Here is a 210,204-nt window from a genome sequence, read left to right on the forward strand (position 1 = left end):
CACAGGCTGCAGGATTGTAGTTTTTCTTGCTTCTGTTGTCTGCCCTCTGGTGGTTGAGGCTATCTAAGAGGCTTGATGGGAGGCTCTGGTGGTGGGTAGAGCTGACTGTTGCTGTGGCGGTCTGAGCTCAGTAAAACCTTAATCCACTTGACTGTTGATGGGTGGGGCTGGGTTCCCTCCTTGTTGCTGTGGCAGTCAGAGCTCAGTAAAACCTTAATCCACTTGACTTTTGGTGGGTGGGGCTGGGGTCCCTCCCTGTTGGTTGTTTTGCCTGAGGCAACCCAACAGTGGAGCCTACCCGTGCTCTTTGGTGGGGTTAATGGCAGACTCTGGGAGGGCTCACGCCAAGGAGAACTTCCCAGAACCTCGGCTGCCAGTGTCCTTATCCCCACGGTGAAACAGAGCCACCACTCGCCTCTGCAGGAGACCCCCCAACACCAGCAGGTAGGTCTGGTTCAGTCTCCCCCAGGGTCACTGCTCCTTCCCCTGGGTCCCGATGCACACATTACTTTGTGTGTGCCCTCCAAGAGTGGCGTCTCTGTCTCCCCCAGTCCTGTCAAAGTCCTGCAATCAATTCCCACTAGGCTTCAAAGTCTGATTCTCTAGGAATTCCTCCTCCCGTAGCCGGACCCCCAGGTTGGGAAGCCTGACGTGGGGCTCAGAACCTTCACTCCAGTGGGTGGACTTCTGTGGTATAAGTGTTCGCCAGTCTGTGAGTCACCCACCCAGCATTTATGGGATTTGATTTTACTCTGATTGCGCCCCTCCTACCGTCTCACTGTGGCTTCTCCTCTGCCCTTGGACGTGGGGTATCCTCATTGGTGAAGTCCAGGGTCTTCCTGTCGATGATTCTCTAGCAGCCAGTTTGGATTCTGGTGCTCTCGCAAGAGGGAGTGAGAGCACGTCCTTCTACTCCGCCATCTTGGTTAATCCTCCGAGAAATCATAATGATCAGATCAGAAATAAATGTAAAAGAAATGAAGGAAACAATAGCAAAGATCAATAAAATTAAAGCTGGTTCTTTGAGAAGGTAAACAAAATTGGTAAAACATTAGCCAGACTCATCAAGAAACAAAATGGAGAAGACTCAAAATCAATAGAATTAGAAATGAAAAAGGAGAAGTAACAAGTGACATTGCAGAAATACAAAGGATCATAAGAGATTACTACAAGCAACTATAGGCCAATAACACGGACAACCTGGAAGAAATGAACAAATTCTTACAAAAACACAACCTTCTGAGACTGAATCAGGAAGAAACAGAAAATATACACAGACCAATCACAAACACTGAGATTGAGACTGTGATTAAAAATCTTCCAACAAACAAAGCCCAGGACCAGATGGCTTCACAGGCGAATTCTATCAAACATTTAGAGAAGAGCTAACACCTATCCTTCTCAAACTCTTCCAAAATATAGCTGAGGGTGGAACACTCCCAGACTCATTCTACGAGGCCACCATCACTCAGATACCACAACAGAAAAGATGCCAAAAAAAAGAAAACTACAGTCCAATATCACTAATGAACATATATGCAAAAATCCTCAACAAAATACTAGCACACAGAATCCAACAGCACATTAAAAGGATCATAAACCATGATCAAGTGGGATTATCCCAGGAATGCAAGGATTCTTCAATATATGCAAATTAATCAGTGTGATACACCACTTTGACAAATTGAAGGAGAAAAACCATATGATCATCTCAATAGATGTAGAAAAAGCTTTCAACGAAATTCAACACCCATTTATGATAAAAACCCTCCAGAAAGTAGGCATAGAGGGAACTCACCTCAACATAATAAAGGCCATATATGACAAACCCACAGCCAACATCGTTCTCAATGGTGAAAAACTGAAACCATTGCCTCTAAGATCAGGAACAAGACAAGGTTGTCCACTCTCACCACTATTATTCAACATAGTTTTGGAAGTTTTAGCCACAGCAATCAGAGAAGAAAAAGAAATAAAAGGAATTCAAATTGGAAAAGAAAAAGTAAAGCTGTCACTGTTTGCAGATGATATGATACTATACATAGAGAATCCTAAAGATGGTACTAGAATACTAGAGCTAATCAATGATTTTGGTAAAGGAGCAGGACAGAAAATTAATGCACAGAAATCTCTTGCATTCCTATACACTAATGATGAAAAATCTGAAAGAGAAATTAAGGAAACACTCCCATTTACCATTGCAATAAAAAGAATAAAATACTTAGGAATAAACCTACCTAAGGAGACAAAACACCTGTATGCAGAAAACTGTAAGACACTGATGAAAGAAATTAAAGATGATACAAACAGATGGAAGGACATACCATGTTCTTGGTTTGGAAGAATGAACATTATGAAAATGAATATACTACCCAAAGCAATCTACAGATTCAATGCAATCCCTATCAAATTACCAATGGCATTTTTCACAGAACTAGAACAAAACATTTCACAATTTGTATGGAAACACAAAAGACCCCTAAGAGAAAAAGCAATCTTGAGAAAGAAAAACGGAGCTGGAGGAATCAGGCTCCCGGACTTCATACTATAGTACAAAGCTACAATAATCAAAACAGTATGGTACTAGCACAAAAACAGAAATATAGATCAATGGAACAGGATAGAAAGCCCAGAGATAAACCCACACACATATGGTCACCTTATTTTTGATAATGGAGGCAAGAATATACAATGGATAAAAGACAGCCTCTTCAATAAGTGGTGCTGGGAGAACTAGACAGCTACATGGAAAAGAATGAAATTAGAACACTCCCTAACACCATACACAAAAATAAACTCAAAATGGATTAAAGACCTAAATGTAAGGCCAGACACTATCAAACTCTTAGAGGAAAACATAGGCAGAACACTCTATGACATAAATCACAGCAAGATCCTTTTTGACCCACTTCCTAGAGAAATGGAAATAAAAACAAAAATAAACAGATGGGACCTAATGAAACTTAAAAGCTTTTGCACAGCAAAGGAAACCATAAACAAGATGAAAAGACAACCCTCAGAATGGGAGAAAATATTTGCAAATGAAGCAACTGACAAAGGATTAATCTCCAAGATTTACAAGCAGCTCAGGCAGCTCAATATCAAAAAAAGCAAACATCCCAATCCAAAAATGGACAGAAGACCTAAATAGACATTTATCCAAAGAAGATATACAGATTGCCAACAAACACATGAAAGGATGCTCAACATCGCTAATCATTAGAGAAATGCAAATCAAAACTACAATGAGGTATCAACTCATACCAGTCAGAATGGCCATCATCAAATAATCTACAAACAACAAATGCTGGAGAGGGTGTGGAAGAAAGGGAACCCTCTTGCACTGTTGGTGGGAATGTAAATTGATACAGCCACTATGGAGAACAGCACGGAGGTTCCTTGAAAAACTAAAAATAGAACTACCATACGACCCAGCAATCCCACTACTGGGCATATACCCTGAGAAAGCAATAATTCAAAAAGAGTCATGTACCACAATGTTCACTGCAGCTCTATTTACAATAGCCAGGACATGGAAGCAACCTAAGTGTCCACTGACAGATGAATGGATAAAGAAGATGTGGCACATATATACAATGGAATATTACTCAGCCAGAAAAAGAAACGAATTTGAGTTATTTGTAGTGAGGTGGATGGACCTAGAGTCTGTCATACAGAATGAAGTAAGTTAGAAAGAGAAAAACAAATACCATATGCTAACACATATATATGGAATCAAAAAAAAAAAGTTTCTGAAGAACCTATGGGCAGGATAGGATTAAAGATACAGACATAGAGAATGGACTTGAGGACACGGGGAGGTGGAAGGGTAAGCTGGGACGAAGTGAGAGAGTGGCATAGACATACATACACTACCAAATGTAAAATAGATAGCTAGTGGGAAGCAGCCACATAGCACAGGGAGATCAGCTGAGTGCTTTGTGACCTGCTAGAGGGGTGGGAGAGGGAGGGTGGGAGGGAGAGGCAAAAGGGAAGAGGTATGGGGATATATGTATATGTATAGCTCATTCACTTTGTTATAAAGCAGAAACTAACACACCATTGTAAAGCAGTTATACTCCAATAAAGATGTTAAAATAAGCAAGTGTTGGCAAGGATGTGGAGAAATCAGAAGCCTAGTATATTGTTGGTTGGATTGTGAAATTGTATAGCCACTTTGGTAAACAGTCTGACAGTTTCTTCAAATGTTAAGCATAGAGTTACTCTATGACTTAGCAATTTTACACTTAGGTAGACGCCCAAGAGAGATGAAAACATACATCCATACAAAAATTTGTACATGAATGTTTATTGTAGCATTACCCATATAACTAATGTGGAAACATAAATTGATTAATGAATAAATAAAATGTGATATACCCATACAGAGGAATATCATTCTACAATTAAAAGGAATTAAATACTGATATATGCAACAACGTGGGTGGACCTTGAACACATTATGCTGAGTGAAAGAAACTAGACACACAATGCCACCTACCATATGATTCCATTTATATGAAATTTCCAGAATAGGGAAATCTATAGATACAGAAAGTAGATTAGTGTTTGCCAGATGCTAGGCATGCTAGGGGTGGGGCATGGAGAATGACTGCTCATGGATACGGGTATTTTTTGGGGGGGTGATGAAAATATTCTAAAATGAGGCAGTAGTTATGATTGCACAGCTCTGATGCTACACTAAAAAAAAATTGAGTTTGTACTTTAAATGGAGGAATTTTATGGTATGTGAATTATATCTTAAAAAACCTGTTAAAAATTAATTCCTAGAAAATGAAATAAAATCAGGCATAGCAGTATTCACATTGATCCTGATTTTTTTCTAGATAAAGAGGCAGCATGATTTTGCATACAGCTGTTCCAAAAGTCCTCTAATATCTGTTTGTTGTTTATCATTTCCATGAAAGAGGAAAATCTTAAAATACTGAGTGTTATGAAATTTGAAACAAGAGAAGTCAGCTTAAAAGCTCCTCTGGGGCTTCCCTGGTGGCGCAGTGGTTGAGAGTCTGCCTGCCAATGCAGGGGACACAGGTTCGAGCCCTGGTCTGGGAAGATCCCACATGCCACGGAGCAACTAGGCCCGTGAGCCACAATTACTGAGCCTGTGCGTCTGGAGCCTGTGCTCCGCAACAAGAGAGGCCGCGATAGTGAGAAGCCCGCGCACCGCGATGAAGAGTGGCCCCCGCTCGCCGCAACTAGAGAAAGCCCTCACACAGAAACGAAGACCCAACACAACCAACAATAAATAAATAAAGTTAATTATAAAAAAAAAAAGCTCCTCTGATTATGATGTTCAAATTAGAGATAACATTACAAAAATCATAGAATTTTAAAACTTAAATTTATTCTAAAGAGGATTTTATCATAAAATGCTATGCCCCTGAAGATATCTTAATTAGTTACGCACATACAAAGACACACACTTCTAAATGCATTTTGACTATGCAAGCACCAGGGTAACCCCAGTCACCATTCTGACTCCTAACAGGTATAGAAATTGGCTTTTTCTATGTTTGTGAAAATTCACCTTGGCTGTCAAATAACTATCAATTGCTGATTTTACCTGCCTGAAACTTGAAATTATTTGAGTTTGCAAACTGAGTCTGCTCTAATTCCTTTATTAGTCAGATAAAGAAGATTAGCCGGTGTGTTTAAGAGACTAACCTAAGATGATATAGCTAAAATCAAAACTCCAGTCTCTGGATTTCATTTTCCTTTGTCTTTGCCCTAAATTTTGTCATCAAAATTTGTAATTTAAGAGCTATAATGTGTTGCTAATAATACTGTTTTGGAGTTTGCTGCCTCTTACAATTTTTTGAAATAGTTGTTCAACAGTGACAGTGATCCACACATCAGTGCCACCTTTTCATTGATGCCTGACATTGTTGAAGCAACAGCTATCATCTTGCCACTCAGGAAAAACAGTCATCACATCCACACAATTCTCTCACCAGAAAATGCTTTTCCTAAGAGGTGTGAGAATCTTATTTCCCACCTCCCATATTCTTTCATGTATTCTATCTTATTCTTAGGAATGTTTTGTAAAAAAAACACCTCTCTGAAATAAAAATCTACTTCTCTGTTTCAACCTGTCACATTATTTAGCACATTCTATACTGAAAAAGTGGACTGAACAACCATGCTAACAGTTTATTATATGACTGTAGAGATTGAAGGCTGTACACTATGGAAAATGTCTCCCACCATGAAGGGACAATGAGATACCCAGGTCTGTTAAGCTCTGTTGGATCCCCACAGTTCCCTCATTAAACAACCAGTCTCCATGTGGACATGCTATCCTTCTGCTGGCATGAGTTTTGTCTCCCTCCTTGACACATGTGTCCTACAACAAATGCTCACTGAAATAGCAAGACTGACTTCACTCCTTATAAGTTAAAGAGCCCACCCGACTCAGGGTTAAATGTATAGTATACCACGTAACTTATCAATGGGACCTGAGTTAAATACTGAATTTGGAGTTTGAATATAAAGATAATTTGAGTGCAAAATTGAATAGAAGTTGATCTAAATAAAAAATTACTGAACTAGTTTTGGTTCACAATTTTTCTTACTGGAAAGAAGACAAATGATAATTTATCAAATATTTACATGCCAAGTGACTTACAAATTATGTTCTATTTAATCTTCACATGAAATGTATGAGCTAAGTATTATTCAGTCTGTACTACAAATGAAGAAATAGAGGCTCAAGAGGTTTTAATAATTGCTTAAGATCATATAACTAGTGAGATATATAATTACTTTATAAAATAAGTTTGACCAATTTTGTCATTTTTAATACCAGAATATACATCGAGATTTCCTCAAACCTAGAGAAGTATACAGAAGTTTTGGAATTGAGGCCATTTCACAGTAACTTATTGACATTAGAAGAAATTACTTAAATCATTTGAGAGTTTAAAAGATTGTTAAAGGAAAAGGAAATTGGAGAAGTGTGCTGTTGTTGTTTCTTCTGAAATAAAGTGGCTTTCCTGTACTCAGAGCTAGGGTTCAAAAGTAAGTGAACTGTCTGTCTGTTTGCTTCTCAGAGAAGGATGAAAGCCTTCCAAAATTCAAGGCAAAAGATTAGAAAACCTGATATTATAAAATATCTTGATTCCGTAGCTTTGCTCCTGTCATCTTCATGCAATTCATATTTTGACCCCACTACTTTCATATTTATCAAAAGAATACAAAACTTTAATCAAAATCATATCAAAATTGACATTTTATTTCATTTAAAATATTCAATTAATATTGTCTGCCTTAAATGTATTTCCACTGTAGATAAAATCTAATTTCTGCATTTTAAAAATTGCATTAAAAGTAATTTCACTGGTTCCAATTCCTTCGTGAATTACTATTATAGAAAAAAATTTAATTTAATGACCAAAGTTTACTAAGTCTATCTTATCTCAATGTGCATTTTGTTTTGTCTGTAGTTGTTAACTAAGTGCAATTATTTAAGATTAGCTTGGTGCTTTGTGTCCACCTAGAGGGGTGGGATAGGGAGGGTGGGAGGGAGACATAAGAGGGAGGAGATATGGGGATATATGTATACATATAGCTGATTCACTTTGTTATACAGCAGAAACTAACACACCACTGTAAAGCAATTATACTCCAATAAAGACGTTAAAAAAATTAAAAATAAAAAAATTTAATTTAATTTAATTTAAAAACATTTTAAACATTTAAACATTGTCAGAATTTTTAGTTATTTATCAACATTTTACCAAATTAAAATCTTACCATGTAAATTTTACCTGTCATCAATATTATTTTGTGCTGATTATTTCTACCAAGTGTAATTTTTTGTATTATACTATTGCTGTTTTTAAGGTTTCTAAGCTAAATGATTCTTCAATCATATTTTTACTTATAACTAATTTAACACTGTCAGTATGGGTTTGTGGATTACTTTAATCATAATACTTACTAGGAAATAGATAAAAGTTTTAGATGTAATTATCATCACGTTTCATGATAGGTATTTCAGACTTTTTAAAAAGAGTTATCATTTGGCTTAATAAAATAAAAAAAAAAATTCTCCTGAATTCATTTCAAGAAATGCCATACTTTGGGCATTTTCTATCGAACAGTTCAGTAATCCTGTTCTATTCAATCTGTTCTTAAAGCTATCCATTTTGTTCTTAATTTTAGATATCACATTTTTCAATTTTAAGTTACGGGTTTTACTTCTATAGAATGTCTAAATTCTTTGATAAAATCATCCATTCAATCATTTTTGTGTCTTTTTCTCTATTCTTTTAGCATATTAATCATAATTACTTAGAGGTCCTGTCTGCTAAGGTTACCTTTTGGATCATCCATTGAACTTTTCTACTATCTGTTCTTTTTTCTTGTGGGTTTAGCCACACCATGTTACCTTGTTGCATGTCTTGTAATTTTTAATCGCATGTCACAGATTTTGGATAAAAGAACATTTGAGGATCTAGATGGTACCTTCTATTACATATCCATTTCTTCTATTAGACAGAAACCATAAGTGTCTGGTTGCTTCCATCCAATTAGTAAATTTCAGTTTGGGTAAGATTTCGTTTACCTCTCCCTCATCCTTCTTTCTAAGGCTGGGCCCTCAATAGCTTTCAATTGACAGATTGTTAGATTCTCCAAACAACATAGCCCTAAAGTAGATATTCTAGAATTTAAAAGTACATTATTTAAAATAAAACACAAAAGATGGGTTTAAGAGAGACTCATTTTTGCCCTTTAAAGATTTGTAGCTTAGTCTATCAGCCAACAGCTTCAAAATTTGAAAACTGGACTTCGGTTTTAGATTGGTGATGTAAGGAGTTAGAAAGAGGATTGCCCCCATCCTTAAAACAAGAAAAAAGCTGTAAAACTGGAAGCTAACTAATTTTCATGAGACTATAAGAGAACTGAAGACACAGCTGATCGACGAGAATCTGTAGGGAGAACAGCACCAGAACATTTGCTTACCTGAGACACAAGTTGCCAAATAACATATAAATAGGTAGAAATGTTAAACAAGACATTTTAAACAAATTGTCGAAGCATGGGCTATATTGAGAGTGTGAAGCCGCTGATATGAGGGTGGGATTTTGCCGTCTTGCAGTCTTTTCCCTCTGGAAACCCCGCCAGACAACCACAGGGAAGATGGGGAGAATGCTGAGAAAGGTACTGGCTGGCAGAGGGAACAGCAGCCACTGCCAAAACCCCACCCAGACCCCTCCCTCCTTATTTATCCTAAAGAACAAAGATCTTAATTTAAAGGAGGAAGATCAGTTAAACGTGCAGTCTGGGGAGCTGGGGAAGAACAATGGAGGCCACCACTGAAAATCTACCCAGATCCACCTCCCCTATCTTTCCAAATGAATAAAACCTCAATCTTCAGAGGGAAGAGTGGCCAAACCATAGGGGAGGGGGCTGATGGAAATCCACGGAACCTGGAGGAGGGACAAGAACACGAGTGAGGTCCATCTCCCAAGACCCAGATTCAGAGTGACTGCTTAAAACTGAGGTTTAATTAAATAATCAGAGAATTCAACGATCATCCAACCTCCATCCCAAGCACCACACTAACCAGCCTGGAATAAAAATATCAACGGAACACAACATCACTGGTTTTAGGGAAGTGCAAATTAAAATCAGAATGAGATACCACAGTTAGAATTAGTAAAATTAAAACAATAAAATGATGACACTAAATACTGGTGAGTATGCAGAACAGGAATTCTCATTCACTGCTGATGTGAATCCAAAATGGCAGAGCCACTTTGGAAGACAGCTTCTTGTAAAGTTAAACATATGCTTATGTTACAACCCAGTAATCTCACTCCTATGCTTTACTCAAGTTAATTGAAAAATTATATTCACACAAAAATGGCCTGTACATGACTGCTTACAGTTGCCAAAAATTGGGAACAATCAAGATATCCTTGAAGAGATGAGAAACTAAACAAACTGTGGTCCACCTGTACAATGGAATACCGCTCATAAATAAGAAACAATGAGTTGTTGATTCACATAATAACATGGATGAATCTGAAAGGCATTTTGCTAAGTGTCAGAATCTCTCCCAACTACTCTGTCCCTCGGAAGATGCCTTCTGACAAAAGCACAAAATATGTCCAAGTGAAACACAGCTGTGTTCCTCAGTGTCAATTCACCACTCTCTAGAACTTTCTTCCCAGTCTGTTTTATTTTCTGGGTCTGTTCACCTTCACTAGGATGGAGGGCACAGGGAAATGTTTTTTTCCTAAAGATTATGAAACTAGTGGAGATTTTACTCTGCCTTTTATAAGTTTTTATAATATGCCTTTTCACCTCTCATGTAGAAATCAGTAAATGTTTTCTAGGAAAATTGTTCATATGTTTGAGGTCCCCAGAGTCTCCAATTATTTTATTGCAGCTCCATGTGACCGCTAAAATCTTTGTTAGTTTTTGTTTTCTCCAGCAGCAGCCCAGCCCTTTGCTCGGCCAAACCCTGATAACAGGGGAAACACTGCCTATCGTCGGCTCGCCTCTGGAAGTTTTTGCCTTCTGAAATTTTAGTTCATTCAGTACTGTTGCTTCTGTATATCTCTGATGCTTTTAAATACATATTCTTTTTTTATAATTTATTCTACTTTTACTAGTTTTTGTTACTGGGGCCATTGGTCTGCCGTGACCAACTGCATTCCACTCTCAGCCAGGAAGAGACATTTCTTCCCTAATTGTTTTCAAGTAGGGCTAAGTTTTACATCAAAACATGGAGCCTCTCTTTTGATAACAATATTGTTTCCATATTTTCCCAATGATTTGCAGTTACTAATTCTTTAAAAAACACACTAAAGAAATTCTCAATCTCTTCAAATACTTCTGAGGTTATTCTTATTTTTGATTGTTCATTATTTAGATGTGGAGACTTTAAGTGGATTAGCTTCTCTTCTGCACTGTTTCCTGGACTTCTCACATTTCTCTCAAACTGCAGCACTTCCGTCCTGGGCACAGGGAAGAGGAGAGGTATGAGAGTGTCATAACTGATTCCTCCTGGATATGGTTTCACAAGCCACAGTCATACCATGCTCTTTGGCATCTTTACAGCCTGAGATTCTAGTTTCATAAGTAAATTATTACTATGTTTCTTATGACTTGTGAACAAAGAAAGTATGGCTGCATTCACTTTCTTAGAAATATATGGAAATCTTTTAATGTAAAAATGACTCCCAAATTTATTGACTGTTCCAGTTGTATTATTTTATTGATGTAAGCAGGTTCAATGCATGGTGAATAATCGCTTGGAAAAATTCAACATTTAGTATAATACATTTAATTAAAAAATAAAGTAATACGTGAAAGTTAGATTGCACAAAATACACATTGAAATGTAAAGAAAGTAATTTTGAAAAGAAATTAATATTTTTTCAAAAGAAAATAATTTTGAAAAGTTGATTATTCAGATGGCACTCTAGTACCTCAGAATAATCAAGTTATTCATTTATACAATGAATATTTATTGAATGCTTTATTTAGTACCTCAGTTGGCACTGTACTATTCAGAAATCCCAATTAATGAAAAATACTGGTCGATGGAAAAAGTGATTAGCAGTTATTTATTAATGTATTTTGAAAATAGCATAGAAAATTTTCTAAATTAGCTAAATAATTGGAAATCAGATTATCAAAGTGAGAAAAAACAGGATATTAAAAGTATAATATGAGCTACTCACAACTCCAATTATCTAATTGAAGTACTAGAGAAAATAATATAAGCTGAAATAGTTTATTTTATGTATCACATATATTGATTAGTAAAGCATTGCTAGTTTAAAAGCAAATATCATAAATAACAAGAATTGGGATCAATAATAACAATATCTTGTTGTCTACTCTATACCAACATATTTTTAAGCTATGAAGCGTAAAAAAAGTATGTCTTTATATTTACTGTAAGAAAGAACATAAAATCTTTAGTAAATGGGAAGATAAAACCATTTGTGTGTTCATTATTTAACACTGCAGCATGTGGGAGTCCTGCCTGGGAGATGCTCAAATAGTTCCCTGGTTAGAAGAAATCTAGCAAGCAGTAGGGCATTAATGAACTGGAGTCTTGTTTCAGCAATAACGATTTGAAATAGTGAAGCAGTCTGTGTCTCCCCAAGGTGCAATCAATACAGAGTAATTTCCTTACACTTTTATATTCTTCATATAACACCAGCATCACCTCACTTTCAGTTATTCCTGACTCAATAAATAACGCCCGTGGTCTTAGATACCTGTGTGTTACTAGGTGACAATAAATCCCCATCACCAGCAGCAATTTAATTCAGCCTATTCCAACAGATGAATAAAACATATCTGAATCAGGATACAAGTATTGACTCAGGAAAGTCTATCAAATGGGATCTAGAATCAGAAAATGGGGTTCAATTTCTAGTTTTGCAGTTCACTAATGATGATATCTTGGACAATGTAGAGTCTGGGAATACTAACAGTGAAATGCCGCAAACATCAGAACATATACCTAATTCAGCCATGGGTGGGAACTTATTCACATGGGTTATTATATGCTAAAAGTTCGGGAAATTTGAAATAACATAGAGTTTCCTTGCCTATTTATTTTAAAAGCTAACATTTTCTAACTACACTAATTATATTTCTAACCATACTAATTATATACTAAATGTAACTATTAAATTGTAATAATTTTTTTAAAGTTTTATTTTATATTGGAGTATAGTTGATTTACAATGTTGTGTTAGTTTCAGGTGTACAACAAGTGATTCAGTTATACATATACATATATCTATTCTTTTTCAGATTCTTTTCCCATATAGGTTATTACAGAGTACTGAGTAGAGTTCCCTGTGCTATACAGTAGGTCCTTGTTGATTATCTATTTTATATGTAGTAATGTGTGTATGTTAATCCCAACCTCCTAATTTTTCCCTCCTAAATTATAATTTTTAAACTATTAAACTAACTTTGTCTAATTATAAAAGTAATTCATGCTTATTATAAAATATTTGGAAAATACAAAATGTATTTAAACGGAAACATGTCCTTTGAAAACCCTGCTCCCATAAATGAGGTTAATGTTTTAGTACATTTACTTCTAAAGTGCTTCAAATTCATTTCTTTACCATTTTAGTATAGCATTCTGCATCAGGTATATTCATAATCAATACCACCAAAGTCTCAAGCGTGACAGTGATTTGGTTTTGTGCAGGTGGGCCTCTGTGTGCGCTGGAGGAACCAGGGGGTCTCAGGGGACCATCTATCCCACTCCTCCTTTGCCTGAACACCTGGGTTAAGGACAGGCTCTTGGGGCTCAGTGAGGACACTGCGTACTGAGCACCCTGGGGGCAGTGAAGAAAGTGGGAGCACCACATGCTTGCCCTTTTTGTTCCCAAACTCCGTGTCTCCCTGGGGTGGGCACTTCCTGCCACTGATGGGAAATTACTGATCCCTCTACCTAAGTTGCCTATTGAAGAGAAAACTATCAAGTTGGGTCACAGCACATTATTTAACCAAGGGAGTTTGGGGCTGCTCAATAAATGGTGAGTCAGCAAACGTAGCCTTCAAATTCTTCCTTCATAAAATTTAAGACTGTGTCTCGTGGTGGTTCTGACATGTGCCCAGCCTAGTTGTATTCCCTACCTCTCTCCTCACCCCTGCCTCTGCTCCTGTCACTTAAGAGGGCTTCCCTCCACCCCCACCCCTGCACTGATGCAGTTCCCTACCCCAAGGTTGATTCCCTCCTCCTGGAAGGCCCCCTCCCAATGATCAACCTACATCCAAGGACGTACTATGCCAGGAGCCTCATTCATGTTCATTCAACTGGTTCTCTATTTAGTGAGTCAAAATTTATCAATTCTAAGAACTAAAGCATTCTTGTGGTCATCACTCATTGACCAGTGTAGGGCTGACGCTCTTGATTTGTAAAGGCAGACTCACTTTATATTTTTGCACGTGGTGTTCAGTCTCCTTACCTCAGTACTCAAGTCAGAGCAATAACAGAAATGAGAGACATTGGCTTTACAAAGGTTTAAAGCGATCTGAGTAATGTTTGCAGAGTACTTTACAAATTTGAATTCTTTATAATGACTTTTCCAAAGTAGAGTAAATTAATACACAATACATGATTTCTATTGTCCTTTATACATCAATAATTCACCAGTCTACTTTATCAAGAAGAACAACTTCACATTTTAGGTTTATCGGAAAGTTTGGACCATTTTAAAGAAGTTAAATATGGAGAATTTCCCTTTGTTCTGTAAATGTTAAGCCAATAACTGTAACCTCAAATTCCTACTTCAGAAAATTTCAAGTTAAATTTGAATGAGGTTTATTTTATTATTTGTATATAAAAGAATATTTTATTTGTTTCCTTTTCAAAAAGAGTTTTTTATCTTGGAAGAAAACATGGAAATAGATCTTTATGACTGGGTCAAGCAATGACTTCTTAGATGGGACACCACAAAAAAGTGAAAAGAGAAAAAAGATAAATTAGATTTCAACAAAATTAAAAGTCTTTGTGCTTCTATCTATCAAATAATTAGTACTATCAAAAAAATAATGAGACAAACTGCAGAAGAGGAGAAAATGTTTACAAAGCATATATCTGATAGCAGACATATTCTGAATGCATAAAGATCTTATACTACTGAGTAATAAGATAAATAACTCGTTAAAAATGGACTAAGTATTTGTAGACATTTCTCTGAAGAAAATATAAAAATGGCAACAAGCACACAGGAATGTTCAAAATCATCAGTTGTTAGGGAACTGAAGATTCAAACCATAATGAGATACCACTTTTCACCCATTAGGATGGCTAAAATAAAAAAGACAAAAGCAGATGTTGGTGAGGATGTGAAGAAATTGGAATCCTCATATATTGCTGATGAGAATATGAAACGATGCATCTGCTTTAGAAAAGAGTTTGGCAGTTCCTCAAAATGTTAAACACAGAATTACTATATGATCCAGCAATTACACTCATAAATACACACCCAAGAAAGGTTAGAACATATGTCCATAGAAAAAACTTGCATATGAATGTTCATATCAGCATTATTCATCAGAGCCAAAAAAACGGCAACGACCAAATGTCCATCAACTGACAAAGGGACATATAAATATGGTATATCCACTGAAATAATCAGCAAAATAAGGAAGTACTGATATATTCTACAACATGGATGAACCTTTGAAAATATTATTCTAAGTAAAAGAGTCCAGTCAGAAAAGAACACAGATGATTCCATTTATATTAAATTTCCAGAAAAGGCAAATGTCTAAAGACAGAAAGTGTATTCATAATTACTAATTAGCATAAGTAGGGACAGAGCTGGGCAGGGAATAGCAGATATAGAGTAGCTGGATGGTGAGTATAGGTTTCTTTGGGAGAGTGATGAAAATGTTTTAAAACTAGTTAATCATGACGTTGGCACTCTCTGTTACTGTACTTGAAAAACATTGAATAAATGAGTGAATTTTATGGTATGTGAATTATATGTCAGTAAAGCTGTTAAAAAGGCCGCCCCCCCCACACACAGTGGTCATTGTGGTTTTGATCCTGCCTCTCCCACTAGCAGCTAATATTTAAAATAGATGCTATCTTTCCATTTGTCACTTCAGCAGATCAAGTCTCAAGAAGTTTGTGGTCCACAGGAACAATTTATTATATACTTACTACACAGCCCCAACCCTGACAGCAATAACTTTTCTTTTGGATTTATGGTTAAATCCACACAAATTTAAGAAGATAAAATAAAATGAATGAAGGGAGATCAATAGTTTTACAATCATCAACAGATCTGCAGTATAATTATATCCTAGACATATACTCCCTTAATGCACTTCTGGTAAGAAGCTATGGATTAATAGTCTACATTAACTTAGGCTGAGTTGCAGAAGAAAATCTGCATTTATACTTGTGTCACTTTTGCCTGTGCTAAAGAATTCTATTCTAGACAGACTTGCACTATAAAAAGATACATTTGTAATCAACAACAATTGAGACGATACATGGAAGAAATCACTTCATTTTCATAAAAGAACAATAGCAAAAAAATCAAAAGTATGACGAATGTTTAAAGCAATGTACAAAACCTGCATGAAGAAAACTTGTATTTGATAGAACATAAGTCTTTTTTGTTCTATTTACTTTATTTTTAGTCATGATACTTAATGTTTTGAAATTTCAAGTGTTTTTTTTATAGCTTTAAAGAAGGATATACAAACAACACACAGATATACAGTTCTCAGGGTACCTTTAAATTAAACATTTTTCCTTGATGGGCTGTGTCCATTGCAGTGGGCTCATTGAATTTAGATGAGAAGTGTACCAGAGGAGACAGTATGACTTAAAGGGCATGCATTATATAATAGATATGCTACAAAGTGTATTTCTTTTCATCCCTCAACAGCTCTAAAAAGAAGATATGGGGATGTCCATTATGAAAGCAAGAGAACTGGTTCCAAAATTTGACTCAAGTTTCCTTACCTAGCCCTTACCCCTTAGGCAATTAATTCAGGTCTGGCTATTCCAAAGTTCATACACATCCACTTTCCACTGCCCATTGGTGCACTACTCTAATAAACAGTCCAATAAATAGGAAAGGGGAGTGGAGAGCTTTGCTTTTCATTATAGGCTGTTTAGATTCTAAAGAAGGTTTTCTGTTTTGTGGGATACTTACTATTTTATCTCTCAGATTTGAATTATAAATGCAGATACCTTATCTTCATTATGAAATTATAGACAGCTTGAGAGCAGAATATGATTCTACTTTATATCTTTTAGAATATCTAGAACTGAGATAATAAATGAACAGACTAGACATAAAAAGGAGAAGGATTTCAAGAAATATGGGTGGGAGTCCGGCCTGCAGGTGTCCAAGCTGCTGCGGCCAGAAGGGAGTGGCCAGAACTGCTTGAATATCTACATTTCAGTTTCTGCACCTATCAAGAGTTTTAATTCATCATGGATAATCTGTCAGCAGAAGAAATTCAGCTGAGGGCTAACCAGGTTACTGATGAGTCTCCGGAAAGTACGAGGAGAATCCTGGGTTTAGACATTGAGTCTCAGGATGCAGGAATCAAGACTATCACTATGCTGGATGAACAAGGGGAACAACTAAAACACACAGAAGAAGGCATGGACCAAATAAACAAAGACATGAGAGAAGCAGAGAAGACTTTAACAGAACTAAACTAGTGCTGTGGCCTTTGTATATGCCCATGTAATTGTATAACAAATGATGCCAGGGAAGATGAAATGGAAGAGAACCTGAATCAAGTGGGAAGTATCCTAGGAAATCTAAAAAACATGGCCCTGGACGTGGGCAATGAGATTGAGGCTCAAAATCGACAAATAGAACGGATCACAGAAAAGGCTAACACCAACAAAGATCGTATTGACAATGCCAATGCCAGAGCAAAGAAACTCATTGACAGCTAAAGCTACTGCTGTACTTCTTTTTAAAAATTTTTATTTATTTATTTATGGCTGTGTTGGGTCTTAGTTTCTGCACGAGGGCTTCCCCTAGTTGTGGCAAGCGGGGGCCACTCTTCATCGCGGTGCGCAGGCCTCTCACCATCGAGGCCTCTCTTGTTGCGGAGCACAGGCTCCAGACGCGCAGGCTCAGTAGTTGTGGCTCACGGGCCCGGTTGCTCCGCGGCACGCGGGATCCTCCCAGACCAGGGCTCGAACCCGTGTCCCCCTGTACTGGCAGGCAGATTCTCAACCACTGCGCTACCAGGGAAGCCCTGTACTTCTTTATCATTTATTCATTTCCCTAGCTCCTCCTTCAAAGTCATTACCTTTCCAGAGTTGGAAATTTTGTTTCCACACTCTTCTAATTGGGAGATGATGTGGAAGAAGATCTAGGAGTAACAGCCCCCTTATTCTTTTATTTTATCTTTTTCCCTTGAGGGTAGACTGCTGCTTCGTTTTCCTTCTAGTATTTTCTTTCTCAGTCCATACTCTTAGGTTGGTTTTCATACATCATATATAGTGTTATTTTTCATTCTCTCCATTTACTTAGCAGGTTCTTCTGCTTTCAAAATTTGGAAGCATTGCCAAAGACAGCCATGTAAAAGGAAGCTGGGGGCACTGGGGGCAGGCACAAGGAGGAGAGGCAAGAGATAAGAGGTTGTTACCTCAGTAAAACCTGCAGACCCTAAAGCCAGAAGTTGCATAACCATAGTGAAGGTCTAGTTGGCTTTAATTTCTATTTAAGTTGCAGTTATTGCCAATTTAGGCCAATGCTTGGTTTTGGAGTCTATATACACAACATTTTTGTTATACATCACAATTGTGCAACCTCTGCTTCAACAAAGAATAGAATGAGTTTTCTTAAAGTGAGCTTAATTTCTGAACTCTTCATGATTCATTTATGTACATAAATTCTACGATCCCATTTCATTTTGCACCATATAGGAATACATGGTATAAATGAATGGCTTTTTATTTTCATATTATTAGTACTATCATTTGGACTTCCCTGGTGGCACAGTGGTTAAGAATCCACCTGCCAATGCAGAGGACACAGGTTTTAGCCCTGGTCCCGGAAGATCCCACATGCCATGGAGCAACTAAGCCCGTGAGCCACAACTACTGGGCCTGCACTCTAGAGCCCGCAAGCCACAGCTACTGAGCCCATGCACCACAACTACTGAAACCCACACGCCTAGAGCCCGTGCTCTGCAACAAGAGAAGCCACCGCAATGAGAAGCCGGCGCAGCGCAATGAAGAGTAGCCTCCGCTGGCCACAACTAGAGAAAGCCCACACGTAGCAATGAAGACCCAATGCAGCCAAAATAAATTAATTAATTAAAAAAAATAGTATCATGGTCCCATTACAGACCTATTAACCTCATAAATGTGTCATTAGTCTTTGAAGAAAAAATATGTAAATATGTATATATAATATGAGAATTTCTCTCTACAGCAGGGCTTAAAATTTTTTGAAAAGTTTGACAAAGTATATCACATGAATTCAGATTTACCTCAATGCCAAGAATTATGTTTAGATAGGAAAAAAGAAACTTGTTTTGATCTCAGGTAGAAAATAGTTAGATTACTGAGTTTTATGTAGCTTTAAACTTTTTTTAAAACTAGAATGTATTCTGTTTAACTAAAAATGATTTAGAAAATTATGTCTTTGTTTACTTATTGATGACTGCACTATCATTCTCTTAGCCTTTTGTATTCAACTTCCAGAATCACATTTGTTTAGATCTTGAACAGTGTTATAAGAATTTGATTGGTATTTGTCACCTTTATTTAAAAACTAGCTTCTGCACACTTCAAAGCTATTGATGTTGATTGGTTTGACCAATAACCACTGTTTGATCCCTACAATTAAATTTTGTAGCTAAGGAAACTGTTTTTTCAAATAAGTGATGTGCTTCTGTGACTACTTTTTGGGGGGTGGAAAGCAATAATTTTGTCAGCTCTTATTTGACAAACTGAATAAAGCAAAGATCCATAAATAAATAAAAAAAAGAAATATGGATAGAAGGGAAGAGGGAATCAATAATAAATTAGCCAGGTAAATAAGTCTTAAACAATAGGTTTTAAGTAGACCTAGTATCATTAAGATATTAGTTATTCCTAAATTAATGTATACATTCAATGTGATCCCAATTAAAATAACAACAGTTTTGGCTTTCATTTTTGTTTTGGTGAGTGGTGAGGTGCTTTAGTCAAGCCAATTCGAAAGTTCACATGAAAAATAAACAAAAAAATTTAGTAAAACTCTGAATAAAAGAGCAATAAAGAGTAACGGCTCCTACATGATAGTAAACATTCACATCCCTCTCATGTGCCCAGTACATTCACCCCATTCTAATATCCCCCAAAACCTTAACCCATCCCAGCATCAACTCTAAGCTCAAACTCTCACCTAAATATCATCAACATAAAAGGTCCCAAATCTCATCATCTAAATCAGGCATGGGTGAGACTCTGGGTAGTATGGTCCATGCCTGGAAAAACTGTCTCCCCACCTGTGGACCTGTGAAACTAGAAAACAACCTTTTGTAATATGGAAGAATCTTTTGTATTCTATTACAAGTTAATCACTAAAGGGGTGTTGCCTATAAGCTTAAATTATACATAATGGCCCATCTCTGGGAACCCTGCTTTCCAGGTAATGAGTATTAAGCTAAAATACCTTTGTTTAGCTCACAGGAAACATCCTGATCAGGCCCACCTGTGAATGACTGCAGGGAGGAAAATATTAACACATCCCCTCCAGAGGCTGATGGGAACTAGGAAGTGTTTGACTTTACTCCCTCCCCTTTTAGTATAAAAGGAGCCTGAATTCTAACTCAGGCAAGATGGTTCTTTGGGGCACAAGCCCACAATCTTCTCGGTCTGCTGGCTTTCCAAATAAAGTCGTTATTCTTTGCCCCTACAACTCGTCTCTTGATTATTGGTCTGTCGTGCAGCAAGCAGTATGGTCTTAGACTTGGTAACACTTTCTCTTCCAGAATAGAGTGGTGGTACAGGTACAGAATAGACATTCTCGTTTTCATCTAGGAATGGAAAGGGGTCACCAAGCAACTCTAAGCCCAGCAGGACAAATCCCATTAGGTTTCAAAGAAGATTCTCTGTGGCTTGATGCCCTGTCCTTTGGGCCAATGGTGGTGGCCTTGTTGGCCCCTGGCCCTAAGCCTGTGTCTCTGGGCTCTACTTCCATGTCCACACTCTGTCTTTGGAACTGTTCATCCTTTTTCCTGAAGGTCAGCCCATGTTTGTAGCCAAGTAGTTCTATCAGTCCCACATCCTGTTTGTAAAATCTCAGGAGTTTAATAGTCTCCCTTCATTTCTTCCTGTCTCTGTTCCCTTCAGTCGAAGCTGGCAGTGTTTCTGCTGATGTAACATTCTCAAAAACCACATTGGTCTTTGGTGTGTGTCAAGGGGGTCTACTCCATTAGGCAAAAGAGTTCTTCACTGAATCTCCCCGTATAACCCCATCTCTATTCCGGGCTTCTGCTGAGATGGTTGAGTGGACCCAGGAGTCACCTACATAATCTCTTCTGCAACACGTTTTCCAGCCACACCTTGGCCCTCTCTCCCCAGCACACTTCCTCCCAAAACTGAATTTCCTCGTTTCTTCATACTTTCTAATCTGGATTGGCTTGAAACCTTCCAAATAATCAAGGGCTGGTTCCTTTTTGCCTAGTAGTTCCTTGTTCAATTTCTCTCTTTCCTCGGGCATTTTACTATCAGCAGGAAGGAGCTTTGCTTGGAAATCTCTTCAGCTCCATATCCAAGTTTATTGCGTGTTAAGTTCTATTTTCCACCCAGAATGAAGGAACACAATTCAGCCAAGTTTTCTGCCTCTTTATAACAAAAATTACCTTTTCTCCAATTTCCAATAATATGTTCATTTCCTTTTAAAGTCTCACCAGAGAGATTTATATTTATAATTATAATCATATTTATATTTATATCAAGATTCTGTTCATGAACAATAGGATGTTCATGATGAGACGCTTTCCTTACAATGCTTTTGACTTCTCTCTGAGCTCTCACCAGAATCACCTTTAACATCATATTTCTACTTTCTCATCAAGATGATCTAGGATTTTCCAATCACCAACCTCTAAATTCTCCTAGCCTTTACTCATTACCTAAATTCAAAGCCACTTCCACATTTTTAGGTATCTGTTACTATGGCACCTTAGTTCCCAGTACCAGAATCTGTATTAGTTTCCTAGGGGCTGCCAAAACAAATTTTCACAAACTTGGTGGCTTAAAACAACAGAATTGTTTTCTCTCTACAGTTTTGGAAGGGCAGAAGTCAAAAAATCAAGGTTTGGGCAAGGTTAGTTCCTTCTGGAGGCTCTGAGGGACTATCTGTTCCATACCTTTCCCCTAGTTTCTGGTGGTTGCTGGCAATCCTTGGCATTTGCCTGGATTGAGCACTCAAATCTCTGCCTCCATCTCCACATGGTGTTCTCCTTTGCGCCTCTGTGTGTGTTCTTTTCTGTTTCTTATAAGGACAATCTCATTTGATTTAGAGACCACTCTCATCTAATGGGATCTCATCATAATCCTTACCTTAATTACATCTGCAAATACCCCAATGCCAAATACGTCACATTCTGAGGTTCTGGGAGGACATGAATTTTGAGGGGACACTATTCAACCCATTATGGTTAGTTATACTTCAAGAAAATTATTATTTTTAAGAAGTTTCCAGAGCTTGCTTATATAAGATAGATAAGATAGTGTATTAGGGCATTTTTCTCCTACTGAAATGTTCTTCTCTAGCCTGTTTGGCCCATTTTAAAATCCTGCTATCCACATGGTGATTTAAAGTGATCCTCCTTTTCTGTCAAGTAAATTAGAATTTCTGTCTCATTATGCTCCCAGTGTTGAATTTTCCTTTTGATCTGATTGACTTCTGAAGTGATAAGTTCACAATTTGCTCTGGTACTTTTAGCATATAGTTGCTGTTTTACACATCAGAGCTTAAGGCCCCCTGAGGGGTTTCTGTGATTTTCCCAGGAATCTTAACAGTAAGTTTCATTCATATTTTCACACCATATTTACTACTACTTTCCAGACTCCGGTTTATTCTACCAATTTGTTGCATTTTCGTTGATGTGTATACTCTATTTCTCCCTCTCTTGGTCTCTCTGTGGAGTACAGAATGGCTGTGCGCTGCTTTTCTCTGTTACGCGGTGCTGGTGTGACTGGACCCCTCACTAAAGCAGACTCCCCACCCTTCCTGCCGGGTTCTCCTTAAATTTGTCAGTTTTAAAAAATATTCACTTCATAGCAGACCTTATTATGAGGTCTAACATAACACTTGTAGCCTCAATAAAGCCATTTTTAAAAAACTTGTAATTTCCCAACATTTCATGAAATAAGCAGCTCCACGTTTTTTTTTAATGTTTCCAATATCATGATTTCATCTTTTTGTTATGCTACCTGACCGTGACCAATGTTAATGTTGTGGAGGTTGCTTTCTGATACAAACTAAGTTATAAGAACTTATTTATGGTCAGGAGTATATAGGCAACTTGGGAAGATGGGCCAAATTCTTCCCCTCTCTTTCAACATTTTATCCAGCCAAGTACATACACACATATCAAAATGCAGCCACCAGTGTCATATAACACTCTGACCTGCTTCCAAATTCAGAGTCTGTCCTTTTATCTCATAACATGGCTGTTACCATCTTGTCCAGAGCCAAGTGTTCCTTGATAATATGCATTCCTTATCAATGCAGCCTCTGCATGGAAATCCCTGAAGATGAAGGTTGGTGTAAACCTTCCTATGTCCATGAAAGTGGTATCAACAGTGTTTGATCCATGAACAAAGTACGTGTGCACTTCTGATGGAAGTTGGGAGAAAATGTGAAAGAGTATAATTGATGGAGCACCCAATGAAATAAAATACAACACTTCAGTGTAATGAGTAGCAGGATCTTGATCTACAAGATTTGTAGATCAGGGATATATATATATATGTATATGGGAATTAGAGCAAAAATGAGTGGGGATTTTTTGTTTTGTTCTTGAGCTCATAGAGGAGTTGTTAAGAAGACTCTTGCAATCATATCATGGAGGTGCTACACCCACAAAGTGCTGCCCCTTTGGTTTTTCATGAGAGGGAAATATATATATATATAACCTTTATATATATATATATATTTCCCTCTCATAAAAATAGTATATATACATTAATATTATAGTAAATTATTATATATTGTGAAATATTAATATTACATTAAATTATCTTTAAAATTATTATACAATATATTAAATTATTATATATTCTGTATATTATATTAATAATATATATTTCCCATATATATCACCTTTTTATATATATATATAGATATACACATAACCTTAATTGTTTTGGGGCTAGTATTTCTTGCAATTGAGTGCAGTTTCCAGTTTTTCACTCCCATTCTGACTTCCCCTCAAAGAATAGTTCTTATGCTTAAACAGAAGTTACTAAAAATCTCAACATAATTCCCTACTACTCTTCTTGATATAGATAGACAGATACAGATAAATATATAGATATAGATAAAACCAATCAACATTACATTGTATAATTGTGTGGTGATGAAATGCAAAGCAAATTTATTTTTATTTATATTCTCATATAAAATATCAATAAAATAAGTTCCATGTAAGTAAAAGTCAAAAAAAGTATGAAAACTAAATAAATATTCACGCCAGTGAGGTCAGGTAAGGTTATGTTGTGGTATAAAAACTCCAAAAATCTTAGCTGTTAAACAACAAAACTGATTTCTTAGTTATATGATATGTCAAATACATATCATATAGGTTGGCAAGGACAGGGAGGCAAGACTTCACTTGACTGATGCCAAGAAATCTGATCTCCAGTGATTTTTTTTAATGATCTCTCTCGTTGAGAAGGGTGGCATTTGTCTAAAAATCCTTCTCTGAGAGCTCTGTCTTTCAATGTATGAATCTATGTAACATCTCAACAGCAGTTAAGAAAAGTGAGTGCTTCTACGTGAAACTGGCTTGAATATTTAGATGAAGAGAACACAGTTTAAGTTTTAAACAAAGTGAATACTCTCTACTTACAAGGGGGTGAGCTCAATGGACATGTAACTACAATCTTGGTATTAGAAATATGTCTTCTCAAAATAACATTACAGAAATACAACTTGAATTTGCTAAAATAAACAAAAAGAGATTGTTTCTCTTTTCTCTGCTTCCCTATATGTGTGTACTTTATTCTTATCCTCCTGGGTGGGATGGCTTTTTTGTTCCTTCAATGAATGTGGGTACCTAAGATTATGTCTTTTGTTCATGAGATGAATCAGATGGGAGTGGGAAAGTGAAACATTTTAGTCTCATTTTAGATTCCTAGGGAAGAATCGTGATCATCCAACCCTAGGTCAGAAGCTCATCCCTGATGAATCAACCAGAGGTTCGTCAGCTAAGAATATGACACCTTCTGTAGAGATCATGTGGATGGAAGGCATTGCAGAGATGAACAGGGTAGAAAGTGTCTCCCAAAAAGAGAACACTGGACAGATAGAACAGTAAGTGTCCAGAAAAAAAAACAAAGAACAAGACCCTGAAAAGAAGGTGAGTTACACATCACTGAAGAGTTAGCCAGAAGGGCAATTTCATCTAATAGACATTGGGGGTTCAGGGGAAAGGAGTGGTCACAGGTCATTGTTACCAAATGACCCAAGGACTCAGGAACTCTTCTTCATCTCCCAAGGGAGCTTGAGACCGAAATTCAAGAGCACTCCTTGTGTCAGCAGGAAGTAGATACCACCTTCCCCACATCCACCCTCCTCTTCCTCCTTACTTTCATTAGGAGTTCCTAAATGGGCACATTGGTCTGAATTTTGCCAATTGCCTCCACTGTGTAGTATTTTCTTGTTGCTTTAATTTTCTAATTTTTGTACATGCAGTGTCTTTTCTTGCCTCTTAAAACCATAGATGATTCCAGGGTTTATTTACTTAAAACAGAAAGGTAATTTTCAGCAACTTGGGAATTTTCTTGTCTGTACCCAACACTATCATGGTCTATTTTGAAATGTGAAAGAACATGATGATTCCCAGCCTTAGTCTAACAAGGAGCTAAGTAACTCTGCAATGAAACAAAATTCTAGATATTTAGCATTACTTTTCTTGTTAAAAAAATTTTTTTTAATATTTGGTTTTACCTGTGTTTTCTTACTGCTTTACCCCACTCTAGTAGAGGATTACCGCCCCCCAGTAATAAAAAGAAGCAAGCATAAAACTTGGAAGAAACCCTCGAGAATACATAAAGAAAAGCGAAATATTTGGATTATTGGTGGAGCTTTTCCCATTTTGTTTTCTACATTCACTATTTAAAATATGCTTCTTACACACAGAAGGGCAGCAAAATGCAACGGCTCTAACAACTTGCAAACATAAAATGTTAATTAAAATTTGTGGCTCTCAAAGTTTCTAATGGCCTATAAAATTCATTCTGCTATCAGAATTTCAGTTTCTGTTCTCTTTTCTTGATTGTATCTCTAATTATAGACTATAAGCTAAAATAATTTTATTTTTATATTTTACAAGAGCTATAAAAGAAAACTACCAAATGTTTAAAAATATAAATGGCTTCCTAAGATTCAGTTGGTGCAAATACTATTAAATAATTTGGTTTCACTATGAAGTGAAGACTTCTAACAGAAATGACTGTGCCTTTATTTCATGGATTAGAATTTAGGGAAAATAATTTCAAATACTGATAAGGTCTAATTAAATTATGGACATAATTCCATCTGTAGGTGATGATATTACATATTCATTTTCTTTTTTATCTAAATGGCACAAGAATGTGGCAGGAAAAGGTGAGTTATCACTCCATTTTTTGAGTGTACATACAAGTTTGGTCTCTTAATCGTACATAGTAGTTAAGAAGTCGAAATGATGACAAAGAAGAGTCAGAAATCAAGACAATAGTGATACTAATAGCTGCCATTCATTAACTAGCCCCATACACCATGCACTGAAACTCCACTTTTTACCACAACACTGAAAGTTACCATTTTATTTTTTTACCAGCTTTATTGATGTATATATATCATATATATTCCCATAAAATTATATATTATATAGTATAAATATACATATATATATATACCATAAAAGTCACCAAATTTAGGTGTAAAATTCAATAGTTTCTAGTAAATTTGTAGTGTTGTACAACTAAGACCACAACCCAACTTTAGAACATTTCCACCCCCACATAAAGATCCCTCATGTTCATCTGCAGCCACTCTTCATTCCCACTCCAATTCTAAGTGATCACTAATGTACTTTCTGTCTCTACAGATTTATATTTTGTGGATATTTCATATAAATAGAATTTTATAATCTGTGCTTTTTAGAATTTACTTATATCTGAGGTTCATCTGTGTTGTAACATGGATGGGCATTTGTATTATTTCCACTTTTTAGCTGTTATAAATGATCTGCTATGACCATTCATGTACAAATCTTTGTACAGACACACATATTTTTATTTCTCTTGGATGGACGCTCAGGAGTTAATTTTCAAATAAGTGAAAGCGGCATCTTTTTATATTCCCTTGAGCAACAAATGAGGGTTCCAATTTCTCCACATCTTCTCCAGCACTTGTTACATTGTCCAGTGTTTTTATGTAGTCATTCGAGTGACTGTGAATTAGGATCTCACTGTGTTTTTTACTTGCATTACTAAAATGTCTAAAAATATTGAGAATCATGTATGTGCTTGGTCATTCCTATATATGTCTTCTTTGATGAAATGTCTATTCAAAAATATTTGTTTACTTTTTATTGCATTTTTCTCTTCTGGTAATTGAGTATGCTTTTAAAATATATTTTAGATACAAGTCATTTATCATATATATGCTTTGAAATTTTTTTCTCCCAATCTGTGGCCTGTTTTTTCATGTATTAATGATGTCTTTTGAAGTTCAAAATGTTTGAATTTTGATGAAGACCAACTTATCTTTATTTAATCACTTGTGCTTTTGATGTTGTAGCTAAGACTTTGCCTAACCCAAGGTCACTCTTTTACTTTATTTTTACTGAAGAGGAAACTGAGGTTTGGCAAGACCAAGGAGACACTTACATGCAAGACTGTGTTCCTCTGCAGGATATTGTCCTTGCACGACCTTCCCCTCCACTCACTGCTACCAGTGTAGAACACAAGTGAAGTCTGATACTGGGCCAGGTTTTTTGCAAGCTGAAACGTTTCTACAGGCAGCATACCCATTTTGAGTGACTGAAGTTCACACAAAAGGACCAGATGTGTCTATCCAGAAAACTCTCCTCTAGTTTCTTCTGTGTACCTTTGGGATGAAGGTAAGAAACGTACCTAGAATATAATTTTTTACTAGGGAGTTTGAATGAGATAATGCAACTCTGCTTTTAGAGCATGAACCTGCTGATCAGCCCTGTCTGCAGCTGGCTGAGCTGTGGTCCTTACTGGGGAGGGAGGAACCTCATCATGACATCCTGGTCTCAAGTGGGCCTTCTGGGTGTATGAAGTGTGAGATCCATGCTGGATACTCATGAGACGATATTCTATGTGAATTTGTCAACATTAACCATTTTACTTCTACCAAATTACTATCTGGAAGTTCAACTATGTACTCAAACTTGAAAGGTTCTGTAAGCAAACACATAGTACAAGTAAGTTTCTGAGGACCATTTAATCATCCCAAAATGGAAAATAATTTTCTTTGAGTTTAAGACCTATAAAAGTATACATTTAAGTTCAACACTCTCCTCTAAACTTTTAAAAAATTTTCTATACAAAAAATTTTTATATGAAAAACAAAACAAATGATTAAATTTGGAGTGATCAAAAATTTCAACTGTATTATCAAATTAGAAAAATGGACTATGTATTGTGACATGCCAACGATTAAGGCTAATCGCAGTGTATGCCGGTTTGATGTTAAAACTGACCAGAGAAATTTTATGATGAATAAATTGTGGAGACTGGCTCATTTTGTATATTTAGAGAGCATTTCAAAAAAGTGTTCTTATGGGAGGCAGCCTCTAAGGTGACCCCCAAAGACCCCTATCTGCTTGCATCCCCACTGTTGTGTGATTCCCCCTTCCCTTAAATATGGGCTAGACTTACTGACTTCCTTCAAGCAAATAGTATATAGCAGAAGCATGAATAGAGGTACTGCTTCCAAGATAAGTGACAAAATGACCTGCTCTCCCTCTCTTCCTCACTTGCTCTGGAAGAAGCCAGTTTCACGCTATAAGCTGCTCTGTGGTAGCACTGGGCCTCTTGCCAGCAGTCAGGTAGGCCCTGGGGCTGGGGAGTGTCATTCTCTGGCCCTGGGGAGTGGCCATCTCTTCAAGGGATCCTCACCAATGAGAATTTTCAAATCTACAGAAAAGTAAAAATATCCTTTAAATCAGTATGACTTTGGGAAAAACTAATTATTCCAATTAAATGGAGACTGGTCAAACCAAGAGAGGGTGAGTTCATTTTAAGTATCCCTCTATTCTCCAAGCATGTTACAGGTAAGGGCTAATGAGAAAACGCTCTCAGCAGCCAATGTCACCGCACTAAACTCTGTGGGCAATGAGCTCTGGCCACCATGATGACATCATAATCAAAACAGTTCCTGGCACTGTTTTACTTGAGGGCTGCACTGAGGGACCAAGGATGTCTTGCTCATTCAAACTGCACATTCTTAATACTTGATGTTCTAACTACTAGAATTTAGGGGTTTATTTTATATTCTTGGTTCAGTGGTAGCTTACTTAGCAAAGGACACAATTCAAAATCAAGCAAGGAGCAAAGAGAGCAAAATTTCTTATAACTTACCTCTCTTCAGTTATATTATAATGAATGGTTCTAAGCTACTAGGTATGGAGAACACAGCAATGATGAAAATGGAAATAAACAGGGTATGTTTCAAGGCAGTGCAACTCAAAATGTGCTGATGACTGCAGCATCAACAACATCTTGTATTAGAAAAGCAAATTCCCTGCCCCTAGTCCCAAAATACTGGATCAGAATCTCTGGGTCTGGGGGGGTCCTCCCAGTGATTCTTACGTCCTCTGAAGTTTGAGAAACACTACTCTAAAGAATTTGCTTTCAAAATGTGGCCTTGTCCTAGAACCAAGAGAGTCTCCAAGACTGGCTAAAATTTGATAGCAAATGTAATATAGAATTCTATATTTTTCATTTTCCATTCTGCTGAGGATTAGATGTTAGTAAACCAAACTGGACTTATGATTATTCATAATTTGTGGTTATTCATAATATTATGGTTATTCATAATTTGTATTCATAACCTAAGATCAATTATTTGAGTTTAGTGTCGAAACCAGTTTCACTATGTATTTTAGAAATCTGGTTGCAAAACTCCTGCACTAGAAAATAGTCAAAAGTTCCACGTTTTTTCAAGAATGACATTTGGTTATCAGCGCATCATCAGTATACACAGTGGGACTGGTGAAATCTGTTGCTGACTGAGAGGCCAGATTTAGAAGGAAGAATTAGGCCTCATTAGGTATAGTTAAACAATGAGATCATGCATCTAAGAGAAAAAGCAATAAATATTTCCTTCTTTCTTTCTTCTTTCTTTCTTTTTGTTTTTATTAATATTTCTTTGCCTCTGTCAAGAGAAGTGTTACTGCCTGGGACCTTTCCTGGTCCCCAGGTTTTGGAGGATCTGAGACTGGAGGGAATAAGGATGGGGGTTGGTACATTCCCCACGTTGAGTTCAAGGATATGGAGGTCAGTGCTTTGTGTGGGGATGCGGGGGAGGAGTAGGTCTGATGGTTCAGGACTCAGAGAAGACTGTGTGAGGAGTTTCTGGAAGGAAAAGAAGTACTGAGACAAAATTTCCCTTCTTCCCCAGTGAGGCTGTGAGTCCCTCTGAAAAATTCTTTGCATTTCTGGAAACATTTTTTTTTTCTTTTTAAATCTGTGCAGCAAGAGTAACTTTTTCTAGCAAATAAGACTGTGAACTGGAAAAATGAATAATCAAAATAGGAGGGCCTAGGTGGGAAGGGGATTTGTTGATCCCCAGGATCAGCCTGGCATCTTCCTATCTACCTGCCCAATTTAGTACCTTTCAATTCAGTCATGAAGGGGTTTCCAGGGCCTCTAAAGTGATTGTGCCATATGCCCTGACCTGGGAATTTTGCTCTCTCCTTCAATTTAAGACATCTTTAATCCACCTCTCTCTTCTCCCCAAATTTCAGTCTTCCCTGTGTTATGGTCAGAGATGGTCCCTTTCTCGTGGATTTCTAGGATAGAGATGTCTGCCTCTTTCTTCATACTCATTCCCTTTATTCTATTGCCCTAAGTCTGATGATTATGTTTACCTTTAATTCACCAGGAGGAGGATGTCATGAGAAGGTCGGTGAGGGCCAGGCCTGGGGAAGTGCCACTGGACTGAGGAAGGAGGCTTTGGGTAATATTTCAGAGAAGAGCCTCTGGAAAGGCCGTTCAGTGGGCTGCTTCCTGCCTCTTCCTCAGCTTTTATTTCCAGACTCCATCTACCTCCTCCTTCAAGAATCTTCTGCCTCAAACTAACCTTGCTGCTGACCTCAATCTCATCATCTACTACCTTTAGAGTATCTAGCTTCACTGATTCCCAATAACTGATCTCTTCCCTTTTCCTCATTTCCAATAGTTAACAGTTTCCTTCCCCTTTGAAATCCCCTTAAAATGCTGATGTCTGTCTCCTAAAACCTGCCATGCTCTTGCCTACCTCTGTTTATCCTGTGTGCCTAGTGGCCCCTGCACATGTCTTTCCCACCAGAGACAGGGAGGTCCCTGTCCCCTCGCTCATGCTATGCTCTCGGCCTCCTACACGTGTCTGCTCATGTTACTATTCTCCAAATTGTCAGTCCTTCTTCTTTAAATTTATGTAATTCCGACACATGCTTAAGAACTAGTGATTTATTTTCTAGTCTTTAAAGTATCTACCATGACCTCTACCTAGCTGAATACTTTTTTTCCCCAAACTCTTTCTGCACTTCTAGTGAATTACAAATGGTTGCAAGCCATGATTTATATACATTTGCTGTTGGCCATTGGGCTATTAACAAATGATATATTGCTGATTGAGATAGCAACATTTGGAATATATAAGATGGTTTTTAGTACCTGATAAATAGAAATTGTCCCCCAAATAGGTGTTACGTGGTGAATAAGAGGTGGTGGGTATGCAGAATAAATCTGATCCTACTGAGAAAAATATTTCTGTATTGAAAAATCACTGTGAAATGCAGGTAATAGTCGGGTCATATTCTCTTGGAATTGGTAAAGTGCTAGAATTTTATAGGTGACAGTGAGTGGCCTGGGTTTTCCCTTTTTGCATCTAATATTCCAGACTTGGGTCTGGAGAAGTCAGCACCCATAAATGCCAATTGGAAAAGGCAAAATAGTGTACAAAGTAAAATAAAATCCCAATAAAAGCCTGTTCTCTCTAGCTAAAGGACCAGAATAAGTGAGGCCTAAAGATACAGAAAACTTTTAGGCAATAACTGTTCTACTCCAGCCAAACACCACAGAAAAACTACAGCCCCCTCCCCAACCCTACCAGCAAAGTCCAATCTGGGAGTCTAGACTTCCACCCCTGCCAGTCTGCAATGAGGCACCCCAGTGCTAACTCCCCCAGGCCCTGGGCGTCAGAGAAGCCCTGAAAAGGTATTGCCAGAGTCGCTCCAGATCTTTGCTCAAAACCCATCTACCCCCAACTTTAGTAGGAGTGTCCTCGCTCACAACCCTCCAACCCTCACCCCCACAACCTTTAGCAGGAGTGAACATAAATCCTTAAGCTAAAGGGTCCAGAGATAAGAAAGGAAGCTACACACACAAAAAAAGAAAAAAAAGAAACAGATGGAACCGCTTGAGACCAAGATGGCAACGAATCTGACCTCCAACGGACCCTGAGTCTCATTATATGTTGATTTTACTACATTAGCATATTAAATGACACACCTACTCGTGGCCAGGACCAGACATTAAGGACCAAAAATGGATATAAAGGGGGCTGTACCCCACTCCCTCAAAAAAGCCCCGCCCCTTCCCTGGTTAACTAAGGCATGTGTCTCCCCATCCTCTGCCTCACTCCTCTTCCCTTTGTCTTTACTCTTTACAGTTAAATCACTTTCACCAGGTGGGTGAGAAGTTGATCTATGAACTTAATTCCTTCTTCTCCATTTTTTTTTTTTTTTTGCCCATAGAATAAGGCTTGTGCTGTGTGGATCTCTCGTTATTCTCCTACTCGAAAAAAAGAACCCTGCCCTGCTGAGCTGGGCCTGAACAAGGTCCATACGACTTAATTCTGTAACATAAGGAGCCAGGATATTCATCCTCAGCAGGTGGTAATGCCGGTGGTAATGAGTGACCATCTCAGCAGTGTCCCTGAAGACCACAGAGACCCTGGACTTCCACTTCCACCCAGCAAGAACAAGGCACACTGACCCCTCCCTGCAGACGTGGTTTCAGAGTCAGGACTCTCACCACCATCCAAAGGTAATGAGGCTCTTCCGTGATGTCAGGTTAGGCAAAAGGAGGAGCAGGAACAAGGCACCTATGCCCCTCCCAGCAGGAGGTATCAGTGAAGATCCAGTGGGAGCCAGAAATCCCAACCCCACTGAGCAGTAACAAGGAACCCCTCGCTCCCTGGGTGAGAACAGAGACAAATCCAAAACCTGGAGACCATGACCTGGACCCCCATTTCCACCAGGCAGTAATGAGATGGCTTGTCATCCCCTGCTAGAGTGGTGTCAGAATAGGCAAGTCAAACAGAAAATTTATATGATATCCAGAATCTCATAATGTAATACTCAAAACACCGAGGTTGGGCTTCCCTGGTGGCGCAGTGGTTGAGAATCTGCCTGCCAATGCAGGGGACACGGGTTCGAGCCCTGGTCTGGGAAGATCCCACATGCGCGGAGCAGCTAGGCCCGTGAGCCACAATTACTGAGCCTGTGCGTCTGGAGCCTGTGCTCCGCAACAAGAGAGGCCGCGATAGTGAGAGGCCCGCGCACCGCGATGAAGAGTGGCCCCCGCTTGCTGCAAGTAGAGAAAGCCCTCGCACAGAAACGAAGACCCAACACAGCCATAAATAAATAATAAATAAATTTAAAAAAATTAAAAAAAAAAAACAAAAACACCGAGGTTTTTATTGAGAATCACTCGTAGTAAGAACCAAGATGATCACAACATATATGAGAAAGGACAAAGACACTCAATGGACACCAACAACAAGATGTCAGACACAGTGGAATCATCTGATTCCAACATTCTTGCATAGCACTGATATTTCATAGGAAAATAAAGAGATCTGATTTATTTGCAGCAAGAACATTCAATAAGTAGGAAGTGGGAGAAAACAAAACCACTGTCTTAATTTACTAAAATCTTTACATTGTTTTCTAAACTGCTTTGCAGAGTCTTGCATTAAGAATATGAAATTTAAAGCTGAAGGGAATCCAACAGGGCTACACCAGTCTGGTATGAATCATAAGAATTTCTTTATTCCAGGACATGTTTTACTGCCTGGGACATCTACTACTACGGTCTAGCGTTTGGGGAAAGTCCTTAGCTTACCGTCTTGTGGATGTGGATAAATGATGCAGAAGCACTCATAGATTATGGGAAGTTGCATCCTAGACCACTGAGTAAGCTTCACAAATAACAGTGTTAATCGCAGAGAACAAGATGGTATGAGATACACTATATGATAGTGCCATGGACCGTAAACCTTTTCAGACAGGGCTGGATGGTGAAAAGGAGGAACCACCCCCGAGTCAGGAGGACCTGGGTTCTGGTCTCAGCTCAGTGCCTGACTGAAAAGAAATTACTTAATCTCTCTGATCATCAGTTTTTTTATCCAGTGTGTGAGATGAGGGATGTCAAAGCCAGCTGTAAAATGCTATCATTCTCACTACTCAATATAAATACCTACAATCTTCACAGTTGTCTTACAAAACAGAACATGTTATGCGTATTCAGGATTATTTTGTTACAACTACACAAACAAAACAATCTATGTGTAAAAATGGTATTTAAATTTCTATGAAGACAGTTATGTATTTTAATTTTGATCTTTTTCAGTACTGTACATTTTAATCTCCTTAAAAGTACCTTTTATGGCTACCGCATATATACCCCAGGGTTGGTTAACTCAGAGAGCCACTAGACTGATGTCATACACATTTGATCTGACGTCCCATTGTGAATTCAGTTTTTCCATTTGTGAGGGCCTCCTGATCCTAAGAGGCTTTGCAGTGGCACACCAGGGACCGGGTGTTGTCAGATCATGGCATAAGACCCACATCTATGAAACAACTACAGTCCAACTCCAAAAAAAGATGTAAGTGGCATGTGTCAAAGAAGAAATAGAGTTCTATATTGTGTTTTACGTTTAAAAGCTGTCAGAAGTACCTTATTTGAATCCACCTTGTCATAAACAAGGTAGCGGGGAGGGAACAGAGAATCACTGTTTCAAAAGCTAGGAACCTCACTGAAATCATTAAGATGTTGTGAAACAAAGCTTTGGCTCTGGTGTACAAAGAAGCCATTTGAATGTGTTTTTCTGTATCTTCTGTAATGCTTTCCAGCAGATAGGGCTCACTTTTTCTTGTTGTTATTGCTATATTACTTTTCCCCAATTGTTTGTTGGCATTATTGTTTTGATTTGTCTTTCAAAATTTGCAAAATAATGTGTGAAAGTTATGCAGAAGATGTAAAGAATAAAAATAAATGAACGCTCATGTGTAACCACTCTTCCTAAAAAGAAAACTTACCCATATCTTTGAAGGTCTCTGTTGGTCCTTCTTTAATCCTAACCTGTTTGTTATTTCCACTGTTTTTCTTTACAGTTTCATCAATATGAATATACTGCTAAATAAGATATTGCTTTGGCCTGCATTTTTTTTTTTAATGTTTCAAGGTATTTCTTTTCTTTTTTTTAAAAATTATTTATTTATTTATTTATTTATTTATTTATTTATTTATTTATTTATTTATTTATGGCTGTGTTGGGTCTTCGTTTCTGTGCGAGGGCTTTCTCTAGTTGCGGCAAGCGGGGGCCACTCTTCATCGCGGTGCGCGGGCCTCTCACTATCGCGGCCTCTCTTGTTGCGGAGCACAGGCTCCAGACGCACAGGCTCAGTAATTGTGGCTCACGGGCCTAGCTGCTCCGCGCATGTGGGATCTTCCCAGACCAGGGCTCGAACCCGTGTCCCCTGCACTGGCAGGCAGATTCTCAACCACTGCGCCACCAGGGAAGCCCCTGGCTTGCATATTTTGAACTTTAAAAAAATGGAATCATACTGTATGTATTCTGCAACTTGCTGTTTTGCTCAGTGTTATAGTATTCATTATTACGAAAATTTTACTGTAGTCTATTGTCATTGCTTTATTGTATCCCTTATAAAATTATATTAAGCAAACACATCCATTCCAATTGATTGGATTGTTTTTCCCCCATATTTGATATTACAATAAAAACAGCTATGAATATTCTTAAATGAGCTTTCTATATGAAGGAGCTGGAATTTCTCTAGGTTATATACAGTGCAATTGCTGTGTCAAAATGTTTACACATTCACACCTACTAAATTATGAGAAACTGTTTCCCAAGTGGTTGTAACAATTTACATCCCTACAAGCAGTTTAAAGACAATGTCACCTTTTTTTAAATGTGCCCAATTTGGTGTTGTTTGGGAAATGGTATCTCACTATGTTTTAATTTACATTTCCTTAATTACTAAGGCAGCACACAAAGAAAAATAATTTTAGTTAGTAATAAATGCCAAGAAAAATAAACAAGTCAAGGAGAAACAGATGGAAAGGGGTTACTTCGGAAGAAGGATCAGGGGAGAGGTCTCCCCACGGAGGGTCATCAGTGTTAGAAACAAGTGACAAGATGGGGTGAGCCAGGTAGTGAGGTAGGGGCAGGGGGCTGCAGGGCAGAACAAGTGGGTTCCAGCACTAAGAAGAGGCAGAACAGTCTTTCCTTTTAAGTGCTGAAACTAAGTATTTTTAGTTGATGAGTTAGAGAACAGGCCAGAAGGATCTCAGCTAGACTGGGAGATTTAAACAGATGGTGTTGAAGAGAAAACAGAGCTTTGGGTATGAAAAGGGGGTGTGTAGGGAGCCATACATGGTGCCTATTTATTCTCTTAATTAGGATCTGAATTACTTTGCATTATAAAAAAAAAAGAAAATCACATGTGAAAACAAATTTTTAAAAATCCTTGAAAAAAATTAACCTGTCATGAATTATGCAAATATTTTAAACTTAAAAGAACAATTAAGATCTTTCTAGATTTACACAATTTAAACAAATTTTGATCTATTGAATTTAAGATCTGTGTGGTTTTATAGGACAATGCCCTGTCTGTGTTAAATCTAGATGAAGCATTTCCAGTCCTTTGGAGATGCCTCTTATTATTCCCCAAGTTTTATTATCTGCAGTCTCAACGGGTCATTCATTTTCTGGAGTGAAAAATAATCCTTGCTTTCCTACCTTGAATGTTAAGCTGAGTTGAGTGTCGCCATTAATTTCTAGAAAAGGATTCACTTGCTATGGATCAGTGGAGTCTAGAGGAGCCCAAAGGAAATTTTTCTTATTTTTCTTGTTGGATCACTTAGGGTTCTCTTGCAAGCAGATGCCAAGATGAAATCAGACATGTAAGCAATCTGCCAGGGAAACACCTGTGGAGGATAAAGAAGTGATGGAGCAGGAGTAGGAGGGAAAAGCATTCGAACTGCCTTGCAGATCTGACACCTGTGAAAGGAGACAGGGAAAGGGAGGCTTGTGGAAGAAGAGCCTCAGACTTCAATGCAGCTCTGAGAAAGTCTTGGCTACACGTATAGGGAGTCCCGGAGCAAAGGCTGCCAGCTATGGTAATCCCACATAGGGCAGGGACGGCCCTGTTCCATTATGCAAACATTGGCTGGGAGCAGCCTGGGGAGAGCACAGCCTCAGTGTAAAGGCTGTCAAGGGTCCCAAAGGTCCAGAGGCACAGCAGCTGGAGGCTGTCACTTTCTCACACTCCTCACAGTAGGTTCTTTTGAAGGGTGAGTTGGAAAATATACCTCCTTAGCTGCCACTTAGAAATAAAATATATCAAATTTGCTATAACAAGATGCTTACAGTCTTTGATGTCTGCATAACAATGAAATATGATAAATACCTCTGGGTTTCTAACCAATATGCTGACCTATCAATTGCCATGTATACGAATAGCTCACTGGTTTTCCTAATGATATTGAAGGGAAATAAGAATTATTTGGCTCAAGAAATTATTTTAAAGGACTTTGTTTATAAACAAATTAAAACCTCACAATATTTTTCAATAAAGAATATTCCATTTGGTTTATATTTTTAATTCTCCAAAACCCTTCCCTGAATGAGCCTGCCCCCTGCCCCCATGAACACATTTGGTTTTGGTTCAGTTTGATTTACTAATTTATCTCAATAGTTATAACATCAGATTTATTTTAAAATTCCTTCATAACCATTTAGTGACAATTCTTTACTCTGATTATAAATAGAAAACAAGAAAATATTGAAATGTATATTTGTGCACGTGTTGTGGGCTATGTCTTTTTGTTTTATTTCCAACTCCCAAACTTCTTGGCTATTCTGGTTAGTTTTTACATGGTTTAAACAGAGGTTTTCTGTGCATCTCAAAAGTTTTCCTTATGGAACGTTTTTCGACAACATTTTGCTCGATTAATTTAGATGTGATTTCCCAAAGGGCACCTGACTTGAAAAAATTATTTTATTCATTCAGGGATTGACAGTGCCCAGATTTTAGGAGAACAAAAAAACGCCAGAGAGTATGGGGAGGAGTGAAGTAAAAACTGCAACATAGTTTTGAATTTTGAGTTTTCACCGTGAGTATATTTCAAAGGTATCTATGTACATTTTACTTTTAATACTCTGAATAAAGATGTGCAATCTAAACAAGTTCAGATTGACTACAGTTCAGGGTTTTAAAGCATGTAAACTCTTTGGGGAGCTTTACCTTTATAAACCTTGTAATAACAAAGCCATATGAGTCCTACAATCATTATTCATACTTCTTAGTTTCTCACAAGGTAAGCATTATTGACTCTTCTTTCTGCAGAGCATACCTCATTTTAAAACACATTGAATTACGGTTATCAAATAGTGTTACAGTAAATAATCTTGTTTGGTTAATGTACATGAAAGGTTAATTGTGTGGAGATAGAGAGCAAAGTGTTGCAATTTTGCCTAAGATTGGAGAGGGTAAAGGTTAAATTGTTCCTTGAAAACATAAAAACAGAGAGCAGAAAACAACTCTCAATACTATTCTCTGCCATCTTCTTCACACAAGACATATATTATGTCAATGAAATTCAGATAACTAAAAAGCCAAGTGAAAGCAGGTATAAAAATCTCCTATCTTTTAGTTTACCTTTTGTTAGATACTGGCAGGTTTGGTATAACTCAGTCGGTAGCATCACCTGGAACATAGAATTTACTGGTTGTGATTTGTTGTGTTGTTTTAGCTGTAGCTTCAGGGTTTCAAATATACATTTTCACTTATACTTTTTACTTATCACAGCCTATCTTCAGCTTTTATTATACCACTTCACAGGTAGTATAAGAACCTTACAGCAGTGTACTGTTTTCTCCCCTTGGGCCTTTTTGCCATTATTATCACAGGTTTAATTAACCACTTATACATTTTATTTACCCACCTATTGATGGATATTTGGGTTGTTTCACTTTTTGGTTATTATGAATAATTCTGCCAGGAACAGTCATGTGTGAGTCTTTCTGTAGACATAATGTTTTCATTTCTCTTGAGTAGTTACCTACTAGTAGAATTTTGCTAGGACATGTGGTAAATTTCTGTTTAACAATTTAAGAAAGTGCTAAGCTGGTTTCCAAAGTGGCTGTACCATTTCACACTCCTGCCAGCAATGTTCCTCTCCACACCCTCACCAATATTTATCTTCTTTCTCTTCTCTGTTAGCCATTCTTGTGGATGTGACTGGGGTTTTAATTTGCATTTCCCTAATAGCTAATGATATTGAACATCTTTTCATGTGGCATTCACCATTTGTATACCTTCTTTAGGGGAAATGTCTATTCAAATCTTTTGCCCATTTTTAATTGAATTATTTTGTCTTCTTCTTATTGAGTTTTTAAGAGATCTTTATATATCCTGGCTACAAGTTCTTTATCAGATATAAATGGCAGATATTTTCTCACAGTCTGTGGCTTATCTTTCCACTTTTTTTTTCAGTATTTTTTCCAGTTTATTGAGGTATGAATGACAAATAAAAATTGTATATACTTAGGTTGTACACGTGATTTTTTTAAGTGCCATATGTGATGATTTAATATACATATGTATTGTGAAATGATTACCACAATCAAGTTAATGAACACATCCATTACCTCACACAGTTAGCTTTTCCTAGTGAATTTCAAGTGTACAGTATAGTATTAACTAACTATAGTCACCAGGCTGTACATCAGATCCCCAGAACTCGTTCATCTTATAACTGGAAGTTTGTACCCTTTGACCAGCATCTCCCCATTCTGTCCATGTCCGAGCCTCTGGAAACCACCGTTCTACTCTCTGGCTTTATGAGTTCAACTTTTTCAGATTCCATATGTAAGTGAAATCACACAGCATTTACCTATTTGTGTCTGGCTCGTTTCACTTAGCATAATGTCCTCCAGGTTCATGCAAATGGCAGGATTTCCTTCTTTGTTATGGATAAATAATATTTCATTATATGTCTTTATAGATATATGTGAAATATATATATGTATTTGAATATATCGCATTTTCTTCATTCATATAAAACCTCACATTATTTTTTTTTAATTTACAAATTAAACCAATATAGAGGCATATTCTGTAGTCTCCTTTTTCTATTTATCTGTAAGTACAGTGATTCTCTATTGTGCTCCTATCCTCAGGCACCCTTAATTGGTTTACTGTGAATAGGGTTTCTTCTGCATGAACACATGCTAATTATTTATTTGGAATTTCTCACACAATAATTGCTATCCCTGACCCAGTTGTCCCAAACCACTCAGGTGTCTCTAGAATGTTCTGTGCCTAGTGACGCTGACATACAACTATGGAAACCAGCCCTCCTTCAGTGTTTATTATGTGATGTTCAGACCGCTCAGACTTGTTTGCCTCATTGGCTTTATTCCTATTAATACCACATCCCATTCAAGCAGAAAAACACAACAACTGGATACACATAAAAGAGGTCAAGCTTAACCAAGAAACTGGTTCTTTATCCCTCTCTTTGTATCTAATGTTTGGTTTATCTAATTTACAATAGGAAATGGGGTGAATTGGCTCACTTACTAAAAGCAGAAGTAAGTGGAGAAGAAAAATTAATTAGTCAGAGCAAGGGTTCAGCATGCAGTAGCAGGTTGGCCATCTGTGCGGGAGAACAGAAAGCTGCATTCCTGCAGGAGGTCTCTCTAAAGGAGGCCATGCAGCCCAAGGAGGCGCACAGAACTCCAGAACCGACATACATTCATGCTGTGTGTGACCTGCCTTTATCTAAACCTCTTTCTGTCTCACTAGAACTTCTTACTACCTGGCATGATTTACCCAGCATTAGCCCCAAAACTGCAGTAAACTTTCTGGGAAGAGAATAACTTTCCAGTTGGAAAACAGTATTCTTTGCTCTCCCAATGGCCTTACCTTCTGGGCCCCTGACTCTGCCTAGGCACCTCTGCCGCTGAATTGCTCTCACTGACCACCCGACTTTCTTTTGCTTCTGTCAAGATCCCTAAGCCCCCTTTAATGGAAACACAGAGTGTTCAATGACAGTTGCAGGAATACCCATCAAAAACGGAACACAAGTCACTGACCTATTAGAAGACATTGCAAACCAAATAATTAGCTATTCTCAAAATCAAAGCTCACACTGGAAGCCAGAACTCCCAAAGCCAAGGAAACTACCTGACTGACAAAAATGTTAACATAGCCACTTCCCAAGAAAATTTGTCCTCTGCCACCTACATACTTCCCCTTGCTCAATCTTTTTTACAGATGGGAAACTCTACTTAAGGAACCTATGGCACAACAGCCTGCTAAAACCTGAGGCTGAACAATCTCATTGGAAACAAGCTGGATGTTTTGCCACCCAGATGGATTCTGGAGACACCCAGATGGCCACTTGGTCTCTTCTTGGTTACTTGCCGAAAATTTAGTACACAGCATCCATAAGGTTACACATCAGGACAAAGGGAATCTTGAAGATCTCTTTTACAAGTATTGGTGGGACAAGGATGAAAGCTAACTCTTTTATATGGCCCAGGGATCATGTATTAGTATTTCTGTGCTTTTGTCCAATGCATGGCTAAAGTTGTAGAACTGAACCTCTCTATTTGTGTCTGTCTGTATGTATTTTTGTCTATGAACGTGTAGTAAGTTTCTACCTTTGGATGGTATTACAAAATTGCACTATGAAATTTCTTAAAGAGAATTCTGTTTTGATTAGCTTAAACATAAACAAACACACATAAATTGAATAGTTCTAAAATTACCAGAAATTAAGGAAACTGAACTTCTGATATTTTCATATGCTTAAAAATGTATTCTTATGGAAACTAACTAAAAAGTTTGTAAAATTCAAGTTTACATAATTAAGGCAAATCTTTGTCAAAAAAGACTAGCTTAATATTATTGGTTTAATAAAAACAGCTATGTTTTCAACATCATACATTTTTATTCTACCTGGATATGCTCTTCCGAAACTTATAAAATTTTTCTGATTGAATAAACTAGCATTGTATCTACCAGATGTTTCAGATTATGAAAAATGTAAATTTTTGTTTAACCAAATTGAATCATTATTCAAACCAATCTTAACAGTGCTTATGCTTTGTGGTATGAAGATAGTTTCCAAGATCTTTAGGTAACTTAAAACATTAGACTTATGCTAAACTGAGTTAAATAATAGTATTCTTTAGATACCTATACATTTTTAAATAAGATAAAATACTGAAAATTAGTTACTAAACATAATTTTAAGTTTATATGATTTTGCCTCTAATTTTCACATGGAAAAGAGAGGGTACAGACTTTTTACTTACTATAATATTTTATGTTAATATTTCTCTTCTTCATTTTAGAATCCCTCTTTTAAGATGCCTGATCTCCAGAACTCTAAAACGCTCATCTTTTCCCACTTCCTCTCAACAATTGTTCAAATGATTTTGCAGGAACAACGCCAAACAAGAGTCTTCAGGAGATTATTCCTTAGACCCAGATTTGCCCCACTCAAAGGTTTATGATTGCCTCTGTGTTGTTCAACAATGAATGACATTTCTTGGTCATGAACAAAACTGAGGCCCAACAGTTTTGAATTTTACCTGTGATTTGTGATCTCAGAAAATAGCAACAGTTAAGAAATCACCCTATCCTCTGTTTTCTGAAATCCTCCACCTTTTGTGTACCACAAAGAACCACCCCACTTAAGATAAGATTTGCTACCCAGGCCTTCTCAGGATTCCCCTAAGACCTGGAGATCACTCCCTTGTTTATCTGTGACCAGGGAAACACCAACTTTTCCCCTTTTGCCTTAACCTGCTGATAAGACCAGGCACTGATCTCTCAACTTCCCTTTCTTTGTTCCATGAATGATTAGCTGAGCTCAGAACTGTCTGTCCTTCTAAAACTAGCCAGACACAGAGATGAACCTTCCTGTTCATCTAACTGACTGAGACTTCACCTAATTGCAAAATAATTCCAACTGTAAATCAGCCCCACCTGTAACTTTTCTACTTTCCCTAAAAAAGTCTAAGGCAAAAACCACCCTGCAAGACATTCTGATCTTCTTATTGCAAAAGCCTGAATAAAATCAATCCTCTTGTTTATTTTTTGTCTTTGAAAACATGAATAAGGGCATATATATCCAGCAATCTATGTGGGCATATTCTGTTACATACATTAATGGGGCATACATAGCTACAGTGACAGCTGTATTAGCATCCTAAAAAGAACTAAATAATCTATATAGCCAAATGAGGGACAATGTGGAGAGAATCACCTGGAGTGGGGTGGAGAAACTGACTTAAATGTGCTAATTTTTCCAGGATTTTTTACTTTTCAAAAATTAGGAACTGAGGGCAAGAGATCCACCATTAATTTATTTGAGACAGTTTCATAATTAAGCAAGTACACTTAAGGAACATATTAAACTACTACTTTGGGAATAATTTTAGAATAACAGCAAAGTTGCAAAAATAGTACAGACTGTTCCTTGTACCCAGTTTCCCCTAATGTTTCCATTTTATCTCCTCACTTAAGAGTGTAAGTTATACTTCTTAAATTTTTTATGGTTTCTTTAGAGTTTACAATATGCATTTTTAAAATAATCTAATCCCACCTTGAAATAACACTACACCACTTGATGGGTGCAGGAACTTTATAACATAGTATTCCCAATTCTTTTCTCCCATCCTTGTCACGTGGCTGTCATTAATTTCACTTATCCATGTGCCATAATTCCTTAACACATTGTTACTATTGTCCCTTAAAACAGTTATATGTTATCCATTAGGCCACCAGGGCTGATAAAAGTTATTTTTTAGATTGATTAAGAAGCAGAAAACTCAAGGATTTAATTTTACCAGCATTCATTTCTCCTTGGAAGTTCCTCCTTTATGTAGATATAATTTTCTGATCTTTGTCAGTTGTTCTGTTTTTAATGTTTGTGGTAACATAGGTGCCAAAGGCTTCAAATTCCTCTAATGTCCTTGTTTTTGTCTCTCCTCTTTTTTTTTTTTTTTTTTTTAATACTTATTTATTTGGCTGAGCCGGGTTTTAGTTGCGGCATTCAGGATCTGGTTCCCTGACCAGGGATCAAACCTGGGCCCCCTGAATTGGGAGCACAGAGTCTTAATCACTGGACCACCAGGGAAGTCCCTTGTCTCTCATCTTGATTTTGGGGTTTCCCTAAGTACTGTTGCTCAGCTTGAGTCTGTGTCTTGCAGTTCTCTTGGCTGTGATCTACTCTTAACTATCCTGGAGGCCTGCGGGTGTGATGGTGAACTGTGAGGGAGGGAAAACATTCTATAATCTTGCAGTAAATCCCAGTCTCTAGTGGGACTCTGTTTGAGGGTGTGGCCTTCACAACTGTTTCTGACTCTCCCCAAGGATATGGCTCTTTCCCCTGCCGCTACGCCTTCCCTTGGCTGCAGCATTTCCTTGAAGCCCTATCCCCTGCTGACATGTTCCCCCAACACACCGCATCACATGAGAAAGGAAGGATGTAGAAGGCTGAATTGGGGGAGAATTTATTTCCTCTAGCTGGGATAAGATTTCAGAATTGCACTCTGGCCAAGTCCTTTCTCTGGAGAGTAAGATTCTGCTACAAAGAAAGCTCCATTGCCACCCCTTCGTCCCCACCCCCTCCAGAGCCACCAGGGCACCTCTCTCCATCCTCACCATGAGAGCCTGCAGGGGTTCCTGAAGGGAATGCCCCCCAAGAGTCTGGCCCCCAGGATTTTCTCCCTCTCAACTAGTCATCCTTGGCTTCCAGCAGTTTGTCAAAATTACCTTTTAAGTCATCCTGCTAGTCTATGGCTCCTACTGCAAGTAAGCAGATCTTGGCTCCTATATCTCTCTGGATGTGCCTGTCTCTCCAAATTTTGGGGTGACAATTAGCCTTGCAACTTTAGTTCTTTGATGAGTCTATGAAAACTTGCTGATTTCCAGTTTTTCCAGATTTTCCTTATTCTAAGGATAGGAGTGATGACTTCTGGAAACTGCTTCTCTTAATGTTAACATCTTATATAACCATAGTACAGTTGTTAATACTAAGAAATTAACATTGGTACTACACTACTAAGTAAACTGCAGACTTCATTCTACTTTCACCAAGTCTTTCCATTAATGTCCTTTGTCTGTTCCAGATCCAAATAAGAATAACATGTTGCATTTAGTTACCTATCTGCCTAGTCATCCTCAATCTGTGAGAGCTTCTCAGTCTTTTCTTGATTTTCATGACTTTTTCAAGTTTGAATATCTCTCATTTTGCTTTTTTCTGATATTTTCTCATGATTAGACTTGGGTTATGGGTTTGGGGGAAGCATAGTACAGAGGTGAATGCTTTTCTTATGCATCATATCGGAGGGTACATGATTTCAAGATGACTTATAATTGAGGATGTTATCAGGACCACTAGACTTAGGTGGTACCTGCCAGGTTTATTCACTGTAAAGTTATTCTTTTTCTCTCTCAAATCTCTGTTAGCTAGAAACCCAACACTAAACCCAATACATGATCAAAATAAAACTCCACTTCTTGGAGGCAGGAATATCTAAATATCTTTATATATTATTTGTAATTTTTCTGTAATTTATTTTTCTGGTCAATGATTTATTTATATAAGTATGGACTCATGGACATTTATTTTATTCTTTGGTTTATAATCTGCTATTTGGTTGTTTGTTTTGTTGCTCAATGTGTTAAAATTGTCTAGTTTAATCTCTGGGCTTATAATTCATTCAGTCTGTGTCTGTTTTAAGTAAACGAATGTCAAGTTGCTGCTTCTCCCTGCAGGTGCCTGTCACTCTCTAGAGTTCCTGTTGGTTGCTTGTCCTGCAACCTCAGTTTTAGGAAGGGTTTGAAAAAAGTCATTAATTTCCAACAACACTCTTTCCAGCTCTCTACATCTCTGAAGTCAATTGTAAAATGTTGATATCTGCCTTTCCTGCCTATCAGGAACACCTTTCCATTTATTCAGAAAAATGTTTCAGAAAAATACCTGGTAAAACATGATCTAAGAACTCACATGAAAATCATGGATGTATAATTACAATATAATTTTTGACTCATTGGTTCTATGTGCTTTGAAGTCTTTTCATCCAGGCTGGTGACATTGAAGAAAATAAAAATGGAGAGATTATTTCTTAGTTTCATTTCCATTCTCTCTCTTTGCATCACTTCCATTTGTCCCTCACTTGATGGAACCTATTACGCACATGAGGACCACGACTCTTGGCTTGTTTTACACCCACCTTATCAATCATGCTTTTTTGCCTTACAGCAATATGCTCACTCCCTGCTTTGTCCACAGTGGAGAACATAGTAAATTATCTAAAACAGAAAGCTCACATTACTCCCATAAAGCACAGAAAACAAGCAGGGGGAATGTTCATGTAACATCCCCATCAAGCAGCCCTCGCAGAGAGGTATAACAGTAAATATCAATGGCGAGAAAAAGTGAAGGCTTTTCAAATGGCCACACCTCCCAGGATCTTAGAAAGAAATGCGACGTGCATTTAGGACTCGAAGAGGTTTAAAGGTCAAAACAGGTCAGGGAGAGTAGACCTAAAACCATCTTATAGATTTGAGCAATTACCTGAGGAAAAAACCCATTTCCTAATATACCTGACAGATGCTGAGGAAGTAGTAGGGAAATGTACCATCTTGTATGATAAAACACAATAAAAACGTATTCTGACAGGAGACCAATGACATTTAAATTGTAAAAAGCTGTTTTCATCTTTCTCTCCAGACAACATTAATTAGAAAGAGATCCATACCTATGGAGGGTATTATCCAAATGAACTGGATAATCCGCAGACCACTTGAATTATTAAAAAAAAAAAGACTTTTGATTGTTGAGGGCTCAAATTATTTGTCAAAAAACAGAAAACTTAAGTTTCTCAATTGAATATTATCACAACATTAAATGATGACTCCAGAAACACTAAAATTGGAAAGGGAAGCAAAAAGTGTACTGCATATTAATGGCCTTCCTATTGTATCTTCAGCTTCTGCTGAAATAAGTAATGATTCAATAGGAGAGAAAGGGAATCTTTCTGAAATTCACCTTAATAACTGAGCAGCAGGCACTTCCTATACTTATGGCTTCTTTTATTACAGAGATAAAAAGCATCACATAGGTCAGGGAAATAATCCAATGTAATACTGATTAATTTTTTAGGGGAGGGGTCTTTATTTAACACGAGGGTTCCTCTCTACTATACACACTATTCTAGTTGGATTAGGTTTTCTGGAAGAGTTTTCTTATTGATTTACATTCTAAACACATGCCCTAAAGGCTTCATAAGAAATATACATGTAAGCCTAGAAAAGTACTGAGCAGGATTAGGTTTTAGAGTTTGTTAAATACAAGAAACAACATTAGGATTGTCAAGAATATGATGCAATAGAAAAATAAGTCATTTAACATACTGGGTTACACCAAATTCTTTTTCTGGCGTCTACTAAGGTGATCATTGGACTTTCCTCCTTTATCCTATAAATATGATGTGTAATAATGATTGATTTTTTTGAATGTGAAAACAACCTTGTCTTCATGAAATAAACTCTCTTTAATGGTTTTTGTGTCCATTCCCATTTCCCCAAGATTTTTCACTTCTTAATTTCTGGCAGTGCTAGATTTCTCTCATCCTCTTTCATTCCTTCCACCCTGCTGGAATTTACATGCGTCGCAATCCAGACATTAGCATTGTGTGTCATAGCAGAGAATGCTGAGACCAAAGAAACAGGCAAACTGGAAGACTATGGTGGAGGTCGTGGCATAGCTGTTAATAAGACCAGGAACCTTTCATTTCAGGAAGAACCACAATCTCCCTCATAAACATAGATGCATAATTCATAAACAAATCATAAGCAAAATATAGCACAGTGAAGATAAGATTTGTGATACTAAAGTCAACACATACATTGTCTTCAGATCCAATGACAACCCATATCATCTGCGGTGCATAAATGAGCAAAGGTAGTGGGCTATTTCCCCAAACTGGTACTTTATTATAAGGATGAAGGCTAAAAAATTCTATTTGGTGGCATAATAATAAATACATGATGGTTCTTATTAGTTTTCTTTTATTTCCTCCTTAGTCCCATGCTGCTATGTTAGGCATATTTTAGTGCCCAATATCTACTTATTGGCTTATTGGAAGGCCATCTTCATTATACAAGGACAATCAGGTCACAGTTGGCTTGAGCTGTGTGGTAGAAAAATACAGGACTAAGAGTCAAGGGACTGTGTGATAGGCCTATTTCTGCCACAAACTAGACATATGATCTTGGGCAAGTCACCTGGCTCAAACCCTACCTAGGCCTTGCATGGAAGAGGGACGCCTGGGCCCACAGAATCTCAGGGTTTCTCCATGTTGCTTGAATCTGCCCAAAACTGTCCCTGCTCTCCAGAAATTTGCTATCTAGGAGAAAAGTCAGACATATCCATAGATGATTCCGCTATCAAGCAAATGCTAAGTGGTTTGACAGAAGTAGGATGATACATGTGGAGAAATGTACTTTGCAGGATTCTCTAAAATTCTCTTAAAGGAAGTTTTTAAAGAACTACACTTTGAATCATGCTTACGATGTTACAGTACTGTTGTAAAAGTGTAGAAAGAAGGAAAACCTTGATCAAAACAGCAAAGTAGGGTTGAAATGCATATCATCAGAAGTTTCAGTGAAAAGTGATACACTGGGAATTTATAGTAAGAACACCTTGACAAACTGCACAGTTATGGTCTGACATTACTAAGAGCAATTCTATTTTCAGACATGCTTGTGATGCTTTTTGTGTTAGATCCCACAGATATACATTATTTATGTCACACATAAACTATTAAACTATTAAATGGTCAGTATTTTAAATGGAACCATACCTGACACTTCACAAGTGTTATGTGTTTTTAAATACAAAGTAAATAAAATAACTCACAGTATACCCACTATCTTACTTGACATTCTTCTATATTTTTCTTAATTTGTTCCTACATCATTTGATGATAAGAGGCAATAAAGTAGCAGACTTGAATTTCAGTCCCAGCTCCAGAAAGAGACCTTTGTTTGACTTGTTAAGTATAAAGTTGTCTTATCTCTTGAGGAAGACATTAAACATGATTTTGGTGACTACTAAGAGAGTTAACTATGCAACAAATTATTCTGTGATCAAAATATGCATAAATTGGAAATAAATATACTAGCTTAGGGTAATAAGAACAACTTATACAAGACCTCTTTTGGTATAACCAAGATTATCTTTTTATCAAGTCAAAAATCATCTTTCCATAATCTGTAAGTGTTTGTATGTGTAACTGTCTAATACCTACAAAGGTGAATATCTAAGCACTCGTGTACAAAAGGGTTCAGAGAATCAATAATTTGTACTCAGGAAATGATGCCCAAGACCCCCTCCTCGGGTTCCATTAATTGGCCAAAGTGGCTCACAGGATTCAGGGAAGTACTTATATTTACCAGTTTATCGAAGGATATGAGAAAAGATATAGATGAACATTCAGATGAAGAGATACATAGGATGATATCTGAGAAGGTCGCAAACTCAGGGGCTTCTGTCCCCGCAGTGTTGGGGTGTGTCACCCTCCCAGAATGTGGATGTATTCACCCACCTGGAAACTCTCCAAATCCTGTACTTTAGGGATTTTTACGGAAACTTCCTCATGTAGGCATGTGATCAGTCATTAACTCCCTTTTTAGCCCTTCTCCTTTCTCAAGAGAATAGTGGGGTGGGGCTAAAAATGTCAAGCCTGCATCATGGCTTGGTCTTTCTGGTGACCAGCCCTCACCCAGGAGCCACCCAGGAGCCCACCCAGAGTCACCTCACGAGAGCAAAATGAAACCAAGCCCAAGCTCACTCTGCTCGCTGCACGACAGGCCAGTACATCAGGAGACGAGGTGTTGGGGTAAGGAATAATGACTTTGTTCAGAAAGCCAGCAGATTGAGAAGATGGTAGACTAGTGTCTCAAAGAACCATCTTCCTCCAGTCTGAATGCAGGCTCCTTTTAAACAGAGGAAGGGGAGGGGGAGGGGCCCACTGCAAAGCCAACCAGTGGCTGAGTGGGACTGCTGATGGTTGCTCACTCATAGCCACGTGCCTGCCCCATCCCTATCACAAAAAGACACTTTTATATAAAATAGATAACTAATAACGACCTACTGTATAGCACAGGGAACTCTACTCGATACTCTGTAATGACCTATATGGGAAAAGAATCTAAAAAAGAGTGTGTATATGTCTATGTATAACTGATTCACCTTACTGTACAGCAGAAGCTAATACAACATTGCAAATCAACTATAACCCAATAAAAATTAATTAAAAAAAAAGACACTCCTATCACCCAGGAAATCACAAGAGCTTCAGGAGCTCTGTGCCAGGCACTGGTGGCAGAGACCAATATATATTTTCCATTATCTCACAGAATCATATTGGAAGGTGATTCCTTGCATGCCCAAGCCTGATTTTCTAGGTCAAGATGAGACTCACATTTCAGTCATAAGTCCCCCTGCAAATGAAGCAGAACTCAGGACCCACCATGATCTCCATTGATTCTAGTTGTCTAAATTAGGGACCTCCATGCTCCTCAGGTGCCCTAGTTGTTCACACTGAGGACTGTCATGCCCCAGTGACAATATCATAAAGGGTGAAGAGACTGTAATAAAAGCAACAGTAGATGCTAGAGACATGTTCTTGAACAGGTACATTCATGACAGTATGGCCAATAAATATTTCACATATTAAGAAAAATTAACCAGCTAGTGATTAAAAAGTACAATCCCTAAGTGAATACCCAATTCCACCTGCCAAAAGGGATGTCCAATGATGTCATAGGGGATTTCCTATAAGACTCAAAGTGCCCTCTCTATAAGGTACAGGCAAGACTCGAAGCTCCAGGGTCTGGAGAGGGTAGGGTAGGAGGGGGAAGGCAAGGTGTATTCTGAAAAAGAGAATATGTGTAGAACACACTAGGGATATCAGAAAAGGCTACTGTAGATGACTTTAACCCAGGCCTTGGTCCTCCAGTCCCAGTGTCTACTCTAAAGATGAGAACCTAAGCTCACCTAACCCATTTCTGACTTCTGGGTGTTCCACACATGTTTCTAAACTCTGGAGAATGGAGACTGTCTATTTTGGGCAGAGTGAGAAGAAATGTGGTCAAGACAATATACAAAAGATTTAGAGAAAATGAGGACATGCTTAATTTTTGGATTTCAATATACTGCATTGGTCTGTCAAAATGTGTGTGTGTGTACAGTTTTTGCGAAGCTTTTCTAACTTCAGAAGTATAAAATGTTACTAACACAAAACATATCATTTAGAGGTTAAATTACTTATCTTTTTGTTATACTTGGTTTTGTAAATTTGAAATAATCATCATTAGTTTGAATTTTTGTGTTAATTATTCTGAGTGAAGTCGGCAAAGGTGGATGGAAACTATAACAAATTAAATATTCAAAATTAAATAAGTATAAAAAAAATTCTATTTCTGGGTTGATGAAAGTAAAAAACTTATTATATGGAAAAAGTGGTGTTCATATTTGCAACAATGTGGATGAATCTAGAGGACATCATGCTAAGTGAAAGCCAGAGAGAGAAAGGAAAATACTGCCTATTATCAATTATATACAGAATCTACACAGAAAAAAGTCAAACTCATAGAAACAGAGGAGTGTTTGCCAAGGGCTAGGGTTGGGGGAAATAAGGAGAGGGTGGCAACAGGGTACAAACTTTGTATGAGATGAAAGTCTTAGGATCTAATGTACAACATGGTGACCAGAGTTGATAATACTGTATTGTATAACTGAAATTTGCTGAGAAAGTATTGATACAACTTAAATGTAAATATGCGAGATGAAAAAACGATGGAATTGTGAACAAAGGAGATTCTGAGAGTTAAAATCGTTGGGAAACAGCCAAAATCCTGGGAGAATTTCAGAGTTTCAAAGGCTATGAAAATGGTGGGTTCAAGCCGAGATCCCCAAGAGAGCTGAGGAACCAGGAAAAATGTGATTTCCAGGTGGAATGGATAGAAAATTGACTAAGGTCTAGAAGACCCATGAGGGTCGAGGGATAGAGCTGTGGGGCGGATGGTGGGGAGGGGCCGTGGTCCAGCCTCCTCCTCTATTACTCCCTCCCCAACCCTCAGGAGCCCTTTGTGACCAGACCACAGCTCTATGATGTAGGCCTAGGACATCAGTCCCCAAGTACACATCCTGTGCTCAGTTGCCTGAAGCCAGCAATGTGATTCAGATGATGGAGAATCCTCTCTTTTCTCTGAAAAGCACTTTTGATACTTGGCTGTACTCCAGTCGCACTTCCTGGGCGAGTGCCACCATCCTTGGCTTTCTGTGTGGACTGGGGCTCTATTTCCTGTTACTCTCCTACCTCCAGAATAATCTATCTTCACCACCTCCTAGGAAACATGGAAACGTCACGAAGGTAAAGAACCCTTGGGCCAGACCCACAAGCACATGCTTCTCCCTTCTTTTCTATTATTATTTCCACTTTTCTGAATCACCTACAGAGACTCCTGAAATGGGAAAGAATTGTTGATTTCCAGTTTTTCCAGATTTTCCTTATCGTAAGGATAGGAGTGATGACTTCTGGAAACTGCTTCTCTTAATGTTAACATCTTATATAACCATAGTACAGTTGTTAATACTAAGAAATTAACATTGGTACTACACTATTAAGTAAACTGCAGACTTCATTCTACTTTCACCAAGTCTTTCCATTAATGTCCTTTGTCTGTTCCAGATCCAAATAAGAACATGTTGCATTTAGTTATCTATCTGCCTAGTCATCCTCAATCTGTGAGAGCTTCTCAGTCTTTTCTTGATTTTCATGACTTTTTCAAGTTTGAATATCTCTCATTTTGCTTTTTTCTGATATTTTCTCATGATTAGACTTGGGTTATGGGTTTGGGGGAAGCATAGTACAGAGGTGAATGCTTTTCTTATGCATCATATCGGAGGGTACATGATTTCAAGATGACTTATAATTGAGGATGTTATCAGGACCACTAGACTTAGGTGGTACCTGCCAGGTTTATTCACTGTAAAGTTATTCTTTTTCTCTCTCAAATCTCTGTTAGCTAGAAACCCAACACTAAACCCAACACATGATCAAAATAAAACTCCACTTCTTGGAGGCAGGAATATCTAAATATCTTTATGTATTATTTGTAATTTTTCTGTAATTTATTTTTCTGGTCAATGATTTATTTATATAAGTATGGACTCATGGACATTTATTTTATTCTTTGGTTTATAATCTGCTATTTGGTTGTTTGTTTTGTTGCTCAATGTGTTAAAATTGTCTAGTTTAATCTCTGGGCTTATAATTCATTCAGTCTGTGTCTGTTTTAAGTAAACGAATGTCAAGTTGCTGTTTCTCCCTGCAGGTGCCTGTCACTCTCTAGAGTTCCTGTTGGTTGCTTGTCCTGCAACCTCAGTTTTAGGAAGGGTTTGAAAAAAGTCATTAATTTCCAACAACACTCTTTCCAGCTCTCTACATCTCTGAAGTCAATTGTAAAATGTTGATATCTGCCTTTCCTGCCTATCAGGAACACCTTTCCATTTATTCAGAAAAATGTTTCAGAAAAATACCTGGTAAAACATGATCTAAGAACTCACATGAAAATCATGGATGTATAATTACAATATAATTTTTGACTCATTGGTTCTATGTGCTTTGAAGTCTTTTCATCCAGGCTGGTGACATTGAAGAAAATAAAAATGGAGAGATTATTTCTTAGTTTCATTTCCATTCTCTCTCTTTGCATCACTTCCATTTGTCCCTCACTTGATGGAACCTATTACGCACATGAGGACCACGACTCTTGGCTTGTTTTACACCCACCTTATCAATCATGCTTTTTTGCCTTACAGCAATATGCTCACTCCCTGCTTTGTCCACAGTGGAGAACATAGTAAATTATCTAAAACAGAAAGCTCACATTACTCCCATAAAGCACAGAAAACAAGCAGGGGGAATGTTCATGTAACATCCCCATCAAGCAGCCCTCGCAGAGAGGTATAACAGTAAATATCAATGGCGAGAAAAAGTGAAGGCTTTTCAAATGGCCACACCTCCCAGGATCTTAGAAAGAAATGCGACGTGCATTTAGGACTCGAAGAGGTTTAAAGGTCAAAACAGGTCAGAGAGAGTAGACCTAAAACCATCTTATAGATTTGAGCAATTACCTGAGGAAAAAACCCATTTCCTAATATACCTGACAGATGCTGAGGAAGTAGTAGGGAAATGTACCATCTTGTATGATAAAACACAATAAAAACGTATTCTGACAGGAGACCAATGACATTTAAATTGTGAAAAGCTGTTTTCATCTTTCTCTCCAGACAACATTAATTAGAAAGAGATCCATACCTATGGAGGGTATTATCCAAATGAACTGGATAATCCGCAGACCACTTAAATTAATAAAAAAAAAAAAACTTTTGTTTGTTGAGGGCTCAAATTATTTGTCAAAAAACAGAAAACTTAAGTTTCTCAATTGAAATTGGAAAGGGAAGCAAAAAGTGTACTGTATATTAATGGCCTTCCTATTGTATCTTCAGCTTCTGCTGAAATAAGTAATGATTCAATAGGAGAGAAAGGGAATCTTTCGAAATCCCCAAGAGAGCTGAGGAACCAGGAAAAATGTGATTTCCAGGTGGAATGAATAGAAAATTGACTAAGGTCTAGAAGACCCATGAGGGTCGAGGGATAGAGCTGTGGGGCGGATGGTGGGGAGGGGCCGTGGTCCAGCCTCCTCCTCTATTACTCCCTCCCCCACCCTCAAGAGCCCTTTGTGACCAGACCACAGCTCTATGATGTAGGCCTAGGACATCAGTCCCCAAGTACACATCCTGTGCTCAGTTGCCTGAAGCCAGCAATGTGATTCAGATGATGGAGAATCCTCTCTTTTCTCTGAAAAGCACTTTTGATACTTGGCTGTACTCCAGTCGCACTTCCTGGGCGAGTGCCACCATCCTTGGCTTTCTGTGTGGACTGGGGCTCTATTTCCTGTTACTCTCCTACCGCCAGAATAATCTATCTTCACCACCTCCTAGGAAACATGGAAACATCACGAAGGTAAAGAACCCTTGGGCCAGACCCACAAGCACATGCTTCTCCCTTCTTTTCTATTATTATTTCCACTTTTCTGAATCAACTTCAGAGACTCCTGAAATGGGAAAGAATAGGACATCTACTCCTAAGAATAGGACGTCATCCCTCTAAGGGCAAGCCAGCCTGGGCAGGGGATAGAGTGAACACTAGGATTTGTATCCAAAGATCTCAGACCAGTTGTCCAGGTGTGGTAGAGGGCTCCAGGGCAAGTCTCACACACAGTGACCGGAGGTCGAGGACTGGATACTGAGTTCAATCTCAGCCAGAGGACAGGCCCATGAGCAATGGATCACCAGCTGTGAACACGTGTCTCGGATGAGGGCTGATCTGCTGGCAGTGCTGAGGCCCTGAGAGCCTCAGAGCGGGGGTTGGAGTGGCCCTGGCCTCGGGAAGCAGAGACCCACCTGTTGGAGCTCAGATGAACCCGTAGTTCAGAGAATGTGTGTGTTTCTTGAGCAGAGGAACAGTGACAAAAGAAATCCAGGGTGAATCTCACATTGAAAATCCTTCTTTATGTTCTTCAGAGAAGGAAAACAGAAAATATTTTTATCCTCTTTAAAAATGAGTGAAAGGCAAGAAAAACCACAGAGCTCTGTTAGTTAAATGTAAAAAGTCATATTATGTATGAACACTGAGTGTCTGATGCTTGTCTAGAGAGGGGAGAGTGAGAATTGGGTCCCAGGTCCTCGTTTTTTCTGTCTCTCAGCATCAGACGGAGTGGAGGGGGAAACACAAGGTTAAGATGAAAAACAGAGCTTTGAAAGGTAAGTTGTGCCATTCAGCCCTGTGTGCCCCGAGGGTTAGGCCCCATCTCTCCCAGCCCTGAGGGCCCACTCCACAGGCTCCGAGGAGGCCAGTGGCAGGGCCTGTGCCTCAAGAAACAGAACCCTCAGGGAGGTTCCTGGGAAGGAGGGCAGAACCCAGATACTTCCCAGATGCCATGTGCACAATGAAGCAGTAAGGGGCCCGGAAAAGGGTGTGGCCCAGCAGGGGTGTGTGGCCTACAGTGGACCAATAGCGCCTGGATTGGGAGGCGGGACCTCCAGGTCCGACCGTGGACAAGTTGTTTAACTTTGCTCAGATTCCTCTGTGATGTGACCCCTGCCCATTGTCCCCCACAGGGAGGATGGGAGGGCAGCAAGGGGTAATGGATATGGAAGTACTTTGTAAATGATAAACCCTTTCATGAGCTTCGCCATCACTGTCAGGGATCATGTGGCCCTGGACGCTGGTGCTTGGGCTCCAATCTCCCAATGGTGTCCCCTTAAAGGGACACAGCACTCAGCCTCCTGTAAGACCCCCTAAGCCCTTGCCTTCACCACCATGACCCATTCTGCTGTTTTCCAGTTTTCAGAGATTGCCTGCAAGAGCTGGAAGAGGTTCGGGCCCTGACTTCACTTCTACAAAGGTAAAGAATCTTCCCCTTCTCTCCTGGGTTCTTCTTCCACCCAAAGCCTATGGTGTGACACCTGGGCTGCAGGCAGCCTGGGGCTGAGCTGGGAGGGGGAGCGCTGAGGGTGGGGTATGGCCAAAGCCCTGGGGTGAGGGACAGCAGGAGCACTGTGAAGTCAGCATGGGGGCTGTGGAGGGCTGTGGGCCACAGGTGCCCACCCCTGCCTGGCCTGCCCAGCCCTCCTGGCCCTGGGGGCTCCTGGCTGCAGCTTGTGCCTCATGTCTCCTGAAGCCACCTGGGGAGGCTCCCTGACAAGGGCAGCTCTCATCAGCTCTCCTATCAAGACCCCCCTGGTGAAGTGTGCAGAGCAGCGTCTGCTGGAGCCCACCAGCCCTGCAGGGAACCTTCAGAAAAGGCTGTTCCTGCCACGTGCCCATCAGCTGCCCTGGCTCCTCTGACCCAGGGCTCTTTACCTGTGGCCTCCACCCTGTCAAAAGAACCTCAAGACCAATCCAACTTGAAGAGAATCACCCTTGGCACTGTTGCAAAGAGCTCACCTCCAGGTAACTCTTTTTTGGCATCTACCATCGCAGCCATCTTGAGTCTTGGCCTTGCATGCTATCCCATTTTGTTCCTGTCCTTCTGGTGGAAGACTACCAAGGCCTTGTTCTTCCCCACCTCATCACAGAGTGAGTCCCGGCAAGAACACCTGTCCCACCAGCCACCAGGGGCCCCATTCCAGGAAGAGCCCACAGACAAGCAGGTAGAGACTGGTAGCCCCTCACTTGTCAACCCTGAAGTCCAGAAGCTGCTGGAGATTCTAATCACCAAGAAAGTAGAACTAAAGATTCATAAGGGGAAAGAAAAGGATGGGTCATTCTCGGAACAAATGAGCTCAGACTACCACCTGAACACTTTAGGGAATGTGTGGAAATCACTGGGTGCTGAGCAGGACAACACAACCCCTCAATCTTTCTGGAACAGGAAAGACAAAACAGAGCAGCCACCCGGTCCTCGGCAGCTCTTACACTCCGAGGTCTTGAGGGACCACTTGGAACTGACATACACCCAGCTCTACTGTGGTCACCCCTCTCTGCACAGCGAGTCCCTGGTGCCTACTAGGAGCTCTACTCAACAGCAGGCACCCTTTGTTTTATTCAGTGGAGTTTCTAATGGCTTTCCAGTTTCAATTCAACCTAGAATACCTTTAGGTCCTTCCCAGGCCGCAGTCTTGCCCTGCCCGGGGGTCCCACCCCAGCCTTTCACTCAAACCTTGCCTCTGTGCCAGTCCTCACCTCTGGCTCAGATCCAGGCCCAGCCCTACCTCCCATCTTCTCTCCCATTCAGACCACCTTATTCTCCACCCCAGATGAGTACCTGTGGACTAGATTGTCCTACATTTCAGAACAAGACACCATATTTTATCCCAACTGAAACTCAATGTCTGAAATGCCCCTTGTTGCAGAAGCAACTGAAAAGTGGGAAGCCTTCATCCTCTGTGGTCAAAAGATCTCAGAAAGGCTTTAGCCAACTCAATCTCAACCTTCCCCAAGAGAGGGGGCGCTCTCAGGCCCAAAGGTCAGTTTCTATTCATCATGAGGACTTAATTGGCCCTGATCTCCAGAAGCAACATCTTCAAAAGAGGCTCATCAAAGATCAAACCAAGAGGGGCCTGTGCCTCAGTATCCACCTGTCTCTGTCTCTGGAATTGAGTTCCTCTCAGTGCCAATTTTTAAGGACTTATCAGGCACAGGGCAAGCAGGGACCCTGGCAGCCCTCTGCTTTTACAGGCAAAAGGAGACTGGACCCACAGAAGATAAGGTCCAGGCACCCTAGGAGATCCCATAGGAAGGGTCAAATGCAATTTCAACCAGGGAAGGATTTCGGCAAGGGTCTAAGGCCATGTCTGAGGAGGATCTCAAAAGCTTCCTCCGGGGCCAGGCTCCCAGGGAAGTTTCTGCAAAGAAACTCTGAAAAGGAGTCAGAAAGATACCTGATGAGGCCCTTGATGAGTGACTCTGGAAACTCTTTACCCAGTAGCCCAGAGAAGAAACATCTAGAAAAAATCTTGAAAGCCCATTTGAGCACAAAGTTGACGCAGATTAATCAAGGTTTGATCCCTGTGATTGTGCGTCAATCCTGGCTTGCTGCCAACTGTGTTTTTTCTAAGCCCCACCCTCACGAGGAAATCAGAAATCTAGCACCCTTGAAGTCTTGGAAACCCTGTGTAAACTCCTCCTGTATGCTTTCCTTCCTCAGTCCAAGCATTCAGCAGATGCTGGAAGCACATATTATAAGGTGGCGGGTAAGGCACAGGTGGGGCCTACCCAAACAGGCCTTTGAGCCCATAAATCTCAAGCCATGTGGGGCTCAACCCTTGTCCTCTCCAAGGTCCACCTTTTCCCCCTCTGCCACCTGGCAATCTGGGGCACACTCAAAAGCCAACTTTGCTAATAAGTTCTTGGGAAAACCTCAGCCCCATCAGGGAATGAAAGTGATAACAAAAGCAACAGTTCCCACCCTGGTGAGTCCCCTCCCTGTTCCCTCACCTGAGCATACAGAAATCCAGAGGGCCCTGGGAAAGACTTCACCTGCTGACAGGTATGGGCCCTCAGAGGCCCCTCTGACTGGACAGGAGGGCAGACTGCCTTATCAGATGCCCACAGTCAACCTCATGGGCAGAAGCTGGGAGAATGGGACTGTCTTGGGGTTTCCAGCCGCTAGCAAAACCCTGTCACTACCAACAAAGTCAGTTGCCCAACATCCAAAGGAGCCATGCCTTAAAACACAGGTGGCTCAAGGCCGTGCCACTGGTGAGCTCCTTCAAGACTCTCACACTGATGTGCTCCTTCCTGCAGACATCTTGGCTTCTCATAGGTCTCTTTCCAGTTCCCAGAGGGAACATGCTAGTGAGGACGCACCAGCTTTCCAGGTGGTGCCATATGACCTCAACGTGAGTGAACAGAGCAGCCAGGGGCAGCAGAAATTCAGAAAACCAAAACTTAAGGACTCATTTAAGAGCCAGAGTGAGATGTCTGTCCCAACTGAGGAGTGGAGGGGCTTTAAGAGGCTCCAACCTGGAAAGCATGAAGAAATGAGGAGCAGCCAGGGACAAGAGGAACCCAGAAAACCAAAAATTAGGGACCCGTGTAAGGGCCAGTTTGCCTCAGCTGATGAGGGGGAGGTCTGTGAGAGGCTCGAACTAGAAGAGGATGAAGAAATGAACAGCCAGAGCAAGATGTCTGCCCCAACTGAGGAGTGGAGGGACTTTAAGGGGCCCCAACCAAAAGAGCATGAAGAAATGAAGGGCCAGAGGGAGGTGCTCGCATCAGCTGAGGAGTGGAGGGGTTTCACGAAGCCCCAACCAGGACAGCATGAAGAAACAAGAAGCCAGAGCGAGACGCTTGCCCCAGCTGAGGAGTGCAGGAGCGTTAGGAGACTGCAACCAGGAGAACATGAAGAAACGAGAAGCAACCAGGGACAACAGGAACCCTGGAAAGCAAAGGTTAGGGACCCGTGTAAGGGCCAGTTTGCCTCAACTGATGATGGGGAGGTCTGTGAGAGGCTCAAACCAGAAGAGGATGAAGAAATGAACAGCCAGAGCAAGATGTTTGCCCCAACTGATGAGAGGGAGGACGATTGGAGGCCCAAACCGGGAGAGTATGAAGAAAGGTCTTCAGGACTAAAGGCTTCTCAAGCAAGTGGGATGAGCCACGCTTCTCAGGTCAGGGAAAGAGGAGAGTCCCTTGGGAGCAAACACCCCCAGCTCTCGCCAGAGAAGAGAGAGCTTTCACCAGAAAGCCAAAAATGGACAAGGCACTTTCTGCAGTATCTTAGGCACTTTCTGCAGTATCTTAGCCACAATAAAAAAGGCAAAGGAACAGAAAAATCCCTTCAAAAAGGCAAGCCTGTATCAGCCACTGCTCACCACCAGGAACCAACCAAAGGCAAATCTGTTGTAGAGAGCAGGGCTATTGATCCTCGGGCGATTGGAACAGCTGTTGGACAGGTCCTAGTAGACAAACTGGGGCTTCACCAAGGACTCTGTGCCTCAGAGTTAAATCAGCACCCAGAACAGCTCCAGGCCCCAGCAGAGGGGCATTCGTACTACCACAGGGTTCTCTCCTCTTCAGAACAGAGAAGAGTGTTGAAAGATACAGCCTACAGTCACCAAGCCACCCCCAAGGACCACAGCTACCTTAACAACAGCAGGCATACCAGAGGCAGAGGCGACAAGTTTGCCTTCCCACCCAGGGAACTGGAGTCCCCAGTCAGACCCTGCCAGCGTAGACCAAGGGTGGCAGGTGACTCAGGCCACCTGCGCCATCATCCAACATGTCCTCAAAAATGTGTTCCCTCTGGTCAACCAGAGTGTGCTTCTCATGCCTCTCCTGGTAGGAAAGCAGTGCAAGGAAAAGTGCAGGTCATGCAAAGAAAACCTGTTTCTTCTCATGTTAACACATTGTCTATGTGTTAATGGCTTCTTCCTACCACAATTTTTGTTTCCCAAAATAAATGTTTCTTCTCATGAGAGGTGGTGGCCTCTGTCTGTGCCCTGCTGGGGGGAAGGGAAGGGATCAGGGTCCACTCTTCCCAGGTGCCTGCTTTGGCTTCCAGATGGGATGGGGCCATGGAGGGAGGTTGATCCCAGCGTGGAATACCCATCCTCACCTCAATTCCCTCACTGCATTTAAGTTTCCATAATAGCAGCATTACAGAAACAAGCAACAGCATTCAGGACGTGTCAAGGTGAACTAAACCTAAAGACCTCCCCCTTCTCAGGAACCGGCTCAGTCCTCTCCTGCTCTCTCTCTACCTTGAACTTGTGGGACTGTAGGGGAGGGGTCTGCAGAGGGCTGAAATTCCCCTCAGGCTCCAGAAAGTGTCAGAGACAAGTTCACATGTCAGAATAAGGAGAGGAGTTTGGGGGCAGTGCTAGCCCAGAGTCCAGACGTGGCAGAAACCTTGCCCCCATGTCTTGGTGGGGATAGATGATGCCTGCCCTGGAAGCTCCTTCTCTCCCCGATGGAGCTGGGATTGAGGTGGGCCGGGAGCGTCACGCGTCCTCTGTCCTTCTCACACTCTGGAGCAGCGGTGAGGAGGAGGACCGCGCACTCCCAGGTCTGAGGGTGTGAGGTGACGAGCATGGAGGCCGCCGAGGGCCGTCCACCCCTGCCCCGGAGGAGAGGACAGCCCTACTCACAGTGCTCCCCGCCCCCTGGGGAACGAGCAGGGGTGTGACTGTGTGTGCAGTCACCTCACTGTCTGTCATGTGCCCCGAGGGTGGGATGCAGGGGAAGGAGGCAAGTGGCAGAGGCGCCCATAAATGGCGCAGTGACCAGGGAGCCCCTGGCGTCCCACCACCGTGTACAGGCCCAGAGAAAAGAAGTCAGGGGCCAGCGGCTTATGGTGGCCCCAGCCCAGACTCTCCCCCTACTCCAGCTCCCAGAGCCCAGACAGAGGGAAGGCCCCTGGAGCTCCTCCACAGAGGGCCAGGCTCCCAGAGGCCGTGGAGCCCCCAAGCAGGGAAGGTTCACTTCCCCACAATGTATTTAATCAACTTTCACAGGACTGGGAGCTCACGACAGACTCGCGGTCTGTGACCTTTACCTACACGCGTGGCCCAAGGAGGCCCCCAGGGGATAAGTGGGACTTAACAGGCTCAGGGACTGTGCTGGGGTCGTAGCAAGTCTCACCTGCTGTCAGCCTTGCTCACCCCACAGCCTGGAGGGGGAAGAGGCCAGCAGACAGGATGTGTCACCCAGCGGGTGGGAAGTGACCTGCGGAGAACGAGGGTGCCGTCAGCTTTCCTCCCCGGCCCGTCCACACGGGAAACCAGGGAGACAGGAGCAATTCTACAGAGCAATCGGGGGCTCTGTGTCACAGTCACTCCCGTGCTGCAGAGTCCTGCTCCAGGAGGGTCCCCTGATCCAGGTGACAGCTTGAATGGCCCTGCCCTACGCCTGTCAGGACCCCAACATGCGGGACCAGGACCTGCTGAGGGGGAGCGGCCACAGGCCTGCTTGTGCTGTGGTTTCTCCCTGGAGCCAGGTCTCACCTCTGGGCCCCCTCCTCCGGGGCAGACACAGCACTGGGGGCACAGCCAGGGGCCCTGGGAGGGGCTGGGACCCAGAGCACAGAACAACTTCCAGAGCTCAGGAGAGGCTGGCACAGAGCGGGGCCCCTGAGCCTGACTGCTGCCGGGTCCTCTCAGGGGCACCAAGAGGTGAGTGCTGGGTTTGAGGGTGCTGGACGCCCAAGGCACCTGTCGGGAGAAGTGACACAGAGGGACAGTGACAAACAGCAAGAAACAAGAAGCTGCAAGTCCCTTTGCCCTTCTCCTTCTGTGAGGTGCAGAAAGGCCAGCAATGGAGGGCCCCCCACTAAGAGTCCCCACAGGGGGACCCACACTGACCCCACACGGGGACCCACACTGACCCCACACGGGGACCCACACTCACCCCACACGGGGACCCACACTGATTCCACACGGGGACCCACACTCACCCCACACGGGGACCCACACTGATTCCACACGGGGACCCACACTGGTTCCACACGGGGACCCACACTCACCCCACACAGGGACCTCTCAGAGATAATACATAGACTTCACAGAGACCTCTCACAGGAGCCTTATACAGAGCCCTCGTTGAGAAGAGAAATCTCAAGGCACCTGCACACAGTTCCATGCAGTCCACACACAGGCGCCCAGCGCCCCAGCAAGACCACAGAGACCCTTCAAACAGCGGCCTGACACCCACTCAAATGAGCCTGAGCCACCAGCCGGCTCTGAATGGATCCCAAGCCATGTAGCAAACTGAAGGTGCAGGAGGAGATCAGTACCAGTGCCCCCAGAGAAAATTCTTGTGTAGTTTTTAATTACTTCTGAAAAAGAAGAATTACAGATTCCCCATGAAAACCCGCAAAATCCTTTCCTTCACAGGTTTTAGTTTGCTTGAGCTCTGACTCACAGTTGAAAGAATGACAGACTTTGAAAAGAAGCAAAACTCTGCCAGCATCTAATGAGGGAAAAATCTTTGTCCAATTTTAAATATCGTTCAGTCAAATGGCATCAGGGGGTCACATGCTTTGTTTTGCTGGGGACAAGTTCCTGCACTCAAAGTGACTTCTCTCCTTTGGAAACATGATGTAGAGAGGCCTACAGCAAGTGGGATCCATGGTGAAATGAACCAGCAAAGAGGCATCTAACCCCTACTTCCTAGCTGTGCAAATGGCGTGGGATTTCGCACAGAATAGCTTGTGTCAGGTTTGTGAGGTTTGCTTTATTTTTCAATGAAGTGAGCCACCTTATCAGACACACGAAGCTTATTCACAAATGTGACAGATTTTTGGCAATATCTCTATTACATTATCTGGCATATTTGTACTTAACTGCCTAATATTAAATGATATTGTTTATTTTACTCCTTTTAAAATACAGTAGTACAGTCAAGATGGTTGTATGGTATGCGTGTCTCTAGAACGTGAAAAAATCCTAATGTTCACCTGTGATAACTTAAACTTCTGAACCATTTAGAAGAATTCATATTTTATATAATTATAAGAAACGTGCATTTTCCAAGACTCAGGAAATTTATATTTTATTTATTTATTATAGGGCTACAAAAAGGATACATTGCTTAAAAGAATTTTGAAATCTTAGAAAATATGTCACTTAATTGGTGCTTGAAATATATATTACCTCATATCGCTTGGGAATTGGCATTTTAACATCTGTTAAAGAAAGTATATCTTTAATCAGCATTTCTATTATAATAATAATAGAGGTCTCACTGTCTGCCTAATACTTTCCAAATTGTGCACTCAGTTGAGACTACATATTTCTCATTGGTCATAAATTCTGTTGCCCTTTACATGGTAAAAACTGGATAATGTACAGATGTCAAGTATTATGTCCGGTTAAGTCTCTCAGGTCACTCTGTGGGGTAACAGTGTCATGGTCCTTTCTCTCAAAAGAGAGGAGTGAGCTGATGTGAGGGCCCTGTGTATTTTCTTTAATTAAGAAAAACAAATATTCAGGCTGTAAAATATTTTACAAAATCATAGCTATTAATTTTTTGAAATGTGCTCCCTTTGTGACATTTTCTTATGTTACTGAATCACAGAACTTTGGAAAGTAGCCACAGATGTCCTCTAATAGCCAATCAACAGTATTTACTAACTAGACTAGCTCGTCGTTTTCCTATAGATACCCACAACTACAACATCTCACATTCATGAAAATGACACTCTCTTCTTGGAAGTTTAAGCCAATATTTCTAAACCATGTGTTTGAGATAAAACTAAATTCTAGTAAGAGGCATTATAAAATAATGTAATTCCCAACAAAATACATGAGGATTTAGGAAATACTGTCATCTTTCACAGGAAAACACAGTTGTCTCATCTCATCCTGATAACAAGAAATTTGAGTGACACAGCTCTTTGGTCTAAGCATTTGTGTGTGTGTGTGTGTGTGTGCTTTAGCTGGTCCTCTGGATGGGATGCATTAACATTCTTTTTTTAAGATTTGTGGGCTAGAATATTTTTACATAAGTGATGCATAGGATATGCGGTTTATAAATTAGGCTCTATGGCCATTCTCATCCCTCATGGAATGGAACATGAGGGTAAACAGAACAACCGGCACAAACAGTTTCTGGAAAAACCATTACATTTCCTTGAACTTTCCCAGTAGAAGAAAAAAAGGTGGGGACTTCAGGTAGGCAGCTGAGATACATTTGCCCCACAAATAAGTACATACATTTTAGTCTATTAAAACTGGAAGGACTCCCCCAAAGCTATCTGATGAAAGGATTTGCAAAGAGTAGATCAAGAAGGACAGGCAGGTCTAGGGTCTGCTGGCCACGGCCAGGATACCACCTAAAAGATTTGTCCATAATTGAAGGAGGAACTACAACTTGGCCAAAGTGATGGGTGCTGCTCCTTCCCTCTAGTTACTCCTAGATGACCCTGCCTTTCACCACCCTACACCCTATAGCCCTCCTGCGTTGTCTGTCTGGGGACTTACTGCGGACTTTAGATGAAGGAGATTAGGCGAGGAAGAAGAAGAGGAGAAGGAGGAGAGCAGGAGTGGGGAGGGAACAGGAGAAGGAGGATGATGAAGGAAAGTCATTACCAAAAAATGACTGTGGCCTCTTCTGTAGTCTGGTCACCTAATGAACAAATGGGGACCCTGAGACAGAGAGGGATTCCCCAAACCATACAGATACTCGCTTTCCACAACTGACGCAGACCAAATGCTTCCTCTGCTACATCATATAACCTGTGTGAAAGAATCCTTTTCATAGATCATCCAGATGATAAACCTAGTGTAAATTATTTCCACCACCACGAGGTTATGGCACGTATTACTGTTTTAGCAAAAAAAAAAAAAAAAAAAAATTCATTGTGCCACTTAAAGTATTTAAGAGTATACTACCCTTCTTTGATAACAGTCTGTTATTTTTCATCATAACATGGCTTAAAAGGAAGAGAATAACAAGAGAAAGAAACTTCCAGGAAAAACAATGCAATGTAGTGTGATCCACATCCACTTCTCTGGATAGAACTCCATCATGAAAAACATTAACTCTCTGAATCTTGAATCCACCTGCAATTCAAGGTCATCCATGCAGATTTTGAGAGTTGAAGGCAAAAGTACACAAAATCCAGTTCCTGGAAATACCATCCCTGCTTTGCCCCCATGTCCCCACACACCCCCTCACCTGAGCAGCATGGAGTTTCACTAAGAGACTTCTTGATGGGGAAGCCCGCCAGTCAGAGTGGACAAGACAGTATGCTAGGAGGCAGGAAGAAAATGTTAGAACTTCCATTTGCATTCCTCCTCATCTCATTCTTTTAAAATTCCTATATCTGTATAATCTTTGTCTTGCATATAAATTACGGAACCATAGAACATGCATTTAATTTGCAAATGCATAAATATACACACTGGATCTTCATGCTCAGAAAACTTTTTACTGAGTAGGAGAAGGATAGAAATGTTGGAGAACACTGACATGAACCAGATTCCTGGCCTTTTCTAAGGAATCAAACCAGAATCCAAAACAGCCATGGGCTCTGGGCTCTGTCAGGCAAAGCACATGTGTGTGGCCTGTCCAGGGAGAAGGAGAACCATGAATAAACTCTAGAATATCTGTTTCACCAAACTCTGAAACTCAAAGGGACCCCGTCAGCCCTGAGTTTCACCTTGTAGGCAGAGGGCAGATAACACAGGTAAGTGAACCATTCTCCCCCCACTTGCCTGCAAACACCATGCAGCTGTGGATTGGTAGGGACCCCAAGTCTGTAGTAAGAGCACAGATCCAGTTAGAATACAGTGCAGGAACTTCCAGACCTTCCAGCAGCATCAGAGCTGCAGGGGGAATGTGTGAGGGTGTAGAAGCAAGGGGGACCTCAGGCAGCATCTAGCAGAGATTGGTGAACAGCAGCACACACCATACCCAGGAGAATGGCTTTTAGTTAAGAATGCAGTGGTTTGCGTTTACATTAGATTGTTGAAAGCATCCTGTTGCTTTCGAGGCAAAATTCTGAAGGCAGTAGTTTTATTTACTAATTTAAAAAACAGGTTTTACATATAGAAAATCCACTGGAAGGTGTTTTGGATCAGGTAAACAGTTCTGAAGAAAGAAAAGAAAAATGGACTCATTAAGTCAAATTTATGGATATAGTGACTTGACTAGTAAGCAGGAGAGTAAAAATATTAGACAAAATTAAACATCAGATCAATATACCTAGGGTGCACAAACACTGATCACACTCACAAGCTGGCATATTGAGATAGGGTCTCAGCTATTAGGCCAAGCAACTGCTGTGATCCAGCTTAAGCACAGGCAGATCGGATACACTTTCTCCCAATTCAGGGGTTTTAAGCTAAGATGAGGGGAGTTTAGTCAATAATGAAGTTTTAGTGAAAGCAGCATCGGTAGTTGTCAGCACTTGCCATTGGAAGATAATGTGTGAACAGCAAGTTGAGAAAGAGAAGTATTTCAGTTTTGATGCCAAAACCAATCACTTGAACACATTACTAGATGTAGAAAATGGACTTAAGAGTCTATACTGGTCGATCCACTGCACACTGTCTACATTACCCAGTAATCTTCAGTAGTTGTCAGTATTTCACACACTCTGATCTCTAACACAGCGGGAAGGTCAGATATACTTGTCAAGGTCAAGCTGGATGTCAGTGAAGGACTCAGTGAAAGTGTGAAAATCTTGCAACTTGCTCTCAGATAGATGACCATCAAATGAAACATTTCATGATATGATATATAATAAATGATATATACTATGACATGACATGATTAATGTATCAATACACAAAGGAATGGTAAAAAATACTGATTGATATGATATGATATGACATATAATACAAAATATATGATATGATATGACATGATTGATTTATCAATACAAAAAGGAATGGTAAAAAAAATACTATACATTACAAACTTGAAAAAAGTGTTGCCTGATAATCTCTGGAGACATACTCTATTTTTAATTTCATCCCACATGGCTTCATGGGCTATCATGTCTACACTCTTTTTATTAGGGTAACATTTTTGCTTTTACTCAGTATATGGATAATTTAGCAGTGGTTAAATTTTTTTTATTAAAACACTTTGTATTCAAATTACGAGCAGACTTTATATACAGTTTATTTGTGCGTGTGGATGTCTTCTTTGTTTTATGTCATCCCACTCTGATATCATTTCACCAGTTTCCTACTGAATAGAGTTGGGGAGGTGTACTGATAAGAGATTTAAATCCTAAGCAAAGGGAATCAACGTGCCCAGGCTGAGAAAGTATTTAAGGGAAGATGGATGAACTGAAATCTTACTGGTGGTTTTCACATTTATGAATTTTTACTATATCAAAATATAACAAGTATAAAAAATGGGACTAGGGGAGCTAAGCAAATCTTAGAAAATAAATTCAAGCTACCAATGCACTTACTCTGTTAATCTGTTTGTCCTTCATACAAACAGATGTATGGGTTTGGCTAGAAGACCTGTACTTTTCCATTGATTTCTAAAATTCTAGAACGATGCCTTCCAATTGAAGCTAAATGCTTCCCCCATGCTTCATTTGTCTTGTGAGAGAAAAAAAAAAGAAGCAAAAACAACAACAGCCCTGATGATATCCAGAGGTAAGCCTGGACATAAATACCAAAAGGTATCACAGAATACCAATGCCAAGCAAGATTACTCTGAGATAATGATGAAGTGAGATAAAGTGAAGGCAATTCACAACTGTTTTCTAAGTACAGAAAAAGAAGTCACTGTGCCATCCCCCCAAAATACCAAACACTCCATTCTCTTGGTTAAAATGAGTGACATCTACTTTGTTTCCAGTAATGGCTTTATTTTGACTATAGTCTTCCCTCTTGTAGCTAAAATTTATTGAGATGAATTATAGAATTGCCTTGGCTTTCAGCATCCAATTTAAAGTGGCCCATCACTTTCAGACCCTCTCCCAAGTCACCCAACTAAAGCCCAAATCTTGTAGTAGCTCTTTTCTAACACCCTCTTACTGAGACACCCCAGGATTCCCCATGGTGTGTGTCTTCCCTCACTGCCATGAGTAATAAATCCAACTTGTTCTAGACTAAACTGGTTCCCAGGTGTGTTCCTGGTTGTTTTGGCTGGAGAACATAGACGTTGGAATGATCTCATCCTAACCAGCTAACTCTGGCACCCCGTGGAGAACACCCCCATTCTTCAGCCCTTTCACTAAACACTGCTTACTCCAGAAAGCCTTCTCTACTGCCCCAATGAGGACTGGTCCCCTGTGCTGTGTTGCCTAGACCACTTTGCACTTCTCCCCTGTGACAACTACTGCATATCTTTTTTTTTTTTTAACATCTTTATTGGAGTATAATTGCTTTACAATGGTGTGTTAGTTTCTGCTTTATAACAAAGTGTATCAGTTATACATATACATATGTTCCCATATCTCTTCCCTCTTGTGTCTCCCTCCCTCTCACCCTCCCTATCCCACCCCTCTATGTGGTCACAAAGCACCGAGCTGATCTCCCTGTGCTATGCGGCTGCTTCCCGCTAGCTATCTATTTTACATTTGGTATTGTATATATGTCCATGCCACTCTCTCACTTTGTCACAGCTTACCCTTCCCCCTCCCCATATCCTCAAGTCCATTCTCTAGTAGGTCTGTGTCTTTATTCCCGTCCTGCCCCTAAGTTCTTCATGACCTTTTTTTTTTTTTTTTCTTAGATTCCATATATACGTGTTAGCATACGGTATTTGTTTTTCTCTTTCTGACTTACTTCACTCTGTATGACAGACTCTAGGTCCATCCACCTCACTACACTGAAAGCTCCTTGCAGGCAAGAGAGAGGAGTGAAGCATGTCTGACCACATTGCCAGTACTTACTCTAGTCCCTGATGAAAAGTGTTTATTAAAAGTTTGTTAATTAATGGACACAAGAATTAAAGTTTTCTAACTTACCTTCTGTATAAATCACAGGAGTGTAATGACATCTCTCAAGTAGCCAATATATTTTGAGAAGAATCTGTAAGAATAAAACAGCATTAAAAATTGATGTTTAATAGGGCAAAGAAAATTCCCAATTATTGAATTTATCATTTATTTTATATTTCAAATATGGATATCCTTGTAGGTTTTGAAATTTTTCATTGTGAAATTTAGGTGTTCACAGAATATGGATTAAAAAGCAAATTTACTTCGAGGTATTGTTTCTATTTTGACACAAAGTCATAAAAAAAAAAACTATTACCAAAGAAGATGTTTAAAATAATTTAAATATGTGACTTGTAACAGCTACATATATTGTAAATCTACTGTTCTAAAAATAAGGAGCAATTAGCCCTTGTTTACTTTAACATTTAATCTGCTGAACAGTCTGGAGAACCATTTATTTACTAACAAATATATGTAAAATAGGGTAGTGAAAAACAACTCCGTGTGCTTTTTTGACTGTTTGAAAATTATATTTGAATTATTGAAAAAACTGAAAATGTTTCAAAACATCATTTGAAAGATGTGTAAGAGAGAGGATAGAAAAATATGCCCGCATATTTATTGCCTAACAATTTAAATTACAAATATGGAGAGTACAAACTTTCAGTTATAAGATGAGTAGTTCTAGAAATTTCATGTACAGCATGGTGACTATAGTTAATAATAATGTACTGTATACTTGAAGTTTTCTAGAAGAATAGATCTCAAGTGTTCTCACCACACACACAGACACACAGGCACACACGCACACAAAAGATAACTATGGGAAATAATGAATATGTAAATTAGCTTGATTATGGTATGATTTCCTGATTTCACTTTGTGAAATGATTGTGGAATCATTTTCACAATGTGTATGTAGATCAAAACATTATATTGTACAACCTAAAAATATACAATTTTTATTTGTCAATCATACTTCAATAAAGCTGGAAAAAATACACAGACGTATATATAGATATATACATGTATACATATATATGTTTTGTGTATGTATATATGCACATACATATGTGTGCGTTTTAGCATCCTTAAATTTGCATTACCTATTCCAGTTTTTGCTGGAAAATACTATTTTTATTGTTCCACAAAACATAGCACACCAAGGTTGATCAGCAGATTTGAATCCCAAGTAACTGTCCTCTCTCTCCAGCAGTTTCTGACAGGTTTGCCTGTCTTTGGGTTTGGTGAATTCCCTCCCTGCTCTCACCTCCACTGGCAGAATCCCCAGCTTACCCCGACCCTCTAGTTACAGCCCTAATCCTCCAAAAATTTCATGAACATAAAGAAAGGTTTCTCCTCAGGAAAACACTGCATGGCTCTACTGTTGACCAACTATGGGTTTATAATATGATCAATTCATGTGATTTGTCTATAAACCTGGAAGGGCAAATTGAATACATTTTATTTTTTCTCAGAATAAGTGAAGGTACACATCAATCTACAATTGAAAATAAAATTTCATTAAAATGTACTTAAAAAAGAACTCCTTGCCTAGCCCTAGATCCCAGAGGTTTTCTCCCAGGATTTCTTCTAAAAGTTTTATAGTATTATATTTTATATTTAATTTTGTGATCCATTTTTGAGTTAATTAGTGTGAAAGGGGTGAAGTTTGGGTTGAGTTTTTTTAGCCTGTGGACATCCGTTTTCTCCAGCATCATTTGTTAAAAAGACTAGGCTTCCTCTCTCAGAACGAAATTAGTAAAGTGAAAAAAAAAATGAAACATAAAACTGAAAGTGAAGATTTTTATTCTTTGTAAAAAAGTTTTAATATCTCTCCGTTAATAAACAAATAACAATTTATGGATAGAGTTATGTTAAACAATAATTTTGCAATTGAATCATGCTCAAAATCAACCCACCAAGTTTGAGAAAAAGACCTCGTTAACTGAACCGCTATGGAGACCAGCACAACTCCCAGGTATATTGGTGAATTTGAGAGAGAACTTGATAGCACATGGCCGCAGTTTACTTGGCTGAGTGCCACCTGCATAGGCACAAATGACCCAGTTCTGAAACTCATCTGGCTCCTGAGCAAACGAAATGTAAAGGACTATGTATTAGTTTCCTGTTGATGCATAACAGATTACCACAAGCTAAGTGGCTTCAAATAACACCCATTTATTAACGTATAGTTTACAGCAGGCTGGATTCAATGGTCAGGGTATCATAAGGCTGAGAGGAAGGTGTTAGCAAGGCAGATTCCTTGTCTGGAGGCTCTAGGAAGACATCTGCCTCTAGGCTCATTTAGGTTGTTATACGGTTCCTTGCTGTTGGAAGTGTTAGGTCCCTTATTTTCTGGCTGTCACCCAGAGTCCTTTCTCAGCATCTTAAGACCACCCACATTCCTTTTCATGTGTTTTCCTCTGCCTTCAAGCCAGCAATGATCTATCAAGTCACCTTGTACATCAAATCTCTCTGACCTTCTCTTCTGCTGCCAGATGGAGCAAACTCTGTACGCAAAGTGCTTACCTGATTGGGTCCAGTCCACCTGGATAAACTCTATGTATTAAGATCAATCCATTCAGTTTTAACTACAACTGCAAATTCTCTTCACAGCAGTATCCAGATTAGTGTTTGAATGAAGAATCAGAGAACAGGAATCTTGGAAGACCAGGTTTAGAAATCTTCCTACTATAAGCCTGTAATGAGTTAAGTGCATTTAAGCCCTTCTGGGATTTCCCAGAGGGGTCTTGTAGTCGATGATGAAACATTCTAGTTAGTTACCATGTGATATTTACACATTAATCCTCTACATCTTCCTGGGACCTGCGATGTCCTCCAGCTCTTCCACATTCATCAGGTTCCATAAAGTTCCTCAAAGGCACTACAATCCTCACCTGGTGTGGCCGAAAATTCCACCAGTGGCAAAGCAGATTCCTTGAGGCGCCCCTTGATGAGGGGCAGGAGAGAGGACATGGTCTTCTTTTCTGCTTTGGTTTACAAAATTTAAAGACGTATCAAAATTTCAGAGCTTTTGTTGACAGTTTTTTTGTTTTCACGTCTAACTCTTTGTCCTCTCCTCCATGGGACTCAGGCATCAATGAATGGACCTGGTCCAGGTGATGAATCTAACTAACAGGAACAACCAGGATTTGACCCGGACCAGACCTCCTCTAAGATGTCTAAGTTTTGGTCTCACTTTAACTCACGACCAATAACTTCACAAGGGCCCTCATTGTTGCCCAACAATTCTAACATATTCCTTTGTCCGTTCACTCTCTCATGCTCCTAAATTATTTCATACTTCACATCTTCTCTTTCTGAAAACTTCCCAAGTCTCCTCCTCAGTGACCACCCTCAGCTGATGACTTGCTTCTGCTGACTAAAAACAATTGCACAGCGTGAGAGTTGTGAGTTAAGTTTTATCTGGGGCAAAATGAGGACTATAGCCTGGGAAACAGCATATCGAATAGCTCTGAGAAAGTGCTCCAAAGAGGAAGTGGAGAAGGTCAGTATATATGTGATTTTGGTGAAGGGGGAGTACATGCAATCAAGCAGATATTTTTTGCAGAAGGTTCTGCTAGTTTCGTGAAGGTTACTGCTAGTCATGAGGAGCAGACATCACCATGAAGAATTTTTTAGTGCTTTTCTAAATATGAGGAGATGCAAGAATTGGGCTCATAAAATCATCTCCTGAAAATATCTAACTGTCTAAGGACCTGTTCTGCCAGTTTTTTCCAGAGCACAGAGTGCCTCATTTCTGATCTCCACCCTGAATTCCTTTCAGGGGGTGTTGAAGGTCAGCAGATGCAGTGGCTCATAATTTAATTTTTGTAGAGGTAGATGGCAAGTGCCAATTTGTATGTGACATTTCCATAGGCCTGAGAAGACAGAAGCAATCGGAAGGCAACTTCCCTATTTTCCCCACATCTGCCCACCTACAGGCCATTGTGTCCATGCACCCTGCCTTCCCTCCTGACACAGTGGATTCACCGTCCATGCCCCGTTCAGAGACCAAACCTTCCACTTTGCACCAGAATCTATCTACTCTCTCCAACAAAAAGATACAAGGCAGTATACTGCCCCAGATATTCAACACCACCACCTCATGAATAAACAATAAAAATTTTATTTAATCATTACAATCAGCATACAATGGTACCATACTTTTTGCATCTTAAAAAATAAATACATAATACCTCTTTTGACCTCCATATCCACCTCTAAATACTCTCCATTTCTCTTCTCCAACTTACATATATACTTGAAATTTTCTTTTTTTAAATTGAGGTACAATTGACATAGAACATTATATTAGTTTCAAGTATACAACATAATGATTCAATATTTACATATATTGCAAAATGATCACCACAACAGATCTAGTTAGCATCCATCACCATACACAAGAATTTTTTCTTGTGATGAGAACTTTTTTTTTTTTAATTTATTTTCTTTTGGCTGTGCTGGGTCTTTGTTGCTGCATGTGGGCTTTCTCTAGTTGCAGCAGGCAGGGGCTTCTCATTGCGGTGGCTTCTCTTGTTGTGGAGCACGGGCTCTAGGCACGTGGGCTTCAGTAGTTGCAGCATGTGGGCTCAGTGGTTGTGGCACATGGGCCCTAGAGTGCGCAGGCTTCAGTAGTTGCAGCACGTGGGCTCTAGGGCACACGGGCTCAGTAGTTGTGGCTCACTGGCTTAGTTGCTCCAAGGCACGTGGGATCTTCCCGGACCAGGGATTGAACCCATGTCCCCTGCATTGACAGGCGGATTCTTAACCACTGCGCCACCAGGGAAGTCCTGATGAGAACTTTTAAGATCTACTCTCTTAGCAACTTTCAAATACGCAGTACAGTATTATTAACTGTAGTCACCATGCTGTACATTACATCCCTATGACTTAATTATTTTATAGCTGAAAATAAATTTTATTTTAAATGAATTTTATTTTATAGCAGATGCAAACTATTATATACAGGATGGATAAACAACAAGGTCCTACTGTATAGCACAGGGAACTATACCCAAGCACAGGGAACTATATCCAATCTCCTGGGATAAACCATAATGGAAAATAATATTTTAAAAAATGTCTCTATGTGTATAACTGAGTCACTTTGCTGTACAACAGAGATTGGCACAACATTGTACATCAACTAGACCACAATTAAATAAATAAATAAATAAATAAATAGGATGGCAAAGAGTAGAAATCAATCAGTCTCCTTCCTTTATTTTTAAAAGTAAGCATGCTGTTATGTTAAACAAAATTCAAAATTGAAATTATGTAAAAATTTCTACAGAATTCATTCTGCAGAAGCGGCTGAGGAAATAACAAGCATGGCAGCCATAGCAATACAATAAAATATGAGTCCTATGGGACCACAGAGCTCTTGCTATCATTAGCAGTTGAACAGAAGTGGAGAGTCAACATCAAATAGCAGCTACCTGGATCTGTAATAGCTAAAATAATACTCATATGATTATAAATATAAATATCACAGGGGAGAGAAATGGGCGTGGGTTTAATAAATTGAAATTCAAGTATAATTCCAGAATGAAAACCAATTCCTTAGGACTGATTATGGCAAGATAGTTGTACTTTATATACTTTATCTTTTGGTACATTATTAGAAACTTGTGCAAACATCAGAGCACCTTATTACTTTTCCAGCACAAGAATTATTGATTATAAGAGACACCATTAATACTTTAAGAGGACTAAAAGAGGAAAAGTAAATACTAGATTAAATATGCACTTTAATTTTAAAATTCATACTGACTAGTAAGTATGAAATAGTAAGTATGAAGAACATGTCTAACCACTGAAGGATCACAGCAACAGTCTCAACATACTGATTAGTAATTAGACTATTTTAGTAGCTTCAGTCAGGGTGAATACCACATTACAAAAGGCACATTAATGAACAAATGTAGCTCTAGAGGAAAACAAACAGGAGATGAGGATTCTGAAAATTTTTCCTTAGAACTCAATGGCCATGTCTAAGATTGGCTGAGAGTATAAGACCTAAAGGAGGAGTAGTAACATATGGAAGTAAGATCCAACTAGCTAAGAAAAGATAGGTGAATACCACGGACATTGGTTTTCAAAGAGGGATGTTTGTAATGAACCCAGACTCTCCTGGTCTGCCTGGAGCCCTCTCAGCAGAGTTGGACAACACTTGCAGGATGCTATACAAAACAACATCTGTGGCACAGAAAGTTTAACTAGAGGACTGACATGTGTGTGACCAGAGGACATGCATTTAAGAGGGACTTTAAGGATATCTAGTGTGACTCCACAATTCCATGGATGAGTTAACCAAGGCCCAAGGAAGAGAATAATAATGCAGTTGATAAGTAGCTGGGCTTGGTCTAATCCAACTTTGCAAATTTAGTGATAAGACTAAAATTCTAGAGGGTCACCACTTTTCATTCTGAGAGCCTTGAATTTCAAACTCAGAGCTGTTTTTTCTCAGGAGATGGGTTCTCAGGCAGCTGCTTCCTGAAGAACATACACTGCTAATAAAAGACTAATACACAATTAAACATTCTAGCAGTCCTCATTTATTTGGCTTACATCCTCATATTCCCCTTTAATATTTTTAGACACTATCAAGGTTTACAATCCTAATCCAGTATAAACTGTAAACACACACATATACATACACAGACAGGAAGTTTCTTTCAGAAGTTTCGTAATTTTCTACGGTCTTTATTACAAAACTGTATCCCATGAAGTGCACAGCTTGGGAAGTCAACGGCATTTCCTTTCTAAATCCCTCTTTGTTAAGTCATGCCTTTAAGTGCACTTATAGCACCAAACTCAGGGCTATTAAAGGCAAATTGATAATTTTTCACGCTGAAATCTATCTATACTTACCCACCCATTTTTACCATGGTGGTACTCTCCAAAACTTTGAAGTCACTCAAGCTGATTTTTCCCAGAAGGAACTCATTCTATTAGTAAATGTTAATGCCAAGAATATAGATAATCACAACAAAAAGAATAAAATACCTAGGAATAAACCTACCTAAGGAGGCAAAAGACCTGTACTCAGGAAACTGTAAGATACTGATGAAATAAATCAAAGATGACACAAACAGATGGAGAGATGTACCATGTTCTTGGATTGGAAGAAGAAATATTGTGAAAATGACTATACTACCCAAAGCAATCTACAGATTCAATGCAATCCCTATCAAATTACCAATGGCATTTTTTACAGAACTAGAACAAAAAATCTTAAAATTTGTATGGAGACAAAAAAGACCCCAAATAGCCAAAGCAGTCTTGAGGGAAAAATACGGAGCTGGAGGAATCAGACTCTCTGACTTCAGACTATACTACAAAGCTACAGTCATCAAGACAATATGATACTGGCACAAAAACAGAAATACAGATCAATGGAACAAGATAGGAAGCCCAGAGATAAACCCACGCACCTATGGTCAACTAGTCTATGACAAAGGAGGCAAGGATATACAGTGGAGAAAAGACAGCCTCTTCAATAAGTGGTGTTGGGAAAACTGGACAGCTACATGTAAAAGAATGAAATTACAACACTTCCTAACACCATACACAAAAATAAACTCAAAATGGATTAAAGACCTAAATGTAAAACCAGACACTATAAAACCCTTAGAGGAAAACATAAGCAGAACACTTTTTGACATAAATCGCAGCAAGATCTTTTTTGATCCACCTCCTAGAGTTATGAAAATAAAAACAAAAATAAACAAATGGGACCTAATGAAACTTAAAAGCTTTTGCACAGCAAAGGAAACCATAAACAAAACAAAAGGACAACCCTCAGAATGGGAGAAAATATTTGCAAATGAAGCAATTGACAAGGGATTAATCTCCAAAATATACAAACAGCTCATGCAGCTCAATATCAAAAAAACAAATAACTCAATCAAAAAATGGGCAGAAGACCTAAACAGACATTTCTCCAAATAAGACATACAGATGGCCAAAAAGCACATAAAAAGATGCTCAACATCACTAATTATTAGAGAAATGCAAATCACAACTACAAAGAGGTATCACCTCACACTGGCCAGAATGGCTGTCATCAAAAACCTACAAACAATAAATGCTGGAGAGGGTGTGGAGAAAACGGAACCCTCCTACACTGTTGGTAGGAATGTAAACTGGTACAGCCACTATAGAAAACAGTATGGAGGTTCCTTAAAAAACTAAAAATAGAGCTACAATATAATCCATCAATCCCCCTCCTGGGCATATACCCAGAGAAAACCATAATTTGAAAAGATATGTGCACCCCAATGTTTTTTGCAGCACTATTTACAATAGCCAGGACATGGAAGCAACCTAAATGTCCATCAACAAAGGAATGGATAAAGAAGATGTGATATATATACAATGGAATATTACTCAGCCATAAAAAAGAACAAAATAATGTCATTTGCAACAACATGGATGGACCTAGAGATTGTCATACTGAGTGAAGTAAGCCAGACACAGAAAGACAAATATCATATGATATCACTTACATGTGGAATCTAAATAAATGATACAAATGAGCTTATTTACAAAATATAAGTAGAGTCACAGATGTAGAAAACAAACTTGTGGTTACCAGGGGATAAGGGGGGGGGGAGGAATAAATTGGGAGACTGGTATTGACATATACACACTATTATATATAAAAGAGATAACTAATAAGAACCTGCTGTGTAGCACATGGAATGCTACTCAATACTCTGTAATGGCCTATATGGGAAAAGAATCTTAAAAAAAAAAAAAAAAGTGGATACATGTATATATATAACTGATTCCCTTTGTTGTACACCTGAAACTAACACAACATTGTAAATCAACTATATTCCAATAAAAGATTTTAAAAAAGAACATAGGTAAATTGCTCTCCTCAAGAACCTTTATACTTTTTAAATTATTTCATACTGCATGACAGTTAGTAATAGCAAAGAAAAGTGATTTCAGTTACCCCACAAATCGGTACTATAGTGCCGTGAAGACACTTGATTGACTAGGATGTTAGTGCACTGTAATTTTCTGATTAATTAAAATATCTAGGTTTCTTAAAGTTATATATTTAATGTAGCCAATAAACGGGTGATAGACACTAAATTTAATAAAAGAGGAGAAAATCAGGATCTCCAATACAGGGAAACCAAAATGGTTTAAAAAGTTACCATGCATTACTATTAAGATTAAACCTCAAGGGAATGAAGTCAGGGAAGATAGTGAAGTTGGAAGCACCAAGAATTCATCTCTCTACCTGGACAGCAACTGTACTAGGAGAAACTATCAGAGGTGGATATTTTGGAACTTTGGAGTTTATTTGAACACTTGTAACTTCAAGGGGATAGCTTGGCTAGGACATTTTCATTAATTTTGGTTTATTTCAACCATTAGGGTGGTTGCAGCTACTCAGCCCCCTACCCCAGCCCCATACCAGACAGCTGTGAAGAACGTAACCCAAATTTCTGGAGCAGCTTCTTCTGGAGCCAGGGTGGCCAATAAGATCCTTGTCATCCACATGTAGGTTCTTGGTTCTAACTGTGAACTACTGCTCTCACTGCTGAAGTGTGGATATGGAGGCTGGCCACCAATGTTCCAACTTCCACCAGCTGAAGTAATTTCCAGGAGATTTAAAAGAGCCACCTGTTTTTTTGTTTGCTTGCTTTTTGTTTGTTTGTTTGTTTTTGATATTCAAAAGCAACTATGTATATGGGGGAATTTAGAAAGCCACCATGCATACCTAGGGAAATATGGAGCTCAGAAAAGACATGCAGAAGATCTTAAGCTTTTACTCCAATACAGAGACACCTTATAGCAACTTTTTAAAGTACCAAACTCTGAGGAAAAGGGAAAATCTGATTTCCCCAGTTTCCATGTTATCAAATTCAAAAGTCCAATTTTCAATAAAAAAACAACAAGGCATACAAAGAAACAAGAATGCATAGCTGATTCAAAGAGGCAAAATAAAGCAACAGAAAATGTACCTGAGGAAGCATAGATGTCAAAATTACTAGACAAAGATTTTAAAACAACTGTTTTAAAGACACTCAAAGAGCTAAAGGAAGACATGGACAAAGGAAAATAATATATTAAAAAATATCAATGAAGAGATTAAATTATTTTCAAATAGAACCAAAAAGAAATTTTGATGCTGAAAAGTACAATAACTGAAATGAAAAATACCTCAAAAGGGTTAAAAAGCAGATTTGTGCAAGTGGAAGAATAAGTGAACATAAAGAAAGAACAACTGAAATTATCAAGTCTAAGGAACAGAAAGAAAAAAGAATGAAGAAAATTGAACAGAGCCTAAGAGACCTGTGAAACACCATCAAGTGGACCAACATAGGCGTTGTGGGAATGCCATCAGGAGAAGAGAGAGAGAAAGGAACGAAATGAATAACGCCTGAAAACCCCCCAAATTTAAAGGACTGAAATTGCAATAAATGCATCTACAAATCCAAGAAGCTCAAAAACTCCAAATAGAATAAACTCAAAAATACTCACACTGAGATACATTATAATCAAAATGTTGAAAGACAGAGACAAAGAGACAATCTTGAAAGCAGCAAGAGAGAAGTGACTCATCACATACAAGTGATCCGCAATGAGGTTATCTGTCAATTTCTCATCAGAAAGCTTGAAGGCCAGAAGTCAGTGGGTTGATATACTCAATATGCTTAAAGGAAAAAAAACTGTCGATGGGCAACTTTATATCCAATAAAGCTACTCTTCAAAAATGAGGGAGAAATGACACCCCTAGATTTTAAAAAGCTGAGGGAGGTCATTACCACCAGACCTTCCCTCCAAGAAATGTTAAAGGGAGTGCTTCAGGTTGAAATGAAAGGAAGATAGTAACTTGAAGCCATATAAAGAAATTAGGGTAAAGGTAAATGCATGGGCAACTGTAAAAGCTACTATTACTATAATTTTGGTTGAGCCTGACTTTTATTTTCTAAAGGGTTTAAAATACAAATGCATAAAAATTATTAATCTATTTTATTGTATACAAAATGTGTAATGATGTAATCTATGACATTAATAACAGAAACTGAGGGTGGTGTGGTATAGTAGTAGAGCTTTTTTATGTCACTGAAGTTAAGTTGGCATCAATTCAAATTAGATTATTATAACTTTGGGATATTAAATATAATACCCATGGTAACCACCAAGAAAATATCTATAGGATATACGTATAAAGAATTGAGAAGAGAATTGAAATATTTCACTATAAAAAGTTAACTAAAAATAAAGCAGTAATGGAGAAAATGAGGGACATAAAAACCTATAGGCATATAGAAAACATATTTGTTTTCTGAAAAATGGCAGAAGTAAATCCCTCCTTATCAGTAACTACCTTAAGTGTAAATGGATTAAACTCTCCAATAAAAATACAGAGATTGGCAAAATGAATAAATATTTATAATTCAACTATGTGGTCTCTATCAGAGACTCACATTACTTCTAAAGACAAATAGGTTGAATGTAAAATGACAGAAAAAATATTTCATACAAATGATGATGAAAATAGGGCTGGAGTGGCTATACTAATATCAAACAAAATAGACTTTAACTTTAAAAAGTTTACAAGAGACAAAGAAGATGTATCTTAATAAAAGTCTCAAGAAATAATTTAAGTATTCATCAACAGATAAATGGATAAAGATGTGGTATATATATACTATGAATATTACTCAGCCATAAAAAAGAATAAAATTCTGCCATTTGCAACAAAGTGAATGGACCTAGAGAGTACTATGCTTAGTGAAATAAGTCAGACAGAAAAAGACAAATACTCTATGTTATCACATATGTGGTATCTGAAAAAATAAAACAAAGGTATATAACAAATTAGAAACAGACTCACAGATATGGAAAACAAACTAGTGGTTACCAGTGCGGAGAGGGAAGGGGAGAAGGGCAAAATAGGGGTATGGGATTAAGAGATACAAACTACTATATACAAAATAGACAAGCAACAAGGATATATTGTACAGCATAGGGAATATAGCCATTATTTTGTAATAACTTTACATGGAGTATAACCTATAAAAATATTGAATCACTATGTGTACACCTGAAACTAATAAAATGTTGTAAATCAACTATACTTCAATAAAAAATTAAATTAAAAAAGGTTCGCTATCACAATGAAAATAGAAATTATAAACATTTATGCACCTAATAAAATACCTCAAAATATATGAAGCAAAATATTGATAGAACAGAAGGTGAGAAATAGAGAGCTCTATAATAATAGTGGTGATTTCAATGCCCTGCTTTCAGTAATGGATAGATCAGTCAGACATAAGAGATGTAAGAAAATAGAGGATTGAAAAATGCAATAAACCAACTAGATATAAAAGATATATAGAACACTACCCCAAAATAGCAGAATACAGTTTTTTTTCAAGTGCACATGGGACATTCTACAGGACAGATCACATGTTAAACCACAAAATAAGTCTGAATAGATTAAAAGACAGATATCATACTAAGTACCTTCTCCAATCACAACAGGATGAAGTTAAAAATCAGTAACAAAGAAAACAGGAAAATTCACAGATTTGTGGAAACTCAACAACATACTCTTAAAGAAGCCATCACAAGATAAATTAGAAAATACTTAGAAACAAATAAAAACACAACATACCAAATTTATGGGATGCAGTGGAAGTAGTGCTCAGAGGGAAATCTATAGATGTAAATGTTTACATTGTAAAAAAATGTAAGATCTCAAATCAACAGCTTCATACCATAAGGAACTAGAAAAGGAAAATAAAGCCAAACTCAAAGCTAGCAGATGGAAAGAAACAATAAAGTTTAGAGCAAAGTTAACAAAATAGAGAAATAAAACAATAGAAAAATATTAATGAAACCAAAAATTGGTTCTTTGAAAAAAATAAACAAAATTGACAAACCTTTAGCTAGACTGACAAAATAAAAAAGAGAAGACACAAATAACTAAAATCAGAATAACAGTGGAAGTATTACTACAAACCTTATAGAGGCAAAAAGGAATTATAGAAGAATACTATGAACAACTGTAAGCCAACAAATTAGATAACCATTAGAGAAATGGGCAAACTTCTTGAAACACACAAATGCCCTAAACCAACTCACAAAGAAATAGAAAATCTCAACAGACCTATAACAGGTAAAGAGATTGAATTATTAATCTAAAACTTACCAGCAAAGAGAAGTCCTGGACCAGGTGGCTTCACAAAAGAATTCTACCAAACATTTAAAGAAGAATTAATATCAATCCTTCTCAAGCTCTTCCAAATCATTGACAAGGAGGGAACACTTCCTACCTCATTTTATGAGTCCAGCACTAATTTATATCAAAGCCAGAAAAAAAAAAAAATACCACAAGAAAAGTAAATCACAGATCAATAGCCCTTATGAAGATAGATGCAAAAATCCTCAACAAAATATTAGTAAATTGAATCCAATAGCATTTTAAAATAATTACTTACCATGACCAAGCAGCATTTTTTCCTGAAATGTAAGAGTCGTTCAACATAAGAATATTAATCAATGTAATGTGTCACATTAATAGAACAAGGAAAAAAACCACATGATTATCCCAATTGATGCAGAAAAGGCATTTGACAAAATCAAACACACTTTCATGATAAAAAACTTCCAGAAGTCTGGAAATAGAGGGAAAATCCCTCAACATATTAAAAAATATTTACAAAAACCCACAGCTAACATTATAATCAATGGTAAGGGACTGAAAACTGTCCACCTAAGATAAGGAACAAAAACAAGAATACCCACTTTCACTGCTGCTATTCAACATTCTACTGGAAGTTCTAACCAGAGCTATCAGAAAAGAAAAGTGAATAAAAGGCATCCAAAATAGAAAGAGCTAAAACTATTGCAGATGACACCATCCAGTATATAGAATACACCAAGTAGAAACTAATAAATTCAGCGAAGTTGCAGAGTACAAGATCAACACGCAAAAATCAGATGTGTTTCTAAATACCAGCAATAAAAAAGGCCAAAAAAAATTTAGGAAAGCAATCCTACTGATAATAGCACCTAAAAGAATTAAATACTTTGTAGTAAATCTAACCAAGCAGGTGAAAGAGTTGTACCCTCAGAACTACAAAATAATGCTGAAAGAAACTGAAGAAGGGACTTCCCTGGTGGCGCAGTGATTAAGAATCCACCTGCCAATGCAGGGGACAGGGGTTTGATCCCTGGTCCGGGAAGATCCCACATGCTGCAGAGCAACTAAGCCCATGCACCACAACTACTGAGCCTGCATTCTACAGCCCACGTGCCACAACTACTGAGCCCACGTGCCTAGGGCCCCTGCTCTGCAACAAGAGAAACCACCGCAATGAGAAGCCCGCGCACTGCAACAAAGAGTAGCCCCCACTCACCGCAACTAGAGAAAGCCCGCTTGCAGCAACGAAGACCCAACGCAGCCAAAAAAATAAATGAATAACTAAATAAGAAACTAAAGAAGACAAAAATAAATGGAAAGATATTTATATTCATGGCTAGGAAGACAATATTTTTATGATGTTAATACCACCCAAAGCAAGCTACAGGTTCAATGTAATCCCTATCAAAATACCAATAGTTCTTTTCACAAAAATGGAATTTCAGGGGGCCTTAAATAGCTAAAACAGTCCTAAAAAAAGAAAGAAAACTGGAAGACTCATACTTCCTGACTTTGAAACTTACTGCAAAGCTGTAGTAACTAATACAGAATGGTATTGGCATAAGGACAGACATATAGACCACTGGCATAGAATAGAGAGCTCAGAAATAAACTCTCACATATATGGTAAATTGGTTTTTGACAAAGGTGCCAAGACCATTCAATGGGAAAAAGAAAGTCTTTTCAACAAATGGTGCTGGGAAAACTGGATATCCACATGCAAAAGAAGTTGGACCCTTACCTCATATTAAATGCAAAAGTCAATTCAAAATGGATCAAAGATCTAAATTTTAGATCTAAATTTAAGAGCTCAAACTGTAAAACTCAGGGAAAAAAATTTTTAAGTCTTCATTACATTGGATTTGGCAACGACTTAATGACTATGACACCAGAGCACAGGTAACAAAAGAAACAAATGATAAATTGGACTTGATCAAATTAATGTTTGTGCACCAAAGGATACTATCAAAATATATAAATAAATAATAAATAAATAATGGGGTAAAATATTTGCAAATAACATCTGATAGGGGATTAATATCCGGAATATATAAAGAGCTCCCACAACTCCATAACACCAAATAACCCAATTCAAAAAATGGGCAAAGGACTTGAATAGACATTTCTCAAAGGAGATATGCAAATGGCTAATAAGCACATGAAAATGTGCTCAATATCATTAGTCATTAGGGAAATGCAAATCACAGCTACAATGAGATAGCATTTTATACCTACTAGGATGGGTTAAAAAAAAAAAAGAAAACAAGTGATGACAAGGATGTAGAGAAATTGGAACTCTTGTGCATTGCTGGTGGGAATGTAAAATGGTACAGCTGCTGTTGAAAACAGTTTGTTGTTTTTTCAAAAGACTAAACATGAAACTACCATATGACCCGCAATTTCATTCCTAGGTATACATTCAAAAGAATTAAAAGCAGGGACTTGAACATATATATGTACACCAATGTTCATAGCCAAGTTATTCTCAATAGCCAAAAGGTGTAAATAACATGTGTCCTTGAGCAAAGGAATGTCTAAACAAATTGTGATATATACATACAAAGGAATATTATTCAGCCATAAAAAGAAGTGAAATTTTTATATATGCTGCAACATGGATGTATCTTGAAAACATTATGCTAAGTGAAATTGTCCAGATACAAAACAACAATCATTTGGTGATTCATAGAGACAGAAAGTAGAATAGAGTTAAAGGGGAAAGAGGAATTATTGTTTAATTGATACAAAGTTTTTGTTGGGGATGACCAAAAAGTTTTAGATATAGTGGTGATGATTACACAACATTGCAAATGTTATTTGATGCTACTGAATTACACACTTTGGAACAGTTAAAATGATAAATATTACGTTATGCATATTTTACCACTATAAAGAAAAGATCCTCAATTTCTTTGAAGTTAAGATAAACAGGTGAGAATACTGATTTTTAGGAAAAAAACTACAAATATATGTTAATTGAGAGAAAGTTTTTTTGGCAATAAATTTTAAAGAAAGTGTTTAAATTGGACCTATACAGTAAAAAATGATAAACATAATAGATAAAAATCCTTGATAGAAGTTTCATAAGTCACAGAAGTACTTTTTAAAGTTACAGTTTTTAAGGTCACTATGCTTCTCCTTACTTATTTTCATTTTGACTTTATGTCAACCTGAGAAAAAATAACCAGATATGTCCAACAGTAACTCCAGAAAATTAAACAACACAATGCTGGAAAGGTAGAATCCAAGGCACATAAGTACAGTTGCTATACTGTTCTGAATGAATTACTGAAGTTTTAACAGAAGTATTCTTTTAAAAAGCATTTGACTGAAATGACCACTGGACATCAACTCAAGGTAGAAGAGGCATATATAGGATTTACCATCTCTGATTGTTTCCAGAATTTCATGGTGTATATAATGCAATATCCCAACTCTAGAAAGAAGACCACATTGACCAAGAGAAAGGCTGCTTTCTTAATCTTAGTTTCTGATCCAAAATTTTCAGTGGTTTTTCACAGTCTAAAAGACAAACCCAAATTCCTTAATGCGACATTATCTGGGGCTCAAAATATAATATTGCCAATCACTCCCCCAAGTTCTGAAATCCTCCTAGAGTCAAATTGCTTCTGTCAAGCATTCATCACAGATGTGATTCTGCTCAGATGTGTGATTATTTAATTTCTCCCACTGTATTAGACTGAATTTTTGCTCAGCACATATCCCCAGTGCTCAGCAGTAATTAATTAATTAGTTAAGACTATTAGAGCCATCTGTCTATGCATCATCCTTCCTATAAATCCCCTTCTCACCTTTCACCTCCTACCAGGCCTTCTCACCTCTAGCCTCTTACTACTCATCCCATATGAAAACCACCTTCTGATGAGTTTGCTAAAACCCAGTTACATCACATCCTTGTTCCTCAATAAGTTGTATTCAGATCTAAACTTTCTTGGTTCTCCAGATCTCAACTTTCTTGGTTCCTGCCTTATATTTTGCTCCACTCATCTGGCAAACTGGACTATTCACATTAGTCCCAAACATTCCTCCACACATTAGCTAATGCCATGCTCTCTGTCACAAGAGCCCCTGTGCTTCTCTGCCCATTAAAATAATACCCAAATTTCAAAGTTGGCCTAAATGTCACTTCTTCCAGGTAGCTTTCCTCTTATTGCCCTACCTGAAAATGAGATTCTTGTTTTTAACTTCTCTGGCATTGGAGACATACCTCTTTCAAGGCACGCATTATATGGCATACTTACTTCTCTTAAAATTCTCTTGAAATCATGGATTGGACTGGGTTTACCTCTCTGTCTATGGCACCCTGCAGAGAGTCGATGCAGGCTCAGAGTGCTGGACAAGCTGGAGAAAAGGCCCCTGAACTGCACCAGAGAGCAGGTGAAAGATCTAAGAGAAAGTGTGAGAGCCCTCTGACCCAGGCATTCTAGGCAGATCTTCAACTAACAAGTTGACCTCAAGTCATTGTCACTGCTCATCATTTATCATTGGTGCGCTTAAAGAAATGTATCCATACCATCTCAATGGGCAAATGGCGCTAGGGAAATGCATATTTAGCTGATAAATTTGAGTTTTTACTTAAGATACAAGGATCACACATATTACACACACTTCTCTTTTTTTCATTTCTAACACACATGAATATTAAAGAGAGATACACTTTATTAGTGCTTGTTGTCACCAAAGAAAGTGGTGGGCAAAAGCAAAAACAGCAGAGATGCTCTGAGTGTCCTTATTCTAGACTTTATTGAATTTTAAAAGATTCTAAGGCTCAAACTAGTCCAGTAGAGGCCAAGACATATGCAACTAAAAATCTCATTGGGTACATATTCTATTGTGTAAGCATGGCAAGTGGTGAAAATACACCACCTTACATTCATTTGGAGGTCAATCCAGTACCATCATATGAATTCTTTAGCAATTTGGAACATTTGGGTCAGGATGTTTATGTGCTGCATTTGAAAATAGGAAAAGAGAGGATCTGGACAGAGAAAAGATCTTGATTAGAATATGTTGGAAGTCCTTTCAAGTCCAAGTTTTGAAATTCCCATTTGAATGATTGGAAGAATAGCTTATTTTCATGATAGAGCTCTTTTCTTGGAACCAAATTCCACAGCTCGGGTACAGGGCAGAAAGAAACAGCCCAGCCCCACCCACTTTATAGCTTGGTGGTGGTGGTCTGGTCTCTGATTAGCAAAGAAGCTGAGGCAACAGGCTACAGTTATGGCAACACTTGGCTTCCTGCAGGTTTCCACAGATGAAGGAAGAAAACAGGGGTGATAGTGCGCACGGGCTGCTGTGTATGGATGGCTGTGCATGCTTTTCATTGTACAGTCTGTGCATCGAATATTGCAGCAGCCCTGGACAGAGCTGGGTAAAGGAATACTTACTCGTTTCTTCATCATCATGCATCCTCCGACCTGGAGAATGTGAAGCAAATTTTCAAGAGGTAAAAGTTTACTACATCCAAAGAACAAGTGAATAATGTTATCAGAAATTGTACCCAGATGAAGAAGAGGTGGAATTATTGTACAGTGCTCCTACTGAGTGGTGTATTAAACTGACGACATATTTTAGTCTCTTTGGTGGAAAATCATGACCCATTAGGATTTCTGCTCATAAATATTACTTCTTTTGTGCTTTTCTTTATATTTTTCTGTTTTGTTTATTTATTTACTTATTTACTTATTTATTTTTGGCTGTGTTGGGTCTTCATTGCTGCGTGCAGGCTTTCTCTAGTTGCGGCGAAAGGGGGCTACTCTTCGTTGCTGTGTGCGGGCTTCTCATTGCAGTGTCTCCTCTTGTTGCAGAGCATGGGCTCTAGGTGCGTGGGCTTCAATAGTTGTGGCATGTGGGCTCAGCAGTTGTGGCGCACGGGCTTAGTTGCTCCGTGGCACGTGGGATCTTCGCAGACCAGGGATCAAACCCGTGTCCCCTGAATTGGCAGGCAGATTCTTAACCACTGCGCCACCAGGGAAGTCCCTTTTTGTGCTTTTTTTTAGCCTAGTTCACTATAAAATTAGACAGATGTTCAGAGAGAAAATTAAGCACTGATATCGGATTGAAGCATTTAGTGTATTTCAAATGAAATACATAGATAATCCTGCCTATTCATGTATGTCCAAGTTGAAAAACAAGTGATTTGAAGGAGTTTAGCCCCATTTTATGCTGGAGAAATTCTACAACCTAAAACAAATTCAGCTCTATTTATTCTGATTCAAACAGAAAACATTTAGGTATCTACAAACACTCATATATGTAAGGTGGTCAAGCAAGTCCTTAGGTGTATTCATCCAATGTAGAAAAAGTTCTGGAGATCACATTCATATCCAGAGACCATACATAATGTAACCCACAAGAAAGATCTTCAGCCACATACCTATTCTTCCCACCAGATATTAAATTATATCTTTATACAAACTAAAAGTTATTTTTTCATGATTTATGTAAATAAGTTAAGCATGGAAATGGTATTCAAAATATATTTATACATATGCATAATAGAAAATTTTAAATTGAAAATGGCTAATCAATTTTATAAGGAAAATTAAATATGATAAAACTAAGAATATAGTATAATTTTTGAAGCAAAATATTGTTGTCTATACCATTTTTATTTTAGATATTTTTAGTTTTTATTGAAGTCACTATAGTTTGTCAATGACTTTTGGGAAATTAGAAAATATTTTAATATATTTACAATCACTATGCCACCATTACTCAGGTATCTCTAAAGGGAAAGAAAATCTGTATTTTAATTCTGGGAGGAGGAATAAGACCTTGGTCAAGGCTGAAGTTGGTAATTCAGAGTTCCCCTTTTTGCATAACCGACATTTCGTAGCTCCTATTTCTGAGTGATCAGGTTATATAGATTCTCATACTTCTCCCAGTCCCTCCTTATTTCTGTCATCAACCATTTCCCCTCCCTTATCGTTTATCTTAAATTGCATGGCCTCTACCAGGCTGCTGGCCTTTCCAGTGGACCTTAGTCCCTGGGCTTCATTCTCCCCCTCCATGTCTCTCCTCACATTTCACACTGCAGGGCACAGGTGCAGATTCACACCCAGACACACCTTCGCACCACACTCACACTTCAAAAATTAAAAAAAAACAGGACATTAAAAAAAATTACCATTGGTATTTTACAGGCTCAAAAAAAACAGGTTTATTTTACCATTTATTTATATATTTCCTCTATGGTGAAGTTTCTATACAAATATTTTGCCAATTTCCTTACTGGATTTTTTTCTTCTATTGCTGAGCTGCAAGTCTTCTTTACATATCCTGAATATAAATCCTATGTCCAGTATATGTTTTACAAGTATTTGCTTTCAGTCTGTGACTTGTCTTTTTAATTCCTTAACAGAGTATTTTGAAGAGCAAAAGCTTTTAAATTTAACAAAATCTAGTTTATTAGTATGTTGTGTCCCATATATCAATAAAAATTTTTATGAGTCTGTATAGAAACTCAGAACTACAAATATCTTCTTATATTTTTTCTACAAGTTTTATAGTTTTAGCTCTTCCATTTAGGTCTATGATCCATTCTGAGTTAATCTTCATATATGCTTTGAGGTAAGAGTCAAAGATCATTTTATTGAATATGTATATCTAATTGCTCTAGCACCATTTATTGAAAATATGTCTTTCCCCTTTGAATCACTTTGGCACATTTGTTGAAAATCAACAGACCATCCCTTTATGTGTGGATTTAATTCTGGACTCTATTCTCTTTCAGTGATTTACATATCCATCTTTACACGTCTCATACTGACATGATTATAGTAAGTCAAAATCAGTTGGGGTAACATTCCCAACTTTGTTCTTATTTATCACAATTGTTTTGAACTAACATCTTAAAAATATTGTTTTCTTGGCTATTTTGGCCCTATTTCTGCCATATACATTTTGGAATATTCTTGCCAGCTAGGTAGGTACCACCTTTGGGATTTTTATTAGAATTGTATTTAGACACATTTGAGGAAAATTGATATTCCTTTAATAATGTCTTGGGACTTATCCAATGTTTTTCAATAAAATTTGAAAATGTTCTTCCATAAAGCACATATTCTTTTAGATTTATTCTTGGGCATTATATATTTCTGTAAATGATGTCTTCATGTTTCCTAATAATTTGTTGCTGTGATATCTAACTGCAATCGATTTTTAGGGTAATATTCTTATATCCTGCAAACATGCTGAACTGTCTTTGAAATTCAAAAATTTGTTTAGAGTTTTGTTTCCATGTTGACAACTATTTTATCTACTGCTAATAATGATTTTGTTTCCTCCTTTATATTTCTTATACATGATAGTTTCATTTCTTGTCTTACTACCTTAGCTAGGCTTCCTAGCACAACGTTGAATAGAGCAGTGACAATGGGCATTCTTTTCATGTTCCCAATTTTAAAAGAAATGGTTTAAACCCTTCACCTTCCAGTATGATGTTTATTTTGTTTTGTTTTTTGATTTTTGTCTGTATCAAGTTAAAATAAGTATCTTTTCATTTCTAGTCTGCTGAGGTTTATGTTGTTGTTCTGGTTACTATGAAAGGATGTTAAATGGTGTCATGTGTCGTTTTCTATAAATACTGAGATAATCAAAATATCATGTCTCTTTTAATCTATTAACAGTGGCTTACACTAATAATTTCTAAAAGTTTTATCATTTTTATTCCTGAGGCAATCCTTGTTTTTGTCTTTCATTGGGTGTTGATTCTTCTTGAATATTCTGCACACCACACCCCATCCTCAACATCTACTTCCAGAGAACCCAACCAGTGACAATGGTTGATTATTGCATTTTATGACAGTTTCAAGCCACCTGGTTATGACATTCTTAAATACCCCTAATCCTACTGGCTTCCAAACTTCTTGCCTGACACTCCCTCTTCTGCCACCTTATAATCTTACCTATAGGTATATCCAGGTTAAACATTACAGTTTCCACAAAATCTCTTTTTAGTGCCCCTCAACTTCCTTATGGCAATGACCTTCCACTCTGCTCGCAAAGTACTTTGTTGTGATATGTAAGTTAAATTTATGAATAAAAATCAAATAATTACCATAAATTTGCTGTCAAGGTTTTTAGAGACTAGAGAAAATAGATAGGAGAATGATTGGACATAGAAGGGAACAAAGCAAATAATGAATGAGAAATTAGGCACCTAAAGTAGAAAACATATTTACAGACTAATCCGTGATGGTTGGTACCCAATGGCCTGTAGTGTCAAAACAAGTCATGTGGCCAAGTGAATTGGGAGAGCAGGACAAGTAGGAGTGGTGTGTTAGAACTAAGAATATGTTCACAACTACATCTCTGAGGATGATTACCTCTCCTCCTGCCTCACTGTAGAAATGTGTGTTAAGTAATGCCACTGAGTAAAAACGTAGGAGTTCATAATCCCTTTGGATGTCGGTAATTAGCATAGACACGACCTTAATTCTCCCCAGTGGTATTTCTTTAATAATCCTGATTCCATAATCTGTGTGTCATTTCTTATGGCTTAGCATGGTCCTCACTCTGGGGCTCTACACCTTAGGTTGAATTGGTTTTGCCAGATGTTTTTAAGAAGAGGAAACACGGAAGATAACATAAGAACACTAAGTGACTTGCAGAGAGCACAAAAGGAAAAAAAGCACAGAAGAGGCAGCTGGAATGCATGACACTGCAGACCAGAGCTCTACTGTTGCTTCTTACCCTACCTTGAGACCTCTTTGACTGTAAACATTACATTTTACTGTACTGGCTGACTCTGCCATTTTCTTTAGGAATTATGAAGCAAACAACAACAAAAACTTATACAGTGTGGTCCTATCTCTTTTGTTAGTCACCTTGTCTTGCAATTCTTCCCAAATCCTATGACTAGTCATTTTGAAAACTTTTATTATTGCCTAACGCACTGTTATATTTTTGTTGTTGTTGATTTCCTCTCCCCACTCTGTGATTTCTAGTGTGTCTTCTAGGAATACCTATCCTTTTCACCTGGTGAAGTCACACTGCAATGTTTGGACCAAGACGTGCATGGCCTCACCTGAAATGCTTTCTCCAGCTCCCTCAAGTCAGAGCAAGTGACCACCTCTTCCAGATGTCCTTACGATTTTCTGCAGACCTTTAAGTTTTCTTTGGTACACTGTTAATGTCCATTTTCCCCAATTCGTCTTTGCTATCACCCCTCTCCACTTCAGCATGTAACATGGGGTAATGCATATGGCAGACAATAATGGGGGCTGAGTAAATCAGTAAGAAAATAAATGAATACTTAATGATACCAAAGCACACTTCCAAAATGATATATTCATTACAAATCAAAATCTCTCTTTCACATTCCTTAGTAGATAGTATTTCTTCTTGTCTATTTCAGAGAAAGAGGGTGGACTTTCCTCTTTGAAGGCATTTGATCTATCTTTTAATTTGTATCAAGGATGCAGGGTGCCTTTAGTCTTTTATTAGCATAGTATTACCTTGTCATCAACAATAATTCAATTTCAGCTTTCCTGATTCCATAAGAAATATTATTCTAAAGTATTACCGTGTCGTCAACAATAACTCAATTTCAGCTTTTAGTAGAAAAGCTGACATTGAGTTATTGTTGACGACACGGTAATACTATTCTAAAGTCTTAAAGAAATGTAAGTGTAACACAAGCTGGAACTTGGCGAGAACACGGAAATAGCTATGGATATATAAACAATCAAGCAAGCAAACAAAGCCCTAATACGGATTTGATAGCTTGGCAAAAAGTTGTGGTGTGCATCGTATAGTCACGTGATACAGACAGAAAAGCACTAAATTCCTTAACTTGAGATATCTGGTTTTCCTTAATTAACAATAATCTTTTGATGTTCAGACTACCTGCCCTTTGTTACAAAACTTCTATATAACCTGGCTCCCCGCCTTGCCTCCTCGGAGCAGCTTCTCAGAGCTATCTGAAATGCTGTCTCTCGGTCTGCAGTCCTCATTTTGCCCCAAATAAAACTTAACTCGAAAAAAAAAAGAGCCAAGGGACGCATTTATTGGAAGCCATGTAATCCTTTTTTTGTTTTAGAGAAACAGAAAACTTTATTGTACATATATGAAAGTGTTATTTAGTTGTATTATCGAAGTCACATAATTCTTAAGCATTTATTCTGGAATTATCAAGTTGCTTTGTTCAATTTTCATATTATATTTTCCATCTTTATAATATGTTAATTTTAAGATATTCACACTCTGCTTTAAAGTCTGCCTATGGTATACTTGACCCCATAGGGTTCTGTTATTGTTGTTAAAAATCACACAAATATGAAAAAACTTATTGAAAGAAAAAGTAAAATATTTATGTGGGTGGATATATATACATATACATGTACATGTACATGTTTATATGTATAGATGTGTGTGTGCATTTTAGATCCCTGTGTATGTATGAATTTTCCAAAGTTCTAAAGGCAACAGAGAAGGCATCCAGTTGCTCTGACTGAGAGAGCTGGAGAAGGTATCTCAGGCAATGTGACACTTGCATTGATGATAAACAATGCAGTTGGGAATTACCCAGATGCAACATACATAAAGTGCCTAATATCTATTTTTTATTGCATGAAAATAATAAGCATCCCATGAATCAAGAACCATCAATAAACATAAATGACATGAATTCACAGCAGAAGTAAACAAATACTGCAGATCTACCATGAGTGAGGCTCCGTACTGATCCCGATTAAAAACACCGAACACAAACATTAAAAGGAAACGTGAAAGGCATTGGCTTGATGTTCCATCTAAAGCTTATATTCAATACAACATCTATGACTCCTGGAGGAAAAGAAAAAGCCTTTTCTTAAATTCATACAATAAGGAATACACTATCTCCCTTTTGGACTGATCTAATTGTTACAAAACAAGAACTATTGTGATGAAATTTGCTTCCAAAAATTATGCAGTTTTCAAAATTGGCCCTAATTTTATTTTCTATTCTGTATTTTAAACACATGCACTTCCTTAAATTAATAATCACTTGACTTTGTTTCTAGATAGTCTACCATGTGGGTCACTTTATTTTAGAAATATTCAATGTCTCTCTTAAAATGCAGAGTGGATGACTGAGCAAAGTAGTAGATATGATCTCTTTCTACACAACTTTTTGACATTCTTCTACTTGTCTTCCCCCACTAATAGATTTTCTTATATTTTGATAACATATTTATGACAAACACAGAGTGGTGTATTTTCATTTTAAAGGGTCATTTTCTGTATAGGTCCCTAGAAGTTTTGGAAGTCCATTGAAAGCCAGTAAATGAATAAAAAAGTGTAAGTTAAAATTTTTTGTGTGTGATCAAATGTCAATTCATTTGATGTCATTATTATAAAGTATCATTAACACTTTACAAAAAATTCAAAGTACCCAAAGGGCCTACAATGCCTCAGGCTTCTTTGAGACACTTAAAAGAAAACATATATAAGTAAAAGTCAAAAGAAAGATGCTTCTTAGGAGAATTCAGTGATCACATGGCTGTATTTGTGATTTAAACATCTTACCATGACCTTCAGGAGACACAGTGGGAGTCTTTACAGCTCAAAACCAAGTTCCTGAAAGGGCAGCTCCCATGGAGTGTAATGTGCATGTCTGCATAATCATTGATTACCTTTGGGAATGAAAGCCATAAAGAATATTTAAAACTGCATGAGGAATTAAAAAGCAGGAAGTTCTAATCTTTGGGTACAGTATACATGTGTTTCTTTTCTCTTTTTGCTCAACAAAAGTCTTAGAGTTCATTGGAACCATTTGCATAAACATAATTATAAATTGGAGTATCATCAGCAAAAAACAGTTTTTAGGAGAGTCATGTTACTCAGACTGGAAGCCTGTGGTAAATGTATATATGTGTGTATGTACACACTTATTTTTGGTAACCAAATCAAATGTCCCTTCTCGTTAAAGTCTATCCTTTGTGGAGCCCTCCTACACTGTTGGTAGGAATGTAACTTGGTACAGCCACTATGGAGAACAGTATGGAGGTTCCTTAAGAAACTAAAAATAGAGCTACCATATGATCCAGCAATCCCACTCCTGGGCGTATATCCAGAGGAAAACATGGTTTGAAAGGATACATGCCCCAAAATGTTCACTGCAGCACTGTTTACAATAGCCAAAACATGGAAGTAACCTATATGTCCAACAACAGATGAATGGATAAAGAAGATGTGGTACATATATACAATGGAATATTACTCAGGCATTAAAAGGAACAAAACAGTATCATTTGCAGCAATATGGATGGGCCTGGAGATTATCATCCTAAGTGAAGTAAGTCAGACAAAAAGACAAAGATCATATGATATCGCTTATATGCAGAATCTAAAAAAAAATTGATACAAATGAACTTATTTACCAAATAGAAACAGACTCACAGACTTAGAGAGCAAACTATGGTTACCAGTGGGGGAAGTGTGGTGGGGGGGGCAGACTGGAAATTTGGGATTGACATGTACACACTACGATATTTAAAACACATAACCAACAAGGACCTACTGTACAGCACAGGGAATTCTGCTCAATATTCTGTAATAACCTAAATGGGAAAAGAATTTGAAAAATAGATACATGTATATGTATAACTGAATCACTTTGTGGTACACCTGAAACTAACACAATATTGTTAATCAACTATACTCCAATATAAAATAAAAACTAAAATAAAGTTTACCCTTTGTAAGATGAAAGCAACCTCTCTCCCTCTCAATGTAGTGAAAATAATTGGTGTTGGTATAGTCTTGTCTCAAACAATATTGTGGATTGGCTGTTTCTTTTGATGAAAACCATACATCCATATTTCAACTCAGTTCAGTTTGACTCCAAAGCCAAGAAAAAAAAAATCACAGTATGCAGGCAAAACAACATTAATGAAAGATTTAACAGCGTCTTTGAAGACAAAAATGGGTTGCGATAGAGGAATGGTGAGGATCAGAACACGGTCCTGATCTTCCTCAGTCATGACATGCAGAGAAAGGAGGGCTGCCAGACTGATCCACATGTGCTTCCCTGTGGTATCAGCAAAATTTGTGGTAATGGGGAGCCGTCCTCTTTACCACCAAGCTTCTTTCTGAAGTACAAACATCATAGGTCAGAAGACAGACACTCAGTGCCAAAAGGGAACCTGAAAGAAAGCAGGAGTGCAATGCAAAGAGGCATGAAGAAGGTAGAGCAGTGGTTCCCAAGGGTTGTGGAGGACTGAACCCCATGGGTCATTTGGAAAAGTAATGAAATTATGTGTGTTTGGCCCAGTGATAGGCACTGAGTGGGAAAGGGTCAGGGATACTGCACATCCTGTCACACATGGAATTATCACAGTCAACTTCTGATTGTCCAAATATACATTCATATGGGTGAAAACACTGTGTTTACATATGTTGTGACTGTCCCAGCCTTTTGATAATGATCCTCTTGTCTAGAAATACCTGAGGCACTCACCTGGGTCCATACTGCTCATAACAAGCCCCAAAGACAGTTCCCCCACTCAGGCCACTGCTGTGGCTAGACTGGCCCTTGTAGTTCTTGTTATGATTGCAGGACACATCTTAGCAAAAACCATCAGGGAACTTTGAGAAATAATATTTATTACTCACAGGTCCTGAAGGATACACAGCATGCCTGAGGGCCACACAGCAAGCTAGTGGGTTGAGAAGGAGAGAGTGGGGACCTGGGACTCTGCATTTATTAGGGTCAGAGGGTGGGATATCTAGAATTTTGCAGGTTCACTCCTTATTAGCTAATTTAAAGCATAAGAGTGCGAATTAGGGCACAGGGAGGAAGAGATGGGATCACTCAAGTGGTCAGTTATCTAGGTTATGCAGGGCTATCTGAAAGGGGAAATTCATGAGTGAGGGCAGCCTAATTCCTTATCTGGTTGTTTTGCTGGTAGCTGTGTCATACAGCTGGCAATATCTTTATTCAAGAAGGATGTCTTTTGAAATGGATGCCTCGGCAATCAAAAGCTTAATGTCAGGCCCTTACACTACAGCAAGAATCTAGTACCAACTCTGTTTTGTGTATTTATAAATGATTTTTACATGTGTATAATGTATGTAGAAATTTCCAGGAATGCAACTGCCACTTATATCAAATGATAATTCTTTATTTGTTTGAAATTTATCAACAGTTGTTTGCATTTTGGAAAAATTACTTCACCGGTGACCCTGAGATATTTAAGCCAAGACCCCTGCATCATTCTGCACTCAACACCACATTCATAGTTATTCCCCTTATAGATGAATGCATCTGACCACTGCATGATGTCTTTAACATACTTATGGCTGAGCATATTTTATTGAAAATTATATATTTTAATTTTTCATTTAGACACTACAAATACTTACATAAATACATATATGAGGTGTGTGTGTGTGTGTGTTTGTGTGTGTGTGAGAGAGAGAGACAGAGAGACAGAGAGACAGAGAGAGAAATGGTAAAAGGTAAAAAAAGGTGTGGTGTGCCAGTTATCAATTTAATGATTCTCTACTATAAATTTTTATTTAATTGCCTAATCCGAGACAAGGTAGTTGGACATTTTAAATGTTCCCCTTGCCAGCTGGCTTGATGTTAAGTTTTGTCAGGAGAGTGCTCTGGAGAGACACTGCAGGAATAAGAAGTTTTCCTTCATGGTTCCTTATGCTCATTCACCAGCCTCTTGGAGAGTATGATTTTTTCTTTACTATTGACTATACAGTTTTCTCCAGTGCTCCATGCCTCAGGGTGTGGCTTACACAGCACTTTTTCTCCAACTCTTGATTCAGGCAACAGCAGAAGAGCAGGGAGCCCCAGCGAGCAAAGGACTGCCCCAGCCCAGGTCATGGCTCCCTAGCACCCACTTCTCGACTAGGTAAGCCACACCAAGCTGGTGTAAGCTAACCACTTGATCTTCATTCCACACAGTGGACCAGAACCACCCTGGCCTGGGCCATACATGTAAGTATGCTTGGTTTCTGCAGACCAAGGCCAATCCAACTCCAAGGTCCAAAAGTGTCTACGGTAGTGCCCCAACTCCCTCTGCATGCCTGCCTACAAGCTTCTGCTCATGTGTGTCCCACCCAGAGTGTTATTCTTGCTTTTTCAGTGACTACGGACCAGCTCTAGCTTGGGCAATTCAGTAAACTTCTCTCCAGTGGTGGTCTGTAACCACATCTTATTCAACAAAGTCCAAATTCCCCTTCCAAGTTTGGCCTGCCTTGGGTCCTCTTCCTAAGCCCTAAGGTACCCTTTAGAGTTCTCCTTCCATTTCTAGAGTTATTTTCCTATCATAGTATAATAATTCCTTATATTTCCCCTGTTTACACTTGTGTAGTTTCTGTCTCCTGATTGGGTCCAACTTGATAGTGAGAGTGGTGTTAGAAGATAAACCATAAAGATGGGTTTGGGAGTTAGTTTGCTCATGCTTTTGGGCTTGGCATGGTGCTGAGCTCCTGCCTAATGGAAGATGAGATGCTAGTAATCCATGGCATGCAATGACATAAAATTTAATTAATCCACACTAACCACCCATGGTTAATTGTGATGATGCACCAACTGAAATATGTGCTTTGGGAGCCCAAGTGACTGTTGCCTTTGACCATTACAGCAGTGATGATGACTGTGGTGTGGGATGAATTAATTCGAGTATAATTATTTATATATTAAAAAGAACAAGCTCAGGTGTTTTAATTCTCAGCTCAGATGGTCTGAGAACCAGATGGCTTCCACGTCATCCCTAAAGAAACATCTCCGATTTCTTGTAGCCACAAGACTGATACTGCTGAAAATTAAACACAAAATTTAACTGTGTGCTGAATCACATAATAGTTTAATTCATAGCCTCACTGTGAAGTCCCCCCAAAGAGTAGTGAGACTTATTCCTGATCTTACAGGGAAAATAATCAGTCATTAAGTATGATGCTATCTGTAGAGATTTTTATAGATGTTCTTTATCAGGTTGAGGATATTAGTTTTCTAAGAGACTGGGTATTGATTATTCTCCAATGATTGTTCTGCATCAATTGATAGGATCATACTGTCTTTCTTCTTTGTACTGTTTCCATAGTAGATTACACTGATTGATTTTTAAATACGAAACTAGCTTTGCATTACTGGAATAGAGCTAACTTATTAGACTTAATAGGGTCAAGTTAAATCCCAGAACTGACATAAATCATAGAAGATTCTATAAAGACAAATCAAAAGCACTGAAGAAGAATTTGAAATAAAAAAAAAAAAAATGCAAACAGCACAAGGATTCTATGAAGGAAGGAGAATTAAAATTCTGGGGTTTCTGAGTCGGACCTAGGCCAAATCCAGGTGGTTCTGGGACACAGCTTGGAAAAAAGAAATGCTCAGAGTCTGAAAGCTCATGAAGCAAAGCTGCTAAACAAGGACCAGGATCCAGGGGGATGTCCCCACACCTCCAGAGGCAGCGAGCAGGCAGCAGCTCAAAGGGGCTCAGCAGCCATGTGGCTGACAGGGTCTTGGTGCTCCAACCGGGTGTCAGGGTAGTGCCTCTGGGGTGAGAGAGCCAAGTTCAGGACATTGGTCCACCAAAGACCTCCCAGCTCCACGTAACATCAAACAGCGAAAGGTCTCCCAGAGATCTCCGTCTCAACGCTAAGACCCAGCTCCACTCAATGATCAGCAAGCGACCGTGTTGGACACCCTATGCCAAACAACTAGCAAGAAAGGAACACAACCCCACCCATTAGGAGAGAGGCTGCCTAAAATCATAATAAGGACATAGACATGCCAAAACACACCATTGGACGTGGTCCTGCCCACCAGAAAGACAAGATCCAGCCTCATCCACCAGAACACAGGCACTAGTCCCTTCCACCAGGAATCCTACACAACCCACTGAACCAACCTTAGCCAACGGGGGCAGACACCAACAACAAGGGGAACTACAAACCTGCAGCCTGCAAAAAGGAGAGCCCAAACACAGTAAGTTAAGCAAAATGAGAAGACAGAGAAACACATAGAAGTTGAAGAGCAAAGTAAAAACCAACCTGACCAAACAAATGAAGAGGAAATAGGCAGTCTACCTGAAAAATAATTCAGAGTAATGATAGTAAAGATGATCCAAACTCTGGGAAACAGAATGGAGAAAATACAGGAAATGTTTACCAAGTACCTAGAAGAACTAAAGAGCAAACAAACAATGATTAACAACACAATAAATGAAATGAAAAATTCCCTAGAAGGAATCAATGGCAGAAGAACAGATAAGTGACCTGGAAGATAAAATAGTGGAAATAACTACCACAGAGCAGAATAACATAAAAAGAATGGAAAGAATTGAGGACACTCTTAGAGACCTCTGGGACAACATTAAACACACCAACATTCGAATTATAAGGGTCTCAGAAGAAGAAGAGAAAAAGAAAGGGGCTGAGAAAATATTTGAAGAGATTATAGTTGAAAACTTCCCTAATATGGGAAAGGAAATAGTTAATCAAGTCCAGGAAGTGCAGAGAGTCCCATACAGGATAAATCCAAGGAGAAACAGGCCAAGACACATATTAATCAAACTATCAAAAATTAAATACAAAGAAAAAATATTAAAAGCAGCAAGAGAAAAACAAAAAATAACATACAAGGGAATCCCCATAAGGTTAACAGCTGCTCTTTCAGCAGAAACTCTGCAAGCAAGAAGGCAGTGGCAGGAGATATTTAAAGTGATAAAAGGGAAAAACCTACAACCAAGATTACTCTACACAGCAAGGATCTCATTCAGATTCGACAGAGAAATTAAAACCTTTACAGACAAGCAAAAGCTAAGAGAATTCAGCACCACCATACCAGCTTTACAACAAATGCTAAAGGGACTTCTCTAGGCAGGAAACACAAGAGAAGGAAAAGAACTACAATAACAAACCCAAAACAATTAAGAAAATGGTAATAAGAACATACATATCGATAACTACCTTAAATGTAAATGGATTAAATGCTCCAACCAAAAGACATAGACTGGCTGAATGGATACAAAAACAAGACCTGTTTATATGCTGTCTGAAGCGATCCACTTCAGACCTAGGGACACATATAGAATGAAAGTGGGGGGATGGAAAAAGATATTCCATACAAATGGAAATCAAAAGAAAGCTGGAGTAGCAAGTCTCATATCAGACAAAATAGACTTTAAAATAAAGATGATTACAAGAGACAAAGAAGAACACTACATAATGATCAAGCGATCAACCCAAGAAGAAGATATAACAATTGTAAATATTTATGCACCCAACATAGGAGCACCACAATACATAAGGCAAATGCTAACAGCCATAAAAGGGGAAATAGACAGTAACACAATCATAGTAGGGGACTTTAACACCCCACTTTCACCAATGGACAGATCATCCAAAATGAAAATAAATAAGGAAACACAAGCTTTAAATGATACATTAAACAAGATGGACTTAATTGATATTTATAGGACATTTCATCAAAAACAACACAATGCACCTTCTTCTCAAGTGCTCATGGAACATTCTCCAGGATAGATCATATCTTGGGTCACAAATTAAGGCTTGGTAATTTTAAGAAAATTGAAATCATCAAGTATCTTTTCTGACCATAGTGCTATGAGACTAGATATCAATTACAAGAAAAGATCTGCAAAAAATACAAACACATGGAGGCTAAACAATACACTACTAAATAACCAAGAGATCACTGAAGAAATCAAAAAATACCTAGAAACAAATGACAATGAAAACACGATGACCCAAACGTATGGGATGCAGCAAAAGCAGTTCTAAGAGGGAAGTTTATAGCAATACAATCCTACCTCAAGAAACAAGAAACACCTCAAATAAACAACCTAACCTTACACCTAAAGCAATTAGAGAAAGAACAAAAAAAAACCCAAAGTTAGCAGAAGGAAAGAAATCGTAAACATCAGATCAGAAATAAAAGAAAAAGAAATGAAGGAAACAGAGCAAAGATCAATAAAAGTAAAAGCTGTTTCTTTGAGAAGACAAACAAATTGATAAACCATTAGCCAGACTCATCAAGAAAAAAAGGGAGAAGACTGAAATCAATAGAATTAGAAATGAAAAAGGAGAAGTAACAACTGAGACTACAGAAATACAAAGGATCATGAGAGATTACTACAAGCAACTATACGGCAGTAAAATGGACAACCAGGAAGAAATGGACAAATTCTTAGAAAAGCACAACCTTCCGAGACTGAACCAGGAAGAAATAGAAAATATAAACAGACCAATCACAAGCACTGAAATTGAGACTGTGATTAAAAATCTTCCAACAAACAAAAGCCCAGGACCAGATGGCTTCACAGGCGAATTCTATCAAACATTTAGAGAAGAGCTAAACCCTACCCTTCTCAAACTCTTCCAAAATATAGCAGAGGCAGGAACACTCCCAAACTCATTCTATGAGGCCACAATCACCCTGATATAAAACCAGACAAAGATGTCACAAAGAAAGAAAACTACAGGCCAATATTACTGATGAACATAGATGCAAAAATCCTCAACAAAATACTAGCAAACAGAATCCAACAGCACATTAAAAGGATCATACACCATGATCAAGTGGAGTTTTTCCCGGGAATGCAAGGATTCTTCAATATATGCAAATCAATCAGTGTGATACACCATATTAACAAATTGAAGGAGAAAAAACATATGATCATCTCAATAGATGCAGAAAAAGCTTTCAACAAAATTCAACACCCATTTATGATAAAAACCCTCCAGAAAGTAGGCATACAGGGAACTTACCACAACATAATAAAGGCCATATATAACAAACCCACAGCCAACCGTGTTCTCAATGGTGAAAAACTGAAACCATTTCCCCAAGATCAGGAACAAGACAAGGTTGTCCACTCTCACCACTATTATTCAACATAGTTTTGGAAATTTTAGCGACAGCAATCAGAGAAGAAAAAGTAATAAGAGGTATCCAATAGGAAAAGAAGAAGTAAAGCTGTCACTGTTGGCAGATGTCATGATACTATACATAGAGGATCCTAAAGATGCTACCAAAAACTACTAGGGCTAATCAATGAATTTGGTAAAGTAGCAGGATAGAAAATTAATGCACAGAAATCTCTTGCATTCCTATACACTAATGATGAAAAATATGAAAGAGAAATTAAGGAAACACTCCCGTTTACCGGTGCAACAAAAAGAATAAAATACCTAGGAATAAACCTACCTAAGGAGACAAAAGACCTGTATGCAGAAAACTATAAGACACTGATGACAGAAAATTAAAGATGATACAAACAGATGGAGAGATATACGATGTTCTTGGATTGAGAGAATCAACATTGTGAAAATGACTATATTACCCAAAGCAATCTAGAGATTCAATGTAATCCCTGTCAAACTACCAATAGCATTTTCCACAGAACTAGAACAAAAAAGTTCACAATTTGTATGGAAACACAAAAGACCCTGAATAGCCAAAGCAATCTTGAGAATGAAGAACGGAGCTGGAGGAATCAGGCTCCAATCAGGCTCCCAGACTTCAGAATATACTACAAAGCTACAGTAATCAAGAACATATGGTACTGGCACAAAAACAGAAATATAGATCAATGGAACAGGATAGAAAGCCCAAGATAAACCCACTCACATATGGCCACCTTATTTTTGATAAAGGAGGCAAGAATATACAATGGAGAAAAGACAGCCTCTTCAGTAAGTGGTTCTGGGAAAACTGGACAGCTACATGTAAAAGAATAAATTAGAACACTCCCTAACACCATATACAAAAATAAACTCAAAATGGATTAAAGACCTAAATGTAAGGCCAGACACTATAAAACTCTTAGAGGAAAACATAGGCGGAACACTCTATGACATAAATCACAGCAAGATCCTTTTTTACCCACCTCCTAGAGAAATGGAAATAAAAACAAAAATAAGCAAATGGGACCCAATGGAACTTCAAAGCTTTTGCACAGCAACGGAAACCATAAACAAGACAAAAAGACAACGCTCAGAATGGGAGAAAATATTTGCAAACGAAGCAACTGACAAAGGATTAATCTCCAAAATATACAAGCAGTTCATGCAGCTCAGTATCAAAAAACCAAAGAACCCAATCCAAAAATGGGCAGAAGACCTAAACAGACATTTCTCCAAAGAAGATGTACAGATTGCCAACAAACACATGAAAGAATGCTCAACATCGCTAATCATTAGAGAAATGCAAATCAAAACTACAATGAGGTATCACCTCACACCAGTCAGAATGGGCATCATCAAAAAATCTACAAACAAGAAATGCTGGAAAGGGTGTGGAGAAAAGGGAACCCTCTTGCACTGTTGGTGGGAATGTAAATTGATACAGCCGCTATGGAGAACAGTATGGAGGTTCCTTAGAAAACTAAAAATAGAACTACCATATGATCCAGCAATCCCACTACTGGCATATACACTGAGAGAACCATAAGTCAAAAAGAGTCGTATACCACAATGTTCATTGCAGCTCTATTTACAATAGCCAGGACATGGAAGCAACCTAAGTGTCCATCGACAGATGAATGGATAAAGAAGATGTGGCACATATATACAACGGAATATTACTCAGCCAAAAAGAGAAATGGAGTTATTTGTAGTCAGGTGGATGGACCTAGAGTCTGTCATACACAGTGAAGTAAGTCAGAAAGAGAAAAACAAATACCATATGCTAACACATATATATGGAATCTAAAAAAAAAAAAAAAAAAGTTCCGAAGAACCTAGCGGCAGGACAGGAATAAAGACGCAGACGTAGAGAATGGATTTGAGGACACAGGGAGGCGGAAGGGTAAGCTGGGACGAAGTGAGAGAGTGGCATGGACTTATATATACTACCAAATGTAAAGTAGATAGCTAGTGGGAAGCAGCTGCATAGCACAGGGAGATCAGCTCGATGCTTTGTGACCACCTAGAGGGGTGGGATAGGGAGGGTGGGAGGGAGACACAAGAGGGAGGAGATATGGGGATATATGTATATGTATAGCTGATTCACTTTGTTATAAAGCAGCAACTAACACACCATTGTAAAGCAATTATACTCCAATAAAGATGTTAAAAAAATTAAAAAATAAAAGAATCTGAACAAATAGTTTAAAAAAATAAATAAAATAAAATTCTGCCACAAGAAAACTGAAACAATAAGAATTTGTGAAAATGTAAAACATGAATGAGACAATGGACTAAATATGTCAGAATAAGAAATGAAGGTCTAGAGATAATCACAAAGAAATAAAATCAAATTAAAAAGAACAAGTAAATTCAAAATAAAATTTATAGTCAATAAAATGAAAAACTCAATTGACATTCAAAGAATAAAATTAAAATAACTGAAGCAGGTCTGGTGAAGAATGGGTTAAGAAATTTAGCCAAGAACTAAACCTACATAAAATAATTAAGTAGGAATTTTAGGACTTACAAATGTAATAATTGAAATTAGGAGCTTAGTGGATAGGTTAAATGAATAGATCAGACAGAATTTGAATCTAATGGACACATCTAGGAAGAAAACTGTGTCCAGTTCTTCAGAATACATATTCTTTTCATATATGTACATAGAACATATGTGAAAATTGCCAAATGCTGTTCCATAAGTCAAGCCTCCACAATTTCAAAGGAATGAAATCATGGAGTACTTTCTATGACCACAGTGGAATTAAGTTAGAAATCAATAATAATCAATAAATAATAATCAAAGTGGGAACTAAAAACATTTTTATGTTAGAAAATTGTGAAACAGCAATCTAAATAATCCAATGGTCAAAGAATAAAACGCAAGAGATATTTTTAAATATTATGAGCTGAATGATAATGAAATAATGGAAAATCAAGACTTGTGGGATGGGGCTTCCCTGGTGGCGCAGTGGTTGAGGATCTGCCTGCCAATGCAGGGGACACGGGTTCGAGCCCTGGTCTGGGAAGATCCCACATGCCGCGGAGCAACTAGGCCCATGAGCCACAGCTACTGAAACTGCGCGCCTGGAGCCTGTGCTCCGCAACAAAAGAGGCCGCGACAGTGAGAAGCCCGCGCACCGCGATGAAGAGTGGCCCCCGCTTGCCGCAACTAGAGAAAGCCCTCGCACAGAAACGAAGACCCAACACAGCCATAAATAAATAAATAATTTTTAAAAAAAAGACTTGTGGGATGGCTTAGAGGGACATTTATAATAGCTTTAAATGTGCATATCTGAAAAGAATTTCTTAAAAACAATAATCTAAGCATCCATCTGTGTAAGCAAGAAAAAGAACAGCTAAAGCAAAAGAAAGAAGGAAAAAATAAAGATGAGAGCAGAAATCAATGAAGAAGAAACACAATAGTTTTAACATTGCTAAAACTAGTCCTTAGAAAGAGTATAAAATTAATAAACCCAGTGGCATTTGGTAAATTTTTCTTATAATCTGGAAACCTTCTATCAAGGGACACTTTGAATCTGGATCTGAAAGATCTTCCCACCCTCCACACCCCATCATATATAGGGCTCACAAAACTCTGTGCTGTCCCTCATTTCACGTTTTTTCCATTCCAGAGCATTTATTTTAGAATGCAGTTAATAATGGAAAAAATGAAGATGCAACTAATTATTTCTGGGTTTATAAAAATGTGAGTTAGAATGTTTCATCCATTCAAAATAGCCAGTTGTGAGATTAAAAACCTAATTCATTCATTTAATGCTTTTCAGCAGACATCACAAGACTGAAGACATTCTCATAGCTCAAAACCTATGTCCAGGACATTTTTTCTTGCTTCTGATTTCAGCAGCTATGGAGTAAAAACTCTTTTATCTCCAGGGATTGTGTCACTTAACATAAAGCCTCCAACAATAACAACAAAAAGAAGTAAAAGAAAACATGAATTCAGCATACTAATAGTGATCATAGGTATGAAGATATATATTTTCCAAACCTGATAACTGTAATACTGTTCAAGTTACTATGTTTTTAGAATAAAAAATTACCTTTCTGAAGCCACTTGACTGCTTTAAGAACAAGAAAAAAATGACATCCACGTTAACAGGAGCTGTCAACAAATGGATTAGTCAAATGTACAAACTAGATCATTCGTTTTGTAACTTTATGTCTTCCAAGCAACATGGTGCAGAAAGTTGAGGTTATAGTGTTCAGAAAATATAACAAACATGAAAACTTTGATCCTGTGGTCGCTGTCACATGCGTCACATTTGTGACATTTGAATGTATATGCCACAGAATAATTACACACACACATATCCACACACATACACACCCACTTACACACAAATACTCACATATGTACACATGTATATACACATGTAAACACAAAAACAGAAACGTACACATAGATATATACACACATACATTTCCACTTACACACATAAACACCTACTTATACACATGAACATATTTATACATATGCACACCTACTTACACACACATACACCCATGCATGCATACACATACTACACACACATACCCTACCACACATACACACACACTACAGGGTGTGTGTATAGATGTCCAAAAAATAATTTTTAAGATTGGGGTTTTGAAAATATGGAAACATCCCAATAAATGCTGCATTAAAACCAAGTAAAATATGTAAATGCTCATTTGGACAACAGAACCTTTAGCAAAAGAAATGTCCTTGAAAATATTGTGATTATTATGAGCCGTGAGTACAAATGTACCCTATAATATAAAGCTCAAATATTCTCATTTGTAGAGCTGTTCCATTTCATCCTATCATCTTTTCTTATTCTGTCTCTGCCCCAGTTCTCTCTTCTCCCCCCACGATGTTTCATCCCTGACTTGAAAGCAGCAGAAGTTTAATGCTGAAAGTAACCAGCATTTTACAGGCTGATTGCCATTGCTGGGCTATTAGTAGAAATAAAAATGGCTTAATAAACTCTAGCATTCCACTCTAGTTAATGTCATTCCAGGTGTAGAGAGAAAGAAAGAATTCTATGTCTTCATTGTAATGATATTAAAACAAACTACTGTGTATTAAATCATGCTTGGAAATGAGCAGACACTGCAGCTAGAAGCAAGCTCAAGAAACCATGGGAAACTATTTTGACTACTTCATCCAGTTTCCTTTTGAGGGAGAAGGCTCTGTATAAGGAAATGAGCTGCCTCAGAGCCCCATCTTGACTTACACAAAGACCATCACTGACTTGCTGTGATTCTCAAACACTCAGTGGAAGAAACAGGGGCAGCATGGAGAGGAGATGCAGAGGAGCACGAGGATGGACCACCGGGCAAGCAGTGATCAGAAGAAAAAGCTTATTTCTCTAATATGCAGCAATTCCTAGTCATTTGTGTTCTAGGCTTGCTCCACCATAAGAACTGAAACACTGCCAGGAAATGCACAATATTAGATTCCTTGAGAGAAACTTCCTTGGGCCTGGACACATGTGCACTGTCTTGGGTCATTTTACATTTATCCACAGAGCTCACAGCAGAAGACTGAATAGTTAAAAGATACAACTAATCTTATTTTTCACTTAAAGATTCTTAAATTCTACCAGTGCAGCGTGGCTAATAAATTGGGAAAACAAATCTAATTTTAAAGCAGTGCAATCCTCTATAATAATTTGAAAAATCAAAACTCTTTCCTCTCTGGAATTTTAAACAGATGATAGACTCAAAACCATTTAAAAATATGTTATGTTATGGAAATTGACAAATAATTGATTATCAGCTTAAATTGAAATAACAGTCTACTCTAAATCCAGGACTAAGTACAGATGAAAAGCTTAACTTTGGGGCCTTATTTTTGGACATTGAATTAAGACAGACCAGGAGCAGCAGGCGTGTAGTGTAGGGAAAGGTGGAAGGGAGGCATAAATACTGGGAGTGCAGAGGAGGAAAAGTCGACACCTGTTTCACCCTCCCCCTCTATTTCTACTCCAATGTTCCTGGCTCGGGTACTACCATCTTTCACCCAAATGACTCATGGACCCCACAGCTGCCTCCTTAGCTGATGTTTTGTTCCATTGCTTTCATGTACAACAAAGTAGTGGATACGCTCTGCTTTATGTAACCTTTTTGTATTTTCGGCAGTCCTCGGTGCAAATCTGTTTTATTAAAAACTCTGAATAAACATGGAATTCAGTAACTGCCCAAATTCTAGAAGGAAGTAAAAAAAAGATGTAGGAGGGATGATTCATAGTTCAAGTTGTTTTTTAAACATAATTTCTATAAACTCTGTACATACTGGAAAAAATAGAATCAACGCCTTAATCCTTCGTTAGTGTCTGGCTGTGTCCATTAAGGACCGTGCATAAGCACAGACACATATGTTACCCAGCTGTCTGCTTTGTGGGAGTCACAGGTCTCCTATGTCTACGTGCCATCATCCAGGGAGAAACAGGATCACGCCATTTCAGAGAGGCCTTACGGCTGTTGAGCACCCCTTCCTCTGACAGCTCAGGATTGGTAGTGAGTGGTCAGAAAGAAGTGTTCATTGAGTAAGTTTTTTAAGGACTGGATGAAATGTTTTACAACAACAACAATACACATTTGGGGCATAAAAGAAATAGCTCAAAACATTAAACATGCCAATATTGGAAAATATTAGCATTTCCAATCACTGCTAAATTATCCTGATTCAGCTTCCCAGTGACAGTCCTATTTCCTTCACTTTTTTGCTGGATCATATGGTAGTTTTATTTTTAAATTTTCGAGGAACCTCCATACTGTTTCCCATTATGGCTGTACCAAATTACATTCCCACCAACAGTGTACAAGGCTTTTCTTTTCTCCACACCCTTGCCTTTTTGGAACTTTAAGGTAATCCAAAAACATTATCCCTGCATTGTATGTATGCAGTTAAGGTAGAAGCACCAGGGAATGGAGAGAGCAACAATCTCCTTAAGTCAGTGTTTGCATCTGAAAAAACACGAGGGGATTTACGCCTGCCATTATTTTTTAAAAGGGCAGTAGAATGCTGATCACACACAGGTGGGATGCTTAAAGTAAATCCTGCATGTGGACTAAAAAGGAAGAGGCTCCGCCTGGCCCTTGCATGGAATATTCTACCTATTCTTTTTTTTTAAATTTTTATTGGAGTCTAGTTGAGTTACAATGTTGTGTTAGTTTCAGGTGTACAGCAAAGGAAATAAGTTATATATATACATATATCCACTCTTTCTTAGATTCTTTTCCCATATAGGCCATTACAGACTACTGAGTAGAGTTCTCTGTGCAATACAGTAAGTTCTTATTAGTTATCTATTTTATATATAGTAGTGTTTATATGTCAATCCCAATCTCTCAATTTATCCCTCCCCCCCCCTTTTCCCCCCTGGTAACCATAAGTTTGTTTTCTACATCTGTGACTCTATTTCTGTTTTGTAAATAGGTTCATTTGTACCATTTTTTTAAATTTCACATATGATATCATATGATATTTGTCTTCCTCTGACTTACTTCACTCAGTATAACAATCTCTAGGTCCATCCATGTTGCTGCAAATGGCATTATTCTTTTTTATGGCTGAGTAATATTCCATTGTGTGTGTGTGTGTGTGTGTGTGTGTGTATATATATGTGTGTGTGTGTGTGTGTGTATATATATCTATGTGTGTGTGTGTGTGTATATATATATATCTGTGTGTGTGTGTGTGTGTGTATATATATATATATATACACCAAATCTTCTTTATCCATTTCTTTGTTGATGGACATTTGCTTCTACTGATTCTTAAAGTAGTCCTCTTCCCGACCTAACAGGTTCAGTGGTGGTTACATGAAGCATATTAGCTATTACGTACCTTGTTCCTCTGTTTCTCATTAAGCAGAAGCCCTTTTGGAGTGGGAAATGTCCTGAAGTGAAAGAATTTATTCTAAGATGACTCTCATTGTCTTATAGATAAAATGTCAATACGGCATCAATTCATTAAACAAAAAATATAGATTGTGAAGCAGTTTCCATGAGGTTTCAGGATTAGAGTCACTCCCTAAAACATGCTCAAGTGAAGACGAATCCTTCACCTCTCCAGGATGTGCATGGCCAGCCTTCCTAGCAGTCCCTTGTAGGGGGCCTTTAGGCAGCTCCCCCAGAGCCTGAGGGCCAGGACAGGCAGACTGAATTTTGATCTCCCACAATTAACCACTTCTACACTTCATTCAGCCATTTCTTTGTGGAGCACTTCTGAAAGCTGAATTATGTGATGTGGAGAAGGACAGTGACTTTAGCACCAGCCAACAGAAGTATAATTTCTTCAAGATTACAGTTTTCTCCTCCAATGTTTTAATAGTTTGAGTATAAATATTTCCACAAAGAACATTTATGAGCTATTTTATTCTTTGAATGTGCTCTGTACAAATGAAATCGTCTCTAGCCTCACTGGGATAATAATTTTGGCTATAATTTAATTGTCATGCAGAACCTAGAGCAAACCAAGCATTGAAGAAGAGAAGAGGAGAAGGAAGAAAAGACTTGTAGGTGTGGGAAAAATAAAACTAAAGTAGCATTGTTAGTATATTAATGTTCTTGCATTTTTCTAGCAGCTTTTCTTTTTCTAATAATCTTGAAGTATTTCATGAACTGTTGCTGTAGGAAAGCCATGAGATGCAGATTATTAAGAAAAAAAGACATCAGGATTATCCTAACACCACGATTCTGCATGACCTTTGCTACAGTTCCTTTGACAGATAATTACGTGAGAAGGAGAGAAGTAACAGCCATGTGCTGAGCGCCTCTGAAGTCCAAGTATTTTCTCCAGCATCTTCACTGCTAACCTCTACCCTGTGAGGCAGCTGTTACCGGCATTTTACAGAGGTTCCCAAGAATCAAGAAAATGGCCCCAAGTGATGTGTGTGTGGGTGTATGTGTGTGTGTATATATATATATACACACACACACACACAATGGAATATTACTCAGCCATAAGAAAGAATGAAATAACGCTATTTGTGGCAACATGGATGGACCTAGAGATTATCATACTAAGTGAAGTAGGCCAGACAAAGACAAATATTGTATGATATCACTTATATGTGGAATCTACAAAAAATGATACACATGAACTTATTTATAAAACAGAAATAGACTCACAGACATAGAAAACAAACTTATGGTTACCAAAGGGGAGGGGAGGAGAGGGACAAATTAGGAGTTTGGGACTAACTTATACACAGTACTATATATAAAACAGTTAAACAACAAGGGCCTACTGTATAGCATCGGGAACTATACTTAATATCTTGTAATAACCTATAATGGAAGAGAATATAAAAAAGAATACATATATTTATATATATGTATAACTGAATAACTTTACTGTACACCTGAAACTAACACAAAAATGTAAATCAACTATATTTCAATAAAAATAAAGAAAAGAAAACAATAAATTAACCAAATCACATTAAGAAAAAAAAAGAAAGAAAATGGCCCGAGGTACTCTGCCTTGTGGATCTTGGGAGAACAACTGAGCTCCAAATCAGTGCGTATTTCCTTCTCCATTTATGCTCATCCCTCAAATGAAATATGAGACATGTAACTGCTATTTGGCAAGGGTATAGGGCAGGCAGGCTCCAAAATGCAACATTCTTGGCATTACAAAAAGTTGAGGCGTATGCCAATTCCAGAAGACTCAGAGGGAACTGAGCAAGTGCTCAGACTGACCAGTATCACTGCCCAAGGTGACCTGGACATCTTTATGCCAAGGAACAATGTACAGAAATGGCATCGATGGCAGAGGCCAGCAAGGCATGGGTCAGGGGCTCCTTTCCACCCCTTACCAACTCCCCATTCCATAATGCATGTAAGCCCCTCGCATAAAAACAGATACACAAAGAACTTGGATTCCCAAGCAAAACCTTACACTGACTGAGAAATTTCTGCAATGAATTGAGAAATCTGAAATTGACTAGATTATTTTCTACTGTCAAGGAGAAATGAAATGTTATGATGAAAAATGAGATATTTTTTAAATTACAATTTTGCCTCCTTTACTGGCTTTTTGGACTGCAACTATGAAACTTAAGCATGGTTTTAGACTTATTTTCAAAACAGAAATGTTTTAAAACCTTTAATGAAGTAGCAGTAACATAAAATAAACTGCACTTACAGTGTACAGTTTCATAGGTTTGATATATGTGTGCCCATGAAGCCATCAGCCTAATTAAGATAGTGAACACATCCATCACCCCCAAAAGTTTCCTCATGCCCTTCTGCAACCCCTTCCCACTCCCCTCATTCCTTCCATCCCCAGGCAAACATTTAACTACTTTTTGTAATGACAGATTTATCTGCATTTTCTAGGGCTTCATACACATAGACTCATACAGTATTTTTTTCTAGCTTCTTTCTCTCAGCATAATTGAGATTAATCATGCTGTTGTGTGTACCAATAGTTTACTTCCTTTTATTGTCATGTATTATTCTACTGTAGGGATATATCATACTCTCTTTATCCATTCACTTGTTGACGGATATATGGGATATTTACTGGTTTGGGCTGTTACAAATAAATCTGCTATGAACATCCATACACAAGTCTTTGTGTGGATATATGATTTATTTGTCGTGGGTAATATCTAGGCGCAGAATGGCTGGATTATATGATGGCTTTATATGATGGATTTCTGCTTGGCTTTTTAAGAAACTGCCAAACTGCAAAACAGGTACCTTCTAAGAATATTAAAATCAACTGACTGATTTTTGCCAAATGCCAAAGGAAAGTGTACAATCTTCTTTTTATCCCTTTGTTTTTCTACTGAAATGTATTATGTTTTCACTTTGAAAACAGGATTCCCCTCCCCTCTTAATACTGAAACATTTTACTGACCAAAGCAGGCAATGTAAAAAGTATCTCATCCCTTTTAATATTATAAGCCTTTGATTGTTACAACTTTTTTGCTCCTCAGAAAGCCATCCCCTGCTATTCCAGACCCACAGATATGGGAATGGAGTACTGTATCAAGCAGCCTCCCAAGGAACAGGACATTAACCACTGAGACAAGAAAAACCATGGCCTAATTATCATTAATCCAAGTGCACCTCTATTCTAGAAAAACAGAGTGCCGTGAAGGGCAGAGAATATGCCCATTCATAACATTATGTCCCTACTAAGTAACTCGTGATCTATTTCAACTTCTCTACTGATACCCCAAGTCCAGAGAATTACTCTCTGGTTTCTACCAAGGGCCTGAAAAAATAACTTTTTTCCCCACTGATTTTCTTTTTCTGACCCTCAGAAAATTCTATCATATTAAGCAGGTATGATTGTATTTTCAATTCCTCTGCAGGCTCTTTCTGCTTCACCGTCCCCCTGTGAGTTTTCGCAGTTCATCCGTAATGTTCTTCTATGAGTGAATTACACTCAGTGGTTGACATACACTTACCTGTCCCCACCACTTCTATTATCTGGCATATTCCCTAAAATAGGTCTGCCTCCATTTTCCTGGTACTCTTACCTTACTAAAAGAAAAGAAAACATAATCAGTGCCAATGTTTTCACTGGTTTCAGTTAAGGTTGAAGTCAGGAATAAATCATAAACTTTTTAGTGGGGATTTGTTCTTCCCTTTTTTTTTACACTTAAAATAATATTTATACTACTTTTTCCCCATGGAATGTGTTTTTTTATGCCCACTATTTGGATCGTTTACAGCTTTCAAGACAAATCAATAGAATCTTAGCTTTAAGATAAGTCTCAGATTTAAATCCCAACTTTGTTGACCTGCTAATGGTGGTGATTGTGCAAGTTACATAATCTCTCTGCATTGTGTTTATTTCTCCATGAAGCTGGAGTACCTCCAATCACAGAACTCCCTGAGGGCAGGTATCTTGGGCCATTTTGTTCATTATTATATAGCTGATGCCAAGAATTGTGCCTGACATATGGGAGGCACTAAATAAATAATGACTGAACGTATAAAACAAAAACAGCAATTATAATAACATAACCACCTTCACACAATTTGCTGCACGAAGCCAGTGGATAAACAATACTGTTTAACTTCCATTACATACAAAAGTGTTCTACCAGGAAGAGAGCAAAGTAAGTGATGATTTCACCATCAGAGACTTTAGAGGGAATGATTTCCAGGGATCCTAGACCTGGGATCTGTGATTTATTCCTGACATCAATCTTAACTGAAGCAAATGGAAACATCAGCACTGATTGCCTTATCTTTTCTTTTCTTTCTGTAAGGTAAGGGTACTAAAAAATGGATCATGACAGACCACATGAAATTCTATGCTAAGAAAGTAAGAATTTTACATGCCAACCTTTTCCGGTTGTCACATAACAAAGTGCCACTTTTTAGAGAAATACACCCAGGTCCGTTCTAGTAAAGTGGTTAGGACACAGGGCCTGAAGCAATGCCCAAGACACCCAATATATGGCCAGAAACATAACTGAATTGCCTTCCCAATTTCAGAGCAGAATTACTTGTAAAAATGGAAAGAAGAGATCCCAGAGACATCCTCAGAAAAGAAAAAGAACTCACCTCTAGGCGGGGCTCACTGTGTCTGAGAGTTACTAGGTAAACATATTGTGCCCCTTCGACAAGATTTGTCCAGCATCTACTGCAGCAGATGCTACACACCTTGAAACCTCCTCCCAATGCTATAGCTCACATGGAGAGCAGTGGCTCAGAATATGCAATGGACCCAGTAATAAACAGAAACCATGGCCCTAACTCATCATCAGAGGACAAGGCGGCAGGTAGCAGCACCTTGAAAAGTCTAAAATACCTTCCCAAACTACATAAGGGATAAATAATGAAGACAGCTTGGAATTAACTTCTGATGATGCATATTTTACTATTTATATGTTGTTCAGGATGCATTATATTTATAAAACCAAGGAAGAAGGACCCGGAAAAAAAGTATGATGACACAGGCAGGGCCACCAAGTCAGTGAGCAGAGCAAGAACTCTGGTTCCTGGGAAAAGAGCCTGAGGAGCTGCACTGGAAGTTACAGGACAGTGGTGGGTCTCAGGGCTCCCAGGAGAGGCTCTGATTACAGCTGCCACAGTTGTCAGCCACTTCTCCAAAACTTGGAGTCGCTCTGGCTTGACTGATTTTTAGAAGGTCTTCTTACTCTGTATACCCCTGAGAAAGACAGATTCTCTGTACAAGTGAGATGAAAAGGAAGGAGAATAGGATCCTTCTGTCTCCTGAGGGACAGCTATTCCTCCTGCCTGCTCTCATCCTCCAAGAATGGGAGAACCTAGTCACCAAAGGCACATTGCAGGGTTTATCAATTAAAAACACTCTAAAGAAATGTAACCCTTCTAGGTTTCTTTCTTCTAAGAACCCCTCCCAATGTCCACTCCCAGGAGCATCCATTCCTGAGGGCGAAGTGAGGAGAGCCAACCCCACCGTGCACACAGCTCTGCAGGTCCGGCCCAGACTGACCCTACCTGCACACACACCACCACCCAGTCAGAGAAAGAACAATGCCCATGTTCACATTAATCCTGACTGAGCCAGCCCTTGATTTCTGGCAATGTTTCATCTTTCTCTTTGTGAATGCTTCCTTCAAATCCTTAAGGGTTTAGCATTTCTTGTTTTTAGGTACCATGTTTCTTTCCTGTGTGCATGGAACACTTTTGCAAGGAAAGGTCATTCTTCCTCGATTAGTATGTTGTAGGCTCTTTGTACTGTTTTTGCTAATGGAATTTAATTCATATCAACCCTCCATGGCAAATGTTATCATTCCTATTTTAAATATGCAGAAGCTAAGACTCAGGGAGATTAAGTAAGTTGTCAGTGGACACTCCACAAATAAAGAGATCTAGGTCTGTCCAATTCTAAAATCCCCATTTTTTCACTGTGCTAAGCAGTGTCTGAGAACAGGAGGCACATACATTTAACAAATAAATCTACTAAATTATCTATAACATACCACAATTAAGCCAGGACAGAGAATAGTTCATAAATGGACTAAATATCTCATATGTATCATATGTTCATAATGAATAGAGAAAGGTTTTCAAAGTCATAGGAATAGAACTTCCGAAAAAACAAACTCATATGGCCAAGTGAGAGTTTTAAGAAAAGTTTTCTTGCAAAAATATGTTATTTTCCCATTCGGATATTTTTCTTCTAAAGAAATCTTGTTTGGTCTCTTTATTAGTGGCATACAAGATAAAAAGATAATGATAAGGACATATATATTATACACCCTGTCCCTTCAAACTATAAATCAAGAAGTATTTTTTATCCTCCAACCTAATAAGAGGAGTCATGTTGATGTTTTTTCTTACTTTGAAGGAAATAAAGGCAAATTCATCGCTTAAGAATTTTATCTGCTTCAGAGTCATTACGAAATAACTAACAAAATAATGTAGAGTATTTTTTATTAGGGTATAGTTGCTTTACAATGTTGTGTTAGTTTCTTCTGTACAGAAAAGTGAATCAGCTATACGTATAAATATATCCCCTCTTTTTTGGATTTCCGTCCCATTTAGGTCACCACACAGCACTGAGTAGAGTTCCCTGTGCTATACAGCAGGTTCTCATTAGTTACCTATTTTATACATATTAGTGTATATAGGTCAATCCCAATCTCCCAATTCATTACCCCCCCTCACTTTCCTCCCTTGGTATCCATACATTTGTTCTCTACATCTGTGTCTCTATTTCTGCCTTGTAAATTGGTTCATCTGTACCATTTTTCCAGATTCCACATGTATGTGTTACTATATGATATTTGTTTTTCTCTCTCTGACTTCACTCTGTATGACAGTCTCTAGGTCCATCCACGTCTCTACAAATGACCCAATTTTGTTCCTTTTTATGGCTGAGTAATATTCTATTGTACATATGTACCACATCTTCTATTTAGGGTCTTTTGTGTCTCCATACAAATTTTAAGGTTTTTTGTTCTAGTTCTGTGAAAAATGCCATTGGTAATTTGATAGGGATTGGACTAAATCTGTAGATTGCTTTGGGTAGTATAGTCATTTTCACAATATTGATTCTTCCAATCCAAGAACATGTATATGTCTCCATCTGTTTGTGTCATCTTTGATTTCTTTCATCAGCGTCTTATAGTTTTCTGAGTACAGGTCTTTTACCTCCTTAGGTAGGTTTATTCCTAGGTATTTTATTCTTTTTGTTGCAATGGTGAATGGGAGTGTTTCCTTAATTTCTCTTTCTGATCTTTTGTTGTTACTGTATAGGAATGCAAGAGATTTCTGTGCATTAATTTTGTATCCTGCAACTTTACCAAATTCATTGATTAGTTCTAGTAGTTTTCTGGTGGCATCTTTAGGATTTTCTATGTACAGTATCATGTCATCTGCAAACAGTGACAGTTTTACTTCTTCTTTTCTGATTTGGATTCCTTTTACTTCTTTTTCTTCTCTGATTGCTGTGGATAGGACTTCCAATGCTAGCATGGAAGTTAGTAGAAGGAAAGAAATCATAAAGATCAGAGCAGAAATAAATGAAATAGAAACAAAGAAAACAATAGCAAAGATCAATTTTTTAAAAAGCTAGTTCTTTGAGAAGATAAACAAAATTGATAAACTTTTAGCCAGACTCATCAAGAAAAAGAGGGAGAGGATGCAAATCAATAAAATTAGAAATGAAAAGGGAGAAGTTACAACAGACACCACAGAAATACGAAGCATCCTAAGAGACTACTACAAGCAACTGTATGCCAATAAAATGGACAACCTGGAAGAAATAGACAAAGTCTTAGAAAGGTATAACATTCCAAGACTGAACCAGGAAGAAATAGATAATATAAACAGACCAATCACATGTAATGAAATTGAAACTGTGATTAAAAATCTTCCAACAAACAAAAGTCCAGGACCAGATGGCTTCACAGGCGAATTCTATCAAACATTTAGCGAAGAGCTAACATTTATCTTTCTCAAACTCTTCCAAAAAATTGCAGAGGAAGGAACATTCCTAAGCTCATTCTATGAGGCCACCATCACCCTGATACCAAAACCAGACAAAGATATCACATAAAAAGAAAATCACAGACCAATGTCACTGATGAATATAGACGCAAAAATCCTCAGCAAAATACTAGCAGAGAGAATCCAACAACACATTAAAAGAATCATACACCATAATCAAGTGGTATTTATCCCAGGGATACAAGGGTTCTTCAATATACGTAAATCAATCCATGTGATACACCTTATTAACAAATTGAAGGAAAAAAACCTCATATGATCATCTCAATAGATGCAGAAAAAGCTTTTGACAAAATTCAACACCCATTTATGATAAAAACTGTCCAGAAAGTGGGCATAGAGGGAACCTACCTCAACATAATAAAGGCCATATATAAAAAACCCACAGCAAACATCTTCTTCAATGGTGAAAAACTGAAAGCATTTCCTCTAAGATCAGGAACAAGACAAGGATGTCCACTCTCATCACTATTAATCTAAAGTATTTTTAAAGTGCTAAGAAATAGCTGTCTAGTGCTAGTGTAAAGATGTCCACAGAGGGCTGCTGCAGAAAGTCTACACTCTGGATCCACATGGAGCAGGAGTTAAAGATGCTGATTAGCTGCATATAAGAGCATTCCATACAGGAGTCCAAGAAATTACAGACTCAAAAGTTCTAGGGACAAGCAGAAAAGAAAGAAAACACCATGTCTTAGCAAGTCTTAAGATGTTTATTGTATGTGGATCTTTCATTTTTATTAATATTCCATAAGTATCTAGTCCATATGCCTCCATTGCATCTATTAAATCTACAGAAGGCACAATCCTGTTTGTGACAGAGGAACTAACAAAAATAAGGCTATTTCTGACCTTGAGAAACCCTATTACCTGGTTGGTGAGGATGTGGAGAAAAGGGAATCTTAATACACGGTGGTGGGTAAATTGGTGAGCCACTGTGGAAAACAGAATGGAGGTCGTCAAAAAACTAAAAATAGAGCTACTATATGATTCGGTTATTCCATTTCTGGGTATATATCCAAAGAAAAGAAAAACACTAATTCAAAAAGATACATGCACCCCAAAGTTCATAGCAGCACTATTTACATTAGCCAAGATATAGAAGCAACCTAAGTGTCCATCAACAGATGAAAGGATGAAGAATATGTGGTATATATATATACAATGGAATACTACTCAACCACTAAAAACAGGACATTTTGCCATTTGTAACAACATGGATGAACCTGGAGGGTATTGTGCTTAGTGAAATAAGTCAGACAGAGAAAGACAAATACTGTATGTTCTCACTTGTATATGGAATCTAAAAAATAAAGCAAACAGATGAATACAACAAAACAGAAATAGACTCACAGTTATAGAGAACAAACTACTGGTTACCAATAGGGAGACAGAAGGGGAGAGGGGTAAAATGGGGTAGGGGATTAAGAGGCACAAACTGCTATGTATAAAATAAGTAAGCTACAAGTATCTATTGTACAGCACAGGGAATATAGCCAATATTTTATAATAATAACTTTAAATGGAGTATAATCTATAAAAATAGTGAATCACTATGTTGTGCACCTGAAACTATTGATAATATAATATTGAAAATCAAGAATACTTCAATAAAAAAAAGAAAAAGAAAAAAAGAAACCCTATAACCTGGAGGTGCAGACACCTACACGTCAACATGCTTTCAACTGGAGAGAGAGGTGGTTGCTAAGTGTATGAGCCCTCCTTTAAGGAAACAACTCCGTTAGAAATAATAACCCATGATAACATCTGTGTCCAAGGCTCCAGATCACTCAGACTAATTGCTTTGTGGTATAAACTGCTGTCAGTCAATCCTTCCACAGCTGCCAGCACCAACAGGCATGTACAGAAATGCTCACTATGAGCCGTTAGAATTGTTATTGCAGTGTGATTTGGAATAGCCAAAAACTGGAAACTATAAAATGTCCATCAAAAACATAAAGGAGAATAAATTACAAATGTAAAGTGGAAAATAACACAGCAACGAGCATAAATGCTCTACCACTATGTGTAATAATACAGATGAATACAAAAACACAATATTATGCAAAAGGAACCCATGACAAGAGAGTACATGCTGCACCATCTCACTCATATAAAGGACAAGAACAGGAAATATCAAGCTACGTGCAGCTCAATGACAAAAAGACAAACAATTCAGTTATAATATAAGCAAAGCACTTGAATAGATACTGTTCCAAAGAAGACATACAAATGGCCAGCAAGCACATGAAAAGATGCTCCACATCATTATTCATTAGGGAAATGCAAATCAAAACCATAATGAGATACCACTTTACACCCACTAGGATGGCTATAATCAAAACAGTGGAATATATCAACTGTTGGCAAGGATGCGGAAAAATCACAACCCTTGTCCAATGCTAGTGGGAATAGAAAATGGTACAATCAGTATGGAAAACAGTCTGACGTTTCCTAAAAAAATTAAACTTAGAATTACTGCAATTCTACTCGTAGGTATGTATTCCAAACAGGTGTGTAAGTAAAAACTTCTATATAAATATTAATAGCAACACTATTCACAATAGCCAAAAGGTGAGAACAAACCAAAACAAAGTTTGGAAGGACTATTTTTAATATCAGCCAAAAGAAAACATCTGTGAGATTTGGAATTCTGGTCTATGCCTCGCATGCTGAGGTCATCAAATTGTACTTTCCAAAAATCTTTGCATGTGATGTTTATCCCCTCAATCCATATTGAACTAGGAACATCCAGCAAACTTGTAATTTTCCTAATTCAGACATCTGGAGGTCACAATCTAAGTGAGATCTAAATGTATTTCATTTAGGCCTAGGGTCATACTTATCTGGTAAAAGGAATGCTTTTCCATCTTCAGAGCGGGCTTGTTCCCAGAATCCTCTTTCACTGGCCTGATGCTAATGATTCACGTGCGTGAGTTCTAGCTCTTTAGGTGGTCACTAGAACGTGCAACCCCCTGAAGAGAGTACCTGCTTCTAGATCCTTCCTAAATCTCTACCACCAACATTCTTTTCATTAATTCCAAAGTTTTGACTGCATACATTATATGACCCTTAATGAGTATGTGGGCAGTCCATACGTCACACATCAGTCACTTTCCTCTCTTCCTCAAAACAGAGGGTTGTTTTGTTACTTTAAAGAATCTAACAGGGAATATCCAACAAAGCCAGAGGGGATTTTCTGAACACAATGGGACAATGCCTACAACCCAAGAGCCCTGCTGGCTCTTCCCGACTACTTGGCTGTGCTTCTTGCTCACTTTCAGAACGGAAGTGAGGCAACTTGTTCTCACATCTCCTTCAGAACCCTTCCAGTCCATCATCATCACAGTGGAGGTCCTCTTCTTAAAGTCACCTATTCTAGTAGGGGACAGAGGGCATACTGATGAGTATTAAGAAAAACATGAACTGTCAGGCACTGACAGGAAGAGCAGGAAGCTCTCCCTTTTGTGAGATGGAGCCCACTAGCAATGCATATTTCACTTTTAAACATATGCACCAACTGGAGATTTTAAAAGGTAACTTACAGGGCTTCCCTGGTGGCACAGTGGTTGGGAGTCCGCCTGCCAGTGCAGGGGACATGGGTTCAGGCCCTGGTCCGGGAGGATCCCACATGCCACGGCACAATTGGGCCCGTGCGCCACAACTACTGAGCCTGCTGCGCTCTAGAGCCTGCGAGCCACAACTGCTGAGCCCAAGTGCCACAACTGCTGGGGCCCACGCGCCTAGAGCCCGTGCTCCGCAACACGACAGGCCACCGCAATGAGATGCCCGTGCACCGCAACGGAGAGCGGCCCCCACTCGCCGCAACTGGAGAGAGCCTGCACACAGCGGTGAAGACCAAGTGCAGCCAAGAATAAATAAACTAAATAAATAAATTAAAAATAAATTTAAAAAAAAAACCAAAGGTAACTTACAATTATCTGTTCCTGAAATGGTGCTCCCCTTCTCACTGCAGAAGTCTTAGAGTACTTGCAGTTACTTTACCATTTAACATGCAGTGGTCTGAGCCAGGAATTCATTGAAGGTGATGGATTCACACTGTACTTTTTTGGCTCTCACAAAAGTAAAATCATTTATTTTTGTATATAACTTTCCTCTACTTTTCCTTGACAGAGATTAGAGAAATAAGCAAAAGGCATCCATCAATCCCAAGAATGCATTGATTATCTGCCATGGGCCAGGCAGTTATCTGGATCCTGGAGTCAGAGAATGAGTTACCTGCCAGCAAAGACCATAGACTCTGGCAGAAGCACAACAAAGATGTACCCAATCAATCAATAATCGCCCACTGAACAGTACATGTGGAAGGCACTCTACTGAGAACCGGAGACTGAAAGATCAACAAACGATAGACCCTGTAGTCTTTTTGTCTACAAAGAGAGGACGCCAGACTGGAAGGAGAGGTATTATTAAACACAGGGAGGTAATGGGAGTCATATAGTGGGATTGGCTAATACATAAAATGCCTTAAGAACAGCTGATTGTAAGTTGATAATGCTGAGCTTTCCTAACCATGTAGTACCTTACAACAGTTGATCAAAAACAGAAAACTAGTTAAATGGAGCATTTAAGAGAAACAAAGAGCAAGATCATGAATTCTTAGTCCTTTTACTAGACTTAACCCTGCATGCTGGCATTTAGAATAACTGTGTTAGGTATCTATCACTGCATAACAAAGTACGCCAGAAGGGGCTAAAACAGGATTATATTTGCTCACAATTCTATTTGGGCCAGGCTCAAGTTGTGAAAAGAACTTTTGAAAAGTTCTTTTGCTTGTCTCATCTGAGATTATTCATGTGGCTGTTCAACTGGGGACTGATTCATCCAGAGGGACCTCAGCTGGAAGATCCCATCTCAGCTCCACGTGGTCTCACCCTTTATGAGGCTCTACCAAGCTTCCTCACACAGACACACTACATTCTATGGGGTAAGAGGAAGTCAAAAGTCCCCTTGAGTCCTAGATCAGATTGTCACAAATATTCCTCACTCCACATTCTTTTGGTCAAAGCCAGTCACAAGGCCATTCTAGGTAAATAAACGGGATAAAAGACTCTACCTCTTAAAAAGATGGACAGTAAAGCCATGTATTTCAAAGAGGTGTGTCTACAGGAAATGGAGACTTGTTGTAGTCATCAATTTAACAATGTCTTAACATTTAGGACTCCAAATATCTAATTTTCACAACTGAAAGATCCTTTCTTCTCACTTCTCACTATTCACAGTGTAAATATTCCTAATTTCATATAGAAATCTCTAAACTCTAAACATACTAGCTTTATCAATAAACATGTTTATACAGCACCTGTATTGATAACTTAACATTTTTACCACACAGGCTAAGTACAGTACTCTTGCCACGTGAATTACTAAAGTAGGTAATAAGGATAATAAGGTAATAAGCGTGTTCCTTGTTCCAAAACTATTCCCTGCTACTAGGGCCAGCATCTGAGGACTTCTGATTAACATAACACTTTTTTGTATTTGACATTAATTTTAAAGGCATCAGTTAAAAGTACAAATGCTATATAATTAGGTTGAAACAACTTATTTAAACATGTAACTTTTCATGGAGACCCACCTGTCAACAATACTTCCCCTCCTCCTTCAGACACTTGAAGGTAAGTGACCATGAACAAATGAGTAATTCTGATTTTTATATTACAATGTGCAGTTTCTGTTTCCTTGACAAGAGGGATAGAAATAAGAAAATATTGGCATTTTTGAATCTCCTAATTAAAGACAATGTGTTTTGCGTTTGTTTATAACTCAAACTGACTATAATACTTCAAGCACAGTGAAATTCACTTACTATTGAACAAGAGATGACTAGTCTCAAAAATAAACTTCCAATGTTCTTCCAAGGTAATTTTATCACAATTGTTTCTGCTAGAAAAGAGGGAAAGTCCAGGTAATACACTCAAAATTTCCATTAGGAGAGGCAGCCCAAATAGTATCCTATCACCTTATGATTTTCATGCTGCTTTCACCCACCACAGGGTCGCTTGGCAATGTTCTGAGACAGCCTTCTCTGATTTCGCTTGGCAGACTGAGGCAGTGTTTCTACTCTGTGATTGACTGCAGCATTACCTGGATAGTCTTAGTCCAAGCTCCCCTGTGAAAGTCTTGAATAATTTGTAACTCCTGCCATGAGCTCAGCACCTGATTTATTACACCTCATTATTGCAGCTGCCTGTCTGTGTACAGAGGCAGCAGGTAGTGAGAGCACACAGAGTACAGGGAAGAAGACAGTCACCATCCCCCCAAAGCAGCCTAAACAAGACGGACAATGGAATTAGAGTCTACATTACAAAACTCCAAACTAAACACAGAAGTTTTCCTGTTAGAGACTTAGTTAGTGTGGACCTAGCCAATGCCTCCACTCTATCTTTCTCATAACATTCATCTTACCTGTGTCCTAGCCAAATGTTAGACCCACAGTGAAATTATCCCCCATTTTGTTCAATCGCAAATAACCCCATTTTGAATTGAACTGAATACAAGAAAACATCCAAAACAATATAAGCATACAAGTGGCCAAGACCTATATTTAAACCAACAAAGAACAACAGCCAACATTCATTCAGAATTATCTATGAAGCATTTCTCACAAAATCACCTAGGTGTCTAGTTCACAGCATCAGTGTTCCTGTTTTTGAGCTGGTGGTGTCATTGTCACTAATCAATTCTCTTTATGTGAGAAAGATCCCCAAACATTCTCTTTTATCACATTTTTGTTTCATTTAAGAATAGCCTTCCCGCAACACTTACAAAGGGACTCCTCTGTTGAACTGTACACTTGAAATGGATTAATTGCATGGTATGTTGATTATATCCCAAAAGAGGCCTGAGAGGAAAGAGAGAGAGAAAGAGAGAGAGTTTCCTGCCTGCCAAGTTTTCTCTCAGGACTATTGAACTCTGATTCTCAGAGAGGAGTTGTTAACCCTCTCCCAGTGTACAGGTGCACACATCCTACATTAGCTGGGGATGTGGGCTCTATGATTATCTTAAAATCCAATGATAAATGTGGGGGCGATCACCTGTTATGTACTGAATGTTTATGTACTCCCCAAATTCATATGTTGAAGCCCGCAAGTAATGCTATTTGGTGGCAGGCCTTTAGGAGGAAATTAAGTTTAGATGAGGTCATAAGGGTGGGGCCCCCATGATGGGATTAGTGTCCTTATAAGAAGAGATAGAGCTTGCGCACTCTCTCTCCACTGTGTAAGGACACAGCAGGAAGGTGGCCACCTGCAAGCCAGGAAGAGGGTCCTCACCAGGAACTGAATCTGCCAGCACCTTGATGCTAGATTTTAAGCCTCCAGAATTATGAGAAATAAATATCTATTCTTTAAGCTACCCAGTCGGTAGTGTTTTGTTAAAGCAGCCCAAGCAGATTAATATGTCATCTCTGGGCATCTTTACAGTGCGTTACCTTCTTTACGCTTAAGTGCCTTTACCCTTTACCTAAGGCATTGGGCATCAGATTGTTAGCAAAGTTTGTAGTGCTTAAAAACCTTCCACCCAAAGAGCAAACAGAAGACATCTCTGTCTTGATAGTCTGTACTATTTTGGGATCCTTTTAGGCATATTTTGTAGGGAGAAAATGGCATAGGCTTTTAAGATGTCCTGGGTAGAGTCAGAGAAAAAGTCGTTTAAGGTCAAGTTAATAAAGAAAAACGTTCCTGGCGAGAATTTATCTCAATTTCACTAAACATGGCAGTAACAAAGTATTTAATTAGTTCCTTCTTCTTGATACACCTGCCCTCTCCACCAACATCAGAAGCATACTTGAAAAATAGCCTATGAGGTGATCCTGAAGGAGGCAGGCTTGTAGCCTGACTCAAATTTTGATCTGTAAGCTACTGGGTCACAATCCTATGCATAGTTATTTAATGAATACAGAGTTACCTGTTAATATCTGTGTCTCTAAAGTTTTTTTCTCCTTTTGTCTACAGGATAAAACTGTTTTTAGATTTCATAAAAAGAAGCTGCCACATCTACACCCAAAACAGTCAGGTCTCACGGTGTCCTGCTTCTTGCTATTCTTTGAAGGGGACACTCGCTGCTTGATACCCCATACCACCCCCACATTGTTTTTATTTTTGAAAAAATTAAATAATTGCCAGTAACAACCAAGGTCTTTTATGAAGAATAAAACATTCCATGTGTTTTAATTAATGAAAAACAAGGATGTTATGCTTGAAAAACCACAATGATTGCCCTAGGAAGAAAATTAATGTAGGTCCATTTCTCTACACTGTTATTCTAATGGTGTAAAAGGTATGCCAGCACTTCCAAAGCGAGGTGCTAGGCACAGAGGAGGTCTTTAACAAATAAAAAGGAGGAAGGAAATAGGAGAGAATGACCAGACACCTAAAGTAATTACTAAATGACTACAGTCATCTAAAGTGATCATTTTGACTGAGCATAAATCTCCCTAGAAAATACTCATCACAAAGACCTACTACAGTATAGGAGAGAAAGAAGAGTTTTTGGCTGGAAGCCCCAGGAAAACGTCTGTAGCAGTAATTCTCTAACAGTAACAGAAGGGAGATAAGAATTTATGGTAACATAATGCAAAACCACAGCACAGAGGCAAGAATATTTGGGGTAGCGCAAGGGAGGGCAAGTGCCCATACAGGTAGAAAATGAAGGATTCATTAGTGAGAAAGGCTAAAGAAGTTGCTGGGGTAGTATGTGAAGGTCTTAAGCGCCAAGATAAGGCTGTGGAACTGCATCCTGCACTCAGGACCAGCACCTTGGAAGTGAGTAGCTTGAGCCATATGTCACCATAGCCAGTAGCCTTGCTTATATACAACAGAACCCTGGTAAAGATCATATCTTTGCTTTAGAATGACAACTCTGCTAACAGAGCATAGGATCACAGAGCAAAGAAGACAGAAAACTGTAACAGCAAGAATGGTTAAGGGCCTCCCTAGAGAATTGGTTGTACCAACAGAGTAAAATGGCAGAGCAGCCATTAAAATCATGATCTTAAAAAAAAAAAAAATGCTATTTTTAAAAAGGAACATGTTTAGGATAAGAAAAGAGAAAATCAGAATACTAAACGCTGCTATTTCCAATTTGTTTAATTATTCAAGATAAACACAAGAAAAATCTTAGTAGTAGACAAAACACATAAAGTCCATTTCCAGGTTGACAATGTGAGAAGCTCCATGAACCCATTCATGGACCCTCTGAGGTTTCACACTGCTTCACACTGTGGAAGAAACAGACTTCACAAAAATAATCTTAGCCAAGTCACAAAACAAATAAAAAAGCAAATAACAACAAGCCAGGTGAGCAGGGAGGGGAATCAGTATCCAGAGTTGCTATAATACATTACCCAAAATGTTCAGCTTTCAACAACAACAAAAACAACCATATGAGAAGTGCAAAGGAAGAGGAATGTTTGACACATACTCAGGCAAAAAAGCAAGCAACAGAAACTGACTTTGAGAAGGACCAGATTTAACAGACAAAGACTTCAAAACAACCATTGAAAAATATATCAACAACTAAAGTAAATCATGCTTAAAGAAGTAAAGCCTGATATGAAGACACAGTTTCATCAGAGATACCAATAAAGAGGCAGAAATTATTTTTTAAAAAATGGAAATTTTGGTATTGAAAAGTAGTATAAATATTAATAAAAATAAAAATTCATTGGAAGGACTCACCAGTAGATTTGAACTGAGAGAAGGAACACTCAACAATCTTGAAGACACATAAATGGATAGAGATTATACAATTTGAAAAACAGAAAAAAATAGAATGAAGAAAAATATCCGAGCCTCAGAGAAATGTGGACATTTGGTATCAAATATACCAAAATATATGTGATAGGAGTACCAGAAAAGAGGAAAGAGAGAAAGGAACAGAAAAACTATATTTTAAATGGCTGAAAACATCCCAAATTTGCTGAAAATTATTAACTTACACATCCAAGAAGATCACCAGCTCCAAATAAGATAAAACACAGTTAAAATGAGATCCTCATCCACCAGAGGGCAGACAGCAGAACCAAGAAGAACTACAATCCTGCAGCCCTGTGGAATGAAAACCACAATCACAGAAAAATAGACAAAATGAAAAGACAGAGGACTATGTCCCAGATGAAGGAACAAGATAAAACCCCAGAAAAACAACTAAATGAAGGGGAGATAGGCAATCTTCCAGAAAAAGAATTCAGAATATTGATAGTGAAGATGATCCAGGACCTCAAAAAACGGATGCAGGCAAAGTTTGAGAAGATGCAAGAAATGTTTACCAAAGATCTAGAAGAATTAAAGAACAAATAGAGATGAACAATACAATAACTGAAATGGAAAATACACTAGAAGGAATCAATAGCAGAATAACTGAGGCAGAAGAACAGAGGAGTGACCTGGAAGACAGAATGGTGGATATCACTGCTGCAGAAGAGAATAAAGAAAAAAAGAATGAAAAGAAATGAAGACATCCTAAGAGACCTCTGGGACAACATTAAACACACCAACATTCGCATGAGGGGTCCCAGAAGGAGAAGAGAGAGAGAAAGAACCTGAGAAAATACTTGAAGAGATCATAGTCAAAAAATTCCCTAACATGGGAGAGGAAATAGCCACCCAAGTCCAGGAAGTGCAGAGAGTCCCAGGCAGGATAAAGCCAAGGAGAAATACACCGAGACACACAGTAATCAAACTGACAAAAAATAAAGACAAAGAAAAATTATTAAAAGCAACAAGGGAAAAATGACAAATAACATACAAGGGAACTCCCATAAGGTTAACAGCTGATTTCTCAGCAGAAACTCTGCAAGCCAGAAGGGAGTGGCACAATATATTTAAAGTGATGAAAGGGAAGAACCTACAACCCAGAATACCCTACCCAGCAAGGATCTCATTCAGATTCGACAAAGAAATCAAAAGCTTTACAGACAAGCAAAAGCTAAGAGAATTCAGCACCACCAAACGAGGCTCTACAACAAATGCTAAAGGAACTTCTCTAAGTGGGAAACACAAGAAAAGAAAAATACCTGCAAAAACAAACCTAAAACAATGAAGAAAATGGTAATAGGAACACATATATCAATAATTACCTTAAATGTGAATGGATTAAACACTCCAACCCAAAGACACAGACTGGGTCTTCCCTGGTAGCGCAGTGGTTAAGAATCCACCTGCCAATGCAGGGGACGTGGGTTCAAGCCCTGGTACGGGAAGATCCCACATGCCGTGGAGCAACTAAGCCCGTGCACCACAACTACTGAGCCTGCACTCTAGAGCCTGTGACCCACAACTACTGAGCCCATGTGCCACAACTGCTGAAGCCCACGCGCCTAGAGCCTGTGCTCTGCAACAAGAGAAGCCACCACAATGAGAAGCCCATGTACTGCAATGAAGAGTAGCCCCAACTCACCACAACTAGAGAGGGCCCACATGCAGCCACAAAGACCCAACACAGCCAAAAATAAATTTTAAAAAATAAAATAAAAATAAGTAAATTTTACAAAAAGACACAGACTGGCTGAATGAATACGTAGTGGTCTGGATAGAAGATCAGGCCAGCCACAACATTCCCTTAAGCCAAAGCCTAATCCAGAGGATGGCCCTAACTCTCTTCACTTCTATGAAGGGTGAAAAAGGTAAGGGAACTGCAGGAAAAAATTAAGCCTAGCAGAAGCTGGCAAATAAAGTTTAAGGAAAGAAGCCTTCTTTATAACATAAAAGTGCAAGAGGAAGCAGCAAGTGCTGATGTGGAAGCTATAGCAAGTTATCCAGAAGATCTAGCTAAGATGATTAATGAAGGTGGCTCCACTACACAACCAGTTCTAATGTAGATGAAATGCTCTTCTATTGCAAGCAAGAAGATGCCATCTAGGACTTTCATAGATATAGAGGAGAAGTCAATGCCTGGTTTCAAAGCATCAAAGGACAGACTGACTCTCTTGTTAGGGGTTAATGCAGCTGGTGACTTTAAGTTGAAGCCAATGCTCATTTACCATTCCAAAAATCCTAGGGCCCTTAAGAATTACACGAAATTGACTCTGCCTGAGCTCTTTAAATGGACCAACAAAGCCTGGATGACAGCACATCTGTATAAAAATATGGTTTACTGAATATAAGTCCACTGTGGAGACCTACTTCTCAGGAAAAAAAATTCCTTTCAAAATATGAATGCTTATTGACAATGCACCTGATCACCCAAAAATTCTGATGGAGATGTACAGTGAAATTAATGATGTTTTCATGCTTGCTAACACAACATCCATTCTGCAGCCATGGGTCAAGGAGTAATGTTGACTTTCAAGTCATTATTTAAGAAAGGCATTTTGTAAGGCTATGGCTTCCATAGACAGTGATTCCTCTGATGGATCTGAGTAAAATCAATTGAAAACCTTCTGGAAAGGATTCACCATTCCAGATGCCATTAAAGACATCCATGATCCATAAGAAGAGGCCAAAATATCAACATACACAGGATTTTGGAATAAGTTGATTCCAACCCTCATGGATGATTTGAGGGGTTCAAGACTTCATTGAAAGAAGTAACTGCAGATGTGGTGGACGTAGCAAGAGAACCAGAATTAGAACTGGAGCCTGAAAATGTGACTGAATTGCTGCAACTCCTTGATAAAAATTTAATAGATGAGGAGTTGTTGCTTAAATGAGCAAAGAAAGTGGTTTATTGAGATGGAATCTACTCCTGGTAAAGACACTGCAAAGATTGTTGAAATGGCAAGAAAGGATTTAGGATATTACATAAACTTAGTTGATAAAACAGTGGCAAGGTTTGAGAGGACTGACTCCAATTTTGAAAGAAGTCCTACTGTGGGTGAAATACAATCAAACAGCATTGCATGCCACAGAGAAAATGTTGATGAAAGGAAGAGTGAATCGACGTAGCAAACTTCATTGTTGTCTTAATTTCAGGAAATTGTCACGGCCACACCAACCTTCAGCAACCACCACCCTGATCAGTCAGCAGCCATCCATGCATGCAAACCCCTCCACCAGCAAAAAGATTGTGACTGGCTGAAAGTTCAGATGCTGGTTACCATTTTTTAGCAATAAAGTATTTTAAATTAAGGTATGTACATTTTTTTAGACATAATGCACACTTAATAGACTACAGTATAGTGTAAACATAACTTTTACATGCACTGGGAAAGCAAAAAAATTGTGTGGCTTGCTTTGTTGTGATATTCTCTTTATTGCAGTGGTCTGGAACCAAACCCACAGTATCGCCAAAGTGTGCTGGTAATCCCATTCATGAGGGCTCCATCCTCAAGATTAAATCATCTCTGAAAGCACTTACGTCCAAATATCATCACATTGGGGATTAGCTTTCAACGTATGAATTTGGGGAGGGAGGAACACAAACATTCAGTCTATAGCACTCACCAAGGAGAAGAGAGGGACACAGTAGGAAGAGACAGTTAAATGTTCCTTACTTTCTCAGCATGCCTAAGACTAATCCTGGTCTCCACGACTATCCTCTAGGTCCTTCACTTTTCTCCTCAGATTGATTTACTCGTATTCAGAAACACATCATATTATTTAGAAATACACAATGGATGATTTCTTTTTAAGAAAAATCCAGACTGGTGGTTGCCAAGGGGGAGGAGGCTGGGGGAGGGATGGAGTGGGAGGCTGGGGTTAGCAGATGTAGGCCTTTATATATAGAATGGATAAACAACAAGGTCCTACTGTATAGCACAGGGAAATATATTCAATATCCTATGATAAACCATAATGGAAAAGACTGTTTTTAAAAAAGAATGTGTGTGTATATATATATCTGAATCACTCTGCTGTAGAGCAGTAATTAACATAGCATTGTAAATCAACTAGCCTTCAATTTAAAAAATGAAAAAAGAAAAAATCCTAAAATCAATTTGACTCTCCTGTTAGTTTTATGGGAAGATTAATTTTCTTTGTTGGATGTTCAAATGTCAAGCATAAAGTTTTTTCCACCAACACTTCAAGGACCTGAGGGTATGCAGGTAGTGAGAGGTTTCCTACCTGGAGAGCAATAGAGGCCCATAAGGGTAGTCTCAGTTCTCCAGGAACAACTAATACCAAACCATCAGAAGGACAGCTTCATGCTTTATAGCCACATGAATACTTTAATTTCTTCTCTAATGGTTCAGAAATGGTACTTTGAGGACAGTGAATGACTGTCTTTGTGTGTTACGACATTTCCTCCTCCCTTGATTTGCTCATTATGAACTTGGTTTTATTTTTGGTCTTTGCAGATGTCTTATTTCTCTCCATTTTTCCTGATCATTTGTCCTAAGTTTAAGCCATTCTATTTTTCTCTTGGTACATCTGTCACCTGTGATTCTTCTTTTTCTCATTTTCAAGTCTCATTTCCCTAATCAGTGTCTCTCCTGCCTTGGCCATGAGCTTTGGTACTCACAAGAAAATTCTGGCATTTTCTCTTTTGTTCTGTGTGAAAGTGGGCAAACTCTTATATTTTACCAAAACGCACAGTCACAGAATGAGAGAGACTAGGCACCTATGAAACTCTGTACCTGTTTTGTTCTTTTAAGGATTATCCTTTCTGGTGTTTTTGTGAGGTTTTATTTTTTCCAACTTGAAAATATCCAGACATCCTTGGCAGGCCAGTGGTTAAGACTGCACACTTCAACTGCAGGGGGCAAGGGTTCGATCTCTAGTCGGGGAACTAAGATACTGCCAATCACGTGGCACGGACAAAAAATAAAGATTGGAAATATCCAAAGAAGTGTCCATACTCCCTAACATTCCTGCAAAGTTGGAGCTCAATAAGTACCTGTTGACTAGCTCACTGAGTCTTTAAAATCACCCACCATAAGAGAAATTTTATCTTACCTAACTCAAAATTGTTTCTACTATTAGTAGTTGCCAGGGGCTAAAGAGTGGGTAGGGTAGAAGGGATATGGGTGTGGCAACAAGAGGGATTATCTTGACTTTATCAATGTCAACATCCCACTTTTCAAACTGTATTACAGTTTTGCAAGAGGTGACCATTGGGGAAGACTGGGTAAAGGGCACATAAAATCTCTGTATTATTTCTTACAAGTGTATGTGAATCCACAATTATCTCAATATAAAACATTTCATTAGAAAAGGGTACACAAAGTAATATAAAGACAGAGTGACAAGGAAAGACTTACGTATATAAACAACCATTGTTCTGAGACCTACTGGCAAAGCATTATCACTGTTTACTACAAAAGAAAGAAAATAAAACATCGAACATATTGTCTATGCCTAATGAAATTATCAAAAACAATTTATCAAATAATTTACTAAACACCATTTCTACCTCTAGTGTTCCTACTTTCAAATGAATTTCAGGTGGAATATTTAAAATCATGTATAAGGGAATAATTAAGTTGTCTAGTGACTCATTAGAAACTGAAGTTCTAAGACACCAGGCGTAAGATTTGAAAGTGAGTTTAGACTAGGTTTCCTAGCAGTGAAAACCAAAAGGACAATATAGTATTTATTATCTGACAAAGGAAGCATACAAGTTCAACTGTAACTGTAAACTTCTTCTGGACTTTAAACTCAAAAAGGAATTTATGGTGGGGGCTTGTATAAAGCGATATTGGCTGACACTGTATTGTAGTTGTCTGCATCTATGCTTTATTAAAAACCTAGAATCACTGTTTAAATCACTGGCTCTCAAATTTGTGATGAGTCTTTATTATTATTGATTTTTTAAACTATGTGCAAGAAATTAATAGAAACATTCATTTTCATGGTCACATTGGGAAACAATTCTACTCAGGCCCAGGCCATGTGCTGGAGTGCTCCCAGGTAACTGTCACAGGGCTGTGGGGAAGAATGGGACACAAGCGCGCTGAAAACCCCCAGGAAGAGCCAGCCCTGCAGCGTGTGCTTGAGCTTGTTGCACTACAGGTGCTCCGACAGTGAGTGAGAAGCAACAGGATGGTACAGGGACTGAGGTGAGCTGGGCTCTGAAGTCCAGTCACTTGGACCCCTCTTTTGAGCTCCAGCCTCCATTCATTCTCTTACTGAAGGTATTTATTGAGCACCACTAAATGGCACATGCTATCCTAGGCAACGGGCTGGTATGAACTGTTGAAAGTGGTGTAAAAGAGTACAGTGAGCGTGAGGCAAGCTGAGCCAAGAGCAGACGGTGCGGGCGCACATGAGCACACACGCACACACCTGCATATGTAAGTTAAGCGAGGCTTGAGAAACAGTGATTTTGACAGGCACGTAAATGCCTGCATGGTCATGGATTCACAAGGATACCAAACTCCTCTGGCTGTAAAATTTTCTCCACATGCAGCAAGGGGTCTTGACCTGGTCTGAGAGCTTGGGGAAGGCTTTCCTGCAGAGGTGGTATGTGTGCAGGATGAGCAGGAATTAAGTAGGAGATGAGAGGAGGAACAGTGTTCTAGGCGTAGGGACTTAGGGTCTTAGCACGTGCAAAGGCCTTGAGGGGAAACTAGCATATAAGGCTGGTAAGGCTACACAGCATGACCACCTAAGGGGAAATGGCAGAAAACGGGCCTAAAACAGTAGTCTAGAATGTACAAGATCGTAATAAGAACTTGGATATTTATTTTAGGAACAATGGAAGCTCTTAAATGGAGTGTCTGGCTATGGTGTCAAAAAGGAAAAGAGGAAACAAAAGTCACTCTGAAACCTAAATTAAGAGAGTCATTTAATAGTCCACTCAAAAGATAACAGAGGCTCGGGCTAGTGGCAGGTGCTCCTGACGGGTATAACCAGGTGCCTGGGCTATGCCAGCCCTCACTCTACTCCTCTCTGCTCTTCCCCTCCACAGTAAAAAGCAACACCATACATCTAGTGCACATGTATGCAAGTGTGTAATTTGTTCCTGGGAAGTTAAGGAAGTCTGCAACTCATGACTTCTATATTCTTAACAAGCCATGAAGCAAGATCAGCAGAGACCAAGAGTTGCAGCGAGGGTGCTGAGAAGTGGGGTGACTTTATCAGGTAGTATGAGTGGCTATGTGGGCTACGACCATGGACTCACAAGGACACCACACTGTCACAGAGCTGCACAGGGAAAACAGAGGGCTGGTCCCGTCCTACATAAGTTTGGCCTTCCCAACATCAATAAATAAAATCATAATGGCAGATAACAAAGTACCGACACCTTAAGGCATCCTTCCAGTGGAGGTCTCACTAATTCTGCAGAACTACTTGGCTGGGTGACTATATATTTCTTTAAAAATGAAAAAAAAAAAAATCAATATTATTTTAGGCAGATGACCTCTAACAAAGGAATTCTCTAGGAGGGCCAATATTATTTCCAAAGGAATTCTGATAAGAAATGTCAGTAAAGATTACTTACACAAACACAATGTCCCCTCTCTTAGAGTAAGCAGGAATAGCACTGGCTATGGTGGCAAATCCATATGAGTATATAATGGCTTCTTCTGTCTTCATAAATTTTGCCAGGCGGTCTTCCAAATCCAAGTGCACATCTAGTTCAAGAGTAAAAAGTTAAATGGTTAAACTGCCTCATAATTCTTTTTCTTTGACTAAAGAATTAATAAAATAACATAAGCAGTTTAGTTATTAATACTGTCACCTTGTGGTCAAAATGTAATTGTTCTTAAGTTACAAGTCATACAATATCTACTAAGATAATTCTGGGCCAAAACTGTTTCTATACTCTGTGAGCTGAATCAGCTACTCATTTGTCTATAAATATGTGACTGGGACAGCTCTGACTCTAGGTTTTGCTTTTATATCACTCTAGCAATAAGAATTCAAGGTCCAGTGACCTTGCCTGCTTTAACTTCCCTCAACCAACAATGCCAAGACTTTACCAATGTACGACATTAACTTATTAACGCCGTTTTGCATTTTAGTAGAAGTGACCAAACCAGGCATTAAGACAACTGTCAACCAGCTTTTAAAAGGAAAAGAAAGAAAAAAGAAAAGTAGTTACGTTAAAAAGAACCCCACATACTCTGCATCAAGAGATAGGAACTTTTTCAGTTGTGGTGGTCACTCCTCTAACAGTTTGTGTCAGCACTTAGTTGTGGCACCTGCCATCACTCTGCAGTACTGAGTTTCTGTCTAAATTTCTTTTTAAGTGTACTGGTGAATTCAAATGTATAGTACAAAGAGAAATATGGTCCTTTTATGGAAGCAGCTGAAGAAGAATGTTGATGTAATTATAGGGATAAACTGTAATTATTAAACTGGTATTTTTTTTTCTCTCTTACATCATCGTTCCATATAGCCTTTCACCTTTCCAGGCTAAGCCATGAGGCTTCACACCCTGGGATGGAGGGACCAGCGATGTCTAAAATAAATAGTGTACCAGCTGGCTGTGAACTGGAAAACTTCCAAGTGTCTTAAAATGAGGCAGAGAAAATTTTTTAAAACTTTCTTTAGCTCTTTTAACTACAGCAGGACCCAAGTCTGGAGAACAAGATCAGAGTTTTACCACATGCTCTGCGCAAAGAGAACTCAGAAGTTGATACAGGAAGGATGCAGCCAGGCCCCTCCAGCCTTGGAGCTTCACGGGAGAAACGAGGAACTCTGAGGAGTAAAGGCAGACTTTCAGAGCCGTGGCATGTCCACTGAGGGGAACTCAGAAGTGTAGGCAGTGGCAGGGGGACCCAGACGTTCCCCAGTGAGGGGCGGTGGAGAGGGCTGATGGCCCGGCAGAGCCCTCCAGCTCAGATGTCGAGGACCTGTGGCTGGGAGCCTCGCTCCAGGAGACCCCTTCAGCATCAGCCTTCCCTCCAAGTATGCCCCTCCCTACCAGAGACATTCCTAGTGAGAAGGGGGAGAGGGAAAAGACCTGCAGGACTGAGATATACAAAAGAAACAACTTAACCCAGCTGGATACAAGGCTGGACACTGAGTGGACTAAATATTTCCAACAGAGACCTGGTTAGCCATTAAGTGTGAGATTTCCACCAACTTCCAGGGAGGAACAAGTGAGTAAGGTCAGCTCAGCAACAGGAATAAACAACTTTTTAGAACATTTGAATAAAGTGTCTAAAATCTGTAAACCCACTCACTGATTTATCAGAGGCAAGTTAATCTTACTGTGATGCTTTTTAACTAGTAAAAGACAAAATTAAGAATTATAAAAGATACAACTTCACAAAGGACTAAATTTTAATAAGTAATTAAATGAGGGCTGTCCGACAATCTCATTCAATTGTTAATCAAACATTTAGTGAGTATCACATAAAAATACTCTGATAAGCACTGGATCAAAGAGAAATATAGGGTTTCTGCCACTTGACAAAGTGAGACAGCTAAGAGAAGCATCTGGCAGCTGTCAATGGAGAACTCGGAGCCCAGAGGGCAGATACAAGGCTAAGCTGTGCCTTCACTCCCCTGGTCTGAAGCACCTGGGTCCCTTCTACACTCAGAACTACAACACATTCAGAGTGACTTCTGACTAAAGGCACAGAGGTCCCTCGATTGTGAACCAAAGGCTGCTGGGGTGGGCGCCAGCTATTGAGTGAGAGATGAGAAGACACAGAGGGTCCGAACTAAATCTCAATTTGATGGCAAGAGAGGTATAGTGAGGAATTAGAAAATTTAGCAGCAATATCCAAATAATAAAATAAATTGAAGACCACTTCATTTGTAGACTTCTTAAAGGATGATACAGAATTGTGAAAATGAACTATTTATCCCATTCCAATTTATCCCATCAAGTAATGATAAACAACTAGGCATGCTTCTTCCCATTTATAAGTTAAAATGTATACCAACATAGCTTATTACATAAAAAACACATGAAATACCATTTGATTTCCATTACCAATCAGGTAGTCATTTTTATAGAAGTGACACTTTCATTAGAGCAACACTAAATAAATATGAGGTTTCACAGTAACGTGTAGAAGAATGCATCCCGGTTGATCAAAATGGCACCAAAAGAGTGCTTAGCTCTTCAAGCATCAAATCTGTGACATCAACACCACCAAGTCTGAAGACTTGATCCTGCTCCTGACTGCCCGCCCTTCCACGAGATATGCTGCCAGGGAAGTGTTGCAGGCAAAGTCTGGCAAGAACGAGGAAAGCAGCAAAGCACCAGAGAACCAGCTACGTCCATGCAGCTGAGCACGGGCGTGTCTCAGGCATGTCTTCCTTTCCTCTTTGTTAGTGCTCTCTGAGCACCCTGCCCACAGATAGGTCCCCACCACTCTGCTGCCTCTCACTTCTGATGAGACAGGAGGGCAGGTCCCCCATAGGAGGCCTCCTTCAAATTACAATGCTGCCTCTGAACTGGGAATTATCTATCCCAAATCTCAACAATTTAGCTAGCAGATGGACAACCCAAGCCACAGTGAATTGCTCTCATTCAGTATCTCCATTTTAAAAAGAAAAAACATGCTATGGATACAGACAAACTGTTTTTGCCAACTACAAAAAAGGATTTTAAATCATTCTGTAGCTCTAAATGACTCTCTTCATTGATTAGCAATAAAACAGTAAAACAATCTTGGCTTTGTTTTAGGGCTTTAGAGTTAGCTACCCAGTTGATAAAAATTATGTTAGTATTCTCATTATACATACTCATAGCCATTTTTATATCATTGCCATAAAGTGGTAAGAAGAATCCCTCTACAATAAATCAATGACTTACTGGTTCTTGCCTAGTCCCAAAAGTTTAAAAAAGATGGGCCTTTCCTCCTCCTATCTAAAGACACTGGGTTTTAGCTGATGTCAGCCTTGCAAAGCAGGTTTTGTGACAGGTAAACACGGACAGTTGCATAACTTCTTTTGAAGTCTGATAGCTACTCTGCAAGGAAGAAACTCTTAACCCAAGGGCGGGGGAGGCAGCAAACAGAAAAACTACCAGGGCATGTTCTTTAACTTTGGATGCCTATCTTCTGTGTGTATGATCCATTTCAACAATTAGTGCCACAGATTTGCATGCGTCATTCTCTCACTCACTGTTAGGAACCAATATGGTAGGCAAGAGGCCACGGAGGAAGGTGACCAGAAAGCCTGTGTCTTCTCAGCACTTGCTGCCCTTTCTGGCACCTGCTCCCTCACCAGAACGTAACAGATGGGAGGCAAGGCCAGGGCAGGATGCCCCACACCAAACACAAGGCCTGGCCATGGCAGTCATCACAGGGGGTTCAGACCTGGGCTCCCTCATTGCCAGGTGTGAACCATGGACAGGCCCAAAACTGCTCTGTGCCTCTCAGGTCCTTCCCCTGTCAAATGGTTAACACTTCTACCTGCCTCAAAGGATTGTTAGGAGAACCGCAAGAAAATGCTTATAAAACACTCACAACAATGTCTGGCATCGAAAAAGCAACATGCTGGTGTTTGTTCAATTAACTCAATATTTGTAGAAGAAAAAAAAGTAATCTTTTAGAAGGAAAAAAGGTACGCTATCTGCTAATTAAGTTATCCAAATCCTGGATATTTAAGGACTATCTTATATTAAAGCCACTTGTTCAAGTTCCTACTTATCAGAATAAAAGGAGGTATTATGGCCTTCTTGATTGTTTTTCAGAGGAAAGACTATGAAATACCCAACTTTAGAACAGTTTAAAAACAACCAACTATATTTTCTCTTAAAATCTCCATATTTTTGTGTTACATACTTTTTTTAAATCCCTTGAGACTTGGACAATTTTCTTAAAAGTACAAATATCACCTATGTACTCATTAGAACTTTAAAAACAGTGCTGAATGTTTTCCAAAATGTTTTCACATATGGTATCTAATGTGATTCTTACCAAAATGTTCTAAGTTGTGCAACTAAGATCATTCCCTGCCTACACTGCGAAAACTACAATTCCATGACTGGTAGGAAGAAGTGGCAGATCTAGGAATTTTATGACCAAATGCCCTTTCAACTAAAACATGCAGTCATGGTCCTACAACAGACAGAAAATATTTTTTAAAATAAACAAATGAACAATTGTTTACTATTGGCTCTAGAACACAATTACATGCCACTATCTCTCACCATGAAACTCTGCCACTAATTGTCTTTTGATTTAGTTTAAGACCAAAGAGTCAAGTAGGCATCATGTATGCAAAGCAGATCCCAGGCACAGGGATAAACCACATGTAAATGAGATCTGAATGCATTACAAACAAAACAATCAGAGAGGTTCAACAAGAGAAACTATCAAAGTGCATAGGGGCCCCATTAGCCTTAGAGGAAAGGAAGGCTCCACAACCTGATAAAATCACTTGACTGATTCTAAACTACACATTAAAACAATAAGATGAGAAGGTGGAAAACTTCGGATCCACACAGTCCTCACAAGACTATTTTAAGAACCTGCTGGGCCTTCAGGAGGCAGGAGAACATTTAGCCTAAGAAACTAGAAGAATTTTAATTCAACTGTCAATTTTCTTTTTCTGTGTTAATCATCTAGTATCATCTAATATGTTACTATGAAATAATAAACAGAAAATGTTTTAATAAGGAAATTTACTTTTCCAATAAGTGATTTTCATTCACTATCTGAAAAGTTGAGAAAAGAGCTAAAAGAGGGAGCATTTTCATCACTGAAAACAGATGCCTGAGTGATATTAGTACTTCCAGGAAAAGAAAAAGCCAAAATCAAAAGCAACCTTTTGGTGGGCCTGGGAAAGAGACCCTAGCCTCACATGTAAGCTACTAAAATGAGAGGAAAGGGAAGTACACTTCTGCTTTAATGCTCAGTACAAAGGGCAAATGTACCCTAAATATTCAGAATAATTTAATTATAGAGGGTATTTTATTTTTTTTTATTTTTAAAATAAATTTATTTATTCATTTTTGGCTGCGTTGGGTCTTCATTGCTGTGCGCAGGCTTTCTCTAGTTGTGGCAAGTGGGGGCTACTCTTTGTTGCAGAGCACAGGCTCTAGGCATGCGGGCTTCAGTAGTTGTGGTGCACGGGCTTCAGTAGTCATGGCACACAGGCTTAGTTGCTCTGTGGCATGTGGGATCTTCCTGGACCAGGGCTCGAACCTGTGTCCCCTGCATTGGCAGGCAGATTCTTAACCACTGCGCCACCAGGGAAGTCCCAAGGGTATTTTAGAGATTTAAAATATAGCCTTAGCTGACCTCAAGTAGCTTCTTGAACTTATCTAACACTGAAATTTCAAGGTAATTTAACACAACTACAGTAATTTAAATGATTAGTTCCAGAATAAGGAAAAACACAGAAAATACCCTGTTGGAAAACCAAGTAAAAATACATACGATATACACATAAAGAAAGGAAAAAAGATGATAAGCAAGCATGGGCAACTGCTGAAAAGGAACAAAACAAGTTTACAGGAAGGACAATGTACTCAAAAAACAATACACATTATTCCAAGCTGTAGGTTTGGTGTCTTATTACAAAACCATCACACTGCCAATTAACCTTCAACCTTTGTCCAGATACCACAGTCTGTTTGAACCTTCAACTACATTAGGATAAGGATGACACAGTGACCAATAATGTAGTTCAGAGTAGCTAATACACAATTACGTGTTCATTATATTGACTCTGGTGGCCCATTCAGACACTTGAAAGATGAAATCCAATTTAAATTTAAAACGCACTTGAACAGCACACCACATGTATGTGGTATGCTACCATTTTTGTAAAACGGGGGGGAAAATGTATGGAAGTGGTTTGCACACACTGAAAAAAGCCTGGAAGAATGAACAAGAAACTACTGATAGCAGCTGGCTTTTTTGGGGGCGGAATGGCCGTGGGGAGAAGACTTCACTATCTCTTTAAATCTTTGAGGTTTATATCATGGATTGAATTATTCCATCAAGAAAATTAATTTAGGATGGATCAAGAGGGTTTTATGAAAAGTGAAATAAGTTGGACAGAGAAAGACAAATAGCATATGATCTCACTAATATGTGGAATCTAAAAAACAAAACAAACAAAATAAAACAAAATGAAAACAGACTCATAGATACACAGAACAAAGGGGTGGTTGCCAGAGGGAAAGGGGATCAGGGGTGGGGAAAATTAGGTGTAGGGAATTAAGAGGTACAAAGCTCCAGTTATAAAATAAATAAGCAATGGTGATGTAACATACAGCATAAGGAATATGGCCAAAAATATTGTAATAACTTTGGGGACAGACAGTTACTAGACTTACCATGGTGATCATTTCATAATGTATGCATGTCAAATCACTATATAGTATACCTGAAACTAACATAATACTGTATGTCAACTATATTTAAATTAAAAAAATTTTAAATCATTAATTTAACGACCCCCCCAAGTTTAGAGGCACACAGCATCCTATTACACATATTTCAGGTGATCCAAATGAAAAATTGACTGGGCAATTAAAACAACATATTTCCATAGCTCTGGGAAAACTGGTCTTGAAGATTTGAAACTTTTTTTCCACTAAATTCAGCAATAAATCTCTTATCGGTCTTCTCAGATTTAACTCCCGAGCAAGAGCCAAGGCCACACATGCAAATAAAATCTACTAGAAAGAGAGGCTTTTAAGAAAAAATTTCTTTACCCCGCAAGCAGATCATGGAAAGAAAGCCTTGTTGATCAGATTACAACAAACAACCCTGTAAAAAAAATGCCTTTTCTAGTTTTCTAATTCTTATGAAGGAAATAATACCCTACCAATAAAAAGCAGGCAAACAAATCATTGCACTAGGCTAGAGGAAAGAGGGAGCCTCTGATCTGAGCTCTTTTAAGTCTTTGATCTTGCCAGTAATATTGCAAATCAGAATACTTATTTTCTAGTTTTAGGGCTGAAATTAATTAGCTATGTGACCATGAGGAAGTCACTTAACCTCTCTGAGCTTTCTATTCTTCTGAATAGCTGGGATGCTGGAATACAAGATTTTAAAGATCCTTTTCAGCTGTAGGATTCTTGGACACCAACTCCCATCATCTGTTTCCAATAAAAATAATTTAACCACTAAATTAGCTAAGGGATAAAGAAAGGTGCTCCCTTAAATAAAAACATCTTAACTGTTAAAGTGAAAAAAACAAAGACCCAGAAATGAAAATGAGTAGAGAAGACAAAAGAGACTTCCCTGGCCCCATTGTCCCTACCCTCTGACATTTTGTAAACCAGAATGTTATTTCCAGTAATACACTCATTTGGAAAATTATTTAACAACATTTTTGAAATTTCCAGAAGCAAAGAACAATATACATTTAATAAAAAACCACCATAAAATTCCAGGGTCTTCTTTGATGACTCTGATTTAGGGAGTTCATAGTGTTTGAAATCACAACTCTCATGCTAATATGTAGTTAGCCCATCTCCAGGTCATTCACACACAAGGAAATCAATGATCCTTTGTCCTCATTCCAGAAAGAAAAGGGCTACACAGTGTATGACCTGCCCCATCCCCCAAATCTGTTCTCACTTTCCTCCCGGCACGTGGTGGCCGCCCAGCTAGAGCAACTTTCCAGTCCCTCTGCTGGGAGACGTGACCTGGGTTATGTTCTCACCAACAGAATATGGGCAGAATGATGAGCAACCCCACCCGCCCACCTGAACAGGTACCAATGCCCTGCACGCCTGCTCCCCCATACTCATCACCTGGCTTCGGCCACACAGACAAAGATGGTGCCCTCAGGCCTAAAGCAACGAGACAGGGAAAATCTGGGTTCCTGCACGACTACCAAGAGCAGAGCCACTCACAGCCGGACGCCTCCCCTTACAACTGTCATGCCCGGCAGAAACAGTTTCCTCACACCACCGTCTCCTGGGGCAAATGCAACAAGAGCTCGGGCTTTGCCCTACTGAGACAGTGTGCCTTAGGTACCTATGGCTCTTCTCCACAGGGACAGTCAGCCCCAGACCAGTGCATCTCCTACCAATGATCTCAAACACAAAATCTAGAAAGTTCGCCAGCTTATTACCACAACTCATTAAGGATACCTTTTCCAAGGAGTTCTGAAATCAAACTGAATCTTAATTCTTGAGAGCAGTAGTCTGAAAAATATGACAGAAAACATACCAAATGTGCCATAAAATCCTCTAGGTCCACAAGTTCCCACACCATACTTCTTTAGAGATGCCAAAGCTGCTGCCTTTGTGAAAGTAAAAAAAAAAAAAAAAAAAAAAAAAAAAATTAGACTGTAATAATATATCTTTAACAGTTTAAAAATGACATTTCCTATTCTTTAACCCACATAGCTCCCCAGTACCCTGGCTTTCCCTTTCTTAGTACTAAGACAATTCTAACAGGATATAAAGAAAAGAGGGATAGGAAGACTTAGGTATACGACTTAAAACATGGAAAAGTTATATTAGCTTGATCATTAAAACCTGGTTAACTCAATGCATTCGCACTTTCTGGCATTTGTGGGCATAGGTCTTTCCTCAAAAAATGTTTACTGGCCCACAATCCCAACAGGAGATGAAGCAATTTCCTAGATACATCTCCAACTATTACCTGGGTCTGGTTCATATAGTTCTCTGGTTGTCACCCAACACTAAGCCACATTAGGACACCCTTGCCTCCCTTTGTTGAAAACTAGGTTACAGCTCTGTCACTAAAGAGTAAAGAGTAAGTACTTACACAGCCCTTTCTGATATTCTGCATTTGTCTCTTATTTTATGTCCAGATGCTTATGTCAGTCATGTTATCTGTCCACTTCAGCATATGTGCTACTTACCTTGAGCCTAGGGTTATCCAACAATCCAAGAAAATTGAATGAGGCAAAGTTTATGCATTCTTTTCCATTCACCACAATGTTATGGCTTGGAGGGCTGGGGAAAGAGACAAGAGTGGTATACTTCAGCAGTCATTCTTGTTACAGGGCACACATTATCAGCTGTCCAGAAGAGGGAAGGCGACAGGACACACAAGTGTTGCCATTCTACTCTGTTTGCATTCTAGCCTCCTATCTCTCTTTTTATTCTTAAAAAGTAAAATTAGACAATAGTATATTAAAAATCAGATACTCGGTCATTAATTCTACTCTTAATAGGTCACCCTGTACTACTTAAATAAAAAAAAGTGAGCTAGAATTCCAAGATGAATAGATTAATGGCACACCGTTGCTTTAGTTTTAAAACTCACTTAAGAAAGAAGTTGCTAAATAAAGTACCTGGAATGAGACAAACAGGGAGGAAACATAAAAAGATCAAGATCAAAGGTATGAAGAGGCAGAGCAAGCAACAATCTTACAGTTAAGTGGTTTAAAAATACATGTTACTAGGACTTCCCCGGTGGTCCAGTGGGTAAGACTCTGCGTTCGCAATGCAGGGGGCCTGGGTTTGATCCCTGGTGGGGAACTAGATCACGCATGCACGCTGCAACTAAGAAGTCTGCATGCAGCAACTAAGAAGTCCGCATGCAGCAACTAAGACCCGGCGTAGCCAAAATAAATAAATAAAAATAAATAAATATTAAAAAAAAAATTACATGTTACCTACAGGAAGCCACCAAAAGAATAAGTAAGCGCTGTTCCCAATTTCTAAAGTTAATGCTGGAATACCATTTAAAAGGAATCCCCCTCATCCAAAAAGGGGGGAAAATAGAGTGGCCAGTTGCATAGGAGAAGCATGGATTGAGTTCAGCTGAGACAAGAGATGGGCTCTTGAGGAGACAACCTATTATGTCCTCTGCTGACAAATACTCTAGCTTTAAGTCATGCTTCAAAAACACTGGCCAAACTATGGGACGTGAGCTATTAAAGGGTTGTGAGATCAATTTACTTAGTCACAGCCAGCCTATTTCACCTAAACTAAGCCATAAGAATAGAACGGAATGGAAATGCACCAACAGGGCCAGGGAAAGGACGGTGGCACGGAACTGTTCTACACATGCATTGCTCTGTGCACTGGGCTGCTCTGTAAAATGCACTGTGGTCAGAAAAGACGGGGAAACACCACTCTCACTGGTATGTTTTAACAGAACTGGTTTTCTATGAGAAAAATAGCGAAAGATGCTGGGAAACCAGGGAAGGAAAAGAATGACTACTTGAAGTAAATTCACAAAAGCAGATGAACTCATACAAGACTCGGCGAAAAGAACATGGTTGTGGAGTCAGGCAGATCCCGTCAGTATTATGGCTACTGACCACTTCAGAAACTCAGGGATGTTACCTGGCCTGCATAAGCCTCAATTTCTTCATCTCTCAACTTGTCATTATAAGAGGTGTTCATTACATATTTTCTTCTTTTTTCCTATTGCTTCAAGAGCTTCTTCTCTTTCAAATAATCCACTGTTATTTAGTTTCCCACTTCCCAGGACTTCTTTAGTTTCATAAGTCCTCCCTGATGTGGAGGTGTTGGCACCCACAAAAAGATGAAAAAACAAAATATCCACGTAGACAAGTCTGTACTAACGGTTGCTGCTGTGAAAGTTGAGGCCATTCTACAAAAACTGTGACACACAGAGAAATCAAACTATCAGGAATAAGTACACCCAAAGCCCCTGACCAGAGTCGATAAGCTGCCAGCATGACGTAGGGATGCAGACATCTTGTTTCTGCCTAGCACATGGGGCAGGAAAGGAAAACAGTTTCCATGAGAAGTGGAAGGCTAACACCTGTGCCCCATGCAGGCTTGCAGCAGTAAGCCAGACAGGGCACTTAACACAGGAATACTGGAGCTGAAGACACTTCAAAGTTCCTCACAGAAGCAAATAAAACCGATACAGAAAGACATCTCCACAACAAGGCTTCAGAAGAGTCAAAGGAGGGAAAATAAAACCCTTCCCAGCCAAAACCCACAACCACACTATTAGTGAGAGTCAGTAATTACATAAGTGAACTTAGAAATAGGACAATGGTGCTTTACCAGAAAGAAACAAATACTACAGACCCCCATTAACAACAGGTTTGGCACTTGAGGGAGAACAGACAACTGGACGAATGAAAGAATCCAGAACTCAAGAAAACTGTGTATACAGGAACACCTCAGAGATACTGCGGGGTCGGTTCCAGACCACTGCAATGAAGCAAGTATAGCAATCAAGAGAACCACATGAATTTTTTGGTTTCCCAGTGCATGTAAAAGTTATGTTTACTCCACACTGTAGTCTATTAAGTGTACAGCAGCATTATGTCTAAAAAACAATGTACACACCTTAATTAAAAAATAATTTATTGGGACTTCCCTGGTGGTGTAGTGGTTAAGAATGCACCTGACAATGCAGAGGACACAGGTTTGATCCCTGGTCGGGGAAGATCCCACATGCCACAGAACAACTAAGCCCGTGCTCCACAACTACTGAGCCTGCGCTCTAGAGCCTTCGAGCCACAACTACTGAGCCCACGCACCGCAACTACTGAAGCTGCACGCTCTAGGGCCCGTGTGCTGCAACTACTGAGCCCACATGCTGCAACTACTGAAGCCTGTGCACCTAGAGCCCTCAACAAGAGAAGCCACCACAGCAAGAAGCTTGTGGACCACAACAAAGAGTAGTCCCTGCTTGCCACAACTAGAGAAAGCCCGCGTGCACCAACGAAGGCCCAACGCAGCCAAAAATAAATAAATAAATAATAATTTACTGCATTGGGAGTGGCCAAGATGGCAGACTAGGAAGACCCTGAGCTCACCTCCTCCCATGGGCACACCAAAATTACAACTATTTACAGAGCAGCTATCAATGAGAATGACCTGAAGACTAGCAGACAAGCTCTTCCACAACTAAAGATATAAAAAAGGAATCACAATGAGATGGGTAGGCGAGGTGCAGACATGGTATAGTCAAGACCGATAACTGCAGGTAGGTGATCCACAAATGGGAGAATAATTACAATTGCAGAAGCCCTTCCCAAGGAGTGAGGGGTCTGAGCCCGACAAGAGGTTCCCCAGCCTGGATGTCCTGCACCAGGAAGATGAACCCCCACAACATTTGTGTTTTTTTTAAAAATTTATTATTTATTTACTTATTTTATTTATTTTTGGCTGCACCGGGTCTTAGTTGAGGCATGCGGGATCTTCATTGAGGCATGTGGGATTTTTCGTTGTGGCACGTGGGCTTCTCTCTAGTTGTGGTGTGCAGGTTTTCGCTTCTCTAGTTGTGGCGCGCAGGCTCTGGGGTGTGTGGGCTCTGTAGTTGTGGCGCAGGGGTTCCAGAGTGCATGGGCTCTGTAGTTGGCAGCACGTGGGCTCTCTAGTTGAGGCGCGAGGGCTCGGTGTAGTTGTGGTGCATGGGCTTAGTTGCAACACTGCATGTGGGATCTTAGTTCCCTGACCAGAGATTGAACCCGGGTCCCCTGCACTGTAAGGTGGATTCGTACTGGACCACCAGGGAAGTCCCAAACATTTGGTTTTGAAGGTCAGTGGAGCTTCCTCTAGGGAGAGCCATAGTGCTGTGGGAAACAGAGACTGCACACAAAATCTCAAACACTCCAGGACCCAGGGCAGAAGAAGTAATATGAAAGGAGCTACTATGAACTACTTCATGAACTACTTCTATGAACTACTTCATGCCAATGCATTTGAAAACAAAAGAAGAAATGAACAATTACTAAATGGCAGTAACAAAAACTTACTCAAAAAGGAAATATGAACAGCTTTAAAAACTCACTGAAGACATTAAATTCATGATTAAAAATCTATGCTCAACAGAACAAACACAAATAGTGTTGCCAGGAAAACTATAAGACTAATATACCTCTGATACCAAAGCTGGGCCAGCACAGTAAGGGAAAAGAAAAAGACTAAACTCATTTTTCAATACTGATGCTAAAAATACCAAATATTAGCAAAAAAAAAAAAAAAATCCAACAATTAATAAAAATTAACCAAATAGTCATGCTTAAATAGGGTTTATCACTGAGTTGTAAGAGTTCTTTTTATATATTTAATATTTTGGATACTAGCCCCTTAACAAATATATGACTTGAAAATATTTTCTTCCATTTTGTGGGGTTTTGTATCATTTCTCTAGTAGTGGACTTTGAAGCACAAATGTTTTTAATTTTAATGAAGTCCAGTTTGTCTATTTTTTCTTTTGCTGCTTGTGCTTTTGTGTCATATCTAAAAATCTCTGGCCAATCCAAGATTATGAAGATTTACTCTTTTGTTTTCTTTCTTCTAAACTAAGAACTTATAGTTTTTGCTCTTAAATTTAAGCCCATGATTAATTTGAGCTAATTTTTACACATGGTGTGAGGTCAGGGTCCATCATCATTCTTTTACATGTGTATATCCCCTTGTCCCATCACAATCTGTTAAAAAGAGTATTCTTTCCCTACTGGATTGTCTCAGCATTCTGTTGAAAATCAATGGACCATAATTTAAGGTTGTCCACACATTTTTAAGAGTAAGACACTGAAATGCTAATTGCAAGCACTGTGTAAATGGGCTTGGCTTCTTTGTAAATGGTGGGCTTCACTCTATGATAATGAGACACAGACTTGTTTATTCATCTGTGGAGACCCCAAACTCAAAATTTTCTGTTTTTATTCTCTTGACTTTGAGTTTCACCAGAGAGGAATCCTCCAGTGAGGTGTATATGAGGATATAAATCTGGTTTCCAACTTTCTGAAAGCTGAGTTGGAGGAAACGGAATTAGCATCCCATTATTCATTATATACTTGCTTTCTGTTTTTAGAATGGCACCCGCCTCCTCACACATTCTTAGGACTTCCAATTTATATTTAGCCTTTCCGGAGAGTAAATCTCCCATCTTTCTGCAAGTCTACAGAGCTGAAATCTGGGGTGAGGATGAGTGGCATGGTTGCTTGCAATTTTTCTCATAAAAATTTATGTATATGCTTAATTAATGTAAAAAAATCGATCAGTACAATTTAATATAGCAATGAATTAGAGGAGAAAACTCACAACCATCTCAATAGATAAAAAAAAAATTTAATAAAATTTAACACTGACTTTAAAACTAACAAAAAGTTCCCTTAGCAAACTAGGAAGAGAAAGGAAGGCCTATAACACCATACAGGTTATCCCTTAAAAGCCATCCGGAACAGGATACAGAGGCCCTTGTTACCACTCCTATTCAACACTGCATGCTAGGTATCCTAGCAAATGCAATAACACAGAAACAAGAAGAAAATGATGCCTCATGACAGAAGTGAAAACTCTCTGGAACCCAGAGACGAAGCTATTAAAAGATATGCAATGTTAATTTCCTGGTTGTGATACTGTACTATAGTTAAGCAAGATGTTACCACTGGGGGAAACTGATGAAGGGTATATGAAATCTCTCTGTATTATTTCTTACAACTGCATGTGAATCTACTATTATTTCCAAATAAAAAGTAGGGAAAAAAAAGTTAAGCAAAATCTTTATGAAGAACGTTATGTAACTTCTCTCAGAGACATAAAAGACCTAAGTATACAAGTGACACACAAGGTACGTGGTGAAGAGATTCAGTATTAGCAATATACCAATTCTCTCCAAATTAATCCATAAATTCAATGCATTACTAGTCACAAACCCAAACCCATTTTCTGGTCAAATCTGAGCAGCTAAACCTAAACTCATAGTGAAGAGTCAAGGATAGCCTAGACAATTGTGAAGAACAAGGAGGTGAAGGACTCACTCTAGTCAAGGCCTATTATTAAGCTGTGGTATAAGCGAGGTTCTGGCACAGGGAGAGATAAATATACCAAAAGAATAGAAATAAAGCCAGAAACAGATCCTTTATAAGGGAACTTGACATATGAAAGAAGGGAAATTTCCAATCAGTAGGTAAAAAATGGACTATTCAACTAATAATGTTGGGACAACTAACTGTCATACGGAAAACAGGCAAATTAGACCTTTGTGGTAGGAAGGATTTTATAACCATAACATTAATGATTGGTAAGTCTGATTTCAGGACAAGTAAAACTTTCATGAGACCAAAGAAATTCACGAAAGTGAAGAATACAAGCCTCTCTCAGATCAGACCAGAAGTAGAAGGACATACTCAGGAAAATATCCTACAACATATTTTTAAATAGAATACTAAACACTTTCATGGCAACAGGCATGCTGTGGCAAAAGTATAAATATAAGCAAAGGAAAAACATCTACCAACTTCAAGATGGTGGTTATCTTGCCTGGGAGGCAAGAGTAAGTGATAGATGGGAAGGGATTTCTTTAGTGATACACTTGACCCCTGAACAACATGGGTTTGAACTGTGCAGGTCCACTTATACACAGATTTTTTTCAACAGTAGATACTACTGTACTACATGATCCACAGTTGGTTGAATCCATGGATGTAGAACCACATATCTGGAGGAACTGGGTATCTGGAGGGCTGACTCTAATTTATATGCAGGTTTTTGACTGCCCAGAGGGTCAGGGCCCCTAACCCCCATACTGTTCAAGGGTCAACTGCATTTCTAATGTTTTATTTCTTTTAAAAAATAGATTTAAAGTAAAGAGAGCAAAATGTTAATACCTATTACTTCTGGGTGGTAATACATATGTGCCTGATATTTTCTGTATACTTAAATTTAAGAAATAAAAATAAAAATAAATAAAACACTGGAAGCCAGGAGGTAGGTAGCATAAGTGAGCTGAAGTTTCATAATTCATATTGTGAAAGTCAACAGGCACTGCCTATCATTAATCAATCAAGAAACAGTAGTGTAAGCATACTGCTAATATCTAGTTATGAAGGTAACCTCCAACAGATCTAAAATCAGAAACAATCCAGGTGGGAAAAAGTAGGAATGCTGTTTTTCATTTTAACTGTCTTCCCATTTGAAATATTACATGTGTGTATTACTTTAAAAAATATATATATATATTTTTAAAAAGGGACAAACTCAGAAACCCAAATTGGAGACTATTAAAAAGCAGTTTCTGATCTCCAGAAATTTCTAAAAATCTTATTTCAGTTAAAAAAGGAATACTATATAAACCACTGTATACTTTGTTGAGTTTACCTACAGGAAACCAAATATAAGCCCTTGACTAGCAAAAACAATTTACCCTGAAACGATGTTGTAGTTGAGAGCAGGATGGTCTTTTGAGACAGGAGGAACAAGAGGTTCTGGTTGCCACTCTTCAATCAATTCTTCCTTTTCCTACAGGAGAAAAGCAGTTAAAATACAGTGCAGTGCTAATTACTGGACAGCAACTCTAGCGGTATCTAAGCTGTTCGTTGTAATGGAACCATCATAATGAACACACTGCTAGACACAGACGTCCAGCTGCTGTGCCTGGAAATGACACAGAATCACTATTGAGTTTTGTGCACTTAACCCCTCACCTCTTTCCTTATCTCAGGCTAAAGGCTCTTTTTCCATGAAGCTTTGTGGCTGACTGGAAATTTCTTAAAAACTGTATTTCTATGTTCAGGATTTTTCACTGTGGGAAGTAGGAAGTATAACTGCTACTGATGATAAAACAAAAAGTCTATAACACAAAGGTGAGAGGCATGACTGCAGGTAAGGGAGCTCAGCCTCTACTGCAAGATATGACAGACAGCCATGCCTTAAGTTCTTACAGGCATGACTGTCACAGGAAGGGATCAACTAGACTACAAAGCACTGTTTCTACAAGCCATTGGCAAGGATTCAGAAGTAACTGAAATATACCAAAAGACTCTCTTATAATAATTATTGTAGTAGGATTTAGTTGTTTGGAAATTTCTCATAAAAAAACCACTTTATTCTTTTTACCTGTTATTTCATGCATTCCAAGTATTTTGACTATTTTGAGTTTCTTATCCTTTCTTGAACTAGAAAACAATGTAATTTTGAAAATGTAGTCTGGATGTACAGGATGAGATGAGGCACCTGATGAACATGACAGCCACAGCAATTCTTGCCTTACATAGGCCCACTCTCAATACTTCTATTTTCACACTCCTGTTAAATGCTTCCGTGCACTTTTCTCCTAATAGGCAATTCTAGGGCATGGCTAGGAGCATATTCACCTGATGCTCAGGCACTCAAAAATGCTGGCTGAGTAAATCAGCCAGTAAATTCCTCATCTCTTTCTGCCAATGACTGCACAGAACAGCAGCCTGAACAAGCCTGACGTATGTATCATGCATACTGTCCACTTGCTACCACAGAGACAGATCTGAGAATCAACTCAAGACTGCCTGGTATTCAAGAGTCTCTGCAGGGGACTTCCTTGGTGGTGCCGTGGTTAAGAATCCGCTTGCCAACGCAGGGGCTATGGGTTCAAGCCCTGGTCCGGGAAGATTCCACATGCTGCAGAGCAACTAAGCCCGTGCACCACAACTACTGAGGCTGTACCCTATAGCGCGCGAGCCACAGCTACTGAGCCTGCCTGCCACAACTACTGAAGCCCGCACACCTAGAGCCCATGCTCCGCAACAATGGAAGCCACCATAATGAGAAGCCTGCGCACCTCAATGAAGAGTAGCCCCCGCTCGCTGCAACTAGAGCAAGCCCACGCACAGCAACGAAGACCCAACGCAGCCAAAAATAAAATAAATTAATTAATTAATAATAAAAAAAGAGACTCTGCAGACCTATAAAACTGAGAAGGGCATTTCTTCTTTGCTGCCATAAGTTAAGCTTTAGAAACACTCATATAGTTTTTTTTTCTTCCACAGCTTTTAGGGTAAGATGTCAGTGATTACTGAATCTTGCTCTAGGTTTTTTAGAGGGTTATCCTAAAATTATGTTTCAGTATCCTTCTTTTAAAATGCATATTTGTGTGGATTGACCTGTTTAAACTTAAACTAAGAATATTAGGAATGATCAACCCCTTAAAAAGTTGGGCTAGAAATCTATTCCGTGGCCTCATAATCATTCACGTGGAGTTCCTAAATACCAAGGGAAAAAAGTAGAGACAGGATTTCTGGCCCAGATAGCCCAATCTTACTGCAATACTATCAAAAGTGTGTTCTATGGCACACTAATCTCACAAGGTAGTCATAAAAAAAAGGCGGGGGTGGGGATCTATGGTCAAGTTTAGGGCAGTTCTCCAAACAGCAGTTCAAATATCCACTGTCATATTAAAGGTTACAAGAAATCATGCAATGAGACACCTCTTTAGTCTTCTTTACCCAGGTTTCCAAAACTTATTTGCCCTAAGAACCATTTGCTGCATATCCCTTATCCCCTAGGGGGGATACTGCCTGACCATCTCATGACAAATATGAATGATCAGGACAGCAGGGGCAGCCAGTGAAACCAGGGAAACAATCGCCACATTGCTGTAATTCCATTCCACTTGCACTTCCTTCTGTGAATGCTCCAGAAGAGAGCAGTGCTCCATCACTGTGCCGCACTCAATGCTGCCTTGTGAACCAAAGTTTCAGGCATTTTTGTGGGAAAACATCTCTCACCGTCTCTGTATCCCTAAGTAGTATTCTGGCACACTGCTACAGAGGCTGGATAAGGAAACAATCCAAGCTACAGAAACCACACTGCAGTCAAAGCTGCTCTTCCTCTCACACCTGGGGCACAGTTACTAAGCGTTCCTACCTGCGTGAGAAGGTAGGGGATTCCACAAACCCCTTGGTCCCTCATACTAACAGACTCGAAGTGGGCAGGATTGCAAGTCCTCTCGACACTTCTGCTTCCTAAGGTTTGCCTAGCTTGGGCTGGAGCTGGGTCCCTTACCATACAGAACACATCAAAATCTGATTTGGGGTGGGAAGGTGGAGAGCAGTGGGATGGGGAGGATTCTTTCTAACTCTGAATTTCCTTTATAAAGACCACAGGGAAAACTTTCATTCAGGCTTCAGGAATAGTGGTGCTTTTCCCGAGCAACTCATGTAATCTTTCTTGTATACGGACATTTGAAATGCAGCATGCATCCATGCTTCCCGTCCAGCATCTAGTACGTCCCCAGGCTGCTGTTTACTCCTAGCAAAGTATAAAGGCCTGTAACATGGTACTCCTTTGTGTATTCACTTTATCCCTGGCTTCCCCGTATTTTGCTTACCCTGATTTCCTTACATGCCAGAAAATATTTTAACATTGATAGTTGAGCCACCACAAGTCCTTTTTCGAAAGATGTAGCAACTATAATCATACACCAAATAATAAAATAGAGATTTAACTTCTTACCTTGACTGTAAGATCAGATCGTTCTTGTAACTTGTAAGTTTTAGAGAAAAGAAGTCTGATTATCCAGAGTATTAAAATTCCTTCCAAAATAAGATGATAAGCAGGAGCCTAGGAGTCAGTCAAAAACAGAAGCAAAACAAGAAGTGAAATAAACATTTCCAAAACCTGCACATAAAATTTAATTCACCTGCATATACTGCTCCCATGACCTTTAACCTATTTATTACTTCTTAAAATTTACTTTCAAAGCGCACTTCATTTCTACTCATTCCTTTTCCCATTTCTAACAGAAGGCAATTTCTCCTACATGAAAAATCTCTAAAACTGCAGCGTTAGGAATAAAAACATCTTTAGGAATAAAATTAATTTTTAAAATTAAATCTGACACAGAATTCCAATAGTCAAACAATATCAACTATCAGATCCTTCAGGTAATTTATATTTTTACTGGTGGGAAATGACTGTAACAAACATTTCACAGCTTCACAAGCCTTCTACAACCCCCACATACCATGGATAAATTGAGAATTATTTGGACACCAGTTTCCATAATTCTCAAAGACTTTTGCACAACTTACTATATTTCCTGTATCCCCAATAGGGCTCTTTAAATTCTCCTTGGAACGTGGCAGAGAAAAAAGACATTATAAGTGCTTAAAGAAATAGCAGGTCTCTTTTCTACCACAGTTCCCCAAAAGTATGTAGTGTTTTCCGTGTCAACATCCACAAAGGTACCTTAATGAAATTATCCACATCAGGTCTTCTTTTCAACTGAACATTTCCAGGATAAAAGCCAGGCTGACTTTTATGTCTTACACAACTAGATACAGTAAGTGCATATAAAAGATTCCAGGTATCAACTAAACCTCCATAAGTCAGTTATCGGGTGCTACATTCCAATAGGTTGCCATTGAAAAGTCATTTAAAAGAGGTATTTATGCAAGAGGGAAGAGATATGGGGATATATGTACATGTACAGCTGATTCACTTTGTTATAAAGCAGAAACTAACACACGATTGTAAAGCAATTATACTCCAATAAAGCTGTTAAAAAAAAAAAAGGTATTTAGAAACGTAAATACAAATTATTTTCAAACATTAGACGAAAAAAAAGCAATGATGATTCCCAATAGTTAAAAAAGTTCAGAAGCGGGGACCAGGGAAACTGCTGACTATTTCATAAATAACCTTCCAGGTCACTGGACAAATAACTTTAGAACTACATACATGTTACATATGTATGGGTACACAGCAAGACTCCTCAAATTCTGCATACACCGTGCACAGAAATTAGAAGCAAAACCAGAAATCTAAGACTATTTTTAAAATTTGCTGATCCCTCCTGACTATAATTCATTTAAGAATGAGGACTCGACTAAAAAAATCCTTTTGGTTTTATCAGTAATTGGATTATAGTTGACAAACATAAGTCCAAGTCACTAAACATTCCACTCCACAAAGAAATCCTAAGAAAAGTTGAAATGTCTACTGAATTAATAAAAATCACAAATGTGGCTTCTTTTCTTCCCTAGGAAATGTTACATAAAGGAGACCTTCTCTCAAGTCCCACTCATGGTCAATACCAGGGTATGAGAAGTTACATAGTCAAAGGGCAGTCTTCAAAAAGGCAGCAACAACATATAGTAGAAATTATTCATTTCTAAAAAAGAAATCTTAGATTTTATTGGTTCTTCTTAGTCACTATAATCTACCTAAGGCTGGACATCACCTAAGCTCTATTTGCTCTCTTAACTGTTTTTTTTCAAAAAGTCCTGATGGGTTTTGCAATAATACATCTTGCATCATCACCCTTACCAGTAAACGCTATATTAAGTTTTAAGAAAATTATCAAAAGGAAACAGATTCACTTTAAGTGAATGTAAGCTCTGTAAGCACAGGGACTTCTACCTGTTCCCTCATTGCACTATTCCTAGCATCTAGATCTCTGCTGTCCAATACTGTAGTCACTAGCATCATTCAACTATTTAAATACACATCTAAATTAAATTAAATGAAAAATTCAGCCCCTCAGTTGCACTAGCCACGTTTCAAGCGCTTAACAGCCACATGTGGTTAGTGGGCTACTGTACTGAACAGCTCAGAGAACACGCAGAAAGTTCCATTGCACAGTGCATGGAAACTCACTAAATGTCAAATGAATGAACATTCTCCAAGACTGACATTTAAATGTCATATTATTTTACCTACTTGAAACAGCTGGCCTTTCAAAAAAGCTCCTAACTGGTCTTTCTTTAAATTTTTACTAAAATAATTTTATCTTTACAAGACAGAAGATGGGACGTAGGCGGGAAGAATGACAAACTATTTCTCATACCTAAATCATTCGGCTTCCTTTCTAACCCCACGTCCCAACAAAAACAAAGTCCAACTTATTACAATTCTTTCCCCTATTCCCTGCTCCACAGTTCCGAGAACCTGTCTTCCCTGGGACCTCTCCAGACTGAGATTTTCCACTCTACTTTCATCACTCCGTTTTACCATCAGTCCCAACTCTTGTTTTTGACTAGCCTCTCTCCTGTATCCGGGCAGGACCTGGAGAGGGCTCCGCGCTCGCAGCAGCGCAATACGAGACCCCCGGCTCCGGCTCCCGCCCGTGCCTCCCTACATTCCGCCACTGGGAAATGTGTGCGCCTATGAGCCTTTCCAGCGAGGGACGCCGGGGGTCCGGGCGTAACCGGGCCAGGCCTGCCCAGGCCTCAGACCAAAAATCCACACAAAACGTCCCACCTCCCCAGGGCTGGGTGTGGTCGTGGACCCCTGGGGCCGCCAAGCTCACCTCGTAGAGCGCCTGTACCATCTCCACCAGCACCCACTGCTCCGCCACCGTCGCCATAGTTAGCCGCCAGGGTTTCCTTCCGGAAGGCGGGCCGCAGGCCCGTCAGATATTGCGCGGCGCGGTCCAGTGACGTCTACACGCCCGGAAGGCGGGGCTGCCGTGAGTTGGGCCCCGCCTTCTCGCGCCTGCGTACTGGGCGGCCGGTGGCTGCGCTGGCTGAGGAAGGTTTCGGGGTGGAAGGTCAACTTGAGGTCTCGCTTGGGTGCGGGGAGGGGTGGGAAGCGGCAGGCTGGTCCCCGCAACAGGTATTTACAACGTGGCCATTATGTGCCAGACCCTGTGATAGGCTCTCAGGATGGAGAGATTTTAATAAATGGCCCTCGTGCTTGTTAGGCAGTTGGGTGCAGGGAGTTATTAATGCAATCGCAAACATATTCTTTACTTTTAAATTACATAAGTAATGCAGGAATGCATTATCGTAAAAAAAAATAGACAACTCTTATATAGCACTTACTGTGTATAAAGCCTAGCCTAAGGATTTGCAGGTATTAAGCCATATAGGAGTTTGGTGTGGAACCTTCAAGAGCCTCTGTATCCCAACGTGGTGTGCACACACACTTCGGTTGGATTTCTTAAATATAACCGGGAGCATAGGGACAATATTGTTCTACAATTGCTTTTCTTCCATTCTTTTTTTGGCTATAAATCTTGTGTTTTTAATCAACGAAGAAGCCTATTTATTGGAATAATTTGTTATGTGTATTTCTCTTTCCATTTTATTTAAACATTTTCCTATTGGTGAACACTTAGGTTTTTTCTACTTTTTCACCTATTACAAACAATGCTACAGTAAACATTGATGTGCCCTATTGTCTTTCTGTGCGTGTTGGGGTATATCTGACAAGTTTCCTCAAAGTCGAATTTTACTCAATATGCATGCTAATGTCGATAAATACTGCCATACTGCTCTCCAGAATGGCTCAACCAATTTTAAATGTTTGAAAGTGTATTCACACTCTATCTCATGATGGATATTATCAATCTTTTAAAATTTTTGGCCAATTTAATTTAATGGAGATAAAATGTCTCCACTGAATTTTACTTTCCATGCTGCTGGTTATTCATGGTTATTCTTATATGTTTATTGGCATTTGTAGTCCGTTTGTGAATCATCAATTCATATTCTTTGCCCAGTTTTCTATTAGTTATTTTTCACTTTCTAATGGATGTATGGAAGTTCTTTATGCATTCTGAATATCTTATATTTTCCTATTTCATATGTGACAATTATTTTTGCCCAATTTCTGTCTAGTTGTTTACATTGTCTTTTGTCATACCTATATTTTAATTTTTATGTAATGTGTCAGTCTGTTTCTTTATTGCCTGTGGGTTTGTATCTTGCTTAGAAAGACCATCTTCACCACACTTAGGTTTTCCTCCCACGCTTCAGTTTGTTGTTTATAGTTAGCTCTTTAATTATTCTGGAAATTATATTTTTGTATGATGAGAGGTATGGGCCTTTATTTTTTCCTAAAGGAATAACAATTTTTCTCAGTGCCATTTATTTGAGTAATCCTGATTTTCCCAAATTCTGTGAAATGGCACCAGCACTATGCACTGCACATGAAGTTGCCACTGTGTACCCGATGGTGTTGGTGCCCTGGGATCCAGTACCATGCTTGCGCACGCTGCCTCGCCCAGGTGCATTCACTCCCAACAGCCAGCTCCTGCAATTTTCAGAGGCCTACCTTCAGGCTGCCAGAACCCATGTTTCCTACTCTCATGGAGAACTGGAAGGATCTGAGAACATGTTTTCTCAGGCAGCCCTTTACTGGGTGGGTGACTGATGGTTGCTGGGGTGTAAAATATTGGAGCTTCCTGGCGGCACAGAGCAAGACGATTCGAAGGGGTGAACCTCACCATCTCCTCTAGATTGAGTCAAGGGTACTGTGTGCAAATTCTTTGACACACCCATCAAGAGGTAGAGTCTATGTTCTCTTTGCTTGAATCTGGGTGTACCTTGTGACAACTTCTACAGTAGATTGCTGCTGCCATGTGGAGAGATCATGTGGGTACCTCATACACAGGAAAAGAGATGGCGAAGTGACCCCACCTGCTCCAGCCCCCTGCTGTTTGAGTCTTACCAGTCCAGGTGCCAGACATGTAAGGGAAGTTGCCTTCAAGATGACCCTGGCTCTAATCACCCTCTGGTTCAACCACCTGAGAAACTTTGAGTGAAAAATGTCTAGCTAAGCTCAGACAACCCCAAAATTTGTGAGCAAAACAAATGATTGTTATTGTCCTAAGCCACTGCTTTGGGATTGGTTGCTATGTTGAAGTTATCTGCTACAATAGATCACTGGAATGGGTACCCTGTGGAACCTTGCAGGCTTTTGCACTCTTGCATGGTCCCTGTATTATTTTCCTAAGGTTGCCATAACAAATTATCAGAAACTGGGTGGCTTGAAACAACAAAAATTTATTCTCTCACAGTTCTGGAGGCCAGAAGTCCAAAATCAAGTTGTCGACAGGGCTGCACTCCCTCCAAAGACTCTGGGGAATAATCCTTCCTTGTCTCTTCCAGCTTCTGGTGGCTCCTGGCATTCTTTAGCTTGTGACTGCACAACTACAATCTCTGCCTCTGTATTCACATGATCTTCTCTGTCCTATATGTGTCTCTTTACACACACTTGTCATTGGATTTAGGACCCATCCTGATAATCCAGGCTGATGTCATCTCAAGAGCCTTAATTTAATTACATCTGCAAAGAAACTTTTTCCAAATAAGACCATATTCACAGGTTCCAGAGATTATGACATGGACATGTACTTTGGGGGCCCACAATTCAACTCAGCTACAGTCCAATCTCTGGCCCACAATTCACATCTGTCCCACATGCAAAATACATTTGCTCCGTTCCAACATTTCCAAAAGTTTCAACCCTCATCTAAATCAGTTCAAAAAGTCCAAAATCTCATCATCTAAGTCATCTAAATCAGATATGAATGAATCTCTAGGTATAACCCATCCAATGGCAAAATTCTCCATCTATTGACCTGTAAAGCCAGAAGATCACATACAAAATACAAGGGTGGGACAGGAATAGGATAGACATTTCCATTCCAAAAGGGAGAAAATGCAAGGAATAAAGGAGTCATCAGTCCCAAGAAAGTTAGCAATCCAGCAGGGCCAGTTTCATTTTGTTTCAAGACCTGAGAATAATTCTCTGTGTTATGAAGCTACATCATCTGGGCACACAGCTCCATAGGCCTCTGCACCTATGGTAGATTGGTAGGTCTCTGCTCCTACACCTCCAGCTTCTACCTCTTGAGTCCATGGCTCTGCCCTTATAGTCATTCTTCATTTTTCTTGAAGGGGAGCATATGCTTATAGCTAAGAAGCTTTAACAGCCCTGTAGAATTCTGGAAATTCAACAGAATTCTGGAAATTCAACAGCACTCTTTCACTTTGTCCTGTCTCTGTCCCTTCAGGCCAAGCTGACCGTGTTTCTGCTGATACAACATTCTCAGAAACCTTGTGGGTCTCCCATGTATGTCATGAGACTGTGCCATAAACAGAGAGTCCTCCAGAGATCTTTTCTGAATAACCCCGTCTCTACTTCTGGCTCTGCTGAGATGATTGAGTGGATCCATGAGTCACATATTTAATCTCTTTACAAAAAGTTTGTCCAGCTGCATCCTTGGCCCTCTCTCCAGAGCATACTTTCCCAACAGTGACTCTACTAATTTTTTCATCCTTTGCAATATGGATAACCCAAGAACCTCCCAAGTCATCAAGTGCTGTGTTCTTTTTTGCCTGACAGTTCCTTCCTCAATTTACCTCTTTCCTCTCATATTTTTGAAGAAACATCATGAAGGAACCAGACCACACTTTCAACACTTTGCTTAGAAATTTCCTCAGCTAATTATCCAAGTTCATTACTTAAAAGTTCTGCTTTCCACCGTAGCTGCAGGACACAATTCAGTTAGGTTCTTTGCCACTGTATCACCACGATTGCCTTTCCTCTAGTTTCTAATAACATGTTCCACATTTCCTTCTGAGCCCTCAACAGTTTAACATCCATATTTACTAACATTCTGGTCATGATGGGATCCCCATTCTCTAAGATGACAGACATTTTCTCTACCATGCTCTGCACTTTCTTCTGAGATCTCACCAGGATTATCCTTAAAGCCCATATTTCTACTTGCAGACTCTTCAAATCTTTTTCTCTCATGCACCTCAAAATTCTTCCAACCTCTATCCATTACCTAATTCCAAAGCCACTTCCATAGTTTTAGGTATTTGTTACAGCAGCACTTCACTTCCTAGTACCAAAATCTGTATTAGTTTCCTAGGGCTGTCATAACAAATTACCACGAATGGGGTGGGAGAAAAAAAAAGAGAAATTTATTTTCTTATATTCTGAGAGGTCAAAAATCCAAAATCAAGCTGTTTGCAGGGCTGTACTCACTTTGAAGGCTTTAGGGGAGAATGTGTCCTTTCTTCTTCCAGGTTCTGGTGGATCCATTCATTCCCTGGCTTGTGGCTGCATCACTCTAATTTCTAGCTCCATCTTCACATGGTCTTCTCCTCTATCTCTGTGTATGTCTCCTCTGTGTTTCTTATAAAGATACTGTCACTGGATTTAGGACCCATCTGGATAATCTAGGATGATTTCATCTTAGAATCCTTAATTACAACTGTTACAGCCCTTTTTCCAAATAAGGTGACATTTACAATGTAGGATTAGGATTGGGATAAGACCATGTCTTTGGGGGCCACTATTCAACTTACTACAGCCTCCTTTCTTTTCTGATCCTACCACCAATCTCTCCCACCAGTTTTTCCCGAGAATGCTTCTTAACAAATCATTTTCACACATATCCTTGCCTCGTAGTCTGCTTCTGGAAAACCATACTTGATAGAGTTTGTATCTGGAGCATCTATTTGATTCCATTAATCTATTTTATTTGTGCCCATTCTGATACAATATTACTTAAAAAAAATAAATTACTTATTTTGAAATATTTTCAGGTCCATATGGCATTGTAAGAAATAAATCAGAGAGATCTCATGTCCCCTTTACCCAGTTTTCTTCAATCATAACATCTTGCAAAACTATGGTACAATACTAAAACCAGAATACTGACATTGATACAGTCAGGATACAGAAGCATTCCCTTGCCACAGGGAACCCTCATTTTACCTTTTTATGGCTACACCCACTTCCCCTTCTCCCTCCTCAGTCTCTGTCCCCTGACACCCCCTAATCTGTTCTCCATTTCTATAATTTTGCATTTTTAGAATTTTATATAAATGGAATCATACCATAGGGGAAATTTTAAGATTGGCATTTAAATTTCAGCGTAATTCTCTAAGATTCATCCAGGAAGTTGCATGTATCAATAGTGTTTCCCTTTTCATTACTGAGTGGTATTCTGTGATATGGATGTTAGGTCATTGTTAGGCCATTGTTAGCTCTGCTCATTGTTAGGCCATTCACATGTTGAAGGACACTTGAGTCGTTTCCAGTTTTAGAGCTCCTATTAAGATTTGTGTACAGATTTTTGTGTGAACATCAACTTTCATTTCTCTGGGATTCATACCCAGGAGTGAAATTCGTGGGTCATATGGTAATTTTATGTTTAGTTTTACAAAACCTGCCAAACTATTTTGCAGAGTGCCTGTACCATTTTGCTTTCCCATCAGCAACGTATCAGTGATCAAGTTTCTCTACATCCTCACCAGGTGTTGTCACAATTTTTTACTTTGGCCTTTCTGATAGGTATGTAATTATATCTCACTGTAGTTTTAATTTGCATTTTCCAATTTTCATATGTTTATTTGTTATTAAATAAGGATGAGAGAGGTCTGTATATCAACCTTGGTAAAATGTCTATTTATGTCTTTTGCCCCTTTTCCAACTGGATTTTATGTTAACTGTTCAGTTTTAAGAGTTCTTTGTGTAATCTAGATACTATTCCTTTGCCATTAAGTGGTTTGCACCATGTTTTTTTTAATTCACTGTAGTTTTGTGGTATTTTGTTCTGGTGAATGTAGCAATTCAGTTGGCTCATTATTTCTTATTCATAACAGTCAGTTCTTCTTTCATGAGGTTACATTTTCTTTTCATTTACTCTTTCAACTGATATTTAACCAGTACCCACTATAAGCCTAAGGAGATAGGGACAAAGAAGTGAACAAAATCTTCAAAGATCTTTTTCTTCCTGGAGCTTATATCCTACTAAGGAAACCAGAAAGAAACAAGACAGACAAGGAAAATATATAGTGTCTTAGATAGTGATAAATGCTAGAGAGAAAGTAATAAAGCAGGGAAGGGGGTTATAAATTGTTTGCGAGGTTGATATTTTAGATCGGATGACCAGGGAAGGCTTACTGAGAAGTTAACTTTTGACTTAAATACTAGTTGCAAATGAAAGAGCTAGCCATGCAGATACCTAGTCAATACTATTGTCTTTTGTGCTACACACTACAAAAATTTCTCAGCTCCTATGAACTTTGCAGGTAGAGAGACTAACAGGTGCAAGGCCCTAAGGTTGGAGCATTCTCAGAATGCTCAAGGCAGAATGAGGGGCCAATCTGGCTGGATTGGATTGAGCCAGAGGACAGAAGAGTAGGAGGTGAGGTTAGGAGTGAGGAAGAAGCCTGGTCTTATGGGGATTGTAGGTCGCTCTCAGGACTCTGCCATTTCCCAGATGACATGGGGGCTGTTGGAGGGTTCTGAACAGAAGAGAGACACGCTCTGGCTTGCATTTGCCAGGATTTCTCTGCCAGCTCTTTGAAAATTGATTGATGGGATCATTTTAGAAGCAATGTATCAGCTAGGGTCTAACAAGGAAAAATAAACCACTTGAGTGGTGAGAAAGCAAACCTGACACTTTGCTCTGAGTCAAGTTTGCCCTGCCTGAAGTTCTTTAGCACTTTTAATGGCAGCTGCCACCTAAGTAAATAGCTCTGCTCAGGGGCAACCTCACAACAACCTACGTCTAACAAATATTGCTAGAGGCAGAATAAAGAAGAATCAAAAAAGGAAGAATCATGGGATTCATCACAGAGGAATGAAAATCTTTTGATAATTATTAAGAAGTGGGATATATAAAACAAACACTGATGTGGTTACTTACTCCCCTACTCATCCCCCCAACATTAAAGGGCCCCAAACAAGTCTGCTCTATTTACCTCAGTTTGGAGAAAATGGGAATATTTGAATGGGCTTTATGTAAAATGGTTGTGTCTCTTTTGCCTGATTGTTTTGTGGGAGTGAACTTTGTGTCTCACTGTGGAATGCTTCCCCTGCCTGGTATTGTAAGACAGGCCATATAAATCCACCTTTTGGGCAACGTCATACGTGAATTGAACATACTAAAAGAAGTCAATAGGGTTGCCTGATCCCACGTAGTGTAAGGTGGAAACTGGGGGTTGACAGGAGTAGTAGCGGAGGATTTTTATCCCTAGGGTGAACTGGTTTAGGGTTGACTTATGCACTCAGATAGAGGGCCTTTGTTGAATGCCTTGTGCAGATTTTTTAAAGATGTGGTACATAAACCCCGAAATTCTAGAACATAGAAATATTTTGATTTCCATTTTAGTTGTTGGAAATCTCCTTGATATAAAGAAGCAAGTGAAAGAAAATGTAATTGGACCAGCAAGTCAGCCTTTTCATATCATTTAGGCGGCAACACAGTTCTTTGGGGAAATTGAAAACATTGTCTTGTAATCTCTACCTAATCAGAAATGTAAACACAGCTCACTATTGCCTAAGAATGGGCCCTGTGACCTCAGTCAGGTAGTACCTGAAACCAAAGGGGGAAAAAAGAGGGAAAGAGAGCTTTAAAAAAGTACAACCTGCTGGAAAGACTTCCTTGCCCCAAAATCTAATTCATACTCTCTGTAAAGATTTTTCAAGGACAAATGCAAATCTTAAAAGTCTCTTCCACAAATAGTAAAAAACCGTAGTCTTCTGAGCAGATAAACAACTTATTCCAACTGTTATTTATAAACTAGTGAGTTTTATATTGTAATACCTGATTCATGACTAAAGTTTTAAAATGAAGCTATGAGATCACTGGTTGTGTCTGTATGTCTGTGGTGTATGTTGGAGATACAGTATTTTTTTCTACCTCTGATAGTATTATTGAAATTAATTTGTAAAAGAGCTCTGTTTACTTTGCTTAAAAGTGCTTACAAATTAAATATTTTTAAATGTAATAGAAACAAACGCAAATATTTTTCAAGTTCATGTGATCCAGGATTAATCTTTAACAAATAAAAGTAAATTTAAGGTTATCAGTTCAATTAAAATAGGCATGTGTTTAGAGTTGTCAGCATTAAATGTAAAACTTTTATTCAACCTAGGTTTATTAAAAGTCAAGGGGGCTTCCCTGGTGGCGCAGTGGTTGAGAGTCTGCCTGCCAATGCAGGGGACACGGGTTCGAGCCCTGGTCTGGGAAGATCCCACATGCCGCGGAGCAACTAAGCCCCTGTGCCATAACTACTGAGCTTGCGCGTCTGGAGCCTGTGCTCCGCAACAAGAGAGGCCGCGATAGTGAGAGGCCCGCGCACCGCGATGAAGAGTGGCCCCCGCTTGCCGCAACTAGAGAAAGGCCTCGCACAGAAACGAAGACCCAACACAGCCAAAAATAAATAAATAAATAATTCCCCCAAAAAATGTATTAAAAGTCAAATAAGTTTATGTTATCTCTGATACAAAATTTGCCAGCAAGAAAAATAGCTTGGGATGTTGATCGGCTTTGTCTAATGTCTCCTGAAGTTTTCAAGGGTGATCTAAACATGATTTTTGGGAACAAGTGATGTAGATAAATGTAAGTAAGCTAAATCTTAAAAACAGCTTCCAAAATAATTTGGTAACAAAACTGTACAGTTTTGCTAAGTTAAATTAAATGATGAAAATTCATCGAATGTCTAGATCATTTCCAAATATGATAAATTGCTGAAATATTAATTGCTAAACAAGTATAAATATACCTACTTTTTGTCTTCTTATTACAGAAAAACTAAATATGTTTAGATTTATTAGAAACATGTCATGTACCACATTGAAAAAAATTATTATGTTATGAGGAAATGTATGTTTCTAGAAATTATGAAATGTATTCACATGTTTGCCAACCAAAAAATACTGGTATAACAAACAGGTCACAATTGCTTACTCCTTAGTTTTCACTAGAAATTAAGGTTTCTATGGGTTAAGAACTCTAATTAATATAAATAATTAAAATTATCAAAATTAATAAGGAAAACATCTTTATATGTAAGGGGAAAAAAGTATAAGGAATGGAAATGCATTTTGTTAAGGGGAAAACAAGTAATTTTGTCCTAAAAAGAAGTTAAAAAAAAAAGGAGAGAGAGAGAGAAAGGGAAAGCATAGGACAAAATCTGAATATACAAAAGAAAGGTGTTATAGAGGTTTACGGAAAAGAAACCCTGAGAAAAATTTTTGTGCGTGGTTAGGACTGGCTAAGAATAAAATAGAATAAATATAATAAATTTAATTGAACGAATGAATTTTAATATTAAAACTAAGCTGTTGCAAAACTAGAATTTGAATTTTTCTCTCTGTTAAGTGGACAAAGTTATCTTGCAATATTGATCTGTTTTTGATAGCAGATTGTAAAATTTCTTTATCTTTTAAATAATCTGTTGTAAGTTTCTGTATTTGCCTTTGAAATATCTTATTGTCACTTCGGTTAAGTGAATAAGTATTCTTTCACAGTGACCTATGATCCTATTTGACCAAGTGTTTTAAACCTTTTGATATCTTTGACAAATTTCCCCAAATCAAATTCTAGATGAAGTCTTTTTGACCTCTAGCTAACTTTGAGGTTTTCAGAGGGCCCCTGAAAAATCTCAAAGAGAGATATTAAACTTATTAGGCTTATTTGGTATGTTAAATTACATGGAAAGCATTGTCAAGTGAGTGATAATTTGAGATAAACCTTAGGTTATATTGTATGAATGAATGTTACTAATATAAATGTTATAGAAATTATATAAAATTCTATATAAAACTCAGATATGTCCTGGTATAATATCAGTCACAATTCTAGTTATTATTTTATAATGTTGTATGTCACAGAAATAACCAAATTTCCTTGTCAATTGCATTATAATAAGATCTTTAACCATACCATTTTAAGTATTTTGTCATTTATAGACAGTTACTGTTTTACTCTGATGCTTTTACAAAAATGCTTCATGTTCAAGAAGATTTATAGAAAGAATTTTTTGACATATATACCTTTCTGATAACTTTCAAATCATATACTTAACTGAGTAAGAAATTACAGAACTCTAATGAAAACCCTGATGGCTTCATAAAACTGCTAACAAAGATCAATATCAATAAGAATTAATTATACCAAACTGAATGAACTGATGAACATGATCATAAGTTTTATGACTTTTCATCTGAACTATTACAGGCTTTTTAATCTTTGCTTTCCAGATATAAGGAAATCTTTCCTCTTAAGCTGACAATATTATAGCTACTTGGTAAATTATACATTTGTAAGTAGAATTGAAACATTTATCTTTTTTTCTCCCTACCTGATTGCTCCAGAATTTGGAGACTCTTAGTGAGTATTCTTATTTTCATGGCAATATAGTTATTTGTATAAGTTCACTAAGAATATGTTCCCCTTATAACAGGACCCAATTGGAAACTTTGGCTATGGCTTTGGCTGGAAAGTCATATTTGAGAATGTGCATAGAATCAGATACAACCAGACAGCCTTAAGGAACTGAGGCTGACTTTAGGGAGCCATAAAATCCCTTGGAAAGTTAGCCTGGTACCCTGCTAACAGGTTCTCAGTGGCCTTACCAGGTGAGTAAGGAAGGTCACTTCCTGGCAGGCACAAGAATCTCAGAATATTTTGGGGACCTCAAGAAGAGAGGAATTCACCCAAATATATAGGTATTACAGGCAAGTCAGATGGCAAGTCCTTGGTGTGGCTTCATGGCTTCCTGTCCTCCATAGGCTAATAAAAATTTAATCTGGGATTCCTTGTGAAAAGTTCCAGCGAAGCAAATTTAAAATAGTCTTTATGGTCAATCACTATTCTTTCTGGATTTAAGTAATCAGGCTAGGTTTAATGAAACTAAATTTATTTGGCAAACAAATTAAATGTTATTTCAGCTATCTTTGTTAGAAATGAGGATGACTTTAGAGAAAAAAGTTGTTTTTCAGTAGAACTTTAATACACAGTCATGGGTATTAGATTCTAGTTCTGTTAATTGTCTTCAAGGTTTTGCTTTTCCACTCGTTAGCTGGTCTGGATCCTGAATTCTTCTAGTTTACTCAAATCTTTTACTACAACTTTTCAAACTAATGTTTCCAATTTTTCTCCCACTTTGGACTTGGAATCGTTGAGAACTAAAACTGCCCTTTTCCTGCAGCCCTGTGAACTGAAACTGAACAACTTGATATAAACTTAAGAGAGGTTACCTCAATAGCCCATGTTTAGACCATCTCTGTGCTTATTGCTGTGTAAGGCACTCAGAAAGTTTACCTGAACACCTGATGACATCCTCAGAGACATTTCAAACTGCAAAAGATGCTTCAATCCTGACATCGAGAAATCTTCTGCACTGGCAGCAATCAGAACTCACTCAGATAGTGAGTTTATAACTTGCTCCAATCATTAACCATTGTTTTTCTTTTGTCTCCGTAGAAATGCCTCTTATTAAATACCCAACTTCTCATACCCTATAGGCCTAGCTTTGGGAGCCCACCTGCATCTCTGCTTCCTGAAATGAGTAACTGAACTGATCAGGACTAAGATACTGGTTCAGTGAGATATAAAGCAATCTATCAACTTAACTTCTGGACTGTGAAACTTAAGTTTCAAAAGTGGGACTACAGAGGAGCAAAATTTCTCACCCCAAAATGTTTCTTTGGCATGCAGATTATTTTGAGCTGAAAAAAATCAAAGCCCAAAAGACTCAGGAAGAACCTTTGACCTTCATCCTAACTGCCTAAAGAATGTAGATAGAGGACCTGTTTCAGGAAGGGAGCTATCACCATAGATAACTATGGTATGAACTGGGTGTGTACACAGGGAGGAACCTAGCAGTGTGTTTTTTAAAATTCCTCTCTGTCTCACTGTCTCTGCATGGCCAGCAAACATTTGTTTTCCAAACAGTTGCTTTTCCATCTCCATGTAAATTGCCTTCCCCCTCTTTGAAGTCCCAAACTGCTATCCCCAACATCCTATTTTGTCTTTAGCTGAAGATGATATGTAAGGTGAGGGTTCCTGCCATTTTGGTGAGCTATCCGGTTTTCCTGGGTCTCTCCAATGTATACATGTTATTAAAATTTTGTGTGATTTTCTCCTGTTAATCTGTTTCATGTCAATTTAATTCTTAGACCAGCCAGAAGAACCTAGAAGGGTAGAGAAAAATTTCTTCCTCCTGACAGAGTGAACCTGCAAAACCCTACACACCCCAACCTTGGACCCTAACAAAGGCAGAGCCCCTGATTCTTGCTAGGTTCTCTCTCTCTCTCTCTCTCCCCCTGCCATCGCTCCCTCCCTCCCTCCCTCCCTCCTTCTCCATGACCTCACAGTGTGGCCGTGGAGCTTGCCGTGTACCCTCCAAGACCTGTGAGTAATAAACCTTGTTCTTTAAAGTTCCCTGATGGTTTTTGCTGAAGTGCATCCTGCAATCATAATAAGTACTGCAAGGACCAGACCAGCCACAACATTGGCTCAGGTCAGGGAAATGTCTGTGGGGACTGGCTGCTTGTAATATAGGCCCTGGGCAAGTGTCTCAGGCATTCCTAACCATAAGCATCACTATCAAGAGTCTGAGACTAACACAACACACACACACACACACACGAGTATTATATATAGTAATGTTAAACATTTTTCATTTATTTTACTGGGTACTAGGTGGTTTCTTTCAAGCTGAAGCATTATGTCTTTCTTCAGTTCTAGAACAATTTTTTTGACTATATCTACCTTATTATTTATGTTACCTTTAAAACAGTTTTTTATTTATGGGAGAAAATATTTGCAAACTACATAAGTGATAAGAGATTAATATCCAGAATGTATAAAGAACTCCTGCAACTGAACAAAAACAACAAAACAAACAACCAAGTTAAAAAATGGGCAAAGGATTTGAACAGATATTTCACCAAAGAAGGTATACAAATAGTCACTAAGCACATAAAAGGATGCTTAATGGTGCTGAATTATACACTTAAAAGTGGTTAAAATGGTAAATTTTGTTATGTATGTATGTTTTACCACAATAAAGAACTCCTTTTTCTTTATATGTATGTATTTAAATTTTATATAGATTAACTTTTTTTCCAAAATTTCCAATTTTTGTCCTTTTAAGCTTCATTTTGGTAAAATTCCTGGTGTCAATATTCTAGTCCACCATTTTGTCTTTAGTTGTGCCTATTCAGCCCATCAGGTCATTGATTTAAAATCTAATTTCAGTGATCATTTTTAATTTCTAGAGAAGTAAATTATTTAAAATTCTAGATGTGGAATTCATCAACATTTATTTATTGAGCACTTACTTCCTAAGGCACTGGAGCATAGAAATGCACAAAAAATGTCACATCCCTGCCCTCTTGGTGCTTACACTCTAGTGGGTAGACAGGTAATAAACAGATAAACAACAAAATATACGGCTTAATGTCATGAAATGCTATGAAGAAAGGGAAAGTATGTATAGAGATAAAGAATTACAGAAAGTGGACAGGGAAGGCTCTCTAAAGAGTTGTTGTTTGGGCAGAACTTTTAATAAAGGAATGAAATTTATGAATGTTTGGTGAAAGAGTGTTATAGGTATGGGAAAGACCAAGGGATGAGAAAATATTTTGGGAGTTCAAGAAATACCAAAGACGAGAGTGTGGCTGGTGTAGGGTGAGGGGAGCTACTGCAAAGGTCCTGACTTAGTTAGACGCTGGTGGTAGAGTTGGATGAGGTGAGAAGTCATCATACCAGAGACAGTTTCAAGATAGAACTGATAAGATTTGCCACTGTGGGATGGGAGAGAAAGGTAGATCAAGGATTCTCCAAGGTCTTTAGCCTGAATCACTGAGTGAATGGCATTACCATTTTCTGAGATGGGGAAGACTGAAGGTGAGCAAGTTTGAAAGCAGATATTAGACATCTACATGGAGATGTCCCATAGGCAGGTGGATGTTTGGATCTGAAGTTCAGAAGAGAGGTAAGGAATAGAAATGGAAATGAGTGTAGATACAGGAGAAAAGAGGTATAAAGGCTCTGCCTTAAAGCACCACTTTCTGGGTATATTAACTACATTTACTTTAAGATGGCCTCCTGTTTTCCCTATTAACCATATTTCCTCAGATATTACTTCTATTTGGTCATATTAGGTATTAGTTTCCAGTACATTTGAAAAAATTTCTAAAATTTAAAAAATTTTTCTAAAATTTTAATTTTTTCCTACCTTGGACTGCTGCCCACTCAGACACTGAATAAAGTGAATGTTAATATAGTGACAGACTTTACCATAGTCACTGAAAAGACTTTTTTATTAAAGCCCAGTAAAATGCCATTTACTTTATATATCAGGATTTTCCTAACTCTTAAATATTAATGGTCATCCAAGAGTCACCGCAGAGTTGAAAAAATAATTTAACATGAAAGAAAAACACCAAAACAAAGAATAAAAAGAGCTTGGCACAACTGGCTTTGCAGTTGTGACAAATGCACCATACTAGTATAAGCTGTTTAATTATAGGGGAACTAGTTGTGAGTTATATAGGAACTCTACTATCTTCCCAATTTTTTCTGTAAATCTAAAACTATTGTAAAATAAAAAGCTTATTTTAAAAAAAAGGAACGTGGGGAAACAGGGTTAATGTGAAATGAAGAAGGAAAAAATATAGTTTCATGGAAAGAAGAAGAATATAATGCAACCATGAGGCAAGAGCCATATGTCATAAAAAGGAACATCTAGGTAATAAGGAAGAGCTCTTGGGAATTAAAAACATGGAAGCAGAAATGAAAGAATGTGTTAAAAGTCTTGAAAGATAAAGTTAAAGAAATGTCCCAGAAAATATAACAAAAAAACAAAGAGATAGAAATTAGGGACAAAAGACACACAGATGAGAGAAACAGTTTAGGAATTGCAAGATTCATATACTTGAGTTCCAGAAAGACAGCACATAGGAAAAGATGGAGAGGAAACAATCTAAGACATAATAGAAGAAAATTCCCCAAAGGACATGAGTTTCCAGATTGAAAGGCTCCCTCAAGTGCCCAACATACTGATTATAAGAAGTCCCACAACTACTTATACCATTGTAAAGTTAAAGAAAAATGAAAATAAAGAAAGCTCCTAAATCTTCTAAAAGGGGGGATAGGAGGACAGGTCATATAAAAAGGTTCAAGTGTAAATATAGGGTCAGACTTCTCATTAGCAATATTAGAAGCCAGACAGCATAGACCAATGTCTTCAAACTTTTTTTTTTAATTAATTAATTTTATTTATTTTTGGCTGTGTTGGGTCTTCACTGCGGCAAGCGGGGGCTACTCTTCCTTGCGGTGCGCAGGCTTCTTATTTCAGTGGCTTCCCTTGTTGCGGAGCACCAGCTCCAGGCATGCAGGCTTCAGTAGTGGTGGCACACGGTCTCAGTAGCTGTGGCTCGTGGGCTCTAGAGCTCAGGCTCAATAGTTGGGCACATGCGCTTAGTTGCTCCGCAGCATGTGGGATCATCCCGGACCAGGGATTGGACCCCTGTCCCCTGCATTGTCAGGCGGATTCTTAACCACTGCGCCACCAGGGAAGTCCTCAATGCCTTCAAACTTCTGAAGGAAATGATTTCCAACAAAGGAGTCTATCATTAACTATTACTCAATAATAAAAGTAGAATGAAGACATACAGTGTATATCAATTAGGATCAGTTAGGTGATGCTACAGTAACAACCATCCCCCAAATCTTTGTGGCTTATTATAACAAGTTTATTTCTTGCTTATGCTACACCCGTTTGTAAATCTGAGAGTAGGGGAGATTCTGCAACACTGCCCTTTTTCATGATCCAGGCCAACACAACAGCCACCATCCTGGACATCACCTATCATTGTGTTAGTGCCAGTTTCACACTAGCAATTAGTGCTGTGGCATGAAGGTGACATGCCACTTCTACTCATGTGGCGAGGAGGTGTGATGTTACTCCATGTCTGGAAAACAGAACAGCACTGATGCCTGCACACAAGTTCTTAATAACCGATCCACCTTGGTACTCTTTCTCAAGAAACTCCTGGGTGATATGCCACTCCCAAAAGAGTAGCAAAACAAGAAAGAAGATGGCATGGGACACCTCACACAGAAAAGAAGGGAAGGAGATTCCAGGATGACAGCTGTGGGCAGGCCTAAGTGTGACTAGGCCAAATTGGATTAACGGGATGTAGGACAGAAGGAATGGATCTAAGTGGGTCCAACATCAAGAAAATTAACAAAAAGAGGCAATTAAACCCAGAAGAAAAATGTTACAGAGAGGAATCACTATTTGGCTTGACAGTGAACAACGTTTAAAGTCATTTAATAATAGAAACACTGTGAATGAACTTAACTGAAAAATGGGTTCAACTATATTGAGAAGATGGGAGTTGGTGAAATGTTGAAATGTGTGTGAGGGATAATGTTAAGACACCTGAATCTTCATCTTCTATAACATGTTGTTAATGAATAACAGCAAAATGAAAACATCATAAATACAAGAAGAGCAAGCTGCTTAAAAATATAAAGAAATTTTTAGAAGTAACTAAAAGAAGTAGTTGCCTTTTGGAAATGGGAATCTGGGGTGGGGAAGGGTGGGCCAGGACAGATTTTTATTTTTATAAACCTCGTGCTTTTATCTGAATTCTTAACCTATAATATATGTAAGTATATGTGTATATGTGTATATAGTATACGTACTAAAAAGGAAAAAAATCAAAATTAAGCCAAGTTGTATCTTTAATTGTTCTTTATAATATTTTACCTAACGTATTTAGCATTATGTGTCAGTCACTGTTATCAGTGATTTATGTGTATTGAACAGTGGAAAAATATCTTATTGTGGGATGTAGAAAAATTTCTGTTTGGATCTAAAATCAAATAGATTTGTTGGCCTAATATTAAAATTAACTGAAAATCCCTTAAATCTCCCATTACCCTGCAGTATATCAAACAGGTAGTTTTGTATACACACCCTTGAATCCATTCCTGCAACCCTTTCTTAGATAATATTTCTTAAGGGCTCTCAATTCATTATTATTATTTTTATTATTGTAGGGGTATAAAGTTGAGTTATTCAGACTGCTAAGTTTATAAATCACTTGTAGTCTCTTTATTCATCCATCCATTCGTTTCCCCCCACTTTGTCTCCAGTCCCCACTCCCATTCTCATCCCTTGTCCTTCTGGACACCTGCTCTAATGTCTTTAATTATACCTGTAGCCTTGCAAAATTTGCAGTGATAATCAATCAATCAAATAATTTGTGAAAAATTTAAAAAGTGAGGTTCAGGTCATCCCTGGATAACTCCAGTCCTGTGGCTCAACAAAGCTATTGAAGCCTCTGGTTCTTCTGAGATCTTTGTTCCACTACCCACAGTATCAACTTCTTTGTAAGACAAATATCAAGATAATTTTAAGACCAGTACTCCTCACTGGCTATAAGACAGCAGCTGATGGTAATCAGTTCTGCATGATTCCATGTTCACGTCCAGGCAAAGAGAGAGACTGGTTTCAAGAGGTTTTTTCTTAAGAGCAAGGAACGAATTTTCTAAGAGACCCTGAGAGTTCTGCTCAAGTCTCCTTGGTCTACATGACTTGGATCTGTCCACACCTGAATCAGTCAGTGTAAAGGAGAGAAGGGATGATTTGCTGATACACAATGGGAGGAACAGAATGGATATTGGAGTCAATCACAATCCTCGAAAGCCACTTCACTGGTCTCCCTATTTTATCTTCCTTTCCACCGATCCATTCGATACAGCAACCATCTGACTACATCACTCATCACTTAAAATCCTTCAACAGTATGGCACCTAGTCTTCAAAGATGACCCTCCCACTGAATTACACCTCCTGGTATTCACATCTTGAATCTGGGTTGGCTCTGCAATTTGCTTTTGTCCAGTGATGCCATGTGGCTTCTGAAAGTGGGTCATAAAAAATGTTACTGTTTCTGCTAGAACACTGTTTTTTAGAATACTCCCTCTAGGAAACCAGCCACCATACTGTGAGCTGCTAAAGCTGCGTGAAAAAGCCATGAATAGGCACAATGGTTGACAGCCCCAGCTGAGCACCCAGCCAACATACACGTCAGTGAGCCACCTTGAGCATCCAACCTGGTCGAGTTTTCACATGACTGCAGCTTTTGTATGACGGCAACCACCTGTAAGACTTCAAGTGAGAACTGCCCAGCTGGGCACAGTCAACCTACAGAACTGTGAGAGATAACAATAAATGGGTGCTTTATGCCATCAAGTTCTGAGGTGGTTCATGACTTAACAATAGACCACTGAAACAAATGTCTTCCCCCACATATCAGTTTTGGTTGCATCTGGCTGTGAATAAGAGGACCTGAGCAATAATGACTTAAACAAAGGCCTTCAATGATCCTACATATCAAGGAGCCTGGGGGAGGCAGTTCCAGGGTTTGCTCAGAGGCTTGGAAATGTCAAGGACCCAGATGCTACTTTTCCACTCTTCCATCCTCCACCCGGTGGCTTTGTGTTGTTAAGATTGTCATGCATTCCAGATGACCACAGTGCCGCACTGTCACATACAGTCAGGACAAGAGGGGCAAGGCAAAAAGGATGTCTTCTCTTGATCTCTGAGGTTTTATTTGGAAATCTAATTTTTCCCAAGAACCCTCCAGCATTCTTGCATTTTTCCTTTATTGGTCAGAACTGGCCACTTGCCAACCCCTCTCCGGTCACTGGGAAAGGAGGCAAAAAATTAGCCAACCGGTTATGACTTTTCTTTTGAGTCTGGGGACTGGGCCTGCCTTCACTGAGATCAAGGGGTCTCTGCCCACTGCCTCAATAAAGTGGGGTTCTGTTTTCGGGAAAGAGGGAGTAGAATTGGATGTGCCACTGTGCCAGCCACACCATTACCTAAAGCCCCATCCTTAACCATCCTTCCTTCTGTGTCCCATCCCCACTAGCCCTTCCTTTCCTCTTCTGTGCATCTTGGCACATGTACCTGGAATGCACACTCTGTACCGAGAATGCTCTCATCTCTCAACCAAGATCTGAGATATATATCCTTCAGATCTCAGCTCAAACATTACTTTCTCAGGGAGCTCTCCCCTCCCTGAGTTATAAGCTCTCTTAGGACTCTGCACTTCTTTGTTTTTCAGGACTCTGCACTTCTTGGTTTCACGTAATAAAACCTAAGTATGTAGTTGTGTATGTATGAATCAATGTCTGCCTTCTCCATTGACCAAAGATAGGAGCTGTGACAATATTTTCATCACTGTATTCACAAGTATCTAGTGCATACTCAATAAATAATTATAAAATATATGAGCACTGTGTTTTGCTCTCTCACCTTCACCCACATCTCCCTGTGCTGGTGTTGTATAAACACTGAGTCATTTAAAAATGTTATTTTGAATCCTAAATCCTGAAAAACTTCAAAAGGGTGATCTTAGATTGTCCAAGCAATGATTGTCCAGCATTTTACTTAAACAAGAGTTTATTTTATGCTTGGTGAAATTATTAAGTTTCAGTTCAGGATACTACAAATAAACAATTTATAATGTTATAGAATCCTATTCATCTTTCAAGTTTTGGATAACTACGTTACACATTTTTTTTAAAAGTGCAGATTAACATAATTAGGAGAGCCCTCTTAAAGAAGGATAAATTGTTCTAGAAACGAATGTATTTTATAGTATACCCAACCTGAGGGTCCTGGGGTGACGCTTTGACTAGGTTTCTTGGGGAACAGAATCTTAGTATTGGAGGAAGTTTTGAAAGGTAGATGATTTGGTATTCGAAAAATTTCTGTGCCAATATTCTACAGATAGATGTAAAAAAATAGTATTTCCATACTTTATTTTAAAGGAGAAACCCAGTTCTAAGTTATCGTTTGTGCTTATGAATATCCCTCCTATACATACCAGCTCTGTGACCTTGGGCAAGTTGTTTAATCTCTCTGTGCCCCAGTTTCCTCAATTGTGAAATGGCATGAGACCGTTGTGAGGATTAGGCGAATTAGTATATGCAAAGTGCTTAGAACTGTGTCTGGCTCCTGGTAAGTGCTGTGCACCTGGGGTTGTTACTCCAATGTCTAGCATAGTGGCAGGATCTCAACGCAGAGCTGCCAAAAGCATGGGCTTTCAAGGTTTGAATCCAGGCTCTACCACTTAACCAGCTCTAGGAACCTTGGTAAATCATTTATTCTCTCTAAACCTCTGTATTCCCATCTGTAATGGGGATATTACTATCTACCTCATGAAATACAGTTTAAATTAAATCAAGTTGTGGCTGCAAGTACCTGGTACACCATGCTGCTCTCACTTGATGCCTCAGCTGCCAAGAAGCCATCATCCCCACATGGCAGCCCAGAGTGCCCGGGACTGCGGGGCATGAAGGGCATGCAGGAGCCATCAAGTTCAAATTCAGTCATTTTTCAGAGGGAACAACTCAGGGGCGGAAGGACAGGGGATAAAGTGACTTGTTCAAAGTCACCTAGCTAGTTAGAGACAGAGACACATTGTAAAAGAAAAACAGTTGTGCACCTCTCTGTTTTAGGATAACATTTTACTTTATTATATTTACATTGTGTTAATTTGTAATCCCCTTCTTTTCTAGGAGTTGCAAATACTTCCTGTGGTCCGGCCATTACCCATCAAGGTACAGAGAGGCAGGAATAAGTTAGTTGCATGAGCTGGGACCCCTTAACCCCTCACTGTCTTTTAGGAGACCTTTTATAGACAGGTTTTCTCCGCTTCTCTGAATAGGAGGAGTCAATGGATGGGAGCAGCTCTGGGAAACACTGTGGCAGAGGCCATCCTGGTTCTGAAGCCACTGAGAGGACCCAGGGCCAGGAGTCCTTGGTCCTTAGCAAATTCTATCTCTGTTCCCTATAATGAGCAAAATATAAACATTCTTTCCAATGACTATATTAGTTTTTCATTAAAATGTCTTCTCTTAATTGGTGATCTTTAATACTACTACTATGCACCTGTAGAGAATATCTTTATAAAGGGCTCAAAGGTCATATCAGATAAATATCTGGAATGTAGAAAATGATTCTAGTGGCCTACCTTCTCTTGAAGGTTCATCGAGCCAAATAGGGGAGCCCTGAATGGCCCCTGCGTGATCCCTGAGTGAGCTGGCCGTGTCTGAACTGGAGGCAGCTCCAGGGCCCACTGCAGGGCAGTGCTTCTGCCAGGAGTGAGCGCTGGGCCCTGAAATGCATCTGGGCCACCAAGGAGACTCACCCCAGCAGCAGTTGAGGGATTTTCATCTCTCAGATGGACGGTTGCCCAGTGCGGTTGCCCCTGAATCAGGCACTGCAGCTAACCCAACGCCAGCCTGGAATCAGCCCAGATCTTCCCTGGGTTCTGCCGGTGAACTTTTCTCCACTTCCTGAGAAGAATAGAATTTTACCTGCTTAAAAGTGTTTTATTCTTTTCACTGCTTTCTTCTTTCAAAGGAAACAAAATTTAATCAAAATCCTGTTTCCAAAACAAAACAAAACAAATCTAATTTACTAGGGAAGGAAAAAAGAGTGAAGAGTTCACGTGAGTTCTGAGGAGTCCAATTTAATAGAGAAACTGCTTATAGGAAACTTGAAAAATGAATTTGAACTGCTAAAATGAATACACTCAAGAGAAAAAATGCTGTTGATAATGTTTGTTGTTCTCCTGTGTTGTGCTTTTGTACTAGGCAGTGGGAAGCATGCTGTTTAAAGGGAAGTCCCAGGCACACTGCAATTCTCAACTCTGCTGGTCATACAAACAGAACTGTGAACTTAAAGTCACCAGGGGCTTTGGGCTTTGGGCTTTGGGCTTGGACAAAAGGAAATGCTATTTTAGATGCAAACTATTATATATAGGATAAGCAATAAGGTCCTACTGTATAGCACAGGGAACTATATTTAATATCCTGTGATAAACCATAATGGAAAAGAATATGAAAAAGGAGATATATATATATATATATATATATATATATATATATATATATATAACTGAGTCACTTTTCTGTGCAGCAGAAACTAACACAACATTGTAAATCAACTATACTTCAATAAAGTTAAAAAAAATTTTTTTAAAAAGGAAATGCTATTTTGAAGGTGAACCTTCTGACCTTACAAGATCTGTGCTTCATGTTGGGGAGAGCAAGGGGGTGCAGAGTGGTCTGGAGGATGGGTTAAGCCCCATACACCCTCTTCCTAGTTGTGTGCCTCGTTCCCTCATCTGTCAAGCAAGGATGATGGTGGAACTCATTTCCAAGGATGACCGTGGGGGAATAAACAAGACAGAACAAGACAGCACATGCTAAGTGCTCAGAACTGTGCCTAACACGTAACCTACATTCACCTAGACCCTTACTACTATTGTGTGGGAAAAAAAATCCAGGTGTTTTAAAATGAAACATTTCTACAAGAAACTTACATTTTTGTTTTTACTTTGCTTCCTGTTCTATGTTATTTCCAGCATAGTCATAGCAGTCTTCACTGTTGAGTACCTATCATATTTTAGACTTAGTGCTGGGAGCTTTTATGTCACTTATCTCCCTAACTCCTCATGACAATCTCAACAATAAATAACAGTAAAGAAGAACTCATTGTATAGGGTTTCAGACAAGAAAAGAGTTGTGAGCTTGTGTTGATCAGGAAAAAATTTCCTGGAATAGGAAGACTTAAGTTGGGCCGTTTAAGGAGGAGGAGGATGAACTGAGGGGTTGAGTAGGGAGTTGGGAATGAGGTTTTCAGGAGACAGGAACAGCATGGGCAAAGGCACAGAGGCAGGGGCGGGGCACTTTCCACCCAGCACAGTTAACGACCTTCCCCAGTGACAGGGAAAAAGAGAAGTCAGAGCTATTCAGATCCCACCAGGTGATCGTGGGATGCCCAAGTGTCCCCTCTTCCTGTTCCACTGGTTGAGATGGATGACTTGCATTTGTCATTCAGGAAGCATCTTTTCACATGCATTTAGCATTTCCAGCTCAATGACTCACAATCTTGTACAACCAATCCTTACTAGTTTTATACATTAGAGTCAAATATATACATTACATATATATTCATGTCTACACACTCCCGCATATATACATGCATTCGTGTGTTTGTATGTGCATGCATGTGTGTATGTATATGTATGCATGTATGTATTGATGCACTGCTTTGCACTACTATGAATACCCGCAGGGTAGTGAGATAAGCCAGTATAGGGAGGTTTGCTTTAGTATCTTTCTCTCTCCCTTCCTCACTTCTCCTTTCTTCTCTCTATTTTTCCATCTATTACATTTCTTTATTAGATGAAGACCCTGAAACAAAGTAATCATATCAATCTTCTTTATTAGATAGTCAAGGAGCCCCAGGCTCTGGGTCTAGCTTGGGTTCCAGGTGTGATGTGTTCATGGAATAAAAAATAGATTTAAGTTTGATTCTTTTGGGAAGGCTGCAGGCCCATGTCTGGGAGCTGGAGTGGGGACAGAAGGCCACAGTCCCCAGAGTGGGGGAATGAGTGTAGTCCAGGCCCAGCTGAATGGGTCTGGTCTCCTGTCCTAGCTTTAACCTTCTCAGCACATTTAAAAGAATCCCTCTGCTTTCTTAGTTTTCTCATCTGTACCATGGAAATGGTAATTCCCTCTTGGATTATCATGAAGATAAAATGGTTTAATAAATATGAAGCACCTAGCACAATAATAGACAGTAATAACTGGCAGTTATTGTAATCATTGGAGAAGTTCCAGTTTCAGTGGTGACAGAAGGGCAGGGACCCATTGCCTGGAAGTTGGAGGATGTGTTCAGAGCCAATTTAGGGAGTTACTAGGTGACTTGCCAGGATCCCCAGCAGAGGTGGACCAGACATGCACACCTGTGGCTTCAGCTGGGTCATCTAGGTTGAAGAAAGCACGCATATGTACCCTGAACAAAAATATGATCAGAGAATAAGGCAAAAGGACTCTCTGTGTCATGTTTATATTTCACGCCCTTTCTTCCTCCCACCTCAATCGCAAGGTTTAAAGGAAGGAGTCAGAGAGCTGGCACAGTTCATCTTGGCACGGTGAACAAGGGTAACCTACTGGTGACTGACCTCCCTTCTGGGCTTGCTGCTTATCCTCTTGGTGTCCTCAGGCGAGTCAGTCCACCTTTCTTAACCTCAGTTCCCTGATCTGTAGGTGAAGGGGTTTGACAGGGTGCTCGCTAACGTTGCTGATGTCACTGGAGACACGGAAGAAACCAATCTATAGTAAGAATAGAGGAGAGTTTTATTCAAGCCAGACTGGGGACTATAGCCCAGAAGACAGCTTCTCAGATCGCTCTGAGGAAAGGCTCCAGAGAAGCATGGTTTTCAGGACAGTTTTATATTTTGTCGGAACAGAACATCAAACCTGATGGGGGTACATTTCTTCAAGGTTTCAAAAAAGACAGATTGGCACATCCACAGCGAGTCGGTGTGGCCTTAGCTCATAGGAAGGAAGCCTTATCATCAAAGGAGTCCCAGGAAGGGAGGCATTTGTCTCTGTCTTCCAGATGGACACTCTTTACCCCTGGACAATGCACCCTTTTCTTTAATGGTTAAAGCAGATGTACAATGTATGTTTCATAGACCACAAGACGGGTTGTTCTAGTTAGCATAAAGTTCAAGCCAAATTATGTATAGGGCAACATAAAAGCCCGTCATGAGCTGCCATGTTGGTCCAAGTGGTAGGGACTCAGAGAGGCGCTCAAAAAGGAGGTGGTGGAATCAGGGCAGTGCCAAGCGGAGGCCAAGGGGGGCTCTAAACTCCTTATAGTCCCTATTCTCCTCGTTCCTCATAATTACTTGATTTGAAAGTCAGCTTGTTCTCCATGCTGAGCAAAGTGCCCTCCAAATGCAGGGTCCAGACCCTCCTAGGTGGAGCCCCGAAATCTTTCCTTCTCCCAAATTCTGGACCGAGTTGTGTTCAATCAGATTTTTAAAATGAAATCCTATTGTGCTTTTTGTCTGCAACCTTGAGCTCTCAAACTGAGTTTGTTTGTTTGTTTTTTATGTCACAGACTGGAGGAAATTAATAACCACTCCTTCTTCATTCCAAACATATGAGTGTTCGGGTGTGTGGCAATGCTGGTCCTGAGCCCAGAGCACATCTTATTTGTGTTGGAAATGGGGAAGGAGCCAAGGAAAGTAGGAATGTCCTGTGTCTTCTTGAAAATCTTGATTAAAATTAAGTGCCGGGTTTCTGGAGTCAAACATTCAGGATCCACAGGGAGTAGGACGAGTTTGACAGCATGCCAATCCCCTTTGCTGGATTTCCTTGAGCTGGATTTCTCAATGGCAGGTTTGCACAATAGTGTTTAAGACGTTTGCAAGGCTACCCACTTAACACTGTGTTCCTTTTTATTTCCGTGATTAAATGTGGATTTAAATCCTAAAGCTGCATTTCTGTGGAGAGTAAGTGGTTTTCCCAATGAGTTCTAAAACCTCTTAGAATTCCCAAGGGAATGAGCAGGTGGTTAGAAATTTACTAATATATCTAAAACACTTCCTCACTTCCTGTAAGGAAAATTAACAATGTAATCACCATAAAAATAACAACAGAACAATACTGTTCATGTCTTTGCTACCTGTGGTTATGTTTTTTTTTTTTTAATGAATAAGTTCTTTTTTAGAGCAGTCTTAGGTTCACAGCAAAACTGAGCAGAAAGCACAGAAATTTCCCATTTACTCCCTGTCCCTACAAGACACAGTCTATTCCACTATCAATATCCACTATTAACGTCCCCGACCAGAGAGGTCTGTTTGTTGCAATTGATGAACCTACACTGATACATCATTATCACCCAAAGTCCATAGGCTATATTAGGGTTCACTTTTGATGTTATACATTCTACTGGCTTTGACAAACTTATAATGACAGGTATCTACAATTATAGTATGATACAGAAGTTTTACTGCCCTAAAAATCTTTTGTGCTCCAGCTATTCATCCCTTGTTCTCTTCTAACCTTTGGCAACTGCTAGTCTTTTCACTGTCCCCATAGTTTTTAGTATTTCCAGAATGTCATATACAGTAGTTGGAATCATATGGCTTGTAGCCTTTTCAGGTTGGCTCCTTTCACTTAGAGATATGCATTTAAGGTCCCTCCATGTCTTTTCATGGCTTCATAGCTCATTTTTTTTAGTGCTGAATAGTATTCCATTGTGGATGTATCACAGTTTATTTGTCCATTCTCCTACTTAAGGATGTCTTGGTTGCTTCCAAGTTTTGGTAATTATGAATGAATAAAGCTGCTGTACACATTTATGTGCAGATTTCTGCATAGTCATACATTTTCAGTTCATTTGAGTAAATACCAAAAAGTGCTATTGTTGGATTTTTTGGTAAGAGTATGTTTACTACATACACATACATACACACATAAGCATACATAACTGAATACCTTGCTGCTAATATTATTTTGAACAAAAGAATAAGAAAAATATGTTTTTATTTCACCTTCAACTTATTCATTCTCTGATACTCTTTATTATGTAGATTTGAGTTTCTGACCTGTATTATTTTCCTTCTCCCTGAAGAACTCCTTTTTTTATTTTATTTTATTTTTTAACATCTTTATTGGAGTATAATTGCTTTACAATGGTGTGTTAGTTTCTGCTTTATAACAAAGTGAATCAGTTATACATATACATATGTTCCCATATTTCTTCCCTCTTGCATCTCCCTCCCTCCCACCCTCCCTATCCCACCCCTCTAGATGGTCACAAAGCACCAAGCTGATCTCCCTGTGCTATGCGGCTGCTTCCCACTAGCTATCTATTTTACGTTTGGTAGTGTATATATGTCCATGTCACTCTCTCACTTTGTCCCAGCTTACCCTTCCCCCTCCCCATATCCTCAAGTCCATTCTCTAGTAGGTCTGTGTCTTTATTCCCGTCTTGCCCCTAGGTTCTTCATGACTTTTTTTTTTTTTCTTAGATTCCATATATATGTGTTAGCATACGGTATTTCTTTTTCTCTTTCTGACTTACTTCACTCTGTATGACAGACTCTAGGTCCATCCACCTCACTACAAATAACTCAATTTTGTTTCTTTTTATGGCTCAGTAATATTCCATTGTATATATGTGCCACATCTTCTTTATCCATTCATCTGTTGATGGACACTTAGGTTGCTTCCATGTCCTGGCTATTGTAAATAGAGCTGCAATGAACATTTTGGTACATGACTTTTTTGGAATTCTAGTTTTCTCAGGATATATGCCCAGTAGTGGGATTGCTGGATCGTATGGTAGTTCTATTTTTAGTTTTTGAAGGAACCTCCATACTGTTCTCCATAGTGGCTGTATCAATTTACATTCCCACCAACAGTGCAAGAGTTTTCCCTTTTCTCCACAGTCTCTCCAGCATTTATTGTTTCTAGTCTGATCTTTAAAATGAGGAAGTAAGGGTCTGCCTTCTGCACAGATGACTGTGAAGTCCAAGCAAAATCATCAACATGAAAGCACAGGGAAGACTACACTCCAGATCTCATACTTCCAAGCTCTGAAGGCTTGAGCAGTCCCCTCACCCACACACCTGTTTTCAGGAACTCAGCCACTCCCTTGCTCTTTTTTATTATGGTAAAATACATGTAACATAATTTTTGCCATCTTAACCATTTTCAAGTGTACTGTTCAGTGACATTAAATAGATTCATATTGTTGTGCAACCATTCCCACCATCCATCTCCAGAATTCTTTTCATCTTGCAAAACTGAAAGTCTCTACCCATTAAACAATAACTCCTCATTCCTCCTTTCCCCCAGGCCCCCAGTATTCTACTGTCTGTTTCTATGAATTTGACTACCCCAGGCACTTCATATGAGTGGAGTCACACAGAATTTGTCTTTTTGTGACTGGCTTATTTCACTTAGCATAATGTCCTCAGTGTTCATCTGTGTTGTAGCCTGTGTCAGCATTTCCTTCCTTTTTAAGGCTGAAAGATGTTCCACTGTATTCATACACCATATTTTGTTTATCCATTCATCTATCGATGGACACTTGGGTTGCTTTCATGTTTTAACTATTTTATTTGTGGTTACCTTGGGGATTACATTTAACATCCTCATGTTAAATCATTCTAATTTGAATTTATGACAGCTTAAATTCAATAACATAAAGCAACTCTGCTCCTTTTCAGCTCTGTCCCCACTCCTTTCAGTTACTGATGTCATGAAATTACATCTATACATTGTGTGTCCAAAAACATGAACTAATAATTTTTTTAAATGCATTTATCTCTTAAATTATATAGAAAACAAAATGTGGAGTTACAAACCAAAGTTAGAATAATATTAGCATTTAGACTAATAACTTTTTATGTATTAGTTTCTTAAATCATGGAGGAAACAGAAAGTGGAGTTACAAACTGTTGTTAGAATAATACTAGCTTTTATAATTGCCCATATATTTACATTTCTTGAGGATTATTTCTTCATTCAGCTTTAAACTACTGTCTTGTGTCCTTCCATTTCAACCTGTAGGACTCCCTTTAGAATTTCTTGCAAGGCAGGTCTAGTGTCACAAACTACATTATTTTTTGTTTAGCTGAAATGCCTTAATTACTTTCTCACTTTTGAAAGACAGTTTTGTTGGTTATAGGATTGTTAGCTGTTCATTTTTTTTTTCTTTTAGCACTTAGGAATGTATCAGCCCACTGTTTCTGGCCTCCAAAGTTTCTGATGAAAAAAATCTACTGATAATCTTAGATAGGATCCTTTGTATGTGACAAGTTGCTTCATTCTTGCTGCTTTCAAGATTCTCTCTTTGTCTTTGTCTTTTGAAAGTTTAATTATAACGTGTCTTGGTGTGGATTTCTTTGAGCTCATCCTAGTTTGAGTTTGTTGAGCTTTTGGGATGTTTGTATTCATATCTTTCATCAAACTTGGTAAGTTTTCAGCCATTATTTCTTAAGATAATTTCTCTGTCTCTTTGTTTTCCTCCTAGGACTCCCAACTATGGGTATGTTGATCTGTTTGATAGTACCCCATAAGTCCCATAGGCATTTTTCACTTTTCTTCAGTCTTTTTCTGTTCATCAGCTTCAATAATTTCTTTTCTTCAAGTTCACAAATTCCTTATTCTGCCTGCTTAAATCTGCCTTTGAATTCCTTTAGTGATTTTTTTTTGCCAGTTGTTGTAATTTTCAGCTCTATGATTTCTTTTTGATTTTTTTTATGTTTTCTATCTCTTTATTGACATTTTCCATTTTGTTTGTACATTGTTTTCTTGACTTTAGCCACATCTTCCTTGAGTTCTTTGAACATCCTTAAGACAGTTATTTCAAAGACAGTTGTCTTTGTCTAGTAGATCCACCATCTGGTGGATCATATGGTATTTCTAAGTTTAACCTTTTGAGGAACTGCCAGACTTTTTCCTCCTTCTTAAAAATTGTGTTAAAATACACATAACGTAAAATTTACCTTCTTAACTACGTTTAAGTGTAATGGTATTAAATACTTTCACATTGCTATATAACCATCACCATCATCCCCTCCAACAAATCTTGCAAATCTGAAACTCTATTACCTATTAAATAATAACTCCCCTTTCTCCCTTCCCTCTAGCCCCTGGCAACCACTATCCTACTTTCTCTCTTTATGATTTTGACTACTCTAAATACCTCATATAGGTGAATCATATAATATTTGTTTTTCTGTGACTGGCTTATTTCACTTAGTATAATGTCTTTAGGGCTCATCCATGTTGTAGGATATTGCAGAATTTCCTTCCTTTTTAAGGCTGAAAAATCTTCCACTGTATGTATGTACCACATTTTGCTTACCTATTCATTGGTGATGGACATTTGGGTTGCTTCCATATTTTAGCTGTAGTGAATAATGCTTCTATGTACATGGGTGTGAAGATATTCCTTGAGACCCTGCTTTCATTTCATTTGGATATATACCCAAACATGGAATTGCTGGATCATATGCTAATTCTATTTTTAATTTTTCAAGGAACCTCATGGTGTTTTCCACAGTGACTATACCATATTGCATTCCCACCAACACTGCACTGGGTTCCAATCTCTCCACTTCACCACCAACACATTGTTTTGTTGTTGTTGTTTTAGATTGTAGCCATCTAAATGGGTGTAGTGTCGTATCTCATTGCAGTTTTCACTTGCGTTTCCTGAAGGATTAGTGAAGTCGATCATCTTTTCATGTGCTTATTGGCCTTTTGTATAGCTTCTTTAGAGAAATGTCTATTAAAGTCCTTTACCCATTTTTGAATCAGGTTGTTTGTTTTTGTTGTTGAGTTTTAGGAGTTCTCTGTGTATTCTGGATAATTATCCCTTATCAGACATATGATTTGCAAATATTTTATTTCAATCTGTGGGTTGCCTTCTTACTCTGTGAATAATGTCTTGACAAAAAATTTAAAATTTTCATGAATTTCAATTTGTCTACTTTTACTTTTGTTGCCTGTGCCTTTGGTGTCATATCCAAGAAATCACTGGCAAATCTAAAGTTGTGAAGCTTTTGTTCCATGTTTTGTTTTTTTTTTCTCAGAGTTTTACTGTTTTAGGTCTTACATTAAATCTTTGATCGATTTGGAGCTAATTTTTATATACGGTGTTAAGTAAGGGTCCAATTTTCCAACTTTATTCTTTTGCATGTGGATATCCAGTTTTCCCAGTACCTTTTGTTGAAAAGACTGTCCTTTATTGAATGGTCTTGGCACCTTGTCAAAAATCATTTCACCATATAATAAAGAGCTTATTTCTGGCTCGTTATTCTATTCCTTTGATCTATATGTCTGTCTTCATGCCAATGTTGCACTTGTTGCACTGTTTTGATTATGATAGCTTTGTAGTAGGTTTTGAAATTAGGAAGTGTGAGTCCTCCAGTTTTGTTCTTTTTTTTTCAATATTGTTTCAGTTATTTGGGGTCCCTTGAAATTCTATATGAATTTTAGGATGGATTTTTCTATTTCTGCAAAAAATATCTTTGGAATTTTAATAAGGATTGCATTGAATCTGTAGATCGCTTTGCATAATACTGACATTTTAACAATATTAACTCTTCCAGTCCTTGAATGTGGAATGTGTTTCCACTTATTTTGTCATCTTTCATTTTTATCACCAATATTTTGTCATTTTCATTGTATAAGTCTTCCATTTCCTTGGTTAAGGTTAAGATAATTCCTAAGTATCAATATTTAATTCTTTTTGATGTTATTGTAAATTGAATTGTCTTTGTAATTTCCTTTTCAGGTTGTTCATTATTTGTGTACTGAAATGCAAGTAATTTTGTGTGTTGATTTTGTATCACTTGGTTGAATTCATGTACTAGTTCTAACAGCTTTTTTTGGGGTCGTCAGGATTTTCTACATGTAAGATTGTATCATCTGCAAACAGAGATAATTTTACTTTTTCCCTTCCAATTTGGATGCCTTTTTTTTCTTTTTCTTGCCTAATTGTTCTGGCTAGAACTTCCAGTACTATGTTGAATAGAAGTAGTGAAAGTGGGCATCCTTGTCTTGTTTCTGATCTTAGAGAAAAAGCTTTCCATCTTTCATCACATGTTTACTCTGGGTTTTTCATATATGGCTTTTATTATGTGGAAGTAGTTTCCTTCTATTCTTATTTTGTTGACGGTTTTTATCGTAAAAAGATGTTCAATTTTTTTCGAATAATTTTTCTGCATCAATTTAGATGATCATGTGGTTTTTTTCCTTCATTTTCTTGATGTGGCATATTATATTGATTGATTTTTATATTTTGAACCATCCTTGCATTCCGGGAATAAATCTTGCTCGGTCAAGGTGTGTAATCCTTTTAACATGCTGCTGAATTTTGTTTGGTAGTACTTTGTTGAGGATTTTTGCATCAAGGTTCATAAGAGATATTGGTCTATAGTTTTCTTGTAGTATCTTTGTCTGGCTTTGGTGTCAGGGTTATGCTGGCTTCATAGAATGAGTTAGGAACTGTTCCTTCCTCTTTAATATTTTGAAAAATTTGAGAAGGATTGGTATTAGTGCATTTTAAAATGTTTGGTAGAATTCACAGTGAAGCCAACAGATCCAGGGTTTTTATTTTTGGGGAGATTTTTGATTACTGATTCAATTTCCTTACCAGTTACAGGTCTATTCTCTTTCTATTTCTTTGTGATTTAGTCTTGGTGGGTTTTGTGTTTCTAGGAATTTGTCCACTTAATTTAAGTTATTCAATTTTTTTGAGTACAAAGATTCACAGTACTTTCCTTTTTATTTCTGTGGAATTGATAGTAATGCCCCCACTTTCACTTCTGGTGTTAGTAATTTGAGTTTTCTCTCTTTTTTTTCCTTGGTCCATCTAGCTAAAGTATTGCCAATTTTGTTCCTCTTTTGAAAGAAACACTTTTTGGTTTTATTGATTTTCTTTATTGTTTATGTATACTGTATTTCATTTATCTCTGGCTTAATCTTTATTTCCTTCCTTCTGCTAGATTGGTTTCAGTTTGTTCTTCTTTTTAAGTTCCTAAAGTTGTAAAGTTAGGTTGTTGATATGAGATCTTTCTTGTTTTTTAAATGTAAGCTGTTATAGCTATAAATTTCCTCCTTAACACCACTTTCATTGAGAGCCATAAGTTTTGGTATGTTTTTGTTTTCATTCATCTCTATTTTTGAATTTCCCTAGTGATTTCTTCTTTTACCCATTGGTTGTTTAAAAGTGTGTTGTTTAATTTCCACCGTTTTGTGAATTTTCCAGTTTTCTTTATGTTATTGATTTCTAAATCTATCCCACTGTATTTGTCTCTTAAAATATACAGAAAACAAAAAGTATAGTTACAAACCATTGTCACAGTAACACAAGCTTTTATATTTGTCCATGTATCTATCTTTATTAAGATCTTTATTTCTCCACACACCATTGAGTTACCATCTTTGTCCTTTCATTTCACTTCATAGGACTTTAATGATCATTTCTTGCAGGGAAGGTCTGGTGGTCAGAAACTCCCTTAACATTTGTTTCTCTGGGAAAGTCTTGATTTTCCTCTCACTTATGAATAACAGTTTGCCAGATATAGTATTCTTGTTTGAGAGTTTTTTTTTCCTTTTAGCACTTTGAATAAATCAGCTCACTGTCTCCTGGCCTCCAAAGTTTCTGATGAGAAATCTGCTTATAATCTTAGTGAGGATCACTTGTAAGTGATGATTAATTTCTCTTTTGCTGCTTCCAAGATTGCTCTTTATCTTTAACTCTCAAAAGTTTGATTCTAATGTGTCTTGGTGTGGGTTTTTTGTGATCATTTCAGTTGGAGTTTATCGAGTTTCTTGTATGTTTATTTTCATGTCTTTCTTCAGATTTGAGAAGTTTCCAGTCCTCATTTCTTCGAGTATCCTCTCTGCCCATTTATCTTTCTTCTACTTCTTCTAGGACTCCCATGCGGCATATGTTAGTTCTTTTGATGGTGTCCCTATTTCTCTTAGGTTATGTTCACTTTTCTTCATTCTTTTTTTTCTTTTTGTTCCTCAACCTTGATAATTTCCATTGTCCTGTATTTAAGTTTACAGATTCTTTCTTCTGCCTGCTCAAAACTATCTTTGAATCCTTCTAGTAAATTTTTAAATTTCAGTTTTTGTAATTTTCAGCTCCAGAACTTCATTTTGATTTCTTTTAAGGTTTTCTATCTCTTTATCGATATTTCCATTTTGTTCATACATCATTTTCTTGTTTTTTCCACATCTTCCTTTAATTCTTCAAGCATCTTTAAGACTGTTATTCTGAGGACTTTGTCTAATGTGTCTTATGTTAAGTCTTTTTCAGGGACAAATTTTGTTGAATTATTATTTTCTTTTGGATGAGGCATACTTTCTTTATTGTGTGTAATATTTTATTTATTTATTTATTTTTATTTATTTATTTCGGCTGTGCTGGGTCTTAGCTGTGGCATGTGGGATCTTTAGTTGTGGCATGCGGGATCTTTTTTTTTAATATCCATTTATTTTTAAAAATTAATTAACTAATTAATTTATTTTTGGTTGCATTGGGTCTTCATTGCTGTGCGCGGGCTTTCTCTAGGTGCGGCAAGCGGGGGCTACTCTTTGTTGCGGTGCGCGGGATTCTCACTGTGGTGGCTTCTCTTGTTGCGGAGCACGGGCTCTAGGCACGCGGGCTTCAGTAGTTGTGGCACGCGGGCTTAGTTGCTCCGCGGCATGTGGGATCTTACTGGACCAGGGCTCGAACCCGTGTGCCCTGCATTGTCAGGTGGATTCTCAACCACTGTGCCACCAGGGAAGTCCGGCATGCACGATCTTCTGGTTGCATCATGCGGACTTCCTAGGTGCGGTATGCGGACTTCTCTTACTTGTTGCATGCATGTGGGATCTAGTCCCCTGACCAGGGGTTGAACCCAGGCCCTTTGCATTGGGAGCATGGAATCTTACCCAATGGACCACCAGGGAAGTCCCTGGGCCATACTTTCTTGTTTCTTTGTATGCCTTGTGGTTTTTTTGAACACTGGACACTTGAATATAATAATTCAGTAACTCTGGAAATCAGGGTTTCTAGCCTTCCCCAGGGCTTGTTATTTTTTGTCATTGTTTTTGTCTATTGGTTCTGTTTTTGTTGACTATTGCAGCCTCTCTGTGCTGAGCATCAGCCTGTGATATAAACTTAATGTCTTCTTCTGTCTTTTCTGATACTTTAGGCATGCACAGCAACTTTCTAAATTTTTCCTGTATGTGCGCTTGTTTTTGGATGTCCTAGTCTTTAATGTCTGGCTTCTGAATGAGGAAAAGCAAAACATGTAGTGGAATAAAATGGCACCAGCCCTTGAAATTTCCTGGAAATCACATTAGCCAAAATAGGAGGGGCTTGCAACAGTGGGCGAAGGTGCAGCAACAATGATTGCCTGCCTCTTCATCTGTGCCTCTGTGACCAGAAGCAGCAATCAACAATTAGAGCACACTAATTACAATAGCCAGGACACGGAAGCAACCTAAGTGTCCATCAACGGATGAGTGGATAAAGAAGATGTGGCACATATATACAGTGGAATATTACTCAGCCATAAAAAGAAACGAAATTGAGTTATTTGTAGTGAGGTGGATGGACCTAGAGACTGTCATACAGAGTGAAGTAAGTCAGAAAGAGAAATACAAATGCTGTATGCTAACACATATATATGGAATCTAAAAAAAAAGAAACTGGTTCTGAAGAACCTAGGGGCAGGACAGGAATAAAGACACAGACATAGAGAATGGACCTGAGGACACAGGGAGGGGGAAGGGTAAGCTGGGACAAAGTGAGAGAGTGACATGGACATATATACATTACCAACCGTAAAATAGATAGCTAGTGGGAAACAGCTTCATAGAACAGGGAGATCAGCTCGGTGTTTTGTGTCCACCTAGAGGGGTGGGATAGGGAGGGTGGGAGGGAGACGCAAGAGGGAGGAGATATGAGGATATATGTATATGTATGGCTGATTCACTTTGTTATACAGCAGAAGCTAACACACCATTGTAAAGCAATTATACTTCAATAAAGATGTTAAAAAAATACATTACAAAAAAACCCCAAAAACAATTAGAGCACAGATCCCCCCATATTTGGAGGATAGACTCCTTTTTCCTCATCCCATCTCCTACAAGCTCTGTTCAAGTTGCTCATAGAACACGTGCACAGCTGCCTGCCACATGGCTGTAGTTGGGGGATGGGTAGCTGCTACTGTGGTAAGAGCTGAAATTGCCCCAAATTGACTGCAATTTACCATCCAAGACTTCCCTGGAAGTTGCAAGCCTTCAATAGGCTCCAGATTTCCAATATAGTTACATCAGACAGATTCTGTCAGTGCAATTTTTGTCTAGATGGAGAGACAGATTCCTGGCACATCCTACTTCACATGTTCTGTGAATTCCCTCCTGACAGACTTTATTCTCTAACAATTGCACCATTGCATATTCTCACCAGCATTGTATGAGGGTTCCAATTTCTTCACATCCTTGCCAAAACTTTTTATTATCGCTCTCAAAAAATGTCTTTTGATCAATGACCAAGTGACCGGGAGGGACTAGAAAAACAGAAAAGAACTGTTGAGAAGAAAAGGGATTGAGTGAAAATCCTGAAATAAGTGAGCAGGGGGGATGGGGAGAAGTGGTGGGGACTGGGTAGGAAAAGGCTGGAGGAAACAAGGGTATGAACAGGGGCAAATATGAAGTCAGGGGAAAGACAGAAGCAAATGTGTGGGCTGGGAAAAGGCCACAAAAGTGGTAACAATTAGACAGATGTGAGTGTCTGGGGTACATGCTGGATGTTGGGGGACTATGACAGAGGCCAAGGCTGTAGCTGAGTTTGGCTGTAGCTGCACTGACAATGGTTTGGGACTTTATTAAGGAAACTCAAGCCTGCCTGGTGTTCAGTGGCCCCTTGGAAAATACCACTTTGCAGGACAAGATTTTTGGCCATTTGTGCTGTAACAATTCTTTTTCATTTCAGAAAAGATAGATATGCCAAGCTGTCACTTGAGAGTACCATGAGGCGGGACCATTGTCTTCCCAAAAGGCCATTTACCTAAGTTACAAGAGAGGGAATAAAAGCATGAGAGACCTGGTGAAGTCTGTGTGTCTGTTCTTTGCCAAGGGAACTTTTATATGCTTCCTACTTGGTGATATTTCTCTTAAAGGTGGCCCACTTCCCTGAGTCCCAAATGAGAAAGAAGGAGTTAGAATCAGATAGCATTACTGTCAGTCATCTCAGACATGAGTGAGTGAGGCAGGGGTCTGACCTCCATGTCATGTTTATGGAGTTGTGTGTACACAAGTCTGTCTCTTTTTCTGCCTGTCTCAGGAAGGGTAGGTGATGGCTTTTTCCATAAACCATTCAAGGAAGGAAATATCACCCACAGAATATCTGATTATTACTAATGTTGAGTAGAAAATTAAAGAAAGTTTGCTGAAAAATTCTTCTGGCCGTACCTGTCCCTTGCTGTACTTCATCTTTCACTTGCTACCTTACCACGAGAATTAAACCTCTATTACATATAGTCAGTTCACCTCAAACCTTCTGGTGCAGTTGGGCCATAGCAGAAGGCTCTGGGAGACCTTAGCACCTTAGCTGTGGAACTGGCCCTCCTGTAGATTGATGATAGTTGTATAAAATATGGTAAGTGCACAGGTTAATATGTTTCTCCTTTCTCCTTTTCCTTTCTTGTATTTAGTAATCTTTTAGTGCAGTCAAAATGTAGGACACTTGGACAAGGCTAAAGGGAAAGCCCAAATGAGAATTTTCCATTCTCAAGTGGCCAATTATGAGACTGGTTCATTGAACCACAAATGAGCCAAATGGGGAATGATTCCTAGCTCACCCACAACTGTAGGGAAACTTTTTTTTTAATTTAATTTTATTTTTTATACAGCAGCTTCTTATTAGTTATCAATTTTATACATATTAGTGTATAAATGTCAATCCCAATCTCCCAATTCATCCCACCACCACCACCACCCCTTCCCTGCTTTCCCACCTTGGTGTCCATACGTTTGTTCTCTACATCTGTGTCTCTATTTCTGCCTTGCAAACTGGTTAATCTGTAGCATTTTTCTAGATTCCACATATATGTGTTAATATACAATATTTGTTTTTCTCTTTCTGACTTACTTCACTCTGTATGACAGACTCTAGGTGCATCCACCTCTCTACAAATGACCCAATTTCTTTCCTTTTTATGGCTGAGTAATATTCCATTGTATATATGTACCACATCTTCTTTATCCATTCGTCTGTCGATGGGCATTTAGGTTGCTTCCATGTCCTGGCTATTGTAAATAGTGCTGCAGTGAACATTGGAGTACATGACTCTTTTTGAATAATGGTTTTCTCAGGGTATATGCCCAGTAGTGGGTTTGCTGGATCATATGGTAGTTCTATTTTTAGTTTTTTAAGGAACCTCCATACTGTTCTCCATAGTGGCTGTATCAATTTACATTCCCACCAGCAGTGCAAGAGTGTTCCCTTTTCCCCACACCCTCTCCAGCATTTGCTGTTTGCAGATAGGAAAAAATTTTTTTAAAGAATTTAGAGAAGCACCAGGACAGAACACACACTATCAACTCAGAAGTCTTTGAGGAATCCTGTGCTTCTTGCCTACAGCTTCATTTGCATTGTTTATTTTAATTTATATTATTTAAAAATTTTACATATAGTAAGTCGGCTTTCTTTTGTGTACAGTTGTATATGAGTTTGAACACGTGTATAGAGTACTGTATAAATGGAATCATAGAGTATATAATTTTTTGAGGTTGGATTTTTGCACTCAGTGTAATGTTCTTAAGTTTTATCTAAGTTGTGTATTGTAATAGTTTAGGTTTTTTTTATTGTTCAGTAATATTCCATTGTATGGATGTATCAGAATTTACTGAATAACCTATTAAAAGACATTTCTCTAGTTGGCAGCTTTTGATGATTTATAAAGAGTGCTGTTATAGACATTTGTGTATAGATTTTCTGTCAACATGTTTTTATTTATCAAGAGTGAATACATAGGATTAGGATTTTTGGGTCATATAGTGTTTGTATATTTAACTTCTTGAACTTACCAAGCTCTTTTCCACAGTGGTTGTATCATTTTGCATTCTTACTAACAATGTATGAGAATTCAAGTTACCCTGTGTTCTTGCCAGACATGGCATTGACATTTAAAAAAATTTAAGCTATTCTAATAGGTGTGAAACTATAACTCATTATGATTTTAATTTGCATTTCCCAAATAGATAATGGCTAATTATACTGAGCATCTTCTGATGAGCCAACAATACATCTTCTTTGGTGAAATGTCTGTTCAAATGGTTTACCATTTAAAAAAGTTGGTTTGTTTTATTACTGTTGAGATTTGGGAATTTTAAAAAATATATATATATTCTGGATATAAGTTCTTTGTCAGATAAGTGTTTTGTAAATGTTTTCTCCCAGTCTATACCTTGTTTCTTCATTCTCTTAATAATATATTTTACAGAGCAAGAGTTTTTAATTTTGATGAAGTCCAATTTATTATTTTTTTTCTTTTAAAACATGCCAAGAACACTTTGCCCAACCAAGGTAATTAAGATTGTCTCCTATGTTTTCTTCTAAAAGTTTTATAGTTTTACATTTTACACGTAGATCTGTGGTACACTTTTGAGTTACTATTTGTATGAGGTGTGAAGTTTAGTTTGAGGGTTTTTTTCTTTTGCATACAAGTAACTAATTGTTCTGGCACCATTTATTTATGAAGATTTATTTCTTCATTAAAGATTTGATAATATTTTCCAGTGAAACTATTGGGGCCTATAGTCTTTTGTGAAGGGGTATTTTTAAATTATGAGTTTAATTTCCTTGTTAGATATAGTACTCTTTGGCTTGTCTAGTCTTTCTTGGGTGAGCTTTAGTATAGTTTATGGATTTCAAGGAACTTGTCTATTTTATCTAAGTCTAATTTATGTGCCTAGAATTGTTATATTGCTCTCTTATTATCCTTTTAATATCTGTGAGGTCTGGGGTGATATCTTTTTTTTTTCACTCCTGTTATTGATAATTTGTGTCTTCTCTTTCTTTTTCGTTGTTATTCTGGCTAGAGGTTTATCAAAGTTATTAATTTTTTAAAAAGAATCAGTTTTGGGTTTTATTCATTTTCATTACTGTTTTTCTGTCTTCAGTTTCACTGACCTTTGTTCTTATCTGTACTAATTCTTTTTTTTCCACTAGTTTTGCATTTTTTCCTTCTTCTTTTTCTAGTTTTTAAGTTGGAAATTTAAGATTACTGAGTTGAATTTTTTCTTCTTTTCTAAATAAACAGTTAAATCTATAAATTTCTCTCTAGTGCTTTAGCTACATTCCACAAATTTTGATGAGCTATATTTTCATTTTCATTCAGTTCAAAATATTTTCTAATTTCCCTTGAAACTTCCTCTTTGCACGTAGATTATTTAAAAGTGTGTTTTTTGTTTCTAAATATTTGGAGAATTTTCAGTTATCTTTTTATAATTGATTTCTAGATAGTTTAATTATGGTCAGAGAACATTCTGTCTGATTGTTGAGGTTTGTTTTATGACCTAGGATATGATCTCTCTTGATGAAAATTCTGCTCCTGTTGGATGAAGTGTTCTATAAATATTAGATCAAGTTGTTAGATGATGTTGTTCAGTTCTTCTATATTCATGCTGATTTACTCTCTGATTGTTGTATTGATTACTGAGAACGGAATACTGAAGTCTTCAACGGTAACTGTAGATCTGCCCATTCTTTCAGTTTTTGCTTCATGCGGTTTGAATCTCTGTTGTTTGATGCATACACATTAGGATTGTTATATATTCTTTGTTATTTGACACTTTTGTCATTATTTAATGTTCTTCTTTATTCATGCTGTTTTTCCTTGCTCAGAAATCTACTTTGTCTGATATTAGTGTAACCACTCCTGCTTTCACCAGTGTTTGCATGGTTTATCCTTTTTTCAACCTTTCCCATTTAACCTGTGTGTATCATTTATTTAAACTGCATTTCTTCCAAGCAGCATACAGTCAGTTCTAAATCCATTCCAACAATCTCTGTCTTCTAATTTGTGTGTTTATACCATTAACATATAACATAATATTGATATGTGTGCATTTAGGTCTACTCTCCTATTACTTGTTTTCTGTTTATTCCCTCTGTTTTCTGTTCCTGGTTATTCTTTCTTGACTTCTTTTGAAGTATTTGAATTGTTTTTAGGTTTCCATTTAAAATTATCTATTGAATTTTAAAAATAATATTTCTGTAATTTTCTATTGATTGCTCTAGGTATTAAAATATACATATTTAACATTTATTATTATACTAAGAATTTTACATTTTACCACTTCAAGTTGAATATAGAAACTTTACCACAACAAAAGTCCATTAACTTTCCCCCATTTATGTTGTAGACATATATTCAAAATCCTATAAGACAATGTTATAATTTCTGATTTTAGTTGTCACACATATTTAAAAGAACTTAAGCAGAGAAAATTTTAAAATATTTAAATAGATACTATTTCTTTTTCTCTTTTCTTATTCCTGAAATTCTATATTTTCTTTGGGTGTTATTTCACAAGAACTTCTTTCAGCATTTCTTTTACAGTGGGTTTGCTGGTGACAAATTCTCTTAATTTTCCTTCATCTGAGAATATCTTTTTATTGCCTTCATTCCTGAATAATATTTTACATGCACATGGATTTTTTTCTCCTAGCATAACATGTGTTCCACTGTCTTCTGACCATTATGTTTTTTTTGTTTTTTTAACATCTTTATTGGAATATAATTGCTTTACAATGGTGTGTTAGTTTCTGCTTTATAACAAAGTGAATCAGCTATACATACACATATATCTTCATATCTCCTCCCACCTGCATCTACCTCCCACCCTCCCTATCCTACTCCTCTAGGTGGTCACAAAGCACTGAGCTGATATTCCTGTGCTATGCAGCTGCTTCCCACTAGCTATGTATTTTACATTTGGTAGTATTTATAAGTCCATGCCACTCTCTCACTTCATCCTAGCTTACCCTTCCCCCTCCCTGTGTCCTCAAGTCCATTCTCTACATCTGCATCTTTATTCCTGTCCTGTCCCTAGATTCCTCAGAACCTTTTTTTTTTTTTTTTTTTTTTAGATTCCATATATATGTGTTAGCATATGGTATTTGTTTTTCTCTTTCTGACTTACTTCACTCTGTATGACAGACTCTAGGTCCATCCACCTCACTACAAATAACTCAGTTTCATTTCTTTTTATGGCTGAGTAATATTCCATTGTATATATGTGCCACATCTTCTTTATCTATTCATCTGTCGATGGACACTTAGGTTGCTTCCATGTCCTGGCTATTGTAAAGAGCTGCAATGAACATTGTGGTACATAACTCTTTTTGAATTATGCCACTATGGTTTTTGATGAGAAACATGTCATCATTCAAATCACTGTTTCTCTCTGTGTTATGCATTATTTTTCTCTGGTTTTTTTTTTTTAGCAGTTTGCTCATGATGTATCTGAGTAAGGATTTACTTGGATTCACTGAGTTTCTTCAATGTGGAAGTTTATGTCTTTTGCCAATGTTGGGAAGTTTTTAGTCATGATTTCTTAAAATATTTTTTTCTGCACACATTCTCTTCTCTTCTAAGACTGCAATGACACAAATATTAAACACTTTGATGTTGTCTAATAAGTCTGAGGCTCTGTTCCTTTTTTGTTTTCCAATCTATTTTTCTCTCTGTGGTTCAGTGCATTTCATTCCACTATATTCAGTTTTCTATTGCTGCATAACAAATGGCCTTAAACTTAGTGGCTAAAATAGCACATACATTTATTATCTCAGAGGTTATGTGGGTCAGGAGAGTCCAGATAAAATTTAGATGAGTCTTCTGCTTAGTGTCTCATATGGCTGCAATCAAAGTGTTGGTCAGGCTGTATTCTCATCTGGAGGCTTAACTGGAGAAGCATTTACTTCTGGTTCATTCATGTTGTTGGCAGAATGTATCTTCTTGCAGCTATATGACTTTTGCTGGCTATCAGCTGGAGGCGCTCTCAGACCTTATAGGCCATCTGCTTTTGTCATGTGAGCTTCTCCAGCATGGATACTTACTTCATCATGCTCTGAAGGAGAATCTATGCTAGCAAGACAGAATTTTATATAAGGCAATATAGTCACAGGTGTAACATGCTATCACTTTTGACATATTCTATAGGCTACAAGCAGGTCACGTGGCCCACCCACCTTCAGCAGAATGGAATTATACAAGGGCATGATAGCAGGCATAGGATAGAAGCTTTAGACATTGTGATTCAAAACGAGATAAAATGGAAGGTAAAAAAGTAGTCTCTTTACCATACACGTTCTGAACTCTAGCCAGGTAAATATTGGGGGTTCCTCAATTAGGTTTCAAGGTCTAGAAATAACTCTCCTTGGCCCTTGACTTCACCTCTTGATCTTGAGTCTCCCCCACAAGTCACCCTTCTTTATTGTTAAAGGTAGATCAGAAAGAAAAGGCTTCTCTTGGAATTCATTCTCTCTACACCTTGTGTGCAATTTCAGGTTTCAAGCTGACTTTGAATTCAGGTCAGGAGATACCAAAGCGGGGGGGGGGGAAATATCTAAGAACCTCACTGCTGGATTGTTCTTACTTGGATTCTGGTTTGTTTCTTCAATCTACCTTTTACCATTTACATTTCAGAGTCCTCAGATAGCTGTTCCATTTATTCTGCCCTAGGATTTTATTTACCTTCAATAAGATGGAGCGTGCTTGCTCCATCTTTACCAGAACTGGAAACTTCCAGTGTTTACTTAAAAAAAATTAATAGACAGAATAGATAATAAATTTACAAGTTACAAAAGAGCATACAGTGAAAAATCTCCCTTATTCTGCTGTTTCCCACTTAATCAATCCCATTCCCTGCTGGCAAGCAATATTATTAATTTGTAACATATTTGTTCAAAGAAAATTTATGCATACATTCAGGGAAGATACAAATACTCATATATACTTCTATACTCTCCTTTTCACAAAAGATAGCATACTGTGTATTCTGTTATATGTTTTGTTTTTTTCACTTAAGAGTATAGTGGCGATCAATCTATCACTACATGATCATTTCCTTGATATGGCCACTTAGTATTCCATTGAGTCAAAGTATGAAAATTGATTTAACCATTTACTGTCCTTAAACAAAAGCCATGGATAATAATGTTATCCGTACATTCTTGCAAACATTTGAGGGTTTATTTGTAGTATAAATTCTTATATGTGGAATAGCTGAGTGAAAGAGTATGTGAATTTGTAATTGTTACAGATAGCATCTATCATCTCATATAGCTAAAAATGTTTTTTTTTTCCCATGTGATGAGAGCTCTTTAGATTTACTCTCTTAAAAACTTTCAAATATACCATACAGCCATGTAAACGATACTCATCATGTTCCATATTATATCTCCAGTATAACCACATTCTTTTTTGAAGTATATTCTTTACTGGGTATAGAATTGTAAGCTGGCAGTTATTTTCATTAAGCACTTAAAAAATGTTGTTCTTTTATTGACCAAATAATGAGAGAGATACTCCCATAATTTTTCTGAAAAATGTTATTGTTTTCTGTTTGAAAGCAAAATGATTCTTTTCCCCGTCTTTGTCACTGATTATTGGCAATTTTAGTAAGATAAACTTAGATTTGGCTTATTTTTTGTTTGTCAGATTTGAGGTTTGTAGAGCTTTCTGAATTTGTCACTTGATATTAATTTTGGAAAATTCTTGGTCAGTACCTATTCTAATACTACTTTTGTCCAATTCTCCCTCTTCATTATTCTTGTACTATAAATATTTTTGTTATACATTTTCACTGCTTTTCATGTACAGTCTTCAAACTTTCTGTATTTTCCTTCTCCCTTCCCATAATTTTTCTATCGAAAAAAATTTTATTGACCCATTTTCCTGTTCACTAATATCCCATCTGTTGAATCTCTGTTTCAAGTTACATGTTTTGTGTTCTAGAATTACCATTTTTTGTGGCCATGAGAATGCACCTCTTACCTCCCAAAGTAGGGACTATATTTAATTGACCATTGGTCTCAGCAGCTGCATTCTAAATTCATCACAGTGTTTGTACTGGGGCTGTGATTCCCACAGGCTGATCCCAGACAGTGAGCTTTGTAGGAATACCAAGGTCAGGATGGTTCTGAGAGATGGAGGACTCATTTGCCAGGAAAGTTTGCCTTAAGGTATCCCCGACATCCTTGCCAGGCATACCTTAAGACTGCACTTCAGTATAAGGTCCTTCCACACATGTTCCTTCCTTCTCTCTTTCCTTCTCCTGTGGTCATATCTGGGTTCGCCCAGGGTCCCTCTCCATTTCCTCTCTGTTATGGTGGGTAGCTTGGATTTGGTTTAATTAGGTATGGTAAGATGACAGATATGGACTGATGACTGCCTTGAAGGAGGAGTTTATTACTTAAAATTCCCAAGGGGAGGGAGCATACTGTGCCCTGCAGGGCCACATGGGGAAGCACCAGGGTCAGTCAGGAGGGAGAAGGAGAGGCGAAAGCATGAGCCAGAGAATTTATTGTGGTTTCATGGGGAGGAAAGGTAAGACAGGCTAAGCATCTGAGCAGGTCTAAGATTGGATAGTTTGAATGATTTTGGTGGACTCTGGGCTATAAAAGTCATCCCTAGTTGTCTGGTACCTGGCACGGAGGTGATGCAGGGCAGGAGGAATACTGGCTTGGTGTGTGTGAGAATTAGATAAAGGAGGTGGTTGGGAGTATAGGCTCTGGATTAGTTGGTTTGCATACCAGAGGCATGCTTTCAGGCAAGTTGTTTGCTATCTCTAGGAGTTAGCTAACCCTGCAAGGGTCAATCTCTCTCTGGGTCCATAAGGCCTCAAGATATCAAAGCATCATAAAATATAGAAAATAACAAACATGATTAATACACTCTTACAAGCGTTCCTCCTAATAAATATCTTGCACATTGAATCTTGTCTTGGCTTCTGTTTTTTCGTAGGTCCCAATAACACGACATCTTTTTTAAATCCCAGTTTAGTTTTATCTATCTTTCATCTTTTATACGTCCTCTTGAACATGTGATGTGTACCCACATTCCCTCTTCACTGAAACGTTTGTTGGCTCCACTGCTCGGAGTTCTGTCAGCAGACAGCTTTCAGCTCTCAGTAACTCCAGGGATTGCCTCAGCTGTAGATGTAGAACCACTTTGCCAAGGTCTTACCACCCTAGGGGAGCCCACATCCATTGACTGATGAGGAACATAAATGCCTGCCTATCTTTGTGCAAGTTGACACAACTCAGAAAGCCCATTCTTGGTCTAGAGTTCTCCATGGAGTCAGTTTAGACTATAATTGGGTCTTCATGATGACTCAACTTCTCTCTCTTCCCAGTACTGCCCCTGTACCCTCCCTTCCATAATTATTGCTCACGAGTGCATTTCTGAATAAACTCTGACTCGCAGCTGGCCTCTGCGGGATTGGAGACATGACAAGATAGGGTTTACCTGTGGGTTTTCTCTATTGTCTGTTTTTACTTTTGTATTTTTGTTTACCTGATCATGTTTCTGGAATTCTTAGTGCACTGCATTTTCATTAAATAAGAGAAATTTCATAAGCAATTATAGAGGCTCAGGATGAAGCTGTCTTTCCTTAGATTGGATTTTCTGCTGGTAGGCAGATAGAGAGTGGGTAGTTCACCTGAATCCAGTTCAGATGGTATTTCAGACATTGTTAAAGCTGGCATTTTCTAGTTTGTTCTGACTCCCATGGTGAAGACTTTCTGAGGTCTCAAATGAAAACCTCGAATGTTGACCAGGACTTCTGCTCTTTGATAGGCTCTGAACTCCAACTTCCATTTCTCCAGCACCATTAAACAGCTGAAACTCTGCTTTCATTTTATAGTCTCTTAAAACTGCTTTTTTGCTTGTCTTCTTTGATCCATCCGTACAGCCTAGAATTTATCAAATGCCCTGTGCAGAAGGAAGTTGCATGCAGAATGTCAAGTCCTCTTTGGTTCCCTTTCTTCTCAAATTTTGGCCATCAGCTCCTGCAGCCCAGTGAGATTGCTGTAAGCTCTGGGCTGCTATTTTTTGTTTTGTGTCTGTGCACAGAATGGCAAACTAACAAATGCTCTGAAGGAAAGGGTTGTGGTGAATATAAGACCCACTCTATGTATTTCCCTTTACTCTGGTATCTTGGTGGCTTTGGCTGTCCTCAAATGACTTCAAAGACCTGGATTTTTGTTTTATGCTATTTTAGTCTTATTTTATAGTCATTCTGGGGTAAACTTAGCTGAGGGCTGAAGTTTTATCATTTTTCTTTTTGGCTTAAGATGGGGAGAAACTAGAGCTTGTTGGAAGAGGTTAGAGGAGTTTGTATACGATTTCTACACAGTTCCTCTTATCCAGATGTATTAGTGAACACAGTATTCTGGAAAGAACCATCATTAAAATTTTTTCAATAATATTGTGTGTGGTTGTGTATGTGTGTAATCCCTCACTAACAAGCAAAACTTCATATGGTGGCAGGTAATCATTTATCTTCCTTGAATTAATTAATTTTCTTAAACAATTTGACGTATATAGAACCGTTTCCAATTACACTTTTCAGACCAACTGGTCCTTATTTACTCTTGTCTTGGAAACCATCATCTGGAGTGTCCCTGAGCTGACCCACACTGGATGGTCTCATTGATAACATCCATCATTCAGCAAGCCTTGATACAGCATTCTTTCACACTGCCTTCCCGTCTTCTCTTAGCAGATTTCAGAAGGTCCACTAAAATGCTATGAGTGTATCAATCCTGCCCTCAAAGATTACATTATAAAAGAGATTTATAATATAGAATATTACCTATTAATTTAATATAGCTAAGAGCATTGAATTAACTGCATTTAATTCTCATTTAAATGAGAATTTCCTCATGGTCTAGAGTTGAGATTAAGAGACTAGATTGTGTCCCATGGAGTCTTGCCTTCCCTTGATCCACTACTTGCCTCTTTGTGCATCATTCAGTATGAGCCCAACCAAATGAAGGCTTTGCACTAGCAAAGTCCCCAAGGAAAACAGGTATTCATCTCTATGTTTCACAGATTAAGAGTTGTTGTTATATAGCCATATTTATTCCAACGTTAAAGTAAATGTGAATATGACCTTTGTGACGATAAGAGTAGAGATTTTGAACACAGAACATTTAAGACTCAAGGTATAGCTAAGAGGTACAGCTGCCACTCTGCTTAGCATGCTTCACAGCTGCTTCTCAGGTGAACAGGTGTGGTAAGAGTCAATGACTCCTGATTCTATGAGGTTTGTTCACCATGTTGTCTAGCTCCTACTCCATTTCCTAAGAGATATGCTTCTGTGATAGTGTCAGGTTCAGGAATCAGATTTAAAATGTCTATTTTGTGTTTCATTTTATTAGTTTTACAAAGCTTATATACATGTATATATGTCTGTGTCTCTGTGTCTGTGTGTGTATATATAAGTTTGTGCATGTGTGGTATGCGTACAAGCATGTGTGTGTACATGGGTATGTGTATTTGAGTGGTACGTGTTCGTGTATATGTATGTTTGTATACGTACATGTGTGTGTGCGTATATGTATATGTGTGTGCATATATCTGCATGTTCACCTAGTTCTTTCTGCTGAGAGGACCGAGAGCAGGGATAAGCCAGTAGCAATGAGCAATAAGCCAGTAGCAAACAGCACATATAGTGTGCTGTTTTCTAAATATCACTCCCCATAAAAAGAAACAGGGGTCCTTGGAAAATTCTTGATTGCATATCTAGGACAATGAAAGAACAAGATGACCTTGGTACATCTTATGCCAGAAAACAATTAAGCCTTCCAATAATATTGGAGCTTGTGAAAAGGACTTAAGAGTCAGCTTGAAGTGTTTCCCTCTGACCAATAGGAGATAATTGTCCAGACGGGATCAATATATTTTCCCCTCCTAAATTCATATGTTGAAATCCTAACCTCCAATGTGATGGGATTTGGAGGTGGGGGCTTTGGGAGGTGACTAGGTTTGATGAGGTCATGAGAGTGAGGCACTTATAAGAGGCATCAAAACCGCTCTCTCTCTCTCTCCAAGCACACACGAAGAAGAGGCCATATGAGCACACAGTGAGACGGCGGCCACCTACAAGCCAAAAGAAGAAGGCTCAGGGTGACACCTACTTTTATGATGCCTTGTTCTTGGGCTTGTAGCCTCCAGAACTGTGAGAAAGACATTTCTGTTGTCTAAGCTACCCAGCCTATGGTATTTTGTTATAGTACCCTGAGCTGACTAATACAGGAGACAATTGAGCATCAAAATAAATAAGGAATAAGATGAAATCAGAGCCCATTAGTATATTCAGGTATAAATAAATTAATGAATACATAATAAGTGAGAGAAAAGGAAAAGCTGTTTCTTATAGTGAATGCCAATTAACAAATGTAGAAGGAATGATGGCATTGGAAACCTGTCTTCAGAGCATATTAATAACATTCAGGTAAGAATGATCAGTGGATGAAAGTTTGATGAGGAACAGGATAACTGCTTAGTTTTGAAATATTTTCCTACGGAACAGCTTATTAGTTAGAAATGGAGAACAGAAAATTTACAGTAAAAAAACAATCTGGTTACCCAAAGTTAATATCACCAACAAATGGACATCAAGTGTCCCTGGGGCGCATGGTGTTGGAGTTTGTGCCATCTTAGAGGGTGCAATTGGGCAGAACGTCAGTATTATGGAATTCCTCTCCAAGCTGCTAACATGGATCTAATCATGTGGAAACCAAACTGAAAATAATTGATCTGTATTTGTCAAAGTCTCCAAGTCATAAAAGACAAAGACAAACTGAGGAACGTCTCCAGATTAAAGATGTCACCTAAATGCAGCTAGCAGTCCTGGATTCCATCCTGAACCTGGAGAAAAATAATTACAAAGGACATTATTAGGACAATTAAAATTTGAATAGAGGCTATATTTTAGTTAATAGTGTTGTGTTGATGTTGAATTTCCAGGTTTTTAATTTTGTACTGTGATTATGTAAGGAGTGTCCTTATTCTTAAGTATTTCAGGGGTAATAAAGCTTAATGTCTGTGACTTACTTTCAAATGATTCAGAAAAAAACAAAACAAAACAAAGAAACAAATGGAGTGAGAGAGTAAGAGAGAGGTAAAGTAAATGGGGCAAAATGTTTAAAATGGTAAATTTGATAAAGAATTTACAGGATGTCTTTGTCTATTCTTAAGCTTTTCTGCAAGTTTGAAATTTTATCAAAATTAATGGTTACCAAAAGGAAATATCTCAACAAAACAAAACAGAATAAAAAAATTATGAAATGACTTACAGCAATTTCTGCTTGTCTTATATATATATATAAAATCATATATATTTTGTATATATATGTATGTATATGAAAGTTCAGAGTTCAAAGGCTATGTTGAATGATT

General features: G+C 38.5%; 2 protein-coding genes, 1 long non-coding RNA gene and 1 pseudogene across 6 annotated transcripts; 2 read left to right on the top strand and 2 right to left on the bottom strand.

Moving 5' to 3' along the window:
* Positions 1–16,548: 16,548 nt before the first annotated feature.
* Positions 16,549–17,709, top strand: LOC309665146 (synaptosomal-associated protein 23 pseudogene; annotated as a pseudogene). The gene has a single exon. The product of its transcript is annotated as a synaptosomal-associated protein 23 pseudogene (transcript).
* A 37,116-nt stretch (positions 17,710–54,825) lies between these two features.
* LOC309665221 (spermatogenesis-associated protein 31E1-like) lies at positions 54,826–61,303 on the top strand (the record flags this gene model as incomplete). The annotated part of the gene is made up of 3 exons (XM_082471416.1): positions 54,826–56,197; positions 56,781–56,841; positions 57,118–61,303. The coding sequence occupies exons 1-3, from the start codon at positions 56,176–56,178 to the stop codon at positions 61,301–61,303; spliced, it is 4,269 nt and encodes a 1,422-aa protein (XP_082327542.1). The 5' UTR covers positions 54,826–56,175.
* Positions 61,304–64,418: 3,115 nt separating this feature from the next.
* On the bottom strand, positions 64,419–160,283 carry LOC309665138 (serine palmitoyltransferase 1-like). 3 transcript variants are annotated; one of them, XM_082471373.1, is made up of 8 exons: positions 160,068–160,283; positions 157,271–157,378; positions 154,206–154,300; positions 146,974–147,067; positions 146,313–146,385; positions 137,711–137,843; positions 70,321–70,384; positions 64,419–66,631 (listed from the first exon to the last, which is right to left on the bottom strand). In XM_082471373.1, the coding sequence occupies exons 1-7, from the start codon at positions 160,122–160,124 to the stop codon at positions 70,333–70,335; spliced, it is 612 nt and encodes a 203-aa protein (XP_082327499.1). In that variant the 5' UTR covers positions 160,125–160,283; the 3' UTR covers positions 64,419–66,631; positions 70,321–70,332. The 3 variants fall into 3 exon arrangements, with proteins under 3 accessions (XP_082327499.1, XP_082327498.1, XP_082327500.1); XM_082471372.1 differs by lacking the exon at positions 64,419–66,631 and adding an exon at positions 67,381–67,472; XM_082471374.1 differs by lacking the exons at positions 64,419–66,631; positions 70,321–70,384 and adding an exon at positions 137,041–137,581.
* A 20,559-nt stretch (positions 160,284–180,842) lies between these two features.
* LOC309665152 lies at positions 180,843–182,269 on the bottom strand. Its single transcript, XR_014266236.1, has 2 exons — positions 181,543–182,269; positions 180,843–181,182 (listed from the first exon to the last, which is right to left on the bottom strand). It is a non-coding gene; the product is annotated as an uncharacterized lncRNA (long non-coding RNA).
* Positions 182,270–210,204: the final 27,935 nt, after the last annotated feature.

Source organism: Balaenoptera physalus, assembly GCF_965194825.1.
Source record: "Balaenoptera physalus genome assembly, chromosome: 7".
In the NCBI taxonomy this organism is placed as follows: Eukaryota; Metazoa; Chordata; class Mammalia; order Artiodactyla; family Balaenopteridae; genus Balaenoptera; species Balaenoptera physalus.

Coding starts and splice junctions, on each gene's coding strand:
- LOC309665138 (XM_082471373.1), bottom strand. CDS start 160,124: ATGGCGACGGTGGCGGAGCAGTGGGTGCTGGTGGAGATGGTACAGGCG. Junction 157,379..160,067: donor TGGTACAGGCGCTCTACGAG/GTGAGCTTGGCG, acceptor ACTGACTCCTAG/GCTCCTGCTTATCATCTTAT. Junction 137,844..146,312: donor AGGATTTTATGGCACATTTG/GTATGTTTTCTG, acceptor CTCTTGAACTAG/ATGTGCACTTGGATTTGGAA.